This window comes from Melospiza melodia, chromosome 21, assembly GCF_035770615.1.
Source record: "Melospiza melodia melodia isolate bMelMel2 chromosome 21, bMelMel2.pri, whole genome shotgun sequence".
NCBI lineage: Eukaryota > Metazoa > Chordata > Aves > Passeriformes > Passerellidae > Melospiza > Melospiza melodia.
Window position 1 is genome coordinate 9020646 of NC_086214.1, and position 231482 is coordinate 9252127.

Below are 231482 nucleotides of genomic sequence, written 5' to 3' on the forward strand. Positions count from 1 at the left end.
AAGCAGTTCGGCATCTCAGCCATTTCAGCCTCATCATCTGTCTCATCCCTTTTTATTGTTTAGCAAATGCCCTACTTTTGCTGGAGCATTTTTATTCCTCCCCAAGAGAGGGTTTATTCCCCCCCCCCTTTTTTTTTTTAACAGCTTTTTCTTTTGTTAAATAATTCCACTTACACTGGTTCCTCTTGCCTTTATTTCATTGTTTTATTCCCAGCCATTCCTCTGCTGGGCCAGCCTCCACGGGCTCTCCCAGTGCTTAGACTTGGGTTAATTTATTTTATTCCCTTTTCCTCACAAGCATTTTGGGTTTTGTGGGGGTTCAGTGCATTTATCAAAGTGCTGGTGCTGAGTCCCACCCACCCACAGTGATGTGCTCAGCCAAACAGAACAGGTTATTGACGTTTTTGAATTTTCCAGCCTTTTCTTGGCCAAAAAAAAATCACATTTCAACACTTCTCTAGTGCTTCCAGTTGTTGGAGGGAAATCCCAACAGGCCTTGGTCCCTCACCACAGTAAAGAGGAATTTGGTCCCTAAATGGAGCTTTTAGAGCTGCCTGGGGACCACTCGAGCAAATTATTTCCTCTCAGGGGGAAGGAAATGGAGAGGAGACAAAACTTTGCTGCACAAGGGTGTTGCTTGTTTCCAAACACTGGAATAAGGGACGTGAAGGGAAAGGGAATATTGGAGACAAAAAAAGCCTTTCCCTCCAGCTGAGGCAGGGGAGAGAAAAATCCCTGTGGGAGAGGATCCTGAATCCCACCCTGGATGGTTTGTACAGAACTCACTTTGCTCTGAGCTCGACAGAACCGGGAGCTTTTTTGCTGTTTAAGTCATTTTTCTTACCAGGGAAACAAAAGATGTCAGGAAGATTCAAGCCCAGGTTTGAAACAAGCCTTTCCACGAGCCCTCCCGAGGATCCAAACTGGTGTTTCCTCAGCTCACAACAGCCACATTCCGTGGGATTCCGGGGGAGCAAGTGACATTTTAAGATGAAAGGGATGTAGGGCACATCCCTGTGGCTGAGTGGGAATGGCAGGACAAGCACACGGGGATGGTGTCCGTGCCTGGAAAATTAGGGCAGCACAGCCTGAGGTGCCTTGGTGGAGGGTGAGGATGGGGGGAAGGATCCACATTGTGAGGATTTGGGTGTCCATGAGTTCCTGGGTCTGGCTGATGGTCCTTTTTCCTCCCATCAGTGTGGGACAGGAGGGGACAGGGAAGGTGAGGATGGAGAGAGGGGTCCAGGCAGGAAGGATTCATGAATTCCTTGGGTGTGGCTGCAACTCCTTGTTCCACTTGTTCCACAGGAGGGGACAGGGAGGGTGAGGATCAAAGGAAGGATCCAGACTGTGAGGATTTGGGTGTCCATGGGTTCCTGAGTTATTTGGGTGTCCATGGGTTCCTGAGTTATTTGGGTGTCCATGGGTTCCTGGCTCTGCCTGAAGCTCCTTCTTCCTCCCATGAGTGTGGGACAGGGGAGGTGAGGATGGAGGGAGGGACCCAGCCAGGAAGGAGCCATTAATTCCTCTAATCTGGCTGCAGCTCCTGCTTCCTCCCATGAGTTTGGGGCAGGGAAGATGAGGATGGAAGGAAGGATCCATCCAGGGAGATCCATTAATTCCTCAGGTCTGGCTGTAGCTCCTTGTTCCACTTGTGGCACAGGAGAGGACAGGGAGGGTGAGGATGAAAGGAAGGATCCAGACTGTGAGGATTTGGGTGTCTGTGGATTCCTGAGTCTGGCTGATGCTCCTTCTTCCTCCCATGAGTGTGGGACAGGAGGGGACAGGGAAGGTGAGGATGGAGGGAGGGATTCAGGCACAGAGGATCCATGAATTCCGTGAGTCTTTCTGGACCTCCTGCTTCCTCCTATGAGTTTGGGACAGGGAAGATGAGGATGGAAGGAAGGATCCAGCCAAGGAGGATCCATGAACTCCTTGGTTCTGGCTGTAGCTCCTGCTTCCTGCTGTGAGTGTGGGTCAGGGAGGATGAGTATGGACAGAAGGATCCAGCCAGGGAGTATCCATGAATTCCTCAAATCTGGCTGCAGCTCCTGCTTCCTCCCATGAGTTTGGGATGGGGAAGATGAGGATGGAAGGAAGGATCCAGCCAGGGAGGATCCCATGAATTCCTCAAGTCTGGCTGGACCTCCTGCTTCTTGCTGTGAGTGTGGGATAGGGAAGGTGAGGATGGAAGGAAATATCCAGACTCTGAGGATTGGGGTGTCCATGAGTTCCTGGGTCTGGCTGATGGTCCCTTTTCCTCCCATCAGTGTGGGACAGGAGGAGACAGGGGAGGTGAGGATGGAGAGAAGGATCCAGGCAGGAAGGATTCATGAATTCCTCAAATCTGGCTGCAGTTCCTCCTTTCTCTTATGCCTCAGGAAGGGACAAAGAAGGTGAGGATGGAAGGAAGGATCCAGCCAGGGAAGACTCATGAATTCCTCAAATCCTGGAGGCAAACAAAGCCTTTCCAAACGCATGGAGCAGACACCAGATGATCCACGCAGGGCTGGGGTCTCAAATAGGAAACACCTCCCCGAGCCAGGACTGTCCCACAAACCACCCCAAAGGAGCACAGCCAGCTGTGGATTCCTTGCTGCTGCTGCTGGATGATGCTCCAGGAATTTCCCCAGGGACTGCTCCTAATTGCCTGGAGAGTCCCTGGTGGCTGGTGAGAAAAAGGAGCGACATTCCCAGCACAGCCCTTTCCTCAGCAGGGCCATTAATTATGTCCTTCACTCCTCTGGCAGGCTGGGGATCCTCACCAAGCCTGTCAGAACATAATTCTCCTCAGATTCCCATTATTGCTGTCAAATCCTGTTCCACTTGCCTCCTAAAGTGGAACATGAGGAGAGCAGACACTCCAGCTGCCTCAGGCACAGGGAGGGAGACCCCATAAACCTCTTTTCCTCAGGAAATCAGGCTTGCAGAAACCAAAATACTCCTTTTTTTTTTTTTTTTAGTTTCTCTGGAGCTCAGCACACCCATTCTGGCACTGGTCTCCAGCAGAATGCAGGGGTCCCTTTCTCCAGGAATCTTGGGGCACTCCTGGAAAGCTGTCCCAGCAGGAATGACCTGTCCTGGAGCCACAGGAAAAGCTCCTGCAGCAAACCCAGCCCTGGAAGCAGCTGATGAGCACCACGGTGGGAGAAATCCCTCTGCCTTGGCATTTCACCCTGGGAATTTACATGGGTTTAGCTATGGGAGAATTCCTTTTTTCCCCTTCCCTCTGTGGGGTGCAGAGCTTGGTGCTTTCAGGGATTGGGAGCAGCTCTATTTTGAGGGCTCAAAAACCAGTTAATCCCTTCCCTGGCGTGCACCAATGTCCCTGCTCATGGACAGCTTGGCACTTGCCATCTGCAGGGGAAAAAAAATCATATAAAAATATCTTTACAAGGTGGAATCGTGTCCATCTTTTGTCACCATTCTACAGGGAAAGCAGGAGCCAGCTGGGGCTGGAGGAGGGATCCTGAGATCCAGATCCATCTCAGCTCTGGAACGAACTAGAACAGGAATTCAATGTTTTCTCTCCCTTTTTAGTGTGCCTGATGCCTTTTTTTAGGACTCTCATGGGAGGCAGGGAGAGCGCAGGGATGTGGCAGAATAAAGCACTGGCTAAAGGTCAGGGAAAGGAATTCCAGGTGGGAATAACTCCTGGCAGGGGGAGTGACACAGGGACAGGGACCTGTGCTGGGTGGGGACATCTGGGCTTGGAGCAAAACACAGCTCAGGAGCTGGAATATAGAAGATGGAAAGGGGAAATCCAGCAGTGGATGAAGGTTGGAAACAGGACAGGGCAGGACCTTGGGGACAGCTGAGCCATTGTCACCTTGATGGGGACAAGGATTTGGGTTGGGGTGTTGTGACAGTGCTCACAGGGGTCTGAGGATGAGGGAGGAGATGAGGATCTGACTCCATGTTTCAGAAGGATGATTTATTATTTTATGATATATATTACATTAAAACTATACTAAAAGAATAGAAGAAAGGATTTCATCAGAAGGCTGGCTAAGAATAGAATAGAAAGGAATGATAACAAAGGTTTGTGGCTCAGACTCTCTGTCCGAGCCAGCTCAATGTGATTGGCCATGAGTTAGAAACAACCACATGGGCCAATCCCAGATGCACCTGTTGCATTCCACAGCAGCAGATAATCAATGTTTACATTTTGTTCCTGAACCCTCTCAGCTTCTCAGGAGAGAAAATCCTAAGGAAAGGATTTTCCATGAAAGATGTCTGTGACAAGGTGTCACATTGTGAAGGTGAAGAATCAGAATTCATCTCTCCCGTCTGTGAAGAAAATTTTTAGGGGCTGCTTTGCCCCTTTTGACAAAGACACTGCAAGGAAAACTCTGCCTGAGTGCTCAGGGACTTTGTTCCCTTGGCCCATCCTCGCTGGTTGGGATTTGGGAGAAGGGATCTGATTGGGATGAAGGTGCTGATCTCCCCTTTGCTGCCTGAGCACCCAGCCCTGAGCACAGCATGCAGCTCCCAGAACTGCAGAAGGAGAAACCAGGAGATTCTCCCCCTTTCCCAGCACTTCACAGCTCACAGGAGTTGTTGGTGCTGCAAAAAGGAGCCCTCGCTTCCTCTGCTGGGAAAGAACCAGGCTAGGGAAGAAAGGAAATGAAATCATCCTCCTCCTCAAGGCACCAGAATGCCAAAACCAGCCGGGATCCAGCTCACAAACACCTGCAGAGTGTTTGGGGTTTGGGTGTGACAGCACTGGGGGCTCCATGTGCTGGGTGTGCAACCACTGGGCAGTGCTGGCTTTGCACCTCCCTCCCTGTAACATCCCAAAGAACTGGAAATGCTGGGAATGCTAGAAATGCTGGGAATGCTGGAAATGAATGCTGGAAATGCTGGAAATGTTGGAAATGTTGGAAATGCTGGAAATGAATGCTGGAAGTGCTGGAAATGAATGCTGGAAGTGCTGGAAACGCTGGAGATGTGGCTGCCAAGGTGCAGAGCTCCGTGCCTCCGAGCAGATGTTGCTCCTCCTGCTGCACCAACACTCATCTGCTTCCCAGATGTCCCTGACTAATGAGCAGCTCCTTCCCCTGGTTCCAGGGTCATCCCAGGTCTCTGAGGGGTTTAAAAATATCCATGGACGCTGCAGCTCAGCACAGCCAGGGTGTTTTGCTGTGTGTCGGGATGTTCTGGTCCAGTGAGTGACCAGGATGTGGATTTGGGGAGGATTTTAAACTCATTTTTAAACTGGAATGGAGCAGAAGTGTAGATGCACGGTACATCCCTCATTTTTCCTCCAGCAAACTCCATGGATGCTGCGGGCACAGGATTCACCCATCCTGGTGGTGGAGGTGGGCTGAGTTTCTAAACTCAGTTTCTAAACCTCATCCCATGCAGGAGGTGGATGGAGAATCCCAAATCATCCCATGCAGGAGCTGGATGGGGAGATCTCCAATCATCCCGTGGAGGAGGTGGATGGAGAAGCCCCAAATCATCTCATGGAGGACGTGAATGGAAAATCCCAAATGATCCCATGAAGGAAGTGAATGGAGAATCCCAAATCATCCCATGGAGGAGGTGAATGGAGAGATCCCAAATTATCCCATACAGGAGATGGATGGAGAATCCCCAAATTATCCCATGCAGGAGGTGGATGAAGAATCCCAAATCATCCCACACAGGAAGTGGATGGAGAATCCCAAATCATCCCATGCAGGGGATGGATAGAAAATCCCAAATCATCCCATACAGGGGATGGATAGAAAATCCCAAATCATCCCATGGAGGAGGTGAATGGAAAATCCCAAACCATTGCATGAAAGGAGGTGAATGGAAAATCCCGAGCTGGATGGAGAATCCCAAACCATCCCATGCAGAATGCTCCATCTGGTCCTTTTCTGAGGGATTTTGGAAGAAGGGGATGAGCATCCTGCCCCTGACATCTCCAGTGAGCCACGTTATTGTGCTGGGATTAAGCAGAAACCCCTTTGCAGGTGCTAATTCTGTAAAAATAAATCGGTACCAGGGCTGGAGTGGTGAGGAGGAGGCAGGAGCCTGCAGCTCTGGCTGCACTCGTAATCCAGGGGGAAATGTGTGTGTGAATAATGAATGGGCACTGGAAAAATAAAACACATTATTGTGGGGAAGATAAGTCTATTAAAGTCTTGCTGCAGAGCCTGCCTGATGGATTATGGAGTTCTCTGCCTCTGGCTGCAGCTCTTCCCTGTGCTGGGCTGGGTGAGATGCACCCAGAGCTTTCCATGGGCTGTGCCTGCATCCCAGCTCACCTGCAAGGACATTCCTGGCCTCTTTTCCTGCTCCCCATAAATGCCCTGCAGTGGCTTTTAGTGAGCTCAAGGGAATCCCCCATGGGATGGTAGGGTTACCTAAAAACAGAGGCCAGACTGAATTAAGGGAATAAAAAGCAGTTTATTTCTATTTATTGAAGGGCCTTCAGGTACATTTCAGGCAGATGAAGTCCCTCAGGGTCAGCACCCAAAATAGATGTGGGGTCACAAAGGTTTTTATAATTTCATAGTTTTGGTCCATTTGCATATTGGGGGTTAATCTTCCAATTACAGCTTTAGGTTATGAAGTCATTTATCCCAAATTTGCTCCCCCTAACTCACTTTTGTTTCCATTTTTCAGGGCCTGAGGCAGTGAGGTGTCCTTGATACCCAGGCCTGGAGAGGAATTTTTGTGTCTGACCAAAATGGGAGAACAGCAGCTGACACTGAATATGGAGTTTAGAGTTATGCACTAAAGAACTGCGGGATTGCAAATAAATGAAAAATACAACAGCTAAAATCCAAAGGGATCAGTGGGAGCTGAATTTGGGTGAATTTGGGAGCACGGCATCCTCAGTCCCTGAGTCCTGGTGGGGTTTCCAGGCTCCTTCTCCTTCTTCTCCTTCTCCTTCTCCTTCTCCTTCTCCTTCTCCTTCTCCTTCTCCTTCTCCTTCTCCTTCTCCTTCTCCTTCTCCTTCTCCTTCTCCTTCTCTTCTCCTTCTCCTTCTCCTCCTCCTCCTCCTCCTCCTCCTCCTCCTCCTCCTCCTCCTCCTCCTCCTCCTCCTTCTCCTTCTCCTTCTCCTTCTCCTTCTCCTTCTCTTCTCCTTCTCCTTCTCCTCCTCCTCCTCCTCCTCCTCCTCCTCCTTCTCCTTCTCCTTCTCCTTCTCCTTCTCCTTCTCCTTCTCCTTCTTCCCTCCTGGCTGTGAGTTTTGGTGTCACCGCTGCTCCAGGGGATGAAGGCCCCTCCTCACTCACCATCTGGGCCATCCTGGAGCTCCAGAACAGCCCCACCTGAGCAGGTGGGCAGCAAAAGCTGCTTCTCCTCTCCCTCAACCCCAAAGCAGCAGCAGTCAAAGCCCCCAGTGTGCCAGGACCTCGTGGGACACACCTGTGGGCAGGGATGGGGTGACACTGCTGTCCCCAGGCTCAGCCCCACAGCACTGAGCCTGGCTGCGCTGCCCTAATTAGAAACACCCAAATTAATCAGTGGATTGGAGTTCTGACAAGAGCCTGTGTTGTTCTGCACTGACCTGAAAGGGTTTGTCAGTGCTCGCTGCAGCCGTGGTGGGGAGCGGTGTCTGCTCCCATTCCAGCTTTCCCTCTGCTCTGGGCTTGTTTCTTTTTTTCTTCCTCAAAGAAAAAGCAGTTTTGTTTGTGTTTCCCCTTCAGCAGCAGGCACAGCCACTTTCAGTCAGTCTATCCTTTCTGAACAGGCTGCTGAGGTTTGGGGAGGTTTTCCCCATTTCTTTTTGAACTTCTCTGGGATGGGACTTTTCATTTCTCCTTCTCCTTCTCCTTCTCCTTCTCCTTCTCCTTCTCCTTCTCCTTCTCCTTCTCCTTCTCCTTCTCCTTCTCCTTCTCCTTCTCCTTCTCCTTCTCCTTCTCCTTCTCCTTCTCCTTCTCCTCCCTGGGTTCCACCCTCAGGGAAGGTTCCTGCAGCACAGAAGCAGCCCCAAGCCCAGGATTGATGTTTGAAGAAGGAGCTCGATGCCTGCTGTGCGATTTGGGGAACTGCAGGGGGGAGCAGCAGCAGCAGCAGCTGGGAAAGTTGGGGGTAAAATCACATCAATAATGGAGAGAGCACGAAGGGAAGCAGCCAGGGCTGCCTGATTTAGGATTCACTTTGAAAACAGATTCCCCTTCAGGGGAAACACGTGTGTGCCTTGGTGGGAAGGGAAAGGGAAAGGGAAAGGGAAAGGGAAAGGGAAAGGGAAAGGGAAAGGGAAAGGGAAAGGGAAAGGGAAAGGGAAAGGGAAAGGGAAAGGGAAAGGGAAAGGGAGAGGGAGAGGGAGAGGGAGAGGGAGAGGAAAAGGAAAAGGAAAAGGAAAAGGAAAAGGAAAAGGAAAAGGAAAAGGAAAAGGAAAAGGAAAAGGAAAAGGATTGCAAGAGCAAAGTGAAGTCAAATCCCATCAGGAGAGGATTTGGGCCGTCAATTCCCTCTCCATCAATGGAGTGTGAGTGGCCAGGCTTTGGCTTTGGCTCATCCTCAGCGCAGGAATCCAGGCACATCCCTCTGGGAAGAGCTTCAAAGGCTCTGGAACACCTTTCCTGCTTGTAGCCTCTGCTTTGCCTTTTCATTTCTCAAACACCGCCCAATCACGCTAATGAATTCATTCTGGGATAATCCTTCCTGGCTTCCATCGAATTGAAATCAGGTTTTATCAGCAATTTGCCGTGGCTGCGGTGGTTGCTCAGGTCCTGGTGCTCCTTCTCCAGTCACTTTCTCCTCTCCAAAGGTGCCACCACAGGATGATGCTGTTTGGAGCTGCCCTTTCCAGCCAAAATTGATAATTTTGCCCTTTGATCCTGCTCTCCTCTTGCCTCCCCTTCCCTTGTGCCAGCAGGAGCAATGAGGGATGCTGGGGATGGGTCAGCACAGGCACACAGGTGGGTTTTTCTCCCCAAAGCCAATTCCTGGAGCACACAGGAGCTCACACACCCTCCTGCTTCATCCTTACGGAGGAGGGGGCAGAATGAGGGTCTCAGGTCCATCAGACACGGGATGGGATGCTGCATCCCTCTCCCTCATCTCTCACAGGGGAGAAGTGGGTGTTTAATCCCAAATTTCTATGGCCGAGGACCTGAGAAGTTTTGAGGGTTTCTCCAGGAATCACTCCCGATTTTGTCCCTCTGACACCACAGAGAAAGCTGAGGCTGTAATGGAAGAGGCTTCATGACGTTTTTGGCACATTTACTGATATTTCCCGGGGGAAATTCCTGCTGCAGAGCCGAGCCACCCCTCCCTCTCTCCCTGCTGTCCCCGCTGTCCCTTCGCTGCTGTCACTGATCGATGCCCGGTGTCACCCCGGGCCAGGTCAGGGCTCCTCGGGCTGCGTGGAAGAGTCACCCACAGCATCCTCACAGCCATTAATCTTAATTAAACGCGCCAGGGCTCGGAGCCCATCAAGCCCAGCTGGTCTGGGCTGTCAAAGCCAGGTCCGAACAGGCTGAGATCCTGTGTGCCCAGGGAAGGGGTGGGAAGAAGGGGAAAAGGATGGAAATTCAGGGAGAGGAAGAGTGCAGACACCTGTGTCACAGACATCTATTATGAAAAATCCGTTCCTTAGGATTTTTCCTCCTGAGAGGCCTCAGGAGCAAAATGTAAACAATGATTATCTGCTGCTGTGGAATGCAACAGGTGCATCTGTGATTGGTCTCATGTGGTTGTTTCTAATTAATGGCCAATCACAGTTTACTCTCTGTCCAAGCCACAAGCCTTTGTTATTCATTCTTTCTTTTTATATTCTCAGCTAGCCTTCTGATGAAATCCTTTCTTCTATTATTTTAGTATAGTTTTAATATAATATATATAATAAAATAATAAATCAGCCTTGTGAAACATGGAGTCAGATCCTGGTCTCTTCCCTCATCCTCAGACCCCTGTGAACACCATCACACACCTGGTTTTTAAAGCACACAGATATTGAAGCCTGCCCTTGCTGTCACCATCTCCCATCCCATCCCAACCCATCCCATCCCAACCTACCCTTCCACATCCTGATCCAAAGCCCCCAAAAGGACCAGAAGGCAGCAGCACCACACCAGGATTAACACCATCCCGATTTTTTTCCTCTTTTTCCCAGCAATTATTTGCATTGAAAATCTCAGAGATTTTTGCCTCTGGCTAACACAGCCCCTCATCTCTGCATTGCTTCTGAAAGCATTCCCAAAATATTCGAGTGGAGGGGAGAGGAGGGGGTTTCCCAGCTGTCTGGCCATTTAGGAGGGCAAAGAAATGATCAAATTCCAGCAGCTGCTCAGTGCAGGGGACTTTGCTGCTGCATTAGCTGGATCAGCTTGGAAAACGCATCCTTCAATCAGTTTAAGCCCCTAGGCTTGATGCAATTTTGCTGCTGCCTTCTCTCTGAGGTGCTTTTTACAGCTGCTATCTCTGAGTATTTACAGCAGAGTGAGGAGAGACTCGGCTGGGTCTGTCCCCACCACGGGTGGCAGCTCCAGGGTGGTTTTCCAGGGATTCTGACACCAGCAAGGAGCATCTTTCAGCACCAGTGACAGCTCCAGCCTGGGCAGGAACCAGGCCTTAAATCCTCCCGTCCCAGGTTTTCCCTCCTGGGAGCTGGATTTGGTGCAGGTGCAGCTCCTCATGGACCGGTGAGGGTGCTCTCTGATTTTTGCCACGCCTTCTGGTATAAGTAAAAAATCTGCCAATTTTTTGGGACAAAAAAAAAAAAAAAAAAAAGGTTGCAGAACCAGTTAAACCAGTTGCTGCCAAAGTGAAGCTCTACCCGTTTGGCAGGGCCAAGTTGATGGTGCTTCTCCCCAGACGGTGAGAGGAGGGGACATGAGAGGGGGGCATCAAAAGATGCAAAATAACCTCGGGACCAGCATGCCATGGGAAGATACCCCACCAAACTTACTGAAAAGACCCCCAAAACAACGAGACAATAGAGAATTAAGAGATCAGAGTGATGTCTAGACTCGAAGAACAAAGTCCCGAGCCTGCATAGATGCTGAAAACTTTTGTTGCCCTGAGCAAAGACTTCATCTGGAACCAAGACCCTCGAGCCTGGAAAAGCCAAAAGTCAAAATCTGGGGCTGCACCCACTGCTCTTATGAGGATGGGACCCCAGCTTTGCCCTTAGTGGACAAAGCTGCACACTCCTCCTCCTCTGAGTCACCCTGGGAGCATCAATGCAGAAGCCACAGATCCACTGAGCTTCCCAGCCTTAAGCTGATCCCTTTTAATAAAGGCATTAAAAGGAGGAAAAGTCTCCTGCCCTGTTTATTTCACTTCCATCCAGGTTTTCAGGAGGAAGAGCCTCCCTAGGGGTAAGGAATGCCGCAAATCCAGCGGTGATGCTGCATGTGCTGAGAAATCCACACTTGGACCAAGGCTGGGTTTTAAATCCTTTGTTGCTGAACAAGTGCCAGGTTTAGGCATGAGTTTAATCCACTCTGCAGGACTAAAGGACACTGCTTAAAGTTCAGCACGAGTTTAAAATCGCTCTGTGTTTGCCGAATCCAGCCCTGCAGTGAGAGCTTTAAATGGAGCTAATTGCACATTGTGTGCGATGGGCGAGCCCTCGCCTCCAAAATCACCGCCCGTGAGTTCTTGGGAAGGCTCGGCAGCAGCTGCAGAACAATTTTTTTTTCCATCCCTTTTTCTATCCAAAATTCCAGCACGCAGTGCAAATCCAGCTGGAAGCACGGCTGGTGTGGGCAGGGATTTATTAAATCAGCCTAGGGCTGTGTTTTAGGTACCTGGGGTAAATCCGAGTGGGATTTACCAAAAACCCACAGGGGACAAGAGCAGGGAGAGGAGAAATGATGGGAACCCTCACTGTGGCCTGCACACTGAAAATGGGAGATTTCTGCATCATTTCTGCTGCCCTGGACCTTTCTCCCCATCCCTGCTGTCCCTGCTCCTGGCAGGGGCACTGTCCTCGCTCTTCTCCATCATTTCTGGTGCTCCTGGCATGCTCAGGGTGGTGGCACCTCCAGTGGTGCCTCGTGTCCCAGTGCTGCAGGGTCACCCGGGGGTGCTGGGCAGGAGAAATGTGACAAAATCCAAGTGTCCCCAACAGGGGCTGCAGCATCAGCCCAAGCTGTGGCTCCTGGGGACATTCATCCCCACTGAACCCCTTGAAACAGCTGAGCCCACATCCCAGGGCCTTCAACTCCTTCCCTGGTGTGAAACCCATCCTAAACCCACCCTGTGCCCATGCAAGACCCTGTGAATGTTTTTTATCCCCTATTTTTTATCACACCTTGCAGATAATCCAAATTCACTCACATGGCCCCAGAACTTCCACGACCTTCCCCACCAGCTCCCTTGGCCTTTGACACGTCCCTGCTTCAGTCATTTTGAAATGAAACAGCCTGGATGGATGGATGGATGGATGGATGGATGGATGGATGGATGGATGGATGGATGGATGGATGGATGGATATGCTCCAGATTTGGGTGGCAGGGACAAAATCTTGTCCTGGGATTTTGAAGCTGCCCTTTCACCTCATCCATGCACCACAAGGGATGCACCCCAAACTGATTTTGTTGTCTGGGACAAAGCCCATTTTTCCATCCCTCTGTCCATCCCTCTGTCCCTCACATCTCAATTTAGCCAAGGCTGAGCTTTTTGCTGCCTGGACCATGCAGATGAAGGTAGAGTTGTTAATGTGCTAAATGAAATTCATTAATCAGGGGGAAGAGAAGCTGCTGACGGGAAGGGCTCTCATCCATCCACTCCCTGCCACCTCTAATGGGGCTTTTGTTCGCCTGCATCTTCATCTCACAGATGCAGAAATTCCAGCACTGAGTTGGAAATTCCAGCAGGAGGAAACTCAAAAATCCTTCTCCCCACCTCCCTTTGCATCCTCCAGGCTGGGGAGGTTGCTAAGTGACAGCGTTTCTCTTTCACTAACTCACGGTGAGAACCTGAGTGCTTAAAAGCAAAAAAAAATTTTTAAAAAACTAAAAAAGGTGATTTAAGGACCTGAAAATGCCTGGGTTTAGGGGGCTCTTTGTTCTGGGAGGAATGGGGGGAATTCCACGCAGGAATTTGGAGGGGATGGATGCGGATTCCGCCTTGCCTGCAGAGCTGGACGGGCATCCCTGCAGGGGTTTCAGCCCAGTTTGAGCCTGAGGGATGCCCTGACTCAGTTTCCCCATCTGTGTGAGGAAGCTCAGGTCTGTAGGGACAGCCAGGTGCCACATCTGGATGCTGTGGATCCTGTCTCAGGCGTGATGCTGAAGGGCTGTGACAAAGGAGTCCAGTAAATTCCACCTTTCTTTGCAACCTCACCTCTCTTTACCCAAATTCCCGAATGGATTGGGTGGATCCCGAGCCCCTGGAGCCCACCCAGCAGCAGAGCTGGGTGCAATCAGCCCAGCCCTTCCCCTTTCCCTCCTGCCAGGCTGCTCCATTTGTATTTTTCTGTATTATTTTTAATCCTGCTGTTGTTGGGATTGCTGCTCCGCGATCCCATTTAAAACCATTGATTTACCAGCGAGGCCTCAAATAAGCAATTTGGAGCAATTGGAGCTGTTATCTCGCTGTAAATCACGTGCTGCTGGCAGTGAGAGGGGGAAAAGGGGGAAAGGAGAGGGAAAAGAAGGAAGGGAAACAGCTGGAGCTCCCCACAGCTGGTCTGGGTCCATCCACATCTCTGGAAGGCTGGAGGGTGTTTGAGTGCTGTGGTCCAGGAGCAGGGAGATGCTCCTGGCTCCTTTTATTGGGATTTATTCTGGATTTGCCAGCACAAAAGGCCTGCAGGACAGGGAAGTTCCAAGGAGGGCCCTGAGGGTCAGAATTTGGGAATAAACTGGATTTTCCCGCCACAGTTTGAACATGAGGACAATGGCAGCCACAGGCACTTGTGGGAAGTGTGACACAAAGCCAGCAACAGTTCCGGCTTCAAAAGTTTCCTTTCTCCCTCTCAGGTTTGCCACCTTTCTTCCAGGCTGTGTCTTCTGCTGAATCCTTGGAAAAACCTTTCTGGAGGAGTGGGGGAAAGGAAAATGAAATCCCAACCTGATTAGAGGGAAATCTCTGCACCGGTGGGCTCAGAAACAAAACCTCCCCCAGCTCTATCAGGCAACAAAACAAAAAAACAAAAAAAAAATCAAACAAACAAAAAAATAACCAGAAAAACAAACCAAAAAAACACCAAAACCAAAAAAAAACCTTCCCAGTTGCAAAGGTCCCCAAATTCCCAATTTTTCTGTGGGGCAGAGAAGGTTTTTATGTGATGAGTTGGAGCAGGAGCAGAACGCTGAGCTGCCTCCCTGTGAGACCAAACCCTTAAAAATGCCCCCTAAAGGGACATGCGCCCTAAAAAATGCCCCCTAATTTCCATTCTGGAGGGCTCATCCTGGTTCTGGGTGCGCTGGATTCCATCCCTGTGCACCCACAGCTTCTTTCCAGAGGCATTTTGGCATCTCCATCTCCTGGCAGAGCATAGCCAAGGCCACAAACTCAATATCTCCTTCCCAGCCATGCCAACGACAGATTTATTTGGGCTTTTTTCTTTTTCCTGGTTCTGGAGGAGTTGAGAAAAATAAAAAACAGAAATCACTTTCCAGAGACATCATCTGTGCTCTGTCTCCGTTCCAGTCAAAATCAAAAGGGCTTGGGTTGATTTCCAGCTTTTTTAAGGTAAAAAATAAATAAATGCAATCAAAGGATGCGTCAGGGGGGAAGAAACTCCAGATCAAAAGATTGAGGCGGCTCCTTGCGAGCCAGGGAAATATGTCAAGGGGAAATATTTTCATTTATGAATGTGGGGGGGTTTTTTCTGTCTTTTTCCTCTGGGAGTTTTCAGGGGATAAATCCAAGGAGTTTGGAGCAACCTGGGACAGTGGGAGGGGTTGAAGGTGTACAGGAAGGATGGAATGAGATGAATTTTAAGGTTTCTTCCAATCTAAACACTTCCATGATCCAGCAGGTCCTTGTGGGGATCTGGGGTGGGGAGAGGGAGCTTGGGGGGGATGCAGGGATTCCCCATGGATCTCCTGATTCCAGAGGGGTTGGGATGGATCTGGAGGCGTTGGGATGGATCCAGAGGGATCAGAATGGATCCAGAGGGATCAGAATGGATCCAGAGGGGCTGGGATGGATCCGGAGGGGTTGGGATGGATCTGGAGGGATTGGGATGGATCCAGAGGGGTTGGGATGGATCCAGAGGGGCTGGAATGGATCTGGAGGGGTTGGGATGGATCCAGAGGGGTTGGGATGGATCCAGAGGGGTTGAGATGGATCCAGAGTGGCTGGGATGGATCCAGAGGGATTGGGGTGGATCCAGAGGGGTTGAGATGGTTCCAGAGGGGCTGGGATGGATCCAGAGGGGCTGAAGTGGATCCAGAGGGATCAGAATGGATCCAGAGGGGTTTGGATGGATCCAGAGGGGCCAGGATGGATCCAGAGGGGTTTGAATGGATCTAGAGGGGTTGGGATGGATCCAGAGGGACTGGGGTGGATCCAGAGGGGTTGGGGTGGATCCAGAGGGGTCAGGATAGATCCAGAGGGATTGGGATGGATCCGGAGGGGTTGGGGTGGATTGCAGGGGTTGGATGGATCCGGAGGAGTCAGGATGGATCCAGAGGGGTCAGGATGGATCCAGAGGAGTTGGGATGGATCCAGAGGGGTTGGGATGGATCCAGAGGGGCTGGGGTGGATCCGGAGGGGTCAGGATGGATCCAGAAGGGTTGGGATGGATCCAGAGGGGTTGGGATGGATCCAGAGGGATTGGGATGGATCCTGAGGGGCTGGGATGGATCTGGAGGGGCTGGGGTGGATCCAGAGGGATTGGGATGGATCCAGAGGGGCTGAGGTGGATCCAGAGGGGCTGAGGCGGATCCAGAGTGGCTGGGATGGATCCAGAGGGGCTGGGATGGATCCAGAGGGGTTGGGGTAGATTCAGAGGGGCTGGAATGGATCTGGAGGTGTTGAGATGGTTCCAGAGTGGCTGGGATGGATCCAGAGGGGCTGGGGTGGATCCAGAGGGATCAGAATGGATCTAGAGGGGTTTGGATGGATCCAGAGGGGTTGGGATGGATCCAGAGGGGTTGGGGTGGATTGCAGGGGTTGGATGGATCCAGAGGGTTGGGTTCACCAGCATGAGGGGTGAATGAGTGGGCACAGCTCTGGAGATCAAAGGTGGGACTCAGAGGTGCTCATGGACCTCTCCCAGTGCTTCTCCCAGCTCGTGTCCCCTCTCTGCATCTCCATAAATCCCTGCTGGGTTACACCAACCCCAAAACTGCATTTTCCCCACCTCCGCTGTGGATCCCACTTAGAGAATCCTCCCTTTCCTCTGGGTCACCCCAGAGCCATCTGAGCACCAATTTTTCCTCATTTTTTTTTTCCAGCAGCAAAACCAGAGCTGTGGTACCTCTGTGTCCACCCCAAACCCAAACCAGAATGGGGTTTATTCATCTGCTCGGATGAAATGTGAGGACAGAAAGGGATGAGCTCCCAGGAAGCAGCAGGATCATTTCCATGGCATTGATCAGGGGCAGAGCTGCCGCTGGCTCAGCACTTTGAACCCCTGGATTTCATCAGTGGAGTGCTCAGCCCTCAGCTAATTGGATTTGCATCGTTAGGGTGATCTATGCCTCCTCCACGTATTCTGGGCACGGGCTTGGCTGGGATTTTAGCAGGGACAGGGAGCCAAAAAGGGCTGAACCTGCAAGGTCAGGCAGGAAAAGGGATCCTGGAGAGCTGGGACATCAAATATTGGGATATCAAACCTTGGGACATCAAATATTGGGCCATCACTTGGTAAAGGCAGGGACAGAGCTGGAGCTGAAGTTTGGGCTGAGGGAGGGTTTTTATTTTTAACTGGAACCTTGCAAAGGACACAATCAGACCCTGCAAATCCAGGGTCAGAGAGAGTGTGAAAACCAGCTGGGATTAATTACTGTGCAGTGAATTAATGTCGCATTAATTAGGCTGCATCCCAACCTGCAGCCCTGAGCCTGCCACGGACCATGGCAAGGTAAACTGAGGCACGGGTGGTGAAGCTTTGTCACTGGGTCACCCAGGGGGGCTTTGAGGGGTTCTGCACCTTGTCCTTGTCATGCTGGACCATGACAAAATATGTTTCCATGTTCAGTTTGGTTTTTCAAGATGTATCTCAGTTTAAGCCACTTTTCCTTCAATCTGTTTTCTCCCCATCCTGTGGAGCAGATCTTTAGATTTCCAGTGAAGACACAGAGCCACAACCAAAACCAGCTGTAAACCAATTTGCAGGGAATTAAAATCCATGATATTTTTTTTTTCCTGGCCAATAGGCTTTGCTTTACCCAGGCTAGGAAAAAAAAAAATTCAATTTTGGCAAAAAAAAAAAAAATCAATTATGGTGAAAAAAAAATTACTCAATTTTGGCAAAAAAATTACTCAATTTTGGAAAAAAAAATTACTCAATTTTGGCAAAAAAATAAATACTCAATTTTGGTGAAAAAAGAAAATACTGAATTTTGGCGAAAAAAAATACTGAATTTTGGCTCCAAGAAGGAGCTCAGCTGTGCCTCTAAAATCAGATATTTGGGAGATGTTTGCTCCCACGGGAAGAAGGAAAGGTTCCAGTCCTGCCCAGCCCTCCCAGCCTGGTTTTCAATCATGTCCAAGGGGAGCCAGGATAATTGGGAGCTGTGTCACAGCAGGTCAGACAAGCTGCTCTTCCCTGACCTTTAAATCCAGGAACTCACAAAAAATTGGGGCTTTTCTGCAGCCAGGCAGCCGGGACAGCATCTGCTGCCTGTCCTGCCTGGCTGTGCATCCAGGAAATGGGATTTATCCATGGATTTATCCCAACCATCCCTCCGGGTCTGCGGGAACACAGGAAATTCCTCTGGCTGCCCTGGAGGATTCGAGACCCTGTCAGGGGGCTCAGAGACCTTGGCACAGAGCCCAAGCCCCCTGTGCCTTTGATTGAGCCCTTGGAAAAAACAGTTACCAACCTTTACGTGAAGGATTACAAGCCACAACAGTTTAAGTAGAATGATAGTGAATTTATCACGGGGTGGAAAAGTAGATTTTGGGGTTTTTAGAATGGGGGTTCAGAAGGCAAGATGGAGGGATCTGAGCATGTCCAGCCTTTCTCCTTCTTCTTCTTCTTCTTCTTGGCCTCCATCCTCTGCTGTGATGGTGGCACTTTTAGATTGGTTTAGAGTGGAAGCTCACTGTCTAACATAGGTGATAGGTATTGGGAAGGAATTGTAAATATTGTAAAAATTGTAGATTTTAGTATGAAGACATAACACCACACTGGGGGCAGGCAGAGTGCCTGGACTGTCCTGCTGAAGGGACCTCAGCAGGGCAGGAGAAAATTTTTTATAGATAAGATAAAATAAACAGCCTTGAGAGTGAGAAATTAAGAGCTCTGGCTCCTTCTTCAAGTGCTCGGGGATGGGAAAAGAGACTTTTAACTTTTCTTGGGGTCACTCTGACCAGCTAGAGATCCTGACACCAGAGCAGAGCTGGGAGGGGGGGACAGGGAATCCTGGCATGGGACCCCTAGGAATAGCTGGGTTTATCCATGGATTTATCCCAAACATCCCTCGGGAGGGGGACAGGGAATCCTGGCCTGGGACACCCCTGGCAGTGCCGGATGATCCCAACAGGGGCAGGAGAGAACTGCGGGAAAAATTGCCGGCGGTGCTGAGTCGGGGGAATGGGAATGAGTCCGGTCCTTTACGGGAATCCTCATTGAAAATGCAGCCGTGGTTAAAGGATCTGCCTCTCCCAGAGCCGTCCTGGGGATGCCTGAGGTTTTGGCTTTTCTATTTTTCAGATTCTATTCTGCCTTATTGTGTGGGTCTGGCATCGCATTAGGGGATGGTGAGCTCTGTGCACGGAGCAGGGAGACAAAACAATTCCTGCTCCAGCTGGGGACCAAGGACAAATGATCCAGATCTCAGGCCCAAGAGCATAAATAATGCTCTGAAATAGTGGTGATCATATTAAAATATAATAAATAATGGTGAAATGAAGAGAGAAAAACAAGCAGTATGGGACTTCATGGGGTAAATCTGGAATTGGACAATGAGCTCCAAGATGCAAATGGAGCAGAATTGATCAAAGTGAGAACGCCCCGTGAGTGATTGTCCATTTTGTGACCATTTTGGTTCATCTTGGGTTCATTTTGGGACCATTTTGGTCCATCTTGGGTGCAGCCCTGGCTGGGCTCTTGTGCTGCCCGAGGTGGATCCATGGAGGAGATCCTTTTAATAAATCCCTGCTTTATTCTGTAACTCTGTCTAGTCTCTGTTCTAGGCCAGCCTTCTCAAGGCACCACTGGTGATGATCTTTTACTGAAATGCTGGAATGAAAGCCCAGAGGTTTGGAGGAGCAGCCTCTGTCCCAAATCAGAGAATTCCTGACTGATCTGGGTCGGAAAGGACCTTAAAGCTCATTTAATTCCAATGACATGAGCAGAGACACCTTACCCCCCACCAAAGAAACCCAGAAAGGCCCCAAAATTCCTGGCAAGTTTGAAGGGAGTCCTGGAGAGCAGCAAAAGTTCCCACCAAGCCCTGAATAATAAAATTCATTTCAGAGGGGTTCCAGTCCTGCTGTCCTTGGAAAGGGCTGGGGGAGAGAAAAAGAAGAGAATCTGAGGAGGTTCCATGGGAACCTGCAGCCAGGATATTTAGGATATTTAGAAGTATCCTCAGCTGGGAGGAAGGGATCAAGTTCCTGGTGCAGAGGAGGAGCCCCAAAATTCAGTGTCTGATTTTTTAAGTTTTCCTGCTCCTGTTCCCTGGAGAAGCTGGTGCTGAGCTGCAGCTGGTGCAGAGACAGGAGCATCCCTCCTCTGTCCCTAGGGAGGGATCTTCGCTGAGCCAGGCACAAAAAAAAAGGAAAAAAAAAAAAAAAAAACACAGCCTCGAGCCCCCAGAAATAACAGCGCAATTAGCAAAGTAATTAAATCGCAAATCCTGCCCCGCTAATGTCAACAGCGGGGAGGGGGGGACAGAGACCTTGATTAAACTCGCCCTGGACAGTCAGGGATGGCTTTTCTGATCCCGGGAAATGAATCTGCCTCTCTGTGGTGAATATCCCTCCATCCCCTGGGATATGGGGCAGCTCGGGATGCAGCATCTCCTGCCCCAAAAATGTTGGGGTCCCCATTCCTGGACAAATCCCACACGGCTGGGAGAGGCTGGAGGCATCCCAAGAGGGGGAATTGTTGCAGACGTCTTTTTGTGAAAATCTTATTCTTTAGGATTTTTTCCCCTTCTGAGAAGCTGAAGCCTCAGAAACAAAATGTAAACAATGGTTATCTGCTGCTGTGGAATGCATCAGGTGGATTTTTGATTGGGCCATCTTGAATGTTTACAATTAATGGCCAACCACAGACCAGATAGCTTGGACTCTCTGTCCGAGCCACAGATCTTTGTTATTCATTCTTTTCTATTCTTAGCTGGCCTTCTGAGGAAACCTTTCCTTCTATTCTTTTTAGTATAGTTATAATGCAATATATATATCATAAAATAATAAATCAAGCCTTCTGAACATGGAGTCAACATTCTTGTCTCTTCCCTCATCCAAGAACCCTTGTGACCACGGTCACAGGGAACTGGGGAAAAAAGGCTCTGAGTTTGGAGGGTGAGGAAATGATGGAGGCAAAGGGAAGGGGCTGAGCTCAGCACAGGATAATCCCCATTTTTCACTCTGCTTTGATCCCTCCTCCCTCTGAGCCCAGAGACATGGGTGCTCCGTGAGGTTTGAGGGGTTTTGTGAGGGTTTAAAGGATTTGTAAGGCACGGCTGGGGGCACAAGAACCCCATGGGGAGCAGGGGGACATCAGGGTGCAGGTCCCCAGCTCTGCCTGCTGCTCCGCACAGGTGGCTCCTGCAGCCTCACAAGGCCAAATTAAAATGCAAATATGTCCCTGCCTGCTGGGAACAGATAGTGAACCACCGAGCAGGGAAAAGGCAGCAGGAATAAACACAGGGAGCACTGAGAGAGCTGCTTTCTCATTATTTTACATGTTTTTTTTTCTTTCTGTGGCGCTTGGCTGTTTGGTTGGGGATTATTTAATGGGGTCTGGGGCAGTCAAGGGGGAAGGGGCTGGGTTTGGGGTAGCACAGGTGGGTTTGGGGTTTGTCCCCATGGGTGCCACCAACCCCAAGATGCAAACTCCATCTCCCCATCTCCAACAGCACTCTGGGGTCTTTTTTATAAATTATTATGTCCCAACTGGATCATTCTTATGGGGAAAACAATGGCAGTGGTAGGAGTGAAGAGGAGCAGAGACCATCTGAGCCTTCAGAGAATTCCCATTTTTCTGGGATTTGTCCCCGGATGTTTTGCATTTGCTGATGGACTTCCAGGGCATCAGCACCTTGGAAAAATTGGTGGGGAGCTGCTTTGCTGGTATTCTGAATTCCCAGGATGGGTGAGACTCAGGGGAATGTGTATTTAGGGGTGTCTGTAAGTGCACCCCTGCCCCTGAGCAAAGCCTTTCTATATTATACAGCATTTATATATATATATATATATATATATATATAAATATATATATAGACATTAGAGATTCATATATATGTATGAAGCCTAAATACATCCATATGTATGAATTATAAATATCTGCATCTAAAGGTACCAATAAATAGATGGAGCCACACAGAAGGGTTTGCTCTCTTCACCCTGAGCAGGAACAAACACAAAACCCTGAGCAGGGATTTTTCCCTGGTTCCTCACCCAGGAATGATTCCCAGAGATGCTGGGAATGGCCTGGAGGAGGTGGCAGGGGGTGCAGGGATGCTGCAGGACACAAACTGGGGGTGCAAACACCATGGGGCCGTGGGTGCTGGATTCCCAGTGCTGAGCTGGATCCATCAGCTGGGATGGGAAGCGATGGGCTGGAAAACCTCTGCTGATATTTGGTGTCAGACCTTGGGCTTGGCCACAGCTGGGAGAGCAGCCAGGAGAGGTGGGAGAGCCTGGCAGTGGGGACAGCCCCTGCCAAGCCTGGCCAAGCTCCCTGATTGCCACAGCTCTGTCCCTGCTGCCTCCATCGTCTCCCACATCCACAGGGACCAGAGTCAGGCACTGCCAGCTCTTATTACAGCTACAAAATTTTATTCCACCTTTTTCTGACCTTCCCCCCCCTCTTTTTTTTTCTTCCCTTTGTAAATCTTTTTCCCCCCAAAAAATATTCATTTATGTTAATTCAGCGAGGAGGTTTGGTGGTTCCAGGCAGGGCAGGCAGCTGTGTTAATTTTCCTGCTCAGAGCCACAATCAGCTCTGTGGCTGGTTCAGACAAAAACCAACTCCCTGCATGCCCTGCCTGCACTCTGAGCACGTCTCAACTCCCTTGTATTTATATTTACATGTACATATTTGTGTATAGAAAACCAGCATAGAGCTCTCAGGTAAATTTTAAGGCCACCCAGGGGAGAAACTTTCACAGACTCCAAATTGATAAACTCCTTAAAGAGGTTTTTGAGACACCACATACCACCCCAGACCATGGCTTACCTGCTAGGGAAACTGAGGCACAGGATGGGCTCTGTGCCCATCCAGGAAGAGGAGAGGATTTTGGAGGGGAAACCCTCAAAACCACAAAATGCTCAGTCAAAGCTGAGCCATCCCTCAGCAGACCCCAAAAGCCACCCCCAAACCCACCCCAGGCACCACAGCAGAGACAGGGCCCATGACAGTGCTGCCACTTTTGCTTTTTGTTTCATTTTTTTCCTTTTCTGGTCTTTTATTTAAGAAAAAAAAAAAAAAAAAGAAAGAAAGAAAAGAAGAAAAAAAAAAAAAAGAAAAAAATAAAGAGACACAGTGGTGGGTAACTTTCGATCCAGAAATAATCCGCTGCCAACTTCCACCAGGTGATGCTGGGGGGGGGGTCCCTGTCCCCACATGCTCGGTGCCCATGGGGATAATTGCACAGCCCAGGGCACCCTGGATGCTCCACACTGGGCCGGGAGATGGGGTGGCCCTGGGCTGGGTGAGCCAGAGGGGCTGGGAGGTGCCACCAGCACATGGGGACCAGGAGGCATCGGGTTATGGCAGTCAGAAGGCACCACACAGGCTGAGCCCGGCCCCTGGGCTGGCACTGGGGGAGCTGGGCTGGCCCTGGGACACACAGGCCAGGTCCCATTGAGGGTGTCCCCACACCACATTCCCGTCCCAGAGCCACATTCCAGCCCTGGGAGGCGGCACAAAGCAGTGGCTGCCCCTGGAGACCCCAGCAGGGCTGTGGGGTGGAGGGGTCCCAGCACTGGGACAGAGGGACAGGCAGGGTGGGCAGCAAATGGCCCCGCTGGCCACCCTCACCCTGCCCAAGCAGCCAGGGAGCAGGGCACAGCAGGAATTTGGGGCTGTGGTGGGGACAGCAGTGCCCTGGGCCTGTGGCCATTGTGCCCCCCACTCCTGCCTCCCGCAGCATCACCCAGCGTGGGCCAACATCCCAAAAACCACGGGGTGACCCAGCTCTCACCTCCAAAATTGTGCAACTGAGCGCAGCAAAGGCTGGAGGAGGCCCTTGGGGAGCCCTCACCCACCACCTCCCTGCTGGGCTCCGGGGGGAATTCGGGATCTCTCCCTTCTCCCAGCCCCTTCCCAGCAGGAGCCCCAGCCTCCCCCTGCACACCCTGAGCTGTGACCCCATCCCCTGGGAGGCCACGCTGTGCTGCTGCTCCCCTGGGACACCCGCTGAGGAAAACTGAAACAAGGCCCCGCCAGAGGCGCCTTTGGAGGGGGTGAGGACGTGAGATGTGCGGAAGAAGGAGCCAAACGTGGGCGCCTGGCCCCGGGGAAGCGTGGTGGCGGCGTGGCACGGCGTGGCGTGGCGTGGCACAGCGTGGCAGCCCCTCCCTCCCGCCCCGTCCCCGCTGCTGCTGCTGCTGCCCCTGCGTTAAGCGATCTCCTTGATCCTGCGGATGTAGTTGTGGAGCTCCTCGGGGTCCTGCAGCCCCATGTCCTGGCACACCCACTCCAAGTCCTCCTCGTCGGCGATGGGGATGGAGTTGTAGGCCAGCTCGTCCGAGGGCATGGTGGCGAAGGTGGTGAACTTGACCCGCTTCCGCTTGGAGGTGGGCGAGTTGAGCGGGTCCTCGCTCTGGTCCCGCGTGGAGCCCCCCGAGGAGCCGTCCCCACGCCCGTGCACCTGGCTCTGCACGCTGGTCTGCGAGCTCCCGCTGCTGTGGTGGTCCCCGTGGCAGCAGGTCTGCACGTTCTCCAGCGGGTTCCCCGGGCTCTCGGGCTGCGGGGAGAGGTCATTGTGAGCCCTCAAGGGCTGCCCGTTGCCCAGGAAGACCCAGTGGTGGGAATGGTCCATGTTGGTCTGGCCTTCCGGCGGGATGCGCTTGTGCCGGTACTTCAGCACAAAGACGATGCAGTTGATGAGGAAGACCAAGATGGCCAGGCAGAAGACGCCCAGCAGGGCATACATGCCGATCTCCAGGTCCGTCAGCCCCCGCGTCACCTGCACGAAGCCGGTGGGGATGGTGGGGAAGTCCTCGGTGGGGTGGGACGCGCTGGACATCCGGCTGTCCTGGCTCGGCTCCGCCTTCCTGTCCACCTCTGCCCGCAGGGTGGTGCTGGCCCCGGGCTCCCCCAGCCCCGGCCTGCTGGACACGTGGTCATAGTCGTAGGTGGGGTCCTCCTCGGAGCCAAAGTGGACACGGACAGTGGCCAAGGCCGTGGAGAGGACGCTCTTGCGCTTGGTCTTCTGGCAGCTCTCGCAGATGACCAGCTCGGCCCGCAGCAGCTCCCCCGCACCCTCGCTCTCGGCCACCACCAAGGGGAACGCCCGGTCCTGGGTCACCGACACCACCTTCTCGTCCAGGCTGCTCACCACCAGGTTGTAGTCCTTGGGGTCGTACAGGGACAGGGGCGCCGTGGTGCCGTCGCTGTAGGAAATCCACAGGCTCAGCAGCGCTTCCTGCGGGACCAACACACGCACCGGTTGCCCAGCAGGAGGCCAGTCCCACCTGCACCCCTTTGTCCACCCCCCATCCACCCTTTATCCCTCCATAACCCATCTTGTTCCCACCATTCCCTGTTTTTTCTCCTCAGCCTGTTCTTCTCTCCACGTTCCCCGTGCTTGCCCAGGCTCAACCCAAATCCCAGGTGTGGCTCCCAGAGCTGTACAGGATTCCCTCCCTCCCCCTTTGTCCCCACAGTTGTGTCCTGTCTCCAGGCTTGGATCACAGGTCTCTGTGAAGGTTTCTGGGGTGTTTTGGGGTCACCAGGGTGTTGTGAGGACAGTGGGTGCTGCGAGGGCTGGAGTGTGGGCAGGATTTGGGAGGAGGAGGCTGCACCCCAAGTTCCTCCCCAGGCTTGGATGCACCCCTGGCCTCACCTGCTTGAAGAAGCTCAGAGTTTGCTGCACGGACGTGCGGGCGATGATGGTGTGGCTGTTGCCAGGGCTGGGGTGGAGGGACAGCGAGAGGCTGGAGACCACCTGGGCCTTCAGGTCCGTGATGCTGACCTTCTCCTCTGCCACTGTCACCAGCGTCTCACCCAGCACCGCCTCCACCAGCGGGGACACCACCTGCAGGGGACGAGGTTCCTGTCACCCCCTACCAGCCCAGCCAGGTTGGAAGAAGGGGAAAAGGTGGGCAGGGGTACCTTGAAGAGGGTGGTCCCTGGCTCCCGCCCGGCCAGCGTGGAGCTGTCCACCATGTGGGCCACTCGTGGGTCATCCACGCGCATGAAGTCGCTGACCAGGTCGGTGACCTCCACCAGCCAGTCCGGCCCCAGCATGGTGACCACCTGGCCCGTGCCCTCAGCCGCCGTGGTGTGGAACTGGGTGAAGACCTGCAGCGTGGAGTGCTGGTACTGCAGGGCACAGCCCCGGCTCTGCTTCCGCTCATCCTCATCCTCCTCGTGCTCGCTGTCCCGCACTGACCTGCGGGACGGATGGATGGACGGACGGACAGATGGATGAACAGGGCAGTGAGTAGGAAGTGCTGCCAAGCTCCCCGCATCATGGCTCCTCAGGCCCCCTCAGGAGAGGTGGCCAATCAGGGAAAAACGAAATGTCACCAAAAAATGGTGGCTCCAGGGCAAAAGATGCCCATTGTCCATGAAGGATTCAGGGGATTTAGCAGGACGTGGTAACAGCAGGGTCACCAGCATCTCTGCCCACTCAGCAAATGAGAGGACAAGGTATCTCTGCTTGGGATGGACACCTGGACGTCTCTAGACCTCAAAAAAGGGACTTGGGAGCTTGGCTGTTCCCAGTTTCATCCAGGGAACTTTTGACCACTGCCAAGGAGGGATGTTCTCCACCAACCTCACTGTGAAATTTATTCCTTCCCCATAACTGTGTCCATGACCTCTCCCCTTTCCACCAAAGACCCCTGAGACACCTCTTTCCCCACCACCTTTAAAACCCCCTCATGAAGTAGCTGAAAAAGACAATTAACCCATGACCACCACCTACACCTTGCCTTCTCCAGGCCGGCTCCTCAGCACCCACCTCCTGTCCGGCAGGATGGGCACCCTCCAGCCCTTGACCTGGCTCAGCCGGGCGTCCGAGAGCTCGATGTGCAGGGGCAGTTTGGGCACCCACACCGTCATCTCCAGCGGGGCCGACAGGTGCTCATAGGTGAAGGTGACCCGGGCGCTCATGGAGCCCCGCGACTCCTTCCCGCTGACAAAGACGTAGTCGCAGCTGCTGGAAACCTGTGGGACAAGAGGGAGAGTGGGAATGGTCCTGTAGACATGGCAGAGATCATGGCAGGAAGAGCAGAATGTCACCTGGCGTGAATCCAGTTCATGCCCCTGAAGCTCCCTCCTCCTGGAGATCCTTCTCAGAGGGAGATGCACACCTCATGTCCACCCTTCAAAATGTCCCTTGACCCAGGTCCTCCTGGGGCACAGATCCACAGATTCCTGGCCACCATGCAAAGTGTGCCCCAACCCACGCCCTCCTGAGGCACAGATCCACTTCCCCTGTCCACCATGCAGAGGTGGATCCACAGATCTATGTCCACCTTGACGTAGGTCCTCCAGTCAGCCCTGACTCTCTCTCACCTCACCAAGAACCTCCACTTGGCGCCTCAGTTTCTCTTTGGCCTCCATGCTGATTTGTCCCTGAGCTAGAGGCACCTACGGATGCTTTACAGAGGTTGCAAATTGTTCAACCTGGAAATTTGCCCCAAAATCTCCTCCAGAAGAGGCAGCAAGCAGAGACCCATCTCATTCCTGTCCCCACCAATGCCTTGCTCCTGTCCCTCCTGCTCACTACAGAGCAGGATTCCTGTGGTCTGAATGAATCCCCCTGAACCTCTTCTCACTCCTCCTCCTGTAATTCCCACTTATTCAAACGCCATTAGTGAAATTTGCTATAAAACAAACTCATCCTACAAGGGGGTCACTCATTACCACCTGCCTGAGCTAATTAAGGAGCTCAGGGGACACCAGGCCAGCATCTCCCAGGGTTTGAGCTCAGCTCACCAGCCAACAGCTCCTTCCCAGCCAGAGTGGCAGAAGACAACCCAAAGGGGACTCCAGCCTCTCATCCCTGTCAGGAATTGCATCTGATTTGTTGGATCCTGGGAAGAACAGAACCCGTTTGCTCAGCCAGCAGCACTGAACACCTGAAGAGCTGATTTCCAGCAGTTGTGAATCCCTGGATTCTCTGATAGCTGATAAAGGGCTGAGGCCAGGCTGCAGGTGGCTGACAGTGGTGGTGACAGCATCCCTGTCTCTCTCCCAGCCTGTTCCAGGAGCATCTCTGGGCAACCAGCGCAGGAACCTTGCTTTTCTGAGCCCACAGCAGGATTTGACTTCTACAACAGCTTCAGGAGCTCGATGCACAGTGTCCACAGTCCCCTGGGGCTGGTGGAGGAGGCAGAGCCCTGGATCTGAGCTCCTGGGCCCAGGAGGGAAGGGCGATGCAGGATGGTTTGTTCCTTGTCTTCCTATCAGAGGTACCAGCTCAGCAAGTCTGACAAGACAATCTCATCCGTGGCGAGGCAGCGCCTGAATAAAGATGAGCTCCCAGGTGAATCCTGCAGCAGAGGATCTCTGGATATTGTGCCATTTATCACAATAAACACGATGGGCTCTGCCTGCGTTGCCTCGGCTAATAAACCCCCCGGCACCTCCTTCTGGGCACCACTTGCTCTGCAGCCACGAGGGGGCTGAAACTATGACAACAAAAGGTCCCTGCACACCAGGCCTGTCCCGAAGATGGAGTGAGTGCAGATTAGCTCGGAAATGAAGCTTGTTCGGGGAAACTTCCCGGATTTACGGCGAGCTGTCAGGAACACAGAGGCTGAGGGCTGCCTGGGCTCCCAGCCAAACACCACTGCCTCCACTGCTGTGGCCAGGAGTTCCCAGCTTGGCACGGGGACAGGCCTGGGATCAAGGGGACACACATGTTCTCCAAGGCCCCCAGGAGTGGGGAGAGCCACCATGGTGCTGGTGGTGGCTGTGGGTGAGCAGGGTCCCTGAGGATTGGTCCCGTTGAGCTCCTGGGGAGTTCTCTGGGGGATGTGGAGTGTGGGGTTCTCAGAAGGGTCACACACAGGTGAGGCTGAGCATCTCCCACTCCCGGTGTGACCCTCCACAGCCCACAAGGTCACCACTCATTTTAAAAATAGGGGGTGATTTCCACACTACCCTGAGTGGTGATGTCCTCCTGCACACCTTTGTCACCACAGAAGGGGATGAGCATGACAACTCCCACTCATCCTCTCCCACCACATCCTTCAGAGCCATGTCCACACCGATCCCAGGACAAATCCCACGTTACACAAGAGAGCAACCACCAGGGAGCCACCCCAGAGCGGGCAGAGGCAGCTCCCCAGCCCGCCCTCATGTTAAATTATTTACAGTAACAGATAGCACATCCCACTCCGTGAGCTGTGATTTATGGAGCAGGTTTAGAGCCCTGACACCGCAATCATACTCCCCGATCTCAGCAGGTAACTGAGAGCTCCCTCGGAAATGAAGCTCCAACACAAACACCAAATAACTCAGCAAGAAATGGCACAGGGCTCCGAGCAGGACGAGAGCCGGGGCCGGAGGGCTGCTCCCTGCATCATTCATCCCAGCTCCTGGGCATGTGCCTGCTCCCCCCAGGGCTGGGGACAGAGTGCCAATAGATTTATGAGCAGAAAGGCAGCACATTAAACAGTTTAAGTGCCTTGGAGTCCATCCTGAAGTGTATTATTGCTCCAGTGTTTTATCACGCTGGGGAGGACCGGGCTCCATAAATTAGAGCCGGTCCTGTAAATCCCACGGGTGTGAGTTTTAGTCAAGAACTTGGGTAAGCACTTTGGGGCACTGGGTGTCCCCCTGGGAGAGCAAATCCCAGCGGGGACAGAGCTCTGCCATCACCCCTGTGGCAAAGAGGACAAGGGGCTACAGCACCCTGGAGAATCCAGACCCCTTCCCTGCCTCTGCCCAGCCCAGCAGAGCATGGAAATAGAGAGCTGGGTACATCCAGACCCCTTCCCTGAGCATCCAGACCCCTTTCCTGAGCATCCAGACCCCTTCCCTGCCTCTGCCCAGCCCAGCAGAGCATGGAAAGGGAGAGCTGGCCGGGTGCACGCAGGGAGAGGGGTGGGAGGTGTTCAGGAGAAGGGAATGATGTCTGGGGGCGGATGGATGGATGGATGGAAATGGTGGCAGAGTGACACGGGCAAGTGGGCAGATGGATTTATTCAGGGATGGGAAAATGTATATGGATGAACAGGGCTGGTGATGGGAAATTGGAGGGTTTGAGGATCAGGGGCTGTCTCAGGGCAGGGACAGGGAGAATTTGGCATTTGGCCCATCAGCACCTCTCCCACCTGGATCTTCCCCCTCAGCTCCCCTTTTCCTGCCATCATTCCCATCTCACCAGTCCCTTGATCCAATCAGGACATCAATGTCACTCAAGGCCTGAGTGCCAGTGCTAATGGGAGCATGCAGCTCAGCCCACAGTGACAATATTTCCCCTTATCAGCACTAAGTGTTGTGATAACCCATAGTTGCTGCTGCCAGCGTGGGAGTATCCCATGGCCTCTCTGGGGACAGTGACAAAATGTCTTGTCCTTCTCCCAAGAGACCCCAGGGAGAAGCTTGCACAGACTTGTCACAGACATCTTTTATGAAAAATCTTTTCTTTAGGATTTTTCCTCTTGAGAAGCTGAGAAGCCTCAGGAACAAAATGTAAACATTGATTATCTGCTGCTGTGGTATGCAACAGGTGCATCTGTGATTGGTCTCATGTTGGATGTTTGTAATTAATGGCCAATCACAGCTCAGATGGCTCGGACAGAGAGTCTGAGACACAGCCTTTGTCATCATTCCTTATTATTCTATTCTTAGCCAGCCTTCTGATAAAAACCTTTCTTCTATTCTTTTAGTATAGATTTAACATAATATATATCATAAAATAATCAATCAAGCCTTCTGAAACATGGAGTCAGATCCTCATCTCTTCCTTCAACCTAAGACCCCTGTGAACATGGTCACACAGACTGGAGCCACCAAGGGGCTGACACTTGGTTTGGGTGGGGCTGTGAGCCACATCAGCTCAGCCACCAGCTCCAGCCCAGGGTGCTGTTGGGGCCAGCACTCCTGGAAGAACCCCAGCCACTCATGAGGGCCGCAAGACCCCCCCATTCCTCACACCCACCTTGATGATGTCCTCGTTGTTGGACTTGCACTCCACCATGGCCGAGACATCCACGATGTCGCCGCTGAGCTCGATGGCAATGACCTTCACGGGAATGGCCACCGTGCGCCCTGTCAGGATGGCTGTGTTGATGATCTCCGTGTCCTGGGGGCGGCATGGGGAGGGCACCGTCGTGTTAGAGGGCAGAGGAGGCGCTGGGTGTGGGTGGGATGGATGGGGGATGGATGGATGGATGGATGGATGGATGGATGGATGGATGGATGGATGGATGGATGGATGGATGGATGGATGGATGGATGGATGGATGGATATAGAGATGGATGGATGGAAGGATGGATGGATGGATGGATGGATGGATGGATGGATGGATGGATGGATATAGAGATGGATGGATGGATGGATGCTATAGGGCATGTGGTCAATCCATCTACCCTCAAAGCAGGTAACAACAGAGGGCAGGAACCTGCTCACCATGGCCAGGGGCACGATGGCCCTGATGTCCCTCTGGATGACCGTCAGCTCCGTGACCACCTTCTCCAGGTCGGGCGGGGGGTTGCGGCCCCGGTAGTCGATGTGCCACATGATGCGGCGCGTCACCGACTGGCTCGTGAAGTTCTCCATCTCGAAATCCAGCTGCATGATCTCAGATGAGGAGTCCCCATCCCTGGGCAGGGGGACAGGAGGAGGGGACATGGTCAGGTGGCTGTCCCAGGTCCTACAGACGCCCTGGGATAAGCTCCAGGACATCAGAGTCCCCAACGGGTGTCCCTGGTGTCCCCAGGGTGCCAAGAAGGACTGGCAGAGGGTGCCACCCAAACCCAGACGCCCTGACACCATCTCTGCAGAGGCTGCTCCAATGGGATCCTGCAGATTCCCATGGGGATCTCCCCAGTGGGAGAGAAAAATGTTTTTCACCACCTCCCCCAGCAGGACAAAACAACCTCATCAGCTCTGCCAGGGCGGCTGGGTGACATCGCAGGGTGGACAGTGGGTGGCTGCAGGTGCTGGCCTTGTCTCCCTGACTCCATCTTCCCAGCAGTGTGGATGGATTTACTGCTCCTGCCTGGACACTCAGGTCAGATCCCACACCCAGAACACTCAGGAGTGACAAACAAGTGTCAACACATGAGCTCAGCCCAAGCTGGTGACTCTACAGGCTTTTCCAAGGGGATCCCAGAGGGAAACTGAGTCACGGGAGAGTTTCAAGCCCACACAGCAGGTGGGACAGCACTGAGCTGGGACATGGGACAGGGCTGTGCCCAGCCTGTGAGGGAGGATGGGCAGGGGGCAGGGGAGAACAGCCCAGGACCATCAGCTCAGCAAACACACACAAATTAGTGCCAGGGCTGAGGACAGCAGGACATGGAGCTAAAGGACAGGGTGGACACCACCTCTGGGGTGTCCCCAGGGCAGGACATCATGGCTTGGACACAACCTCACAGCCACAGCATGAATTATTCCTACACCCCATCCCTACAATCAAACCCCCCCAGACCTGATCCTGCCCTCTCAGCCCTGCAAATCCTTGGAGTGATGCAGGGTTCAACCCTACCCCATCAAACTTCACTGCTCCCCAAAAGCTGAACACCCCCAGAGGAAATCCCAGAGCCCCCACAAACCACAGCACTGGTAAAAGCCCCCCAGAGCCAGCGAGGAGGGGAGGGAAAGTGAAATTCCAGTGGGAGGGAGGCCAGGACTGGCTCCAGTTTCATCTCAGTGCAGCAGCAATTGAGAAGGTCCCATCGATCTGGGGATGCAGGGCACAGCTGGGTTTCTCTCTGATCAATATCTAATGAGTGACAGGGAGCAGGGAGAGAGGAGAGCAAGAAGCTGGAGCTGCTCCAGGCCACGGCAAGCCCTGATCCCTTCTCCCTCATCCCACAGCAGCTGTGATGGGCTTTGCAGTGGAGCTGATCCACAGGGGCTGGTGGGGTCTTGCCCTGCCCCAAGGCAGCTCTGGGCTTCAAGAGGAATCACTAAAGGGCACGAGGTTTAAAAAGAATATTTGGCTGCTCTTCCAAAGCTAAGGGGGAAGAGGCAGGTCCAAAGGCAAAGCAGAGCCAGAGGTGGTGTGGCAATGGGACTCCTCGATGTGGGGTGCCCCAAGGTGTCCCAGAAATGCTGCCAGGCCTAGCCACCATCCCCTGCCCTCCCCCAGCATCACCTGCTCAGAACAGGCAGGAGCCAGGCTGCCAGCATTGAGGGAACAATTGAGGATGCAGCTCCTGGGGTGTAAAACACCCCAAACTGGGCCATTCTGACCCCAAAAATCAGGATTCACAGCCCCTCTCTGCACAGCCAGCACTGCCAAAAGCCCCCAGGGCTCCAGTGAAGCAACTCTTCTGTTTGCACAGCCTGGAGGGCAACACGGCTTGGAGTCATTCATCCTCTCCATTCCGTTAATATTTGATGGAGTTGTTTGTCTAAAAGGTGATTGTAATCACTTTAAATTCCTCCCCCGTCTCTAACCTTTGCAGGCTGATTGGAAGCAGTGCTGGCAGCGGGAGAGGGGGAAGGGGGACAGGATCCTGCTGCTGGCAGCTCTGCTCTCTGTGCTGTGGGGTGGCCGTGCAAGGCACAGGAGGCTGGTGGCCCTGGGGACACTCCAGGATCAGCCTTGAGGCCAAGGCTGATTTACCCGCCTATGGTTAGCGTTAGGGCTACACCTGGAGTTTAGGGTTTTTAAATCAGAAAGCCCAGAGCTCCAGGCACACTGCAGCTGCCAAAGGAATCACAAAAGGATCACAAAACTGCCACAACATTGGCTGCCTCCATGGCTTTTTCCTTGGAGCCCCCAGCCCAGGGCTTCTTTTACTGCCTAAGGTTAGGGTTACACCAAGGGTTAGGGTTATGCCTAGGATTAAGGTTTTGAAACCATAAAGCCCAGAGCTCCAGCCACACTGCAGCTGCAAAAGCCATCCCAAGGAGAACTCAAAATTGCCACAACATGCCTTCCTCCACAGCTTTTTCCTTGGAGACAGCCTTAGCTGGTGTTGGTTTTTTGGGTGCATTTTGCAAGCAGCAGGATGGGTTGAAGGAAAATTTGCTCTCCTGGTAAGAAATTGGTTCTGCAGGGCTTTGGAGGTCACACCAGGGCAGGCAGAGCTGAGGAGATCTTTTTCCAAGAGATTGGCCCCAGATTTGCTCAGTTTTTGGGTGGAGGACAGAGATGTGGGCAGATTTCCATGGCAGAGGACAGGAATGACTTGAGCACATCCCATTGCTATAACCCAGCTCCTGGAGACCCTTGTGTCCCTTTCTCCAGGGCACAGTGACAGAGACATCACTGTTGTTTTCCAGCACTTTAGAATCTTTCCTGCTGCTGTTTTTGACCCCATGCCATGCCCTGCCAGTCTCACATCTCCCCTTCAGGCTGAGAACCCTCTGAGGTCTCAGCTTGGCTTTGTGGTTCCTTTCTCCTTCAGATCATTCTCAACTCCATCTCCAGGGCTCTCCTCAGCTGCTCTTTCCCAGCATCTCAGGAATGCGTGAGCAGGGCAGAACTGCCTGTCTCAGGTGCTGACTGGGATCCTGCTCTCCATCCAACACTCATCCATCACTTTAGGGCTCAGATGGGACCTTGCCTTTCTCCCCTTCCTTCCCAGAGGAGACACCAGGATAGACAGCAAAATACTGCTGCCTCTCACAGCATTAAAACCTCATAAAAAAATTAAAATTCTTCCACCCCAGACTAAGGAATCTCCATAGCTTCACTACTCAGCCGTGAAACCTTCAGTTTAAATCCTCAGTTTCCCTTGTGAGCACCCATGTGGCACTGCAGCCACCCAGGGAGAGCTGCTCCAGGCCCAATCCCAGCACTGCCCTGGCATTCCCAGAGGAGCACCCCTTACCTGGGCCCGGCCCCATCCACCCTGGACACGTCCACGGTGGCAGTGGAGTGTTTGCCACCCGTCAGCAGCTCCGAGCTCACCAGCCACTGCCCGCTCCTGGACTTGGTGCTGAGCAGGTTCACACCTTTCTTGGCCTTCACCCTGCAGAGAGCAAGTCAGGGATGGATCCTCACCCTCAGGCACTCTTGGATCCCATGGCATGGGTGGAGTTTTTTCCCTGATCCCTTCAGGCTGTGGGAAGCTTCACCCAGGCTGGCAGCAACAGCCCATTCCAGCTCCTGTTTCATGGCATTTTGTCCCTCCAGAAGGATTTTGGAGCCCCAGCCCCAGTGCTGACCCCAGGGCATTGGGCACCCCTGGGGTGAAGGACAGGGGCACCTGGAGCACCACATCCTCCATTCCAGGGGCTCCCTGCTGGTCCAGAGGCCACAGGGACACTCACAGTGCCCTTTGAAGAGGTGTGGCCAGGGCTTGTGTCCCCATCTTTAGGCACACACAGTGATGGGGGCCCCCCCTGCACACCTGCCCACACTGGGGTTCTCAGCACCTCCTGCCCACCACCCCATTCTGCTCCCACCTGGTTCTGGGGCAGGAGGAGGGGATATGGGGGACCCCCCTCATTTCACAGCAGCCCCAAGGCTGTACCACATCTTGTCCCCAAAATGGCTGGGAATAAACCCAGAGCTGCTGGCAGGATCCCAGTGCAACTGGGAGCACTGGGAGAGCAAAGGCAGCAGTGCACAGTGGCAGTGCAGAGATGTCCTACATGGACAGCCTTCTCCTGCAGGAAGCTCCCCCTGCAAACCCACATTCCATGTGCTGCATTCAGAGGCCTGTGCTGCATTCAGAGGCCTGTGGGCCAGGAATAAAGCTCTGGATCAAAACCCTCCAGCAGAACTCGACTCCTTTCCTTCACCTCGTCTAAAGCCTCTCCACCAGAGGTAAACCTGAGCTCCTGCATGCCTGGACTTGTCCCAAGTGCCCAGCTGCAGCATCCAGCTAGGCAAAGGTGTCTCTGGGGTGAAACCACCACAGATCCACCTTTGGTCAAGCAGCAAGGGCCAGACGAGCCCAGGCACGTTCCATCTGGCAATATTGGTATTTAATTCCAATATATTGGCGCCCAACGTGGGGTAGCTCGACCCTGGGGATGGATCAGTCAGGGAAGAGACCCCTGAGGTAGCACACTCACTTTTGCTGAAATATCCAGCCAGCCAAAGGTGTCTCTGAGGTGAAACCACCGCAGCTGCCGCCTTTGGTCAAGCAGCAAGGGCCAGACGAGCCCAGGCATGTCCCATCTGGCTATATTGGTATTTAATTCAAATAATTCCAGATATTCCAGACCCAGCCTCCAGCAGATCCTACAAACACCACACCCTCCAACAGCTGCTTTTCCTTATCAAAAGCAGCGGGCACAGCCCCAGGGCCTCACCTGAGGGTGAAGTGCTCCACCGTGGAGTTGGACATCAGGTAGAGGAGGATGCTCAGCACCTCCCCGGGCTTCAGGGGCTTGTCGGGCAGGCGGATGAAGACGTTTCCATCCAGGTGATGCTCCTGCAGGGCGGGCCCTGGCGGGGGCTGCAGGAGGCTGACGCTGCCGATGCGCAGCAGCGGGTGCTGCGTGGGACCCTCGGTGCGGGCACCACCAACCCCACGGCGAGCATCCCCCAGGCACTGCCCGGCGCCGTCGGGGGCGTGCAGGGTGTAGTACAGCTCTGCCTGCTGGCTCTCCCCCTCCAGGCTCTCGGCGCTCTTCCTCCTGCCCAGCGGCACGGCCGAGGGGCCGAACCAGGCGTGGGGCAGCTCGGCCTGCACCAGGCACATGGCCAGGCTGCCCCGCAGCCGGCACGAGCTCTTGAGCTCGCGGGCGTCGCGGAAGGCGTGGAGCCGCACGCACGGCAGCCGGTCCGTCACGTCGAAGTCGTCCCAGTCACGACCGGCCACATAAAAGAGCACTTGGACCACGGGCTGGCTGGCCACCAGCCGGGGCTGCACGATGAAGGCGCGCACCTTCCAGTTGACGGTGAGGCGGTCGGGCACCTCCAAGGTGCTGGAGGGCTGCAGGTGCTCCTTGGGCAGCACCAGCCCCGTGCTGAAGGGCCCCAGGGTGACGTTGAGGACAGGCAGCTCCTTGGTCTGGAAGACGACGAAAGGCTCGGAGCGCTGCAGAGGGGCGCTGCCGTTGCCCGCAGGGCTGGCTCCCAGCTCCTTGAGGAAGAAGGCCAGGCGGGTGTTGGACAGGCGATAGCTGACGGGCAGCAGGATGGCACCAGGGGGCTCGGCAGGCTCGGGGCTGGGGGCTGGGCCCTTGGCGTGGGCTGCAGAGGGGAGGGAGAGCTTGGGTTAGCATGGGCATCTCCTCTGGAACAGCTCCTGGGCAGGGAATGCTGAGCCAAGCAAGAGCAGAGCAAGGAGGAGTTGGAGTTTCAGCCCCCCAAACCAGCAAGAGCCTGGCTGGGTTTCTGTGCTACAAACCAAAAGCCACAAACCCAGCCACAAACCCTGGCCAGGTTTCTGTGCCACAAACCCTGGAGCTTGAGCAGAGCCAAAGCCACCTTCATGGGATTGGGTGTCCAGGGTGTGCTGAAGCCACATCCAGCCTCAGGTGGGGAGCCCAAAGCATTGTCATCTCATCTCCCATACCTTCTCAGTGATTTCTCACAGGCACCTCCTCACAGCACTGACTCCTTCTTCTTCACAGCCCAGCCAACAAACTCCAGCTCTCTCCTCACCCAGCTAACCCACTCTTTTGTAGCACTCATCCTCATGGGACACCACTGTGGCCTGTTAAGGGCAGGCCTGTCCTTAATCTTTGGTGATTAGTACAGCTGCAACTCCTCAGGAGTGAGATAACCTTCTGCACTATCTTTATTTTCTTACATTCTATCCCCCCACACTGAAGCACTGGTCTCCCACCCCAGCACTGCCTGAACCAGCACAAACCCTTCCACAGAAACAGGGCTGGCTTCATCCCAGCTCCATCCCTGCTTCCCAAGGCATGGATGCTGAGTTTCTCCAGAGGCTCGTGACCAAAAGTTACACCCAGTTTAATTTTTGGTTGGCAGGCCCCACCACATATTTATCATTATCATCAAGACTTTCTTTCTGCTTCCAGCTCCCAGATCACCCAGGGAAGGTGGTTAAATCAGCCCCAGATCTGCTCTGTCCCCACACCCACCTTAAGGGTGGTGTCACAGCCAGTCTGTCACCTGCCATCCACCTAGGTGTGTCACCCACACTGTGATAAACCTGTCCCTGACCAAATTATTCCAGACCTGGTGGAAAGGTGACACAGATGATGTCAGTGCCACTTTGTGCAAACCCCAGCAGCACCCAGGACCCTTCAAAACTCCCCTTTTGTCTTTCATTTTGATCAATTTTGCCTTAAGAAAATAACTCCAGGGCTGCCCGAGCCCCTTGGAAGGATCTGGTTACTGCCCTGCAAGCAGAGGGAAAACCCACGGAAATATTCCTGGGAAAGGCGTTGTGCTGGCAGCTGTGGGAGCCTGGAAGGCATCTCAAGGTCTTTGCCTTCTCCAGCGGCTGCCAGGAATTCCCAGGAGGGCTGGATCCCCCCCCCGCTCCCCTCGGCTCCCCGCATCCCCCGTTCCCAGCACTGATTGCAGCCGCTCCCAAGCGGCTCCCGAGCGGCAGAGCCCAAATTACCGGTGTCAAACCACGGCGAGGAAAGGTGGGGATGTGACGGCTCCTCTCCCGGCAATCACTCAGTCCCGTTCCCCACTGGGGCTTAGCAGCGTGCCAGGACCCAGAGGAATTTTCCAGCCCTAAAAGTGCCTCTTTCCTCGGGGCTCAAGGGATGCAGGAACCCCCAGCCCAGCCGCTTTCCTGGGGGGCTCAAGGGATGCAGGAACCCCCGGCCCAGCTGCATTCCTTGTGCTCAAGGGATGCAGGAATCCCTGGCACAGCCAATTTCCTCAGGTTCCAGGGATGCAGGAGCCCCCAGCCCAGGCAGGGAGGTCTCTGCTGCAGGGCACAGGGGAGTTAAGCAGCTTAGAGAGCTCATAAAAGGATTAGCACTGGATAGGGGACAGGCAGGATCCGCATCCCGGGATGGAAGGTGTCCCAGAGCCATTCAGAGAATTCCCCAGGGCTGTGGGAATGATGGGGATGTGCTGCCACAGCTCCAGCCCCTGCCACCCCAATCCTGTTTGCTTTGCCTGTTTTCCCATCTTCTAGAGAGCCAGGAGGTGCAGGAGAGGTGCTAAATCCTGGAATGCACCCATGGGTGCCGCTCAGCTCAGTGACACCAGCACTGCTCCAGAACCAGCAGCTTTCTGCCCTCGTGGTTCATGGAAGTAGTTTTCTGCTGAAAGGTGAAGGTTTGCATCCTCCTGCCACCCCCAACCAGTGGAAAAGGGGATTTTTTTCCAAGGCATGAGATTATTTGAGGAAAAGGATCCGGCAGCTGGAGTGACGTGAACTGGACCCACTTGGGTACAGGGAAAGGGCTTTGCTCAACCCACACTGAAACAGCATCAGATTTCAGGCCTCCAAAACCTCCGGGGTTTGCAGCAGCATCAGGACATTTCACAGGGAAAACCCACCCAAATCCCACCCAGCTCACTGCCCAGCACAGCCCCAAGCAAATCCAGCCTTGAGGTGCTGCAGAATTTCTGGTGTCACAGGAGAAGCTCTGTGCCAGCCTGGTGAGCACCCAGCGCCTGCTGCGAGGGGCACCCTGTGTCACCCACCCTCTGTCACAGGGTTTGGGTGCCATTTATCCCCTCCAGCACCCAGCTCCTCCCTCCCTCCCTCCCTCCCTCCCTCCCTCGGTGGGGATTCTCTGCTGGATAATCAGGGTTGGGTGTAGCAGGACGAGGAAAGCGCCTCCCAAACTCCTTTTGGTGCCACAATGGGGACAGGCAGGGTGGCCCTGCCACCGAGCCCTGCCAGCCGGGGCGGGGACAGGGACGGGGACAGGGCCAGGCTGCAGATTAATGGCATGGCCGTGATTAGTCGAGCGCCGGCGGATTGGCGGCACCCAGGGAAGCGATTTCCTCCCCGGACAAAATGCATTTAAACGATGCTCTAATCTGCAGCCGGGAGGGGACGGGAGCGGCGCCTCCCTTGCCTGGCCCTAAACTGATCCCGACAGGAGCGGGTCTAACCCAGGCTGGAATTACAGCCAGAGGAGGTGCGTGGAGCTGTGGGAAAGGGGGAATAGGGATAAATAAAACAGGAGGGAGAATAAAGGATGGAGGTCAAAAGTGGCTGGACAGCAAGAGAACGGCTCCAGGATAAGGAAAAGGAAAAAGGAAAGGAAAAAGGGGAAAAAAGGAAAAGGGGGGAAAAAAGGGGAAAAAAGGAAAAGGGGAAAAAAAGGGAAAAAAAGGAAAAGGAAAATAAAGAAAAGGGAAAGAAGGAAAAGAAAAAAGGAAAAGGGGGAAAAGAAAAAAGGAAAAGGGGGAAAAGGGGGAAAAGGGGGAAAAGGGGGAAAAGGGGGAAAAGGGGGAAAAGGGGGAAAAGGGGGAAAAAGGGGAAAAAGGGGGAAAAAGGGGGAAAAAGGGGGAAAAAGGGGGAAAAAGGGGGAAAAAGGGGGAAAAAGGGGAAAGGAAAAAGAAGGAAAAGAAAAAAAGGAAAAGAAAAAAAGGAAAAGGGAAAAAGGAAAAGAAAAAAAGGAAAAGGGGAAAAAAAGGAAAAGGGAAAAAAAGGAAAAGGAAAAAAAAGGAAAAGGAAAAAAAAGGAAAAGGAAAAAAAAGGAAAAGAAAAAAGAAAAAGGAAAAAAGAAAAAAAGGAAAAGGAAAAAAAGGGGGGAAAAGGGAAAAAAGGGAAAGGGAAAAGGAAAAAAGGGAAAAGGAAAAAGAAGGAAAAGAAAAAAAGGAAAAGAAAAAAAAGGAAAAGGGAAAAAAGGAAAAGGAAAAAAGGAAAAGGAAAAAAGGAAAAGGAAAAAAGGAAAAGGAAAAAAGGAAAAGGAAAAAAGGAAAAGGAAAAGAAAAAAGGAAAAGGAAAAGAAAAAAGGAAAAGGAAAAAAAGAAAAAGAAGGAAAAGGAAAATAAGGGAAAGAAGGAAAAGAAAAGGAAAAAAAGGGGAAAAAAGGGAAAAAGGAAAAAAAGGGGAAAAAAGGGAAAAAAGGGAAAGGGAAAAGGAAAAAAAAAAGGGGAAAAAAGAAGGAAAAGAAAAAAGGAAAAGGGAAAAAAAGGAAAAGGAAAAAAGGAAAAGGAAAAGAAAAAAAGGAAAAGTAAAAAAGAAAAAGGAAAAAAAGAAAAAGAAGGAAAAGGAAAATAAGGGAAAGAAGGAAAAGAAAAAAAAGGGAAAGGAAAAAAAGGGAAAAAAGGGAAAGGGAAAAGGAAAAAGGGAAAAGGAAAAAGAAGGAAAAGAAAAAAAGGGAAAAGGAAAAAAGTAAAAGAAAAAAGGAAAAGGGGAAAAAAGAAAAAAGGGAAAAAAGGAAAAAGAAAAAAAGGAAAAGAAAAAAAAAGGAAAAAAGAAAAAGGAAAAAAAGGAAAAGAAGGAAAAGGAAAAAAAGGAAAAGAAGGAAAAGGAAAATAAGGAAAAGAAAAAAAGGAAAAGGAAAAAAAGGGGAAAAAAGGGAAAGGGAAAAGGAAAAAAAGGGGAAAAAAGAAGGAAAAGAAAAAAGGAAAAGGGAAAAAAGGAAAAGGAAAAGGGAAAAAAAGGAAAAAAAAGGAAAAGAAAAAAGGAAAAGGAAAAAAGAAAAAGGAAAAAAGTAAAAGAAGGAAAAGGAAAATAAGGAAAAGGGAAAGAAGGAAAAGAAAAAAAGGAAAAGGAAAAAAAGGGAAAAAAGGGAAAAAAAGGAAAGGGAAAAGGGAAAAGGGAAAAGAAAAAAAGGAAAAGAAAAAAAGGAAAAGAAAAAGGAAAAAAAAAAGAGGGGAAAAGGGGAAAAAAAGGAAAAAAGGAAAAGAAAAAAAAAGGAAAAGGGAAAAAAGGAAAAGGAAAAAAAGAAGGAAAAAGGAAAAGACCCAACAAAGAATGGTGCCTGGAAGGAGACAGGAAGGATGGACAGACAGCACAGCCCAGGAGTCTGCAGTCCCCACACCGCTGTCCCCAGCCCCTGCTTCCCTGTCGCCCCCGGGAGGGGAGGTGGCCTCGGGTCCCGCTCTGGCCGGCTCTGGGGGACAGAAGGGTTAAACCCTGCCGGCTGGCTGTGCCCTGCAGCCCCGCTGCCGCCGTGGTGAGCGGGATTTGCAGCACCTGACCTGCATTCCGGGTTTATTGGGCCGGCACTGAGGGGCCCATCTGGCCCTTGCACCCCGGCAGCTCGGCACGGGCAGCCAGAGCAGAGCTCTCCATCCATGCCTGGCACATCCCCGCTGCCCCGGGGGCTCCCCGGGCTGAGCAGCCACCCCCAGCCCCGCGGTGGGACGGGGCAGGACTCCCCTGTGTCCCTCGGGAAGCTGGGGGGACCTGCCCAGATGTAAACACGCACTGGTGACCCCTTTGTGGAGCCCCACATCTGCCCCGCCAGATGTGCCCCAGCCACGGGGCCAGATGTGCTGAGCTGCTCTGCCCGCCCGGGAGGGCACGTGGGGACAGGGGCAGGGCCCTCCTGCCCTGCCTGAAATCCCAGAATAGCAGAAAACAGCCCCAAAACCCCTGCACATCCTCCCAGCATCAGGGTGCCCTGTGAAAATCAATTCATCCTCGTGTTCTGCCAGGCCTGGGGAAGAGCTCAGAGCAAACCCAAACTCCTGCAGGGGATGGGAGGTGACAGCGCCATGTGAGGTGGCAAAGCCACCCCAGCAGAACCTGCTTTGGCCAGCGCCCTCCTGCCCTGCCTGAAATCCCAGAACGGGAGAAAACAGCCCCAAAACCCCTGCACATCCTCCCAGCATCAGGGTGCCCTGTGAAAATCAATTCATCCTCGTGTTCTGCCAGGCCTGGGGAAGAGCTCAGAGCAAACCCAAACTCCTGCAGGGGATCGGAGGTGGCAAAGCCACCCCAGCAGAACTTGGCTGGGCTTTTAGGAAAAATCCAGGATGACATCATCATCATCATCATCTTGATCATCATCATCATCATCCCCACTCCTGATGCTGGGCTTGCCCAGCCTGGTGTAGAGGAGGACAGACAGACAGGATGGAGCTACAATCAATTACCTTCCCCTCCTGCCCTGAATCCCCAGAAAACAGGGCACAGGCAGAGTATCTCCATCCTGCTGCCTCCATCCCTGCTCCCACTGGCTCTCCTGAGGCTGAAGACCCTCCTTATCATCCTCCTCCTCCTGTTCCCCAGCAGCTTAGCCCAGCCCAGCTGTCGGCCTTGGGATCACTGCAGCCACGCTCCAGGGGGGAATCTTGATCCTGGCTTATCCCCTGGGCCACAGCGGGGGCTCCCGGGGCTATATCCCCACTTATGGGGGGAAAGCACACAGGGAAAGCCCTGGAGAGTAGGGAGGGCAGGTTTGAGGTCAGCCCAGAGGGGTTCAAAGCTCTCTGGATGTTAATGGGTGGCACTGGCGGCTCGGAGGATCGATGGATGAATGCAGCTCCAGGGGATGTGGGACTCTCACAGCTCCTACCAGGCTCCCGTGGTGTCCCAGCTGGGAACAAGGCAGGAGAGCTGTCCCTAAAGCAGTGGCTTGAGCTGCCATAGTGACAAAGCCACCCCAAATGCCCAGGGAGGGATGGAGGGGGTGTCACTGTCCCCCTGCCAGAGAGCTCCACCGCAGCTCCTGTGGAGGGGTTTTGGTGCCCACCAGTGCTCCTCATCGCCAGCTCCAGTGACATTCCAGGGTGACAAGGTCACAATTTAGCCCTGAGCAGGGTGATGATGGCAGAACATACCCAGAGGAGTCAGTGGAGTGATGGATCCGCCCAAAACCCCGAGAACCAGGAGCCCCCAAAGAGGACATCCAGTATGGACCTCTCCCTTCCCTTTGCTTGCACCCCATCCCCCTGAGCCTCCTGTGGATCCCAGGCCCAGCCCCAAAATCTGCTGGTTCAGGCTTTGCCACCCCATCCATCAGGACCAAGCACAAAGGGAAAACAGGGGTGGCAATGGCCCCAAACACCTGGGATGTGCCACATCTGGAGCTCCCACAGCTGGATCTTCCCACAGCTGGAGGTGGTCCCAGGGAAGGGTCAGGCTCAGACATCTCCCTGCCTCTCCTGGGAATCTCCTCCCTCCTCATCCCACAGCACTGACCCTGCCACCCTACATTCCCACCCCAGTGGGGTCAGTGCCTCCAAACACCCTAAAAACCAACAAAAAGGGAGAAAAGAATCATCCAAACCTCCACTAAAACTCAGCCAGCCCCAGCACGTGCCCCTCTCCACTCCACAATCCCAGGGTACAAAAAGAAAAGAGCCTGGAATTAAATACAAACCAAAAGCAGAAAATACAGAGAGACCCCTCATGGAAACCTCCAAAACATTCCCTGCAGGCAGAGCCTTGGAAATTGGTTTTGGTGACATAAATGACAACAAGCTCCCCCTTCCCTCTGGATGCATCCAGAGCCTCCATCTCCAGTCCCAGCTAATTGGAACTCAATTAAGTGAATAATTGTTACAAATGTGGAATCACCTTCCCCTGGCACACGGCGTGGGAAGAGCAGGATGCAGGGATGCTCCTGGAGCTGTCCAGGAGCTGTGGCAGGGATGAACTGGGAATTCCCATGGCTCTGAGAGGTTAAACTGCTTCCCAAAATCAGCCTGGGGTGGGAATTGAGTGGGAACTGGATGGGATGTGGAGTCCTGGGGTTGGAGTTCTGAGATTGGAGTCCTGGGAGCAGCAGGAATGGATTCTCTAACACAGAGCTGTGCCTGGTGGGCTTTTCTTGTAGATCCCTGAGAATTCTCTCTCTCCCAAAAGTCCAACCTGGCTTTTCCATCAGCAGGAGCAATAAAATCCAGTAACACTGATGGGACCTATCCTGGGATATTTTTGGGGTGAGAAGCAGCGTGGAGCAAAAGGGAACCATTCCAGCAGTGCTTCCCCCAGGAAATTAATAAAAGGGAATAAACAAAACAGGGGAAGAGAAAAAAAAACCAACAAACCAGAGACCTAAAGGAATAAATAAATATGGCCTAAATGGGATGTGCCGTGCAGAGGCGCAGCCTGCCATAAATTCCTGGAGCCAGCAAGGCTTTTACACAGCAGCTACTTTAGAGCAATTTCCACAAATCACACAAGGGACAGGCTGGGGGACAGGGAGGAGAAGGCCTTCCCAGAGAAGGGAGGAAAAAAAAAAAAAAACCAAGAAATTAATTAAAAAGGAGGGATAAAAAAAGTACAGGGAAGTATATGGCTGATTATGAATGTCCAGAAAGGAAAGGGAGGGGAGATACCCTGGGATAAATGAGGCAGCCTTGAAGGTTCTGTGGGGCTGCTGGGCTGGGGGAGCCCCACAATGGGAGCAGCCCAGGTGGCTCCTCCAAAAGTAACCCCTGGGGATGCAGAAATGGGGATCAGGGACAGGGACAGCAGCTCTCAAGGGACAAAACCCCAGTGTGGGGACAGAGGCAATGCAGGGACACCCCCGAGGCCACGTGTCCTGCTTGGATCACCCCATCCCCTGTCTATCCCCTGCCAAAACCACCTGGGGAGCCAGAAATGGGAGTCAGGGAGAGAGACAGCAGCTCTCAAGGGACAAATCCCCAAAACCCCAGTGTGGGCACAGAGGCAATGCAGGGACACCCCCGAGGCCACGTGTCCTGCTTGGATAACCTCATCCCCTCTCCATCCCTTGCCAGCAGGACCAGGAGCGGCAACAGCCCTCCAGGACCTTCTGAACACTGAATTTGTCCCCAAGCTGCCTCCCCAGCACTCCAGGCTGTGCCCACAACACCTTCCAGAAGGATTCCAGCTCGTTCCTTTCCCTCTGGTGGCGCGCGGTGGAGCCGGATTCCATTCCAGAGGATTTCCCAGGGGAAATCCAGCCCCAGATCTCAGGTTTGGGGTCCAACATCAGCCCCAGACCCCCCAAAAGCAGGGCTGGGAAGTGGTAGGAGCTCAAGCACAGCTAGAATTCCTCCCCTTTCCCTGGCTCCAGGAGAGGAGCTGATCCCGCAGCCGCGCCGAGCCGGCAGCAGCAGGGATTGCATTTCCAACCTGATTTATCCTCCAGAGCAAAACCACAGCTTCTCCTTAAAGGAAAAAAAAATAAATGAAAAATTAATTCATTCTCGTGTTTTGCCAGTCCTGGGGAAGAGCTCGGAGCAAACCCAAACTCCTGCAGGGGATGGGAGGTGACAGCAACACGTGAGGTGGCAAAGCCACCCCAGCAGCACCTGCTTGGGCATTTTGGGAAAATCCAGCACGACAAATATTATCCAGGTGGTGGGAAAATGCCCAGCAGAAGGTGACAGTGGCTTCATCAGAAGATGGAATTATCCTTGGTGGCGTTGTCCTCCAAAGGTGAGAGGGGACGAGGGACATGGGACAGGCCAGGAGCAGCAACAGGTCAGGGAGCAGCTCAAGGGAAAGGGAGAGGCACATCCTGAGGAGGAACCTCTGCTGGTGGCACAGGTGACAGCCCAGCAATGTCCCAGCCCAGCTGGGCCACCCCCAAACGCGGCTGGAGGAGCCCAGAGCTCCCAAATTCCAATTAGGGGAGCTCCATCCTCCTTTTCCCTGGGGAACAGCAGCAGGACTGCCTCGCTCCACCCCGCTGAACCATTCCTCCTTCTGCCACCACAACTCCCAGGGGACATCTCATCCCCTGGTGTCCCCAGCCCCATCCCAGCGTGTCCCACATCCCTGCCTGCCTGCCTGCCTGGGGGGCTGCTCGTTAGCAGAGCCACATATTTAATAATAAAAGCTTCTGATTAGATTAGCAAGAGTGACCTTTTCCAGATGGATGGGACGCTCCTGTGGTGGCAGCGACAGGCGCCACGCGGGAGGGGACACCCAGCAGCTCACACACACCCAACATTATTTTGGCCAGGCAGTGCAGGAGCCAAAAAAATCAAAACTGTGCTGTCTAAGCAGCTTTTCCCTCACCCACCATCCCCCAGGGTGATGCCACATCCCCCTAACTCCCTCCACAACAGGCTCTGGAGCTGGGATGTGCTGATGGAACACTGGGGATGCTCTGCAGGATCCTCAGTTTTTCCTTTTATTGTGTTTTTAGGGTGCAGAGGAGCTGGGAGAGGGATCTCAGCAGCTGGAGTGGTTTAAATAGTAGCACTTTAGAAAGAAATTCTCAAGGAAATAGCCTTGAGATGAAACAAATTCTCAAGGAATAGGTTTCCAAAAATTCCTGAGCAATCCCCAGCCAGGGAGTGCTGCCACCCCATCTCCTGCCTCAGTTTCCCCCAAAAGAACAGGTCTGGATGAGGACTAAACCCTGTGGCTGGTGCTCCCCAAAATCATTGTTCAATTATCTCCTTCAGCCTTTTCCCTTCTCTCAAAAACACCAATAGGGCAAAAGGGGGAGAAGAAAAGAATTTCCCAAGGGGGAAATTCAACTTCATACCCCTAAATCCCAGCATCTGGCTGAGATTTCAGGTATTGGGGGTTTGGGGGAGCTGGAGCGGGTTTTGGGGTCACACAGGGGCACTCTAGAGCTAAAATCCAAAAGGAATATCCCTGCACATCCCCTTTTCTGTGGCATCAAGGTAAAACTTGTGCCAGGTTAACCCAGAGGCCGGGTCCTCCCCTTTACCCACCCACCAAAAATCCCATTGCCCTTCGTGCTCCTGGGAATGCTCATCCCAAAATCTATCCTGGGGGGCTGCAAACCCCGGGAGGGGTTCCCGGGGCACGTTCCCGGTGTTCCCCGAGCAGAGGCGGGTGTAGGTTCCCGGTTCCAAGTTATGGCACATCTCCACCTGCTGGTGTGAAAACCCCGGAGCTGGAGCTGCTCACAGGGACGGGCACGGGGCTTGTCTGGGGTGTGTTCCCCGCTGGGTTTGGGGTGTCCTGGCTGGAGACCCCGGCAGGGATGGAGCCCTGGAGCAGCGTCCTGCTCCTCCAGGATCCCACTGGTCTGGGGTGTGCAGGGAGCCCGGAGTGGGATGGGATGTGGGATCCAGCACAGGATCCCAAACCTGCCCGGAATTCTGGCACAGGATCACCCCAGCAGAGCCTCCAGCTCGTTTGGGAGCAGGGAAACTGAGGCACCATCCTCCACATCCTCCAGGGAGCCCTGGAGCAGCATCCTGCTCCTCCAGGGTCCCACTGGTCTGGGGTGTGCAGGGAGCCCGGAGTGGGATGGGATGTGGGATCCAGCACAGGATCCCAAACCTGCCCGGAATTCTGGCACAGGATCACCCCAGCAGAGCGTCCAGGCTGTTTGGGAGCAGGGAAACTGAGGCACGCTGCAGGGAGCTGAGGGAAGAGGCAGAGTCCAGCTTCAACCCTACAGACAGCTGAAATCATCCCACAAACCCACAAATCCCCCCGTGCCGCATCCCAACAGGTCCCAGCACAACTGCACCGAGCACACACCACCAGCATTCATGCTCCACATGTCTGTCTGTCCATCCTGTGGCCATCCCACCCCAGAAATGCCCCCCAAAAACACCCCCAAAAATTCCAATTTCTGTGAGCAGCTGATCTGGGGCCTCGGCCAAGCAGCTCCGGGGAGAGAGGCTGGCACGGAGGGCTGCTCTTAAATAAAAAACAAGGGAAAAAGGGGAAAAGGGAATGGAATCCTGCAAGCAGGAGAGGCAGGCACTGCTTCACCACGGGCTGACCCCACCACCAGCCCGAGCCCTTTGGAAGGAGCTCTGGAGAATCAGGAGCTCTCCGTGGCTCTTTCCTCCTCCCTCCGAGACCTTTATTTGTCCACGAAAGGCCAGAGAGGGCAGCTGAGTGTCCTGGAAGGGGAATAAAAACTCCTGGCAGAGGTTTCCCTTCCCATGGGCACAGCCCTGGCACAGGGCACCCTCACCCAGCTCACGGTGACATTGGGGACCCCCACAGTGATGGGGACACATCCCCAGTGATGGGGACACATCCCCCAGCCCAGGGGACACATCCAGGCCTGACCCTGAGGGTTTGTGGGGTCCCAGCAGCACTGGGGGATCAGAAACGCCCGGGAGGGGATGGGGAGCAGGGGGCACATCCAGCCCCTGCAGCAGAGGCCGTTCCCCACGGATCCCATTCCCACAGCCCAGCCAGACAGCTGGATCTGCTCCAGGGTAATGGGGCAGGGGGAGATCCTGCTTCCCTCCCCAGGCTGGGGCTCCCAACGAGCTGTGCCAGCAAAGCCTGCCCGGGGAGCACCCCAGGGACAGTGTGGGGTGGGAACAGGGAGCTCTGCCACCCCCGAGGATGGATGCTACGGAAAGTTGTGGCTCCACAGCCTGGAGCATCCCTGCTGCTCCACTGGGCTCTGGATTTCCAGGCTGGAAAACCCCTTCCATCCCCCATCAATGCTCCCAGTATCCCCCTCCTCATTATTTCACCCTCCTCAAGCTCCTACAGGACCCTCAGGTGCTGCAGATGCTGGGAGAGCCCCCAAAGTGCCTCAGCCATGGGCTGTCGGTGTCACACAGAGCCAGGCACGGTCCAGGGATCCCCGCAGCTCCTGGAGGGGTCACTCGAGCTGGGCAGAGTCCCCAGGACACCCCGAGCTCCAGTGCCCCCCCCAGACTGCAAACAGCCCCCACTTTCTGCTTGGCCAGGCTGGGAAAAGCATCTGCGGCCGGGGCTCGATTTTAAATGGAAAGCATCCACAAAAATCATTCCTGGAAGCCAGCCCCGTGTCCCTGGGGCTGTGTGACCCCTCGCTGGCCCCGCTGGCCCATCGCAGCCCCCAGCAGCAGGTGCTGTCACCAGGACAGGCCGGGATGTCACCGCAGCGCTCGGGATGCGATCAGAGCCAGGGGCTGCAGGGCCCCCAAACCCACGGGAGGGACAGGGAGGGAAGGGGGGGGGATGCCAGGGGCTGCACCCCCACCCCAAAACGCTGCCAACCCGGGCAGAGCCTGCCCAGCAACTCAGCACAGAGCGGGGAAGTGTCTGGGTGGGGGTCTGGGGGATCAGCGAGTGGATAATAGCGGATAAACCCCTGATCCTGCCGCTAAAGCAGCTCTGCATTAAGGAGACAAGACTCGGGGAGGGAACGGGGGGGGGGGGGGGGTCAGGGGACACCCCCTCGGCTGGCGTGTCCCCCTGCCACCCTGCTGGCAGCCCAGCCCGCTCACAAGCACAAGCTGTCATTTTGTTAAGCCAGCAATAAACTCTATAATCTTCACCCATTCGGCTTTGGGGGGCCACGGGGAGGGGGTGGCCGTGGGAGGGGGGACACGGAGGGACACGGAGGTGCCCCGGGGGTGGGGGGGGGGGCAGATGGTGCAAAGCCCCGTATTGCAGGCACGGATAAAATAGAGATGTATTTGTAAATATTGCCCCCCCGCCCCTGCCAGCACTTACCGGGGAGCAGCAGGGAGCACAGGCAGCAGAGCAGCGCGGCCGGTCCGGGCAGCATCTTCTCCAGAGAGGCCATTGCAAGGTGGGGGACAGCCAGAAAAAGCAGTGGGGGGGGAGGAAAAAAAAAACAAAAAAAACCGAGGCACCCCAGCGGCGAAAAAAAAAAATTTAAAAAATATAATAATAATAATAATAAAAGGAATCCAAACCAAGCACCGGAAAAAAAAAAAAAAAAAAACCCGCAGAAATCCCCCTTAAATCCAACCACGTGCGAGCCGGGAGCAGCAGCCAATTCCACGGCGGAATTTTGGGGAGGGGGGGGGAAGGAAGGAACCGGGTCAGGTATGGGGGGGCTCGGCTTTGCCCCCCCCGCAGCTCAGCGAGCAGAGCGCCCCATCTCCGGTCCCCCACCCCTCCCCAGCCCGCACCCCAAAGCTGCCGCAACCCCCCCCCAGCGCCTGCAGGGCGGCCGGGGGAGCGCCCAGCCCGGCGGGGGAGCGCCCCCCTCCTCTTCCTCCTCCTCTTCCTCCTCGGGAGCCGCGGAGCACGTGGAACACCCCCCTTTTCCCGGAGGGTAAAAGCAGAGCCCCGATGTGCCGATGGAGGAGGAGGATGATGATGATGATGCTGCTGCAGGGTGCGGGTCGCCAGCACACAGCACCCCCCCCCCCCTAAACCCTGCACGAGAAGGAAAATCAGAATTCCAAGCGCTGTTCTTCCAAAAGGAAAAAAAAAAAAATAAAAATAATTGAGGGGAGGGGGGGGGAGCAAAAAAAAATTTTAAAAAAATAAAATAAAAGACGGAATTAACGCGCTCCCCCTGAGGAAAAAGGTAAACAGGCGAAAAAAAAAATAATCAGCCAAAAAAACAAGAAAACAAGAAGAACGTAACGCGAAAACCACAACCCAGAGCCGGGTGAAGAATTAATCCCAGGCAGATGCGATTAATCGGCGGCAGGAGCAGCTCGGCGGCGGAGTCCCCGCATCCCAAGGCAAAGTTTGGGGGGCTCGGGGGTGGGGGGACACCCCGGGCTCAGCGCTGGCAGCGGGGGGACCCCGCCAGGAGCGCTGCAAAGAGGGGGTCCCCCGCGGTAAAGGCGGGGTGTCCCCCCCGCTGCAGGCAGGGCGAGGCAGGCAGGGGGTGCCCGGGGCTCGGGAGGTTCAGGGGGGCTCTGCCGGGGCCCCCCCAGCCTGTGCCGGGCCGGGCTGGGCGCTCCGGTGCCCGCTCGCCCGGCCCGAGCCGCATCGGGCTCCGCTGGGTGCCAGCGAGCGGCAGGGGGAGGCGCCTTCCTCCTCCTCCTCCTCCTCCTCTTCCACTCCCTCCTCCTCCTCCCTCTCCCCGGCCCTGCCCCGGCGTGGTGAAATCTGGGGGGTTCCGAGCCCTCCTGGGCAAGGGGAGTGCGGGGAGGAGCAGCCGCGTTTGGCCAACCTGGCTGCCCCCGTGCCACACCTGCAGCGTGTACCCTGGAGATTGTCCCCTCTGTCACACCTGCACATTGTCCCCCCTGTGCCACACCTGCAGGTTGTCCCTTCCCTGCCACACCTGCAGCATGTACGGGGGGACAATCAAGGTGTGTTCTCCATGCCACACCTGCAGGTTGTCCCCTCAGGGCCACTCCTGCAATGTGTCCCCTCCGTGCCACACCTGCACATTGTCCCCCCTGTGCCACACCTGTGTGTCCTCCCCTATGCCATACCTGCACATTGTCTCCTCCGTGCCACACCTGCACCGTGTCCCCGCTGTGTGCCACACCTGCTGCATGTGTCCCCCTGTGCCACACCTGCAGATTGTCCCCTTCATGCCACACCTGCACATTGTCCCCTCCTTGTGCCACACCTGCAGATTGTCCCCTCTGTGCCACCCGGGGGATCAGCCCTGTCGCCCCTCCTGGCTGTGCACACAGGCTGGGGGTGTTTGGGACCCCCTGTGCCCCCCTGCTGCCCTCCACACCTGGGCACATCCTGGGATGGCTCCTGCAGGGCCTGGAGATGCTCCTGGCACGGCTGGGGAGGGATTCCCTTACCCTTTATTCACTTATCCCTTATTCCTTCATCTCTTATTCCCTTATCCCAGCTTGCTGGAGCCATGGCACAGTTGGGTTTTTGGCAATGCCACACTGCCCTCAACGTCCCAACAGGAATGTGAGAGCATTTTGGGGTCTGAACCCCATTGCCACCAGGGCTGGCTGCGTTTTCCTGCCCACACCAAGCCCGGGTGCCTCCCCTCTCCCTGCTCTGCTCCCATCCATTCCCTCCCATCTCCCTTTCCCAGGAAAGCTCGGCCAGCACGTTCCTCCTGGCAGCCTCGCTCGGCGGTGGAAGTGCACAAGACATCTCCATTAACGCCCAAATAATTCACGGCAATTAATGGGACTGACCTTGAGCGGTGACAGGAGCTGAGGATGCCCCCGGGAGGAGGCGGCCCCGCAGCGCTGAGGAAGATGAGGAGGATGAGGATGGATCCCCCCCCGAGGGTCCCCAGCACCTTTGGGTGCTGCTGGGAGAGCTTTGGGAACAACACCAGGGTGAGGAGGAGGAGGGAGATGGGATGTACCTCAATCCCCGCCACCTGGAATTCTGCAGGAATTGTTTTGGAGCGGCCTCACCACCTCCCAGGCTTGTTTCCATAAAAATCCCATAATTTATAAACCAATCTCCCAATTGCTTCAGGAAGGGGAGGGCTGACTCCCGAGCTGAACACCACCCAGCCCTTGATCTCCTCCCCACCCTGCCCAGGTGGGACAAATCCTCAATTTCCCCACTCCAGAACGGGCCCTGGCAAACCGGGGATGGTGCCCTGTCCTTCCCCGCCTCGGGATGCTTTTCCCACTGATGGATGAGGCTTTTAAAGAGGAATGTTTGGGTGCAATCCCTCCCGCGTTCCCGCCGTGCCTCTGGCAGGTTCTTGGCAGCACCGCTGGGAGATTTTTTATTTTTTTTTTCCAACCGTTCCAGAAAGGAGTATTTTTACCCCAGCTGGATTTTATTTATGACTCGAGCATTGGAGGGGGCTGGAGGGGGCTGGGATCTCTCTGGAGTGAGGAGCAAAGCCAGGGGGAGATGCCAGAGATAAATCCCCTCATTTCAGCAGGAGCTGAGGCAGGGAAGGGCAAAACGTAACCCCAGAACAATTTCGCACGTGTCCTTGTGGGGACCCACCTGAGAAACATCTGGATGGATTTCCCAAGGAATTATCCCCAAAAAAAAAACCCCACTGAGGAATGTCCAGGTCTGGACAAACTCCTAAATGGTGATTCTCAAATGGTGATTCCCAAATGGTGTCCTTGTGGGGACCCACCAGAGCAACTCCTGGATGGATTTTCCAAGGAATTATCCCAAAAAAATCCAAACACGGAGGGATGTCCAGGCAGGATTGGGTCTGGACAAATTCCCAAATGGTGATTACCAAATGGTGATTCCAACATGTCCTTGTGGGGATCCACCATAGCAACTCCTGGATGGATTTTCCAAGTAGTTATCCCAAAAAAAAAACCACCCAACAAACACAGAGGGATGTCCAGGCAGGATTGGGTCTAGACAAATTCCCAAATTGTGATTTCCACGTGTCCTTGTGGGGACCCATCTGACCACCTGAGCAACTTCTAGATGGATTTTCCAAGGAGTTATCCCAAAAAAAAAAAACCACTGAGGGATGTCCAGGCAGGAACAGGAAAAACTTCTGGATGGATTTTCCAAGGTTATTCCAAAAAATCCACAAAAACCCACTGAGGGATGTCCAAGCAGGATTGGGTCTGGACAAATTCCCAAATGGTGATTCCTACATGTCCTTGTGGGGACACACCTGAGCAACTCCTGGATGGATTTTCCAAGGAGTTATCCCCAACAACCCACTGAGAGGTGTCCAGGCAGGATTGGGTTTGGACAAATTCCCAAATTGTGATTCCCAAATGGTGAAAAACTTCCGGATGGATTTTCCAAGGAGTTATCCCAAAAAAGCCACAGAGGGATGTCCAGGCATGATTGGGTTTGGACAAATTCCCAAATGGCGATTCCCAAATGGCGATTCCCAAATGGTTATTCCCAAATGCTGATTCCCAAATGCTGATTCCCAAATGGCGATTCCCAAATGGTTATTCCCAAATGCTGATTCCCAAATGGCGATTCCCAAATGGTGATTTCCAAATGCTGATTCCCAAATGGTTATTCCCAAATGCTGATTCCCAAATGCTGATTCCCAAACGGCAATTCCCAAATGGCAATTCCCAAATGGCGATTCCCAAATGCTGATTCCCAAATGCTGATTCCCAAATGGCGATTCCCAAATGGTTATTCCCAAATGCTGATTCCCAAATGCTGATTCCCAAATGCTGATTCCCAAATGGCGATTCCCAAATGCTGATTCCCAAATGGCGATTCCCAAATGGTTATTCCCAAATGGTGATTCCCAAATGGCGATTCCCAAATGCTGATTCCCAAATGGTTATTCCCAAATGCTGATTCCCAAATGGCGATTCCCAAATGCTGATTCCCAAACGGCGATTCCCAAATGGTTATTCCCAAATGCTGATTCCCAAATGGCGATTCCCAAATGCTGATTCCCAAATGGCGATTCCCAAATCCCCCCCGGGGCCAGCAGCTCCATCCCACTCACCCCACGGGCCTCACTCCCCAAAACCCTACAATCACCCCATTTATTGTCACCGAGCAGGGTGGGACGGGCTGCAGGCGCTTCCCACGTGGATAAATCCCAGTCCCACGGAGGATTCGGTGCCAGCTCGGGCAGGGAGCACCGCCGGCCTCTCCATCCCGGCAATAATCCCCGGCCGGCGTTTCACCTGCCCTAATCCCACTAATCGCTGGGATAACAGGGCGCTAATCACCCTAATCCCTGTGGGAGCCGCGCTGGAGGTGTCGCTGCTGCCAGGGCACCTCCCGGGGTGGCACCGGGAGGGAGACACGTCCCCTTTCCCTGGGGAAACTGAGGCACGGCCTCTCTCTCTCCAGCTCTGCTGTTTGCAAGGCTTTGCTGGGATGAATCCGTGGAGAGCAAGGAGAGCTCCTGGTGTGCAAACCACTCCTCTGGATGCATGAAAATACATCCCAAAACCTATTTTTGGGAGGTTTTACCAAAAAAAAAGCCAAGAGCCAGCGCTGAGCTTTGCACCTGGAGTTGTTCTTTTTTCACTCCCAGGACCCTCCGAAGGAGATAAATCCCTCATAAACCAGAAAGAATTAATCCAAACCAGCCCTGGGGATGTGTCAGGTGAGTGAAAACCTCACTCCAAGCCTCTGTTTTTCCCATTATTTTCCAATAATGCACGCAGAGAAATTCCTTGGTAGTGGCAGGAGCATCCCAGCCCTGCCCCAGAGCTGAATCCTGAGTGGCTGATCCTAAAACATGATTAAAAATACATCCCAATTCCCTCCCTTCCAGAAATCCATCTGATAATGACAGAAATAGAGGAATCCCGTAATTGCCATAAATTCATTTTATGTGATTATTTCTAAGGAGATGGAGGGGGGAGAAAAAAAAGCCTTTTATTGGAATTAATTGTCCAGCTGGATTAATGATTTATTCCGTGGATCCATGGCTCTGTCACTGGTCCCAGAGGCCACCCCAAGGTTCTCCATCCTCCCAGAAAAAAAATGGGTGGAAAAAGGAAAAAAAAAAAGGTCTGAAATACTTCAATACTTCACTCCTGAGCACATCCCAGCAAATTGGTCTGACTTTTGGGTGCCCCGAAGAGTGCAAAGGCACATTAGGTATTGAATGCAATATTTATAATATTAAAATGAATATTTTAATAGCCCCATAAAAGGAGCGGAAGGAAGAGGCAAAGCAGTGGCGCCAAAGCCGCTCCTTCCTGCGAGATAAAAATGTTTCATTTCACTTTTACTGCTCGGCTCCATCCCTGCCTCGACTTTTATATTCTATTAAAATATTAATTTCGGGGTAGAACGGAGGGATTTAATATTTCAGCTGATTTTAAAAGTCAATATTATCAAAGTTGGGGGTTGGGGAGGGGGTCTCGGAGGAGAACATCTCAATAGACCAGCAGTGACATTATTTCCCTTTTCCTTCCAAAAATTTGTTTATCCCATGGGGAAATTTCTCCATTTCTGCCTTTACCTCTAGTTTGAGAGGGGAAAAAACACCAAGGATGGGTTCCCCAATGTTTCAATCACTGTTTTGTGTGCATCCAGAACTCCCTGATGGAAACAGAGCATCCCAACATCCTCCAAACCCAGGGAATTGATGAGCACTCCCTTCCTCCAGCACCGGGGAATCAAAGCACCTAATTACAGCAGCTCGTTAGGAGGGTTGGTTATCTTGGCAGCCACAGAGGCCAACAAGAGAGTTTCTTCCCTTGGCTTGCTGTTTGTTTTGGGTTTAAAATTAAAAAAAAAATTAAAATGTAGAGGTTTGGAGTTGGATTTAAGCACTGGGTGAGCTCAAAAGCAGCTCCTCTGAAATCAGGGCTGGGAATTTGGGACTGGGAGCAGTGGGGTGAGGACCAGAACATCATTTTATCCTCATTTTAGAAGGGCTGAGGGGATTTATGGCATGGTGAGGACCAGCACCTCATTTTATCCTCATTTTGGAGGGACTGAGGGGGGATTTGCAGCACAGTGAGGACCAGCCACCATTTTGTTTGGATCAGTTTGCTCCATCCCACAGCCTGATTTGGTTTTTTAGGGTGCCTTGGGAACAATTTGCTCCGGCCCAAATCCTGATTCATTTTTTGGGGTGCCTTGGCAACAATTTACTCCATCCCACAGCCTGATTTGGTTTTTGATTTTGGTTTTTTTGGTTTTTTTGATTTGGGGTGCCTTGGGATCAATTTGCTCCATCCCACAGCCTGATTCGTTTTTTGGGGTGCCTTGAGATCACTTTGCTCCATCCCACAGCCTGATTTGGTTTTTGGGCTGCCTTGGGATCAGTTTGCTCCATGCCAGAGCCTGATTTGTTTTTTGATTTTGGTTTTTTGATTCGGGGTGCCTTGGGATCAATTTGCTCCATCCCACGGCCTGATTTGTTTTTGGGGTGCCTTGAGATGAGTTTGCTCCATCCCACAGCCTGATTTGGTTTTTTGGGGGTACCCTGGGACCAGTTTGATCCTGGCCATGGGTTGGTGGCAGCTCAGGCGTCCCACCACCCCCATAAGTGTCACCTGTGTCCCCAGCCAGGCACTCTGCTGCACCCCAAACCCCCCCAAGCACCTGCAAAACTCCAAACCCACCCAAGCACCTCCAAAAACCTCAAACCCACTCAAACACCTCCAAACCCCCAACCCTCCAAACCCCAAACCCGCGCAAGCACCCCCCAAACCCCCCAAGCACCTCCAAACCCCTCAAACCCTCCCAAATACCTCCAAAACCCCAAACCCACCCATGCACCCCCAAAACCCCAAACCCACCCATGCACCCCCAAAACCCCAAGCACCTCCAAAACCCCAAACCCACTCAAGCACCTCCAAACCCCCCAAGCACCTCCAAAATCCCAAACCCTCCCAAATACCTCCAAAACCCCAAACCCATCCATGCACCCCCAAAACCCCAAGCACCCCCAAGCACCTCCAAATCCCCAAACTCACCCAAGCACCTCCAAACCCCCAAACTCCTCCAAACACCTCCAAAACCCCAAACCCACCCAAGCACCTCCAAACCCCCAAACTCTTCCAAGCATCTCCAAAACCCCCAAACCCCCCAAGCACCCCCAAAACTCCAAACCCCCCCAAGCACCCCCAAGCCCACCCAAACACCTCCAAAACCCCAAGCCCACCCAAGCACCTCCAAAACCCCAAACCCCCTCAAGCACCCCCAAACACCTCCAAAACCCCGAACCTCCCCAAGCACCCCCAAACCCACCCAAACACATCCAAAACCCCAAACCCCAACACCACCAGCAGGGACGGTTTCCCCTTCTCCTTCTATGCCTCCCTCGAGGGATTTTAACCCCGACCCTTCCCAGGGGAATCTCCCCGAGCAAGGAGGGACCAAACCCATCCCAAATCCCCAAATCGTGCCCAGGCCGGAGCTCCCGGTGCCCTCCAGGCTCGGGGAAGCGGAGCCAGCCTGGCTCTGATCCCGGAGCTCCCTCCCGGCTGCCGTGTCCAGCGGGATAACGATGGAGCAGCTGCAGAACCAGCTGGGTCAGCCTAATGGGCATCCCATAATGGCCAGGGGGATGCGGGATCCCAGCTGGAACAGGAACAGGATCCAGGAAAATCCTGTTCCCCGGCTGCCATTAGCAATCCCAGCTGGGATTGGGGCCGGTCCCATCCCGCCTGGACCCCCCCTGGAAAGAGCATTTAGGAACATGAATTTTTCAGGAGCTCGTTTAGCATCTTCCCAGCTGGTTCTGGGCTAACAGGATTAACCCCTTGGGGTGGGGATGGAGGGGGCACATCCCCTGTGTGAGTGAGGCCGCTGGGATTTAGGGGGTAGAAAAAGCAGAATTAGGAGCAGGGATGGGTTTGGCTTCTTGATTTCCTCTCTAGGACCAGGGAATGGCAGCAGGAATTGGGTATTACCCAAAATATCCCTGAAACAAGCAGGGAAAACCCCTCAGGAGGGGCAAAACCTGCCGGGAAATCCGTGCAGAGGGATTTGCAAACGCGGACCCGACGGGAAGGAGCCACCGGCAGGACTGGGAGGCGTCGGGGAAAATTGCATTTGAAGCACAGCCAGTGCTGGAGTCTGGAATAATTATAGCAGCAGGGTCAAAAGAGCCTCCTGCAACATCGTTTTTTGGTGTTTTTTTCCCTGTTCAATAGGCAGCAGCTGTTTAAAATAAAATTTAAAAAGCCCCCAAAAAAATCCACACAAGGGAAGGGTGGAGAACAGCCAGGAGAGAGGGAGGGTTCTCCAGTGGGATAATGGCTGGGCTGTCTTTGGGGAAAGAATCAGCATTTTCTGGCCAGCTCTGCTGTTGAAGGTTTCTAGCAATGATTTCTCTCTGAGGTTTTTCAGCAAAACTCCCCTGCCCTCAGTGGTGTCTGGCCAAAAATGATTCAGGGTTTGGCTACAGGTGGGCACAGCTCAATTAAAGCCCCCAGGGCCTCTGGGGAGCGTCTGATCGATCCTTTCCATCGACCTGATAATGGGGCTGGCTGTGGGGAGGGATTTGCTGATGTTTCCAAGCCTTTCAGACCCTCTGGGAGCAGAGGGAGCAGCTGCTGGGTTATCCCATCCTTCCTCAGCCTCATCTTCCTCCCACGGAGCTGGGAGTGCAGAGTCCCCATATCTGCATTCTGGGATTAGGATTTGTAAAATCCAACAGCCTTGGAGGGCTCTGCAAAAGGACTGAGGTGCTGTCCTGGGTGTCCTTTGTCACCTGCCTTCACTCAAAAAAAAAAAAATTTTTGAAGCCAAACACCCTGGGATTTTTGACCAAAATCCCTCAAATTCAAAGCCAAACCCCCTGGAATGGCCGAACCATCAAATCCCAGAGCATCTGCCCAGTGGGGGATGGCAGAGAAGAGCCTGGATCCACACAGGGAGCAATTCCTGGCAGGAATATTGGATTTCATAACTGATGGACGGGAGTTTTACCAGCAGATTTTGATAGCAAGAGATTTTGGTAATATCCCAGCTTTATTGCTGGGAAAAATGTGAGGATTCCAAGTGGCTTTTAGGGTCCTTAAAAGTGCTTTTTTTAGTCACTTCTCCCTTCTCCCATCACTGCTGCTTCATCCAGGAATGCTGCAGGATCTGGGAAAGGGATGGGAAGGTGCAGAATCCCAGTAAAACCAGTGGGCAGGTGGATGGGATGCACTGGTGAGGATTTGTGGGCACAGGTTTGGGATGGGATGGATTAGGATGGGCTCATCCCACCAGGGCAGCTGCTGCAAGGGATTATCCTGAGAAAAATCCCTGAATTCCCTTTCCTCAGGACAGAATTCCTGGTGCTGTGCCTGAAGGGGGACATTTGTTCCTCTTTTTGGGAATAAAATATGGGAAATTCCTGAGGGATCCTCAGCCTCTCCTCATCCTGGTGATGGAGGGAGGAGCAGGAGGATGGAGAGTGGGGAAATGGCCAAAATGCTGGGGAAAAGGGTTGGAAAATCCAGGAGAGGGGTGTGGAAATTGAGGAGTGAGGGGTGGCAGCTCCTCCATGACTGCAGCTGAATTCTGGCCCTGGCTTTGGGCAAAGACAGGAAAGAAAATCCCCCTCTGGGACTGCGGGCTGGGATGCTCTGGATGGTCCAAATGGGGTTATTTTCCTACTTTTTGGCCAAAGATGCTGGATTTGACCTTGAACCAGTGTCTGGTTCCCTCCTGCCAGGCTTCCAGCAAAATGAAATCAGGAGCTGGGTGAGAGCTGCTCCTGCCCAGCCCTGGCTGGCACCCCAAACACCCCAAATGACCTCAGGGTGCCTGCCAGCCTTCAGTGGGGTTTGCAGGTGAATTTTGGGGGGCTCCCAGCAGCAGTGAAAGGGGAGGGGAAGCAAACAGCCCCTGCCAGCCCCAAATCTCCCAATTAAAGCTCCTAATTCCCCGTTTGCAGCCCAATCATGGTGCTGATGGAATCAAGGATGCCTCTGGAGGCTCCCTGCCCCACGGGCCGAGCCTGACTCCACCGCGGCGGCATCACACGGGGGATATTGAATTATTTCCCTGCCTTTTTCTGGGAATTGCCAGTTAAGGCTCTCAGGCAGGGCTCACTCCCAGCTCCTAATCTCATTCACCTGCCATTTACCCCAGGAGGAGAGCACGAGGCAGCCCTGCCTTCCCAGCACGCACAGATATGGGGGAGCACGTTGCTAATTAGGGGGAATAATCAATATTTATCAATGGGATGGCATTGCTTAGCAGAGGGAATAATCAATGTTTACCAGGGGTGCTGCAAATTGAAGAGCAGGGCAATTCCAGGTGTGTGGAGCTGGGGTGCAGCAAAGGGGAAAATGGGTCCTGGCACTCCAAAATTCCTCAAGAAAGGAAATGGAAAAGCAGAAATTGGGGTTTGTTGTGCATGTGGATTAATCAGATTAATAAAAAAAATCAAAATAATAAAAAATCATATTAATATAAAATAATAAAAAATAACAAAAAATAAAAATAATTACCGAGTTATTTTAATTTAAAATTATGTTATAAATAGAATAGGAAAATTATATTATATTATATTATATTATATTATATTATATTATATTATATTATATTATATTATATTATATTATATTATATTATATTATATTATATTATATTATATTATATTATATTATATTATATTATATTATATTATATTATATTTCTTAATCGTAATAATTATTTTAATTAAAAAATTAAACTACTTCCCTAAGCACCTAAAACTCCAGCCTGGCACCTGGGAGTCTCCAGGGAGTGTTCTGCCAGTCCCCAGGATTTCTGGGCCCTAAAACCAGATTTGAGGACACCAAAACCATCAAACTTGGCCCAGTTGTTCATGAAATAAAGAAAGAGGAAATCTGACAAGTTTGGGTTTCACACTGGCAGAGGAAGAGATTTTGTCCTGAAATCCCTTCTCCACTTCCAAGTTGCCTTCAGGGATGCTGGAAATGCCCTGAAATCCAAGCAGCCCCCCTCACATCCCTTCCTTTCAGCCCTCAAAGTTATCATTTAATTAAATACAACCCAAAATGCTTTGATTGGGGCCCAAGACTGATATGCCTCTTTTTTCAAACCTATTAAAAAATTAAAAACCCCAAAAGCCATGGGGGTGGCAGTTCCCATCAGTTTCAGGCAGAACAGGGACAAAGCAGCACCAGGAATGGATGTGGTGCCACAGAGGCAGATGGAGGAGAGCTCTGGATGAGAAATCCTCTTTACCCCACCTATACTTTGCTAGATTTTGATTATTTTTCGATGATAAAGTTTTAAAAACCCTGTTTTTTAACACCTTCCCAGAGGGCTGCATCTCCCAGCCGAAAATAGGGAGGCTGCTGACACCCACTCCCCGACTCCTCCCGTCCTCAGCTCCACTTTTTTTTGTGCTATTGATATGATTTTTTTTTCTGTCTCCTGGCTCATTTCAAGCCTGAGCTCCCCAGACTCCGGCTGACATCTGTTAATATCCTGAAACCCAAGCCCCAAGGCTCTGAAACCACGACTGCTGCTATTTCCAGGCCATACTGGGATCAGGAGGGGTTTTCCCCACCCTGGGCTCGCCGGCAGCCCCAGGCCATCCAGGACATCAACCCGCTGAGTTTTCCACTGGATTTGCTCTCCAGGGACTGCACAGGCTCCAGAGAAGGCAGAGAAGCTGCTGGGAGAGGGTGAAACCAAAATCGTCCCCAGTAGTGGGGACAGAGGTGAGAGAAATGGCGGATTTGTCTTTACAAACAAGCTGTGGGTCTGCTGGGAGATAAAACCAGCACTGGGAGATAAACAATGGGAATAATTCCACTGATTGATGAATGGAAAAAGATATTTGCTTTTACAAATAAACCTTAGGTTTGCCTGATAAATCAAATTAGACATTGAGAGATGAAAGAAACAATGGGGAAGAAAAACCCCTAAATTGAGTAAGAATTAAAAATTAAATGGGAAGGTTATACATTAGAGGGGAATCTTTAGGAAATCTTTATTATCAGGTGTTTTGGGAAGTCTGAACCTCTCAAGTACCTCAGGCAATGGGGAAAGAGAGAAGGGAAATGTGGCCGGGAAATTGGGATAAAAAGGAGGCTGCATCCTCCAAAAATTGGAGAGATCCCAGGAGAATGCCCCACGGCCTCTCCCTTTATTCAAATAAAGTAAAAGACTCCTCTGTCTCCTTTTTGGACATAAACCTCTGGTGTTTGTGGATTAATTTTCCTAACAGAGGGGACCAGCAGACCCCAGGAAAGACAAAGCACATCCCAGCATGCCCAGCCACCTTCCGGCCCCACCTCCTCATCCTGCTAACTCCAATGAAAGAAAACTCCATCTGAGGAGAAGAGAAAAACAATAATTTAATTTTTTTTTTTAATTTTTTTTTTCAGTGCATATTGAGTGCGCCGCGCTCTCCGCCCGAGCCCAGCCTCTGTTTTACTGTACTAATGACTTTTTACACTCCAGGTAAAATCAGAACAAGACGAGGAGGCTTTTCGAAAGCTCGTTCTGACAAATTCCTCACTGTAATTACTGGAGCAGAAAGAACTCATCAGCAGAACACGCCGTTGCTCGGGGCGCTAAAAGTCTCGAGTGGTGGTGAATGGCCCAGATCTGGGAGTGGGGCAGGGCTCAGCAGGTCCTGCACGCTCAGCCCCGCTCCCCTCCCGACCCAGGAGAGATTTTATACCCCAGTGATCCCGAGAAATGCCCAACTCCCCAGGGCACGGCGGGGAATGGGCTGGGTTGGGTGGCTAAAGGAGATTTGGGGATGGCTGGATTCACTGTGAAGGGTGAGGGTCCCCCCCAGGATCATCCCCACTGCTCAGCCAGATCTGTGTGCTGTGGTAGGGGGGAAAAAAATAAATCCATTTCCATCAAAATCAAAATGAAATCCATGGAAAGCAAGAGGGGGAAATAAAGCCCAGCCTGGGCTGGTGGCAAAGCAGCTGGTGCAGGGGTTTCAGCAGCCAGCTGAACATCCCTTGGAGTATCCTTTGGAACGTCCCTTGGAATATCCCTTGGAATATTCCTTGGAACATCCTTGGACTATCCATTGGAATATTCCTTGGATATCCCTCAGAATATTCCTTGGGACAACCTTGGAATATCCTGTGGAACATCCCTTGGGATATCCCTTGGAATATCCTTGGAATATCCATTGGAATATTCCTTGGAACATCCTTGGAATATCCCTCAGAATATCCCTTGGAACATCCCTTGGGACATCCCTTGGAACATCTCTTGGCATGTCCCTTGGAATATTCCTTGGTATCTCCTTTGGAATATCCAGTGGAACGTCCCTTGGAACATCCTTTGCAATATCCCTTGGAATATTCCTTGGAATATTCCTTGGAACACCCCTGGAAGAAGAAAGAGTCAGTGCTCTGAGGAGCTGCCCACGAGGAACACCAAGAAGGTTTGGAACTTCTGTGGTAAGGAGACAACAGTGTGGAACCCCTGCAATAAGATGACAACATCATCCCTCATATCCCGGCCACAGCACAGGGAAAACCCATCCCAGCTTGGCTCTCACTGCCCTCTCCAGCCCCCTCCAGCCAAGGCAGCTCCCAAAGAGGGAAATCCCATAAAAAATGGGCTCTAAATCCAGGCTGAGCAGGTGAGAGATGAGACATGGGAACCCCTCCAGCTCTCAGACACAGGCATGGGGACAGGCAGGCACCTCCCTGTCCCCATGGCTGTGGCCAAGAGCTGGAGGGGTCCCTGGGCACCGGGGCAAGAGGGGGATTTGAAGCCCAAAAAGGGACAAATATGGACCTGGATGGATCCAGAGCAGGATGGATCCAGAGCAGGGTGAACCCAGGATGAACCTGGATAGATTCAGAGCATGGAGGGATCCATGATGGACCTGGATATATCCAGAGAAGGATGGATCCATGATGGACCTGGATGGATCCAGAGCACGATGGATCAATGGACTTGGATGGATCCATGATGGATTTGGATGGATCCAGAGCAGGACGGATCCATGATGGACCTGGTAGGAACCAGAGTGGGTGGATTCATGGACCTGGATAGATCCATGATGGACCTGGACAGATCCAGAGCATGGATGGACCCAGGATGGACCTGGATGGATCCAGAGCAGAATGAATCCATGGACCTGGATGGATCCAGAGCATGGATGTATCCATGATGGATGCAGAGCAAGAGGAGAAGTCACCTCCAGCTCACCCCCACCGAGGCCAGCCTCACAGAGCATCCCAAACTGAGCACTCCCAGCAGCACCACGATCCCACAAAGCTTTCCCTTCCCCCTGGAAAAGCTGGAGCTTGGATCCTGACCCAGCCTCTGCACTCTCCAGCTGCGTTTGCTGCCCTCAGCAGCCAATCCATTGATGGGCAGTGATGCTTTTTTGGATCCTGACTCTCCAAAAAGACTTTTAGCTCTTTCCTTGGCTGGCTGGTTTGGCTTTACAACACCCAGGTCAAGAGTTCTCTCTGAGTGAGGCTTGGAAAACAAAACCTTTCCTTTTTGGAGGGGCTTCCTCCCTTCCTTTGGGGTCCCTGCACCCCGATTTTGGCACTGAGTGTGACCCCAAGAGCCCCCCAACAGCCCGAGAGCGGGGCTGGAGCAAACAGGGAGAATGGATCCCTCTGCTCTTAATCTCCCTCTATCTGCTCATTAAATATTGATGGTAGTTAAATATTCATAGAACATTTGGCTCGGAGTTTTTATCTGTCTTCAGGCGGATGTGGGGTCTTTGATGTGTTATTTTCCTGGTCACACAAGGTCCCAGAAGCCTCCAGACTTGTCAACACTCTTTTGAGGGAGTTTTTCCCCCCCTTTTTGCCACGTGTTGCTGGGAGAGGGTTGGGGCTCTTTCATCCCCAGCCTCTTTTCCCTTTTTATCCTCTTTCCTCCTGGATCTCTCCCCAGATGATTCCCGTGGTTCTGGAGGTGTCTGGGTGCCTCCAAAGGGGAGGTTGAGCATCACCCGCTGTTCTAGGAGCCTCTCCACCAGCAGGGAGAAGTTCTGGTGGGTCCCCACGGGTACATCCGGACCCTGGGGTGCTGCACCCCGATTTAGGGACCCCAATGAGCACCGTGACCCGGCCAGGCCGTGCGGAGAACGGCATCGAGAGCCGTTCATGGGGCAGCACTGACATCTTGTGCCAGACGCCGGGAAAACAACATCCAGGGATGGCTGGGATGGATGCAGGAGCTCCTGCACGGCTGCTGCTGCTGCTGCGCCCCAAACCCTGCCCGTGCCCAGCCGGGGCTGGCACCGCACCCAGATCAGGGCTGGGCTGCTGCCATGAACGCCCTGAGGGGCCAAAAATGGCAGAGGGACACAGGGCTCACCCAGCCCTGCACAGCTGGTGCTTATCCCCTTCATCATCTCCTCCATCATCCCCAGCCTCATCCCCAGCCTCATCCCCAGCTTCATCCCCATCTATCTTCATCTCCATCATTCCCATCTTCATCTCTATCTTCCTCTTCATCTTCATCCTCTTCATCATCCCCATCTTCATCTCCATCATCATCCCCAGCTTCATCCCCTTCATCATCTCCGTCTTCACCCCGTCTTCATCCCCTTCATCATCCCCATCTTCTTCTCCATCTTCATCCCCTTCATCCCTACCTTCATCCCCATCTTCATCCCTTTCATCATCCCCATCATTATCCCCACCTTCACCCTCATTTTCATCCCCATCATCCCCTTCACCGTCCCCATCATCATCCCCATCATCATCCCCTTCATCATCCCCATCTTCATCCCTTTCATCATCCCCATCATTATCCCCATCTTCACCCTCATTTTCATCCCCACCATCCCCATCTTCATCCCCTACATCATCCCCTTCACCATCACCATCATCATCTCCATCATCCTCAGCTTCATCCCCATCTTCATCCCCTTCATCATCTCCATCTTCATCCCCATCCTCGCCGCCACCATCTCCCTCATCCCCTCTGAGCTGTCCCATTCCAACCCTTCCCACCTGGATTTCTCCCTGCAGCAAACTCCTGGGGACATCAGGAAGGTCCTTCCCCACTCCCAGCCCAGGAAAATATTTCTGGAAGGATTTGGGGGGAATTTCCAGCACGGAGGAAGGGGAGTCCCCACCGGGGCTCCACCCACCCACCCCACCTGCTCGGAGCGATGCCAGGGGAAGATTCTCCAGGAAAACACCCCGGGGTGGGCCTGGAGGAAATGAATTCATCTCCCTTGGGGTGTCTTTTCCTCCCTGGTCAGGCGGTGGCAGAAAATACGTGTGAAAAAGGTCACCGAGGCCACAAAGGCAGATCGGAGCTGCTGATAGCTGGGAAAGCACCGCGGGGAGCCGGGGCCAGCTCGGGTGGGCTGAAACAGAATTCCCCAAACCCTGGGGATGCTGATCCCCCTGAGCCATCACCTGCATCCCATGGGCACTGCCCAGCCCTGGGGCTGGAGCCTGGAGGAAACCCAGAAAGCTCCAGTGTGGATTGTTGGGATTAGTTTTGATCCCAGCATCTGGGTGAAGAGGATTTTACGAGCATCTTCCTTGCTGGTTTTTGGGATTTATCCTTCTTTTTCTTGTTTTGTGCCTTTTGGGTTGCTGGAAAATTATGAGGAGAGTGGAAACTGCAGGAATGGGGGCGCAGGTCAAGAATAGGGGTGCAGATCAGGAATGGGGCTGCAGATCAGGAATTGGGGTGCAAACCAGGAATGGGGGTGTAGATCAGGAATAGGGGTGCAGATCAGGAATAGGGGTGCAGATCAGGAATTGGGGTGCAGATCAGGAGTCAGAGGAGGCTTTGGGTTTATCTGAGCTCTGAACTCGGGGTTTTCAAAGGCCAGGGTTGCTCAGCCCGAGCAGCCCAGCCCTGATGGCAATCTCAGGCAGAGGAGTTGGGTGTGAAATCAGCGTTGGAGGAGCCGGGGCCGCCCCTGCGGGGGCAGCCAGGATGCCGGGGCCAAAGGACACGGGAAATGAGTCAGCGAGCACCCGGAGATGTGCGGGGAACGGGGAGAGTTCAGCTCGGGACAGCCGAGAGAGCGTGGAATGGCCAGGGACAAGGGGACAGCCACCAAACCCCTGCCCTGTGCCCAGGGACAACAGGACAGCCACCAAACCCCTGCCCTGTGCCCAGGGACAACAGGACAGCCACCAAACCCCTGCCCTGTGCCCAGGGACAACAGGACAGCCACCAAACCCCTGCCCTGTGCCCAGGGACAACAGGACAGCCACCAAACCCCTGCCCTGTGCCCAGGGACAAGGGGACAGCCACCAAACCCCTGCCCTGTGCCCAGGGACAACAGGACAGCCACCAAACCCCTGCCCTGTGCCCAGGGACAAGGGGACAGCCACCAAACCTCTGTGCTGTGCCCAGGGACAAGGGGACAGCCACCAAACCCCCTTCTCTGTGCCCAGGGAAAATGGAACAACCACAAAACCCCCATTCTGTGCCCAGGGACAAGGGGACAGCCACAAAACACATGCCCTGTGCCCAGGGACAGTGGAATAACCCCAAAACCCCTTCCCTGTGCCCAGGGACAACAGGACAGACACCAAACCCCCATCCAGTGCACAGGGACAAGGGGACAACCACAAAACCCCCATTTTGTGCCCAGAAATGAGGGGACAACCCCAAACCCCCTCTCCTGTGCCCAGGGATAAGGGGGCAAATATCAAATCCCTTCCCTGTACCCAGGGACAATGGAACAATCAAAAAAACCCTTGTGCTGTGCCCAGGGACAAGGGGACAACCCCAGAAACCCCTTCCATGTGCCCAGGGACAAGGGAGCAACCACAAAACCCCTTCCCTCAGAAGATTGGGACAGCAATTGTCATCCCAAATGGGAATTTTTCACCTCTCTGAGGTCCTCACCACTGTTTTGGGCTCAAACCCTTTCCTTTTGGGTCTGCTCTCCCTCTAGGCCAGCAGGATGTGGGGACACAGCTCGAAAATCAAGAGAGGAGCCCAAACCCCCAGAGACTGACACCAAAGCCACACAATGCCATGTTTTTCACTGTGTTTCCACTTCCCACAGGTGGGAACATCACTCCCAACCTTTCCTTGATCCTGAATTAGGGAGGTGAGGGTGACATGGGCTGGTCCAAGCCTGGAGCAGCTTCTTCCAGCAACACCTGTGGCATGCTCAGCATTCCTCCCATAGGACTGACATCTAAAATTGGATTTAGCTGTGATTTTTCCTGGTGAAATCTCCCCTGGAAAAGGATGGCAGCACCCATTCCATCTCAATCCCATAGGAGGAAGGAGTCTCAGGGCAGCTGGGTGCCAGGCAATGCCTTGGACAAAAACAAAATACCCCAAAACATCTCCACTTTCTGCTGTCTGGGAGCAGAATCCAGCTGGGCTCTGCAGGGATGTGGGTGGTGTGAAAAATGCATGTATTTTATGATTGGCTTTTCGTAAATATTAAAATTAATATTATATGTGTTGTTTTAGAAAGTAATGCTGTATTAATTATCTTAAGCACTGTGTTAAATATAGTTTTAGGTTATAAAAATTGTTAAAATAGAAACGATGCTATGTAGGATGCTTTTTTTAAAGAAAGGATTCCCAGCGAGATATCAACCACAGGACACCTAAATCTTTCAGAGAAAATTAATTTATTGCTCTCTTATCAGAAGAAAGGAACTTCTTCCCACCTCAAAGGCGCTGTTAGGATTCGGAGGAAGTAGTTCACGATGACCAGACAGAATCCTGTATTTGAATGGAATTTATGCATTATGTATGAAGTGTATGAATATGCAACAAGCTATTGCTTTTAAGGGTTAATCCTTTGTTAACGTGGGTCCTTTTTCAGGTTCGTGCTCTATTTGTTGTCTCGCATTTGTCCTAATTCAAATTGTCAAAATTATTATTACTCTAATTGTATTACTATTTTTATAACCATTTTATTACTATTAAACTTTTAAAATTTTAAAAACAAATGACCGGCATTTTTAACAAGTGGACAAAGGGGACACCCATTTTTGGGGACATTTTTTTGGTGACAGAAACCATCTCTGCAGCAGCTGGGGAAGTCCTGCGTGGCTGGGGCCGGACAAGGACTTTTAAAAAAGGAAATAGCCCCAACGGGGTGTGAATTCAGTGGTTACCTCAGCGTCAGATGGAAAAGCTGACCCGACCACGCTTGAAAAGGGAGAAGACGAAGAAACCAAAAAGAGGGAAGAAGAAGAAATCAAACAAATCCTTGTTAGAAACAGCCCTGACCTGACAAAGCAGCTCTGATCCCTTTGGCTGCCCCAGCTGCAGCAGCTGCCCCGGGGGCTATTGATCAGCTGAGAGGGAAATAAAGCATCGATAAAGCATCAGGGTGGAAAAGCAGCTCTGCCCCGGGGGTGGCAGCATTCCTGGGCTGTCCCGGGTTTGTCCCGGGTTGTCCCAATCTCACACCCAGAGCAGGAGTGCAAGCACAGAGCCCCCAAGAAACAATATTGTTTTGTTTTTCCTTCAATTTTTTCCTAAGCCTTCTGATGTTTATATTTTTGTAACGAACTTTTTTACGCACTGTATGTAAACAGCTTATTGTTTTGTATTCTTTTGTGGAGGAAGAAAAATTTAATGATAATTTAATATAAATTTTAATAATATTAAAATTTGATAATTATTTTAATAAGCTGTTAATTTGTTTAGTGTCATTGGAGAGGTAGCACTGTCATCTCCTAATCTACTGTCACTTTTGGAAATCTGTAAATATTAAAGCTAGAAATTAAACTTTCTTTTTTACTTTAGAGAGCTGGATGTCTGTGTTGTTTTATTTCGTGTCCTATAGCAACAGAAATAGGGGAATAAAGGGAGGAAAAAGATGTTTTTCAGCCCAGTTAATTTGTGGGATCAGAGGACTTTCGGGATCACACCAGAGCAGAGATTCTGCCCATGTCCCTGCTCTTCTCTGCATCAAACACTGATGAGCTGGGAATGTCATTCCCGGTCTTCTTTGCCTGCTGCATTCGGAATTTTACCTTGGAATCACCAAAAGGGGTTTTCCCAGGCCAATGAACACTGTTTGTTCCCCTTCCTTTTGTTTTCCAGGGAACATTTTCTACCCTTTGAGGGCCGTGTTTGCCCCAGCTGCAGCAGGAGCTCTGCGGTGCGTGGGGGCAGGAAAAGGGATGAGGGAAAAGATGGATCCAGACAGGGAAACGCCAGCCAAGGGCTGGGCCAGGGCCGAGCCAGAGACGTCTCTGCTCCCCCAGGAGGGATGAATTGGGGATTTGGGGGATGACAAAAGGTGCTCAGCTCTGCCAGACAAACACAAACCCCAATTATCTGCTCCCACCACCCTTGGGGCGTCCCCTGGCACCTCACTGTCATCCCAAAAAAACTGAGGCTGGTTTCTGGGAAGTGGCTTTGGAGAAGAGCGAATTCCCATTCCTATCACAGACATCTTTTATTGAAAATCCTTTCCTTAGGATTTTTCCTCCTGAGAAGCTGAGAGGCCTCAGGGACAACATGTAAACGTTGATTATCTGCTGCTGTGGAATGCAACAGGTGCATCTGTGATTGGTCTCATGTGGTTGTTTCTAATTAATGGCCAATCACAGTCAGCTGGCTCAGACTCTCTGTCCTGGACAGAAGCCTTTGTTATTCATTCCTTCTTTTTCTATTCTTTGCTAGCCTTCTGATTAAATCCTTTCTTCTATTCTTTTAGTATAGTTTTAATATAATATATATCATAAAATAATAAATCAAGCCTTCTGAAACATGAGGAGATCCTCATCTCCTCCCTCATCCTAAGACCCCTGTGAACATGGTCACACATTCCCATTCCAGGAGCAGCACCCCAAGGCCAGGACAGAGTCTCAAGCTGCATGAAGGGAAATACAGGTTGGATATTAGGAAGAAGTTAATTACAGAAAGAGTGGTAAAGTTCTGGAATGTTCTGCCTAGGGAGGTGGTGGAGTCCCCATCCCTGGGTGTGTTTAACAAAGCCTGGATGTGGCACTGGGTGCCAGGGTTTAGCTGAGGTGTTGGGGCTGAGTTTAACTCAATCTCTAAGGTCTCTTCCAGCCTGGAGGATCTGTGATTCTGGGCAGTGCTGTGTCCCCATCACCCCAGGATCCCTCAGCGTTCCCAGCACAATCTCCTCCTCTCCCGCTGCTCCCCTTCCTGCGCCAGCTGCAGGCAGCTGGGAAGCGCCCTGGGATCTGCAGGGCTGGGGGGAGAAGGGGCTTTTCTGACAGCTGCAGCCAGACCAAATCCACCAGGGATTCCCTCTCTGGCCTCTCTTTCCCAGCCCAGCACAGCCAAGAACATGAGCTGCTGCTTTGGCACCGAGAGCGGGGAAGTGCAGCCACCTGCCCGTCCTCCCCCTGGGCCCCAAACACCTCCAAAAATGCACAGAGGGGTTTGTGTGCCTGATGCAACCAGGCAGAAGCTGTTTCTCTATGATTTGTGGTTTCTCTATGGCTGTTTATTTTGTGGTGGAGGAGTAAAGGGGTTTTTTGGCTGGTGGTCCCAAGGGCTGTGATACAAAACTGCAGGGCGGGGAGAGGACAGGGACAATGGGAGACCCTGCCTGTCCCTTGACCCATCCAAAGGACATCCCCAAACCCTCTCACCTCCCCTCCACGAGGTTTGGACACAGCCTGCCCAGGGGCTCAGGGTGCAGAGCCAAGCTTTGGGAACAGCCTGTCCGTCAGCCCCAGCGCTGGGGGCTGGAGCTCAGGAAAAATCCCAAGCACATCAGTGCCAGAAGCACGGCCTGGGAGCACATTCTTCCTTTCCCAGGGCTGGGGAGGGGATGAGGGATGAAGTATCACTTTCCCTCTGTGCTTTGGGACGTGGCAGGGGCCAGGCCCTCCCCCATGGATCCCCCATAAAAGCAGCCGGGGCAGGCTGGCCCCAGCACAGGCGGCTCAGCCACTGCCACAGCCCGGCATGGGGACAGCATCCAGGGTGCTCTGTGCCCTCCTCATCCTCTGCACGCTGTGCTGGCACAGCCTGGCTCAGAGTGAGCATTGCCCCCAGCCCAGGGGCTGGGGATGGGGACAGGACCCGGGGATGGGGATGGGGACAGAACCCTGGGATGGGGACAGAACCCAGGGATGGGGACAGGGACAGAACCCAGGGATGGGGACAGGGACAAACCCTGGGATGGGGATAGAACCCTGGGATGGGGATAGGGACAGAACCCAGGGATGGAGAGGGGGACAGAACCCAGGGATGGGGAATTGGGGACAGAATTCTGGGCTGTGGGATGGGGACAGAACTCAGGGACAGGGACAGAACTTAGGGCTGGGAAATGGGGACAGAACCCAGGGATGGGGGACAGGGACAGAACCCAAGGATGGAGCACAGGGACAGAACCGAGGGCTGTGGGGTCGGGTTTGCTTCATGCACAGAGCACATGGGGATCCCCCCAAAGAGCTGCCACTGCCATGGCAGGAGGGCTGAGGAGGGGCTGGGGGTCTCCAGGCTGAGCCAGGCTTGTGCTGTCCCCCCCAGGAGCCCCAGCCATGCCAGACAAGTGCTGCTTCAACTTCCAGACCAGGAGGATCAAGAGGGACAACGTGGTGGCCTGCTACCCCACCAGCCCCGAGTGCCCGCACCAGGCTGTGATGTGAGTACCCCAAACCCACCCCTGCCTCCTGCCACACCCCTGCCCTGCTCTGCTGGGTCCATCCTGACCCCCTGAGCCCCTCAGGAGCTCAGGGTTGGGGTCCCCCACTGACCCCAGCCCCTCTGTGCCCCAGCTTCAGGGTGAGGAACGGGAAGGAGATCTGCACGCAGGCCAGCAGGCCGTGGGTCAAGAGGTACCAGCAGAGCTTCCAAGTCAGCTCCTTCTCCATCCCCAGCTAGGGGGGTGGCTGGGGACAGCCCTGTGGGGGACACCACGCCGGCAGAGGGGACACTTCTGCACGGAGCAGCTCACAAGGGACATCCTCCCCACCGGAGGAGGCCTTTTCCAGCCTTTTCCAGCCTCTTCCAGCCCACCAGGTTGGAGAGTCCAGACCCTCTGTGGTCCATGGAGAGGCTGCAGCAGGCTGGGGGTGAAGGGGGAGCAGCTCCTCAGTTGTTTTTTGTCGACTCTGACCAGAATTAAACGCGATTCCCACGTGCAAACATCTGTGTGTGTGAGTCTCTGGGGCCTGGGCAGGTCCTGCTGCCGCCTTTCCTGCCCAGGTGTTGGGACCAGCAGGGAGCCAGGAGCAGCTGGAGCCTCAGCCAGGTCTCTGTGAGGGTGTCCAGGGGAAAATGGGGCCAAACCAAACCCAGGAGGGCTCTGGGGAAGAACCAGAGGGACAACATGGCTCGAGGAGGAGGCCTCCTGTGCTACTCAGCACCATCCCAATTAACAGCCCAAATTCACTTAGAGGGGGATCCCAGGCAGCCCAAAACGCCAGGAATGCCACCAGGAAATGTGATGGGTGCTGTGACAGTGGCAGAGCCAGCCAGGAATGGGTGATGGATGTGACCGTGTTCACAGGGGTCTGATGATGAGGGAAGAGATGAGGATCTGACTCCATGTTTCAGAAGGCTTGATTGATTATTTTATGATATATATTATATTAAAACTATACTAAAAGAATAGAAGAAAGGATTTCATCAGAAGGCTAGCAAAGAATAGAAAAAGAAGGAATGATAACAAAGGCTTGTGGCTCAGACTCTCTGTCCAAGGTAGGTCACTGTGAGTGGCCATTAATTAGAAACAACCACATGAGACCAATCCCAGATGCACCTGTTGCATTCCACAGCAGCAGATAATCAATGTTTACATTTTGTACCTGAGGCCTCTCAGCTTCTCAGGAGGAAAAATCCTAAGGAAAGGATTTTTCATAAAACATGTCTGTGACAGATGGAGAAACAAACCCGGCCACCACCCCAGAGCAAGCAGAGGCCCCAGAGCCAATGGCAAGGAGTGGTTTTTGCACAGGAACTCACAAGTGTGAGCATCATCCTGTGCTCTTTGCTGGTGGCCACAACCCAACCCAAAATAGACTCCCAGCCCAGCATCACCAGCCTCTCCCACACCTCTCAGCAGCCCTGGGCTGTCACGGTGGCCAAAGTGGCTGCCAGGAGGAATTTCCCCTCACCACTCGCCCCTCATGGAGAGATCCAAGCGGTTCTTTCCACGGGGATGGTTCAGAGATGTCATGGAAAGCCTGGCAGGGGTTGGTATAAATCACCCAGGGCTGCAGGCAGGAGGGCAGGCATCTCCTGGTGGGCTGAGCAGAACCAGAGCTGCTGGTGCTGACAGAACCTCGGGGTGGACATGAGGATCTCCTTGGCCCTGCTCGTCCTGCTGCTGGCAGCTGCCTGGACTGGAAGCCACGGGATGTCCTGTAAGTTGCAGCAGGGAGATTTTCCCTTCTGAGACTTTCCTCTGGTGGGATTTGGGGCTGGGAAAGGGGAGGAGAGCTCAGCTCCTGATGGGGTTGTGAGGCTGTGGGGCATCACCAGCTGCCTGAGCATGGGGGCTGGCCTGGATTTGCTCAAAATCCAGGTAAAAATTGAGTAAAAATGGGGTAAAAATGGGGTTGGTTCAGTCCCAGAGTGCCAGCTGGGGAGCTCTAAGAACAGGGTGCTCACAACCTGGGGCAGAGCATCACCCCTGGGGCTGCAAGATGCTGCAGCTGCCTGAGCATGGGGGTGGCCTGGATTTGTTCAAAATCCAGGTAAAAATGGAGAAAAAAATGGATTAAAAATGGGGTAAAATATGGGGTTAAAATGGGGTAAAAATGGGGTAAAAATGGAGTAAAAATGGGGTTGGTTTAGCGCCAAAGTCCCAGCTGGGAAACTCTACGGGCAGGGTGTTCATACCCTGGGGCAGAGCATCACCCCTGGGGCTGCAAGATGCTGTAGCTGCCTGAGCATGGGGCTGGCCTGGATTTGTTCAAAATCCAGGTAAAAATGGATTAAAAATGGGGTAAAAATGGGGTTAAAATGGGGTAAAAATGGAGTAAAAATGGGGTTGGTTCAGGCCCAGAGTCCCAGCTGGGGAGCTCTAAGAACAGGGTGCTCACAACCTGGGGCAGAGCATCACCCCTGGGGCTGCAAGATGCTCCCTTTGTGGGATGAGGGAGCAGGAGCAGAGCCCACAGACCTCATGCCAGGACGGGGAGAGCACTGAACCCTCCCTCCTGCTCTCAGTCCGCAGCCTCAGAGCCAAGTGCTGCTCCAAGGAAATGTTCTACCACCGGAAAATCCAAGAGTCCAGGATCGTGGGCTACCTGGAAACACCTTCCACCTGCACCCACAGGGCTGTCTTGTGAGTAACCCCAGCTCCCAGCCAGCCTTCCTCCCCTCCAACCCATCCTCACCTCACTCACCCTCCTTCCCCACCAATCCCCATTGCTGGGGACTCCCCAAAATGAGTCCCTTGTGTGACAGTGGTCACAGGGGATGAGGGGAGAGACGTGGATCTGACTTGATATTTCAGAAGGCTTGATTTATTATTTTATGATATATATTACATGATAACTACACTAAAAGAATAGAAGGAAAGGTTCCATCTCAGAAGGCTAAGCTAAGAATAGAAAGGAATGAGAAACAAAGGTTTGTGGCTCGCACAGAGAGAGAGAGTCAGCTCTGCCGTGAGTGGTCACTAATTCCAAACATCTACACGAGACCAATCACAGATCCACCTGTTGCATTCCACAGCAGCAGAAAACCGCTGTTTACACTTTGTCCCTGAGGCCTCTCAGCTTCTCAGAAGGGGAAAAAAAACTTAAGAAAGGGTTTTCATAAAAAACATGTCTGTGACACCCTTGCACAAGGTGCTGCGGGTGGGACTGTCCTTACCTGGCTCTTCACACTCACCTCCCTCCCTGCTTGACCCAAAGAGCCCCAAATGGCCCCATTTGTGCTGCCAGCAGGCCAAGAGTCAGCCCTGGCAGGGAAAAGGGGGACAGGATGCTGCAGGAACCCCCAGATTGACTCCCAGGATATTCTTTTTCCTCCCCAAGTGTGAAGCTGCTGAAAGGGATGGTCTGTGTGGACCCAGACAAGAAATGGTTCCAGGAGTACCTGAGGAAGCAGAAGAATCCAAACAGCACCTCCACGTGAAGCTGCCTTCCCCAAACCTCTATTTAATTGTACCCCATAGTTCTCTGTGTGTGTGTTTTTGTGTCATTAATTTACAGAGCTGGCTCTGTCCCCTTCCCCTGCACTCAATAAACCCTCTTGTAAATAAACCTGCAGGGAGTGAGATGTCAATGCTGGGCAGAAAATGGATCATATCCAGGGTCAACCTTGCCAGGAATAGTCCAGAAAACCCAAAGGGTCCAGCTCCCCTAGCCTTGCCCAGCTGTGGGGTTTAAGGATGCCCATGGGATGGGGATAAATGGGAGAAAAATTCCCTTTGGGTTGTTTGAGGGTGTTTAGGGATTGGCTCAGTCCCTGGGGAGCAGCACGGGAGACAGCCCCAGCTGGGTGTCACTGCCCTCCCCAGCTTGTCACCCAAACAGGGCACCCGTCCCAGCCATGGGCAGGCAGTTTCTGCAGAAAAACGCTGCATTGTTCACTTTCCTGTTATTTTGTGACTCACTTGAGTCATCTTTTTTGATGAGCTAGGACATGCCTCACTCTTAAAGACACCTTTACACACATTGCCAGATTTGTTGCCATTTATCTGCCCCCATTTAGGGCATTTTTTGTATAAATCAGTCACCAATTTTTACAAATCAATGTCCAATTTTGTGCAATCAATGACCATTGGACAATTAATCTGCCACAATGCCCACAGGACTACATCACCTGGAATTGGTCTGGAATTAGAAGGAATAGGACTAGGACCGTGTAACTGCAATTCTCATTTTTTGCAGCAAAAATGAGAGTTAACCAGACTTTTCAGTCTTTGGTGTTGGGAATCCCAGGATCCAGCAGAATGTGTGGGATGTGTGAAGGACAGGGCAGGAACTGGTTCTCTAAACCATAGAAGCATTAAAGAAAAGACCTTTAAGGTCAAGTCCAAGCACTAACCCAGCACCGAACCACATCGCCAGGGGTGACACATCTTTGGAACACCCCCAGGGGTGGGGATCCCACCCACCCAAATGCCACATTCACCCCGAGAATGTGACTCAGAGCTGGAGCCCACACAGAGGTGCCAGATGATGAAGAACTGAACCCCTTGGAGATGAAAGATTGCCAAGGGTGGGGCTGAGGGCACCAGCTCAGTGTCCCTGTGCCTCTGGTGCTGCTGGGTGGCAGCAGGGTGACAAACAGGATAGCTCAGGTCTTGGCCTTTATATTTTTCAGATTCTGTGCTGCTTTACTGTGTATTTCTGAGCTTCATATCAGGGGATGGTGAGCTCTGTGCACAGAGCAGGGAGACAAAACAATTCCTTCTGTAGCTGGGGACCAAGCACAAATGATCCAGATCTCAGGCCCAAGAGCATAAATAATGCTCTTAAATAGTGGTGAATGTAATGTAATGTAATGTAATGTAATGTAATGTAATGAGATGTAATATAATATAATATAATATAATATAATATAATATAATATAATATAATATAATATAATATAATATAACACAACACAATATTATATTATATTATATTATATTATAATATAATATAATATAATATAATATAACACAACACAATATTATATTATATTATATTATATTATATTATATTATATTATATTATATTATATTATATTATATTATATTATATTATAATATAATATAATATAACACAACACAATATTATATTATATTATATTATATTATATTATATTATATTATAATATAATATAATATAATATAACACAACACAATATTATATTATATTATATTATATTATATTATATTATATTATATTATATTATATTATATTATATTATATTATATTATATTATATTATATTATATTATATTATATTATATTATATTATATTATATTATATTATATTATATCATATTATACTAAAACTATACTAAAAAATAGAGAAAGGATCCAGACAGAAGGCTAAAAGATAATAATGAAAAACTCGTGACTCTTCCAGAGTCCTGACACAGCTGGCTGTGATTGGTCATTAAGTAAAAACAATTCACATGAAACCAATGAAACAATGACCAGCTGGATAAACAATCTCCAGCCACATTCCAAAGCAGCAAAACACAGGAGAAGCAAATGAGAAGCAAAATTTCCTTTTTCCCTGAGGCTTCCCCGGAGAAGAATCCTGGGCAAGGGGATTTTTCAGAAAACGTGAATGTGACAGGGGCCTTACCACAGGATCCTCAGGGAGGGAAGGAACATTTGGAAATGTGAGCCACAAATCCACCAGCAGGGCCTGCTGTAGGCGCTGTGCTTTGAAATCAGAGCTATTCCCAGAAAAGCCCACAGAGCAGGGTCAGGACCTGCTCATGCGGCCGCCCCGTGCTCTCCCCGGAACCCCGAGCCACATTTGCAGCATTTTTATCAATGAATGTCACTTCCAGGGGGATGTTGCATAAGCCCTGTGGCTTCCTCTGCCCTTGCACGGGATCGGGGTGCTGGCTGCGACTTTCATTTCTTCCTGCTGCGGGTTCCTGCCTTGGGGAAGGCAGAGGTTGCTTTGATCCCTTTGGCGCTCCCCAGAGCATCCCTCTCCCTCAGGGCCACAGCTGGACTTGATCATCCTTGTGGATCCCTTCCAGCTCAATAATATTCTGTGATTCTCTCTTATCCCTTATTTCTGGGATAAGAGCCCTAAGGGAAAGGTTCCTCACCCTGGGACAGAGCAAATTTGGGGTCTGCTCTGGCCCCACACTGTCCCTGCTGATCCTCCCCCTGTCCTGCCCTCAGTCAGGGATGGTCCCTCTGCCCAGCCCCAGGGGGTGAGGGGGTCTCAGACTTAATTTTCTCCTTTTCTTTGGGATACTCATGCAAGGCAGTGCCAAAATCATCAGATTTTGTGAGACCAGTGCCACATTTGCTCTCCCACCCAATGGGAGTTTGTCTGGTGATGAGATGGCCACATCTCATGGCTCCTGAGCCTGGCTCAGGAGCAATTTATGGGAATCTTTGTAGCCCTTTTGTTTTGGCTGCACCTTCCTCAACTGCCTCTTCCTTCCTTATTTATTCCTTATTTATTATTTGTTCTCTTTATTATTTTCCTCTTCCTTCCTTATTTATTCCTCATTTATTATTCCTTATTTAATATTTGTTCTTTCTTCTCTCCTGTGTGCACAAAATTCTGGTGGTACTGAGAACTCAACCATAACCGGACAACCCAAAAAAGAAGTGGCATCTTTGGCTCTTTACTCGCCCCATTAACTAATGGGCTTTTTCTTTCTTTAATTTTTCAAATTTGCATTTGTAAAGCTGAAGTTTCTCTTTCCCTGTGTTTCCTCCCCTCCAGATTCTTGTTCCTCTGTTGTCACCTGCTCACAGAGATCTTCCACGGCAGGAGAAATAAAACCACAACTCATTGCTTTACTCTCCCTTTACATCAGTTCCTGATATCTAATTCCTTAAACAGAATTAAACACCAACTGCCTGCTCATGCTGAGCTGCACTTTTGTGCAATTCTCTGTAATATCCTCGATTCCAGTCACAATGGAAAGTATTTCATCAGCATCCAGTAAGAAGTCCCATCCGGCCCTCAGCTGAATGGAGAACTGAAAGTTTGGCCAGTCACTTCTTCAGCAAAGAGGAAATATTTATACTTTTTTTGCTTTTTCCATCAGAAATAAACTATTAATTGTGAGATTTTCTGTGGTTCCTGCCGGATGAGAATTCATCCTGTGGAAACGGCAGTGCCCACAGAGCCCTGATCTCAGTTTCCAGGCTTTTCTGGTTGTGGGAATATTTATTCCTCACCATGCTCCTGGTGTTTGTTGGCTCCCAGTGCTGCTCTCTTGCCCATCCTGCCCCTTTTCCCTTTGTTTGGGCACCCAAGCTGAGCTCAGCTCATCCCTGGCTCCAGAAAAAATCCCATCCAGGCTTTGGATAGCTCAGGATCTCATTCCTGTGGTGGACACAGACGGCAATTCCTGGTTTCTTTCCTCCTGTCTGTCCCTCTCCCACTTCTCCCCCACGCACAAACCCAGCTGGCCCTCTGAGGCAGGAGAGGTGCCAGAATTCCAGAGGGGCTGGAGGGCAGAACTGTGGGGAAATCTCTGTGGGTTTACAGGCAGAGAGGGTCATGAAAACACAAAAAACTTCCACTGGCTTGCCCTGAATTTGGGTCTTCTCTGCACACAGAAGGTGCTTTGAGCTCTGGAGAAACCTCTTGGAGTCTTTGCAATCAGCAGAGCAGAAAAATAGAATAAATCAATGCAGATCTGCATTACTCTGGGGAACTGAGCCCCTTCTTTTTGCCTTTGTGCACCCAGGGACATGTGACCTTAAAGCAGGTGCCTTTACAGCAGGTGAATTTTCCAAGCCTTCCCTCAACCACCCCAAATGGTTATTGGCACACCCAAAGGATTTATAAATTTATTTATTCATTGGTAGCTCCATGCAAAGAGTGGCTGAAACAGAGCTGAAAATTGGGAGTTGGAGAAAGAGCTGGAACAGCTGGAACAGCTGGACCTGTTCTTCCACCACCTCAAGGCCAGATCAGCTCCTCCTGAGCAGCTCCAGGAGATGATTTGCAGCCATTCCCTGTCCTGCTGACACCAGGCAGGACCTGATGGCTGGGGAAAGTTCTTCTGGGCAAGAACAGGCATTGCCATAGCTCAGCATTTTGGGCACTTGGACTTTTCCCTTGAATCAGTCAGGAATTAGTCATACACCCCAGGCAGGGTCAGCAGCAGGGCCAGGGGAAACTGGGCTTTGCATGGTAACCGCAAACTCACTGTGGCAGCATCAGGAAAAGGCTGGAAAAGGCAAAAAAACTGGAAGAAGGAGTGATTTTGGCAGCTCGCTTTGTTTGGATGTGCAGCAGAGGGGGGTGTTTGGGGAATTACCCTCTGGAATTGCAAATGCTGCCCTTTTTCAGTCATTTTGCAGTTTCCTGGAGATTTTATGTGCAATGAGCTGATCCCAGTGGGTACCAGCAGGATCCTCTCCTCCCTCCATGCTGTGTCCTGCCATGGGAGTCTCTGCTTGTTGGGGCTAAATCAGGAGAGATTAAATTGGATTAAATGATCCTGCTTGAAGAAGTGGTCACGCAGTTATTGCAACAACTTCAGCCTTGAGAGGCTGCAGCCAAAACTGAAACTCTTCAGTGTAAATTCAGTCAGAGGAAAGGGTCAGCTGCAGCCAAAATGAAACCCTTAGAGAAGTGTAAATTCAGCCAGGGGACAGGGGAGGGTGGCAGGGTGGGCTGCAGCCAAAAATTAAACCCTTATAGAAGTATAAATTCAGCCAGGGGATAGAGGAAGGTGGCAGGGTGAGCTGCAGGCCTGGAGCAGGGCACCAGAGTCCAGGCCCTGCACCTGCACCTGCAGGGACTCCGTGTCTCTACAGCCTTTCCAGTAAGGAAATTGCTCTTTTGACCAACCACCAGCAAAAAGGGACAAATGTGAGGCCCACAGTGACTTCTAGCTCAACACAACCTCATTCCCTCATGATTTTCCCTGTCCAAGCAGGAGTTGTGTTATCAGTGGGGACAAACATGTGTGCAGTGGTTGTAGACCTCACTCTGGATCCCCGTGGTGGAGCAGGGTGAAAAGTGGCAAACCCAGGGAGAATTTGGCATCTTTCTCCTTGCAGGGCTTTTCTGCCAGCACCCCCAGAGCTGCTGCAGAGCCCTGACACGGTTTGGGAGCACCAGGCACCCAAGGAGAACCTCGGAAGCTGCAGCCTCGTGGCCGGCGCTTCCCCTTCTGCGGTTTCGTCGCCTTTTCCAGCTCAGCAAAAATTAATGATCCCAACATAATTTTTAGGCACAATTTCCTAGTATGATGTCCTCACTTTCCTTCTGTGAAACCATGCACCCGCCCCTGGGGATGGGGATAAAAAGGGAGCACAGCCCCAGGGCCACAGACAGAGTCCTGCAGCCTCCTCAGCTCCATCTCCAGCTCCTCTCTCAGAGCCCACAGCACCATGAAGGTCCTGGCAGCCACCCTGGCCACTCTGCTGCTCCTGGCCACCTGCTCCCCAGCTGAAGGTCACCTTGGTGAGTCCCAGCCCTGGCAGGGTGGCTCTGGGGAGGGTTTGGGGGGGTCTGCGTCGCATTGGGGGATGCAGGTTTGGAGATGGGGGTTGCCCAGAAGGGGTTCTGCCAGGGGATGTGGAAATCCCTGGAGGGGGCAGGGGCCGTGCTGGGCTCTCACCAGAGCCATGTGTGTGTCCCCTGCCCTCACAGATGGTGTCCCCACCAAGTGCTGCTTCACCTACCAGACGAAGCCCATCCCTCAGCGCCTCGTCAGCTCCGTGTTTGACACCAGCAGCTCCTGCAGCCAGCCAGGAGTGATGTGAGTACCCAGGGGTGCCAGGGGGGACGTGGGGGGACCTGGGGTGACAGGGGTGACAGGGGGACCTGGGGACACACATGGGTGTGATGTGAGTGCCCAGCAGTGCCAGGGGACACACAGGGGTGTGATGTGAGTGCCCAGCAGTGCCAGAGGTGCCAGGGTTCACAATGGGGGTGATGTGAGCACCCAGCACTGCCGGGGTGCCGGGGGGACCTGGGGACACACATGGGATTGATGTGAGTGCCCAGCAGTGCCAGGGGTGCCAGGGGACACACATGGGACACTCGGGGTGCTGCTGCTGGCACTCAGACCCCGCTGCCCCAGCCCAGCAGCTCAAGGCAGGTTTTGTCCTGGCAGTCTGGTCACCCTGAGGAAGAAGGAGCTGTGTGCAGATCCAAAGGAAAACTGGGTGCAGAAGCTCCAGAAGCACTTCCAGAATGCAGAAAACTGAGCCTTCCCTGCTGACAGCCACAACCCCAACCCTGCACAGCCTCCAGACTCGGGCACAACAGAGAGGATTTGACCCCCAGCCTTCTTCAGAGGAGAAAATTATTTTATTTAACTTATTTAAGTTAAACTAAATATTGTTTTTTCTAAGCATTATTTTTAAAATAATTTCTAAAAATTATTTAAACTATGTCAGAATAATACACTAAAATAAAGAACATTTCAATCATATCCACGTGTCTGTTAATGAAGGGTCAGCTTTGATGCCTCCTTGCACCAAGGTGGGAGAAGGGACCATGGGGGACCCCTGGGTTTGCTGTTGCCAGCTCTGGTGCCACCCAGTTTGTCCCCACAGGTGACACCTGTGTCTCACCTGAGGCTGCCAGTGGTGGCTCTTGTTTGGGGAATGTTCTGGAAGCACCTGTGGTGCCACAGGAGAGCTGGGGTATGATTTTCTATGGGATGGAAAATCAGCTTGGATCACCTGGCCTGGCTCTGCCCCCTTTACAGCAGCTCCTGAGTCCTTGATGAAGGAAAACACCACTTAGGAACAGCTAAAACATCAACATCATTCTCATTTGCTGAATCCATCAGCAAATAGCTGAAAAAATAATAAAATTGAGCTGCAGATCCATTGTCCCACACCACTGGTAACAGGACACAGGACATGGGGACAGCAGACCCAAATTTCTTTGCCACCCAATTCTTCATCTACAGGCACATTGATATAATGGAAACTATTTTTGTGTGAACTTATTATCCTGACATATTTGAAATACCACACCTAATAGCTGCCTTTTGTAAGTTCAGAGGTATTTGTGCTGAAGGAAATGCAGTAGATTTCACTCATCTGGGCTCCAGGAAGACACTTGAATTAAGGCCAGATAGTAAATTATGAGCAAAGGCAGAGGAGATGTGACTGGCATGTGAAAAGTAATTTTGGTCAAGAGCTGCCTGAAAGGGGCATGGTAATTGCTTCAGCTGGAAGGGGCTGTGTCACACTCACAGGGGCTTACCCACACTGTTCCTTGAGTTTCTGCCTCAAAAAATATCCTGCTTGACATTTGCATTAATGACCTTGGCACACAAAGCAGGAGAAGGCAGAGGAAATGTGCTGATGAGGCAAAACGAGATGGGCTCATCAATCTGGAGCAGGCCAGGACATCACACACAGAGGGATTCCAATGACCTTGAGGGGTGGAGGAGGATCCAAGGCAGCAGTGCAGAGCAGGATCCTGCTGTGGGGACAGGGATAACAGGAATAGGAACTCCAGTTTGGGAGCTGGGAATGGCTGGGGCAGGGAAAAGCCCTTGGCACACAGCACAGGATTGATGTTACCATGAAAAGAGCTAAATGCAAAAGGTTTGGGTTGAAAAGTGAGGGACTGGTCCATGTGAAGGTAGGAAGGAGGTGCTGCTGGTGTGAGGCCAGGCTGGAAACCAACAGAGAGGAAACCAGGTTTGCACAGGGATGTTGTAAGGTTCTCATGCAGGTTTCTGACCAAAGATAAAAACCAAGCTCCCATGGACACCAGTCCCACTGATGGCTCAGGTTTGAGCTTTTCTATTTTTCAGATTCTGTGCTGATTTAGTGTGTGGGTCTGGGTTCACATCAGGGGATGGTGAGCTCTGCACTGAGCAGGGAGACAAAACAATTCCTGCTCCAGCTGGGGACCAAGGACAAATGATCCAAATCTCAGGCCCAAGAGCACAAGCAACAGTGAACTGAAGAAAGAAAAACAAGCATAATCTAAAGCTGGAATTGGACAATAAACCGCAAGATGCAAATGGAGCCGAACTGATCAAAGTAAGAGACCCTGTGAGCAGTTGTACATTTTGGGACCATTTTGGTTCATTTTGGGACATTTTGGGTCCATCTTGGGTTCATTTTGGTTCATCTTGGGTCCATCTTGGAACCATTTTGGGTCCATCTTGGGTTCATTGTGTGACCATTTTGGGTTCATCTTGGGTTCATTTTGTGACCATTTTGGGTCCATCTTGTGACCATTTTTGTTCATCTTGGGTGCAGCCCTGGTTGGGTTCTTGCGCTGCCCAAGGTGGATCCATGGAGGAGATGCTTTTAATAAATTCTTGCTTTATTCTTTAGCTCTGTCTGGTCTCTGTTGTAGCTCAGCCTTCTCAAGGCATCACCACCAGCACATTCCACAACCATCCTGCAGCTGAGATTCCTTCCCAGGTGAGCTGCCCTTTCTTCACAAGGGCCAATTCCCAGAACTGCCTTTCAGAGCCCAAGGTGTCCCTCAATGCAGCGTTGCTGTGGAATCCAATGTTCTCCAAGGCTGTCCAAGCACCTGGAGCAGCAGAATAACAGCACTTCTGCCCAATTTCCTCCAGAATATCCTTTTTGGACACTCCCACCTCCAACACCCATCGTTCTGTGCCCTGAAGGAGCAGAGCTGAGGCAGCCTGGGTGCAGACACCCCCATTTCCTAAGCTCACCCCTTGCTACTCCTCAGGGCTGGATTCATTTTGTGGTTCCAACCTTTCACTCTCCACATTCCCTGTGTTTGCCCATCCCATCTCACTGTCCTTGGGACGTGTCCCCATCTCTGCAGTACTTCAGGACACCAAATCTCCTCTGGGATCATCAGGGGTTTCTGTTTCTTTATTTCTCTCCTTTTGGTTTCCTCCACATCCTCATCTCTGACCAAATCCCTCAGAGCTTCCTGGGCCACCTCACTGCTGAGCTGAAAGATTTTTATAGCACTATTTGAAATTTTCAGGCTTTTTCTGTTGACTTCCTCTTTCTCTGGAATTTCTCTTTCGAATTAACTGGGACAGGACTAATCCTGGGCTCTGCTTGGATCCCTTTCCTTTTCAACCACAGGATGTGGGACTGAGTCACATTTTGGGGAGAATTACTTCTATCCCCCCTGATCTGTGAATCCCAGCACCCACAGCATCCCTCCACTCCCAAATGCCAGCCAAAGCTGTCACTCTGGACACTCTCTTGTCGCAGACATCTTTCATGAAAAATCCTTTCCTTAGGATTTCTCCTCCTGAGAAGCTGGAGGCCTCAGGAACAACATGTAAACATTGATTATCTGCTGCTGTGGAATGCAACAGGTGCATCTGTGATTGGCTCATGTTGGTTGTTTCTAATTAATGGCCAATCACAGTCAGCTGGCTCAGACAGAGAGTCCGAGCCACAAGCCTTTGTTATCATTTTTTGCTATTCTATTCTTAGCTAAACTTCTGATAAAACCTTTTCTCCTATTCTTTTAGCACAGTTTTAATGTAATATATATCATAAAATAATAAATCAAGCCTTCTGAAACATGGAGTCAGATCCTCATCTCTCCCCTCATCCTCAGACCCCTGTGAACACGGTCACACTCTCTCCTGAATTTTCCTTCTGTAAATTCCCCAGCTGTGAAACCTTTTCTTTGCTTTTACTCCAAGCCAGGAGTAATGGCACCCATCAGCACTTTACCATCCTTTTCAGAGCTATTTTTTTCCTGCAGCCTCCATGCCTGGACCCTGCTGGGTGTAATTCAGCATGACAAAGCCTCTTCCTCCTCCCAGAGAGGCATCACTCCTGATTCAAAGTGCTTTTTGGTGTGAAATCTGCTTTTTACCCTGGGCTAAATGCCTCAGAGCAGCCCCAGGGTGGGATCCCCTGTGTCCTTCCAAAAAGCTGACCCTGCTACCCCCAAAAATGCCTTGCAGGAAGGTGGGGAAGAATCCAGAGAGTGCAGAGAAGCAAAATTAACAAAACACAGCCAAGTTTTGCATCTGGGCCTGCCTTTTATCTATAAAGCTGAGTGAAAAAAAGGTGATTTTGGAAGCAAGGACTCAGCACAGCAGGACTGTGAGTCACCAAGAGCAGCAGGCTGGGAGCTCAGGTGACAATGACAAAGGACAGGTGCCAGCCTGGAGCTCCATGCACACCCCTGAGGTTGGGGCACAAGTGGCAGGGATGCTCTGGGAAGGACCCAGCAAACACCTTGGGTACAAGAGGCAGCAGAACCTTGGTGGCTCAGAGGGCACAAGGCAGACACGGGGATGTCTGCAAGGAGAAAGAGGAAGGAATTTGCTCTGGGTGTGATTCTGCAAGAGGCAAGATGTGAACTCATCCTGCTGCTGGGAAGTGGCTCCAGAGCAGCAGCACGGGCAGGAAAGGGTCAGGATGACTCAGGGCTCAGCCAAATGTGTGGTGGTGCCCAAATTCCAGGGCCAGGTCAACCCTGCATTATCCAGGAGGTGAAAATAAATTGTTTTTTGAGAGATAGGTCCCAGCAGAGGATGTGCTGTCCCCAAGGATTGAACATTTGCTGCCTTCCACAGCTTGGGGGTACCCTGAGGAGCTCCCCATGTGCACAGTTCCCTGTGTGACTGTGTTCACAGGGGGCTCAGCTTGAGGGAAGAGATGAGGATCTGACTCCATGTTTCAGAAGGCTTGATTTATTATTTTATGATATATATTACATTAAAACTATACTAAAAGAATAGAAGGAAAGGTTTCATCAGAAGACTGGCTAAGAATACAATAGCAAAGAATGATAACAAAGGCTTCTGTCTCGGACAGAGAGTCTGAGCCAGCTGCCTGTGATTGGCCATTAATTAGAAACAACCACATGAGACCAATCCCAGATGCACCTGTTGCATTCCACAGCAGCAGATAACCATTGTTTACATTTTGTTCCTGAGGCCTCCAGCTTCTCAGAAGGAAAAATCCTAAGGAAAGGATTTTTCATGAAAGATGTCTGTGCCAGTTCCCCATCCCAGGGCTTCTGAGGGAAGGGAGAGGCCCTTGGGGTTACAGCACGTGGTTTTTCAGAGAAGCAGAGCAAGCAGGGCTGAGGAAACACAACTTCCACTCGCTGTGTCACTCTAGGAACAGACTTCCCCTCTCCCCAGGTGATCTCCCAGCACCTCCTCACTGCTGCAGGAATTTTTCTCCCATTATTTTTTTTGCTATTTGAGACCAGAATATCGTGTCCTTTCCAGCAGGAAAACAAAGGATGAAATTGTTCAGTGACCCCTGTGGCCCATTCTCAGGCCTCTCTCACCCTCCTTGCACAGCACACCACAATTCTTCCACGCTCTGCCAATTTGACAAATCCACGCTTGTTTCAAGCAGCATTAATAAAAATATCACATAGCAGCAGAGCTGTGGCAGCCAGGGGTGAAACCCACCCAGCCCATTTCCACAGGCTGACAATGACAATGAGGTGTCAGAAGCATTAGGAGATTTATTTTTTTTGCAATCTGGGGGAGCTGCACAGCACCGAGCTGCTCATGCAATAATCCCTTCCCAGAGCACAGCACTCCCAGATTTTGAATCCCTGTCAAAAAATGACGTCAGGTTAAACTCCAGGAGAAGAGCAGGAGCCTGCTGGTGTGGGAACACAGATTCCCAAGGATTTCCCAGGCAGCTCTTCCCAGGCTGCTGCAGAGCAGCATTGCAGCACCATCTGCTGCCTGCTGCTCCCCAGCTCCCCAGCAGGCAGCTGAGAAATGCCTCACTCACCCCTCAGGGTGACACATCCTGCAGTCACTGATGAGAAAGTGGATCTGTGTTCTCTTCTTGGGGGAAATGAGGGCTCAGGCTCCTCAGAGCTCCCTCAGCCTCAGATCCTGTGGTCAATGCTGCAGGTGAGTGTGAGCGGCAGAAGCAGCGACTCACAGAGTTTAATTGCTGCAAATATTTACCCAGGGTTTCAGCAAATGAACACCCTGCTGGCACTTCTGTTTGCAGCTGCCTCCCTGTGAGGGCACAGCACGCCTGACTCCATGTGTGGCTGCGCATTGCTCAAGCTGATCCCAGCTCCTCCTGGCATCTAAAAGGTTCACAGCAAATCTCAGCTCCTCCTGCCCCATCTGAAAGGTTCACAGCAAATTCCAGATCCTCTTGCCTCATCTGAAAGGCTCACAGGAGATCTCAGGTCCTCTTTCTTCACCTAAAAAGCTCACAGCAGATTCCAGATCCTCCTGACATCTAAAAGGGTCACAGCAGTTCCCAACTCTTCTTTTCTAAAAGGTTCACAGAAGATTCCAGCTCCTCTTTATCCATCTAAAAAGCTCACAGCAGTTTCCAGCTCCTCCTTGCCCATCTAAAAAGTTCACAGGAGATTCCAGGTCCTATTTCTTCACCTAAAAGGCTCATAGGAGATCCCAGCTCCTCCTGGCCCATCTGAAAGGTTCACAGCAGATTCCAGATCCTCCTGACACATCTAAAATGTTCACAGCAGTTCCCATCTCCCCTTTCTCCATCTAAAAGGTTCACAGGAGATTCCAGCTCCTCTTTCTCCACCTAAAAGCCTCACAGCAGTTCTCAGCTCCTCTTTCTCCATCCAAAAGGTTCACAGCAGATCCCATCTCCTCCTTGCCCATCTAAAAGGCTCACAGGCAATTTCAGCTCCTTCTTCTCCATCTAAGAGGTTCACAGGAGACTCCAGCTCCTCCTGGCCCATCTAAAAGCCTCACAAGAGATCCCAGCTCCTCCTGGCCCACCTCAGAGCCCAAACACCCATCCCAGCCTGCAGGAAGGCGGTGCTGCACAGCAGCGATGCCCAGCAAGGCCACAGCAGGCTGAGAACAGCATGTGAAGGCAGGGTTTGTATTTGAGCTGGCAGGAGTGTGACCTTGCCCTTTTCTTCACTGGGATTTACAGGACTAAGTCCAAAGAAATAAATCAAAGGTGCACATGGAGCATGTCTCCTCCTCTGGGCCACAGCTCAGACTCAAGAGCAGAAGGAAGAATGAGCACGTGTGGAGGATGAGGCACAAGCTGCCTTGGCTGTGGTAAGGCACATGCCAGAATAAAAGAGGGAACAGGAAAAGAAGAACCAGGGGAATCCCAGTATTTCTCCTCACCCTCAAATCCGAGAATGCCACACTCAAAGCTGCTGCAGCATTTCCTGGCTAATGCAGGAGATTGTTCACTGTCCCAAATCCTGGCCTGTCGCAGACATCTTTTTATGAAAATCATATGCTTGGGATTTTTCTTTCTGAGAAGCTGAGAGGCCTCAGGAACAAACTGTAAACAATGGTTATCTGCTGCTGTGGAATGCAACAGGCGCATCTGTGATTGGCCCATCTTGGATGTTTATAATTAATGGCCAATCCCAGCCCAGTTACCTTGGACTCTCTGTCTGAGACACAAACCTTTTTTATTAATTCCTTTCTATTCTTAGCTTAGCTAGCCTTCTGAGATGAAACTTTTCCTTCTATTCTTTTTAGTATAGTTTTAATGTAATGTATATCATAAAATATTAAATCAAGCCTTCTGAACATGGAGTCAACATTCTTGTCCCTTCCCTCACCTGAAAACCCCTGTGAACACCATCACACTGGCCCATGCCCCCTCCCCAGCTCTGGGACCATGACAGCATCTGCCTCATCATTCTGGCATTTCTGACAGCTTCACACACCAGGTTTCTGCAGACAGCTCAGGAATTGTGTGTACCAGCCAATATTCTGCAAACATCTCGTGCCAGACTGGGCTGGCAGAGAATGGACACAGCCCAAGGCACCCAGGCAAGGCAGGGCAGCCCTGCAGAGCACTCCTGTCCCTCTCCACAGGCAGCTGCCATCCCCCTGTGTGCTCAGCCTGCTGCAGATGTGTGCAGAGCAGATTTGGGTGTTTGTTCTCCAAAGCTGCCTTGTTAATGCTGGAGGAATATTGACACAGCGCTCCCTTGGAAGCAAGTGGAAATTGAAGCTTTTTGTTGAACCCTGGTTTATTCTTTTAATCTCAGCTTTTAGAACAAGACATTTAACAACATTACCATTCATTTTTAAGTCACATGTCACAAGTTCAGCTGGGCTCCTGCTTCAGCTGCAGCTGAATGTTGTCTGCTTCCCCAGAAGTCCTCAGAGCGAAGATTTATGGAGAAGCAGACACTTAAACACACACAAAGCCAGAAAATGCAAGTGGGCTTTACTAATGAGGCAGGCACTTTGCTGCATGCACCTCTCTCCACCAGAAACAAGTCCCACTCTAGCAGACACCAACAGCATCTTTTGTCTTTGTCTAATTTGGGAGCTGTGCTGCACACAAGTGGAAAGGCAGTTAATGTATGCACAGTTTGCTCGAGCAGAAAATGCTTGATCTGGTCAGGGACTGGAAGAACAGAAGCTTTGCATTCCAAACAAAGGATTCCCCCAGGAATGGGAGGTACTTGAAGATGTCCACTTGTGCATCTGGAATTAAAAGCTGAGATTTCTCACAGAGAAATGCAAATCAATTAAGTGAACCAAGAAATGTTTGGGGAGGAGAAGGAAAATACTTGGCAGGCAAACATTGAAACGTTAAGCAGCTCTGTGGGAGTCATGTCCCAGGGACTGGACCAAAACCATAATTAGTCTGTTGTGGAGATAAACACCAAGCTTGTGTTCTGTTTTCTCATCCCAAACACCTCCTGGGCACTTGCTGCCTCACATCCTTCCTCCAGCAGCAAAGCTGAAACACCTGGGGGAGGAAGGGTTTCAGCAAAGTGTGAAGAGTCCTTTCCAAAGTGCACAGGCAATAAACAACATTTCCTCTGGCTTTGCACTGCTCCCAGCCACACTGGGGGCACCTGTGGCATTCCCAGCTGATGGCATTCCCTGCCTGGGAGCTGGATGGCAGCTCTGGATCCACAGTGCCTTGTCCCTCACAGGTGGCAGCAGCCAGAGCTGCCCAAGTGTCCCCACAGAGGTAAAAAGGCCACCAGTCCCACCAGGCTGGCAAGGAAATGAAGGGCTTCAAATGTAGATCACATCTGAGTCATGCTGCTGAACCTGCAGGCAAATCAAAGAGGGAGAATTAGTGCTGGGGCTGAAAGTAAATCCCTTTGCTCTGAGTCTTCCTCTCCTCCCACTCTGGAGCCTTTTGCAAGATGCTCTGCAATAGTTTTTTCTTCCTTCTTTAAACAAATTTGCCTCACCCCTGAGTTTAATCTTAAAAGTTGTTTCTGTTGCTGCTCCCTCAGCTGCTGGTGCACTCAGCTGTGTCCTTTAGTTCTAAGCACACCAACCCTGAAGGAGTTATTGAATGCTATATTCAGGAGCTTTTAATTGATCCTAAACCCCTCCAGTTTTGTTCAGCTAAACCACAACAAATCCATCAGGCTTTCCCCATTCCCAACACCTTGCCCAATTAGCATTGCCCACAGACAGCTGATTTCCTTCCCGCTGCTCCCGAGCACATTTCCTTCCAGCTCTTCCTCATTCCCCAGCCCAGTGACATTTCAAAGCAGGTTGTTTTCTCCTGCCACCCAGCTCATTGCTCTTCATGCCTCTTTGACAGGGAGCACATGGAAGAGAACTGAGCTGTTGGGAGCCTGGGGATTTATTGGTCTCTTCCTCCCTGCCTTTTAAAAGTAGGAGACAGGCACAGTATGTTTTAAGCTCTCTATACCTGGGAGCACATTTCTCATTTCCAAGTCTGGCTGGTACAAATAAAATTTAACACAGATCCTCCTACTGTGTACAGACATCTCTGCTTCATTTACCAAGGCTTACAGCTTTGCACTCCAGCTTAGATCAGAAGTGAGAAAAAACAGGCAGCCTCGAGTTATAAACATTCCCAAATGATGTGCCAGCACCAGGGGCTCCAAAATCCTGCAAAATCCTCGTCAGCTGTGAGGCTGGGACAGAGCAGGACAAACCAGCCACCCTCTCTGAACTCCCGACTTTTAGGCAACATTTAGGAATTTATTTATGAATCTGATTACCTTTATGATCTGTTTTCTGGTTCCTGTGCCCACACTGTTGGCAGCCAGGGAATTGGCTTGGGAAGATGACTTTTCCACTGGCACCATGTGCTGAATTTTGTTGGTGCAGGGCCAGCTGCTTGCAGTGTTTAACAAGTAAGCAGGGAAAGGTCTTTGAAAATTTACATCCACTGCATCTCCAGTTTCCAAGGTTTTCATCCATGATGGGGCCTTGAAAAGAACGGAGCACATGGAAATTTAATGCCCTCTCTATATCAACACTCATCAAGCCAAAAAGAACATCAGATGAGTAGTCAGAAAATAAAGACCATCTTTCCTCATCATTTTTCAAGCCTCCCTTCTGTCTCTAAAAAACCATTGACTCAGAGCCATTTTTGCTACATGAGGAACAACCTGCAGACAAAGCCAGCCCTATTCCTGCCCTGCTGCAGGAAGAAGCCAAAGAGTTTATTTAAATAAAAAGCAACTTATGACAAAAATCTGGGTCTAGTTCCTCATTGCCTTCAAAAAAAAAAAAATACACCAAGGCTTTTATGACTTTCAGCAACCACAAAGCACATGAATGAGAATGTGAAGCAAACTGTAAAAAACCACATTTAAATGTGTTAGTCACAACAATTTCATTTGCTCCAAGACCTTAAACCCTGATTGTGATTTCATAATCATAAAAATGAGATTATTCTTTTTTGCTGATGCTTCTGGTGTATTCAGTGCAGGAAAAAAGGCCTTAAGATTTTGTTTTGACAATCATTTTCCTCTAGAAGTGCTCATGATTCTAATATTTTATCATCAAGGGTAGTGAAGCTTAGACTGGAATAGAGCAGCTCCCTTTGGCACACCCACACTGTTCCATTTTGGGGTTCATGCTGGAGAAAGGGGCAGGGATTTGGGGTTCTTACACTTCCCAAGGAGCGATCCAAGGAGCCCAGGACTTCATTCCAGTGACTGTAAAGCCCAGCCTGTTTTTCCTCCAGCTTCAGAGCATGAATTTCAGATTTCAGTTCTTTCAGCCGATCTTCGAATTTCCTGCTGTTTTCTAAGTAGTCCAGCCTGAGCCCACACATTGGAGGCAAAAGGTTTAGGGTGGCACAATTCAATCAAGAACAGGTGTTTGTGGAAGGAGGAGAGTTGGTTTTTGTTTAATTTTACCTTTTATAAGTAAAATGAACTCTGGCAATGCCAGCCTGGCTCCCCTGACCCAGTGACAAGTTCATTTCTTTCCTTTTTGCTTCCTAACTTTGCACCAAGCATTTCCTTCCAGATTTAGGGATGGCTGATGGATCAGCCCCCAGCAATTCCACCCTTTAGCACTAGAGGGAAACTTCTACATGCTGTTAGTTCAGCAAGGTGCTTTGTCCCTCCCCAAGACAGAAGGTTCTGGATTTATTTATGGCTTGATGCCACCAAAAAACCCTTCCCCTGTGTGAAAAGCCAGTGTGACACAGACATCAGCTCAGTAAAAGGCCTCCAGCCACATGCACATCCCAAATTATTTTAAAATTAACTGATGTCCAAAGATTTCATTGCCTTTCTCATCCATTTGCACCACAGGCATGCTGATACCTCTCTCTCTCTATCTCAAAGGAGAGTCTCTTGAGGTCAATGTCCTTCAAATCCAGCTTGATGGAGCCTTTGTCAAAGTTGGCATCTCTGCTGTCACCTGGGGAGTACTGGGGGTACTTGGCCATGTGCTGGAAGAGGCAACACAAGCACTGTCAGTCAGATCTGATGGATTTGGGATTTCTCTCCTCAGTTTTTCAAGAGTGCCATGTTGAGCTATTTTCTGAGACACACAGAGCAGATGTTCCTGCAGCCCTTCCCTTGCACCCAGCTGAAGTCTACAACCCACAGATCCAAGAGCAGAGATTTATTATCCTGGCTGCAGTGCTTCTATTTCAGCAGAGAATGAAAACCCAGCCTCAGCAGGGCTGGGACAGAAGAGAGAGTTGGGGCACAGACTTTCAGCACTGCCTTCTTGCAGGGGATAACTTCACCTGCTTCACATCCTGGATGTGCCAGGACGACACAGCTGGCTCAGCACAACCCTGTCCACAAAAACTGCCTGGCTGAGTGGCACCATGAGTTAGGCATGAAGGCAAGACAGCCTCTGCTCCCTAAGTGCATCACCAGTTTTGGTTTTAACTCTTGCCTTGCCTTTCTGACCACCCTGAATGAATCCAGCTCCCACCCTCACTGTTCTGCTTTTTCCACACCAGTTTGTTCCCCAGCTGGATGCAGCCATGCCACTACTCAGCTTGATGGGGGCTATAAAAATGCCATCAACACCTGACTATCCCTGAGGATGAAGTGGTGCCCAGAGGAGCAGAACTCACAGGATAATTAAGCCTGGTTATGTCTAAGAGCTTCTGCTTGGCTTTGCGTTCGGCCTCGCGGGCGTCGTGCAGGTCTTGCTTCAGGTGCTCTGCTTCCTTGGCTCTGCAAGAGAAACATCCTGAGGGCAATTCTGATGGTTTCCAACCAACACAGGGATTTCAGGGCTCACTGCCTTCCAGAGAAGTCCATTACTGTGTTATCTTTACACTAAGGTACTCATGGAGGATGCTCCTGACTGGGCACAGCAGGACAGACACAATCCTGCACATAGTGGCTGAATTACCATGATTTTCCTACTCCTAATTTCCATGGGCTCAGTCACAACCTGCTGATACAGATTCTCTCCAGGCCATCAGATCCTCCCTGAGTGGGGAGAGGTTGCTCTTTATTTTGGCAAGCTTCCTAAAGCAAGTAGAAGGATTTCTTAATAACAGGGTTAAAAATCCTCTGTCAACTCTGGCCTGCTCTGCACGTTCAGGGAACATGCAAACACTCCGAGCTGTTTATATTCCACATGAGTTTACCTGGCTTTACACTTCCTAAAGATCTGAAAGAGAAACAAGAGACCATTCACTTGGTACTAATGAATGAAAACAGCCTCATATCTCACAGGGTATAAGGAGTAAATTTAGACAGGGAGCCAGTGCTTATTTGATAACACTGAATAGAAGATGCTTCAGCATTCTGGATCTTTCTTGCTAAACATTCTCTTTCTTGTTAAACATCTCTTTCCTGCTAAATATTCTTGCCAAACAAGCTTTGCATCCGATCCTCTGTAAACCTGACCTGCAATCCAACAACAGCATCCAGGTGGAAAAAACACAGCCCAAGGAGGCTTAGTCCCTCTGAAGTGTCACTTCAGGAGTAAATTCCCCCTTCCTGGGCTGGGCTCTGGGGCAAGCAGCACTCCCTGCAGCCCAGCTGGGAGCACACAGAGCCGGGGAAGCAAAGCCCACCTCCTGTCTGACTCCTTCACCAGCTTCGCGGCGATCAGCTCCGCCTCGCGCATCTTCTGCTCCATCAGCCGCTTCTCCTCCTTGCTCTTCAGGGCTGTGATCTCCAGCCTCTGGCGCTCCTGCTCAGCCTCTGCAGCGTTCTGGGCCAGCAGCTTGGCCTCTTCTTCTGCAATCTGGGCTTTCTCAGCCAGCAGCTCTGCTGCTTCCTGGGATCGCAGCTGGGGAGAAAGAATTTTTCTTAACTTTTTTCTCCTTATCTAGAACCTCCATAATCACCCCTGCAGGCAGAAGACATCTTTTACCAAGTGATAAAATATTATTTCTTAAATGAAAACCAGACAATTTAAGGGTCTGATGTTCCTCCTCTGCTCCAGAATTTCCTGTGTCTCACCCCTACAAAGCAAAGGAGAAAAATCTTAGAGCTGGACAAAGCTGAAGCCAACCCCTTCAGCTGCCTCTTTCTCCCAATTTCAGCTCCAAGATTATTTCCTCTCCCCTCCTCTTAGCCTGAAGAGAGCACTGTGAGCCAAACACAGGGAATGGCTCACAGATTATGGCAGATCAGGCTTTTCCCAGGGATTCCTGCGTGCCCTTTCCACCAGTGATCAGAAACTTTCCAGCCTCGTCTGAGCTACAACTCCTGCTGTCAAAAAAAACCCTGCTTCCAACCCAAAAAACCCCATCAAGCACAAGAATATTCACCAGGGCCTCGTTGGCCTGCCTGGCTTCATCTTCCAGCTGGAAAAGGCGCCTCTCCAGCTCCTCTTTGGCTCTCTCAGCTTCTTCCCTGAGCTGCTTCTCCCTGGCCAGCCTCTGGTTCTCCATCTGGAAGCAGGAGAGCAATAGTTGGTGGGATGTTGTATTTTCAGGGACCACCAAGGAAAGGAGGAATGATGAATCTGACACCATGTTCTCAGAAGGCTAATTTATTATTATATTATATTATATTATATAGATATTTATAGAAGGTTAATAAGATAATAATGAAAACTTGTGACTCCTTCTAGAGTCCTGACACAGCTTGACAGCGATTGATCATTAAGTTAAAACAATTCACATGAAACCAATGAAACAACCACCTGTTGGTAAACAATTTATTATTTGCTATTGTAGGATTATGATTAATTATATTATTTATTATTGTATTTATTTAATTTTATATTATTATTTAGCACATTATTTATAATATAATTTATTCTTAGTATTTGTATTGTATTATATTATATTATATTATGTTCTATTATACTAAAGAATACAGGAAGGATACTGACAGAAGGCTAAAAGATACTAATGAAAACTTGTGACTCCTTGCAGAATCCCAACACAGCCTGACAGTGATTGATCATTAAGTTAAAACAATTGACATGAAACCAATCGACATAAAACAACCACCTGTTGGTAAACAATGTCCAAACACATTCCAAAGCAGCAAAACACAGGAAAAGCAAATCAGATAATTATTGTTTTCATTTTTCTCTGAGGCTTCTCAGCTTCCCAGGAGAAATCTTGGGCAAAGGGATTTTTCAGAAAATATGATGGTAACAGTGGGATTGCAGCAGAATCTCACCTGGGCCTGAGTGAAATGCACCAAATGGAGAAGGGGCTGCTCTCCAGCTCAGCAGAGATGCTGAAGCTCCCTGAACTTGGCAGCACCGAACACCCCAGCCAGGCACTCCTGGTTCTTTCAGGCTGCTGGGAGAGCCCTTGGATTGATCTGGTTTGATCCCGAATCTTTGGGATCATCTCTCCACACAAACACCTCTGACCTCCTCAGATGCCAGAGCTGTTCCCACATTCAGTCCTGCTGCACTTCCTCACCTCCCACACACACACACACACACTGGTGGAATACAGAGCTGCAATAATAACCACTGTCTTCAACAACGGAGGAGCAGGGAAATTCTACCTTTTTTCTAGCTTTTTCTTCCCTGGCTTGTGCTTTCATTTGCTGGATCTCTATGGAGTCCACTTTTCTCCTCCTCATAAATAGGTCGTGGTTTCCAATGCACAACTGGAAAATCTGGATGGGAAAGGCAAAGCAAATGGGGTTTGGATGGATTTGTGCCCCTGCCAGAGGGACAAAAGGCCCACACTGGCCTCACAGCACAATTCTGACTTCAGCACAAGTGCTGGCAGCTCCAAGAAAATCAGCACCCAGAGCAGGCTCACAGCCAGGCACACAATTCAGGTAAATTTGTAACAGGATAGAGATTCCTCCTGTCCCACGTCTCCCTCTGATCCTATTTTCCTGAATTACACAGGCTGAGATCCCAAGATCACCATTTTGTTCACAAACAATATTTCTCAGTCAGTATCACCAGGCTCAGCTTTAAAGCAGGAAAGCAGTTCACTCACCAGTTTGTTCACTTTGAGCTGAGAGGAGAAGAACTTGAAGACTTCTGCTTTTTTGTCAAGGGGTTTAATAGTTAACTACACGGGCAAAAGGAGAAAAAATAAAATAAAGGAAGCACAGTGAGGAGGAAAGAAGTTTAAAACTATTAAAACCAATGCAAACTTGAGCTCATCTCCACTTCTGTCAGGGAAAGCGGCGATTTATGCCACAAATAGGGGCAGAGTGATGTAAAACTGGTTTTGTTCATACAATCAGGCCCAGCTCAGTGCCAGTGTGGATGGGGATTTTCTTGATGCCACCTGTGCACTGTCCCCAGAGCTCTGAAACAAGCCCTGCTTATCAGGAGGACAGGACACAGCAGCAATCCCCAGAAGCAACTCCTAGAACCTGGCCTTAAAGCCAGGGAAATGTCAAACCTCTCAGAGCAGCAACAATTGAAGGGATAAACAAATTTGTCAAGGGCCTAAGGGCTTGTTCTTCAGAGCAGCAGGTCAAAGTTCTGCAGACTTCCTCACTTTTTCAGTCCCAAGCTGCTCCCAGAGGCCAGGCAGGGATTTCCTGCTGCCAGCTCAGTGCTTCACTCCATACCTTGTGCTCTGTTTGGCTACAGAACAAAATACGGCCCTTTTAATTTTTTTTTTTAAGGCCCTGTTTTCTGTTCCTCACAGGTTCCCTGGCATTTAATTCCTCTAATTCATTTACAAGGTAATTCCTGTGTAATTCCAGAGCATCTGAGTCACCAGGATCATGTCCTGGAGCTCCTTTCACCCTCTAGGTAATGACTGGCTGCCTTTTGAGGAGCAAGGCTGTGATGTGTCACTGAATAAAGTGAACCTTAAACACAAAATTTCCCCCCAGTAGGGAGTTAAAGCAGTTTATTCACACATCTCAGGGGCAGTTTGATGATATCAGAGACCAAAACTGTTTTGGAGACAGCAAACCTGCAGTCCCCTCTGATTTAATGGATATGAATCTAAAATCTCATCTCAATTTTAGATCTCAGTTTCTGTGGGCTGTTTTCCAAAAGCCCCACAGAAAATGGAACAGGCTGTGCTGTCCTTTGGCTGACAAATTCCAGGTATTCCAGCACCACTGTAGTTTCCGTGGGTTTGTTTTTTCTGATTATAGCCTTCCACACAGCCCATGATTTGGACTGAGAATAAATTTCCCTTCCTAGAAGCAAAAGCTGGGCTTCACAGCGAAATTGCAGTGCTGGGGAGTGAAATCATGTCCCAGCAAACTGGCAGAAGTCGGGCAGAAAACCATTAATACCTCCCTGCATGTCTGCTCTTGCCACTGGGCTCCAAAGCTCAGCTGCAAGGACTTCTGTGTGTGCAAGCAGCATTTAGGTTTTTGTGGATCATGGGATTCCTGCTGGGATAACTGAGGAAGGCAGGCACGGTGGCATTCATAATATCTGTCTTTTTCAGAGATCAACACATTTGTTTTGCAAAGGCCAAGCAGCAGGGAAGGAGCCAGAACAGAGTCAGAGCTCAGGGAACTGAGGTTCAGAGCTCATCTGCAAGGCAGGGCTGTTATTTTTAGTTTTGTAACAAAGCTCCCCAGGATTTTCCCCTTCTCCCCCAAAATTATTTCAACAGAGGAAGCTTTCAGCCTGTTCCAAGAATCCCAGTCCACACCCATGCCCATGGAAAAAGAATAATACATCAAAGCCATCATACCTCTTTCTCACTACAGGAAATGTTTCTGATAGAGCTCCACTCAAAGGATTTATTGGGGGAGAACCTGTTATTAATGCTGTAGATGTGAATACCTTTGGCATCAACTCCAAGCAGGAGATCTGTGTGGTTTTTGTTTTGCTAAAAAACAAGAGAGATGAGTAAATGGCATTTTTGGTCATAATGACATTAAACAACCACAGACAAGGAGCACCTCTTTTAATATATTGATATTTGCCTGTATTTAGGTAATTGGTATTTATATAAAATATTATGAGTGCTGTCACTGGAAGTATAAAACTCAGTCCTCTAGGCTGCTTATAGCAGCTCAAACTATTTCTCCTTCCTATTCCCTACCTGGAGTTACTCAAAACTTCTGTCAGGTTGTAAAATATTAATCTGAACTGTTTTATTCACCTGCTTATTTAGCAGGCAAGAAAACCAAGTCAGAACACAACCAGAAGTCAGGAGTCCCAGTTCCAAACTCCCTGGAGGACTTTAAAAGGACAGCACCATTATCTGCAGCCAGTAAAAACTGCTAAAAACTGCTAAAATAAGGCACTTACAGCAATTGGGAAATAATTGACACCATACATTTCCAAGTCTTGGGCAATTTTCAGATAGTTCATCTCAGCTTCATCCCTGGAGAATAAAGCCATGATTATGAAATGCCTTTCCAGCCTTTCTCTCCTGGCTGACTCTCCATTTCCCACTCAGAAAAGAACAGGCAATCTGACCCTTTGTACAAACTTAGTTTTGCCATCTTGCTCTCAATAATAGAAAAAAAAAAAAAAAGATAATAAAAACAGCATCTGGACAGAATAAAGAATAAAATAAAGAATAATAAGGAATAAAAGTTGCAACTATTTCAAAAGGTGACTCATGGCATGGATAGTGTAATCTTCATTAAAATTCATTAAAAGTCTTATCCTTGTGTTAGTTTTGCCACTCCATGTCTTGGAAAACCATCCTTCCATTGTTTTCCATGAATATATTTCTTTCAGGAAATAGAGTTCATTGAGAAATGAGTCTTGGACAGAGCTTTTGGCCAAGGCCAAGGAAGAGGGAGAATCTCTCCACCCACTTTTCTCCTCCCATCAAAGTAAATCAGTAAATCTTGAGGAAAATATTCAATAAAAATAATGCTAAAAAGCCTCCACAACAGAGAGAAACAGAAACCAAATATTAGGAAAAGCTGCCTCTGGGTGCTAACAGATCTTATTTATTGTTTAATTGGATTTCCAGACAGGCTGAATTACACTGAGAACAACAAATCCCATAAATAAAGAAATTTTCCAAGAAATGCAAAGGTTTCCTACCTGGCAATACCCCTGTGCTCTGCATACCAAGCTGTGATCTTCTCTTCCCACATCTCTGCTGTCAGCTGGTACTGCCTGAGCACCTGCAGGACAAGGAGGGAGCTTGGATCCCTGGGAAAATCCAAATTCCAGTTCTGCCTCTCCCAAGCAAAGTGAATGCAGAGGTGCAGCTCACAGCTTGGGCATTTTGCAGAGTTTTCAATTAATTTAACATTGATTAATGTTTTAAATGTTTTTAAATTAATCCCCAGCAATAGCTGCACTGCAAAAAGGAGATTGAAAAGTTTTGCACTGCAAAAAGGAGATTCAAAGATTTTGCACTGCAAAAAGAAGAGATTCAAACATTTTATACTGCAAAAAAGGAGATTCTAATATTTTGCACTGCAAAAGAGGAGATTCAAATATTTGCAAAAAAGGAGATTCAAATATTTGGTTTTGTATGAAATTAAGACTCACCCTTTTGGGCAGCAGCTCATCATGGGCTAGAAAGCCTGGCTCGTGGAAATTTGGGTCGTAGTCACCATACTGTCCCAAAAAAAGAAAAGTTATTTCAGTTTGTTAGAGGCAGAATGCTGAGGGAGTTGTTCCTTGCATAGTTTGAAGTGAAAGCTTAATGCAGATTTTATTTTGGTTCCCCTGCACACATCCCCTCATCTGAGCAGTCCATGGAAGAACCTTCCAGAGAGATTACACTAAAATGTTAGGACCAAATAAATCCCTTAAATTGCAGAAGCATGGAAAAAAATCCTTGTTGTGGCATTTAATATTGGGTTTTATTTTTTCCTAGCTGTGCTTGTACCTCCTACAATGACCAACTTTACCAGCAAATTTTAACCCTGCTGTGTTTTACACACCACCACGTAGATGTGTTGGGTTAAACCAGAAAAAAGTCAATTAAAAAAGAGATTTTCTATGCACAAACCTTGGCCTGAACAGCATAAGAAGCCAGTAAAACTGTAGCTTCTGGTGAGCAATAGATTTCCTCATCCAGGATCTGCTTCTTCACCTAAACCAACAGAAAAAGGGAACAAGTTCAAAGTCAGGACTTAAGTCAGGCTTGAAATGAAAGCAGACATGCCCAGACTAGAACTTGGCACCAGATACCACCTTTAGGAGTTAATAACAGCAACAAGAAATTGGCATTCAGGAACACAGGAAGCCTTTAGTTAGCATTGCATTTAACGAGACCAAAAATGCCAGTCAGCTCTCTGCACACACTAACATAAGGAGTCCTATAAAAGAAAATCCTATAAAACATCAATTTTATTGTCTGTGCTTCATTTCTTTTAACAATCCTTCTTTTTTTCTTTTTCCTGCCTTTGGAAAAGTCAGCTTTGCATCACATCAGCCATCAGATTTTAGGTTGGGAGAGAGCTCTGGAGGTCAGGTCCAAGCAGAGCAGACTCAGGGGCTGTGCAGCTGCCATAAAAAAATCCACAAGAAATGTTCTCCAGCTTTCCAGAATGAGAGAATAAAGGAGATCCTCAAAAGAGCAGCTGAATAATAAAGCACTTCATTTATTCATTTTCAATGGTCTAAGCACAATCAGACAATGCTAAAGAGTCTTTCAACATTCTTTTCATTTTAATAACCTGTGGTGCTACCAGGAGCAGAGGTGTTATAGTTTGTGAGGTGTTGTTTGATTTTAAATCAGTTGTGCAATTTCTGTTTGAAAACCTGAAGAGGGAAGGGGAAATTAATCTTCCCAAATCCTCCTCTCAGGTGTATTTAGCTTAGGAACAAGCACAACAAAATTTTGCATAGCTCACAGTCTTCAACATTTCCAAATGGAAAAATTACTTGAGCTAGCACAAGTTCTGTTTACAAACACATCTCTGTAGGTGCTGGGAACTGAAATGAGCCACCAAGAAAGTTTTTTGCTTTTAAATTTAGTCCCTGGTGAGCACAATCTGTGAGGCTGAGTTACAGTACAGGGAACATTCTTTCTAAGCTGTTAAAATGGAAAGAATGGAAAGATTTTTTCTTCCAATTTGGAAAGCTCCAGCTTTCACTCTCCAGAGTGCAAATCATGCTCCAGAATTCAGAACAATGTGGATAAATCCCCCATAAGCGTCTGGGTTGTTTTGTTTGTTTGTTTGTTTTTTCTGATCAGTTTTTACAAGGACTTTTTGTTGAACTTCATGAAGAAGCAATGAATTACCTCATCTTTAAGCAGACAATATTTAGCTTTAGTCATTGACATTTATTCAGGCATTTATGCCACATTAATTTGCAAACTCCTGAAGAGTCAGGAGAGCTGAAATCTTCAGGCATCCAGATGTCTGAACATGTTTTTCCTATTAGCATCCAGGTGTGAGCTGAAGTTCTTACACTCAGGAAACTTTGCAAGTTCCAATTTGTTTCAGCCTTGTTTTCCTACTTTGGAATGAGAAGAATTTGCTAATTGCATATCTGCTAGCTAAGGCAGGTTCAAGCAGAAAAGGAAAAAAAAAAAAAAAAAAAAAAGTGGAAAAATCAGGATTAAAAGAGTTCTGCTGTCCTCATTCCTTTCCAAAATTAGCTGAAGAAATAAATTGCCAAGTGGTTGAAGGTTCTGGATGAGGTTCTGGTGGGTTTGTGAACCCTCACAGCTGCAGCATTTCCCCAATATTTCATCAGCACATCCTCCTCAAGGAACAAGGGGATTTACTGGGTTTATTTCCAGCTGCAGACTGAATTTATCCCAGCTACCTGCACAGACTCATCCTGCTGGAACAAAGCAACACTCCAGGGCCTGAAACTTCCAGAGGGATTCCAGAGCAACTCAGAAGAGAAGCTGGATGTCCCAGATATGGGAACTGACCATCCCAAACTCAGCTTTTCCTGGCTGATCCATCTTTATTTTTGATAAAGCTCCAAGAATTTGCTCCTTCATCTGCTTTTTGAATGGAGCTCAAATGGTGTTTGCTGCTCTGCTCCTCTCAAACCTTGCCATGTGAACGAACCTGGATTGCAGAATGCCTATCAAATTCCATGATCTTTTATCCCTACAATCCAAAATGAAGGTTTAGGGAGTCCTTGTTTTCTAGAGGTTTTGCTCTCCAGCACAAAATTTCTCTAAAATCCTCGCAGTTCTTCCAGCAGTTCCAGCTTCGGAAGGAATTTTTAAATCCCAGCTTTGCATGGAATTTTAATTTTTTTAACACATATTAAAGAGCAAAACAAGCCTGGAATATTCAGGTTTGGAATTATCCCCCAAACTGCTGGGTGTTGTCACAAAAAACCTGCAGAAGATGAAACATTCAGCTTACCTGGACACAAACCCACAGCAGGCAGGAGAAATGTTTGTATTTCATAAAAATAATGTCTACAAAGTTCTTGATACAGCTGAAGCAAGCAAAATTATCCTGAGCAGCCAACAAGATCAAAGACAATGCAAAAGGACTGGGGGAAATACAGAAGGAATTCATGGTTCAAAACTTTTCCTGACCTGAAGGAAGAATAAATGCTGGGTAATTTCCTGTAAGAGCTCCTCTTCTACCTTCTCTGGGTAGAATTTAGCCAAAAAATGAAAGCTAATGGGATCTTCTTTGGGGATTTCTTGATCTAAAACCTGTTTACAGATAAAATAAAATCAGCAGCAAAAAGGATACATGAGTGTCTGAAGATAATATTCCCAAGGAAAATCAGAAAGCTGCCAATAATCCACTTAAAGCCTCCCCATAATTTAGAGGGAAGGGTAATTCTGAGCTTTAATCTAACAGCAATCAGTGGTGATTAGTGTGGGATGCTGCAGGTCAAATGGGATAGAAGCAATCAGAGCAAATAATCCTATTTTCACCTTAAAGAAAGCCACCATGTCAAATTCTGAGTTGTCATGGAACCCATCCCTTTAGCTCCCACGCTCCAGAAAGTCAATATTTATAGAAGTAAATAATTAATTGCCACCCATGTTGTCTCCTGTACCTTTTTGTCCATCTTTAACCAGGTGCACATTCCTTTAATTGTGTACTGCAGGCCAAAGAACCAGGTCTCCCTTAAACCAAGGGCTCGGCACACCAGGTCAAACAAATCCTTTCCCTTCCACTTCATCTGAGAGAGAGAGAAAAATCAAGAAAAACATGTATATCCTAAATGAATTTGCTCCATTTGAGCCTTTTCTCCTATGAAATCTTATTTCATCTTTAGGTTTTTAATGAAATATTCTTGCTGCTGTGTCAGAGTTGCTGTGTTCCCCCTCCTCTCCCTCTCCAGACACATCCAGAGAGCAGCTGGAGTCATTTCCCCACCAAGCACTTGAGGGAATGAGGATTGTATTATTGATTCCCTGGGATGTGGCAAGTCTTTATTAATAATTTGTCCAAAATTTTCACTCAATGCTTCGTACAAATTTGAGAGACTGAGAGAAAGCCAGGGGGAAATCAAATCAGGGCACGGGGTAGGAATGCTGAACAATGAGAACAGATCCACCTTTCACACCCCTCAGGTATTTCAGTGGCACCAGGCCAAGCCTTTATCCTGCTCTGATTTAAATGAGTCTTCTTCAATATTTTCATTTCAATTTAGCAGCCACAGCGAGCAAACTTTCATTCAAGGTCCCAAATCCACACAAGTCTGATGCCTTGTTCCCCTCACCAAAGGGGCTGCTCCTCTGTTTCACCACAGCTCAGAAAGATGATTTTAGCTAATTGCTAAAACTAAAAACTGAATGGCAAAAAAAAAAGAGGGAACTTTTAGGCAGTATTGGAGTGGAAAGCTGGAAATCATCCCAGCAAAAGAGCAGGGTCTGGGGAGAAAGGACAGGTAGCAAAGGAAGGAACACACTATTTGTTAACAAGGACTCTGAGCTCTAAATCAGATTTTCCAAATCCTTTATTTTCACAATCCTGCCTGCAAGTACTGCAGAGCAGTAAGTCATCCAAGATTAATCTATCCTGTTTCTGAAGGACCTAATAAATTACATTAAATGGCTCACAGAGCAGTCAGGTCTCACTAAAACTGCCAGTCCCACTGGAACTGAGTTTTCTAACTCCCCCAAACACCTCTGTGTCTTGTTTTGCTTTTGCTGGATGATTAGGAATTAATTAATCAGGGACAGTTCTGTCCCTTCAATAGTGCAGCCCAATTTATTTAGAAATTGATCATTTATTTTTCCCCAGCCATGATTTCCCTAATTAATTTATCAGCCATTATTAATAGAACTGCCAGCTTTTTCATCAATCCTTTTTTCTCTTCTGCCCAGAGATCCAAACACCAGGTAAAGAACTGGAGTTTATAAATGGAAAATTGCTCAACAAAAGTACCAGTTTATAAATTATTTTATCAACATCTTAGCACCGGCTCTGACCAGTTCATCCAAGCTGGATGTGTCTTAAATAACCGTGTCAGTTCCAAAAAAAAAAAAATAATTTTATGGAGAAATAGGAATCCTTACAAACAATTGGAATGAAGAAAGCAGATTTAGTAATAATTCAGCTGTGTCAGTCAAATGGATTTCATGCAAACAGCTTTAATTCTGAACAGAGTTAAGAGAAAAACACACCTGAGATTAAATAATCCATTATTTATAAAAATAACAGATCAGTTTTAAGACCAACCACGAGCTGATAATCTGAATTTTTTTCCGATTTCTTGCTAACACAAAGGGCACTCCCCAGCTGACACTCTCACCTCACAGCTGAACTCCATCTCAGCATCCACTGTTATAATTCTGACTTTAAAAGTCTTTGGTTGTTTCTTCTTCAGGCCTCTGATGGACATATTTTTCAGCTGATGAGGGCAGCCACACCTGAAATTAAACATTGAGGGATGGAAATTCAGCAGCATTTTCTTGGTTAGATTCCAAACCAGGATGAGTCCAAACATGCAGAATAAATTCACCGTTAGAGATGCATTTTTTGTGGTTAATAAGGATGTTGAAAGAAAAACCTTTTAAATTAGTTTGCTGCTTAAAGGAAGTTGCTCAGAAAAATGTTATTGCTGTCTTTTCTCAGGTTTTGGCTATTATAAATAAAATTCTTTCTCTGCAACATCTCCACTCAGTAGAAAATGCAGTTAAACTTTATTATTTCAAATCCAACACAATCCTTTCCCATCAGTTATGGCTCCTTCAGCAACTAAATTATTGGATTTCCTTACAACATGAGGTTTTAACTCCCTGAAATTATACAAATGCCAAGAATTTATGCAATAAAATTCAGCTGAATTTACCACATTCCCATGTGCTACTCACTCACGATGATAAAAGGTTTTTAGAACAAGAATTTTCCCAGTGAAGTTCTCGTGAAATTAATTTAATTTTGCAGAAGCTGACAGAAAATTCCATCAGAAATCTTCTACTCTAAATGTAATCACCTCCATGCCACCCAAAGAATTGAGGAGATGCTGCTTCCACAGGCACAAGAGTCTTGTGAAAACCAAATATTGAAATCTGGAGTTAAATGATGGTGTGAATCTGCTCCAGGCAGTTCTCAGGCATTTCTTTCTGAGCACAGGAAATCAGCCTGTAAAGGTTTTTGCTTCTTTTTACTTTATAAAATTAACAGGTCAGTCTTGCATAATGTAGTGAGAATCTGTGAACTGTACAGGGCAAGAGACTGAGGCATTCCTGGTTTTCTGCAACACAAAACTATTACAGTGTGGCAGAATTCCAACCTCCCCTTGAGGAATTCCAAAATAAAGCTCTAGCTGAAACTGAAAATTTCCATTTGCCTGCACCTTCCAGGATTTCATAAAATATTTTGCTCCTTTTTTCTTTTGCTGCTGAGCTCTAAATTGGCTTGCAAATGTATTGGTTTTTCCACTTACCCCACAAATTTTTGAGGGGTTAAACAGGAGGGGAAATAGATATAGAAGGTTGTTTTTTTTTGAGGTGAAACAGATATGGAAATTTTTCTTGAGGTGAAACAGGTATGGAATATTTTCTTTAGAGATTATAGGGAAGTAGAGGCAGGGAATAGATAAAATAGTTACCAAATCATAGGGATATCAGAGGCAGAGCTGAGAACAAGTGATGGAGACAACTCAGAGTGGGGAAGAGGAGCTCAGGAGGAAATTCATCCTTCTGACACCACTGGGGAGCTGGGGAGTCTCTCTGGCTCTGGTGGAGCTTCTCTGAAGTCTTTTTTGGGTTTGGGGCACCACTTCTGGAGCTGGGAAGACAACTGGAGTCCAAAGGAGAGGTCCCAGGGCTAGAAAACCATCTGTGGGGAGATGAAAGCACAGGTTAGAACAGAGAAAGGATGAGTGGTGAGGCATGGCTGCTCTTCAGGGCAAGGAATAATGGGGTTCATGAAGTTGCAGACTGAGGAAAATTCAAGAATAATCAGGATATTATGGCGCTGGAAAAGCACAGGGAGGCATTTTTCTTTCAGAACTTCCCCCCAGAACAATGTGACAGCATTGTCCTGGAGCCACCTAAACCCTCAAAGGACTTCTGGCAGTGGCCATGAGAGGCCACACCACCCAAAACCAGTGAAATGCACAATAAATAAAGAAGAGCACACCCAGAGCCCAAATCCCATCACCCCCACCGCACCTTTCTCCTCCAGGATTATATTTTAGAGTGAAAACCAAACTTTCCTCTATAATTTAGGCAGCTCAGTGCAGAGCTCAGGTCTTTTCTACTTAGCACAGCAAAGAGTTTTCAATTAAGAAAAAAGTGAATATTGAAAACCTCCAAAATGACCACAGCAATATTGACAGGGAGAGCATCATGTGAGGGCATCCAAACCAGCAGAAAATTATCACAGACATCTTCTGATCTTTAATCTGCAAAATTAAATTTTAACCTGTTGCATTCCAAAGATCTTTTCCATCAGGTTTTTTTTTCAAAACTGTAAATAATCATACCATACAGCATTTCTAGTCGGACAACCACAGACTTCTACACAAAAATTGAAATAGTTTGATTAGTTTCTAGAAGAAACATCAATGATTGAAAACTAAGGAGAAAAAAGCTTCATAATTCATTTATAATATGTAACCTGAAACAGCCAGCTGAGTTAAACGGGAACTTGGAGTTAAGGCCAGTACAGAACATTCTCAGAGTTTCATATGGAAAAGTCTGAACAGATAAAATTGAACAGCTGGAGAAAAATGTACTCATTTTCTCAAAATATGAGAAAAATACCAGAGCTTTTCATTTGGACTTTGAAGTTATTTCTTTTTTTCTTATATAACCAGGTTGAAATGACAATATAATTTGTTCAACATTTCCAATGGCATATTTTTTTTGTTCTTTCCAGAATTTTTATTCCATGGAAAAGTACATTCTGACTCACAGCAAAAAGACATTTTTGAATATCAAATTTTCCCCAGAAAAGTAAACTGCATTTTAATCAATAGCACTGGTAAAGAAATTGGAAAGGGTTTTCACGCTGAATAGCTGAAATGAATGTCAGATCCTGACAACAGAAGCAAGAGCACTTAGCAGACAAGATTTTAGAGAAATAACTTTTTCAAGTAAGAGAAATCTTGCTGAAAAAAAAAAAGACAAGGGAAAAAAAAGAAAAATAAGAAGGGTTTGCAATTTTTTTTTTTTGTGTAAATGTAAAAGCAATTCCTTCTAACAACAGGGAATCAAGTGCTCCAAGGCTCCTGACACCCAGCTCCAGTGATTTATTCCTGCAGGTGCCACAGGGAATCCAGAAGGAGCAAAGTGTGATGGATCAGAGCGTGAATGCAAAGCAGGGCAGGGAGATGAAAGATTCCTGCCCAACCAGAAGCTGGGAACAGAGAGCTCAGGAGCTGGGAATGGGAACGAGCACAGGGAGATGGAGTGATAAAAGCCTGGTGTGGTGAGGGGAACAGCAGGGCAGAGATGGGGAATAAAATGGGAAGGAACAAATGAGCCCAAAGACTCTGTGGGCGCCCAAGATGAAAGGAGGGACATCCAGCAGCTCTGGGTTTGAGTGTTCTCCCTGCTGGAGGATGAGAAAGCAGCAGCAAAGCGCGGGGGAAGAGCAGGAAGAACTGGCCAGGGTGGTGTGTCCCAGCACAGCCCTGCACTTTGATCCGTGTGGGGAGGCACCCACAGAGCACCCGGCACCCACTCACAGGCAGTGAGAGAGGGAAAAGCCAAACCAGCAGCACCACACACTCACCAGGCTCCAGAAATCCACCAGAACTCAGCGCCTTGCAGGCAAAAACCCCGAGCTGCCCAAGAGTTGAGAGTGCAATTTATGCTCAGTGAGTTTCGGGAGCAATTTGTGCTCAAGGTGAATGGATGGGTTTTGCAGAGCTCTCCACAGGGGTGTAAAACCTTCCCTTCAGGTGGCACTGGCTCTCAGTGACAGTCATGACCATCCATCACACTGGGGTGAAAAATCATGTTTTCACGCATACACACAAAACCCAGCAGCACCGTTTAAGGTGAGAACTCAGGTGCAGAGAGGCAAAGAATTAATGGTGATCAAGACCCCTCTTACACCTTCATAATGAATCAGCCTTGAAAGGATCAGCATGGTCCTTACGAACACAAAACCTTCGGGACAGCAACGAGGATTCAAGAGACAAGGCTCGGGAATGACTTAAGAGCCACCAGCAGAAGATGCTTGAAGCACCCCACTGCAAAATCACATTAGCACAGCCACTACTGCAGAGCTTGAAAGAGTGTCAGCGCTGAAATATTTACTGCAACTCCGAGTGGCGAATTCCCCTGACTCATTACGTTTCTCCCGGTTCCTGAATTTCCATACTCCGGCTCGGGAATGAATGCAAAGGATTTGAATGCAGACAGCACAGGCGAGCGAGCGTCGTGGGCTCCGCGCTGCTGTCGACTCACGCTCCTGCCTCTGCTCCCTGCCCCAGGAGCGATTTCAGCAAAGAATTCATTGTTTTAAAATGGGTCAGCAAGATAAAGGGTGGTTTTTTTTTACACCCCTCGCTCTTAAAAGAAGTTATCTAAAGTCACCAGTTGGATCAAGACTTACCTCACAGATGCTTTTTTTGAATGATGATAAGAAAGGGGGGGAAAAAATCCCTTTTAATCCAAAAACTGCGTATTTTCCCCGCAGACATCAATATGCAGCCCTCACAAGTTTTGCCACTGAGAATAAAATCCAAGAACAACTTTTCTACTTGATCCCCTTCCCTTTGTTTCCATGAACTGCAGCATGTTAGCGCCCTCTGAAAAATCAAAGGATTGCTTTCCCAGGTGATAGGAACTCTTTAACCATTTCCTGCCTGCACCAGGGCTCCTCCCCACTTCCCTGCTCTGTAATTCAAACAACCAGGCACTAAAATAAGAGAAACCCACGAGTTTTGGCTTGGATAGCTGTAAAAATTGATAATGAAGCGCTGAATAATTCCTTGGATGGTATCTGATCGAATTATTTCAATGGTGTTTCCTGTTCTGCCCGTATCAGCCACCTTAAGAAGGGAAACTGCCTGGAGTTGTGCTGTTAATTAAATATAATTCCCTACCTGTCCTCTTCCTGCCGTGAGAGATGATGGGACACCCAGAGCAAAAAGAGAACAAGGCTCTAAACTGGGCAGCAGCCAAAATACAAGCAGAAAGGGGTGAGTGAGTACATTTAAATTAAAAAAAAAAAAAAAAAAAAAAAAAAAAAAAAAAAAAAGTATGGTCTCAGCCTGAAGTCACCGGAAAAACCAGGAGCACGTTACCTCAAAGTCCAATAATTTTGCCATTATTCAGTTTCTAAGTGGTTTAGGGGTTTTTTGCTAACCCTCCATTTTATATATAGATTTACAGAAACTGAAATATCTGCCAGGTAATGGATATATATCCAGGTTATGGATAGCAAGGACAGGCCAGCTCTCACTCCATATCTACTATAATTATTCCAGATTTATATGCAATACCTTCAAGATTTGTCTCATGTCCATCACTTATCAGCAGGGGGAAGAGCACAGCATTTGTTGATGTGCAGAAATCTCAAAGTGGCTGCACTGAGAGTCAGCTCCATCCCCAAAATTCCATGTAAAGGATCCATCAGCACCCACAGCCTGCATTTGTTTGGAAGAGAAGGATCAGGGAAGAACCTCATCACCCCCCAGAATTACCTGAGGGGAGGTTGTGGTGAGGTAGGGTCATTTTTTTCTACTGCAGTGGGAAGACAAGAAAAACAGCTTTAAACTGAGATGGGAGATTCAGATTAGATATTAGGGTAAAGTATTTTCACTGTTTGGGTGGTCATGGGAATAGGTTGCCATGGTGGGGTTACCATCCCTGGAAATGTCTGGATTGAGTGCTGGGTGTGGGGTTCTGGTGGCAGTGCTGAATACACAGTTGGGACTTGACAATCAAAGCATCACAGAATATCCTGAGTTAGAAGGGACCCATCAGGAAGATCAAGTCCAACTCCAGACAGTGCACAGAACACAGACAGCGCATCCCACCACATATCAGAGTTCTTGAGCTCTGTCAGGTTTGGTGCCATCACCACTGCACCAAGGAGCCTATTCTAATGCTCCACCACACTCTGGGTGAAAAAACTTCCCCTGATATCCAACATAAACCTCCTCTGACTCAGCTCTAGCCATTTCCTCAAGCCTTGTAACACATGAGATGGAAGGGATCAGAACCTGCTCCACCTCTTCCCACCATGAGAATATTGAGGACCACAATGAGGTGCGACCTCAGGCTCATCATCTCCAAGCTGAACAAATGAGGTGATCTCAGCCACTCCCCCTTAAGGCTTCCCCTCCACCATCCTTAAAGCATTTTTGAAGAGTTCTTAAGGATCGTTTCCAACTTTAATCAATCTCTGCAGACATAACCACCACGCACATCCACCACACCGCTTCTGAGGGGACGGGGGCAGCCTGCGCCTTTAAATACCGCCGGTAAGCCCCGCCCCCTGAGGCCCCGCCCCCTGAGGCCCCGCCCAGGCCCCGCCCCTTCCCGCCGCGCGGCGCTTCCGTGCTCGGCGCCGCCCGTTCCGGGCCCGTCTCTTTAAGGCCCCCGAGGCGCGGCGGCGGCAGCGGCGGTGAGAGGGGACGGGGCTGCCCGGGGCTCGGGCTCGCTTCTGCGGGTTCCCCCCGTGCCGTAACTGCGCTCTGGGTGCTGTGTGACCCGCCCGGCTGAGCTCCGCTGCCTGCGCGGCCCTGCTGGCACGGAGGGGCCGGGGCAGGGCCTGGTGCGGAGCGCTGTGGGGAGATGCCGTGGGGGCGGGGGCTCAGGGCTCCTTCTCTTCAATTTCTTCTTTTTTCCCTGCCTAATGGTGCTCCGTGGGTATTACCAGTGCTGTACACGCCTGGCTGCGTGGGGTGTTTAGCCGTGGGGTGAAGAAGGGCCCCCCGTGCTGATTCCTTGCAGCCCTGAGCGCCCACAGCTGAGCCCGGCGTGGGAAAAGCAGCCCCCGAGTGTTTTCTGAAATGTTTCATCCTCTCGCTGTGTCCCTAAACTCTGCTTTTGATGTGTTGGGACATCAAAGCGAGTGTCTCACAAATTGGGGGGCATGGAGAGTTCACAGGTGTTGGTTGTGCTTAACCAATCTGAGCGGGAGAGAAAATGGTCATTAATCTCCATTAGTTTTAATATTGATTCAAGGCTTCTGGTGGCTTTTCCCCTGATTCTTGCAAGAGCGGTACAGAAAGCTCTCCCTAATTAAACCAAATAAGGTAATGGAATAGAATTTACTTGCAGGAAAGAGCTCAAAAGCAAACACATGTAGTATGGATCAGACAGCTCTTTGATGTGTCATTTATGGCTTGGGAAGCTCATTACCTTCCTTAGGTTCCATCAGCTCTGCTGATAATGAGAGGCACAGAAGCAAATGGCTTTGAACAAAAGCTGTAGGCTGCTCCCTTGTTTGGTGCACTCTGTCCTGATGAACAGGTTTCCAGCCCAAACAGCTGCTGGAGCTTGTGTAATTCATTATTAAATGAATAATTTCCACAGCTACATTTTTCTCTGTTGTGTTTGTGACAATTGGGATGATTTGTTTTTTGTGGGGTAAGGTCTCCTCCTTGTGCTATTCTGAACAGTTTTGCTGCTGTCCTGAAGGAACTCTTACTGATAACAAGGACATAGTGACATCCTTTCTGTATTGTCAAAATTGCAGTAATAAATGGAGTTTTGAGCTGTTCTTCCTACAAAATGACCTACTGAAACTGTTACTCTAAAATAAGGAAATTTTTGGTATAGATCATAAAGCATTTGTGTTTTTTACTTTGTTGCAATAACACATCTGCTCTCCTTGCTGCCAGGCACTGCATGACCATAACTGCACAATGTCTGTCCCACGTGGAGCTGTCCATGCAAAATGGATAGTGGGGAAAGTAATTGGGACCAAAATGCAGAAAACTGCCAAAGTGAGAGTGACAAGGCTCGTGCTGGATCCCTACTTGCTAAAGGTAACACCAGTGAACAACCTCTCCTGCCTGCTGGGTTTTGTGTTTTGTGCAGAAATGTTCTGCTGATTCAACTCTTAAAAGTTTTGATGACTCTTTACAAATCAAACTCCTCAAGGATCTGGCTGTGGGGATGACTGCAGAGGATGAAAAGCAGTGAGTGGTGAGGACTTACAAATTACCTGCTAAATGTATTTCTTTGAAGTGCCTTGTTAATGCACTTCATTTGATCTTTTTGGGAAGGTAAGCTTTTGTTGTTTCACGCTTAGATTGAATTTTTCATGTCGATGTGGAGCATGCTTTGGAGACTTGACAGTTTATTAGTCACTTGTACAATAAATTTTATAGCTGTGTTTTTCTGTATGTGTAATTGTAGCATTATTGTGATCTTGGATTTATCCCTTATGGATGCTCTTCAAACAAGAAGGTTAAAAATTGAATTTTCTCCATTTTAAATAGGGAAACAGTGGTACATAGAGGTAGAATAAATTGCTTTTGGTGACCAAAAGGTTAAGGATAGAGTCATTATTGGAAAATGGGTCTTGTGGAACCCATTTCAATATTTTATCCAGTAGAAGAACCTTTATTTATTTCTTAACCTAATTTATTTCGTAAAGGATTCTGAATTCTGCCATTCTAATAAGAAAAAAAAAATACTTTATGTGAAAAAAAATATTTCAGCTGGAAAACTCTCTCACATAAAAAACATCAAAATGCAGATTTCAGAGCTTTCTCTTCCCCATCTCCTTTCCTCCAGGCTCAGTTGGCAATCCTGGCAAGAGATTGGGAAGGGCAGTGCTGTGCTGTCTGTGGAGAACCTGTAGAGTGCACAGTTGCATTTCTCCTCATGATCCAAACTGAATCTCACTTTAAAACATACATAAAACTTCAGAGAAATTTATTTATTTGATAATAATTATATATATACCCATTGCATAATTTGAAATATAATACCAAGGTTTCTTTTCTTTTTTTATTTTTGTTCTTTTTACAGTTCTTTAACAAAAGAAAAACCTATTTTGCCCATGACCCACTGCAGCAGTGTGTTGTTGGAGACATTGTTCTTCTGAAAGCTCTGCCTGAGAGAAGGAGCAAACACGTGAAACACGAACTGGCTGAAATTGTGTTCAAGGTTGGCAATGTCATAGATCCCATCACAGGAAAGCCCTGTGCAGGAACCAGATTCCTGGAAAACCTGTCAGATTCAGAAAATCTCACCGAGGCAGACACCACCTATCTAAGTGAGAAACTTCAGGAACTTAAAGTTTGTTCAACAGACAAATAGTGGGGGAAGTATTTTAAGCAGAGGGCTTCCAGCTTTTGTGTCTCTCTGTCAGGGATGTTTGAGGCCCTGCTGTGATATGTTTAATGTTTCAGTGAAATTTGTAGTCAAAATAAATGTAGTTGCTTATGCAAAGAGATGTTGCAGATTGATGGGCACCTGGAGCTTTGGATGAAAATGCAGAGAAAAATGCAAGTTTAGTGTTGACACTTCATTTTGTTGCCTGTAGTTCTGCCCCAGTGACAGTTCCCAGAGGCAGCTGCCCTCCTGGAATGACCTCTCTGTGTTCAGACAAGACTGCACCTGTGTGATGTTTCATTTTGGTGGGAGGGTCATGATATCATTATATTATTTGGTTGTTCTGTATTTCAGGCAGTCTCTTGTGGTTTGTAGGGTTACTGGAGATGATGCTATTAAAGCTTTTGAAAGGAAGTGTAGAATTTTAAAACCAGCTGCATGCTTGTGTCCTTATTTCCTCTTCCAGTGCCTTCTGCCTTCCAAACTCTAACAAAAACACAGAACTTTGCCTTATAGTGGAAGAGAGGTGAGAAGCAAAGCTTTGGGCAGCTGAGTGAGGGTGGCTCTGTCCCTGTCCAAAGGCAGGATTTCATTCTGGGAGAGCTGGATCTCTTTGAGCTGATGAGAGTACAAATCCTAAAAGTGATTAGATTTATTCTCATCAGAAAAGCTAATTAAAATAACTCATTTTGGGGAGCTAGAGGGGCTGTTGTGCTGCATGTGGAGCTAAAGGCCAGAGCAGTTAGTGATGAAAGATGATTTTATCCTGGTTCAGCTCCGGGGATCTCATGTCCTCTCCTCCAGGGCATGCAGCAAGCTGAGAGCCTGCAGCTGTTGCAGCAGCCTCAAGTTTCTGACTTTGGATCTAGAAGGGCACCTGCCTCAAAATTTGTACATGTGGGAGGGGACAGTGGCATAGGAGAGCTGTGAGAAATCCTTGCCAAAGAAAATGTCTGTTGGTCTTTAGGATCAGAAGCAAAACAAGGTGTATCAGACCTAAAATCTTTTCCTCTGACCCAAAAGATCTTATTTTAAGCAACTGAGTAGCTTCCAGTTGTGTTTTCTGCTGTTGTCACAGTATTAAAGATCATTTGCCCTTTAACTTTGTGCACAAAATCAGTTCTGGCTGCCTAAAAAGCGTGACTGAACTCAGCTAATTATTTGGGACAGCAAAAATTCAAAACTTGAAGTTCCTTTAGTGCCTCAAAGCAAAAAATGCTGCTCTTTGAATGTTCATGTGGATGTCAAGAAACTTTCACTGAAATGTCTCTGTGTAAAATTTTGTGGGCACTCTGAAGTTGAGGAAGTGCCTTAAATATGTGGCTGTAGGGTTTTTTCTTGTTTGTTGAAGAGGTTTGGGTTTATGTAAATTCCTCAGGAACTGGAGCTGGCTGATCAAAGGAAAGAAAAAACCTGAGCTCTGATCCCTGCCCAGGTGAATGCAAAATGTGAAACTTCATCCAAGCAGAGATTGGGAGAACTTGGATACAGGGTAGAGTTTGGCCCTGGGCTGTAGGAAATGCACTCAAATTGTATCCAAGCAGAACTTGACCCTTAACATATGGGATATAAATATTCTAATGCTACATAATTATAAAAAATAGAAAAGATTTCCTGTTTGCTTAAAAGATTGTATCTACATCTAATTAGGGGAGTGAATATTTTCTTTTCTTGTAATTCCCCTTGAGTAGCTGTGAAAATGCCATTTTTTTCTATATGATTGATTCATCACAGAAGGTTATAATTTTTCCAGTGTAGGCTCTGGGAGGGTTGCTCAAGAACTTGTCACACTGTCAGATCAAAATGTGACTAAAACCAAATTACATATCAGACTGTGTTATTTAATAGAGTGATGGCAATTGCAGGTTAAATTGTTTTAAAGTACGAAGATTGTGCTTTTGTGATGTTAAAACACATCATATGTGTTATCTTCTGCATTAGTCTGAGAGTGCTGATAGAAAAATCATAAAATGGGAAAGGAAAGTTTATAGGGCCAAGATAGAATCATTATAGGTGTTATGTGGAATGATAAGGATTAGTCACTGACTGCTTTCTGTGTTTATTGGCTTGTTGCTTTTAGAACTGCCCTTTAATTATTACCCTAATTATCACTTTATCCTCAATTTGAAGTGATTTAAGGATTCGATGCCAGCACACACCTCCTCCTCCTCAGCCAAAATTTCTCTGAGTACAGCAGAGCAGCGTGAGGCAAACCCTTCTGCTGCCAGCGAGTGAAAAATGTACCAGGAGAGCAACAACCCAGGGCTGGGGGTCCCTAAATTCAGCTGCGTCCCCTAAAACCAGGGCTGGGATTCCCAAAATTGGGGCTATGATCCCCCTAAATCTGATTGGAGGGCCCCAAACTGGGCCCAAGGTCCCCCCAAACTGGGGCTGCAGTCTCTAAAAACCAGGGCTTGGGGATCTCACGAAATCCAAGTGGGTCCTTCACAAAACCGGGGCTTGGGTACCCCTAAACCAGCAGATCCTCCAAAACTGTGGCTGGGGTCCCCCCAAATGCAGCTAGACCCCCCCAAACCAGGCTAAATTTGACAGAGTTTTCCCAAACTGGGGCTGGGGTTCCTCTATGTCTGACTAGGTGTTCCTAAACCAGGGCAGGGTCCTCCTAAATCCGACTTGGTCCCCCCAAACCGAGGCTAGGGAACCCCAAAACTAGAGCTAGGTCCCCTATATCTGAGTAGCTGTCCCCAAAGCTGAGCAGGGTCCCCCTAAACCCGACTCAGGACCCCAAAACTAGAGCTCGGTCCCCTATATCTGAGTAGCGGTCCCCCAAAACCCACTTGGTTCGCCAAAACCTATACTGGGGGACCCCAAAACTAGAGCTAGGTCGCCTCTATCTGAGTAGCGGTCCCCAAAGCTGAGCAGGGTCCCCCTAAACCCAACTTCGTCCCCCCAAACCGAGCCCTGGGGGGGCTGAGGGCCCGTGAGGGGGTCCCGGGGCCGGCAGGGCCGCGCATGCGCAGGCGGCGCTGCCCGCCAGGGGGCGTGGCCGCAGCCCCCGGCCCAGGAGGGAGGCGGCGGGAGCAAGATGGCGGCGCGAGTGCTGCTGCGGGGGAGCCTGGCGGGAGCGCCCGCCGTGCCGCGCCTGCAGCCCGGCGCCGGGCTGACCCTCAGGTGAGCCCTGAGGGGGCGAGGCGGGCGGGACGGGGCCGCCCGGGGGAAGCCGCACGCGGAGCCGGCGCCGCCCGAGCCACCCGGAGCCTCGCCGCGCAGAGCGTCCCCTTGCCAGGCTGGAAATGGCGCCCCGCTGGCGGGGCAGCGGCCGGGCCTGGGGCGGGGAGTGCGAGGAGGTGCCGGGGTGTCCCTCAAGGTCACGGGCCGCAAGGCCGGCCCCTTCCTTCCCTCCTCCCAGCCCGCCCCTGGCTGGGAGTGTGGCTGTGGCCGGGCCGGTGCCCGGGCTCGGGGGGCAGCGAGAGCCGATCCTGCACCGCCGCCTCAGCCCTGCACGGACACCCCCGCACGGCACACACGGAACCGGGCACCCACACGTGAATTGCCGGCATTTCAGTACCTGGATGCTCGCTGGCCCTCCGCGATCCCAACTCCTCCGAGCAACAGGGTGCACAGCCCGAAATCTGCGTTCCCCCGGGGCTGGGCTGCCTGGCTGCACATCCCGACATCTTCGTGCCACTCGTAGGATCCCCTTGGGACTCGCGGCTGGGGTTTCCATGTCCCCAGGGAGCTGGGATCTGCACCCCGCTACCAGGGCACACAGAGAGGCGCATCCCGCAAGTTTTGGGGTGTAAAGATTGGCATTTCTGTGTGCAGGGGTGACACACACACACACACACAGAGCGGAGGAAGCAGGCACAGGGTGATGGAAACACGGGAATTCCCAAGCTGCGATGGCTCTACACAGTTTTTCCTCCCTTTCTTTAAACAGGGAAAGCTGCTGCTTCAACCTCAGAAAAGGCAAAACTAAAAGCATCCCTGCAAGCAGCTGTTCAGGGAATGTGTTTTGAGATTTTACCTGCGTGTTTTGGAGTTATTTTAGTTTCGAATAAACTTTGTTTAGACCACAGATTAAAAACTGTCAAAGATAGACAAGTTGCTTTTCTTACTCTTCCAGGCAGATTTGGATTTGTGCAAAATCTAAGTATTGACCTGGTGTGTCCCACCCTGGTTATATTTTGTGCTAAAGCAGGAGCTAAGTGTAAAGAAGTGATTTCCCTTACATTCTTAATTTAATCTAATCAAGTTATTCAGTGTTAGCCTCTGTGTTCAGAGCCCAACCTTTGCAGCAAGAAAGCAAAGCCCACAGTTAATATTTGCAGCTTGAGAACTTGCTGCCAAAGACAGGCTGATGCTCACAGCTGTTGGAAGACCTAAATTCAGTTCCTGTTCCTCCAGAGATAATTTTGGGTACAGATTGCCCAAAAAACTGAACCAATGATCAGTCCAGGGCTTCTTGGTTCAGTGATATTTTAGGATATTGATTAAAAATCAGGCCCTTGAATCTCAGTTTGGGTGCAGTGAGCATCTGCTTTAATGAACTCAGCCTGTTATCTTAGTTCTGTGTGAGGTGTATATTTAGTTGTGATGTGTTAATCAGTGCTCATGAGGAGCTTTACAGCTGCTGGGGAGAAGATTTTCCATAAAAGTAAAATATTATTCATGACATTGTTTTGAAAATTAACCATATCTCCAGTTTTAGGTGCAGTTGAACATTCAAATCATGAGATTCTCCTAATAGCAGAGAAATTTGCTTTTTTATCCCTGTAGCTCCAGTTTACTCCTGCTGCTGCTGAAGCTCACAAAAAAGCATCAGGATTATTTCTCTTCAAAGTTTGCTGCAAACAATGATCCTTGTGGATGAGTTTTCTAAATATTACTTTGCTAACTTTGTTTGATAAAGGGGAAGGAATGGTTTAAAATGAGAATTTACAGATATGAGTATTGCAGGAGTGGGCTTGACTTCTGCCTCCTGGAGCCAGTGAGGGCTTCACTTGAGGGAGCTTTTTTAAACAAAATTGAATTTCTTGAATTTCTGAGATGAGATTCACCCCTGTGCTCAGAGAAAGCTCCACTCCAGCAGCAGCCCTATCATGGAATGCCCTTCAAATGCCTGCCCTCAGGAATATCTGCTTGGCTTCCAGCACAGCCACATGTCTGTGTGTGTGTGCCCAGAGCAAGGGAGGCACCATTTCCAATAAACACACCAAGATTTAGACATTATTTCTTCCTGCTGAAGGTCATCTCAGCTGTGCTTGTTGTTTCTCTGCTGTGAAATACTTTCCCTCTCCTCCATCCTGCTCTCATGGGCAGAACCAGGTCATTATGTTCTTTTCTGACACTGGGATTAAAAGGTGGAATTGTTGTAAAAAAATGGTTTTGTGTAACACAGGTGTGTCCAGGGGGATGTTTTCCCAAAGGAAATTGAGATTTTATTTCCCTTTTTTTTATTTTTCCTGGTAGAAAGCTTTGGGCTGGAGGTCCAGCTGTCTTCTGGATCCCCAAATCAGTAATTAAGGGTGAAAAGTTGAGATAGGAAAAGGCTGAAATTTCCAGCTTAGAAGTAAATATATGTTGTAAATATAAATACCACATTTAATATTTTAGTATTTCAGGAGAAACTTGTGACAGAATTAATTTTCTTCACTGTGGCTACTATGAGGCTGTCAAAATAAGGCAAATGGAAGGAAGAGAAAGAAGCAAAACCATTTGAGCTTCTCAGACATTGTAGAGGATCAGTGAAATGCATCAGATGCCTTGTCCTGCTCATCTGGAAAAGAGGAATAATTCCTTTCACACATCACTTTAAACAGCACAGTTATCTCTTGGTCTGTGTGCTCTGATGTAAAGGAGGTGCCACTATTCTGAAAGTGTACTTGGAGAAGCTGAATAAAGATTAGATAAGAAAAGAGAGTGAAAATTTTGTCTTTTGAGGCAAGGAAACTTGGATGTTGTGCAGAGAGCCTGGCTCTGTGTCCCTAAATGTTGCTGGAATCTGGAATTGAAATATTTCCTGGCTGGTTGTTTCCTACCACCCATCTTTTCCCCAAATTAGCCTTTCATGCTGTTTTTCCTCTTGAAAGGCATTTCCCTTCCCCTTTTGTAGAGCTGTCTTTAAGCAGCACAGGAACATATGGCAGTTCCTTTCCCTTTTACACTCTGCACTTTTCCTTCTGCACCTTTTTTGCTCTTTTTCACTCCTGACTGTTTACACCAGGCCAGACCCAGCCCTGGGCAAAGGCAGTGGGTTAAAAAGAGGAGAAATAGCAGAAGAAACAGACATTACACAGGGAATAACCATGGATAATGGGCATTGTGGGAATGGATTTGTAGAGAATTTTTAAAGTTTCACTGAATATTTTATATACATTAATTGTTACAGTGCAATGTTAATACCTTGTGTACGTCACACAGCAAATGATGAACAAAGCCATCCAAAAAGTTTTTTTCTTATCAAGAGAGAGGGGGAAATGTGGGAAATGGATTTGGAGAGAGTTCTCAGAGCCTGGCAGAAGGCTCACACAGTGAGTGCATCTGTGTGCAAACCTGGAGATAAGAAATGCTGACTTAGAAATGCCATAAAACAGAAGAGACATTGTTGAGAGAGAAATGGAACTAGAAACAAGTTTCAAAGCATGGCCTTGCAAATCAGACTGGATACTTTGGAGGAATAGAACTATAAAAGATGCACTGTAGTGGCACCCATGAGAGGTAATTTTAGATTATTGGCTTTAAGGCATTTACAGCATTGTGTGGCTAAAGCTGATAGGCCAAGCAATTTTTAATGTAATAATAATTTTATAATACTTACATGTAATTATAATTATAATGTAATTAAGCTTATAATGTGATTAAAAATATTTAGCTTCTGATTGTGGTAGTGTGAATTGTAACATATTATAGCATAATATTATAATATATTAATTATACATTTAATATAGTTAATTATAACATCATATTATAATATCTGTCTCACCCTTCACATGAGACAGAAAATTAAAAAAAGGTTTAAAACATCTCTGGGTCAAAAAAGAGCATCATCCCACAGTGGATAACTATGGGATGATAATCTCTGTGAAATGGTAATCTATAATGTCTAGTGAAATAATATAATTATGTCTAAATTATATTATATTATATTATATTATATTATATTATATTATATTATATTATATTATATTATATTATATTATATTATATTATATTATATTATATTATATTATATTATATTATATTATATTATGTTTTGTTATGCTATATCATATTATATTATATTATATTATATTACATTATATTATATTATATTATATTATATTATATTATATTATATTATATTATATTATATTATATTATATTATATTATATTATATTATATTATATTATATTATATTATATTATATTATATTACTGTGATATAATTAATACATTATTATTGATCATATTACGATAAAATATTTATCATTAATTATAATTATAATAATTTCTATAATTATATTATTATATTGTCGTATGTAGTATATTAATTTTATATGATGATAATATAATATAATATAATATAATATAATATAATATAACATAACATAACATAACATAACATAACATAACATAACATAACATAACATAACATAACATAACATAATATAATATAATATAATATAATATAATATAATATAATATAATATAATATAATATAGTGAAATTATCAATCTCAGTGTGGATGAGCCACCTTTGCCTTGCTGGTAGAGCCTGGCAGGGAGGTTTCAGCAGTGTGTGAGTGTCCCTTGTGCCAGCACAGTTTCTGGTTGTGCTGTGCTCATTGCCATGCAGTGACCTGGGTTCCCTGCCTGGTGCTCAGGGCTGTGCTTGTTCCCTGCAGGGGTCTGGGCTCCTCAGCCCGCAGTGCCCGTGAGGACAGCTGGCTGAAATCCCTCTTTGTGCGCAAGGTGGACCCCAGGAAAGATGCCCACTCCAACCTCCTGGCCAAAAGAGAGACCAGCAGCCTGTACAAACTGCAGTGTGAGTGATGGCTTTGTGCTCCTGTCCCTGTCCCTGCCTGTACAAACTGCAGTGTGAGTGATGGTTCAGTGCACTGCACCCTGTCCCTGTCCCTAGAACTCCTGTCCCTGTCCCTGCCTGTACAAACTGCAGTGAGTGATGGCTCTGTGCTCCTGTCCCTGCCTGCACAAACTGCAGTGTGAGTGATGGCTCTGTGCTCCTGTCCCTGTCCCTGCCTGCACAAACTGCAGTGTGAGTGATGGCTCTGTGCTCCTGTCCCTGTCCCTGTCCCTGTCTGTACAAACTGCAGTGTGAGTGATGGTTCAGTGCACTGCACCCTGTCCCTGTCCCTAGAACTCCTGTCCCTGTCCCTGCCTGTACAAACTGCAGTGAGTGATGGCTCTGTGCTCCTGTCCCTGCCTGCACAAACTGCAATGTGAGTGATGGCTCTGTGCTCCTGTCCCTGTCCCTGCCTGCACAAACTGCAGTGTGAGTGATGGCTCTGTGCTCCTGTCCCTGTCCCTGTCCCTGCCTGCACAAACTGCAGTGAGTGATGGCTCTGTGCTCCTGTCCCTGTCCCTGCCTGCACAAACTGCAGTGTGAGTGATGGCTCTGTGCTCCTGTCCCTGTCCCTGTCCCTGCCTGCACAAACTGCAGTGTGAGTGATGGCTCTGTGCTCCTGTCCCTGTCCCTGTCCCTGCCTGCACAAACTGCAGTGAGTGATGGCTCTGTGCTCCTGTCCCTGTCTGCACAAACTGCAGTGAGTGATGGCTCTGTGCTCACAGCACCTCTCCTCCCCCTGTCCCTGCCTGTCTCATGGCTCTCTTGTTGTTGTTGCAGTTCACAATGTCAAACCTGAATGTCTAGAGGCCTACAACAAGCTCTGGTAAGTGTGTGAGTTCTATTTTCACCTTTTTGCCATGTTGATTTGGCAGATATCATAGTTATATTTGAATTATGTAGAGGGGAGGTGACAAAAAATCTGCTTTTTTAGGATTTGGTATTAATTAGAATCTATGAAAGAGCAAAATGCCCTGCACTCAGTTCACCCCACCTCTCTCTTGGCATTGCCATTTCCTGAGCTGTAGTTGAGGGTGATTCCTGTCCTGAGAGCTCTGGTGACATTTCCTGGAGCAGCTCCCCCCTACCCTGAGTGATGTTAAAGTTCTGATCCCTGCAGGGAGGGGTGGAGTTTTGGCATTCCCACTGCAGCTGGGGTTTGTGTGCACACTGGAAGGAAAGAGAGACCAGTGTTAAATAAAACTTTACCAATGTTAAACTCAGATGTTGAAACTCAGGGGTTGATTTCCTGTCAGCTCATTTTTATCCCTCTGCACAAATCCTGCTGCTGAGCTCAAGGAGTTACAGAAACCCTTGGATGGGGTTTGTGCTTTGGGGTGATTCCCTCCAGAGGGAGCAGTACTGAGACAGCTTTCCCAAACAGCTACAGCTTTAGGAATTACTGACATTTTGCTTTAAGAATAAAACTGCAGAACTATTACTCCTTTCTGCCTCCACAATTTCCCCTCTGGAGCCCTGAAAGAGCTGTGTGTTTAAATCTGGGGCTGAGCCTGGCAGCCAGCAGTGCTTTTCTCACTGCCAATACAAACATTCTCAGCACAATGACAATAGTGACAATAATGACACCTTCCTGCAACCAACTTTGAGGTGTGAGCACAGCAGCTGGGCTGCAGGGAGGGGAGGAAATCCCAGCTCCCAGTTCATGTCCTCAGCTCATCTCTCACCTCTGTGTTAGTCTGGATAACCCAGAACTGTTCTCCCTGCTGTAGAAGCATAAAAAGCCACTAGAATAACATTCAATCAAGGTATTTTTAGCTTTTTTTTTGTTTAAAAATAGACACACACTAAAGGACAATTAGCATTCAGCCAGCTTGCTGTTTAAAAGCTGAATATAAACATGTCCAATGATGCAAGCCAGGGAATCACTTCTCTGCAGAATTTCATGAGCTGCCTGAATGTTGAGTGAGAGCAGAGATTTCTCTTTGCAAGGAAAGAGACAAACAGCAAAGAAAGAAACTGCTGACAGCAGTCAGATGAAATATCTGTGGTTGGATTGATTCTTTCTTTCCTGAGCAAATTGAAGCATTTCAGGCAAGGAGACAAACTTGAATAAAGTAATAAACAAAATAAAGCCTCTCTGAACTTCCCTCCTGCCTCTTCCTAAAGAAAGAAAGAAAAGAACAGGTTAATTCTGTATCATATCAAAATGAGGATTAGTCATCATCATCATCAGGTATTCATAAATAATGTAATGAAGACAATTACAAGATTATTTCATGAATCACTGTGATTTAAGAGCTGAAAAATTAGAGACAGGTTTTTTTAAAAGATGTTCTGTGTGCATTTTTTTCTCTAATTTTCAACAATATATGGTAGAATTATGCAATATTTTCCCATTCCTCTTCAAAGCTGCCTTTCCAGGATCTCATTCTGCTTTGCAAAAAAATGAACTATCCTTGAGAATATCCTTGGAGAGTCATTTTATCATATTATTTACACTGGCTAGTGAGAAAATGTCGAGGTACAAATTGGTAATGAGATTTGCTCAAGGTTGTCTGGAAAGTCAGTGGCAGAATCCAGAGGAAAACTCATCCCTAATGACTCCCACCCCAGCCCAGCCTACTTTTTATTCCTTGATACTGTGCAGAGACTCTGCCTGTGAGCCAAACTGAGGAAGAAGGGTAATTATGGAGGGAAAAATAGAAAAAAGGCAGAGTTCAACCAGACTAATTGACTTATTCATCAAGGCACAGTGCAGGGAAAGCTGTCTTGACTGAGTCAGCAATCAGCAAAACTTAATTTCCTCATGCTAATATGGGCCACTGCTAAAGTTTGAAAGAGTGTTAGAAATCCTGGGAAAAATCAGACAGGAATTTTGAGTTGGAGGTATTTTTAAGATTGTCCCACTGTTCATTAGAGGGTGAGTTGCCTCAAAGTAGGAGCACTTTCTGAAATCAAAAATCAATACTGTGAGCTACAGCCACTATTTCATTTATCAGATTATTTTTATTCATTCAGCTCAGCAGCTGTAACTGGTTTAGAAGAGTGTGCTTTCATATTTCTGAGTTCTTCTGCCTTGAGGGAGGCTTTTCCTCAAGCAAAGAAAAGCTTTTCCTCAAACAAATCACCCATGGAGGCTGAGTTGTCACTGAGATATCCTGATACTTGTTTTCCTGATGTGTTGGATAACCTTTTAGATAGACTTAATTGTTTAGATACACTTCATTTACTGCATCCAAAGATGCAGTAAATGTTATATATTATAAAAATGTTGTAGATCTTTGTTATAAATTTCTCAAAAATGGTAACACTCACCTTAATTCTCCATGGGGGTGCAGCCACCTTCCCCCTGCATAACAGAATTTGCCATTTCAGCTTTCTCCTCTGCAAAATAAACCTTATGTGAATGTTCCTAGCATGATGCTGTGTTATACATTGATCAAGTGTGGCCTCCCTGAAGGCAATGCAACCCAGTGTCTGTGTGTTCCTTGTTTTCAAGTCAAGAGGTGCTGCCAAAGATTCATGAAGAAAAACACTACCCTTGTGCTCTGGTGGGGACTTGGAACACGTGGTACGGAGAGCAGGATCAGGCTGGTAGGAGATAGAAGTACAATGTACACCCATGTGCTTGGCAGGTTTTCTTCTTTTGAAATCATCTCCCCTGTGTGCACTGAGGGGGGTTTGTGCATCACTCCTCAGCTGTCTTAAATAAATGTGCACTGCTTGCTTTTTGTGCTGGTTGGACAGCAGAGCATTCATCCCTTCAAAATCCCTTCAGTTTTGTCTCGTTGTTGGTGTGTTTTCGTGTTTTCCAGGTGGTGATGGTTGGTAAAATGAAGATGTTTTGGGGATATATTTGTAAAATACACTGAATATTTATGGGTGACTCTTGCAAAGGCAGAGTTTGTCCCTCCTTGGGCACTGTAAAAGCTTTGCTCAGCCTTTCAGGCTGTATGATAATAATGAATTTCAAATCATTCCAACCCATCTGCATTGTAAACTTCACATTAAACTTTACTGGGGGAAAATAAAAATCTTTCTGTTCATGTTCATACAAGGATACTGCCTAACTATGAAAACAAACTGGAGCTAGACATGGCTGAAGAGCTGCTACAGAGGTAACTCCAAAGAGCCCAGTGCAGAGAGAAAACCTGAAAAATGCCCTGGGAATTGGAAGGAATGAGAAGCCACAGATCCAAACCCACAGAGGTTCTGTGAGAGGCTCAGTGCTGGGGCTTCCTAATTAAAAAATCAACTCCTGCACACAGCAATTCTCCCTGCAGTGCCAGCATATTGCAGTATTGACACTGAACAAATGCAGGGAATTAACAGCAGATGAACCAAACAATGTCTGAGAGCAACCCTGGAAGTTGAAGGGGAGTTGGGGAATGAGGACAATTGAAATGGGAATTCCTCAGGCAAGTCCCAGTGGCTGCTTTTGGAACAGATGAACACAGCCTGGGTCTGTCACTGCATCCCCAGCCTGCCTTGGAAATGTTCTTGCAGCACTGGAATAAAGCAGATTGTGGGGTTGGACTTGTTAGCATATTGAGAAAATATCAACATAATGAGATAATTAACAATAATAATGAATTATTAGTGATCAGTGCTGGGTTAATATCAGGTGGAGCCATCAAATCTGCCCTGGGGGTGAGGCAGCAGGAGCAGGAGGAGAAATCTGCTCTCCATCAGCCTGTGGAAAACTCACTGAGCTGCTGCAGAGGGCAGGAAATAAGTTTTATTTTTCTGTGAGGTGAAATTATTGCCTTTCTATACTAAATGCTTGTAAATACATCTTTCTGTGATTTATTAAAGGGCTTTATTCTGATTTATTAAAGAGGGAATGCTTTGAAAAATATTTAGATACAACCATAGATACTGGGATTATTTTTATAGGGGAAATCCCAGCAAATATTCAGTTTTCTTCTGCTTTTATTCATGTTGAGCTCAGAAATAACATTTGCATCATTTTTCATGTCCTACAGAAAGTGTCTTGCTTGTGTGCTGGAGTAGTTTACTGAACTGAAAATCTGCCCCTCTGCTGCTCTTAGATGAAATTGGTACAAAGCAATTTTTGGAACTAAGTCATCCTCTTCAGCTGAATCTTAATTTCAATAACAGTCATGACAAGCCATCACATCTTACTAGCATGGCAACAAAAAGTCCTTTCAGAAATTCCTCTGTTACCCTCAGAGTGAATTGTAAAATTTTCCAAGAGAATCCCTTTCAAAAAGGAGATGATTCCATTATCCCTAAAATAATCCAATGTGATTTTCATTAATGAAAATCTATTTTGAAACCTGCTGCTTGGTTTCTATTTTTGTGTAATTTTATAGTGTGAAGAACATTCTATAGTGTGATTTTTCCATGAGATTTACCACTGGTCTGGGACATGCCTGAAAAAAGTGAAATTTTCTCTGTTTCAGTTCATTTGTGGAGATATGAGGGAGGTTACCCAGCTCTCAATGAGGTCATGAGCAAACTTCGTCAAAATAAGGTAAAAAATACTGATTTTGTTACTCAGAAAAGAACAAAGAACAGGCAGAGCAAATTAAAAAATGCAGATTTAGATACCAAAGTGTCTCCTCCCTTCCTGTACAAGCCCAGAAAGCTCTTGGAGAAAGGATTTATTGTCACATTAATGTTTCATTCCTGATTATTTCCCCTATAAATCCTTGGAATTCTCAGATTTACCAGAGAGAATTCAGATTCCTTTCAGGATTTCACTGTCCCACAACCCTGACAGCATTAAAAAAAAAAAAAAAACAAACAAAAAAAACATTTTAAGGCAGATGTGGTGTCCTGCTGTTTGTTGTTGCAGAATTTGCCCCATTTTGCCCCATTATTTTTTTTAGGAATTCACAGAATTCCGGAAGGAGAGGGGTAACATGCTCCTGTCCCGTAAGAACCAGCTCCTGCTGGAGTTCAGCTTCTGGAATGAGCCTGTTCCCAGAGATGGCCCTAATATTTATGAACTGAGGTCCTACCAACTCAGAGTAAGTCCAGAATTGATTTCTTTCTGATTTTTTTTCAGTTTTTGTGCTGTCCTAAAACCTTTGGGAGGTTTTTATGGCAAGCAGAGCTTATCTGGAAAATCTGATTTTTATCTGGGGTGGTTTCTGAGTCAGGGCTGCTCTCAGTGTGGGGTCTGAGGTGAAGGCAGGCTCCAACAAGATCCTGATCTGAAACCCTGTGCTTGCTTTGAGGGATGCTTCAGAGATGACTAAGAAGTGGTAAACGGAGCAATTAAAGATTATTTAAATATTCTTATCACTCCCAGGAAGGGATTGTGTCAATGCAGGGTGGTTTCCATACAGAAATGGTGTGAAAATTGTATAATATTTTGTTTTAAATTCTAGTTTTAACAGTGGGTTTTGTTTCTGCAGCCTGGAACAATGATTGAATGGGGCAATTACTGGTAAGTGTTAATTAATTAAGGTAAGTGTTGCCTTCAGCCCTGGGATGCTCCTGGTTGGAAAAAGCAGGACAGGAGGTGCCAGGGTGGCACCAAAGCCATCAAACCCCAGTCCAGGGCCCTGCTCAGACAGTCCTGTGACCCTCTGAGGGAAAAAAAAGCAAATTTGTGCACAAACAACCCTCTGTGGTTTGGCTTTGCTTCCCAAAACCCTTTTAGTTTGCTACAAAAACCTGGAATTTCAGCAGAAAGCTGCTTGGGAAGAATGGCACTCGTGGGAAGCTTGGTTCATCTTTCCCAAAGCACTTCCAGCTGAAATCTTGGCTCTTTAAGCTTTCAAAGTCAGGTTACTTCTGAAAATCTGCTGAGCAGCACATTTGTATTTTGATATATGGGTTAGAAGTATTTGAGACAGTTTTCTATTGATTTCGTGCTTGTGGGTTTGTCTTATTTATAACCAGTGTAAGCTTATTTCAATTTACACTCACATTTTTAACCAGTGTAAGCTTATTTCAATTTACATTCTCTGTTCTAGTGGTTGATAGTTAAACAATTTGAAATATTTTCAATTATTTGGACAAAAGTGAGGACTTAGATCTTCAGACCTGTCATTAATATAATTTTTTCAATTACAGTAATTTGAACAAATTTAATTTAGAATTTTTTAATAAAATAGGCACATCTCTACTGTTAGAAAATCTGTTTTATAACATAAAACAAGAGGAATATTTATCTTAATTTATGCAAAGATCTGCATGAATAAAAGGTTGTATTCCACTACCACAAAATCTGTGGAAAATTAATGTGGCAAAGCTGACATGACTAAAACTTTGAGATTTAGTAATAAAACCTTCTATAAAAGTTAACTGGTTAACTATAAAGGTTAACTGCTGGGTTTAACTGTCCCAGCAATTCTCTTTATCCTCAATTTGGTTGAAAAAATGATTAAGACAAAATTTAGTGAAATGTGGCCTTCAATTTTAATGCATCCTAAAAAGACACAGAGGTAAATCTTGATTATTTGGTGCTGACAGTGAGCATGCTGCAGTGCACAGCAGATGTAGTTTAACATTCCAGTTTCTCTTCAAGTCTGTTTTTTTCCTATTTTCCAATGGTTTTCCCCCATTTTCCAATGGTTTTCCCCAGTTTTACCTGATGTTCTAAAAATTATCTTTATCCTGACTTTGGTTGAAAGATGATTAATACAAAAATTTAGTGAAAATGTAGCCTCCAATTTTAATTTTACTTAGTGCTGAAAACGAGCATGCTGCAGCTTTTCTCTCACTTTTAATTGCTGAAATGCACAGCAAATGCAATTTAACATTGCAGCTTCCCTTCCAGTCTGCTTTTTCCCCATTTTCCAATGGTTTTTCCCCAATTTCCTGATGTCCCAACAATTATCTTTATCCTAACTTTGGTTGAAAAAATGATTAATACAAAATTTAGTGAAATGTGGCCTCCAATTTTAATGCATCCCAACAAGACACAGAGGTAAATCTTAATTACTTGGGGCTGAAAACGAGCATGCTGCAGTGCACAGCAAATGCAGTTTACCATTCCAGCTTCTCTTCAAGTCTGTTTTTTTCCTATTTTCCAATGTTTTTTCCCCATTTTCCACTGTTTTTTCCCCATTTTCCCTGATATCCCAACAATTATCTTTATCCTGACTTTGATTGAACAATGATGAATACAAAATTTAGTGAAAATGTAGCCTCCAATTTTAATTTTACTTACTGCTGAAAACGAGCATGCTGCAGCTTTTCTCTCACTTTTAATTGCTGAAATGCACAGCAAAATCAGTTTAACATTCCAGCTTCCCATCCAGTCTGTTTTTTTCCCATTTTTCCGTGTTTTTTTCCCCATTTTCCCTGATTTTTCCCCATTTTCTCTTTGCTCCCCTGCAGGGCCCGAGCCATTCGGTTCAGACAGGACAACAATGAAGCAGTTGGGGGATTTTTCTCCCAGATTGGACAGCTCTACATGGTCCATCACCTCTGGGGTAAATTCCTCTTTCTGCTTTCTTCTCCCACTCAGCCAACCCAATCACTTTGCCCAGGAGTTTAATTTTATAAAATTTTTACAAATAGTTTTACAAAAGGCAAAGGAAATGTCTTAAAAGTTGGGGTTTAATTTTTTTTTTAATTTCCCATTTTTTTAATTTTTTAATTTGCTGATTTTTAAAATATGTTTTGTGTAGATAAATTTATTCTTCACCAAACAAGAAATGAATATTTCCTGTTTATTCTGTTTTTCCCCCAGTTTCTGCTGTCCCTTTCTCATTAGGAGCTCAGTGTTTGCTCTCAGTCCCACAGCCATGACCCTGCTGTCCCAGCTCATGCTGAAATTAGTTTTTTTACAGTTTCATTTCAAACCTCACATTCACCACACCTGCAGAAAGGAAAATCAGGCATTTATTTCCATTCCTGCATGGAGCTGTTTTGCCTCTCTCTGTACATTCATATTCATAAACACCTTAGGATTGGTTCAACTTGAAAAACAATTATTTGTTAGAAATAATTCAGTTTTTTTTTCTTATCCCAACAATCCAGAATTTTAGATTTCAGCAATCTGGCAGCCCTCATGTAGAGCTGTGCCCCTGCTTTATCTTACCTGTGCCCTGGTATTTTCTGTCTTCCCCAGCTCCTCCTTTTTGAGCTTTTCCTTCTGCCAGAGAAGTCCTGATTTTTTTTTTTTTCCTTCCTGCTTTTCCCAATTCCTCCTTGGAATTCTTTTAAGGAATCTCTTCCTGTTCAGGAGGGAAAGGAATCACTTTTTGCTTGTTTTCCCAGCTTACAAAGACCTGCAAACCAGGGAAGATATAAGGAATGCAGCGTGGCATAAACCTGGCTGGGATGAACTGGTTTATTACACAGGTAACCCATTAACTTCTCTGGAATGCTGGGGGCAGACTTTGGGCTTTGTGCCACCCTCTCTGCTCCTCAGCACATCCCACTGGCAGGAAAAGTTTTGTATCTCAGGGGGAAATTTGTTTCTGTGTCAGTTTTTAGTCTGTAAAGGAGCAGAGGGACATTGCACTGAGCTGTAAAAGTGAATTTTGCAGCTGGTTGTACATGGAAAAGTTGCCCAAGTGCTAAAAAATTGCTGCATTAATACTGAATTTTTATAGCAGCATTTTTGTGGAATGTGAGAGAACAGATTTATGTAAATGCTTGTCCAAAGATTTAAGGAGCCAGGAGTGAAATTTACCTTGATATTAAATGATTACTTCTGATATTTAATGAAATACAGGAGCCTTGTTAAATGCATTGCTGGGAAAAGGGAATTTAGACTTTGGAACAAAGAGCCAGGAGATCTTTGAGATCAAAGAAAGCTGTCACAGCAGAACTCCCAGAATGTGCCAAGCATGTCAGATTTGGGCTCCACAGGGCACATTTCAAAGGAAGTTACACCACAAAAATGTAGGATCACTTCCATTTTGGTGGAAAAAATGGAAATATTTGTCTTCAAACGAGCAGAGAGATGATATTAAAATCATTTTTTCCCACAACCACTGTGCTAGAGGGATGATTACTGAATGTGCTGAACTCTGTCAATGAAATTCAAACCTCTCTCCATTTTTTTCAGTGCCCCTTATTCAGGAGATGGAGTCCAGAATCATGATACCCTTGAAGATTTCTCCACTTCAGTAAAGTCACTGATTTTCTTGTGCCTACATAGATGAAGTGACAAGTATTTGTCTTAATTTATGGTATACACTGTATATCATAGTCTGAAATATAAAAGTACTGTATTGAGCTTATAAAAGAGACCTCTTTTCTTCAGAACCCACCACCTTCTGCTCTTAGGGGAAAAAAAACAAAACCAACAACAAGACTGTGATTAAAAGGTTGGTGAATTGAAAACAAGTGCAGATCTGTGGGCCAGGTCCCCAGGGAACGTGTGACCTCCAGGAATTGAAATCTCCTGCTCCACAGGCAGTGCCCAGAGCTCAGGAGCAGCATTGCTGTGAGCATTTAATGACTGCAGCTCTCCACAACAAACCTGGCAGTGAAATGAGAGGCTCTGGAGAAATGAGAATTTCATTTCAAGTTGTGAAAGCAGCAGCTCTGGGGTTGCTGTGAAATCACCCCTGGCTGGTGGAGCAGGCCTGAAAGGAGCAAATCTCCATTTGCAAGCAGGCTGGCAGTCATTAATGTGGGACAGTGCTGTGTGTGGCAGGGGATGGGCTGGGGACAGAAGGGGCATTGCAGGGACTCTGAGCACACATCTGTGTGCAGCCTCCCCCTGGAATGGATCCCAGGCAGGGTGAGCCACACTTCCCCCACAGACACTGCCTGAACACCCTGCAGGGAATCAACCCACCCCAAAGCATTGCCCTCCCCAAACAGCTCCAAACTCTGGGAAAAGGGGTTGAATTTAATAAGCAGAGCTGGTTCAGCCTCACAGGGGGGCTGGGTTGGTGTGTGAAGCTGGGCTTGGCATTTCTGTGTCCCATGGTGTCCAGTTCTGTTTTGGTTTCACTTTTAGGCTAGAATGTATCCACACTTTTTGGTGTCTGCAACGATGTGAACATCCTGTAAGTGACAATAATATTCTCTCTCTCTCTCTCAAGTGGCTCCAAGAATCAGTGTAACATACTGAATGTACAAATCAGTTCTGAATGTCCAGTTTGTACATTTCAAGAAGTTTTCAGGAAGACCATATCAGTCAATAAAAACCTTTTAATTTTCACTTTTTGCTGGAATCTCCTGTGTATTGCACCACTTGTGTTTTCTCTCATCTTGCAGTGTTTAGTATGGAAAATTGAGAATATTTCAGCTTCATTAACCAATATCACTTCTCTGGATTGGGGACAGCATTTCCCATTTTCTGCTCTCCTTCTCCAAAGTGAATTTACAATTTCTCCATCACATCCCATTCTGCTGAGTGTTCTGTGAAGATAAATACAAACCACTTTTCCTTTTGATTTTTCTCCACAAATGATTCTTCATTTTTCAGGTGTGGTTTCTTTCCTACTTGCACTGGTGCCTCCCCTTGAGTTTCCCCTTGAACAAAGTCAATATTTGATCTGGTTCTTGCCTGGTTTTATATTTTCCTCCTGTTGCCAAGTGATGATGGGGTTTTATGGAAGCACATTCTGTGCTGGATCAGCTTGAAGTTGCTCAGTGGGCCAAGGAAATCATTTGAGCTGATCCTCCTTGTAAGTCAGCCCTGAGCACTGATATCCCCTGGGGATACCATTTTATCTGATTTTTGGGGCTACTCTGCAGCTGCAGAAGGAAAAAGGAGATGCCAATATCACCTTCCAGTCCTTTTATCTCTCCCAGATTTCTTTTCCCTGGAGAATTGTCCTTGTAACTCCCACCCAGAAAACTCAGCCAGAAACAAGCAGCAAAAAAGTTTTGGAGCCACAGGATTTTGTGTGTTCTGATGCACTCCATGTTTTATACCTTCACCAGGAATTCAGTGCTGCCTGGCACAGCTCTTGTTGTCCAAAGACCACAAAGTTTTGCCTGGATAAGGAACCAGAGGAGTAACTGGGTGTCCTGTGGGGTGAAATCAGAGACTGCAGGTCCCTCACCCACTGCCAGGATCTGAATTCCCCCTGGAATTCTGAATTCCCCAGCCCTGGTGTGTTATGGATGAGCCTCCCCTCATTCTGAGCTTCCTGCTCTGCTGTGGCTGCCCTCAGGGACAGAAAAAACAGATAAAACTGATAAAACTCCTTGTTTTACCTGCAGCTAAAGCAGTTCCTGCTGTTTTCCTTGCAGACAACAGTGTTAGCTCCAATGGAAATGGGCAATGCCAATCTTTCCTTGGCTTCTCTTTGCCTGAGCTGGGTTTGCCCTGGTTCTGTGAACTCTGTTGGGATTTTCCCTCTTGGTTCCATGGCTGAGTTCAAGTTTTGGAGCTGTTCTTTCAGATGAGTGATAACCTTTTCCTTTCCTCCCTGATTCAGCTGTTGGTTGTGTTTCATCAAATCCTGCATATTCTCCTAGGAAACAATGGAAGGACAAGTTGGAAATACAGATATTTTCTGGTAAATGAAGGAAAATCTCTCTCTGCTGTCTTGATTCAGCTGATCAGCAATCCCTCAGCATTTCTCACAGAACAATCCCTCAGCATCTCTTACAGCACAGCTGCTGCAGTTCAGAGCTGAAATCACTTCCCAAAGGTTGAAAAGTGGGGACAGTGCTTGGAAAAGCTTCTGGCAAATCTCAACTCTTATTCCACTGCAATGACACAATTAAAACTCAGGTTTAATTGTCCTGGAGAAGGCTGCAGACTGTCCCTCGTGCAAATACATAATTTAAAGCAATTCTGCCTCATTGAATAATCACATTAAAAGCTTTTTTATAAAGGTGGATGGTCAGAAGACCCACCTGGAGCCCAGCTCCTGCCTGTGTGCCCTGTGCTGCTCCCCAGACTTTGCCCCTCTGTGCTGGGATGTGTCCAGGCAAATCTGTGACACTGAAACTTTGCCTCCCCCTGCTCTATTCCCTGCTGGGAATTTTCCACTATTTCACAGACAAAACAGCTGAGCCTCTCCTGAGCTCAGCAATGCTCCTGCTGCCTCCTGGGCTAGAGGTCAGCCTCCAGTGAAAGGGGAGGGGGGCAGTTTGGTGTTTTTTCCAAGGCAGTGTGACCTAAAGAGCTGTTGTGAAATCCCTGGCACTGCCCCACGTTTCCATAGAGCCCCGAGTGGCAGCAGCTCCTGCTGTGAATGTTAAACTTCATTTCCAGGGCTCTGTCTGAGCCCTGAGCCATGCCCCAGTGCCCTCCAGCTGATCAGCTCCATGGCAGACTTATTTCCTTTTTATTTCCTTATTTATTTTCCTTTTTATTTCCTTATTTATTTGCTGGTTTTAATTCCATAAAAAAAAACCAGCAAATAAACTCCTTCACTTCCTAACTGTGGGACTGCACAGGGGAAAAGTGGGAGCAGAAACTCCTCAGATGTGCCCTGCTGGTGCAGCCCTGCCTGAACAGAGGCAGGATTGTCCAGGAGCTGCCCTGGGAGCTGGCTGGGATTTCCCTCAGGAAGGATTTCCATCTCCAACACTCCCAGAAGTTGTGGGCAGCACTGCCAGCATTGTCTGCTTGGCTTTTGTGGGGTTTGCTGAAGCCTCTGCAGATTCTTTGGGCTCTTACATGACTGCCTTGCTCCAAAACCATCCCAGGTCTGGTTCTGGATTTGTTTTCTTTTAACCCTTCTACTTCTCTGCTGTTTAAATGCTCAAGCCAAAAAGATTTTTCAGCATCTCTGAGAGCTGCAGCCCTCACCCTGGGCTGTGGTGACTCCTCTGTCCCCATCTCCTCACAGAATGAACAGAACCCGTGTCTGCTTTAATTGCTGCTGCTGCTTTAATGACTGGACAGCAGCTGTCTCATGGTTTAATCATCATAACTTAAAGAAATTCAGTGCTAATTGTGAAAAGTAGTGATTATTATAAAACTCTGAAATTTTGGAGGGTAGGGACATCACTTGTTTCTGTTTCTGAAATTTGTGGTGGGGTGAAAGAGAATTGCCACACTTCAGTTTCTGGAAAAATGCTGGGGCTCTTTGTAAGGACTTAGAAGATAAAAACCTCAGCAGATATTAAATGTTTTTTACATTAAATCCTATCATATTTACCCATCTTTCTCCTGTGTGTGGTGGGGATGGAAGGAAGGGGCAGGTGTGATGGATTTTAACATTGCTAAAGCTTTTCCCATCCTCACAGGTGAGATTCTTACAAGTCAGGGAAATGAAAATCCCACAATGTGAAAAACACTCAGGAGAGTTGTCAGCATTTACCAGGTGTGTTCTCCTGGATCAGACACTGAAGAAACTCCTGAAAAAACCAGGATCCATCAGCTGGAGCTCAGAGGAGTTCTTAGAACAGGTCAGGCTTAACTCTGGCAGAGTTTAGGGGTGGTCAATCCACACTGGAGGCAGAGGAAGGGAATGAAGTCTCCCAGAATTTCCTTTAAATGTTGATTAATTCGTTCCCATCCCATTACAGCTGCTGGGGGTGGGTTGGAAATGAATAAAACATTCCACAAGCACTGAGACCACTTCCCAAAATCAGCACTTTGGAGTTTGATTGGAACATTTTGATGGAGAATGGGAACCACTCAGTCCCTCACCTGAAAATATTTCTTGGCCAGGGGTGAACATTGCATCTCAGATTTCCCTGCAGCTCCTGCCCCAGACAGGTTGAGTAACTGATGTTGAGTAACAGATGACACCACAGGTTCTATGTGGCCATAATTTTAATGAAATCAGAGATATTTAGGGATGTTTTCCACCTTTTCACTGCTCACCTGCAGCTGGGATTCTGTGCAGTGAAAGGCACTTGCAAACTTCAGCCTGAATTACATTATTAATATCATAATCATTATTATTGTTATTATTGATTAGGCAAAGTTCTTGTTTGTGGCAGTAAAAGTTCCTGCAGCCTGAAATAATAATAATAATAATAATAATAATAATAATAATAATAATAATAATAATAATAATAATAATAATAATAATAATAATAATAATAATAATAATAATAATAATAATATAATAATAATAAACAACTGTTATTATTCTTGATTAGGCAAAGTTTTTGTTTGTGACCTTGTTCTTTTTTGGTTACCCAAAATAAACAAAGCATTACTGATGAAACAACAGATGTCCAATATTGACCAAGAGATAATCTCTTCAGGTATTTTTAACTTTTTATTTTCTATGTTTAGTCTTCCCTTGGAAGTAAATAATTTATTTCTTCCACCATAGGAAAGTTTTATTAAAAATATTCCCCATTTTCATTCCAACCTATCTGAGCAGCATGGTGCCAGAGTGGAAGGTCCCCAACCCCCAGAATCATTAAAAAACTCCAGCCCACAAGTTTGCAAACAAATAAATGTTTAATGGCATTGTATAATGGATTTACAGGTGTTAAATAGATTATTTTACAGGAGGATTTATCGCTCTTCCAGCTCCTTTAGCAGTTCATCAAAGTGGGTGATGTACCACTTGGCTTTCTCCTTCACTTGCTTTCTGACCACATTGCCTCCAAATCCAATGAAGCAATCCTGGAGAAACACAAGGAATGGGCACATGGGTTATTGCATGGAAGGAGGGAGCTCTCAGTAATTAAATTTGCTTTTAAGATTGGCTTTTAAAATCTCTACCCTGTTTTCCTTTGCATGTTCATTTTTCAGATTTATTAACAATTCATTCTGCAGCATTTTGGTTATTGGGATTTTCCTCAGTGCCTTGTAGCTTCCAGATTCTCAGTAAAATCTGAACAATCTGATGTAAATGTGATGCAATTGCATTCAAGAGCAGGTAAACATTGGCTCATGCATGAGCATCCCACAATTACCCCTCTCCTGTTTGTCTTACCTCTGTTTGCCTCATCCCAGAGATACCAAAAGCAAACTTTAACCCTGTCCTCAATCATTAACCAGAGCAATCATCATTTCTACATCTCACAAAACCCCCTGCAGTGAAAGTGCAGGGTTTAAAATTTCCACTGCAACTTTTTTTTTTTTTTTTTTTTTTTCCTTTTTTTTTTTTTGCCTTGAGGTGGGAAGAATTAAACAAATCCTGAGCAGTTTTGGGGTATTGGGAGACTTTTGTGTAGGGAAAGGAGCTGAAGGAGAGCTGGAATTAAAATCTCTCCTAAGACATGAGCATTTATAAAAGTTGTCTTTCTGTTAATTTTTGATTAAAGAATCCAAACCCCACTCTTCTCTTTGCCCCAAGGATTTGCTCAGAAGGAATTCAGGATTTCTGCAATACTCACTCCAGGAGGGCAGGCTTCCATGTCTGTAGCTCCATCCCCAATCATAACCACCTTCTTGAAATGGAACTGTTCTTTCAGATGAGTGATAACCTTTCCTTTCCCCCCTGATTCAGCTGTTGGTTGTGTTTCATCAAATCCTGCAAATTCTCCTAGAAAACAAAGGAGGGACAAGTTGGAAATACAGATATTTTCTGGTAAATGAAGGAAAAATCTCTGTCTGTGGTCTTGATTTCAGTGCATGCAGCCCTGTAAAACTCACAGCACAGCATCCCAAATCAGTAAGTTTAAGGCTGAGATTTCACCCAAGTGTTTCAAAGAAAAATAGAGACAATTTCAGGGAAAACCAGTGTGGGCAGTGCTGCCAATGCATTCCCAGCCACTCTGGTGTGAACATCCCAGAGCAGCCCCCAGGATGATGCAGAGTGTAGGAAAGCCTGAGTAAGAACAACCTCAGCACCTCCAGCTCTGCTGGGACATAGCTTCAAACCCAGAGCAGCTCCAGGGCCCAAAGCCCCTGAAAGGCAGGGCTGGGAGAGCACCTCAGGTCATGGACTCTTTAACTTGGAGGAGAGGAGAAAATGAAACTCTGCTCTCAGCAGCTGCACAGTTTTACCTTTGGCACAGCTTGCAATTAAAAAGTAACTCTGGCTCTATTCCTTACACTGAGATGCCCTGAGCTGGTTTTTGATAAGGTTCTGTGATTTTCCTCCATGGATTGATAACAGGACAGTGCCTGCAGCCCAGTATCTGAGAGCTGGAGCAGGAAAGTGCCATTGATCAGCAGAGGGAGGAGTTTGGAGGGGGCTCTCACCGTTGAAGTAGAACTTGAGCCTGTTGGCAAAGACGTTTGCTGTGGGGATGTTCAGCTGCAGGGCCACGTGTTCCACAATGCTCTGAAAGCCCCCCGAGACCAGGAACACCTGAACCCCTCGTTGGTGGAGTCTGCTCACCAGCTCCCTGGGGACAGACAGACAAAGGTGAAATAAATCCTCCCTGAGCCAGGCTTTGTGCTATTCCAGCTTCGTTTGGGCTGTGCTCCTTCCATCTCTGCTGCCCAAAGCTTTTCCCTCTCTGTCTGTGTCTGGCAAGAGCTGCACAAAACCATCACTTCATTCCTCAAAAACAAACACTCCCTAAAACTCTTTTCTTTCCACTTTCACATTAATTCCCTTGAACAAGTGAAAGCAGATCCAGTTCAATTATGGTTTTTTTTCTCATCTGGAATGCAGCAAAAAGCAGGGGATGAGACAAAGCCAGTGCTCCAAAATGCTAAGTGGGCTGAAAAGTGCAAAATGCAAATGTTTTCTAGCTCAGAGTTGGTTCACCAGATGCTGGACATCAATGCCATCTTTAGAAGAAGGCAGCAGCTAGAGAAAAGGAATGAAAAAAAGAAGTTTGTGACTCCAGTAATGCCAGCAGGACTTGAAGGCAGTGCAGAGTTTTGGGATTTGGCTCTGGAGGCAGAAGATCAGCCTGCAGCAAGGAGAAGGGGTGGCAGGACCAGCAGAAACAATAAAGACTGAAAAGCAAAGCAGAGCCTTAAAGCAGGACACAGAAAAGGAGGAAGAAAGAGAAGGAATGAAAAGGAGGAAGAAAGAGAAGGAATGAAAAGGAAAATCACATGATCCTGAGGAAACAATGTTCTCTTTGTAGCTACCTCTAGCTGTCTTCTACAGAAAAAAAGATAAAATACAAGCACAGGATCATAAAAAACTCTTTTTATATGCTAAAAATATTTCAGACTTGAAGCTATGGTCAGATTTTGTAGTAAAGGAATTCTTTTCAATTGATAGAAAAAATTTGAATAGGGAAAAAATCCCCAGAGCTTTTCAGTTTAAGTAGTTTATGTTCATTCCAAACCTCAGGATGAATGAATACACATATTTATGTGTATACACACATATTTATGTGTGTTTGCTTTAATTTTAATGTTTTGAGGGACTGCAGAATGGGTTGCTCTAAGCAATGGATCCCCCAAACTGCACTGAGCAGAGTCAGAGAGAGGTAACAGAGTTGCAGAATAGACCAATTTTAGGGAGGTATTAAATTCCTCCCAGTCCCATCACCCCTGAAAAACCAGAGGTTGAACAGATTCTTTTCCATGGCCATTTAATCCTCCAGCCAGGATCTGAGCTTGGCAGCCAAGGTGCCAGTTAATATCTAAGAATCTTTTCTTTTTCCATGGATGTTTAACCACGAGCCATGGAGCCAGGCTCCTGATCCAAGCTCTGCACACACCCAGCATGGAGATGGGGCAGAAAAGGCAACACAAACCAGCCCTGTGGCCTTACAGCATCACTAATGACACTGAATTTGCTTTATTTATTCAATCTGCTTCCTGAACACTTAAAAAAAATAAAAATTCAATTCTTCTTACCTTATTCCTGGAGTTAGCTGAGGTGGGTTGTCAGATATTAATTTCTGCACTTGTTCATAGGAGGGCCTGATGAGACCTAACCGTGCTGTGAGAGCTGCCTTGAATGTCACAGTGCCACCCATGGCTCTGCGGGTCCTGGGGGACAGACAGACATCACATCAGGGACACTTCATATTCCTGAGCTGAATCCAACAGAGCTTTGGCTGAAAGCTTCAGCTTGTGCTGTTTCCCAGCCTCAGCCATGGGTTGGGAGTGCTGTCCCCTCTCCTCCATCTCATGGTAAGGTTTTCTCATTCAGAATAAAGTTTGGTAGTGCTTAGCCAAGTTTAATGATGAGGGCTGCTCTTAGTCTATCAAAATTACCAATAGAGATTTAATTCAAAATTACTACTAGAGATTTAATTCAAAATTACCAATAGAGATTTAATTCCAGGATACTTTTGTTGCGCAGCCTCACAATTCGCAAACCAAGTCACCTCATCCTTATCACCCCAATCCTCATCCACTTGTTACCCCATCCTCATCCACTTATTACCCCACTTGTTACCCCATCCTCATCCACTTATTACCCCCACCCCTTTACAAACTGTAACCATCTACAACAGAACCAAATTACTGTAAAGGACAAATCCATGCTCACAGACCAATCCATGCTTACAGCTCCATCACCCCTGGCTCATTCTGCCTGGCCCTGTGTGAGCTCCCCAGCCATGGCTCATTCTGCTTTCCTGGCCTGTGAGAGCTCCCCAGCCTTACTCACATCTCTGCCATGGCTCACTCTGCTTTCCTGACCTGTGAGAGCTCCCCAGCCTTCCTCATATCTCTGCCATGGCTCACTTTGCCTGGCCCTGTTTGAGCTCCCCAGCCCCACTCACATCTCTGCCATGGCTCAGTCTGCCTGGCCTGTGTGAGCTCCCCAGCCTTACTCATATCTCTGCCATGGCTCACTCTGCCTGGCCCCGTTTGAGCTCCCCAGCCCCACTCACATCTCTGCCACGGCGTCCCCGACCCCGCAGAACTTGGCCAGCTCGTCGATGCCCTCCTCCCTGATGACGGTGCTGTCCACGTCGAAGCACACGGCGTCGGCGCTGCGGAAGATCTCCTTCAGCTCCATCAGGGATGCCATCCTTTTGGGAGTCTTCTTACTGTGAGGGGACAAGATGAAATCTTTCTCTGAGTGGGAGTAGTGCACTGTTTCCTGAGCCATTGGTGCTGCTGCTCTGGTGCGGGCGAGAAGGGCCGAGCGCAGGCGGCTCAGGGCTTTTATCCCTGAGGGGGGAATGGTGGTGGAGGTCTGCCCCAGCTGCTGATTTGCTCCTGCTGTTGCTGCCTACTGATGGTCAGCTCGTGCTCCAGGTGGGCCGTGGAGCCCTGGGCTGCTGCTGATTTGTTGTCTGCTGCCTCAGCCCCTTCGTGGGTTCAAGGTTGCAATCCTTGGCACTGCCTGAGGCGCCAGGCTGCCAAGAGCTCTGTGGGGTTGCAGGGCTCTGGTTCAGATCAGGGGCACCTTGGTTTCTCATCTCTCACAGCAGTTGCTGCAGGACACCCAGGCCCTAAGGATTGATTACAAACTATCCTAAACCTATCAATGAGTGGTTATCCCTAAATCAGGAAGGTTTAGATCCTGTCCTACATACTCATTAATAAAAGATTGGACCATTAACATTGGGGATTAGCCTTTTATAAACCCATCAAACCCTTGGCCCTTGAGAACTTCTCTCAACCATCAAGACATCACTGTGACCATGCTCACAGGGGTCTGAGGATGAGGGAAGAGACCAGGATCTGACTCCATGTTTCAGAAGGCTTGACTTATTATTTTATGATATATATTATATTAAAACTATACTAAAAGAATAGAAGAAAGGATTTCATCAGAAGGCTGGCTAAGAATAGGAAAAGAAAGAATGATAACAAAGATTTGTGTCTCAGACAGAGAGTCCAAGCCAGCTGTTATTGGCCATTAATTCCAAACAACCACTTGAGACCAATCCCAGATGCACCTGTTGCATTCCACAGCAGCAGATAATCAATGTTTACATTTTGTTCCTGAGGCCTCCCAGCTTCTCAGGAGGAAAAATCCTAAGGAAAGGATTTTCCATAAAAGATGTCTATGACACATTACATTTTCCATAATAGTCCCTGACAAATAATTTTAATCCCTTTCCATAATAGTCCCATTTTCTACCCCTTTAATGACAAAAGTTTCTTTTCTGCCCTGTTAGATCTGTCCACTTCAACATGGTGAGCACTTCTGCAGATCAGAAGCTTAAGGATTTAAATATCTTCTTACTCATCCCTACTCTCCTTGTGCTTTCAAAGGGGAATTCATTCAGTGTGGATGTTACTGTTGACTAATCTGTAATTTAGACACAAACAACACCTGCCTATTTATCTCACTTCTCAGATTTTTGTATAAGTTTTTGTTTCTTCCATTCTCTCAGACATCTCTCAGGACATGTCTTGTATGATTGATCTGGGCTGCAGGTTCTTTTCCTGGGACAGGGGAAAAACACCATCAAACAACACATTCTTAAGAATTATGGGTGTCTTTATAACCTTTAATCTTTTGTTTTCCTCTCACTAATGCTCAAAGCAGGAACAAGAACCTTTGGGTTTATTCCCAGGACGTGATGAATATTGGGATACACAAAAAGCTTTATGAAAAATTCCCATCATCACTACAAATGTAGAGCACACACCTCTCTTATCTGCTCTTTGCATGGAATAAAAGAGAATGCTCCAATCTGTTGTGGGGAGGTGGAAATCTGTGTGAAGGAACCACCCAGCCTGAGTGGTGGAACCTGCTGTGAACAGCCAGGAGCTGTGTCTGCCTGACAAGCAGGAGAGGTCAATGAGCAAGGGACAATGAGTGACATGAGGGGCTCAGACAGGACATTTGTGGGCTTTATTCTGCTGCCTTTGAGGGGTGGTGGCACTAGAGGAGATATCCCAAAAAAGGGCTTTACAGAGCCCCTCTGAACTGCAGTTTGGCACAACCCTGCCCTTGGTGCACACCATAAAACCCCAGTCCAGCTTTAGGACCATGACTAAAGGATTATTTGCTGCAGGCCACGTGGGGTTTTATCTTCTTCTCCAAAGACTGCACCGGACATGTAAGAAAAATTCGTTATCATGAGTAACTGATAGCTATATAATAGTCATAATAGTTATATAACAGTCATAATTAGTTAAATGAGTTATCAGCCATCAGCACAGCATATAGAAGAAAAGTGGACATCTGAACTTCATGGACATCAGAACTTCATATATAATAGTTATATAATAGTCACAATTAGTTAAATGAGTTATCAGATATCAACACAGCATGTGAAAGAAAAGTGGACATCACAACTTCATGGACATCAGAACTTTGTGGACATCAGAACTTTGTGGACATCAGAACCTCCCTCTGCCAGCACCCAGCTCTGAGGTGAGGCCTGGTGGCCAGAGGCCAGCTCTGAGGTCAGCCTTGGCACTGTCTGGGCAGGTGCCACGTGAATTGCACGTTTGTTTTAGCCTTGACTTGCCCTGGGCTGCAGAGCTGTGCTGGTGTTTGCAGTGAAAGCTCCCAGATTTCCAGGCAGCAGGGCCGTGTTCCAGGGCAGCTGTGACATTGGCGTCACCAACGTGTGTCCCAGCAGCCACCCTGCTGATGCAAAGCCACCATTGCCACACCTGGGGCTGCTCTGCAACCCTGTGAGGCAATGGCACCGTGTGGGGACATGTCACTGTCACATTCTCTGAAAAATCCCTTCGCCAGGATTGCTTCTCCTGGGAAGATGAGAAGGCTCAGAGAAAAATGAAAACAATCATTATCTGATTTGCTTCTCCTGTGTTGGCTGCTTTGGAATGTGGTTTGGACACTGTTTACCAACAGGTGAATGTTTGATTGGTTCCATGTGAATTGTTTTGTTTACCAACAGGTGCAATGTTTGATTGGTTTCATGTGAATTGTTTTTACTTAATGACCAATCACAGCCAGCTGTGTCAGACTCTGAGTCACAAGTTTTTATTATCATTCTTGTTAAGCCTTCTGTCTGTATCCTTTCTGTATTCTTTACTATAATAATATAATATCATAAAATAATACATCAGCCTTCTGAGAACATGGAGTCACATTCATCTCTTCCCTCATCCTGGGGACCTCACAAAGACCACAGGGACACTGCTCTGTGACGTGATTGCTCAGTGACAAGCTGTAATTTTGGTCTGGATGCAAGGCTTTGATCTGTCCCACAAAAAGGTTATCTCTCCACAGGTGTGCTGGGAGTGATGAAATGTTCACATTTCCTTCTCTCTGATATCCACATTTCCCATGTTCCTTTCCCTGACAATGATGGCATGAAAGCTGTGCTGGACTTTGCACTTTGATGGACAAATAAAGAAAAATTATTGTGGAGTCACAGTTGGAATTAACCCTGTCCTCTCTTTATTCCTATTTGAAAATAGTTTCAAACTGTGGTTTATGTTGTCTAAAAATGACAAACTGGAAGGGAAGAATTGCAAAAACCATCACAGCAAAAAGAATTAAAGCTGTGTAAAACCCTTCCATGCACAAATCTCAGCTGCAGTCAGGGAAAAGCAATTTTGTATTCCAGAGTGGTCCAGGCCTGTATAAGTGGCAGATATTAATTATTCCAAATACAGAGCATCTGATTGCTTTAAAGTGTAAATGTTTTAATGAGATGGGAAGAAATTCCCACAAAATAATGGGTTCTGTTTCCACATGAAAAACACTGATAGAGAATCTCTGATCTTCCTGCCACTGAATTTCAGGTAGGTAATCAATTCCTAGCCTGAAAAACATCCAAGCAGCAAACATTTCAAGAGGTCTGTTATAAAATACCATGGGGAAAAGGTAGAAAGAAGAATATGGGGAAGAGAAGAACACTGGGCAAAGAAGCGACTAAGGAAGACAAAAGAGTGAGAGAGAAAGAGGTAGGGTGAAACTTGAGATAAAGATGGAGAAAAAAGAAAATTATAAGGGAAAAGTGGAATTCCCATGAGATCTCCTTGCCTCCAGACTATGAAATGTTTCATTAGGCTGTTAAAAAAAATAAAGATATTTTCACAATAAATAATTCTCTTTCATAATAGACAGGGTGGAGTCACAAACAGGGGAATTATGTAAGAGCACATGGGAAAGGAAAACAACTGAAATCCTCTCTGTTTGCTGTCCCTTCAAAGAAGGGCACTTGCCTCATGGGGAAAAGCTGCCCCATCCTCTGTATCCATAGGTAATGTGGAAATGCAAATGGGAGCAGTGAGTGGTGCTCAGAACTGCAGGTGTTCTGGGGCTGCAAGGTTCTGATGAGATCTCAAACCCCTCATTGTGACTAAACCTCCCTTGTTGTCATATTTCAGCTTTCACAAGTGCTGCCACGCTGCCACTTTGCATGATGATCACATTTATTGCTGTTAAAAATGAAGATTAAGTGAATCTTAATGAAATATTACCCATCACTCAGGAATATCCTTGTTTGCAAACAATTTCTGATTCACTTCCCCATTTAACATTGAACATTAACAGAAGTTCAACCACATTAAACTGTTTATTTTGCCTTGAAGGGAAACTGCTGCTCAGAGCAAAGGATTTGGAGAAAATAGTTCTTGAAAGTTTTTTTCAGGACCTTTTCCTCCTACAGCTTCTAAGAACATTCCCAGGAGTGTTTCCATGGTATGAGTTGAAACAAACCACTTAATCCTCATTGTTTCCAGTCCTGTGTCTGTAAAATGGGAATAATACAGTGGCAAAGCTTTTCTGTGCTGAGCTTTCATCCTCAGAATGAGCAACGTCTTGAAAGCTTTAGAGGAAAGCTGATACATTTAAGCAGATTAGTTATATTTAAGCAAATTGTGTTTGTGTTTTATATAAGTTTTAAAAGTTCGACTCATCCACACATAATTTTCTGTAGCTTGCAGGCTGAGAATAGGAAAACTCAGTCCTTAATCTCCTGGGTTTTCTTCATTTTTTTTAGGTTTTTTGTTAAACCTCCTGGATTTTCTATTTCATTTTGGGTTTTGCTTTAACCTCCTGCTCGGTTTGTAAAGGCAGCGGCACAAAGCTGCCTGCGAGTCAAGAGATGAGCTGCTCGCAGCTCCGCACGATTCTCTGCACAGCAGTGCCTCACAGCGAACTCATTCAAACACCTCGCGAAAAGCAGGTGAAAAAGGGCAGAAGGAACCTGTAGGATGTTGACATCCACCTCCCAACTCTCCAATCCCCTCTCGCCCCTGCTGCCAAAACGCCGCTGCTCCCCCCGTGCCCGATTGCATCATTCATTCACGCTGCTGTTATAAACCAGCCGGGCAGCACAAGGCACAAGATCCTCCTCGTTTTCCCTGCTGGAAAAACCCCCCTTGTGTTATGGAGCCGCGAGCCAAACTCCAACCCCTTCCGAGCTGCGAGAAAAGCACGATCCCGGTGACTTACAGGATACAGAAGGGAAGCGGCCGTGGCTGCTGCTGCCGCCGGGAGGCTCCGGGCTGCGCCTGGCAGGGAGGGATCAGCTGAGCCCTCACCGGCACAAACCCCCCGCACGGGCTGCGCTGGACGACAGCCGCATTTTGCCGCTCGGCCCCTGATAAAGCGCTGAGTCAGGCGGCCCAGGGGGTTTGTTTGAGGTGCTCGCACACATGGGAGCAGAGCAGGGCAAGCTGTTCGCTGCCAGCGAGGGCGGCAGAGGTGTGACCGCCCCGGCCCAGGGGAGGAGCCGGCCAGGCCGGGCCGGGCAGGGAGCGGCGGCCGCGGGGGGCTCGCTCGGCCCTCACGGGCAGCTCCGGGCAGCGGCAATCGGGAGCTTCTCCTGGCTGAAATCAGCGAGGAGATCTCCTGTTTTCGGGAGAGAAGGGAGGATTTATGAGCTGCGATCACAGAATCACCAGGTTGGAAGAGACCTTCAAGATCATCGAGTCCAACCCAGCCTCAACACCTCAGCTACACCCTGGCACCCAGTGCCACATCCAGGCTTTGTCAAACCCTGGCACCCAGTGCCACATCCAGGCTTTGTTAAACACATCCAGAGATGGGGACTCCACCACCTCCCCAGTCCCAAAATTCCCAGAATTCACAGAATGACCAGGTTGGAAGAGACCTTCAAGATCATCGAGTCCAACCCAGCCCCAACACCTCAGCCAAACCCTGGCACCCAGTGCCACATCCAGGCTTGTTTTAAACACACCCAGGGATGGGCACTCCACCACCTCCCCGGGCAGCAATTCCAGAACATTATCACCCTTTCTGTAAAAAACTTTTTCCTCACATCCAACCCAGATTTTCCTTAGTACAGCTTAAGGCTGTGTCCTCTCCTTCTGTCAGTGCTGCCTGGGAAAAGAGACCAACCCCACCTGACTACAGCTACCTTTCAGGAATTTAAAATTCCAATATCTCCTCTTGACTTGAGCTGTTAGTGCATCCCTGAGTGAAGTTACACACACAAATCCCATCCAAAGCTGGCAAAAGCTCGGCAGCAAAGGGGAAAGGCGTGGGAAAAGGCTCTGTGTTGTGTCCCCAAAAGCTGTGGAAAAATTGCCAAAGCTGCCTGTGCTTGTGTTTTGGCATCCCACGGAAGAGCTTCCCTTGCTCACTGCTGTGGCTTGGACAATGGGACAGTGCCAGGCCAGGAGTTGTTTGGTTCAAGGTCAAGAAAAGCTGATTTAGCTGATTTAGCTGCTTTTGTCCACTTGTGCCAGGAGTCCTGTGACTGCTGCCCGTCTGTTCTGCACCGCTGGGTGCTCCAGTCATGCTCTGTGCACGACCTATTCTGCCATCCTGGCAGTGTCACCCCTCAAAATTCCATTTATTAATTAAATCCCATCACCTTTTGTGCCCCTCCTCCCTTTATGCTTTTTCAGAATTTCTCAGTACATGACAGGATCATCTCTCAGGAGCTTCTTGAGTCAGGAGAAGATGGGACCAAGGCCCTGTGCTGCCAAACTGGTGCCAGGGATCAGCAGCCCAGTGCTGTTTGTCAGCTTTATCGTGGCAGGACAGGATGTTGTTCAAAGTAGATTTAGAAATCATTTCTGTGAATAAGGTTAAAGGAAAACCCATCTTGATAAAGATGAAAGAAAATGGCTTTTACTGAGAATCTCAGAGGGGTTTTTGCCAAGATAAGCAGTGCCTGGCTTGACTAAGAGAATTGCTGCTGAATATTTCATGAAGGATGTTGCCTTTATTTGGCTTAGTTTAATGGACATGTTGGCTTTAATTTAGTTAAATATTTTGATTTTAACCTGGTGTAATCCATTGAATTCATAGGGCAATTTAAGTCTGGTAAGCATTTGCCCTTTATTTTCATTACACATAAAAAACAACTAGAACAATTCTACAGCCAAGGCTGAAAAAAAGGGGGAAAAAAGCTTGTCTTGATGGCTGAAAAATGCTGCAAAATGGGATTTTAATGTGGAGATGCTCGTGAGAAATGTTACTATAACACAAAATAACTATCCTGAGGAATGTGAGCCAGCAAGGAAACAGAGAGCTCTGCCTGGGAGCTGTAGGTGGATGCTCAGGAAAATACAAACAGAGCACCCAGCTCTGGTATGTCACTACAGAACCTCTCCATTTTTACAAAAAAAAACAAAAAAAAAACAAAACAAAAAAAAAAAAAAACAGCAGAAACCACCTGCATGGAGGATTAGGATGTCTTTGAAAGCAGCTTTTCCCTTTTCCCCCTTCTGGTCCTAAAAAAAAAAAAAATCTCAAAACTAAATTTTCTCTCTATTTTCCAGCAGAAATAATTCCTCTCACAAACCTGAATCTGGCCCACACCACTGCTACCCCCACAAATGTTTTAGGATGGGCAATTCCTGCCTTTCCATAGGCATCAGCAAGGAAAACATGAAATTTAACAAGCCTGGGATGGGTTTGACAAGGCTGCCCTCTGCTGAGAACAGCCCTGAGAGGAACAAGCAAAAAAATAGCAAACCAGAGAAGCAAGAGCTAGAAAATATTTGATCTGGGAGTTCCAGAATCCAGGGCAGAGCAGGGGATCAGGGTGTTTTAACTGGACATTGCATTTTAGCTATTTGCACAGCAGCCTTGGGCCAGGTTTGGTGGTTTGTTTTGTTATGGTTTCAGCATCCCAGTGAAGTGCAGACAACATTTTAACAGAGTTCCAGAGCTAACATTGAAATGACAACTGTGATTCCCTGCATTTTGCAATGTTTAATGTTTATTTCTAATGATTGCAACCACAGAGGAGGAGAAAGCTCAGCCACTCCATTGGAGCCAGCGTCAAAATATTTCACAAGACACTGCTCAACAATAGGGCTCCAAACTTGCAGGATGTCCAAACACCACCTAAAACATTAAAAAACCACAATCCCAATGATATCAGCAGCTGTCCCTCCAGGGAGACAGACAGGCCCCATGTGGGAGTCCTCCTCTTGAGCACAGCGTGGCATTTTGCCCAGAAACCTGAGATCCTCACCCAAAGCAGGTGCCACAGCCGGCAGCCAAGCCCAGCCAGGCTGCCCTGACACCTGACACTGGCATTTCCCATCAAGCTCCCCCAAAAGCAGCAAAACTGGGTCCAGCAGCAGGCTCAGGCTTTACTCCTGGAGATGGTGTGGAAATACATCCAGCTCACTGCACTGCTGGAGCAATCCAGGGCTGCATCCAGAGCCCCCTGCTGCAAAAAAGTGGGATGGAGAGGGAAGGATTTTATAGAATCCATAGGTTTGGTTGGAAGGGAACTTAAAGAGCATCTTGTTTCAGCCCCTGCCATGGGCAGGAACACTTTCCACTATCCCAGGTTGCTCTAAGCCCGGTCCACCCTGGCCTTGGACATTTCCAGCTTCTCTGGGCATCTTCACACCTGGTGGGAGAGGGCTGGGGAAGGATCTCTGCCTTCCCTGCACCAAATTCTGACAAAATTCTGACCTCAGGGCTATTGTGCCTGTGGTCAGCAGCCTCTGGAGCAGCTGGGCTGCAGAGCACAGTGAACTGCCTGGGGATTATTGTGGGGCCTCATGCAACACCTGGAATCAGAAGAGGTTGTGTCACACCCGGTGTTGCCGTGTGGGTGTTGGAGGGGACAAGCCCAGACGGAGCAATTTGGGATTCAAGCCTGGTGCAATCGGTGCCCGCAGGGTGTGAGGGACCATGGCGGGAGCTGCTTCTTCAGCTCTTCTCCGGGGAAACTCACTTGTCTTTCCATTTCAGACTCCAAGGACACGAATATTGGAGTGAGCCCTGACAGCCTGCGTAGGGAAAATGTTTCAGCACCCACCGAGGTTGTCTTGGCAATAATATTGCTGGTTTTATTCTAGACAGAAACCTCTGCATGGCCTTGGAAGGGACCATCCCCATCCTCAGAACCCCCGGGAGGGATTCAGTCCAGGAAAGCCCCGGGCAGAGGGTGTGCACTGGGGGCTATGGAGGGCTCGGCTCCCTATACATCAGCTTGTGTGCTATGAGAAAATGCGTTTTTATTAACTTCAATCCCGAATTTAACCAAGAACCATTGATTATTAATCCACGCCACTTAACTATTAATTTTATCGGTCTAATGTGAAATCACTGGGTTTAATTATTTATTCTGACGGTTCTGCGGAGTTGCTGGGGGTGTCCGAGATATCAGAAGGCGGATTAAGCACCGACCATCCCCGCCCGTTCAGACACCCCCACACCGGCCCCACGCTCCCCTCATAACTCTCTCTGAGGGCGGTGCCACGCCCGCGCCTCAGACGCACGGAGGGGCGGGACTAGGCGGAGCGACAGGCTCTGCAGCCAATGGGAGCGCGGCTAGCGCGCCAACGAACCAATGAAAACCGGGACGCCTTGGCGGCGGGAGCAGCCGGGATGAGCGACAGGCACATTAACCAATAAAAATGCTGCTTCGCGACGGGCAGCCAATGGGCGAGCCCGGAGTGTTCTAGAAGGGGCGGGCAAGAGGCGGGACCCCAGTGCCCCGCCCCGCCGGCGCGGCCCAGAGCGGAGCGCAGTCATGGCGGTGAAGGCGCTCAACCCCAAGGCCGAGGTGGCCCGTGCCCAGGCCGCGCTGGCCGTCAACATCAGCGCGGCCCGCGGGCTGCAGGACGTGCTGAGGACCAACCTGGGCCCCAAGGGCACCATGAAGATGTGAGGGAGCCCCCGCGCCTCTCGCCGCGGGTGGGGTTGGGGGGGAGCACGGCCTGAGGGGAGGCGTGAGGGGAAGCGGCGGGGCCGGGAGGGGAACAAAGGCGGAGGCGGGAGGGGTCCGTGCTCAGGGATGGAGGGATGGGGAAGGAGCGGGCGGCCCCGCACGTGTTTTGGGGCCGGGGTGGGATGGATGAATGGATGGGGAAGGAGCGGGGCGGGCCCGCGGCCTCACACGTGTGTTGGCGCTGCTCACCCGCCCGTGCCGCCCGCAGGCTCGTGTCGGGCTCCGGAGACATCAAGCTGACCAAAGATGGGAACGTGCTGCTGCAGGAAATGGTGAGCTGGGGCTGCTCCGAGCAGGGGGTTTAGGGAGGGACGAGCGCCTTTGGGTGAGGGGGAATCGCGTCCCCCCTGCCCCAGCCACCCCTATCCATTGAAGCAAAATGCGCCTTGGGAGGAGGGTGGAGAAATAAATGCGGGTTGAGGCAATACTGCAAAGAAAATAATGTTAAAAGTACAAACGGAATGAGTAAAATAATCAGCCAAAGGAGTAGCAAAACAGTTAGGGTAAACCTTCAGAACATCGCCTTCAGTTCTTTCTTAGTTCTTTCTTCAGTTCTTCTGGTCTCGGATTTTCGTTTGCTGTACCACTTAACTGCTCATCTTATTTTTGTCTAGCAAATCCAACACCCCACGGCCTCCTTGATAGCAAAAGTAGCAACAGCACAAGATGACATCACTGGAGATGGCACCACCTCGAATGTCCTCATCATTGGAGAGCTCCTAAAGCAGGCAGATCTTTATATTTCTGAGGTGTGTGTGCAGTGTTTCATAGGTGGGCAAGTTAAAACCTTCAGTGGGCTGTTTTTGTTAAATGTTTAACAGGAGTGGAGCATAAATACATTGTTCTGCTTAAAATGAGAAGTTGTAAAAACGGGGAAAAGCTGGAGGAGAGGATTTAAACCGTGTTCAAAATCAAACCCACTTATTGTGGATACTGTAGCTTTTGAGGTTTTGGGTGATACCTGCTGTTACTTTGTTTTGTGGGACTGAAAACACTTCTGGAGTGTTTGACAGGAGCTCCTCCCTGAGGGCAGGTAAATGTGGATATTGCACAGCGAACACCCAAGTGTGCTTTGTAGTTCCCTTGGTTTCAGTCTGTGCTAAATTAATCTGTGCTTTTCCTCTGCATTGGAAGGATTTCCATTCCTTTTACATGTATTCAGAAGGACAGAACACATGGCCTGGGCAGCATATTCCCCGTGCTTTGCCATTCCTTGGAATGTTGAAAGCACAGGTTCTGTTTGTGCAAAAAGAACCATTTTATCTTCCATTGTCCAATGATCTCTCTTCCCTTGCCTTAGGGTTTGCACCCTAGGATAGTAGCAGAAGGATTTGAGATTGCCAAGGAAAAAGCACTTGAGGTTTTGGATCAGGTCAAAGTGTCCAAGGAGATGGACAGGGAGACCCTCATTGATGTTGCCAGGACATCCCTCAGGACTAAAGTGCACGCTGAGCTTGCTGACATCCTGACAGAGGTGAGTGTCCCTGTCACCTCTGCCTCTGTGGATGAAGAGAGCCAGCTGTGGAAGTGCTGCAATTATAATTTTAAGTGTGAAAGATGTAAACTTGCACTTTGGAAGACTGGTGGTGATTTTGGGATGTTTCCCTCCCCTGTTCTGCAGGCTGTGGTAGATTCTGTCCTGACAGTCAGAAAACCAGGGGAGCCCATTGACCTGTACATGGTGGAAATCATGGAGATGAAGCACAAATCAGAGACAGACACCACGTAAGTCTGGAGGATCCTTGGGCTTCAATTTAATGGGACCCTGAGCTTTGAGGAGCCTGAGGGGTTTTGGTTTCTTTTTAGGGTGTCCTAAAGCTACCACTGAAAAGTTGAAATACAAATTTCAGCCATAAATATCTTTATGAGGGAGAGGTTACAATAATCTGCTCTTCCAAACTGAGACAGTCAGTCAGGTCTGGCTTAAATCTGTCAGAAGTTTCTCACTCACTGAATTGATTCCTTAATGAAATTACTAAATAGCAAAGAACCTCGCTGGCTTAACAGTGTTGGATAAATACTCATTTTTCTTAGTGTCTGTGGCTTGATAATGCTTTAGGTTGGCATCTGTTAAATACAAAGCAGCATTTGATAAATGGAAACTGGCTTAGGATTTCCCTTTCCCTCGGTGCATGGATGAATTCTGCCCTAGCTTTCCTCATAGCTGGTGCAGTCAGACACCATGCCAGAGCAAATTCCTTTTTCCCACTGTGCCTGGTGTGCTTTTTGATGGGATGAGCATGCCCTTGGGAGGGGAACACATCACCCAGCAGTGCCCAGGCAGTTTGGGCTGGGGCAGTTGCACTCTCACACTCCATGGAACCCTGTGTTTGTGTCCATGGACACCCAGAGGGGTTTTTAACCTTGCAGGCTGATCAGGGGGCTGGTGCTGGATCATGGAGCTCGCCACCCTGACATGAAGAAAAGAGTAGAAGATGCTTTTATCCTTACCTGTAATGTGTCTCTGGAGTATGAGAAAACGTGAGTACCCAGCACATGCTCCTGTCCTGAGGACTTTTATTTAAAATGTGCTTAAATACCAGCCAAGACTGAAGGGGAAAGGTGATTTCCCTTCTGCAGCCCTTTTGGGAAAGGTGGAGGGTGAACAAATCTGTGAGAGGCAGAGCTTCACAGTGGGTTTTGTTTTGTTGTATGATCACAGAAAGGTTGAAAGTCCTTCCTTTCTTGGGCACAGTTTGATATTGTAGAGCAAACACATTAATACACTTCAGAGTTCTCTCAGTTTCAAGCATCTGCCTTATTTTTTGAAGTGGAAAAGCTCTGAACCAGAGAGCAGAACATCAGTGTGGGTTGGAGGGACTGGTTTGTTCTGGGTTGATTTCTTCAGAATTACTGAAGAAACATTCATTATGCTCATTCCTTATGCTCCAGTTTATTTCTACAGCAGAGAGGAAATTTTCTCACTGCATTTTTGTGGGGTTTTTTTTTCCCCTTCAGGGAGGTGAGCTCTGGATTCTTCTACAAAAGTGCTGAGGAGAGGGAGAAGTTGGTGAAAGCAGAAAGAAAGTTCATTGAAGACAGAGTCAGCAAAATCATAGAGTTGAAAAGAAAAGTCTGTGGCGACTCAGACAAAGGATTTGTTGTGATCAACCAGAAGGTGAGATGAAGAGAATAACAAAATTATTTGAAATGCCAGAATTAGCTAAATTTAGGCTGATAATTCTGAATATAATGTACAGTTCCTACTTGAGATCTTCTCTGAGCCTTGAGGAAGATCTTGTGTCAGAGAGAGAGGAGGTGATTTTAGCTTTGTCCTTATGCTGATGGTCCCTTTCTGTTTGCAGGGAATTGACCCATTTTCCTTGGATGCCCTTGCCAAAGAAGGAATTGTTGCTTTGAGGAGAGCTAAAAGGAGGAACATGGAAAGGTCAGTTTTGGGGAGAGGAGAGGATACAATAATCTGCTCTTCCAAACTGAGACAGTCAGTCAAGTCTGGCTTAAATCCATCTTTAAAGGCTTGACTAAAAATTCCACTTCAATCTGTGCAGCTCTTGTGGTGTAACTCAGGGCAGTTTGGACAAAGTGCAGAAAGGGCAGTTTGAGCTCTCGGGATGCTTTAAATGCAGACACCTACAGAGGAGCCTTAATTCTACAAGTCAGTTTTTTAAAGAGCTCTTCCATGAACAAAACCAAACTGTTGCAAACCTAGGATCTGCATGCTGAAATACTGCAGTGATTTTGGGTTTTATTGAACATAAAGCTGAGCTGTGCCTGTTCTCTGTCAGACTGACCCTGGCCTGTGGTGGCACTGCCATGAACTCTGTGGAGGATCTCACTCCTGACTGCCTGGGACACGCAGGGCTTGTCTATGAGTACACCCTGGTGAGTGACCAAGTGTTGGAAGGGTAAAGCTGGAGTAGTGAAATAAAACACTTAAAATCCACTTGGATGTGAACATCTGCCTGGGTGTTTGCTCCTGTCATAGGCTGAGAAAACAGAAATAAAGTTCTGCTGCTTCTCATCACTTCTTGAAGTGCTGTCAGTGCAGAACCCAGCCTGACAGCATCCAGCTGATTAATTTGTGTACACAAATTGCTGAAGCAAGTGGCTGACAGGCAAACCTGATGCTGTTTTCCCCAGGGGGAGGAGAAGTACACCTTCATTGAGAAGTGTGAGAACCCCCGCTCGGTGACCCTGCTCATCAGGGGCCCCAACAAGCACACACTGACCCAGATCAAGGATGCAGTGAGGGACGGGCTGCGGGCTGTCAAAAACGCCATTGAGGATGGTGAGTGCCCTCCCTGTTCATCAGCATGAAGGTGTGTAGAAACTCATCCCAAAATTAGGGAATTATGTATCAGCCCCCTTGGTTCCTGCTCCAATCCCAGCCTGAGCTCAGGGTGAGGTGATTTTATAGTTCTGTGGTTGATTACTCACCTGTTCAGGTGCAGGGTGTGGAGGGAAGAGATCAAACTGCACTAAAAATGAGCAGTTTAAACTGAAACAGGTGATGTTCCCTTGCAGGATGTGTGGTGCCAGGAGCAGGGGCTCTGGAGGTGGCAGTAGCCAATGCTCTTGTGAAACACAAACCCAACGTGAAAGGAAGAGCCCAGCTGGGAGTTCAGGCTTTTGCTGATGCTCTGCTCATCATTCCTAAGGTAAAAGGAGTTCTGGGTGATAAATTGGCTTTAAAGCACACACAGACTCAGTGCTTTTTCTGCTGCAGGGCTCTGTAATCAGCAAAATAAAACCAATCCCTCTGTTCTGTGCCAGGTGCTTGCCCAGAACTCGGGCTATGATCCCCAGGAGACGCTGGTGAAGGTCCAGGCAGAGCACGTGGAGTCAGGGCAGCTCACTGGGGTTGATCTCAACACTGGTAAGGACTCCCTCAGCCACAGGCTGATGCTCCAGTAAGAACCTGGCTCAGCTCTGAAGCACAGAGGGCTCTGAGTGCAGAAAGATTTATCTTTATTGATAAAAAGCTGCACAGAAGCCTTGGCAGTCAGGCTGCTGTAGTTCAGTGTGTGCTGATTTGAGGTTTTTAGAGGATAAACCACACTGTTGGATACAGTGAGAGATATCAGATGTCAGCCAGCAGAAAGTCTCTGTGTGAGCTGATTTTTAAAGGCTCTTCACTTCCCTTGCAGGGGAGCCCATGGTGGCTGCAGCAGCTGGAATCTGGGATAATTACAATGTCAAAAAGCAGCTGCTTCATTCATGGTAAGGCTGGCAGGATTTCACTTGTGACATTACTCTGTGTGTGTGTGTGTTCAGGTGATGAAAAACTGGGGATCCCATGTACAGGAAGATCTCTTGAAGCACAAAAATGAAGCTGAGTTTGGCAATTGTAACAATATTTCTTTGCTGTTTCCCTGTTTCCAGCACGGTGATTGCCAGCAACATTCTCCTGGTGGATGAAATCATGAGAGCTGGGATGTCCTCCCTGAAGGGCTGAGCTGGAGCTGCTCCCTGTGGAATTTCTCCAGGGAATCCAGCCCAGGGCCCTGTCCTGGCTGTGGTGGAGTCACTCTGCCATGAGGGGCAGCCCCCTTGAAAACACAGCCACCCAAAATCTCAGCAACTTAATCAAAGATTTGGCTCTAAAAAGGAGTTATTTATTTTTGATTTCACTGAACTGTGTGGCTGCAGTTGCTTTCCATTTTTACCCAATAAACTGTTCTGTTCTGTGCTTTGGGTGTCTGTTCTTTAAACCTTCTGCAGTGGGGGCTGCACTCCTGAGTCCTACCCTTGGCAATTTTGTGAAATTACTACTCAACACTTGTGAAATTACTGCTACTGCTGCTGTGGGAACAGGGTGGGATCAGATTTAGAATTTGTTCAGTAAATTTTAAAAACTGGATTAAGGCAATCACTAACTAGTTTTGTACTTGCTTATGAATAAAACTGAGTTCACTGCAGAATGGCTGGGGGGGGGCTGAAGGACCTGTTTTAAGGGTTGGGTTTTTAATAGTGATGCTTCTACGTTATTTATGGATAATCAGTGCCAGAGGAGGTCTGGGCAGAGCTTCCAGTGGGTTCGTGGCAGGGGAATGGAATGATTTTCCCTAAAACCAGCGGTGCTTTGTGTTAAGAGGAATCTCCTTCCTCTGTCACACACAAAACCTTAAAAAAACCCTTTCAAACACCCCAAAAACGCCCCCCTTGTATGGACGGGCTGCTGTGGCTCCGGTGCTCGGCAGTTTTAGCTCCGGGGAGGGACAGCAATCCCCGTTCTGACACAAGCGCTGCCCCGGAAGCGCTTCCCGAGCCCGCAGCGCCTCCGGGTCGGGCCCGCGGCTCCGGGATGGGAGCGGCGGCGCTGCTGCTGCTGTGCTGCGGGGTGCTGGGGGCTCAGCGCGGTGAGAGCCCCGACATCCCCCCCGACACCCCTAAAATCCTCCCATGGCATCCCCGAAATCCCCCCTGGCAGCGCCCTCCCGGAGCCCCTGCTGCTGCCCCAGCCTGGGATCGCTCCCCTCCCGACAATGGGATTTTAAATGCGGACATCGATCGCTGGCACCCCTTCCAGCACACGCAGGGACATCCCGTCAGTATCTGCGCCTGGCCAGTGTTTTTAAATGAAGTTTGTGCTGAATTTGTGCCTTTCCAGCGCTCGCAGAGGATGGGAGCATGGTGCAGCTGCCCGGGGGCACCTTCCAGATGGGGTCCCTGCAGAGGAGCGGCGAGGAGGAGCCCGCCAGGGAGGTGACAGTGAAGCCCTTTGCTCTGGACAAACACCCGGTGACAAACAGGGACTTCAGGTGAGCTCGGGTGGCTGTGGGGAGGGCAGGGCCAGATGTGGTGCGAGCTGTTCTGGAGGTGGTTCCTGGCAATCTGAAAGCCAATGCTTGGGTGCTCATTGGAAAAAAAATGTGTCTGTCAATAGGAAATCGCTGTCACAGGTGCAAGCTGAGCCATCGTGGTGGTGTAGCTTGCAAGCACACTTTTATTTCCTTTTTTTTTGTCCTTTTCCCCCTTCTCTTTCCTCTTTTTTTTCTTCTTTTTTTTCATCTCCTCCTCTTCCTTTTTTTCTCCTCGTCTCCTCCTCTCTTCCTTTTTTCTTCTCCTCCTCCTCCTGTCCTTCTCCTCTCCCTATTTCTTCTCTTCTCTTCTCTTCTCTTCTCTTCTCTTCTCTTCTCTTCTCTTCTCTTCTCTTCTCTTCTCTTCTCTTCTCTTCTCTTCTCTTCCCCTCTCCCTCTCCCTCTCCCTCTCTTCTTCTCCTATTCCACCAACAGCAGCCACAGCTTTTATTGGCTTTTAAGGGATTTTTTCTCTCCACAATTACAGAAACCTGAGTGCAGGCTGAGTTTACCTGCACAGGTGACATAAAAATTAACAAATCTGTGCAAAGATGCTCCCTGGACTGTTTTATCTGTTAAATCTAAATTAAACTATCTGGAGCTGGGGGGTCTGTAAATTTTGTACATTTTGCCTTGCTCTGAACTCACTGCATGAACAGATTTGTGAGGCAGAGCTTGAAGAACTCTTACCCAGAGCGTGTTGTGTTTATGCCAGGGAGTTTGTTAGAGAAAAGAAATACAAAACAGAAGCAGAAGCATTTGGCTGGAGCTTTGTCTTTGAGGATTTCGTATCTGAAGAGCTGAAAAAAAAAGTCACCCAAAAACTGGAGGTAAATGTGAATCCTATGATGAGTTTGGTGTTGCTTTTCCACTGAGGAGCAGCTGCCTCTTTGCAGAGCCTGCTGTTCTCAGAGGTTTTTCTTTAATCTGGGGTTGTTTTGCTTTTGAACCTCAGCAGGATTGAGCTGGGGTTGATTCATGTGCTCCTCTATTTCCATGCTCTGTGAGCTGTCTGTCTGGGCTCCAGGGAGCTGGGAGGAAGTAAAATGTGTTTCAAAGTACTTCAATAATCCAACTTTAATATAGAAAAACTGAACAGCATGAGCCTCTTGATCTGTTTTCACTTTTAAAAGCCTCTGCTCTGTGGGAAAGCAGCATCCAAATGTCTGTGATAACCCAGCTCAAACTGCAGCATTTCCTGACTAACACACCCTGCTGTGGGACGGTGTCACCAGTCCAGGTGTCACCAGTTCACCTTTAATCCTGGTGTCATTTCTTTCCCCAGTCAGCCCCGTGGTGGCTGCCCATTGAGAAGGCTTTTTGGAGACAGGTGAGTAGAATCCTGGTGTGATAAAATCCTGGTATGGTAAAATTCTGGTGTGATAAAATCCTGGTGTAGTAAGGTGATTTCCCTTCTGCAGCCCTTTTGTAAAGGTAAAATCCTGGTGTGATAAAATCCTGGTGTGGTAAAATCTTGATGTAATAAAATCCTGGTATGGTAAAACCCTGATGTGATAAAATCCTGGTGTGAGTAAAATCCTGGTATGGTAAAATCCTGGTGTAGTAAAATCTGGATGTAATAAAATCCTGCTGTGGTAAAATCCTGGTGTGGTAAAATCCTGGTGTGGTGACTCCTCCCCATGCTGGTAGTTCGTGTGTTGTGTGTGCTGAACCTTATTGACTAAAAATGAGTGAAAAACCATTTTCCATCCTTTCGTCTCTTCCACCCCTCATTCCCTTTGTAATGAAAACTGTATAAAATTAATTCCAATCTGCTTCAATCCCTGCCAGCCCTCAGGCCCTGGCTCCAGCATCAAGGACAGGCTGGATTACCCCGTGCTGCACGTGAGCTGGAATGATGCTCAGGCCTTCTGTGCCTGGCAGGGGAAGCGGCTCCCGTCGGAGGAGGAGTGGGAGTTTGCTGCCAGGGGAGGACTGCAGCGTACGTAGCACAAGCTCTGAGCTCTTCCCAAAGCAGGCATGGAGTGCTGTTGGTTCCACCAGATCCAGCCCTCCCTCCAGGGATGTTGTCAGATGTTGATTTGAAGGGGGTTTGAACCACCTCTTTTGGTCTGAGAGGGTGGTAATATTAATAATTCATAAAATAAATAATTAAAACTTCAGTAGATCAAGCTGAGTAGAAGAGGACAATCCTGAAAGCCTGGCTGGAGTGACCCAGGGCTAACAAGTGTCTTTTCCTCCCTGGCAGAAAGGATGTACCCCTGGGGAAACAAGTTCCAGGCAAACCGTACAAACCTGTGGCAGGTAAGGTCCTAAAAATCATCCTGTCCATGCTGGGCTAAAAATCATCCTGTCCATGCTGGGCTAAAAATCATCCCGTCCATGCTGGGCTAAAAATCATCCTGTCCATGCTGGGCTAAAAATCATCCCATCTATGCTGGGCTAAAAATCATCCTGTCCATGCTGGGCTAAAAATCATCCCGTCCATCTATGCTGGGCTAAAAATCATCCCGTCCATCTATGCTGGGCTAAAAATCATCCTGTCCATGCTGGGCTAAAAATCATCCCATCCATGCTGGGCTGTCCTCAGGGGGGGTTTCACTCAGCTACTGAGTGAGGGTGTCCTGGGAAACACTGGGGGTACTGAAACTGAGCTTCTGGGGGGGTGTAACAATACCCTCAGAGGGAGCAGGCTCAGCCCATCCTCCCTGGGAAAGCAAAAATTCACACATAGATTTGTTTGAAGAGGGAACTTGGGACAACTTCAGGTAGCTGATCTCTCTTGACCAACATAAATTGCCACCAGAGAGTTATTTGCTTACTTGGAGTGTGGCACAGCCCTGTGAGGAGCAGGGTTTGGGGTTTTGCTGGGGTGGTTCTTTGCTGGGAGTGATCTCTGTTCCCCCAGGGTGATTTCCCTCGGGAGGACACGGCTGAGGACGGCTACCACGGCGTCTCCCCGGTGACAGCCTTCCCTGCCCAGAACAGCTACGGTACACAGCACCCTCACCCTGCTCTGGGGATGGCAGCTGCTCCCTCAATTCATGCTAATTATCAAATCCTGGAGCTGGGCAGAGTTTAGATGTGTGGGGTCTGGAGTAGAGGGAAAGCATCGATGGTTGGGGCTGGAGTTGGCTGAGGTGCACCTGCTGCACTTCAGGCACCAAACCAGCTCCTTTTAATTAAAACTGGGTTGTTTTGCAACTCAGAGGGGTGTAACAAAAATTCCAAGGACATTTCTGGCTGCCCTGTCCTTGTGCACTGTTTGAAATACAGTGAGGAATTTCTTCAGCCTCACCATTAAACCACACTCTTGAATGATCCTTTGAACGTTGTTCCCCCTCCCATACACCAAATCTACATTTCTTGTATACCTAATTCTGTTCTAATTCTGACACAAAACCATCTCAGGGCTCTATGACCTGCTGGGAAACACCTGGGAATGGACAGCATCAGAATTCCCAGCTCCAGGAAGGGCACCCAGGGCTCAGAAGATGCAGGTGCTGAGAGGGGCCTCGTGGATTGACACTGCAGATGGCTCTGCCAACCACAGAGCTCGTGTTACCACCAGGTAGGTCTGGCCAAAGCCCAGCTGCTGCTGCACAAGGATTTTCTCTGGGTTGGTTTTATTTTAAAGGATGTTTGTTTGTTCCTACACAATTTTTTTTTGAGAAGCAGTTGGCAGAGCACACTACAAATATGGCTAAAACCACCCCTGCTATAAATCCATTCCTAAATGCTTCTCAAATCATGTGTTTTCCAGCAGGTATTAATAACTAAATGCTTTTCCCTAAGTAATTCAGGGGAATTGGAAGGTGTTTTTAGGCTGTTCTAGCAGGTCAGTTAGGGTTGTGAGTGTTGTAACATATTGGGGATATGTGTAATGAGGAAGGATCCCTGATTTTGGGTCTCTTTTTCCCTGTGAGGATGGGGAACACACCAGACTCTGCCTCTGACAACCTCAGCTTCCGCTGTGCTGCCGACATCCCTCCTGTGCCAGCCTGGAAAAGCCAGAGCAAAGCTGAGCTCTGAGGGCTCCCTGGGAACACCTGAGGCATTTTCTCCTGTGGAGATGAACAGTAACCCCCAGCTGTCACTTCCATTAAACCCCAGTTATTTCTAAAATTAAAAATAATTTCAACCTTTTCAGTGCTGCCATGTCTGGATGGGAGCAGTGATTGGGAAGGCAGGAAGGGGGGTTTGTCTTTAGTGTCCTTCTGGTGTGGGAGATGCTCCAGCTCTCCTGTTGTTGTAAAGCAGAGGGGTGCAGGTGTGGGACTGGGCCAGAGCTGCTCTGACCTCCAGCCCCAGTGAGGAGACACCCAGAGCCCTCTGTGACCATCAGGGTGGGGCTGCCAGGGGGGAAGTGATGGGGGCACATCCCTGGAAAGGGGAGTCATAATCAGTCCCCATTCCCTTGGGAAGTCCCAGCTCTGGAGCAGTGCTGAGCCTTCTCAGAAGCAAAACAAGGCACCTTCTTTGGCATTTGACAAAATGATGTGTGTGACAAACCAGTGCCCCACCTCTCCCAGGAGTTGTAACAAGCACAAACTCTCTCTGCACCAAACCTGACCAGGAACCTCAGCCACAAGGGTGGGCAAGAACATTGCTCAGGGATCCACCTCAAACTGTCCCAAAACAGGCACTGCAGGTGCCTGAGGGCTGAGCCTTCCCCATGGGGAGCTGCAGCTGGTTCTGGCTCTGTTAAATGTGGCTTCTCCAAACCCATTCCTCCAGTGACCACACCTCAGGAGCAACTTATTTCCCGGGTTTGTATTTGCACCAGTCGTGAGCAAAGTGAAAAAAAAACTTAAAAACCCCAGAAATCACCATGTTGTTTTCCAAGATTTTACTCGCCTTACAGTGAGCCAAACCAGGGGCTGGGCAGGGATCAGAAGAGCCCCTCCTCGGTGGCCAGGGTGAGCAGGATGGCCTTGCAGGTGTTCTCAAAGAGGGCAGCTCTGTTCTGGGCCTCCCCCTTCTTCACCCAGTGGCGGTAGGTGCGGAAGGCGCAGGCGTCGATGAGCTTGCGGACGGGCTTGAGGGCGTAGGGGTCCCTGACCACCAACTCCCTGGTCACTGACTTCACCTGCCTGTACTGGTAGTAAATCCTCACCGAGGCCAGCACGGTCAGGCAGATCACCTGGGGCACAGGGAACAGCCTGGCAGTCAGGGGAATCCTCCCAGAACAGCTTGGGATTCAGGGGAATCCTCCCAGAACAGCTTGGGATTCAGGGGAATCCTCCCAGAACAGCTTGGGATTCAGAGGAATCCTCCCAGAACAGCTTGGGATTCAGGGGAATCCTCCCAGAGCAGCTTGGGATTCAGGGGAATCCTCCCAGAGCAGTGTGGGATTCAAGGGAATTCCCACAACAGCCTGGGATTCAGAGGAATTCTCCCACAACAGCCAGGAATTCCCACAACAGCCTGGCAGTCAGGGCATTTCTCCCACAACAGCCTGGCATTCAAGAGAATTACCACAACAGGCTGGCATTCAGGGAAATTCTCCCACAGCAGCCTGGGATTTTTGGGAATTCTCCCACAACAGCCTGGGATTCAGAGGAATTCCCTCAATGGGGTGGTCCCAGTGCATCACCTCATATGGGGGAATCAGGAGGGAGCTCAGTGCCTGGCACAGTTTAGTTCCTGCAGGGCTGGCAAAGGGCAGGAGTTCATGCCAGGGAATCACAGAATCACAGCATGGTTTGAGTTAAAAGGGAATTTAAAGCCCATTTCACTCCCTGCCATGGGCAGGGATGTCTTTGCCTATCCCAGGTTGCTCCAAGCCCTGTCCAGCCTGGCCTTGGACACTTCCATGGATGGGGCAGCCACAGCTTCTCTGGGAAACCTCTGCCAGGGCCTCAGCACCCTCACAGCCAAGAATTTCTCCCCACTATCCCATCTGACCCTGCCCCCTGTCAGCCATTCTCCCTTGCCCTGTCACTCCATCTCTTGTCCAAAGTCTCTTTGCAGCTCTCTTGGAAGCAATGGAAGGGGCTCTAAGGTCTCCCTGGTGCCTTCTCTTCTCCAGGCCGAACTCTCCAGCTCTTTCAATGTTTTTTTTTTGGAGGTGAGAGGCAGTTTCTCCCTTCTCCCTTAACTCCTTCCTGCGAGGGAATGCCCAGGCATCCTCCCAAAACCCAACCCCCAGTTTCTCCCAAACCCATCCCACTGCCGGCTCCTGCAGCTCCCAGCCCCATCCCCACCTTGAACTTGCGGAAGGGGCTGAAGTGCCGGACCTCCTCCACGTCGTACTGCTGGAAGAAGGGGTGTGCCAGCGCCTCGCCCGCCGTGTACCGCTGCCGCGGGTCCACCACCAGGAACCGCGAGATCTGCAGGGGGAGCCGCTCGCCCTGAGCTATCGCAGGCCTCTGCAACGCCCCCTGCGCTCCAGGATTTCCCAACCCGAGCACCTACCAAGTCCTTGACGGTGTCGGAGCGGTCATCCCACTCTGGGGAGCCGAACTGGTAATCGCCGTTCATGATCATGCGCAGCATCAGCATCTGCTTGCGGTGCCAGAAGGGCGGCGAGCCGGCCAGCAGGGTGTACATGATCACCCCCGTGCTCCACCTGTGGGCAGCAGGGTGTACATGATCACCTGTGGGCAGCAGGGTGTACATGATCACCCCATGCTCCACCTGTGGGCAGCAGGGTGTACATGATCACCCCATGCTCCACCTGTGGGCAGCAGGGTGTACATGATCACCCCTCAGCTCCACCTGTGGGCAGCAGGGTGTACATGGTCACCCCCATGCTCCATTTGTGACCAGCAGGGTGTACAAGATCACCCCCGTGCTCCACCTGTGGGCAGCAGGGTGTACATGATCACCTGTGGGCAGCAGGGTGTACATGATCACCCCATGCTCCACCTGTGGGCAGCAGGGTGTACATGATCACCTGTGGGCAGCAGGGTGTACATGATCACCCCGTGCTCCACCTGTGGAGCCTCCAGCACCCCCTGTGCCACTCCCCAGGCACCCAGCTGGTTCTGCATCCCAGCAGGGAAACTGGCGTCACCTGGAAACAGCTGGAAAACCAGCACTGAACTGCCCTGCGTGTGCCTGAGGGGCTGAGCTGAGCTGCAGGGGACTTTGAGCTGAGCTGGTGGGGAGTTGTTCCCTGGATGCTGCAGGAGGATGCCTTGAGATGGAGAATTTGGCCCTTGCAGAGGTTTTTAGGGAAGGGAGTGGGGTTTGGTGATGCACAGCTCAGGTGTTGTGGCTCAAACTGGAGAGGGGATGAAATGCCCTGGTGTGTGTCACAGCTCTGAGCACTGCAGCCTGAAGCCACCAGAGGTGGTGGCAAAGTCCCTGCAGAGCTCTGGTGAGCTGCCCTGAGCTGGCTGCTCTCCCAGGGGCTGCACAAGGTGTTTAAAACGCCCATGTCTTGGAGCTCAGCCTAAGCTGACTTCCATGAACAGAGAGTATTGCTTTCTCTCCCAAAGTGAGGAGATGGGTTTGTCCCCAGGCTGCTTCACTCCCTGCTCTGTGCCAGAACCCCCAGGTGACCCAGACAGCCCCTCACAGCCACCAATATTGGCTTTTGGTGCATCATTTCATTCTTTCCAAACACTCAAACACCACATGTGTGTGTTTAGGAACAGCTTCTCACTCACATATCCACCTCCTTCCCATAGCCTTGGTGCTCATCATCCATGGAGCACTGCAGGATCTCGGGGGCCAGGTAGCCAGGAGTGCCACAGATCTCTGTGGGGACAGGGACACAGGGCAGAGCATCAACCCAGGTGCCATTCCCACCCACCTCCAGGCAGCCCATGGTGGCATCTTTGCAGGGATGGTGCTCACAGGGAGGAACTGCAACCTGTGTGCATCTCACTGGTGACTTTTTTTTGTGAATTATTGTGGCTAAAAAGTGAGAAAAAAAATTATATAGATGCTTGTGGGAGGGGATGCCTGTTGATGGGTGTGCGGCTCTTTGCATGCAGGAATTGGGGGAAACAATAGGTCAGTAAGTGGATGAAGTAATGGGGATCATCTGGAGGAGAAAAGAAGTGGAATGGATTAGGATTAGGTTTTCCTAAAGAGCAGCAACTTTTCCATGGCAAGGAGAGAGGTGTGGAGGCTGTCTGCAGGCAGAACTTGGGTGTGAGGACAGCAAAAGCAGCCAAACAGCACCAATGTGCACCCCCAGGTGAGACTGGTGACAAGGAGAGAGTGGGGCTGGAAAAACTCACCAGCCCAGCATCCCCCCACCTCACCTTTGAGCTTCTCATTCTCATTCAGCTGGCAGGAGAAGCCAAAATCTGTCAGCTTGATGTTCATGTCATCATCCAGCAGGATGTTCTCCGGCTTCAGGTCGCGGTGGACGATGTTGATGGAGTGCAGGTACTGGATCACTTCCAGCAGCGCTCGCATGATCTTCCTGGGGATGGGGACAGCTCACCCCCTGTCCCAAACACCCACTGGCACCACCATCCCCGGGGAGGGGACAGGGACAGTGCACAGGGACACAGCCCAGGGTGATGGGCTCTCCCCTGTAACCACACTCTGCTCTTGCAAGGTGATTTTCACACCTGGCCTTACCTGGTTTCTTTCTCGCTCAAGGTGACTTTCTCAGTGAGGTAGTCAAAGAGCTCCCCTCTCTTCATCCTGCACGAGGGAGGGGACAGAGTCAGGCAGAGGCTGAGCTGCAACAGCAAACCAGCCCTGAGTCCCTGGGGATGATCAGTCAGGGGTTTATAACCCTTAACAGCCCAAAATAACTTTCATAACAAGGGGTAAAAGTGCCTTTATATATTTTAGTACAATATCAGGAAGATGGGGCAGGGATGGGGCTCTCCCCGTGCCATCCCACTCCTCTGACATCCACTGCACTGTCCTGGCCTTGGGAATTGTGACTTTGCAGACACCCTGGTCCCACTGAGCATATAAATAACCCTCAGGGATGCCTGACAGCTCCCACCAAAGGTTACAGGGAAACCCGAGCAGTGCTGAGCCGCTGACAGAGGGAAAACAGTGCTGGCAACAGAGCTGCAATGAGCTTGCAGTAATTGGGGCTTGATTCTACCTTAAGGGCTGCTTGTCCCTCCACTGCTTGCCATTTTTGCCCCATAAAAAGCTGGGACAAATCTGCAGAGAGGGACTGGGCCCAGGGTGCTGAGCCAGCTGGTACTTACAGGTCAAACACCAAGAAGAAGAAGGTGCTGGATTCATAGCTGTCCTTCAGCTGGACTGTAATAAAGCACAGGGGCTGTGAGCACAGTGTGAGTCCATCAATGGACTAAAAATCTGATTAAACTGCTAATTGAGTTAATGAGGAGCTGATCTTCACAAGTGTTGTGCTTGGGAGACAATATGGGGGGCACTGCTGGGGTGTATGTGTGGCAGGAGAGCAAACACTGCTCTGAGCAGGTGCCTGGTATTTCACCCCAAAAATCCTTCCTGGGGATTGGTTTTGGGGTCCCCTCTGCCCTGAGGAACAAAGAGGAAATTGCTAATTGAGTTAATGAGGAGCTGATCTTTACAAGTGTTGTGCTTGGGAGACAACATGGGGGGCACTGCTGGGGTGTGTGTGTGGAGGGAGAGCAAAAAACACTCTAAGCAGTTGCCTGGCATTTCACCCCAAAATCCCTTCCTGGGGACACCCTGAGGAACAAAGAGGGCAGAAATTGCTAATTGAGTTAATGAGGAGCTGATCTTCACAAGTGTTGTGCTTGGGAGACAACATGGGGGGCACTGCTGGGGTGTGTGTGTGGTGGGACAGCAAACAACGCTCTGAGCAGTTGCCTGGCATTCCACCCCAAAATCCCTTCCTGGGGATTGGTTTTGGGGTCCCCTCTGCCCTGAGGAACACACAGGGCAGAAATTGCCCTTGAGGGATGCTCAAGGCCTGACTTACTGACGTTGGGGTGGCCCGAGACCTTGCGGAGGATGTCGATCTCCTTGGTGGTGGCTTCGCGCAGCTCCTGCACCTCCTTGGGGGAGATGTTCCCCGCCGTGATGTCGATGATCTTCACAGCATATTCCTGCCTCGTGGTCTTGTGGATGCACCTCCGGACCACGCTGCTCACCCCCCTGCCAGGGACAACAGGGACAAAAGGGGGGTTCCATCCCTGCCTGCCCAGCCACCGGCACCTGGGCTGGCTGGGATTTTCATGCACCAGCGGGTCTCGCTCTGTCACCCTGTCTCGGTGGGACAGAAGGTTTTGAGCTGATGGAAAGTGCTGTTCCATGCTATTTTTAGCCCCATGCTGCTGTGGGCCCTGTTTGTATCAGATTCCCAGGGAACACTGTTCCTATGTGGCACTGGGGGACGTGAAACCAAAACAAGCCGCTCACCAAAAAGAAAGCTTTACCTGCCCAAAACCTCCTTTGGCTCATATTTTTCATAAAACTCCTTGGATGAGTTCCAGTCTGGTAGATCTTCTTCCTTGGTCATCTCTGGCTCCTGTCAGGGCAGCACTCTGGGCTTGTCTAAGGGCAGAAAGGAGCTGCAAGGAAAAAAGAGCCAGGATGGGCACACACTGCTCCCAGAACTGGGATCGTCAATCCCTTATGGAAGAAAAAAACATTGAGGAGGAAGGAAGAGAAGGAAGATCCTGGACCAAGCAAAGGAGGTGTTTTGCTGCTTGGAAAAGCCAAGCTTTGCCCTTGGGATGCTGCAGACATCCCACTGGGAACAGGAGAAACCCCACTGGATTCCCTCATAGCCTGGCTGGGGCCAAGGCTTTGGGAAATGCTGCAGCACCCCAAAACCTCACCCCTTCCCTGTGCCCAGCTCACAGCAGCAGCCTCCAGAAACAGCACCCCACACCAACACCACCCAAGTGGAATATGGAAGCTGGAATCTGCCCCTGTTCTTTTTCTCTTTCTTTTCCTTATTATTTTTAAGCAGTAGAGGGGGTGGGTGGGTCAGGGTGCAGGTGGGGACAGAGGGACTGGGGACAGTGGGAGCTGAGCCAGCCTGAGGACAGCAGCTCAAAGAGTTCCCTCAGCCACTCCTGTGCAGCTGCCAGCAGCCTCCACAACTCCTGAAAGGCTCTTGTCCCATTTCTTTTTCCTATTTCAGGCTTGGAAGGATTTTTATACAGCTTGTTTCTGTGCCCATACACGGAGTCCAGGCAGTTAGGATGGAAAGTAGTTCTTTACAAGCCTGGGCAGCAAAACTGTCCCTTTGGGGTGACAGTTTGTTGCTGGGGAGGGGACAGAGGTGGGCAGGAGATCCCCAGCACTGTGAGTTTCCCTTTGCCCTCCTCTCAATAGCTCTGCCAGGGCACTGGCAGCTCTAAATACATTTAAATCTCATTAGCAATGTGTTATCTGTCCTGACCTGGTTTTAAGGACCAAAGTGTGTTTTGGGCGACTGGCTGCTGCTGCCAGGGATGTCTAACATGGGCTGGAGCATTTCTAAACAACCACAACCTTAACTTACAGAATTTTAGTTGTTGGAAATACTGTGAGTAATGCCAAACCAAGCTGAAAACACAAAGGAGAGGCAGGACCAGGAAGGAGGGAAAATAAATATCTCTGAGATGGAGGAGGGAGGGGTAACCAAAATCTGATTATTTTTGAAAATCCAGGTCCTGGGGGTTGGTGTTGTGGGGAAGGGCTGGGGAGCATCCACGGAGCACTACCGGGAGAAGCCTGGAATCTGTGTGCTGAACCCGGGAATTTGTTTTAAATACCCTGGAATTGTAAAAGCAGCAGGTGCAGGGCTCTAATGGGACACTCTGGGTTCATCAGCAGAGTGCAAGGGGGGTCGTGAGGGGATTTTCTGCCGGGAGGAACGCTGAGGGTGAGGCGCTGGGCATCGCCCCCCGCCCGCAGCCGGGAGGATCTCTAAGCACAACAAAGATATTCAAATATCAGTGGGAATAAACCCGCAAAGCTCAAGAAAAAGCAAGCTTTCATGCCGGCAGAAACGCGGCCCCTCTCCCCCAGCCCCGACCCTCTGGCGCTGACCCGGAGCCAAAGAACGCTGAGCACGGGAGATTCCCGGGGCAGGACCCCCCTCACAACCCTCCCTCAGCGCCGCCCGCTCCTCACCTCGCTGAGGGCAGCGCCGGGCCGGGCCCGGGCCTGGGAGCCGCCGGGAGCCGAGCGCTCAGGGCCGGCCGCCGCCGCCCGGCCCCGGAGAAAGCGCAGCGCGACTTGGCAGCGGCGGGAGCCGGGCGGGCATGGCCGGGCAACGGGCAAGGGGGGGCCGGGGGCCGCCCCGGAGCTTCCCCGGTTTAACCCTTCCGCCGCCGAGCACGGCCGGCCCCGGCTCCTCCTCCCCGGGGGCGTTGCTGAGCGGCCGCCGGGAGCTGCGGCCGCCCCGGGCACGGGGAGGCTCGGCCGGGGAGCGAAGAGCGGGGAATGGGAACGGCGGGAGGGAGCTTGGAGAGCAGCCGGTCCCAGCCTGAGCACCGAGCCGCTCTGTGCTCTCCCAGCGCCGCCGCCCTGAGCACCGAGCCGCTCTATGCTCACCCACCGCCACGGCCGGGCTCCTCTTGGACACCTCCACAATTTCTCCGGGAAACTGTTCCAATGCCTGACCACCCAAACAGTACTCTTTTTTTTTTTTTCTCTCCTAATATCTAACCGAATTTCCCCTGTATCAGCTTAAGGCTATTTCCTCTTATCACAGAGTGGCCCAAACCACCCACTGGTTTTATTTCAGTTTCACCAGGACGGTGAAACACCCCAGAAATGAGATGGGAGCTTGATCAGCACACAAAAGCTGCTCCTGTCAGTTCTGTCCTCATCCCTACTGTGGGAGGTGACTCCTCTCCCTTCTGAACACTGATTTAATCTTTTCACTTTCAGAACAGCAAGCAAGATGTGAAGTGCTTGAGGAATGGGCAGAATATCCATCAGCATAACAGCATTTCAAGGAAAACAGGTAATGCTAGGGAATTTTTAACAGCAACTGCACTGTTCAGAGCAGGGTTATTCCCCACCACAGTTCCTTATCCAGGCTTTTCCAGTGATGCCCAGGAGGGTGTTTAATTTTTCAGCCCCAAGGATTTGAGCAAGGCATGATGTGGCAGCTCCCTCAGATGGGAAAAGGAGGGTTTGCACTTTGTATCAGTAAATACTTTTAAAATAATTATTATTTTCATGTAGCTGCCATGGCTTTGTAACTTGCCTGAGCCAGGCAGAAGGGAAGGTTACAGGACCATCATCTCATGGTTCAGCCGTACTACAGCACAAAAAGAAACACCTGCAGAACACCCTGCCAAAATCAATTCTCACCTCCTCACCCTTCTACTCCAGCACTCAAACTCAACCAAAGCAAGGTACTTCTAGAGAGAGAAGTTTATTTATAGACATTACATACATTCAACACAACAATCAGTAAAGCCCACGTTAGCTCATTCTGCTTAACTATTCACTCTTCCATTTTGTGCTAAATTAAATTGCAGCTGTGAAGTTGGATCACATCAGAGGCAGCTATGGCAGGAGTCAAGCCACAGAGATGACAGTGTGAATATATGAACTAACAAGATATCAGGCAGCTTTAAACTTTATTACTGAAGCTTTTTGTTTTTCATTCATAGGTCAGTTCTTGCAAGATGATCTCCAGCAGCTGCCTTGTACAGGCTTAGGACAAACCTGAAAGGGAAGGAGTTAATGTCAGTGAGTTTTGGATTCTTGAATGGAAGGATAAACAGTTTTCTCAGTGAGTTTTGGATCCCTGAATGGAAGGATAAACAGTTTTCTCAGTGAGTTTTGGACTCCTGAATGGAAGGGTAAGGAGGTATCTCAGTAAATTTTGGATTCCTGAATGGAAGGTGTTTTCCCTGCCACAGGTCAGATTTGTCAGGGTGTTCCATTTGCTGGGATATGCTGAGCTGCAGACATCAGCATTAGTGCACAGCTGCCTCCTTCCTCCTGGGACAGGATGGTTTTGTTATCCTCAGAGCTCTGCTAATGCCCCAAATGTGCTGCTGCCACTTTTCCAGTCATTTTCAATCCAAGCATCAGGAATTCACCCCTCTCCACCCCACAGGACCCAAACATGAAGCCCAACAGAACAGCAGCTGCTTTACCAGACTTCAGAGCACCTCCATCACTCCCCAGCTGCATCAAAGCCCCAGGACATCATTCCCATGACATTTTTACTGATTGTGCCATTGAAGAGCTGCCTGCCAGCTCTGTGTACTTACCATTGGAAATCCTGCACTGCTTGAGCACCTCACTGAAGCCCTCACACAGCTTGAGGTCGGTCTGCTTCTGGGCACACTCCAGGAATTGTTTCATCTCATACTGGCAAGGACCTTGCTGCTGGGCAGCCTGAGCACCCTGGGGCTCCTGAAACACCAAATGGCTCCATAAAGACCCTTCCAACAAAGCCAAAGCACCCCCACACTGCTTGCTGAGGGTTCTTGCCTGCATTTCAGTCAAAACCTTCATTTTTTAATGGAAAACAAGTGAAGGGCTAAAGTACAAAACAATTTTCCAGCAGAGGAATGCCACATTCAGAGCAGTTTTTTAAATTACAAACACTTGAGTGGTTTTGATACATTTGAGTAACTCTGGATGGCACCTGAGCAAAGGCCTCCCCAACATCAGACCTGGAATATGAAAGTCCTGCCTAAATCAGAGGAATAGAGTAGAAAATAACACCAACACCTTGCCACACATCCCTCTGAATTCTTTATAAGATGACTCATGGTGAGTTACCTTGGAGATTCAGTCTGTAGTTATACTCTATATAATATAGTTTTATATATATATAGAGATTATATAAAGACTGTAAGCATCCCAGCTGTGACTCATAAGGCTCCAGTAAGTCCCTCAGCACAGAGCTGAGCTGCCATCAGTGTCCGGCCGTGCTTCCCCTCACCTGGTAAGTGACATCAGGCCTGGCAGCTTCAGAGCTGCCCCCTCCACTAAATCCTCCGGTGATGGCATGGCCGATGGTGTGTCCCACAGCCGAGCCCACGGCCACCCCGGCCGCAGTTGAGGCCATCTGGGCCATCAGCCCCGGCTGCTTCGGGGCCGGGGACGCCACGGCCGAAGGCGGAGCCGCTGCGGGGACAGAGGCCCGAGGAGCCGGAGCTGGAGATGGGACTCTCCTCGGGGGCGCCCGGCTGCGGGGACACAAAGAGAAACATCACTCCATCATCATCATGGTGATCCCAAACCACGCCGGGCAGAGGCCACACGGCTGCAGGGACACAAAGAGAAACACCACTCCATCATCATCATGGTGATCCCAAACCACGCCGGGCAGAGGCCACACGGCTGCAGGGTCTGGAGCCCGCTGCTCCTCCTGTGAGGCACGGAATGTCCCCAGCTGGAAGGGACACACAGTGTCACAGAGCGTGCTGCACAGGAGGCCCCAAGGATCACGCTGGGATTACACACACCCCTGTTACACACTGAAGGAGTGAACTCGCTGTTCTGGTAAGCGTCTTATGCAAGACGTGGTCAGGGTTACAGGAGTATTTCTGCTCACACGGCTGTTTTGGGGAAAAATACAACACGACCCAAAAGCGGTTGATCGCCACGGTGCTGGTGTCCTGTCCCTGCGGCCGAGCAGACCCAATTCCACCCCCAAATCGCCCAACCCCGCTCCGCTAACCCACGGCCAGCCCAACTCAAACCAGCCGGGCGCTGCCACCACCCCGGCGCGTCACCCGCCCCCACAATGGCGGCCAGGCCACTGCGGCCTGCGCGGGGGAGAGGGGAGGAGGGACCCCCGGCCGCCCTCACCTGGCGGGGGGCGGCACGCGGGACGTGCGGCTGCGGCTGCCCCTGGGCATGGCGGCGGGAGGCGGAGGGAGCCCCGGGCGGCGCGGAGGGAAGCGGAGGGAGCCCCGGGCGGCACGGCCTGGTCCGATACCGGCACGCCGCCTCTGAAGGTCACCGCGGGTGCGTCACTTCCGGGACGGGGCTGAGTGGAGGCCACGCCCCCTCCGCCCGCCTGAGGCGGCGCGCGGGAGCGGCCGCGATGGCGGCGGTGGGAGTAAATAAATAAACACCTAAAGTGTGATTAAACCCGAGCTTAGTGTCCGTTCGTAATAATAAACGTCTAAATAGCGATAGACCTGCGTCTGCCGGATCTTCAGCCGCAATAAGCACCTAAATTGTGATAAATACGCGCGTGCAGGATCTTCGGTCACAATAAATACTTAAATCGCGTTAAGCGCGCCTTTGTAGGATCCTCGGTCATAATAAACACCTAAATAGTGTTAAACCCTCGTCTTTGTGGGACTTTCAGCGACAATAAACACCTAAATAGCGATAAATTAGCTCTTGTGGGATCCTGAGCCGCAATAAGCTCCTAAACCAGTGAGGGAGCATCGGTCACAATAAACACTTAAATCTGTGAGGGAAAGTCAGTCACAATCATAAATATCTAAATCTGTGAGGGACCATCGGTCACAATAAACACTTAAATCTGTGAGGGAAAGTCAGTCACAATCATAAATATCTAAATCTGTGAGGGACCGTCGGTCACAATAAACACCTAAATCTGTGAGGGAAAGTCAGTCACAATCATAAATATCTAAATCTGTGAGGGACAGTCGGTCACAATAAACACCTAAAGCACAATAAACCTGCACCTGTGGCACCCTGAGGCACAATAAACACCTAAATTGCCATGGAAAGAGTTCCAGCCTTCAGGGAATCGTTCTCTGAGGAAAAGGAGTCTCCAAAAGTTTCTCAGAATTCAGCCCTTTGGTAGAGTTACGGATTTGATTTTATTTCTATGGATTCATGGGCTCCTCTGGAGCAAAGAGGAGATCCAATCAATCCAGGGGATGATCCTGGATTCTTTTTAGTGATGCCCAGCAACAGGACGAGGAGGAATAAACTAAAACACAACAAGTTTCACCTCAATATGAGAAAGAATTTTCTTACGTTGGGGTGGCAGAGCTCTGAACCTGCAGTTTTCCTCTCTGGAGACATTCCAACCCTACCTGGATGTGTTCCTGTGTCACCTGCTCCAGGTGACCCTGCCTTGAATGATCTCCCAACCATTCTGTGATTCTGTGATTTTCACCCCAAAAGAGAAGCCAGAGTCCCTCCTGCCCCCTCATCCCCACCCTTGGGCTGAGTCTCCTTGCTTTAGAGACACTGTCTACTTGGAGAAATTAATTTTTAAATTAATTTATGAATTATTGTGTTAATGAAGCTGTTTCTACACTCAGCAGCAATGATAAGGCATACCACAGTCAACAGTTATGATAATTTACGATAAAAAAATTGCTTGTTGGCAGTTTCTTCACTTAAAAAGGAGGTGAAAGACCAGACATTTCAACATCTTTTACATCAGGGGATGTAACTGTTGCCTGATGAAAGAAGTGCTAACATTGTGAGTTTATAGAGCAGAAGTAGAGCTCAGAAAAGCAGTTGCTGATGAGAGAATTATCAGGAGATAAATATAAATGATAAACTATGCTCAGAACAGGGACATTTGCAGAAGCTCAGACCACTGGTGTTGCTGCAGGACAGCTTCTCCTCCCTGCCTCTTGGCCTCTCTCCATCTCTGAGAGCAATAATTGAGCAATAATTTTGCTTTTCTAGAGTTCAAGCAACTCGTTTCTTAATGAGTGGTTTTCTCAATGCTCTTTAATTAATAGTTCTCAATTTTCACTCTTTTTTTTTTTTTTTTTTTTTTTTTTTTTGCTGGCAGGGCGATTCTTGACGCTTGAAGTCATTTTGTGACTGCGTCCCTCTTGGGTTTGTTTTGTTTTGCAGAACAATGAGGGCAGGATGGCACTGCAGGCAGGATGAATGCTGCCATTGTGCTTTGTCCTGCTGCTTTCCTTGGGAAAACTCCAGAGCTCCCTTTTGTACCGCCTCACCCTCGCATCTGCTGATGCCCACAGCTCACAAGGATTTGGGGAAGGACACAAGAACCAGTAGCTGGTGGCCATCCCAAAAAAAAAAAAAAATCAGCAAAAATTGTTGTGGTGACGTTCATAGTGAGCAAAGATTGTTTCTTTTCAGCTGTTTTGAAGTGGGTACACCACAGGGATTAAGTGGTTCTTTAACCACCAGCCAGGTGCTGATGCTTCTTTTGATAGAAAGGTGTGAAAAACGCCAATCGGTTGTTTTTAAAATTTTAAAAGTTTAATAGTAATAAAATGGTTATAAAAATAGTAATACAATTAGAGGGATAGTAATTTGGACAATTTGAATTAGGACAATATTAGACAATAAAAACAAAGGGTTACGGATGTCCAGGTACCTTTTCTGGGCAGCACAAGCCTGAAAAAGGACACAGTAAACAGAGGATTAACCCTTAAAAACAACAGCCTGTTGCATATTGATACACCTCATACATGATGCATAAATTCCATTCAAATACAGGATTCTGTCTGGTCGTCATGCCTGAGGGTCAGCTCAGCCAGGGAGACCTTTTCGCATTTATTGGAACTGCTCGGTTTCCCCTGCGTCCCAGATCGGAGGGAAAAAACGTGACGAAAAGCCCATTTTCCTGCTGGAAATGCCCATTTTCCTTTTGTAAAACCCATTTTCCTTTTGGGAAAGCACATTTTCCTGCTGGGAATGCCCATTTTCCTTTTGGAAAGCCAATTTCCTGCTGGAAATGCCCATTTTCCTTTTGTAAAACCCATTTTCCTTTTGGGAAAGCACATTTTCCTGCTGGGAATGCCCATTTTCCTTTTGGAAAGCCCATTTTCCTGCTGGAAATGCCCATTTTCCTTTTGGAAAAGCCCATTTTCTTGCTGAAAAAGCCCAATTTTCTCTCTGGATTCCGGCGGGGCGGGCGCGGCGCTGTGAGGGGACCCTGCCGGGCTCGCGGCGGCCGCCAGGGGGCGCCGTGCCACGCCCCCCCCACCCCCGCCCAGGCCTGACGTGACGTCGTCGCGAGGCGCCACGTCCGGCGCGAGCGGCGAGGGGGCGTGGCCAGCGCGGGTGGAATGGGGAGGGGGTTGTGGCGCGCCCGCCCGGCCGACCAATGAGCGGCGCGCGCGCGTGCGCGGCCGGCCAATGAGAATCGCGCGCGTGCGCGGGGCGGGGCCGCGCCGGGCGCGCGTCGCGGGCTGAGGCGGAGGGACGGGGCCAAGATGGCGGCGCCCGTCCTGCTGCGGGTGTCGGTGCCGCGCTGGGAGCGGGTGGCGCGGTCCGCCGTGTGCGCCGCCGGCATCCTGCTGTCCCTGTACGCCTGCCACCTGGAGCGCGAGAAGGGCCGCGACAGTCACTACCAGGCCCTGTGCGACCTCAGCGAGCGGGTGCGCTGCTCCGCCGCCATCACCTCCAGGTGAGGCGCGGGTGGGAGCCGCCGCCGCCCCCGCGGGGGGAAGGGGCTGAGGGCTGCGGGAGCGCTGGGGACGGGTCCCGGAGCGCTGCCTCCGGTGCCTCGGGGCGTGCTGGTGGCCGGGCCGGTGCTCGGAGGGGCTGCGGGCCGGGCGGGGGCGCGGAGGGGCCGGGGCAGGCGGGGACGGGGCAGCGCTCCCGGTGTGGGGCAGCCCCGGGGCTGGGGGGCCGCTGTGGGAACGGGGATTTTCGGGATCGCTACGGCCGCAGGGTGAGGCACCCGCAATTGCTGTGTTGTAATCAGTGGCAATTAGGTGGAGTGACAGGCGTTTCAGTGGTAAAAGCCGGGCGGAGTGGAGTGCAGTGTGTGTGAGCGCTGGGTAAGGACAGCATAAACAAGTGCGATTGCGGGTGGCTCGCTTTGTTAGCGTGAATTGCAGTATCTGTGTTGCGTTCGCATTGGGACGAATCCTGGCAGCACAGGAGATGCTTTGGTGATCCAGAGGAAGTGCTTCATTCAAGGGAGGCTCGGATGCCTCTGCAGCACAAGCCCAGTCCAAATCCTGACTTATTTTGCAGATGTCCAGCCAGTTCAGCAGTTGTTTTCTAAAGGCCAAGGGCTCTTATTTCTGTCAGGAGAGTCATTGTATAAATCTCTTTCTTAAGCAAATCTATGTATTAAATCCTTCCTCTTTGTTTTAATGACAATTTTGTTGCTATTGTCTTAGTGCTTTCAGTTGAATGCATAGTTGAGATTTCCTTTTTCCCCTCTCACTGTAACCTGTGCAAAAGCTGTCACAGTTTTTACAGAGGTACTGCTGTATCATCATAACAAGCCAGTTTGAGGGAGCATTCTCATCCTCTGTCAAGGTAGGAGCTGTGAAATTATTGAGGCAAAACATCCAGGGTGCTCTTTTGCCTAAATCCTCTTCTGTGGTGGCAGAAGTGAGATTGTGTGACAGAGATCTGTATCTCTGGCCACCTGATATTGTGGTTGAGAGAAGCCTTTAACTCTGCTTTTCTGTCTGCCTCAGGTCATGTTCAGTTTGTGAAGGTGCTTGTTCATCTCTCTGCTTGGAAAGTGGCCTGAAATGAGAAATTTGGCTCTAACTAGGGAGAAAACTTGAATAAACTCACCAGATAAATTCAAATAACATAAATTAAATTATGCTCAGGCTGCTGAGTCTCATCAGGCATTTAACTTTGCTCACAGCTAAAAGGGTAAAAAGAGAATAACAGAGACTGGAGCCTGTTCTTGTACAGAATTGCTCCTCCAACATCTTTTTGTTGTTGCAGCAAGTGCTGCTCTTGTGACAGGGAATGGGATGTCACAGTTTTGATGGGTGTTTACTGAACACTTGGCAGAAGGAAATTACCTGAAGATATAATTGGAATTATTTCTAATTATGGAACCGAGCTCGCTAATTACAGCGTTCATTAACAATGCTGCAGCTGACTCGTTGAGTAAGACCTGGGAATCCTTGGCTGGAGGAATTGTGGATGAGAATGTGAGGAGTTGGGGGTGAAATGCTCTCAGATCTGCCAGCAGTTGCTAGGAGAACCATGCCTGGAGTGAAGCACTGCAAATGCCAGGAGAGCTCGTGATCGTGTGAGCAGGTGGTGAAAGGAGTTTGTGCAAAAGGAACGTGCAAGTTCTGCTCACTCCAACCATATTTGGAGAAGAATTTGCTTTCCAGGCTTGCAGGACACAGAGGGGGAGTTCTGCTTTAAAAGTAATGCAGGAGGGCAAGGCATTAAAGTTGGAAAGAAATTAATCTTATTTTCCACATTCCCACAGCTCCCATCCACTGTTCTCTGTCAGTGTTCCTTGCTCCCGCATCACCAAAGTTTCTCAGGAACTTCATTTCTAAAAGGAACTTTTAATCACATCTTAGATTTCACTGGGGTTGTCAAGTTTCAGTTTTGTGTTCCAGCTTTTTCACAGGTAGTTCAGATTTAACCTCTACATATCTTTTCTCATTGAGCTGTTACACTGTCAGTCCAAAATTAATTGATTCGTTTCTATTTTGTGTCCCACCTTTTTCTCAGGTAATTCAGATTTAACTTCCACATTTCTCATTGAGCTGTTACACTGACAGTCAGAAATTAATTGATTAGCTAATTATTTGAGCCAACTCTGCATAGTTAACTGTATGAGAAACTTCTGTTCCTACTTTTAGATGGTTCCTTGGGTTATGTGACTTTTTATTTAAGCTGGAATTGCTGATGGAACTTGGAATGTTGCAATCTTCACATCTTGAGTTTTGACTCCAAGAGTGAGCTGAACTTTAAAAAGCACTTAATGCTGTTAGGATTCATTTTAAATGCATAGAATAATTAGAATAAATTAGTTTATTCCTTCCTGAGCTGACTTTTTCTGGTATTTTGGGCGGAGTTTTTTTCACCAGCTGTTGGTATTTCCAAGTCTTGCTTTTAAGCCAGATCTGGCTTTGGCACAAGAGCAAGAACAGAAATGTAAAGAGTGCCAGCATGCAGAGGGAGGAGCACAGAAAATCTCCTATCAGAGCCTGACTCATGCAGAAGGTTATGTTGGAGAGATCCCTGCCCAGTATCTCTTACCCAAAACATGAATGGTCAGCATATTTCAAATTTTTATCAAGGGGAAAGTTCAGGAAATAGTTTAAAAATAAAATTTGCTAAGGAGTGGCTGATAATGGCAGGTATTAGGGCAATACCTCCCTAATTGCTGTATTTATTTTAAATTAATTGCTGTCTGATAGTTGAGAATTATTAAGGCAGGGTCAAGAATGACTTATTTATAAACTAGATAATAGTTTTCCACTGAAAAATATTTTTGGTCCTGCTGTATTTTCACAGTGGGAATTACAGTAATAAAACCCATTTCAAGTCCTACAGGTCATGCTCCAGCTTGAAATAAAATGTGACCTTTAAGTGGTAATTCAGAGACTCAGAGCCTTTGGCTTTGCTCTTTTCCATGCCCTGAGAGATTGTGGGATCTGCTAATCCATTTTTTCCTTTGTGCCTTGATGAATTGGAGGATAAATGAGAGGTTTTGAATGACTTTAGCAGCCTGGCATGCATTAATGAGTTCTGTGAGAGCCTCAAGACAGCAGCACAAATGAGCAAAGGGCACACGGGTATCTTTAGCAATATTTGCAGCTGCGTCACTGAAGGGGTTTGGCAATAGTCAATATTGATCTTTGCCTGATTGCTGAAGGAGTTCTGGAGTGAAAATAGCATTTTGAGAAGCTGCATGTCATTGGGATTTCAGGAATTCCCTGTTCTGTTCATGGGCAGAGTTTTGGATTGGTGTCTTGTGTTTGAGGCACTTTGGAAAGTTGTGGAAAATTCTGATGTGACAGAATGGTTTGGGTTGGAAGGGACCTTCAAGGTCATCTTGTCCCAACCCCTGCTATGGGTGGGGACACTTTCCTCTAGAATAAAATTTTACATCCACTTTGTGTTTCTGTGGATGCACCAAAACATTCACCTGAAGATGCCTGTTACATGTGGGGTGTGTTGTGGGCAGCTCTGAAAGGGTGGCCTGTGACAGGTGTAGTGTTATTTTATAGTCCTGCCACATCCATAAATCACTTTAAACACTGAATTTACACCCTGTGTTCTGTTTGTGCTGCTGTAGAGCTGTTCCTCTGCAGAGTGGGTGTGAATTGCAGATAAAACTGCCCCGTGCTGGTTTTCAACAGAGCACACCTTGCTAGAACTGCTCTGGTGCATCTTTACAGGGATCAAAGTGACAAAAACAACCCCAATGTCCAAGGAAATGGGACATGGAGAAAACTCCCTGAGCTGATGTTTAAACAGGTTCTGTTGTGGGACAGCTCCTGTAACTTCTTGTCTGTCAAGTTTGCTTAATTCCAATTAAAGCATTCCAATTAATTCCAATTATCCAGGAGTTATTCATATTCATAGCAATAAATTCCTGAAATCCCAGGAGTTTTTTCCTTGCTGCACCTGCAAGCAAAAATCCAGATATGTTTGAGATTTTCAGCTGCAAGTGTTAGTGAGTGCTGTAAGGTGTTAGGAGATGAAAAAGGGATTCTGGGTTCAGAATCCTGGATTCAGAAACCTCAGACAGGGTTTGCAGTCTGAGGGAAGCTTGGAAAATCTCTGCTTTGGAATTGGGCAGGGAGAAATTGGAGGAGCCAAATTCAGTGCAGTGTAGTGTTATTGTATGGTTCTGCCACGTCCATAAATCACTTTAAACACTGAATTTACACCCCTTGTGTTCTGTTTGGTTGTTTGTGCTGCTGTAGAGCTCATTCCTCTGCAGAGCAGATGTGAATTGCTCTAAGAACTGCAGGTGAAACTGCCCCGTGCTGGTTTTCAACAGAGCACACCTTGCTAGAACTGCTCTGGTGCATCTTTACAGGGACCAAAGTGACAAAAACAACCCCAATGTCCCAGGAAATGGGGCATGGAGAAAACTCCCTGAGCTGATGTTTAAACAGATTCCATTGTGGAACTTGTCTATCAAGTTTGCTTAATTCCAATTAAAGAATATTATCTAGCAGTTATTCATATTTATAGCTATAAATTCCTGATGTCCCAGGAGTTTTTTTTTCCTCATTGCTGCACCTGCAAGTAAATATCCAGATGTGTTTGAGATTTTCAGCTGCAAGTGTTGGTGAGTGCTGTAAGGTGTTGGGAGATGAAAAAGGGATTCTGGATTCAGAATCCTGGATTCAAAACCTCAGACAGGGTTTGCAGTCTGAGGGAAGCTTGGAAAATCTCTGCTTTGGAATTGGGCAGGGAGAAATTGGAGGAGCCAAACTGGTGCCACAGGGGAGGGGAAGGAAAGGAAAGCCAGAGTCAGTGCTGAAGGGAAGCCCTGCCCTGGGAGCCAAAGGTTCTGTGTCCCTTGTCCCCAGCCGGGCTGGCACTGCAGGCAGGGCTCAGGGCTGGCACAGGGGGCTCAGCTGGGAGGATCCAGAGCTGATTCCATGGGCTGCACAGGGGAGGCTGCCAGGAATGCTGGTAGGAACCAGCTTGGATTTTAAAGTTGCTCTTAAAGCTGCAGAACTCAAATATTTTGGGGTTTTTTTTTCCATCTTTCTAGTAAGAAATTTATGTTTAATACTGATACAACACTTATTGACTGAGGCACATTTTTGTAAAGCACAGCAGTGCCCCTGCTGTGGTAATCTTTTATTTTCCATCCTTACAGTGCTCACACAAACATGTTAATTTTTGCTTTTCATAAATATATCATTTCCAGCTCGACTGGAATTTCTAACAGGGCTAGGAATTATTCTGCCTGGTGCAGAGGCAGTAAATTTAACAAAGTGCTTATAATTCAGACTTGGGCTTCATTTATGGTAGCTTAATAGAAAAGATTATTAAGGAAAGAATCAGTGCTGTTGGTTTATATCTTGAATAGCCAGAGCTTCTGTAAAGGCTGCTATAAAATAATTATATTTAATAATTATCCACTGTCTGCTTAATATTTTGCTGATCTAGACACTGAGAGTTTTTACAGACTCTATCTGAAGCAGAGCTGGAGGATATATAGAAGAAAACCTCATTTGGTTATGCTAAATGCTGCTAATAGTTTTAAACATGAAATTTAGTGTATCAACATTTTTGAGCACTCCTGGCAAGTTTACAAATGGGAATTTTTAATCTTCTTTTTTGTGGCTTCTAATTGAAGGCTTTTACTTAATTTATTAAAACTGTTAAGAGTGGCCTTGAAGCCATGAATTAGATTTAATCCAAAATCCTCTGGTGAAGCTGGAAAGAAGTTGCAACCAAAGTTTCTTAACATTCTCCAGATCCTTTGACCTTTCTATGAGCTTTTCACTGAAGGCTGGGGTTGAGCTCTGCTCCCCTCTCAGAACTTCCATTCTGGACCAGAAATTGTCTCAGAAATCCAGTGGTGCTTAAGGAAATGTGCACATCAATTATCAATTTTTATTTTTGATAAAATTAGATTTATTGTTTCCTCAAGGTTACAAAGTGGTAAGGGGTGCTTGCTGTTGATAACAAAATAATTCTCATGGGGTGAGAAATAATCCTGAAATGAGAGGAAGTAACTACTGCTTAAGTAACCACTACTGCTACCCAAAACCACCCAAATTTGAGTTCTTTCCTTGCAGTTTGAGTATAAATCTTTGTTATTGTTTGCCCTTTTGCACCAAACCCAACAACTGAGAGAGAATTGTGTTGGCAAAGCTGCTGCTGCACAAATGCAGATTTGGGATCAGAGAAGCCTTTGAATAATCTGGTCCCCTGAGGGATTTGATTGCATTTCCAAGCAGTCCTTGGGGACACTGGAATGAAACCTGGGAATTTGTCCTTTTTTAAGGCAGGGTGGAGCTGTCCTGAGCCAGTGGGGTTCTTTCCTTAGTAAAATGGAAATCCAGGGGTTGGTTCAGTTCTGGGCATAAAAGCCAGGGGGTTTGCAGGTGAAATCCAGGGGATGGGGTTCTGCTCATCACCAGGGCTGGTGGTTGAGGTCAGAAATGCTCAGAAAACATTTGGGACACCCAGGAAAGGCTCAGGGGGGGCTGCCAAGGGTTGGTGCAGGTGAAACCCCAGTTCAGGAGTTTCAGCTGATCCTTAAGTGTAGCCAGGACATTTTATGGAAAATCCTTTCCTTAGGATTTTTCCTCCTGAGAAGCTGAGAGGCCTCAGGAACAAAATGTAAACATTGATTATCTGCTGCTGTGGAATGCAACAGGTGCATCTGTGATTGATCTCATGTGGTTTTTTCTAATTAATGGCCAATAACAGCTGGCTTGGACAGAGAGCCAATACACAAACCTTAGTTATCATTCTTTCCTTTTCTATTCTTAGCTAGCCTTCTGATGAAATCCTTTATTCTATTCTTTTAGTACAGTTTTAATATAATATATATCATAAAATAATAAGTCAAGCCTTGTGAAACATGGAGTCAGATCCTGGTCTCTTCCCTCATCCTCAGACCCCTGTGAGCACGGTCACAGTGATGTCTTGATGGTGAGAGAAGTTCTCAAGGGCCAAGGGTTTGATGGGTTTATAAAAGGCTAATCCCCAATGTTAATGGTCCAATCTTTAATTAATGAGGATGTAGGACAGGATCTAAACCTTCCTGATTTAGGGATAACCACTCTTGATAGGTTTAGGATAGTTTGTAATCAATCCTTAGGGCCTGGGTGTCCTGCAGCAACTGCTGTGAGAGATGAGAAACCAAGGTCCCCCCGATCTGAACCAGAGCCCTCATCCTCGCACCCCTGTGAGCACCATCACACTTAAGGACAGTGGAGGCCAAGGAAGGATCATTCTTGGGAATTATCTTTGATAAAATTGTTCCAAACATCTGCAGGCAGCTGTGAGAGCTGGGGTGGCTACAGAAACACTCCAGCATTTCCTACAGGGGGACCCTGCTCCAACTCCTGGCTAAACAAACCCTTTCTGCTTGCTTTGTTTGACTTGGTGGGTTTGGCAAGGTTGGAGTTCTGCTCCTTTTGGAGCCAGTGCTGACAGCTCAGAACTTGTAACTTGTTAAACTGGAAGGGTGTTTGCTTGTCCTCTAAAATGTTTGAGATGCTGGTGGACTAAATGAGGTTCTTGTGTTCCCTTTTAGCATTTTCTCTGCTAAATTATGTTAAAATGTTTCAAGTTTGTCCTGTTTTGGAACACAGAGGATGTTTTGTGCAAAAAGAGATTGAAATTATTTTAGTGATGTAAAAGTGTCAGATTTTATTGGAGGTACATCACTTGTGAAGCACAGTGACTTCAATTCTTTTTGTCTTCCTGTTAAGAAGTAACAATTGCACACAAATACTGCTTCAAACTTCTGAAAATGCAACATTGCTGAGCTTTGTGAAGGACCTCAAACCAAAAGGGGCATTGTTTAGAGGGTGGATAATAAAATTTCAAAACCTCCTTTTGATAAAAGAGGACTGAAAATCAATGCAGTGTTCAATTGTAGATGTTGGGAAAGGAGATGAATCATTTAATTTTCAGTTTCTTGAATCACTTTTTAACATTTTAAAGAACATTGAGAGTGGTACATGGAGATAGGGAGGGAAACAGTTACAAAGATGTCTTAAAGGTTTGTTCCTTGTGATTAGCTGAGATTGCTTTTGATTTTTAATAGCAGTGAAACTGGGCTGTGGTGAGAGTGGGTTTGGCCCCTGAGTGTGTCAGAGCTCTGAGTCACCTGGGGTGACAGTGACCTGGATCTCAGCACGGAGCTCCTGCTCCTCAGGGATGGAGCCACCAGGCAGAGGCAGCACAAGCAGCAGAAATCAGGCTCTGCTTTTATCCTGCTCTGCCAGCAGCTCTGCACATCCTGCAGGTCATTTTGTTTACATTCTGTACCAAAAAATAATCATGCAAATGATAACACTTCTTCTAAATTAGTTTTTTTTTTTGTAAAATGCAGGTTACATTAAATACTTCTGAATTTATTACTTTTTTTTTTTTTTTTTTTTTTTTTTTTTTTTTTTGCTTATCTTGCTATTAGGACTTTCTTCTTGCTATTTGTTTGCCATACTTTTTTCGACTTTGAAGTTTTCATCACTCAGGCAATTCACACCTGAGTCTGGTGAGAAAATGAACACTCTCTACTCAGTTTTCATCCTTCCTCCACTTGCTGGCAGAAGTTCCTGATTCACTGTGAGTTTTACAATGTTAATAAAATGAGGAGACAATTTAGACTTTTCAGCAGGGAAATGAGATGGGAATGGTGAATATACAAAGTAAATCTATAAAGTCTAAATACTTTGCTTTTCATTTGATGCAGAACACTTGCTCCCACTCCAAACCTTATAAGGCTGGGAAAAGTGTTCTGTGCTAAAGCCCAGGCTGCTGAGCTGGCTCCAAGTGTGTGGAATAAGATGTGAGATTAGACCTGAACTCCATGGGCTGAAATTTAATACTTGATGTCCTCAAAGCTGCTACAAGGCCAACAAGACACTTAATGAACTCCTGCATGTGGAAAAAGCTTTCCCTGTGCTCTGACCTTGCAGCTCTGCACAGATCACTGCAGGACTCTGACTCTGGGAAGGGCTGGGACTCATCATCCCTCCTCTGGCAACATCTGATTATTGTCCTGCAGGGTCAGGGTCTGTAAAAGTCATTTCTGATATTTCAAGTTCTGTAAAATGCCTTTTCTGATATTATACATTCTGCAAAATGCCATTTCTGATATTATACGTTCTGCAAAATGCCATTTCTGATATTATACGTTCTGCAAAATGCCTTTTCTGATATTATAAGTCCTGCAAAATGCCTTTTCTGATATTTTAAGTCCTGTAAAATGCCTTTTCTGATATTATAAGTCCTGTAAAATACCATTTCTGATATTTTAAGCTGCTCTCAGACAGATCTCAGGATGTGAGAGCACTCAGGTAGGGCTGGGTTCAGCATCCTGCACTTGGAGTTGGGCTGATGCTGAACCTTTGCCTGCTTTGGGTTGTGCAAGAAAACCTGAATGTGTTCAAATCATTTTAATGTCAACCCTGACACGAATTCTCAACAATAAACTGAACTTGGGCATGGCATGCTGAAGCACCTATAAATGTAATAATATAGAAAAATAAATAGAAACTATTAAATGTAGAAAGTAGTAGTTTTATATACTACACTATGTAGCATATACTAAACTACATAGTATATACTATACCATGTAGTTTTAGTAGTATATACTACTAAAGTATATCTACTAAAGTAGTTTTAAATACTGCTATGATAATTTCTTTAAGTATTTGTGTGGCTCTTTAATTCAGCCTTTGGAATTTGGACACCACAAGACAATTGTTACATGTGACCATCAGGAAGGCTGAAAAATTAACATTTCTCACTTAAAATCCAGATAACCTTTGAGGTGTGGGAGGAAATCTCACCATAATTGAGATTTTTTTGTGTTTCTTTGTAACTTCCACAGCCCCAGAGCTGCCCTGGGGTGAGATCAGAGATCCAGGCAGTTCTGCCCTGCTTTTCCTGGCACCTCTGGGATGCTGAGGCTCTGTCCCCTGGAACAGCATTGGCACAAAAGTTTCACTTTTAAAGATTTGAGACCAAACTAGCTGAAAGTGTTTAATTTTAAACTGTTTGTACAGTAAATCTGCTTTCTAAGAACTGGGACCTGCTGGGTTTCTTGGGGAGAAGAGCACAAGAGTATTAATAGTAAATTCCAACTTAGTCTGCAATTAAAATAATGAGGTTTGCACAGATGACTGTGAGACTAGAAAGTCTTAAATTATCCTCATTGTGGTGCCTCTTTCTGTGAGAAAACTGTTTTGATGTGGGGTGAGTGACACCAGCACCACTCCTGCCATGAGCAGGGACACACCTGAGCTGTGTTAGCAGGGCCATTGCCTCTGGGACAGGAAATTCCTAAAACTGCACTTTCCTTGGAGTTTCTGCTGCTGCAGGATGAGGATTGGCACTTTTTTACCTTGCTAATGTGAAGCAAACCTTTCATTTGTTTGCTTGGCTTGATGCTCCAAAAATCTGCTGGCAAATATCCCAGTGTGCTCCTGTGAGTTAAATTACCTCAGAGTAACAAAATAACTTCATATTTTCAAGTGACACTAATAAATAGGGTTCTCACTTTGCTTTTTACAAATAATGGCATGATCTGCCTTAGGGCATGGAATTAATGGTGTCTGGCACAAACACAATTGCTAATTTAATCTTTCCTCCTCCTTTTGTAGGGCTTGTGCTGCTTTCTGCCTCATCACTGCAAAGTTGAAAGTCACTTTGTAGGGATTTCAGGTGCTGGTTCAAAGTGTCACACTGTGCAAGAGCTCCCACAAACAAGGGCTGGGGATCTTGTGATGGTGCCATGCTCAGCTCTGTGTGCTTGACAGATTTGGGTTCCTCCTGAGGTGCAGATTTATGTCCTGATTCTTCTCCTGCTCTGATGCAGACAAAGGGAGTGGAACAAATCCTTGCCTCAGCTTCGTAGTGACCTTGTGTCCAAGTGACTGTGGTGCAGTGTCACAGACATCTCTTCATGAAAATCCTTTCCTTGGGATTTTTCCTCCTGAGGAGCTGAGAGGCCTCAGGAACAAAATATAAACAATTATTATCTGCTGCTGTGGGATGGAACAGGTGCATCTGTGGTTGTTTCTAATTAATGGCCAATCACAGCTGGCTCAGACTCTCTGAGCCACAAACCTTTGTTATTCATTCCTTTCTGTTCTTAGCCAGCCTTCTGAGAGGAAACCTTTTCTTCTGTTCTTTTAATATAATATATCATAAATAATAAATATTACATATATATTTATTATTTAATATAATAATAATATTGATATAATATATCATAAATATAATAGAATATATTTTAATATATTATATTTAATATATATAATAATATAATATATATTATATATATTTAATATATATTAATATATATATCATAATATAATATATATCATAATATAACAAATCAGCCTTGTGAAACATGGAGTCAGATCCTCATCTCTTCCCTCATCCTCAGACCCTGTGAATGCTGTCACAGTGCAGGGAGCTACTGAAGCTGTCACTGGGGGAAGGAAATGTTTGTGTGACAAAACAGCTCCAAACTCCAGGCCTGGCAAGCAGAGCTGGTGTTCAGTGAATTTCCCTCAGCAGTTCCTGGTGTGTCAAACAACTTCAATCAGCAAGGTGTGGTATAAAGCTGTGCCCAGTGCTCCCCCTGTTGCTGCTTGTTTTTTCCAGGAGAACACCACATAAATCATGTCAGAATTTGTGTTCTTTTCTTTCCCCAGGAGCCCTGAAGTGGAAATGCTGCTGGAAAGCAGGAGGTGGGCAAATCAGAGTTAATTAGTTTCCCTGTTTTACAGATGGGGTCGAGGATTTGGTCTCTTGGGTTCCATCTTTGGGAAGGACAGTGCAATAAATCAGTCCAACAGTGTTTTTGGCCTGGTGTTTTATATACTACAAATGCTACTTGGTGAGTATTCATTCACTTCAGAGCCTCCAAGCAGGGCTGTGGGGATGGAGGAGGAGAGCAATATCCATTGCACAATCTGCAGGAAACCAGATAAATGCTTCTGATTTTATATCTTGGGGTTTTTTTTAGCAGCACTCCGATGATACATCTGTCCAAAGGGCTTAAAACCCAACTGATAACAAGAGTAATTGCATTTTCTCCTGATATGCTATTAATAATCCAAGTGTGAAGACAGTTTCTGTGCTGGTATTTTCACTCCAGTAAATTTGGCATTGGATTGCATGGTGGGAAAGAGAGGGAATAAAAATGGAACGGGCAAGTTTTGGAGGAGTAATGGAGAGAGCAGGCAAAAAAGTGCATGAAATATAATTTTATATATTTCTTAGTAACTCTGTGCTTTGCTACAAAGTTGTTAATCCTGACAGAAATAACCTGACCATGAATTTTCCTATAACTCAGGAATATGAGGATGGTTAATCCTACACACACTCCTTATCCTAGGGCTGTCAGACAGAGCCTTAGATACTCCTCTCCAAATACCCAGATGGCATTTTAACCAAAATTTTGTGTAACTCTTGCTGAGGGGCTGAGTTTGAATTCAGTTTTGCTCCTCTCCAAATACCCAGGTGCTATTTGAACCAAAATTTTGTGTAACTCTTGCTGTGTAGCTGAGTTTGAATTCAGTTTTGCTCCTCTCCAAATACCCAGGTGCTATTTTAACCAGAATTTTGTGTAACTCTTGCTGAGGGGCTGAGTTTGAATTGAGTTTTGCTCCTCTCCAAATACCCAGAGAGCATTTTAACCAAAATTTTGTGTAACTCTTGCTGAGGGGCTGAGTTTGAATTCAGTTTTGCTCCTCTCCAAATACCCAGGTGCTATTTTAACCAAAATTTTGTGTAACTCTTGCTGCGTAGCTGAGTTTGAATTGAGTTTTGCTCCTCTCCAAATACCCAGGTGCTATTTTAACCAAAATTTTGTGTAACTCTTGCTGAGGGGCTGAGTTTGAATTGAGTTTTGCTCCTCTCCAAATACCCAGATGGCATTTTAATCAGAATTTTGTGTAACTCTTGATGTGTAGCTGAGTTTGAATTCAGTTTTGCTCCTCTCCAAATACCCAGGTGCTATTTTAACCAAAATTTTGTGTAACTCTTGCTGCGTAGCTGAGTTTGAATTGAGTTTTGCTCCTCTCCAAATACCCAGATGGCATTTTAATCAGAATTTTGTGTGAGTGGCTCAGTTTGAATTGAGTTTTGCTGTGTGTGGAGAGGGGTGAGTAACTTTGTCTCTCTTGTTGCAGGTATGACAGCAAGTGCAGTAGCAGCTCTAATCCTCATGACATCCTCCATAGTGTCTGTAGTAGGGTCCCTGTACTTGGCATACATTCTGTACTTCGTGCTGAAGGAATTTTGCATTGTCTGCGTGCTCACATATTTGCTGAACTTCATTCTCTTTATCATCAACTACAAACGACTAGTTTATTTGAATGAGGCCTGGAAGAGGCAACTCCAACCCAAACAGGAATAACCCCTGCTGGAACTTTTGACTGACAGTCTGAAGACCCAACTTCCATTAAGTTTATTTTGCAGTAATTTTTTTATTCTCCATATCAGACACTTTTTGCCCCCCTCTTTTTTCCCCCCACAAGAATCATAATGGAAATTTTGAATGATAAATTTCAAGGGGCCCCAGATAATTTCTCTGTGCTAATCTTCAGTTTCAATGTGGTTATGAAAGAAAGCTCTATAACAATCAAAGACAAGCTTTAACTTTACTTTGAAGGAGTTTTAGCCACAGCAAAACTTAGACTCTCTCTCTTCCCCCTCCACTTGTGAAGTGGGTAACACTTGCTATAAAATATCCTGTATATAAATTCAGGTATAACAAGATGTGATCATGACATGAAATATTCTAGACTAGCATCACCATATTTAATGTTGCCATGTTTACAGTAAGTGTATTTTTTTTTCCTTTTTTTTTCTTTTTTTTTTTTTTTTAGCTGATGGACTTAGATTTGACTAGGACTTATACTGTAAATAAAATTAGAACTCTTGGTTTCATCCCTGGAGAACTCACTGTCCCATGGGTTTTGGTAGGAGCTGTCAGAGGGTTCAGCTCAGAGTCGACTGACACGATGGAAGAAGTGACCTCTAAAGAACATGGAGTTGCTGCTCTCACTGTTGTGCTTTCACAAGAATGATGCTTGGGGTTGGTTCCATTTTTTCTTCTTTTTTTTTTTTTTTTTCCTTTTTTTTTTTTTTTTTTGTCTCCAGTAACAAAAATGGAATTAAAGCTGAAACCTGAAGTATGTTGATTAAACGACAACCTCATTAATTTCTGTACAGAACAAAAATAGCTTCATGTGGTCAATGAAAAGCTGATTTGCAGATTGGGGGTTGGATGAAGTGTTCTTTGAAAGGACTCCATTTCCAAGCAGAGCTGTTCCATTTGAAGCTGTGCTCAGCCAGCCAGTGTTACTAATGTTTGATGTTCTGTGAATGCTGCAGTATAGAATTGCAATTTGCAGTGGAAACCACTGAGTGAGCAGGATAACCAAGCAGTGCACTGAAAAAGCAGTTCCTTAATTGATCTTGGTCAGGATCTTTGCTTTGTGCTATATTGGGAAATGAACTTTAGGCCTGACACACACACACAGAGAAGATCTCTTGGAAGGGCAACCTGTTTAATGGGATAAGTAAGTCAATGTGCTCCTGAAAATGAAATGTGATATAGTGCTATCATTGCTCTTTCTAAGAACTAATTGGGGAAAAAAAACATATTAAACTGCAGATTTAAACAAAGGAACAAAATTGTACACGTTGTTTCTGCACTCAGTATTCTAAGGCTGAATGTTAAAAGTGCCTTCTGTCTTCAAATCTTAAACCAAATACTTTGTGTTGAACTTGGCAGGCAGAAGTGTCCTTGCTTTAAAAATGAACAAACAAAATTCTCAGCAAACTTGCTGGGGATAGAAGAGTATTAAGAGATCTGGTTTTAGTTTTTAGACTGAGAAGTGGTAGCAGTATTGTTTTCAGTTTAATTTAAAAGGTTGATGTGATTTGGAAAAGTGAAATATTTGTGTTTCAGACTGTGTGACACCAAAATGTGTGGGTCCAGCTACTTTCTGTAATTGGTGCTGTGCTGCTTTTTGCCCTTGTCAGTTCGAAATATGAACAATTCCAACTGCATACCCATTTATTTAAAGACTAATTTAACTCCTTTTAGCATTTTCATTCTCAAACACGAATGTCAGAGAGACACTTCCATTGTAAGTGATTTTAAACACTAAGGATAAACTTGACTGTGAAACAAGCAGTGTTTCCATAGAGCAAAACAAGGTTGGAGATCAAATTCACAAAATTAATATTGAAATTACTACTGAAGTAATTCTGGTTTGCACCAAGGGTGGAGGTGGAAACTGCTTTTCTGTACAGAGTTGTGTGGTGTGAGTAACATCTGTTGCATGTAACACTAAATGACTTGTCCCTCGTCTGACAGTTTTAGCCAACAATCCATTAAATGAGTTTTGTATTGACCAGAGTATAGTTAAAGCTTGTCTTGATGTTTAGTTCTGTCTCTCAAATGCCTTCCACTTTGATATTAAGGGGAATGAATGATGTTGAATTGGTCCCTCAAGGCTTGGCTCTGTTCTCTCCCAAGCCCTGAGGCAGTAGCAGTGTTTAATGTGTTGTATAGATTTTATCTCAGTGCATTCCTGTGATCTACACTAAAGATCTTTTTTTCATCCAAGGAAGAGGTGAACATGTGCTGCCTCAAAGTTGCTCCTGTCTCAGAGCAAGCAGCCATGGAGACAAGTCTAATCCATGAGTACTTGGTCCAGTTCTGGGAAAAAAAAGAGGAAAAAAAAGCCCCATCAGCTGAAAGTATTGGTGTTGACTTAACTTCACTGTGTCTTGTGCTTGTTTGTGTGGGCATAGTCTGTTGATTCAGTTTGTTTAGTAAAAATGTTTAGGGCCAGATTTTCAGCAGTCCTTGTTAGTGTGCACATGGGAGCAAATGGAGCTGGAGTTTGGGCTCTGGGAGAATTTGCAGCCACACTTTTTGTGCACAGCTTTGCAAATCTGATCCTTAATTGTGAACTCTCTTGTCTTGTGTGCTTCCCTTGCAGTTCCTTTTTACTGGAAGTGATTTGCTAGAAATGGGCCCTGATTTCTTCTCTCTCGTGCTTCAGAAATGCAGTTGGCCTGAATAAAGGGCAGAATTATCTTAGCAGGAGAAATTTGGACCTTTCTGCTTCCAGTTCTTTTGACTCTTTCCTTGCTGCTCCCAATGATAGAAACAGCATTTTCCTTCCAGTAAAATGGGTTGTGATTGAAATCAGGAGTGCAGCTGTGCCTCCCTGCCTGCCCCAGCCAAAATGTGGTGGCACATGTTTGCTTGATACTGGTTTTGTCCTTCCAAATCCAAAGGCAAATCCTAAAATTTCTCCAGGGTGCAGGAGTCTGGGTAAAGGCAGGTAAATTATATTTGGGCTGGCAAGGGACAGGGGGGGTTACAGAAATCCTTGTGGTTTCAGCACTCAGGAGAATGGAAGGGATAAAATTCACAGTTTCCAAACAGAGGTTCTGAATCTGGGCTCTTCCTGCCCCTCTTTGGCTCTCTCAGAATCCCAAAATTCCTTTAGGATCATGGAATATTCTGAGTTGGAAATTTCACTCAGGGGGGCAGATTGGAAAGGCAACAAAACCTCATCCCAACCCTGCTTAGGAATTAACCATTCCTGAAATCCTCTTACTGTAAGGTACTTGCTACTCTTTAAGGCCAGGGAGGAAATGAATATTCCTGGAAATTTCTCCCAGTGAAACATTTGTGAGGCCAATGCAACATTGCTGAGCACCTTTGGGATCTGCACTGACAGCAGATCTCTGCTGAGGAGGTTTCTGGATGCTGGGGTTGGCATTTTTGTGCTGCTGTGGTCTCAGGAGGTTGGTGAGGTGCTTCAGGCAGTTCTGCTCCTCATTTATGTGGGCTGAGATCAGAGCTTGGCTTTAAATGCTGTTTAAACTGGTCCAAAAAAGAACTGAAGTATTCTGTTACCACAAAACTGTGTTAAGCATGGCCTAAATATTATTAGGTGTTTGTTCTGTATAGTCTGTTCCATCAACTATTTATTCCCAGTGCTTTCAAATCCAACACCCATTTAAAAAGGAGTCATTGGGCAGATGTTCCTTTTCTCAATATAGGCTGAGAGATTCTCTACTGGAGGTTTAGGATTCAATTTTGCTAACAGGTAAAAAAACCATGTAAATATGTACGAATTCTATTTGTTGCACATAACTTTTTTGGTATAAAAAAAAATAGAAAAAAAAAAACCCAACAAAAATAAATGTAGAAATTACCTGTGGATGTCTTGCTGCAATCATTCTTATGCTGCATTCATGCAGTCCAAACATAAGAGCTTGAATGAACCCAACCAGAGGCCTTTTTGGACTCAGTCTGAGCCTTAGAAACTGTTTTTAATGTCAGTACTGTAATTCTGTTTCTAGAATTGTACCAAGTCGTGTGGTTTTCCCCAAGACCTTGTGTGTGTTTAGCTGTGGAAGGGTTAAAGCACTTGATCTCCCCAGATCCCAGTTTTCCCAGTAGAATTCCTGCAGCTTTGTGTCTGCCTGAGCATTGTGTGTAAAGGCTGAGCAGCGTTGACTTGAGGCTTTCAATGTTTACAGTTCTTTAAGCAAAAAAAGAAACAAAAAAAAAAAAAGCCCCAACCTTGTGGTTTTTATCACTTTCTGCTTTGTTGGGGCTGCTCAAAGCTGGTCCCACAGACCACAAAATCCCTGGAAAAAGTGTTGGGAGTGTCCCTGGAATTGGGGAGGGGTTTGTTGAGAACAAGCAGGAATTAACCCTCAGATGTGTGCTCAGATTTTGGGGGGGGCTGAGCTGAGCCCTGCTTTGTAAGGAGTGACAAATGTCAAATCCTCATCTGTGTTTTGGTCAGGTCTGTTGAAATTGAAGAAAATGAGTTTTTAAAGGATGATGGAGAAGTTGAAATGACTTTCAAACACTGCTAGTTGGCAGTACCATGGTGTGGTTGAACAAATGTCTTTTTATTGTGCATAGAGTTTTATATCCTGGGAGTTTAGTTCTAGAGAAAATCTAGGCCTAGCACGGTGTGAGGAATGCTGTAGTGTTGTTTCTTTTCCCTTAAAAACACAAGAAAAATTGTTGTGGAGTCTGCAGTGAACATCTGTGTCCTTACTGTGCTGGGGCAGGGTGGAAGTGCTGCTGGTTCCTCGTGTACCCCCTCTGAAGGGAACAGAATTTGGCCAGCACACAAGAGAAAAGCAAAGATTTCCTTCATATGGTCAGATTTGGTCACTTCCCTGAGGCACTGACACAGAGGCACCAGTTTCACCCAGAATCTGTGAATTCCAATAATTAAACTCCAGATTGGAACTTCCCAAATGCTTTGGGCAGCCTCTGCTTTTGTTGTTCTGCTGCTTTTGGGAAGTTTGCAGATTAAATATTCTGAGTTTTGCTGAGTGCTGCTGTGCAGGCCTAAAGGGGACACAGGGATTTATTTACACCTGGCCCTGCCCCTGAGGTTTGGAACAGAATTTCCCTCTGGGCTGCTCCTCCTGTGGTGATATTGAATATGAAGGAAGCCCTTCCACATGGAAGTGGCATTGTTGGACACAGTTTGTGTCTGACACTGGCAGTTTTGGTACTGTACAATAAATAGATTTCAAGTTGAGTTGAGGTAGTCCCTCCCTGTGTAACATTCCACCTTGCTGCTGGAACAGGAATTCCAAACTCTCTGCTGGATGTGTTGGGTGCCTCACACCCTCCTGCTGCTGGGAATGCTCGGGATTTCTCACACATCCACCCTGCCAGGCCAGAGCAGCTGCACAAACTCTGCTCCTCTGCAATCCTGTGGACAGTTTGCTGTGATCTCAGTAGTGTTAACTCTTAGGGGAGTTGAACTGGAAAACCTCATTTGCTTTAGAGGGATGTGATGTTCATTTAGAGTAACTTAGGTTTTGTTTTTAAGTTCACCATTGAGTTGTATCATGTAATATTTGTAATTTTTTTTGCCATAAACAGATACCTCAGTCAGGATTTCTTAACTTCAGCTCCTTGAAAGTGAATATTTGTTTTCCTGCCTGGAAACAAGAAGCCTCCAGACTTGTCTGAGCAGAGGAAACAAAAGTTTCTGATCTGCTTTGCATCACAGTAACTACTTCAGGTGGACTAGAAATCGCACTGGACTTGCAAGACTTCAATCAGGCATAAAACTTATTTAAACAGAGATTTAATAACGAGTTCAGCATCATCCCCAGCCCCTAAACCCTTTGTTTTCATTTTAGGAAGAGGGAATGTGATGTCATTGCAGGAGGAAGACAGCTTGATTCGTTTGCAATCCTCCAGTACCTGTCCCTAAGGACAAAGGCGGCGGCTTTGGGCTGGCGCTGCCGGGTGAAGATTCCCTTCTTGTTGCCCAGAACTCGGGTGGTGCCTGCAGAGAAGTTATAAAACACAGAAATTGATACAGAATGTACAAACCAGGCTCTGCTGTGAGCTGGTACAGTGCAGGGACTAAATGAGGCCACGTGGAAGGGACCTCTGCCCTTTGTTTGCACAGTCAGGGAGCTGTGGATGGGACAGGGCAATGCAGCTGCAGCTCCTGATTCACAGCTGCTGGGCTGGGACAGGCTCTGGGGTGTGCCCAGTGATCAGGGTTCTGTCTGCTGGACATTGGCTCCACCTTCAGATTGGATGGAGGAAATGGTGGTGACTATTCACTGTCCTGTGTGGTGTCTGGATCCTTTCTGCCTGTTTCAGTTTTCACAGGAAATTAGAGAAAAGGATTGCAGCAGGTTGAGAGCCTGGAACTGCATCTGTGTCTGACCTTGTCTACATTTCCTCAGTCCTTTTTGATGCTGCTTTTCTGGGCACTGCCACCACTGAGTTTTCTAATGCCTGTCCTGGTGCTCTGCAGGGTATTTTAGTGCTGTTCTCCCTCTCCCTGACTGCTCACCACCCCAACCCACTGCAGGTGGCATAAGCAGAACAGGTTCATTGTTAGATCTGAGTTGTGATTGTTTCATTTCTGTGAATTAGGGAATTTCCCTTCCTTTGTGACTGCACTTGTCTGTTAATAATGGATGGAGTGCCATGGTGAGCCAGCTGTGTGCCAGTGTGGCACCTGTTCCTCTGCTGCTGAACCTCTACCAAGTAAATTGTGATTCTTTCAGGTGCTCTGTTCCCAGGGCAGCTGCAGGTGACACTGGAAGCAAGAGAGATGTCCCTGACAGCTGCCTGAAGCTCTGAATTGAGGGTGGCCAAAAACCAGGAACAACTGGGTCCTCACAAGCTTCCCCTGTGCACTGTCCCATGCTCCTGGGAGCATCTGTGCAATTAAGCACAGGCAGGACCTTCTCTCTTGGCTCTGGGCATGCTGGATTTGGTGACAAAACCTGGTGAACAGAGAGCCTTTTGTCCTACCCTTCAGCACAGTGTTTGTGTGGCACAAGCACTAAACTCCCAGGGATGATGCAGAGGTTTAGGATGTAAATAAAATCTCACCTTGATTGGTCATGAAATCAGCAAAATTCCAGATGAGCTCCCCAACCACGTACTCCTTCCTCTTCTTGTCCAGCACAGAGTGGTACTCCCTGAGCATGGCCTGCTGGTACTCCTCACTGAACATCATGGGGGGGTCCTGCAGCCAGGAGAGAGCTCAGGCCACAAACCATCCCACCCAGAACATTCCTGACCAGCAGCTCTGGGGCTGCCTGTGCTGCTTTAACCTGGCTGCTGTGACCATCAGCAAACACACAACTCCCAGAGGGAATTCTCCTGGTGGCCTTTGTCATGACAGGGACAGGAGTGCCACCCCTGCATGGGACAGCACCAGGAACCTCCATTCTCCAGGGTCTGCTTTCATTTCAGCAGTTTTAGCACTTCAAGGACAGATTTTGGAGTCCTCTGTAGCAGACAGAGTGAGTGGCAGAGCTCTCTGATCCCAATCCTGGAGCCTTTTGGACACTCCCAGCACAGCCAGGCCCAGGGGTGCCAGCCTCTCCCAGTTCCCATTTTCTGCCTCTAAGAGCTCTTTCCACCACAACACTCACACTGTGCAGCCCAGGCACTGAGTCTGCTCCATATTCACTCTGGATAATGGGTTTTTGGTAGGTTTTGTACCAGTTCTCAAACTGGGCTGTGAGTTGCAGTGGGATCACTTCCAGGTGGCCTGGGTCATGGTACCAGGAGAAGTAGCTGTTCACACAAATCACATCCACATAGGGAGCCTGCAAAAAAAAAAAAAAGGTGAGAGTGTTCTTCAACCTTCTCTTGTAAATCTAAATCCTCCTTTGGGTTCAATTAATGGAATCCAGGTTTGTTACACATAGAATTAATTGTTTCCCCCATCACTCAGGCTCTCCAAATATAATCTCTTTCCCAGGAAAAAAAAAATTAATAAGCTAACAGCATTAATTTGGCATTTTTCTTACAGATTAGGAAGTCACAGCAAAGAGTTAGACAAGATCAACACGTTTCATTCTCAGGTTTGTTAGAAGTTTTTTTGTTTCCAAGATGTCTCTGGCTTGCTGGTACATTTAGATGTACTTTTTCTTTTTGAGTATTGGAATGTGATTATCAAGTGAGTGGTCAAATATTTTGACTAGCAACTAAATTTTGTGCATCAATGGTGCAATACTAAGACTAAAGCATTCTGCAAGTTATTTGCCATTTCTACCACATGGACAGTGTGATAAAAGGGCACAAAGCCCCCTCAAAATAAAGTGATGTTGTATGTAACTTGTTCAATGTTCTCTTAACATGTTTTGTAATAAAAGAAAAAAAAAAGTTCTAATATCACATCAGTGTATGAGAGATCTGTTCTCTGGGATTGTTTGCCTGAGCTCCTCCAGCTGAGCAAAATGGGAATGGGATATCAAAAGCAGATTCCTGCTGGGCTCCATCAAATTTAAAACCATCAGAAGTTTGTTTTTTTTTCTGGGGTGGGGAGAAAAAACCTCAGAGTTGCAGCCATTCCTCCTAATTAGAGGATGTTTGAGAAGAAATCCAAAGTGTAACCTGGATCAGGGATGTGTGGCAGCACCAACTCACCTGCTAGAAGTGATTATTGTACAAGGATCTACCCTGGAAACAAATACAGGTGTTAAAAATCCTTGGTCCATGCTATGAAAGGCCCCAAAATCCAAGGAAAGTGCATTTTGATTATTTATCCAGCTCCAGGGCTTTAATTGTGGAGCTGGAGGAGCTTTTAGATTATTCAACACAAAGAGACATCTGCCAAAGAAGATCTAGAGCAGTTGAAAGCAGGAATTAAAGCAAAGCTTCCTTCCTTTAGACTTCCACAAGGGTTGTGAGCATTTTAAAGAGGTTTAAGCTTTGGCTTAATTGCAAGTGAAAATCCTGAGCATTAGTAAACAGAATCAATGGCATAGCAAAGCATGACACTATTAATGGAATCCAGGGCCATAATCCTGCACACAAAGAATTGTTCTCTCTTACAGATCTTTTTTTTTTCCAGCTGGACTACAATTACAGGATAAAGTGATTTCTACTAGAAACAAAAATATAATTTTTTTTTAGCCTTTCCTTGCTAAATATCTCCAGCAAATTTAGATAGGAGTGGGGGGGAAAGGAGTGTAAAACGAGTGAGGAGAAAATGTATGAATTTAAAAAACAAAAGAAAGAAAAAGCTAGAAAATAAAGCAAACTTACACCATGATCAAGAGCGTAATTAGCATCTGTCACAAAGGTGACTGGTCTGGAGGGGTCGAGGGCTTTAGTGTGAGCTATCACTGTCCTGTTTGCAAACAGTAAAGCAAGAGTTCAACAACAGCATGGAGCAGCACAGCCCCCTCTCCCCTGTGTCCCTCCACCCCCCAGACTGAGCTGCTTTGGATTCAGCAGCCAGAGTTTGAGTGAAATAAAGAGAATATCTGTCACCAAGTGCCACCTGAGAAGGAGCAGAGTGAAGCACACCAAGCACAGGCACGTGTGTGGTGGAGGGACAGTTGAGTTTGAGGACAAAACTGTAAAAAAGGCAATGGGAAGTCTCTGAACAACTCCTGGGATGTGTTCCTGAGGCCCTGTGCCACAGTTGGATGTTTCTGAAGAAACCCTGAGTGAGGGAGATGGGACAGAATGGGAGAGTCAAGCTCTGCTGCTGGCCTGGCATTGCAGGAGGGTGGTGAAACATCCTGAAGACTGAAACTCACAGATCTCTCTTAATGCACCTCAGCTCCAGGGACACTCTGCTGCCCATTACAGCTGCCTCTGGGCTACCCAAAGCTTAAATCTCTTTAGAAACAAACCAAGGGGGCTGCAGGGACTCAAAGCAGTGCCTTTGAAGTGGGAAGCCACAGGACAAATAAGCAGCACTGACTGCAGAACCTTGTGTTCACACTGAAAGGCCAGCTATGTTACAGCTTTGCTGGAAATCTCAAAGGATTGCAGCTCATCCTCCCTGATATTTCTGCACCTGAACATCAGAGCAGCTCATCTTCCAGTGCTAACAAGGAACATTCCATTCTCACCAGGTCTGCTTTTACTCGACCTTCAGCTCGAGATGCTCAAACCAAGTGGACTCCTGGGAATTTTGTGGAGTCTTGGTGGGTCTGAACCAACACACTGGAACAGTTCTGAGCAGCAGTTCCACACGTGCAGCAGTTCCATTTTAGTTTGAAGTTTCCATTCTAGTTTGCATCCACAGGTTCAGCTCCAATGTTCCCAAACAATACCAACCCTCCCTTTACTTCCTCTCTGTGCCACCCCAAAGGAAGAAGAGGCATCACCTGCCACGAGATGAGGAGCAGAGGCACTTACTTGAAGTAGTGAGCAGCTGGGGGCAGCTCTGAGGCCGGCTCGTTGGCCACTGACCACATGACCACGGAGGGCCTGTTCTTATCCCTGCGCACCAGCTCCTCCATCACTGCCAGGTGGTGCTGCAGGGACCTGTTCCCAAAGCTCTCCCTGGAAAACAGAAGGAGGTGAGGGTGTAAAATGCATCCATTTCCCTGGGAAAATCCATCCATCTCCCTGGGAAAATGCAGCACAGCAGAGCTGAGGATGGCTGTCACTACAGGACACAACACAAGCACACACTGCTGCTCTCCAGGTGAAGGAAATAAAGGGAAGATTATTTTCTGACCCCAACATTTATAGTTTTCCAAAAGTGACAGTGGATTGGAGGGTGACAGTGCCACCTCTCCAATGACACTGGACAGACCAACAGTCCATCAAATTTCTCCTCCTCCATAAAGGAATGCAAAACAATGAGTTATTTACAGAAAGTGTGTGAGAAAATTCGCTACAAAAATGTCAACATCAGAAAGCTTAAAAAATCTTAAAAAATGAAAGTGACAGATGGCTTCTGCCCTGTTTCCCCAAAGTTTACTGCACAGTTCAGGGCCACGGTTTTGGCTCATTAACGGAGCCGTGTAGCAAAATGTGGCAAAGTGCCCTCATCATGAGGCATTGCCCAACACCATGAGGCACCACGGTGGCGCAACAACGGGACATTTCCAAACAGAGCAAAGTACTCCCATTATCAGCACTGAGCACAGAAGTGTAACAGCAGTGAAGGGACCCTTGTGAGCAGCTGGGAGGGGAGCAGAGGGGCGAGGGCAGGGCAGCTCTTACGGCAGTTTGATGCCCACCCCCGGGCTCTCGTCGATGACGGCGATGCCGTAGGCGTCGCACAGGTCCATGATCTCCTCGGCGTACGGGTAGTGGCTGGTGCGGAACGAGTTGGCGCCCAGCCAGCGCAGCAGGTTGAAATCCTTCACAATCAGGGGCCAGTCCAGGCCTTTGCCACGGATCTGGGGAGAAAAGAGCAACCAGCCCTTGTGAACAGAACCTCCCTGCTTGATCTAGCACCAGCCCTGCCCAGGGTGGGGAACCCGACAGCCACTGCCACAGTCAGAGGGGTTTGGTTGGAGGGGACTTTAAAGCTCTTATCATTCCACCCCTGCTGTTGTGGTGTGCTGTAATGTCCCATTTTGGCCTTCCAGGTCATTCCCCCAGGTGTGCCTATGCCTCTCTCCCTTCCCCCTTGCCCCCATGCTGAGTGAGTCCTGTCAATCAGGCTGAACATTCCAGCAAGGCGTGGTGTGGTTGGTCAAGTTCAAAGGATGCCCCTCAGGCCCAGGGGTCATTGGCCTGAGTGGGTGTCATCTTCCCCTGAGACCCTGCCCCTCTCACCTGGTTGGTGGCTCACCTGTACCTCCCCTCCCCCTGTCCCTGAGCTTAAAAGGTGAATGAGACCATGCGGTCAGGATTCTGTTGGAGCAGTTGCTCACGTTCAGACCTCTGTAACCATGGAATAAACCTCTGGACATTAAACCCTCCAGCAGAATCCTGAAGCTATTCCTCCTGAGGTAAACGGGGTTCCTAACAAGCCTGGACTTGTTCAGTGCCCAGCTGCAATCTCCAGCAAGCCAAGGTATCTCTGGGGTGATGCACCGCAGTTGCTGCCTTTGGCCCAGCAGCGAGGGTCAGACTGGCCCAGGCACAATCTAACTGGTAATATTGGGAGCCTTTTTCCAATACCCTGTCATGGTTGCTCCAAGCACTGTCCAACTGGGGCAGCCACAGCTTCTCTGTGCCACCTGTGCCAGGGCCTCCCCACCCTCACAGCAGACTGACTGTCTGTCAGCATGTCTGGCTGATAGCTGGGACATGCTTCAGTGTCTCCAGCAGCACATCCATGTGCCCTGAGGGATGGCAGGACCGGGCATGGTGTGGCTGTCCCCTTAGTGCTTAGCCTGGGAGGAGGGTGTGAGAGGAGAGGGCAGGTGCCACCTGGGCAGCAATGTGAGCTGAGGTGGCCCTGGGTGTCACACTTACATCTGCATCCTCGTGCTTGTTGACGCCGTGGAAGTAGAAGGGGCGGCCGTTGATGAGGAACTGGCTGCGGGTGACGTGCACGGTGCGGATGCCCACGGGCAGCGTGTACACGTCCTCCAGCAGGGCCCCGTCCAGCTGGGCCTGCATCCTCACCTGTGTGACAGGGAGGAACAGGAGGGACCCTCACAGGGATGCCCAGGGCTCCCTCCCCTGTGTGGGAGGGAGAGTCTGGCCCCACATCCCTTCCCAGCCCTCAGCACACAGCCTGCCACTCACTGCTGCTGCTCAGGGGCAGCTGGGTCTGACTGAACAAAAATACAAATGGAAGCTGAAGGATAAAGAATGAGCTCCTGGATGACCCTTTTTGTTCATCCCAAAGTCTTCAGTGTCTTTTCCCCATGCCATCCCCCCAGGCCATTTCTGTGCCCTGCACATTGATGCCAGGCAATGACTGCCACATCATTGCTCCCAGGTGTGACCCTGAGTCCCTGGAAACTCAGAGCAGCTCATCCTCCCTCATTTCTGCACCTGAACATCAGAGCAGCTCATCCTCCCTCATTTCTGCACCTGAACATCAGAGCAGCTCATCCTCCCTCATTTCTGCACCTGAACATCAGAGCAGCTCATCCTCCCTCATTTCTGCACCTGAACATCACCACTGCCCTTAACCCCCACAGGATCTCCCAGGCTCCAGCTGTTAACTCCTCATCTCCCCAGAGGGGATGGATGAACCCTCAGTCAGGAGCTCAGAGCACACTCCAGGAATGCCCTTCTCCCTGCCAGCCCCTTCAGAAGCTGCCAAAGCTTGATTTGATTAGTGCTTAATTAGCAGAGCCACTCTGGTCACACACACAGGCAGAGGCTGGGCCATATGGCAGTGCCTTAACCCCATGAACCACAGCCAGAGAGGAGGAAATGCCACGTTACCTCCAAGGAGTACAGGTACCCAGGGTTCTCGTGCATCAGGTAAGGCCACCAGAGGTTGGGGTTGAGGACTTTGAGCTCTCCCTCTGGGCCATCACCTGTGGCCACCACCTTCCCCTCCTGGTCACGCAAACTCAGGGACAAGGAACTGTCAGTGCTGCCAACCACTGACACCTGGTACTGCACCCTGGCTGGCTCAGAGGAAACAAAAAACAATCACAGACTGCAGGAGACAGCTCAGCCTCAGGAAAAGCCACTAGGAAACAAATTCAATCAGACTAGAGCAGGATGTTCTCCCTGCTGCCCTTGGCACCTCCATCTGGAGCCTGAGGGAGCTCAGTGCACCTACCCAGACTGTCTGATGAGGAGGTTGTCACAGTGATGTCATCGATGTAGGCAGCAGGAGTGGTGTACAGCACAACTGGGCGGTGGATCCCAGCATAATTAAAGAAATCAAACTTGGTGTTCTGCACAAAATAGTTCTTGGGGTACCTGAGGGAGCAAGGCTGCATTACACTTCACTACACAGCTGAAGGCAGTGCAAAATAATCGTGTAAAATATCTGTATGACAAGCTGGACCTGTCTGTCAGCTGCTACACTGAAGGATTCTGCAGTTAACAAAGAAGTTAGCAAAGATCTTGATCCTTCGGGAGAGCTGGTTCTTGCAGCTCCCAGCTGAATCCGAGCTTCTCAATCCTGCCCTGGATTCAGCTTGGCAAATCACCCAATCTGTGCACAAAACAGATGCAATAACTCACTGCTGATTCCCCACAGCTCCACCAACAAATCCACCATTAAGACAACCCCACAGAGGGACTTCTGAACCATCAGCTGAACAAACTGCCCCTGTCCCACACCCCTGGGATGATCCCAGCAGTACAAGAGCCAAGAACTCACCTTGATTTGTCAGCCATGTACTGGATGGAGCCCGGGGGCAGCGTGTGGGGGCTCAGGGTGTTGTTGAGGGCCACAGTGATGCGGCACAGGGAGCCTGGGCTGCCCTGCACCACGCTGCTGATGTCAGCCTCAAAGGGCAGGTGCCCCCCTTCGTGCTCCACCACCTGCACCCCGTTCACCCACTGCAAGGAAAGACACAAAAAAAAATGGGTTATTGGGATTTTGGGGTCAGAAGAGCACGGGGAAGGGAAGCCCAGTTATGAGGAACAACTGGGCTCTTGATCCTCAAAGGATCTTTGAGGGATCAACCTTGATCTTTGAGGGGTTCCTTTTGCTGGGAGCTGTGTCTGGGTCACACCAAGTGTCACTGAGGGACACAGTGTCACAGACATGTTTTATGAGAAATCCTTCCTTTAGGATTTTTTCTCCTGAGAAGCTGAGAGGCCTCAGGAACAAAATGTAAACATTGATTATCTGCTGCTGTGGAATGCAACAGGTGCATCTGTGATTGGTCCATGTTGAATGTTTCTAATTAATGACCAATCACAGCCCAGCTGTCCAGACTGTCTCAGTCAGTCACAAGATTTTGTTATCATTCTTTTTCTATTCTTAGCTAACCTTCTGATGAAATCCTTTCTTCTATTCTTTTAGTATAGTTTTAATATAATATATAGCATACAATAATAAACCAGCTTTTTGAAACATGGAGTCAACATTCTCATTTCTTCCCTCATCCTAAGACCCCTGTGAACACCACCACAACACAGTGTGGGGCAGATCCATCAATCAGGAAATGTTTAGTTACCAACCCCAAAACTGCAGATGGGATTGGTAACTAAATTAATGGGGCAGATCCATCAATCAGGAAATGTTTAATTACCAACCCCAAAATTGCAGTATCATAGAAACTGGAATTCATTCTTGCTTGGGGAAAAACAGGCACGAGCTCAGCAGGGGATGCAAAACAGAAGCAGGGATGGATTTGCTGAACAAACCACAAAACCGCCTTTAGTCCAGCCTAATTTAGGAAGCAGTAATTGTCCCTAATTTAGGGCCGATGCCCCGAGGCACGCACCACGATGGAGTAGTAGTGGGCGCTGCCGAAGCGCAGCACCACCCTGGGGGCGGGCTGGCCCTGCAGCCAGCGCAGGGGGAGCAGCACCTCCTTCTCGTACCACACCCAGCCGATGTAATTCTCCAGGCTCGGGTCCTGCGTGATGTCGTTGAAGCTGGCGGGCACCGGCATGTCGATCACAGGCCCGCTCTGGCAGGAATTGCATGGGAAAAGAAGGAACAGAGAGGTTAAAAAAAGGAATTTTACTACTGGAGGTGTCCCCTCCCAGTGACAGCCCTACAGTGCCTTTGCCAAGGGGAAACACTTGGGAAAAGCTGTTTAAAAACTGCTGAGATCTCTCGCAGCTCCTATACAAGCCCTGATCAGCACCAGGCACAGGAACCTGCCTGTTCCTAGAGGAAACAGCTGCTCCTTTCTACTCCCCTCCTGCTGTACAATTAAATGTTTTCATTAATGGCTCTGGCAAAACCCAAGCCCAGGTTGTTGTTTCAGTGGGAATTTTTTCCTGCACAGCTCCAGGGCAATGTGGGAGTTGTGGTGCTGTTTGTTAGCTAAGAGCTGTAGTAAATGTGTAACAAAATAATAGATATTTTGGGCAGTAATGGATATTTTGGGATATTTTTCTCTCCATGGAGATTGTTTGGGATCAGCTCAGCCTTTCTCACTGCATGAAAAAAACAGATATTCCTTGGGATTACAACAGAATCCATTCAGTTGCTTATTCCAACATGAAGATTAGAGAGAGGCAGTGTTACAATACATTGAATATTGAGGAATCCAGATGCTGTTGCCAAACAGAGCTGTTCATTTTCAGCACTTTCTGCACTCAGGACGTTGCACAAAGGAGTTCTGCAGTTCTCCTTTCCTGAGGAAGCCTCAGGAAATGGAATGAGGAAGGTCTGGGCACTCAGGGTGGGCATCATGTGCGTGGCTGACTCAGCACTGGCACTGCAGAGAGCCCAGTGCCCTCATCAGAAAATCCTAGTGGGAAAATCCTTGGGTGGGCAAGAGGATTTTTCTTATGTCTGATGCACGAAAAGCCTTGCCTGGGCTGGCCAGAACCTGTGTGTCCTTCAGGGAGATTCTGTGAGTTCTAAAACAGGTTGAGTGCACTCATCCAAGCCTCTCTTTGAAGGGACATAACTCAGGATTCCTCTCCTCTGCAAAACCTCCATAGTGCCCTTCAGCTCTTCTCTCCTTCCACAATCCAACAACAAAATAGGCCAAAAGGCTAAAAACAGAAATAATGAACGACTTATCCATTTCATGCATAAAATCCCTAACTCTTTTCTGTCAAGTAATGCACTTATTTCCAAGCACCTCTCAGTCACAGCAAAACTTTTCTACCAGCACTCTGAAACTTTGGAATATACAATTCCCAGTGTCCTTCCAGGCACATTTTGCGCTGATTCTGTGCTGCTGGAAACTCAGCGCTGTGCAAGGCTCCTGGAGGTGAATGGGGCTCATTCAAAGGGTGTTTGCCTTCGGAGCAGCACCGGGGGCATCATCAGGGGCTGCTAATTAGGAAATGCCTCAAAAACAGGGCAGGGTCAGCACCGTGAGGAGAAGGGCAGCCCGGTGGAGAAGAAGGCATGGAAAGAGGAAAAGAGGAAGAAAGAAGAGGAGCCCCTGCAGCGGGCCGGAGCCCGGTTCTGAGGGGAAGGAGGGCAGCCCGTGCCCGGGGAAGGGCAGCGCCCGCCCCGCTCCCCGCTACCTGCCGGAGCGGCCGCCGGTACCAGCGCTGCGCGAACCCGGCGTCCCTGCCCGGAGACAGATCGGCGCGGAAGCTCCAGAGGCCGCCGAGCTCCCTGCGCTCGCGGGAGGGGGTGTCCCGGGGCTGCAGCATCCCGGCGGGACCGGCCGCCAGCCCCGGGAGGAACAGCAGCAGCACCGGCAGCATGGGCAGCATGCACGGACCGGCCGCGCCGCCGCCTGCGCCAGCCAGCGCCATCTTGGCTGTGGGCAGGGCCCGCTGAGGGAGAGGGGCGGGGCCGAGGGAGAGGGGCGGGGGCTCGGCTGAGGGGAAAGGGGCGGGGCCGCGGCTGAGGGGCTCCCGATCCCCGTCGCGATCCCGGTCCCTGTCGCGATCTCTGTCACGATCCCAATTCCTGTCACGGTCACGATCCCTGTCATGGTCCCGATCATGGTCCCGGTCCCGCCCCAGCGCGATGAGCGACTGCAGAGCTCGACAGGGACCGGGTCCTGTCCCACTGTCGCCTGCGGACAAAGCCACCAGTGTCCCGGCGTAAAGGCACCTCCAGGAACTTTCAGGCTCTGTCCTGGATCGCTGGATTTCATCGAGAGGCGAGTGCTCCCCTATGTTCCCCTCCCCTCCCCTCCCCTCCTTCTTATTTATTACTTAGGGGCTTAAATGTATTTATCACCTACTTTTACTTATTTATTCATTTGCTTACTTATTTACACGATTTATTTATTTATTTGTCGCAGAATCGTTTCAGTTGGAAAAGGCCTCTGAGGTCACCAAGTCCAACCTGTGACCCCACACCCCCCCTGCCACCCACATCAGGCCACTGAGTGCCAAACAAACTCTTCCTTAAACACCTCCGGGGATGGAGATCCCACCTCCCTGCACAACCCGTTCTGATGTTTGGTGACCCTTTCTGGGAAGGATTCCTCCTGATGTCCAACCTAAACCTCCCCTTAAGCGCAGCTTATGTTTATTATTGTTGCTTGCTTACTCTTGGTTATTTCTTTAATGCCTGCTTGCTTACTTCAAAAAGTGACTCTGAATATGAATAGAAGTGCGGGGGTTATAAGTTATTGGAAATGGCAAAAGGAGCGCTGGTGGCTTCATGGGGAGAAGAGGGAGGGTGAACTCTTGAAGGAGCAAGACACAAGAGCAGAATCTCAGTGAATTATAGACACTTCAGTGTTTATTAACTCCAGACCAGTGGCACGGGATCTCTCCCCACACTCTAAGCCTGCTCCTTGAGCCTCTTGAGCAGCTCCCGCAGCTGCTCGATCTGGGCGGAGACGCTGCTCTTGGCGGTGCCGCCCGCGGCCGTGTACTGCTCCACGCTGCTCAGCACGCTGAACACCTGCGCCACGTCGCTGCCAAACAGGGGGCTGGGGGCACAGCGGGGGCTCTCAGGGGGCTGCTCCCCGTGCCCAGAGCCTGTGCAGAGGCTGAGGGAGTGAGCACGGAGCCTTTTCCCCAGGGGAAACGCTCCTGAGCTTCTGCTGGCTGATACCAGCTCACCGAGGAACTCCAGAGCCAAACCCCTCTGTGGGCTTCCTGCTCAGGGCAGAGGAGTCTCCCAGCCCTCCCAAGAGCTCCTACCCATGCCCATGCCCATCCCACCCTGCTGGAGTTGTCCCCCTCCAGTGTTTCAGCCCCAGCAGGAGCAGTTGGGATATTCAGGACACCTCAGCTGGGATATTCAGGGATATTTTGTCACCTCAGAATGTTGAGGTGCTGCTCGGCCCAGGCACTTTGGGGAAGGCAGACCAGGGAGGCTGAGCCCAGGGAAGTGAAATAACAGAGGGACAAACCTGATGTTCTGCAGCTCCTCCAGGCTGAGTTTGTTGATGGTGATGCCTTTGGTCTCGGCCAGCTGCACGGCCTTGCCAGAGGCCACGTGGGCTTGTCTGAAGGGCATCTGCAGGGCGAAGGAGACAGAGCAGAGGGGACTCAGCTCAGTTCCTCTGCATCCACAGAGATCCCAGCTCCAGCTCTCCCTCTGGCACTTACTCCCTTCTGAACCAGGTACAGAGCCAGGTCAGTAGCCAACATCTCCGGGCTCAGCGCCCTCTCCATGCTCTCCTTGTTGATCTGCAGGAGGAGGATCCCAGGGACACGTTACCATCAGCCCCTCCTTGGGGCATGTTAGTGGCAGGGTGAGGGGAATTCATCTGGAGCTCTGAAAGAATGCTCTGAGCAGCTGGCAGAGGGACCAAAATGAGCAGTGTGGGTGAGGCACTGACGAGGAACAATCTGGAGCTGTGCTACTCACAGAATATGAACCATGATAATGTGAATAGTGAGAGGATGAGAAGAATCCTTACCTTGAGGGTGGAAATCACTCCAGTGGCAACCTGGAGCACAGCATTCAGGGTGTCTACGACATCAAAGACAGCCTCCTTGTCCTCCTGTGGTGGAACAGGGATGGAAATGGCTCTGAGCCAGCCTGGTGCAGCCCAAAACCCCCCAGGCTGAGCAGCCCAGCTCTACTGGCTCCTCCAGCCAGCAGGAGAGATTCTGTGGAGAGGAGCAAGGGCTCTACCTGCAGGTCCTTGTTGTAGGTGCTCGGGAGTCCTTTGAGGACCATCAGAATTGCAGCCAACTGCAGAGGGAACAGGAGAGGCAGGGAGTGAGCACAGAGCAAAGCACAGCCCCAGAACCCACAGCTCTTTACAAAGACAAGAAAAAGGAGATTGTCCAGCCCCAACAGGAGCAGTTTCCTCTCCCTCCTCCTCCTCTTTGGGGCTCACCCGGCCGAACACTCGCCCGGCTTTGCTGCGGATCAGCTCCAGACTGTCGGGGTTCTTCTTCTGAGGCATCAGGCTGCTGCCAGTGCTGGGAGGGACAGGAGTGCACTGGTGAGCAAAACCCTCATCCATACACACTCATCATCACTGGCCCAGCCCTACAGAAGCAATGTGTAGGACCCTCTTCTCTGTATCCGTGTTTAGGGTGTAGGAAATCAGTGAACTGACTGAGTTCTCTTTGGTTTTGCACCTTGTTTGGAGCTCCCACACAGTCCCACCTCCCACTTCTCCTTTTAAGAGAAACTTAAAAGGAGGCTCCCCCTACAGGGTCGTATCAGCAGGTCAGACTAAGTGTCAGTGTGACTTCATGGAGGGGGGGCTGTGGCTGTGCCAGCCTGCAGACAAGGAGTCTGTTGGGACTGCAAACCCAACCACACAAGAAAGGGCTCTGGCAGCATTCCTAGTACGGGAGGAAGTTCTCTCTGCCAGCAGGTCCTGGGCAGGAGTTGGGCTGAACAGAGACTTGGCTGAGTTAAGGGAATCAGAAATAAGAGCCCATTGCTGAGGAATATTCTCCCTGAGGCTCTTGGTGCTGGGTCAGCCTCGTGCACAGACAGAGCCCAGGCACTGCCTCACCCAGCGGGGGCAGCTCAGGAGGAGAGGCTGAGGGAGGAGCTCCCTGCCCAGAGCTGGGACCCACCTGTAGGCATCAGAGAGGGTCAGGAAGCCAAACTCGCTGGTGCTGTAGATGATGAGATCCTCAGCCATCTTGCTGAGGTGGATCATCAGCAGGGTGGCAGCAGAGAGGAATTCCACTGCAGGGAAGGCAGGAGATCAGGAGGGGAAAAGGTGCTTGGACAAGCCAGGGAGCCCTGACTGGGGCTTTACTTCCTACATTTCAGTCCTTTATTAAGGAAGGGAACAGGAGAGGTGTCAGGAGCTGCTCCCCCCGTGCTGGAAGCTTTGGCTGTGCTTACCCACAAAGTCCCTCTCGCTGACAGCATCCATGCTGTTCAGGCTGATGGAAGCAAAGTCCAGCTCTGCAAGGAAGGGGATGGACACAGGAGCTCACACTGGCCCTGACAGGAGCCTGAATGCACCAGAGGAGGTGACTTTTTATCTATTCATTACCCTCCACCCCCTTGTTCAAGTGCTGCAACACATCCAAAATAATATTAGGACAATGTGGTGAAGCTTCCCAAAATCCCAGCTATTATGAGTAGTCATTTATTATTATTTTTTATTAAAAGGATAACATTTACCACTGCACAGCAGCTCTCTGTCGATTCCCAGGGCATTTCCAGCCAGAGCTCCACTGCCAGCAGAGAAAGAACCAGAAGTCACCCATGATATCCAAACTGATATCTGACCAAACTGAGCTCTAGTGATGACACCTCTGAAGATTTCTCTCCCCCAGTTCACTTGGATTTCACAGTGTGGTCTGAGGCTCATCAAACCCTGAACTCTGGACTAAACGAGATTTTCTCTCCCAAACAGGAAGATTTGCTTAAGGAAAGCCTTGTAATCCTTGATTTTCAAGAAATAGAAAAATATTTCTATGTTGAGAGTCTTTGCAGAGGCAAACTGGGCTGCAGTGTCTATGGAATCCCCAATGGCTCAGGGGATGGACAGATCTCCCTCTTGTCTTTATCTCAGAGCAAAGTGATGGCTGAGGATCACAATAAAAAATAAACTTTACCTCCCTAAAGGCAAGACATTGATCCTCCCCTTCACCTCTCCCAGGCGCTCAGAATCACGGGTCAGAGCAACAGCATGGCTGGGGAAGGACAAGAGAGATGAAACAGAGAGATGAAGCTGGAAAATGGAAAGTGCAGGAAGTGAGAATGGCCAAAGGATGGAGAACAGGGAGTTGTCCAATGCATGTTTGGATTCCCAGCTGGTCAGAGCCACACAGGGAGTTCCTGTTCCAGTTTGCAGGGCGCCCTCTGGTCTGTCACTACCCCTGGGTGTCCCCTCAGCAGAGCAGGGCCCCGAGGCTGGGGAGGGTGGGAGGGGCTCACCTGAGCAGGAACTGGCTCCATCGGATGGGCTGAGCTTTCTGCAGGTGGGTGTAGCCAGGCAGGATCACATCGATTTCCCTGGGAGGGGAAGTATTGGAGTGAAGGGAGACGACCATCGATTGATGCATCGAACTCCAATTTATTGATCCATCAGCCACTTTATATAACAGTGGTAATTAACTTCGTGCATATTGCAAAATCCAAGCTCACGATAGGCTAACAGAGAAAACTCTAACCACTCCTTTTGTTTTACAATACCTATGATTGTTTATTAATAACAGAACTAGCGTTCCCACTGTGATATGAAAGGTTCCCAAAACTTCCATATCTGTTCCCAGAGAGCTATCTTTTCCCAGAGAGCCCAGGGACAGAGTTCTTGCTTGTTATGGGAAGACTGTCTGAGAACCTTATTGTTTATAAAGTGATGCTTGAGAGAGCCTAATTGTTTATAAAATCAAGCTTGGGAACTGCTTTACAACTACCTTTTACTTTTCCCTCTGCTGTATACCTTTATGGCCTCTTTCTTTAAGCCATGCTAGAACCAGACGCTCCACAGGGAAGGACAGAGAGGTGAGCAGCAGGGAGGGCAGGGACAGGTCTGGAACTCCCTGCACAGGACACCCTGCAGCTGCACAGTCACACAAGCCTAGGACTGTCCTGCCCCCAAAAGGCCAAAGTTATGGAAAACAGGGGCTGAGGAAAAGGACTCACATGGCAGCACGTTCCACCAGGGTCTCAGTGAGCCTCAGGAGGTGCGTGGAGATGATGGAGAGGGAATTCTTCATGAACAGCTTCAGGTCAGTCACAACCTGTGGGGGATTGGTCACAGCCAGGCCAAGCACAACAGGACAGATTTAGTGACCAAATATTGCTCAGCAGAGCCCCCTGGCACCATTATCCCCTCCTGGTTCTGTGTGAGGGGAAGGGAAATCTTCCTGTGGGATGCATCCCTGGTCACTGATTTGTGAAAGCTGCTGTTGCTTTCCACGGACAGAACCAAAATCTGTGACTTTCAGTGGACTAGTCAGATATTGTCACATTTGAAGCAGAAAATTCCCAACGAACACAAGCTGATCATTGTGATCCTGAAAGATGTGCACACCCAGCCAGCAGAGTCAGGGCTCCTGGAGGTTTTCAGAGATTCCAGGGGAATTTTGTGGCCTTTTACCAGCAAGATGCAGCCCTGCAGATCCCATTCCCCTGGGTGGATGAGTCACTGCAGCATCATTAGTTTAAAGCCATCATTAATTTAAAGGGAATACAGGCTGGAGTGTGTCAGGGATGAGAGAGATGGCATAAAAACATTCAATTAAAGAACTGAGGAGGAGGAATACCAAAGGAGAAACAAAAAGATTCTGTCCATACCTGATCATTCCTGCTTCTGCCAGTGTGCAACTTCCCAGCTACGTCTCCAATCAGCTCCTGAGGACAAGAGCAGGGTTTCTGTCAGCATCTCTGTGCTCTGAACAGGACAATGCACAGGAGCACATCCCCCTGCCTGCCAGGGACTCAGCTCCAGGATCCTGTGAGGAACCCTGGGGTGTGCTCTGGGGAAGGGCAGCTTTGGGTACTTGTACAGTGCCACAAAAGGGGGCTTGGAGACCCTTGGCTGTGCCCCAGGGGTTCAGTGCCTGCAGCTCTAAAGGGATTTCCCAGAGGGACAAGGCCTGAATGTCAGGCAGAGGATGAGGAAGAAGAGGCTGGAGGAGCCAAACCTTCAGCCTGCGCTCGTTGGCAGTGTGGATGTCCTCATCAGTCTGGATCACAGCAAACACTCCCTTGGACCATTCCTCAGAGATCTGCAAACAGCACAAACACCAGTCAGCCACAGGAGTTATTCAATCCAGGGAGGCTGCTCTCATTCATTCACCTGACAGTTTTTGAAAGAAACAAATACCTTTTCCAGGCCACCCAGGATCTTCTCCAGCTCAGCATTGGACAGGATCCCAGACTTCTCCAAGGCTTTGGCATAAGCCATGCTGCCCTGGATGTCCACCTCAGCCAGCCTCTGGTCATAGCTGATGGAAGCATTGAGCATCTCCATGATGGGATCTGTGCTTCCACTGAATCTTCCACCCCAAAGTTTATTCCCCTGAGAGAGAAAATAGCCAATTAAAGAGGCCTAATGACTCCAGATAAATCCTGTGCAGTAAATAACATCCTGTGTTCCATTTATCTGATACAGAGCCCCTGCTCAGCTCCTTCAGTGTGACAGCACTGACCAGAAAGTCCTCTGGACTTCAGGACCTCTGGAAGTGGTTGAAGAGCTGGAGAACACATCCTTGTCAATGTTATCTACCCCTGAGCTCCGAGGTCTGGCCCAGGAACCCTCCAAGATATTTTACTCTGCTGGGAGTCCTTGAAATTGGTATCAGGGAAAGATGCAAGACCAGCACAGATTTCTGTTTTGAGGCCTTGTAAAGGGAGGGGAAAATTAAGCAGTCAGTAGGATTAAAGGGAAATTAATATCCTTTAAATCCTTTTGGTGCTGTTTAACTAACAGATTCTTCTTTGATTGACAAAGAGCTGTGGGCTCTTTTTTCACAGAAACAAAAGTGGAGTTTTCCTATCCAAGCCAGGATTCCTGTGGTGACCTCAGCCCCTGGAATGTGTCACCCACTCCAGCCAGTGCCCAAAGGCTGTGCAGGGTGCCAGCTGTGCCACAGCAGGGTGTGTGGGGTGTGTGTTGTGTGGGAGCTTCTCCAGCAGTGATTCAGAGCCTGCCTGGCCTCACCTGAGCTGTGTCAGCTCTGAAGATTTTTTCATGCCCAGGAAAGACAACCCAAGCAGTTTTCATTCTGCCAGGCTTGCACTGAAGTGGGTAAGAATTTTACTTGGGCAGAGACAATTTATCCAAGATTTCAAAAGCAACTTTCCAGTGCTACCAGGCACAAAAAGGAATTCGAGGACACCTGAAGGAAGGGACTAAATACAGCAGCATTGCAGAGTGGATAATTACTAATCTACTTGATTTTTTTAAACACCACTTGCAAGTTTTTTCTCATGCTGGTCACTATAACTACCACAGACAGCAAGGAGCTGGAAGCTGATCAGTGCCAGGGCTTTACCAGCAAGGGACTGTTGAGTAACCTTAAAGTTTTCCCTGGTGACTGTTTCCATGTCCCTGTGCCTGAAAGGACAACAGGAGAGAGCCTGCAGAGGTGAGGTGTAGCCATGTGTAAAATGCAGCTTTGTTAGAAAGCTGAGGGAAGGCAGAGAGGGGAATCAGAATTGAAAAAGAAGTGTTAGAGCTCTTCAACACTCATTGGTGCACCCAGGAGCAAAGTGAATGCTAAATTAGAGGCCATTCCAGAGGCTCAGCTTGACTGGGGATCAGGAGTATCCAGGTATTTAAAGCTTCCTATCCAAGCAGGAAGGGTGTCAGCAGAAACATTGCAATGCACACATTTACAATCCAGAAATCAAAGCTGAAAGGTTCATTTTGGGCATCTCCAGGACTCTTTGGAGCAGTGGCTGTGCAGCCTGGCAATGACAAACACTGCCTGGAACGTGGAGCATCGATGTGGAGAGCAGAAAGAGAACTCGCCAGGATGCCGGGTCACGTCTGGGCAGGGAAGGAAACTGAAAACGCAGCTTTTGTGCCGAGCAGCGCTTGTTTACACAGGCTGCTGGGAAGTGCCTGAGCCCCAGGCACAAGGATCGGCCTTTGCCAGGAGACAGAGGCAAGAACGCGGCGGCCCCGGGACGGCTCCGCTCGGCTGAGCACCCCCGACACCCCCGGCAAGCAAAGTTCGCTCACCTCGGCTGCTGCCATCGCGGCCGGGCCGGGGACACTGCGGGCCGGGGACACTGCGGGGCGGCTCCGGGCACGGGCACGGTCCCGGTCCTGGTCGCAGTCACGACTTCGATACCAGATCCACTCACGGTTCTGATCCCAGCTCCAATCCCGGTCCCCGTCCCAGCTCCGGTCCCGATCCCGGTCTTGCTCACAGTCACGATCCCAGTCCCAGCTCCGGTCCCGATCCTGGTCACAGTCAGGATCCCAGCTCCGGTCCCAGTCCCAGCTCCCGTTCCGCTCCCAGCTCTGCCCCGATCTTGATTTCAGCTCCAATCCCTATCCCAGCTCCATTCTCGGTGCCGATCCCAGCTGGATTCCTGTTCCCGATCCCAGCTGGATTCCTGTTCCCGATCCCAGCCCCGGTCCCAGCTGCAGTCCTGGTCCCGGCCCCGGCCCCGGTCCCAGCTCCGCTCCCGGCGCTCCCGGCTGGTCCCGCCCGCCGGGGCGGGGAGTCCCCGGGCCAGCCCCGCTCCCGGTCCTGCTGTGCAGGGGCACGGTTTGTCCCTGTGCCTCACAGCACACTCCTGTCCCCTCTCGGGGTTTGCTGGCCTTTAACCAACCCCTGTGCCGTAATTCAGCTGGGAAGAAGCCTAATCCAGGTCCTCGGGTCCTTGTCTGGAGCAGAGGGACACTGCCGGCGACACCCAGCTGCCTCTGGCGGCCCCACAAGGTCCTTTCCCAGCTGCATTTCCCGTGTAGTGCCCTCAGTATCCATCCGGAGCAAGGCACAGACTCTCTGTGTAGCCACCAATTAATTCACTGCTTCTCAAACATTTCCACCCATTAATTATTTCTTTTTCAGACTTGCAGGCTTGAGGATGCACACACCATCACACTGTCTGCACTGAGAAAAACTCTGAACCATTTTGTTGCCAGGTTCCTTCTTCTTCTGGAGTCCCTCACTTTTAATTTATCTTTTTTTTCATGTTCATCCTTTATGGATGTCCCCACTCCAGCTTTGACGGGAGGTTGCTGAGGGTTTGGAAGGATGGTGAGCATGAGATTTACATCTAGAACTACCCAGCTGATAATCAGCCTGAGTGAATTCCTGGCTCAAGCACCTTCCTGTGGCCTGTAATGAGCAGGGGGTTGAAACCAAAACCCAAATCCCAATGAGTCAGAGGAGGGTGATGGTGAAAGTCTGAAGACACCATGGACTGCACTCTGTAATGTCTGTGGAGCTCCACAGGCCCCTCCAATCTGAAATATTTCACAATTTTAAGAAAAGGGTGCATGGGTGGGGAGTACCAGTAACTGTAAACTACTTAATTAGGTAAGAAACTTAAATGTGGTAGTCTGCTGCTTCCCCTTTCCTTTCATGAGAGACAATGCCAGACTCTTGCTGCTGGGAGCAAGAAAAAATCTGTCCAGCTGAGGATCTAAAGAGAAGGAACCAGAAGATACAAACAGAAAAAATAAGGGGAGTGGCATGGATCAAGAAAGTTTCTAAGAGGAAAAAGAACTGTGAGGGGGAAATCTCTGTTCTTCTGACTGCAGGTGAGTGTTGGTTACCTGTGTCTTTCTTGTTCCTTTAGCCTGGCAGCTGAGAGTGCAAAAGTGATTTCCTGGCCAGGTGACCAGTGTGGAGAGTGAGACATGGGCCAAGACAGGAACACAGCAGGAAGGGAGCAAACACAAAGGAGGTTTGTGGAAAAGTAATTGAAATGTGCTGTTTAAATGCCAAGTGAATGGATTTGTTTTAAGGCCAGAATAAGGAGAGATTGAGAGTGGTGAGAAGTTGGTAAAAGGGAATTTTGCTGTTCCTGATCCTTCTTCCATGTGTTAAAAGCACAAATGCTTCAAAGGTGCAAGCACTCTGTGTCTCCTGGGGTACTTTGGCTCAGATTTAGCTGCTGACAGTTTGTCCTGCCTGTGCTGCAGCCCCTGCCCCAAACTTGGTGAGGCAACACCTTTGTTATTTCTGTTCCCTGTGTGTTCCAGACCTGCAGCTCTGAGTCAACAACGCTCTGCTGCCTCAGCATGGGGACAAGGGGCTGAGCAAAACTCCAGCTTTGCAAGGCTGGGCTGGGAAAGGAATTTTGCTGAGCAGAAAGGGACAATCCCCATCGGCCAGCCTCCCCTGCAGGAAGGGAGGAGAGACCACACCCTTCCAAACCCGGGCTGAGCCCAGCCCATCCTTACCCCGAGAAACCAAGACACGAGAGCAGGATTTCAGTGAACTACAGACACCCCAGTGTTTATTAACTCCAGACCAGTGGCACGGGCACTCTGCTGCAGGCACGGGATCTCTCCCCACACTCTAAGCCTGCTCCTTGAGCCTCTTGAGCAGCTCCCGCAGCTGCTCGATCTGGGCGGAGACGCTGCTCTTGGCGGTGCCGCCCGCGGCCGTGTACTGCTCCACGCTGCTCAGCACGCTGAACACCTGCGCCACGTCGCTGCCAAACAGGGGGCTGGGGGCACAGCGGGGGCTCTCAGGGGGCTGCTCCCCGTGCCCAGAGCCTGTGCAGAGGCTGAGGGAGTGAGCACGGAGCCTTTTCCCCAGGGGAAACCCTCCTGAGCTTCTGCTGGCTGATACCAGCTCACCGAGGAACTCCAGAGCCAAACCCCTCTGTGGGCTTCCTGCTCAGGGCAGAGGTGTCTCCCAGCCCTCCCAAGAGCCCATGCCCATGCCCATGCCACCCTGCTGGAGTTGTCCCCCTCCAGTGTTTCAGCCTGGGTTATTCAGGACAGGAGGATGTTGAGGTGCTGCCCAGCCCAGGCACTTTGGGTAAGGCTGATCAGGGAGGCTGAGCCCAGGGAAGTGAAATAACAGAGACACAAACCTGATGCTCTTCAGGTCCTCCAGGCTGAGATTGTTGATGGTGAGGCCCTTGGTCTCGGCGAGGTGGACGGCCTTGCCAGCAGCAATGTGGGCTTGTCTGAAGGGCATCTGCAGGGGCAAGCAGAGGTGGCACTCAGTGCCCAGGCAGCTGGGCTGCTTTTCCATGAGGAAAATGGATGTGCTACTTTCTCAGCTGGCCTGTTTTCCCTTAGGGCAATGCAAGCTGAATCTGGCAGTGCTGGGGTGGAAGAGGGGAGGATTTAGGAATAAGTTATGATCAAGTAATTTGGATGTAAATTACTGTGAAGTCCCCCAGGTAGCACTGCTTGAGATGCATGTGAAGGATGTGTTTTCAGCTCTCATGGTTGTTGACTGCTCATCCCAGCTCCTCACTGAGCAGTTCTGCATCCACAGAACTCCCAGCTCCAGCTCTCCCTCTGGCACTTACTCCTTTGTGAACCAAGTAGAGAGCCAGGTCAGATGAGAGGATCTCAGGGCTCAGTGCCTTCTCCATGTTCTCCTTGTTGATCTGCAGAAAGGAGGGGCAGAGGGAGATGTTATCTATCATCAGCTCATCCTGGGGCACATGAGCTCTGAGAGGGACCAAAATGAGCAGTGTGGGTGAGGCACTGAAGAATTTTCACTTTAGGACCAGTCTGGAGCCCTGTCCCCTGTGTTACTCACAGAATGTGCTCCATGTTCAATACTCGAAAGATGAAGCTTTACCTGGAGGGTAGAAATCACTCCAGTGGCAACCTGGAGCACAGCATTCAGGGTGTCTATGACATCAAAGACAGCCTCCTTGTCCTCCTGTGGTGGAACAGGGATGGAAATGGCTCTGAGCCAGCCTGGAGCAGCACAACAGGCTGAGCAGCCCAGGCAGCAGAGTAGGGATGTGATCCCAGAGGCTCCTGCCATGGCACTCAGGGGGTCACCTGCAGCATCCCCTCCCTCAGCCCCTTCCCCAGCACACAGAAATGGAGTGCTGGCACAGCTCAAGGGCAGGGGATCACTGCATGTGCTTGGAGAGATCCTGTGGAGAGGAGCAAGGCCTCTACCTGCAGGTCCTTGTTGTAGGTGCTCGGGAGTCCTTTGAGGACCATCAGAATTGCAGCCAACTGCAGAGGGAACAGGAGAGGCAGGGAGTGAGCACAGAGCAAAGCACAGCCCCAGAACCCACAGCTCTTTACAAAGACAAGAAAAAGGAGATTGTCCAGCCCCAACAGGAGCAGTTTCCTCTCCCTCCTCCTCCTCTTTGGGGCTCACCCGGCCGAACACTCGCCCGGCTTTGCTGCGGATCAGCTCCAGACTGTCGGGGTTCTTCTTCTGAGGCATCAGGCTGCTGCCAGAGCTGCAGGGAAGGTGTGGGGAGTGCACTGGTGAGCAAAACCCTCAGGCTGAAATCCCTGTTCCTGCCCTCTGAAAGGAACCTCTAAAGCTCCTTTGCTAGTACTCCTGTTTAGGGTGTAGGAAGTCAGTGAACTGAGGGTGCCGAGTTTCTCTTGTTTCCCACAGCAAAGCCTTTGGGTTTGCACCTTGTCTGCAGCTCCCACACTGTCCCACCTCTCACAGAGAAAGGAGAAGGAGGCTGCCCCTCCAAGCCACTGCAAAGGTGGTGTCAGCAGGCCAGGCTAAGTGATCTCAGGGAGGGAGGGCTGTGGCTGTGCCACCCTGCAGACAAGGAGTCTGTTGGGACTGCAAACCCAGCCACTCAAGGAAGGGCTCTGGGAGCATTCCCAGTACGGGAGGAAGTTCTCTCTGCCAGCAGGTCCTGGACAGGAGTTGCTGGTGAATGTAAAATTGGTTAAGTTACCAGAATCAAAAATAAGTGCCCATTGCTGAGAAATATTCACCCTGAGGCTGCCTTTGTGCCAGACTCTTGGTTCTGGGTCAGCCTCGTGCACAGACAGAGCCCAAGCACTGCCTCACCCAGCGTGGGCAGCTCAGGAGAATCCCTCACCAGAGACCAAAAACCTACCAGTAGGTATCAGAGAGGGTCAGGAAGCCAAACTCGCTGGTGCTGTAGATGATGAGATCCTCAGCCATCTTGCTGAGGTGGATCATCAGCAGGGTGGCAGCAGAGAGGAATTCCACTGCAGGGAAGGCAGGAGATCAGGAGGGGAAAAGGGGCTTGGACAACCCAGAGAACTCTAATTGGGGCTTTACTTCCTAATGATGGATTTCAGTCCCTTGTTAAGGAAGGGAACAGGAGAGGTGTCAGGAGCTGCTCCCCCCGTGCTGGGAGCTTTGGCTGTGCTTACCCACAAAGTCCCTCTCGCTGACAGCATCCATGCTGTTCAGGCTGATGGAAGCAAAGTCCAGCTCTGCAAGGAAGGGGATGGACACAGGAGCTCACACTGGCCCTGGCAGGAGCCTGAATGCACCAGGCTGCCCCAGAGGAGGTGACTGTGAGCCCTTGAGCAACACAAACATGTTTAGTGGGGTTTTGTTATGATCCCAGACAGGCAGAGTGCAGCAGGGGCTGCTCTTCCTCCCACCTCCCTGGCACTGCCTGTCTCGGCAGCAAAAATCCTGGCAAATGAAAGGCTCTGGCTCCAGGATGGGGCACTGTGGTGCCATTCCCTCCCTCCCAGCTGTGACAGGCACTCCCATGCCCCTCGGGCCCAGGATAACATTTACCACTGCGCAGCAGCTCTCTGTCGATTTCCAGGGGGTTTCCAGCCAGAGCTCCACTGCAAGGGGAGAAAGAACCAGAAATCAAGCAATTCTCCTTTCATATCCATCCAAAGCTGAGCTCTGGGAAGCAGGGAAGGCACCCCTGAATTCTTTGCAGAGCAAAGCAAGGCCAAATGATCACACAAACAGTAGATATTACCTTCCCAAAGGCAAGACATTGATCCTCTTTTTTATCTCTCCCAGGCGCTCAGAATCACGGGTCAGAGCAACAGCATGGCTGGGGAAGGAGAAGGGGGAGAGAGCACGTGAGGCAGGGAATGGCTCTGTCCTTTCCAGTCATTGTCCTGCCATGCCTGGAGCCTGGGATCCCCCTCATGAGGAGCCTGGACAGAGCCAGGGGACACAGGGAGTTCCTGTTCCAGCCTGCAGGGCTCCCTCTGGGTTGTCTGCAGCCCTCAGGGTGGGAGGGGCTCACCTGAGCAGGAACTGGCTCCATCGGATGGGCTGAGCTTTCTGCAGGTGGGTGTAGCCAGGCAGGATCACATCGATTTCTCTGGGAGGGGAAGGACAGAGAGGTGAGCAGCAGGGACAGGGACACACCAGGGCTCCTGGCAAGGTCACAAACAGCATCTTTAGCCTGTGTTTGCTGAAGCTCTTCCATCTTCCTTCAAACCAAGCACACTGTGTTTAGCTATTCCAGAATGGTTAATCCACCCTGGGCCTCCTGGAAAGTTGCCTGGAGCAGCAACCCCTCTGGGCAAGGATTCCCCAGCCCACCCCAGGTCTGGAGTGTGAGGAGCAGAGCCAGACAGGGAGCTAACACAGCTGAGCTTTTTCTCCTGCAGAAACCTTTTTTCCACTCCTTCAGATGGGTTTGATACCTTCCAGAATCTTGTGTGGACCTCCCACCTCAACTCCTTTGCCAGGCATGAAGGAAAGTTTCTCTGAGGGATGAGGAAACTTTCTGTGAGGTGAACTCTAGAGAAAATGGGGCTGCTGTGTCCCCTGGGCTACCCCAACGTGCCTGGCTGTAACTCCCTGCACAGGACACCCTGCTGCTGCCCAGTGGGGTCAGACAAAGGACAAACCAAAGAGTCTCCTGCCCCCAAAAAAGCCAAAGTTATGGAAAACAGGGACTAAGGGAAAGGACTCACATGGCAGCACGTTCCACCAGGGTCTTAATGAGCTGCAGGAGGTGCGTGGAGATGATGGAGAGGGAATTCTTCATTAACAGCTTCAGGTCAGTCACAACCTGTGGGGGATTGGCCACAGAGAATGTCACAAATGCAGTGACAGCAAGGCAAACCCCTCCTTGTCCTGTGTGATGGCAATGTGTGTCTTCTTCTCGTCATTTGGTTGTATTTCTGTGGTCATGTTAGCATTTCTGGCTCTCCAGGAAGATTTCCAGAGGTCACTCTGGGCTGAGGACTCCTGAAGTGAGGTAGAGGAGGAATACCAAAGGAGAAACAAAAAGATCCTGTCCATACCTGATCATTCCTGCTTCTGCCAGTGTGCAACTTCCCAGCTACGTCTCCAATCAGCTCCTGAGGACAAGAGCAGGGTTTCTGTCAGCATCTCTGTGCTCTGAACAGGACAATGCACAGGAGCACATCCCCCTGCCTGCCAGGGACTCAGCTCCAGGATCCTGTGAGGAACCCTGGGGTGTGCTCTGGGGAAGGGCAGCTTTGGGTACTTGTACAGTGCCACAAAAGGGGGCTTGGAGACCCTTGGCTGTGCCCCAGGGGTTCAGTGCCTGCAGCTCTAAAGGGATTTCCCAGAGGGACAAGGCCTGAATGTCAGGCAGAGGATGAGGAAGAAGAGGCTGGAGGAGCCAAACCTTCAGCCTGCGCTCGTTGGCAGTGTGGATGTCCTCATCAGTCTGGATCACAGCAAACACTCCCTTGGACCATTCCTCAGAGATCTGCAAACAGCACAATCATCACAGTTACCCTGGGGCTGTGAGTGTCCCCAGCAAATCCCAGCTCCTGGCATTCCCAGAGGTCTCATGCAAACTCTGGCATTCAGGCTGCTCACTGCATCCTGATATTCCACACTGTTGGTGGGATTCACCTCTCTATCCATGATAACCATGGAGGATTTAAGCATTGCAAGGAAAAATTGAGCTTAAATATCAGTGATTTCTTTATCATCATCCACAAAGTTTTCCCTGTAGAATTTTGCACAGACTCACTGTTGTCCAGAGTGGGTGAGAAAAACCAATGGGTATTTTATAAAATCACTTCTCTGCTGCCTCCTCTTCCCCCCTACACCTGCTATGCATTGCCTCCTGCCAAGCTGAGCAGCCAGACTCAAAATTCCACATGCCAGCAGGAAAAGGATGTTCTTACTTCCCACTGAAATGATTCCTAGTGCCTGCTCAGTCTGAAGAGAACACGAGGACATTTAAAGGCACTCTTTAAAACAGCAAAATGCTGTCAGGTAAGGAAAGATTCATTCCAGCACACACAAGAGGTTGTGAAGGAAAGAAATACCTTTTCCAGGCCACTCAGGATTTTCTCCAGCTCAGTTTTGGACAGGATTCCAGCCTTCTCCAAGGCTTTGGCATAAGCCATGCTGCCCTGGATGTCCACCTCAGACAGTCTCTGATCAACAGTAATGGAAGCGCTGAGCATCTCCATGATGGGATCTGTGCTCCCCACAAACCTTCCTGCCATCATTTTGTCCCCCTGCAAGAAATGAAGGGAAGAGACACAGATTTATGGATAGACCCCCCTAAAAATATCTTCATGTCATCCTAATCAGAGTAAAACTGAGGAACATCTCAGGAATGGTTTTATTCAGTCTATACCAGCAAAACCCTGGACTTGAAGCATGTCACTGTCACTAGAATTTATCCCTTGAGGTTACAGGTATGGTTTGGGGATCTTCCAAGATATTTGAATTCTGCAGGATTCTCTGAAAATAAACATCAGGGTGTGGGGTGCAAGACCAGCATGGAACTGTCGTTTAAGGCAGCTGTTGATCTCTGAACCTTTGATGGACTCTGACCAAAAAAAACCCCAAAAACCCAATAAAAAGGTAAAGGAGTCAAGGATACAGTGAAAACTGTTCTCTGATCCTTGAAATACTAAAAAAATCCCACTCTTTTAGGGAGACTGGAGGGAAATATTCAGCTGGCAAGGAGCTGTGGGCCAGCACAAGCCACACGCCCTAAGCCACCCCTGTAACTGCAGAGTGTCTGAAGTCACCGTTTGAAGCAGCTCCAGAGCCACGACATTGCCATGGAAAATGAGGATAAAACCCGCAAAGGAGCAGCTTGCAGAAAGGGAGGCCTGGGTGCCTTTCGGCGTTACAAATGTTCGAATGAGATGCAAAGGGAAGAGAAAAGCCCAAAGCAGCCCCAGAAGGGCTGGGCAGGTGCGCGGCGCCGGGCGGGCGGCGGAGCTACCATGGACAGCGGGCAGGGAGCGGCAGCAGCGGCTCCTGTCCCCAAGGACGGGCGCAGAAAAGGGCAGGAGGGAGCCTGGGGGGCAGCATGAGGGTTCGGAGTGCTGCAGCTCTGAGTTTGTCCGCAGGAGGGAAATGGGGGAAAAAACCAAAGTTTGGCAGCTCCTCGCTGGACACGCCGTGATGGGCAGAGGCGACAGGGGGTGAATGGTGCTGTTGGAGGGAAGGGTTGGGGTGGGAAGAGGTGTCCAGGAACATCTTCACTGCCGGGATCAGAGCTGGGACTGTGGGCTATTGCAGCAAAGACCTTCGCTGTGCCCTTCTCCGTTGAAAACCCGGGAAAACCACTCAGAGAATCATGAAGGTTGGAAAAGACCTCCAAGATCAGCCAGTCCAACACTGCCAGGACCACCCCTAACCCACAGGGACACCTTTCCTGAACCCTCCCAGGGATGCTGATCCCACCCGTTTCAAACGGAGCAAAGCCCCCTCACCTCGGCTGCCATTTCGGACGACGTTTTGCTCGTTTGTGCAGCGATCCTGGCACTTGGTGCAACCTGCGGGACAGCGCGGAGATGCTCAGCTGCCGCCGTGTGCGCTCCCGGTTCCCCGGACACCCCTCCCGGTGCGCTCCCGGTTCCCCGAGCATCACTCCCGGGGCGCTCCCGGTTCCTCGGACACCTCTCCCTGTGCGCTCACTGTTCCCCGGGCATCACTCCCGGTGTGCTCCCGGTTCCCTGAGCATCACTCCCCGCTCTGTTCCCGGTGCGCTCCCAATTCCCCGGGCATCGCTCCCTGCCCCGCTCCCGGTTCCCCGGACACCGCTCCAGGTGCGCTCCCGGTTCCCCGGGCACTGCTCCCAGTGCGCTCCCGGTTCTCTGAGCATCACTCCCGGTATGCTCCCGGTTCCCCGGGGCACGGCTCCCTGCCCCGCTCCCGGTGCGCTCCCGGTTCCCCGGGCACCGCTCACCTGCTCCGCACGCAGCCCCGGCCGCTCTGTGGCTCGCTGCTCCCCGGCCCCGCTGCCCCGCTTTTACAGCCCTCGGCTCGGGGCTGGCGGCTCGGCCCGCCCCGCCTGGGCGGGGTGTGCCCGGGGCCGGCCCCGCTCGGGTCCCCCCCGTGTCCCCCGTGTCGCTTCCCACCCCTGCGCTGCTCGGGCACAGGGGGTGCTTTGGACAGCGAGGCTTGGGAGGGATGCTCGAGTGGTGTTTCTCACCCGGTGTAGCTGCTGAGATGTGAACAGGTCAGGAACATCCTTGGAATGATTTTCTGGCAGTATCCATCTCTCTGTCACACTCCTCTAACGAGCAGTCTTTAATATAAACAGAACTGATCCAGTGCTCTGTGCCCATGGACACCCAGCAAACACAAAAAACAGATGGGAGCCTCTGGTTTCCCGTCTCTGCATGGATGAAAGTGTTCACCCCACCTGGAAAGATGCTGCAGCCCCAGATCTGGGGCTCCCCTGCTGTCCCCAGGTTGTGGGGTCACCTGAGAGCCTCGGGCAGTGGCTGTGGGGCTCCGAGTTGTACTTGTGGCAATAACCTCTACATTAAACCCATCACACCCTGAATTAAATTCCTGAATGTCATGGAATGAATTGACTGATGGAAAGCACAAGGGACCTTTTAGAGCAGCAAAGCTGGAGCTCAGCACGAATTTCTCATTAACTCAGAGCATTTTCTGCAGCCCCTCCACAGAAAGCTGAGTATTTGCTGCTGTCTCCAAGTGAGCTCCTGCAGTGCAATATTTTTCCATGTACATTGTCCAAACCTCTCACAGAGCTCAGGAAAGATATTCCAGCTTTCTCATCCACGTTTTTGTTGGATTTTCCTCCCTTAAACCGACCCTCTTCTTTTTCTACTGTTCTCTCAGTTCTACAACTTATCCCTTTTTCCTTTTTCCACTGGGAAACTGAAAAAGTTCTCACTCCTTTTGCAGTCCTGTTTCCTCTTGTGAAATCCATCATTTTTACCACCTTTCTTGTCTTCTCCACCTTTTCAAATTGTCCTTGTCCTCACTCTGGGCTTTGTCAGGAGATTGCCAATGTGTTGTGAAAACATTAAGCACTGTGTTTATAACTAGAGTTAGTGGGTGTAAATAAGATTTTGCTAGCCTGTGTCTGATATTACATGTGACAGGGGATATTCCATCCACATGGGATCTGTCAGCAATGCCTCTGTGGATTTAACAAACTTCCCAGGGATTAGCTGGCTTGGAGTGCTCTGCTCAGCTCCTGCCCCAGTGTGTGTCCAGGAAATTATGAATTCTCTCTTTATTTTTAGCTCAAACAGGCAATAACTATGTTTTCTCTATAATAATCAATGTAGGATGTAGATTAATATTTTCATCATGAGAGTGGAAGTAAAACAAAATACAAGCAGAATTCCTCAAACTAAAAATGAACATTGAAGAAATAGGATTTCTTAAGGATGCTTGGAGCTGGAGAGTTGAACTTTTTTGAGGGGAAAACAGTAAAACAGCAATGCAAAATATAGTCTCTAATATAAACTGAAGTGCATTCTCATTACTGTCTTCTCCATTTGTTCTGGTTTGGAAACAGAACAAATCCATCATTTCATCCATCCAAATTTCCCATCATTGTGTGATTTATTTGAACCAGAAAGATTAACTTCAAAATCCTCATTCCGCAGTTAATACTGAGGAAGTTGTGAAGGAAAAGTGTCACACTTATTTCCCATTCTAGCACAGGGAATGACAAATGATTCCCACATCAATATTCCCAATATTTTCCCTTTTTGAGGTGAAAATAAGTACTGGAGAGTAAATTGCCAATTCTGCAGCACAGAGAAGTTAAAATTAAATACATTTGAATATTCTCAAATATCTGAACTTTATTTGTACTTCTGTAATCAGTCTTTCTCTACTATTTTTTGCTAGAAGAGTGCAATGCAGAGGGAGTGCAGCTCCAAAGAAGCTTTGGTGGCTCTGGAACTCCAATTTTCACAACAGAAATGTGAAGAAAAAGTTCAGATATTCTCAAATATCTAAACTTTATTTCTACTTCTTTAATCAATCAGTCTCTCTCTACTATTTTCCTTTTTTGCTGGAAGAGTGCAATGCAGAGGGTGTGCAGCTCCAGAGGAGCTTTGGTGGTTCCAGAACTCCAATTTTCACAACAGGACTGTGAAGGAAAAGTTCAGATATTCTCAAATATCTGAACTTTTATCTCAAATATTATCTCAAATATCTCAAATATTGTACTTCTGTAATCAATCAGTCTCTCTCTACTGTTTCACTTTTTTGCTGGAAGAGTGCAATGCAGAGGGAGTGCAGCTCCAAAGGAGCTTTGGTGGCTCTGGAACTCCAATTTTCACCACAGGACTGTGAAGGAAAAGGATGGCAGAAACAGCTACAGTGCACCTTCTTTTAAAAACATCCTTTTTTTAGCTGTCTTTTTGCTTTGGAGAAAGAAAACAGCTCCATGAGCTGAACGTGCACCGTCAGCTCGGCTGACACGGAGCCCTGCTGACATATTTTTATTCAAAAAACCCCAACTTTGCTTTTAACTAATTTTTAAATGTAAAAGACCAAAAAAAAAAAAAAAAAAAAAAAGAAAAAAATAGCCACCATAGGGTGCTGAGGGAAATGCTGAACACAGTAAACATCTTTCATGACAAAGAACACAAATACCCTGCAGATCTGCTGTCAATAGCAAGTGCTGGGCCCCCTGCTTTCAATAGTTAATAGAGGCCCCTCTCTCCCCAAGCAACAATCACAGTGTTAAAATGTTGACATGCTAAGCACATTTGGAAAAAACCCATGTCTGCATTCCCTATGGATGGTGTAGCATCACTGTCTACCACCTAAAGAGCAGCAGTTCCAGCCAAAGTGACCTTCTCACCTCGTGGCTTCTCTCTTGATATTCCCTTTCATGGGGGGCTGAGCCATATTTGGGTTCCTGTCTGCACTGGGAAATGTTTAGGAAATCTTTATTTTTGGGGAAAAAAGCTGTTGGGAAAAAAGAGATGTTTGTGTTGTCGTCCTTCATCCACAGCTGAGTCTTCGTTGTGGGTTGAAAAATGTCAGGAATGTGAAATTTTGAGGAAAAGGTGGAAAAAAATGTGTCAGGGAATTGAAATTTTAGGGAAGGGGTGGAAAAAACGTGTCAGGGAATTGAAATTTTAGGGAAGGGGTGGAAAAAATGTATCAGGAAATTGAAATTTTAGGGAAGGGGTGGAAAAAACGTGTCAGGGAATTGAAATTTTAGGGAAGGGGTGGAAAGTACATGTCAGGAAAGTGAAATTTGACGAAAAGAATAGAAGGAACGTGTCAGGAGAGGGAAATTTTGGGGAAATGGTGGAAAAAAAAGTGTCAGGAAAGTGAAATTTGAGGAAAGGGTGGGA

At 48.7% G+C, this 231482-nt stretch overlaps 16 protein-coding genes, 1 long non-coding RNA gene and 2 other non-coding genes across 22 annotated transcripts; 10 read left to right on the plus strand and 9 right to left on the minus strand.

Moving 5' to 3' along the window:
- Window positions 1-23757: 23757 nt before the first annotated feature.
- On the minus strand, window positions 23758-49800 carry TMEM132E (transmembrane protein 132E). Its single transcript, XM_063173960.1, has 9 exons — window positions 49686-49800; window positions 35821-36706; window positions 34389-34529; window positions 31009-31201; window positions 30538-30681; window positions 26383-26588; window positions 25530-25809; window positions 25261-25452; window positions 23758-24840 (listed from the first exon to the last, which is right to left on the minus strand). Exons 1-9 carry the CDS (start codon window positions 49756-49758, stop codon window positions 23812-23814), a joined length of 3144 nt encoding a protein of 1047 aa, XP_063030030.1. The 5' UTR covers window positions 49759-49800; the 3' UTR covers window positions 23758-23811.
- Window positions 49801-72046: 22246 nt separating this feature from the next.
- On the plus strand, window positions 72047-73259 carry LOC134427750 (C-C motif chemokine 4-like). The gene is made up of 3 exons (XM_063173818.1): window positions 72047-72147; window positions 72642-72756; window positions 72890-73259. Exons 1-3 carry the CDS (start codon window positions 72075-72077, stop codon window positions 72993-72995), a joined length of 294 nt encoding a protein of 97 aa, XP_063029888.1. The 5' UTR covers window positions 72047-72074; the 3' UTR covers window positions 72996-73259.
- An 860-nt stretch (window positions 73260-74119) lies between these two features.
- LOC134427906 (C-C motif chemokine 13-like) lies at window positions 74120-76300 on the plus strand. The gene is made up of 3 exons (XM_063174081.1): window positions 74120-74479; window positions 75288-75405; window positions 76103-76300. Exons 1-3 carry the CDS (start codon window positions 74410-74412, stop codon window positions 76200-76202), a joined length of 288 nt encoding a protein of 95 aa, XP_063030151.1. The 5' UTR covers window positions 74120-74409; the 3' UTR covers window positions 76203-76300.
- A 5774-nt stretch (window positions 76301-82074) lies between these two features.
- Window positions 82075-83168, plus strand: LOC134427746 (C-C motif chemokine 3-like). The gene is made up of 3 exons (XM_063173815.1): window positions 82075-82192; window positions 82382-82490; window positions 82848-83168. The coding sequence occupies exons 1-3, from the start codon at window positions 82120-82122 to the stop codon at window positions 82939-82941; spliced, it is 276 nt and encodes a 91-aa protein (XP_063029885.1). The 5' UTR covers window positions 82075-82119; the 3' UTR covers window positions 82942-83168.
- Window positions 83169-90625: 7457 nt separating this feature from the next.
- LOC134427793 (merlin-like) lies at window positions 90626-111337 on the minus strand. The gene is made up of 19 exons (XM_063173897.1): window positions 111134-111337; window positions 108174-108403; window positions 106872-106989; window positions 105168-105293; window positions 104692-104814; window positions 102184-102267; window positions 101718-101786; window positions 101262-101344; window positions 100509-100584; window positions 99946-100083; window positions 98266-98340; window positions 97817-97930; window positions 96613-96735; window positions 95911-96128; window positions 94954-95056; window positions 94184-94311; window positions 93520-93670; window positions 92621-92830; window positions 90626-91685 (listed from the first exon to the last, which is right to left on the minus strand). The coding sequence occupies exons 2-19, from the start codon at window positions 108179-108181 to the stop codon at window positions 91650-91652; spliced, it is 1983 nt and encodes a 660-aa protein (XP_063029967.1). The 5' UTR covers window positions 108182-108403; window positions 111134-111337; the 3' UTR covers window positions 90626-91649.
- Window positions 111338-113073: 1736 nt separating this feature from the next.
- On the plus strand, window positions 113074-116248 carry MRPS17 (mitochondrial ribosomal protein S17). The gene is made up of 3 exons (XM_063173793.1): window positions 113074-113152; window positions 114375-114521; window positions 115513-116248. Exons 2-3 carry the CDS (start codon window positions 114399-114401, stop codon window positions 115801-115803), a joined length of 414 nt encoding a protein of 137 aa, XP_063029863.1. The 5' UTR covers window positions 113074-113152; window positions 114375-114398; the 3' UTR covers window positions 115804-116248.
- Window positions 116249-118839: 2591 nt separating this feature from the next.
- On the plus strand, window positions 118840-134911 carry NIPSNAP2 (nipsnap homolog 2). The gene is made up of 10 exons (XM_063173827.1): window positions 118840-118950; window positions 123665-123804; window positions 124624-124669; window positions 127304-127398; window positions 129231-129301; window positions 129660-129800; window positions 130191-130222; window positions 132124-132218; window positions 133009-133092; window positions 133805-134911. Exons 1-10 carry the CDS (start codon window positions 118865-118867, stop codon window positions 133867-133869), a joined length of 855 nt encoding a protein of 284 aa, XP_063029897.1. The 5' UTR covers window positions 118840-118864; the 3' UTR covers window positions 133870-134911.
- LOC134427757 (uncharacterized) lies at window positions 121361-133106 on the minus strand. Of its 2 annotated transcripts, none has more exons than XR_010030228.1 (4): window positions 132830-133106; window positions 127120-127188; window positions 124838-125964; window positions 121361-121558 (listed from the first exon to the last, which is right to left on the minus strand). It is a non-coding gene; the product is annotated as an uncharacterized LOC134427757 (long non-coding RNA). The 2 variants fall into 2 exon arrangements; XR_010030227.1 differs by having other exon boundaries at window positions 121361-122334.
- Window positions 134912-139059: 4148 nt separating the features above from the next.
- PSPH (phosphoserine phosphatase) lies at window positions 139060-148917 on the minus strand. Of its 2 annotated transcripts, XM_063173830.1 has the most exons (6): window positions 148776-148917; window positions 143326-143484; window positions 142340-142474; window positions 140774-140919; window positions 139963-140111; window positions 139060-139246 (listed from the first exon to the last, which is right to left on the minus strand). In XM_063173830.1, exons 2-6 carry the CDS (start codon window positions 143463-143465, stop codon window positions 139136-139138), a joined length of 681 nt encoding a protein of 226 aa, XP_063029900.1. In that variant the 5' UTR covers window positions 143466-143484; window positions 148776-148917; the 3' UTR covers window positions 139060-139135. The 2 variants fall into 2 exon arrangements, with proteins under 2 accessions (XP_063029900.1, XP_063029898.1); XM_063173828.1 differs by lacking the exon at window positions 148776-148917 and having other exon boundaries at window positions 143326-143635.
- Window positions 148918-153269: 4352 nt separating this feature from the next.
- Window positions 153270-159142, plus strand: CCT6A (chaperonin containing TCP1 subunit 6A). Its single transcript, XM_063173817.1, has 14 exons — window positions 153270-153428; window positions 153701-153764; window positions 154107-154241; window positions 154793-154966; window positions 155114-155217; window positions 155863-155973; window positions 156451-156610; window positions 156798-156880; window positions 157239-157335; window positions 157594-157741; window positions 157978-158111; window positions 158227-158329; window positions 158601-158673; window positions 158836-159142. The coding sequence occupies exons 1-14, from the start codon at window positions 153295-153297 to the stop codon at window positions 158906-158908; spliced, it is 1593 nt and encodes a 530-aa protein (XP_063029887.1). The 5' UTR covers window positions 153270-153294; the 3' UTR covers window positions 158909-159142.
- On the plus strand, window positions 154539-154669 carry LOC134428015 (small nucleolar RNA SNORA22). The gene has a single exon (XR_010030290.1). It is a non-coding gene; the product is annotated as a small nucleolar RNA SNORA22 (small nucleolar RNA).
- On the plus strand, window positions 155623-155757 carry LOC134428014 (small nucleolar RNA SNORA15). The gene has a single exon (XR_010030289.1). It is a non-coding gene; the product is annotated as a small nucleolar RNA SNORA15 (small nucleolar RNA).
- A 588-nt stretch (window positions 159143-159730) lies between the features above and the next one.
- SUMF2 (sulfatase modifying factor 2) lies at window positions 159731-164359 on the plus strand. Its single transcript, XM_063173645.1, has 9 exons — window positions 159731-159812; window positions 160064-160214; window positions 160969-161083; window positions 161539-161583; window positions 162045-162195; window positions 162463-162518; window positions 163123-163207; window positions 163626-163785; window positions 164141-164359. Exons 1-9 carry the CDS (start codon window positions 159758-159760, stop codon window positions 164244-164246), a joined length of 924 nt encoding a protein of 307 aa, XP_063029715.1. The 5' UTR covers window positions 159731-159757; the 3' UTR covers window positions 164247-164359.
- Window positions 164360-165048: 689 nt separating this feature from the next.
- PHKG1 (phosphorylase kinase catalytic subunit gamma 1) lies at window positions 165049-172298 on the minus strand. The gene is made up of 10 exons (XM_063173644.1): window positions 172221-172298; window positions 170531-170665; window positions 170074-170249; window positions 169352-169406; window positions 168759-168824; window positions 168434-168597; window positions 167831-167921; window positions 166632-166785; window positions 166421-166546; window positions 165049-165357 (listed from the first exon to the last, which is right to left on the minus strand). The coding sequence occupies exons 2-10, from the start codon at window positions 170611-170613 to the stop codon at window positions 165106-165108; spliced, it is 1167 nt and encodes a 388-aa protein (XP_063029714.1). The 5' UTR covers window positions 170614-170665; window positions 172221-172298; the 3' UTR covers window positions 165049-165105.
- Window positions 172299-173459: 1161 nt separating this feature from the next.
- Window positions 173460-175991, minus strand: CHCHD2 (coiled-coil-helix-coiled-coil-helix domain containing 2). Its single transcript, XM_063173854.1, has 4 exons — window positions 175878-175991; window positions 175006-175252; window positions 174326-174470; window positions 173460-173771 (listed from the first exon to the last, which is right to left on the minus strand). The coding sequence occupies exons 1-4, from the start codon at window positions 175925-175927 to the stop codon at window positions 173761-173763; spliced, it is 453 nt and encodes a 150-aa protein (XP_063029924.1). The 5' UTR covers window positions 175928-175991; the 3' UTR covers window positions 173460-173760.
- Window positions 175992-179189: 3198 nt separating this feature from the next.
- VKORC1L1 (vitamin K epoxide reductase complex subunit 1 like 1) lies at window positions 179190-201120 on the plus strand. The gene is made up of 3 exons (XM_063173853.1): window positions 179190-179397; window positions 191171-191280; window positions 192578-201120. The coding sequence occupies exons 1-3, from the start codon at window positions 179204-179206 to the stop codon at window positions 192802-192804; spliced, it is 531 nt and encodes a 176-aa protein (XP_063029923.1). The 5' UTR covers window positions 179190-179203; the 3' UTR covers window positions 192805-201120.
- GUSB (glucuronidase beta) lies at window positions 198535-209974 on the minus strand. Its single transcript, XM_063173851.1, has 12 exons — window positions 209734-209974; window positions 208020-208208; window positions 206945-207126; window positions 206396-206538; window positions 206050-206237; window positions 205123-205275; window positions 203917-204095; window positions 203101-203247; window positions 201994-202078; window positions 200373-200549; window positions 199825-199960; window positions 198535-198754 (listed from the first exon to the last, which is right to left on the minus strand). Exons 1-12 carry the CDS (start codon window positions 209968-209970, stop codon window positions 198597-198599), a joined length of 1974 nt encoding a protein of 657 aa, XP_063029921.1. The 5' UTR covers window positions 209971-209974; the 3' UTR covers window positions 198535-198596.
- A 911-nt stretch (window positions 209975-210885) lies between these two features.
- LOC134427924 (argininosuccinate lyase-like) lies at window positions 210886-218704 on the minus strand. Of its 2 annotated transcripts, none has more exons than XM_063174112.1 (16): window positions 218250-218704; window positions 216387-216581; window positions 216205-216288; window positions 215855-215911; window positions 215201-215298; window positions 214490-214567; window positions 214168-214245; window positions 213731-213783; window positions 213446-213508; window positions 213169-213283; window positions 212472-212556; window positions 212264-212323; window positions 212046-212129; window positions 211732-211812; window positions 211533-211639; window positions 210886-211106 (listed from the first exon to the last, which is right to left on the minus strand). In XM_063174112.1, exons 1-16 carry the CDS (start codon window positions 218262-218264, stop codon window positions 210956-210958), a joined length of 1404 nt encoding a protein of 467 aa, XP_063030182.1. In that variant the 5' UTR covers window positions 218265-218704; the 3' UTR covers window positions 210886-210955. The 2 variants fall into 2 exon arrangements, with proteins under 2 accessions (XP_063030182.1, XP_063030183.1); XM_063174113.1 differs by having other exon boundaries at window positions 218375-218703.
- A 1754-nt stretch (window positions 218705-220458) lies between these two features.
- LOC134427925 (argininosuccinate lyase) lies at window positions 220459-228124 on the minus strand. Its single transcript, XM_063174116.1, has 17 exons — window positions 228086-228124; window positions 227610-227672; window positions 226200-226394; window positions 225545-225628; window positions 225195-225251; window positions 224862-224959; window positions 224183-224260; window positions 223907-223984; window positions 223711-223763; window positions 223332-223394; window positions 223049-223163; window positions 222337-222421; window positions 222129-222188; window positions 221797-221880; window positions 221519-221599; window positions 221072-221178; window positions 220459-220699 (listed from the first exon to the last, which is right to left on the minus strand). The coding sequence occupies exons 2-17, from the start codon at window positions 227619-227621 to the stop codon at window positions 220549-220551; spliced, it is 1401 nt and encodes a 466-aa protein (XP_063030186.1). The 5' UTR covers window positions 227622-227672; window positions 228086-228124; the 3' UTR covers window positions 220459-220548.
- Window positions 228125-231482: the final 3358 nt, after the last annotated feature.

Excerpts from the sequence above, each read along its gene's own strand:
- LOC134427906 (XM_063174081.1), top strand. The coding sequence starts at position 74,410 with ATGAGGATCTCCTTGGCCCTGCTCGTCCTGCTGCTGGCAGCTGCCTGG. Across the intron at positions 74,480-75,287 it reads TGGAAGCCACGGGATGTCCT|TCCGCAGCCTCAGAGCCAAG; the intron begins GTAAGTTGCAGC and ends TCCTGCTCTCAG. Across the intron at positions 75,406-76,102 it reads TGCACCCACAGGGCTGTCTT|TGTGAAGCTGCTGAAAGGGA; the intron begins GTGAGTAACCCC and ends TTCCTCCCCAAG.
- LOC134427924 (XM_063174112.1), bottom strand. Across the intron at positions 214,246-214,489 it reads TGGAGCCAGTTCCTGCTCAG|CCATGCTGTTGCTCTGACCC; the intron begins GTGAGCCCCTCC and ends GTCCTTCCCCAG. Across the intron at positions 211,107-211,532 it reads GAGGAGCTGCAGAACATCAG|CCCCCTGTTTGGCAGCGACG; the intron begins GTTTGTCCCTCT and ends CTGTGCCCCCAG.
- CHCHD2 (XM_063173854.1), bottom strand. The coding sequence starts at position 175,927 with ATGCCCAGGGGCAGCCGCAGCCGCACGTCCCGCGTGCCGCCCCCCGCC. Across the intron at positions 175,253-175,877 it reads CGCGTGCCGCCCCCCGCCAG|CCGGGCGCCCCCGAGGAGAG; the intron begins GTGAGGGCGGCC and ends GTGTCCCCGCAG. Across the intron at positions 174,471-175,005 it reads GGCCTGATGTCACTTACCAG|GAGCCCCAGGGTGCTCAGGC; the intron begins GTGAGGGGAAGC and ends TTGGTGTTTCAG.
- GUSB (XM_063173851.1), bottom strand. The coding sequence starts at position 209,970 with ATGGCGCTGGCTGGCGCAGGCGGCGGCGCGGCCGGTCCGTGCATGCTG. Across the intron at positions 206,238-206,395 it reads CTCCTCATCAGACAGTCTGG|CCAGGGTGCAGTACCAGGTG; the intron begins GTAGGTGCACTG and ends CCTCTGAGCCAG. Across the intron at positions 198,755-199,824 it reads TGATTTCATGACCAATCAAG|GCACCACCCGAGTTCTGGGC; the intron begins GTGAGATTTTAT and ends ACTTCTCTGCAG.
- NIPSNAP2 (XM_063173827.1), top strand. The coding sequence starts at position 118,865 with ATGGCGGCGCGAGTGCTGCTGCGGGGGAGCCTGGCGGGAGCGCCCGCC. Across the intron at positions 123,805-124,623 it reads CAGCCTGTACAAACTGCAGT|TTCACAATGTCAAACCTGAA; the intron begins GTGAGTGATGGC and ends TTGTTGTTGCAG. Across the intron at positions 130,223-132,123 it reads ATTGAATGGGGCAATTACTG|GGCCCGAGCCATTCGGTTCA; the intron begins GTAAGTGTTAAT and ends GCTCCCCTGCAG.
- PSPH (XM_063173828.1), bottom strand. The coding sequence starts at position 143,546 with ATGGCTCAGGAAACAGTGCACTACTCCCACTCAGAGAAAGATTTCATC. Across the intron at positions 140,112-140,773 it reads GCTCAAGTTCTACTTCAACG|GAGAATTTGCAGGATTTGAT; the intron begins GTGAGAGCCCCC and ends TTTGTTTTCTAG. Across the intron at positions 139,247-139,962 it reads TGGAAGCCTGCCCTCCTGGA|GATTGCTTCATTGGATTTGG; the intron begins GTGAGTATTGCA and ends GTGTTTCTCCAG.
- LOC134427793 (XM_063173897.1), bottom strand. Across the intron at positions 100,084-100,508 it reads TCAATTATTTCCCAATTGCT|CAAAACAAAAACCACACAGA; the intron begins GTAAGTGCCTTA and ends CTTGTTTTTTAG. Across the intron at positions 92,831-93,519 it reads TGGATCGCTCCTTGGGAAGT|GCCCCATCATGGATGAAAAC; the intron begins GTAAGAACCCCA and ends GTTCTTTTCAAG.
- PHKG1 (XM_063173644.1), bottom strand. The coding sequence starts at position 170,613 with ATGACCAAGGAAGAAGATCTACCAGACTGGAACTCATCCAAGGAGTTT. Across the intron at positions 168,598-168,758 it reads TTGAGCGAGAAAGAAACCAG|GAAGATCATGCGAGCGCTGC; the intron begins GTAAGGCCAGGT and ends CCCCATCCCCAG. Across the intron at positions 166,547-166,631 it reads CCGACACCGTCAAGGACTTG|ATCTCGCGGTTCCTGGTGGT; the intron begins GTAGGTGCTCGG and ends CTCCCCCTGCAG.
- LOC134427925 (XM_063174116.1), bottom strand. Across the intron at positions 224,960-225,194 it reads GCAGAAGCAGGAATGATCAG|GTTGTGACTGACCTGAAGCT; the intron begins GTATGGACAGGA and ends AATCCCCCACAG. Across the intron at positions 220,700-221,071 it reads GAGGACCTGAAGAGCATCAG|CCCCCTGTTTGGCAGCGACG; the intron begins GTTTGTGTCTCT and ends CTGTGCCCCCAG.
- CCT6A (XM_063173817.1), top strand. The coding sequence starts at position 153,295 with ATGGCGGTGAAGGCGCTCAACCCCAAGGCCGAGGTGGCCCGTGCCCAG. Across the intron at positions 157,336-157,593 it reads TTGTCTATGAGTACACCCTG|GGGGAGGAGAAGTACACCTT; the intron begins GTGAGTGACCAA and ends TGTTTTCCCCAG. Across the intron at positions 158,112-158,226 it reads CTCTGCTCATCATTCCTAAG|GTGCTTGCCCAGAACTCGGG; the intron begins GTAAAAGGAGTT and ends GTTCTGTGCCAG.
- SUMF2 (XM_063173645.1), top strand. The coding sequence starts at position 159,758 with ATGGGAGCGGCGGCGCTGCTGCTGCTGTGCTGCGGGGTGCTGGGGGCT. Across the intron at positions 162,519-163,122 it reads ACCGTACAAACCTGTGGCAG|GGTGATTTCCCTCGGGAGGA; the intron begins GTAAGGTCCTAA and ends CTGTTCCCCCAG. Across the intron at positions 163,786-164,140 it reads AGAGCTCGTGTTACCACCAG|GATGGGGAACACACCAGACT; the intron begins GTAGGTCTGGCC and ends TTTCCCTGTGAG.
- LOC134427746 (XM_063173815.1), top strand. The coding sequence starts at position 82,120 with ATGAAGGTCCTGGCAGCCACCCTGGCCACTCTGCTGCTCCTGGCCACC. Across the intron at positions 82,193-82,381 it reads CCCAGCTGAAGGTCACCTTG|ATGGTGTCCCCACCAAGTGC; the intron begins GTGAGTCCCAGC and ends CTGCCCTCACAG. Across the intron at positions 82,491-82,847 it reads TGCAGCCAGCCAGGAGTGAT|TCTGGTCACCCTGAGGAAGA; the intron begins GTGAGTACCCAG and ends TTGTCCTGGCAG.
- MRPS17 (XM_063173793.1), top strand. The coding sequence starts at position 114,399 with ATGTCTGTCCCACGTGGAGCTGTCCATGCAAAATGGATAGTGGGGAAA. Across the intron at positions 114,522-115,512 it reads TGGATCCCTACTTGCTAAAG|TTCTTTAACAAAAGAAAAAC; the intron begins GTAACACCAGTG and ends TTCTTTTTACAG.
- VKORC1L1 (XM_063173853.1), top strand. The coding sequence starts at position 179,204 with ATGGCGGCGCCCGTCCTGCTGCGGGTGTCGGTGCCGCGCTGGGAGCGG. Across the intron at positions 179,398-191,170 it reads TCCGCCGCCATCACCTCCAG|ATGGGGTCGAGGATTTGGTC; the intron begins GTGAGGCGCGGG and ends CCTGTTTTACAG. Across the intron at positions 191,281-192,577 it reads TATACTACAAATGCTACTTG|GTATGACAGCAAGTGCAGTA; the intron begins GTGAGTATTCAT and ends CTCTTGTTGCAG.
- TMEM132E (XM_063173960.1), bottom strand. The coding sequence starts at position 49,758 with ATGGCCTCTCTGGAGAAGATGCTGCCCGGACCGGCCGCGCTGCTCTGC. Across the intron at positions 30,682-31,008 it reads CCATCGTGCCCCTGGCCATG|GACACGGAGATCATCAACAC; the intron begins GTGAGCAGGTTC and ends TGCCGCCCCCAG. Across the intron at positions 25,453-25,529 it reads CAGGGACCACCCTCTTCAAG|GTGGTGTCCCCGCTGGTGGA; the intron begins GTACCCCTGCCC and ends CGTCCCCTGCAG.
- LOC134427750 (XM_063173818.1), top strand. The coding sequence starts at position 72,075 with ATGGGGACAGCATCCAGGGTGCTCTGTGCCCTCCTCATCCTCTGCACG. Across the intron at positions 72,148-72,641 it reads CTGGCACAGCCTGGCTCAGA|GAGCCCCAGCCATGCCAGAC; the intron begins GTGAGCATTGCC and ends TGTCCCCCCCAG. Across the intron at positions 72,757-72,889 it reads TGCCCGCACCAGGCTGTGAT|CTTCAGGGTGAGGAACGGGA; the intron begins GTGAGTACCCCA and ends TCTGTGCCCCAG.